This window comes from Chiroxiphia lanceolata, chromosome 10 (assembly GCF_009829145.1).
Source record: "Chiroxiphia lanceolata isolate bChiLan1 chromosome 10, bChiLan1.pri, whole genome shotgun sequence".
Taxonomy (NCBI): domain Eukaryota; kingdom Metazoa; phylum Chordata; class Aves; order Passeriformes; family Pipridae; genus Chiroxiphia; species Chiroxiphia lanceolata.
The window spans coordinates 4926008-5190311 of record NC_045646.1 but is presented as its reverse complement, the minus strand read 5'-3'; the positions used below and the strand labels follow the sequence as shown (position 1 = coordinate 5190311).

Below are 264304 nucleotides of genomic sequence, written 5' to 3'. Positions count from 1 at the left end.
CAGAAGGTGCCTGGTGAGGCTGTGACTGACCCAGGTGTCCCTCCAGCCCACAGAGCCTTGTGCTTCTGCATCCAGAAATCCCAGCCTTCTCCTGCATCCCACTGGCTGGGCACTGCTCCTTGCCTCACACTTAGAAAACTCTTTGGAGCTGGGCCAATGTTTTGTTTTGTTCATCCTCAGGGGAGGCACACATTTTCTCCTTGCTCTTACTTCCAGTTTTTCTGGCGCTAATCCAATGGCATTTATTTGTTTTATAAATGTTGTCCAAATAGCTGCCAGCGCATCATTAATATAAGACTAAATTTACCCCTAAGGCAAATTTAGTATTTTTTCACAATGATTTTCTACAGCATTTTAAAGTGTTTGTCAGCTATTCAGCGGGAACACAAACAAAAGAAAACAACAAAAAAAATTAATCCTGCAATCACAGCTTTAAAACCATTTCTACAGAAATTTTATTTTAAATAACTTTTTCTGACTTTATAAAATCTAGAGAACACTAAATATTTCTATTACAACCTCTTTTTCTTTTTTGAAATAGAATCTCTACAAACAACAGCACTTCCCATCATAAGACATTCTAGGGGTATAGGAGAGGCAGAGTTTGTTAAAGGAGAGAATATATGGACAGACCTAAACCAGCAAAAATAATTGGTGCTATAGAAAACTACCTCTCTCACAAACACTGTGCCAGTATCAGGACAGGTGCAGTACACTCAGTGCCACTGAGATGTGGGATTCAGGGTGTGGTGGAAGAATAAAGGGAATTCTTACTGTTAACCTAGGAATTTCATTACCATCCAATTTCAGTCTGTTGTTTTTAATTGAGATAATAATTCACACTTATAGCCAGCAGAGGGAGCGTTTAAAGCAAAGACTGGTTTGAAAAGGTGCAGCACATTTCTAAAACCACACTATAAGGCTGAAAGTATAATTTGTGGGAACTGCACCAAAACGTTTGTGGCAGCCCAGCCGTGACTTGTGAATTCATGCACAGACAAGGCAGAAAAGACACACTAATGGGGAATTACTCAGATCACTTGCAGAAAAACCCAAACAAACAACCTCCTCATAACCACTCCATGCCAGGGATGCCCCTGAAGTGTCCAAGGCCAGGTTGGACGGGGCTTTGAACAACCTGGTCTACTGGAAGGTGTCCCTGCCCATGGCAGGGGGTTGGAATGAGATGAGCTTTAAGGTCTCTTCCAACCCAAACCATTCTGTAATCCTGTGATTCTGTGATTCCTCTGCATGAATCATTCAGCCCTCAGAATGCCCTAAGGGGTTTTTTTTAGGTAATCTGGCTGTTAGTTCAGATTCAGTGACCCAGATGGAGTGTGTGTGGTTATCTAGGTCTCACCGCAGCTGCCCGTGCATGTCTCCCGTCTGCAGAGCTGAAAGGGTTGGAGAGTGCACCAAGGGGAAGTCTGCTTCCCTGTGCCCAGGGAATGGCTACATGGTTGTATTTGCAGGGTTATCTCCATTGCCTTCACAGATACTTGGCTGTGTCAGTGAGGGATGCACAGAGGTATGGCAGCACCTCCAAAAACCTACGGAGAGCTGTTAGTGCCACTGGAAACGGTGCATTTCAGCCTCCAAGAGTAATACCTGGAAAAGTGTGGCTATTTCTGCCCTTATGCCATGGCATTTCTGCTCTTTAAAGGGTGCTTAAGGCAACTCATTGTTTGAAAAAAAGCAATTTTTACAGCCCTTGTACACCCTGCTGCTGATTCTGTGGGGAGGAGAGGGCCCCTCTGAGAGCCCCAGCGGCAAAGCAGCTCTGATGCTCTGCTCTGGGGCCTGTGGGAGCCTGGGTTACTTGGCACAGCCAGCTGCTGTTTGGGTTATTTTAGCTGTCAGATGAGTTCCCTTTGATGTTTTCCACATTCAGCCATGTGCAGACACTTCACACTGCCTTACCTGCCATCACATCCTCTGCTCCAGCGGATTCCTCCTCCCTGTGCTGCAAACACGCTGTCGGTTATGAAGCACTGCAAAGGCAGAACAGCTCAGCAAAGCAGCAGCATACATTTAGTATGACTCTATCTACTTATAAGGGTCTTTTTCCTCCCCCAAAAATCCCATGCTGAGCAGCATGCAAAGGGAGGAGTCCTGACTGAGCTTCCAAGGGAGTGTCCGAGTTTAAGCAAGATCTAAAAAGGTCTGCTGTCCTGTCCCCTTGAGGCAGATACATATGCTTACTTACCTCAGCCACCCATCCCATCTCTTTGGGCCTTCGCTTGAAAATGTAAATCCCAATTCTAACTTAATTTTCAGTGTCACTTTGAAATGCAACTTTAGCTGGAGTAGAGTTTATTTTTACTGTGTCACCTCTCCTATGCCTGCCCAGAACAGTATCTCCTGAGCTGTAAAAAGTCATCTACGATTCACATGTTAACCCAGCAGAGCCAACACACCTGGGTGCTCTTCCTCCTAAAACTTCCTCAACAGACTTGTTTGCAAACCTAGTTGGGTAAGGGCAGCAGGGTTAACTCAGCACCTCTTTGTCTCAGATGACCAGAGTCACCACACTTTTCTTGCGGGCATCCAAGCAACTCAGCCTGACCCAGTTTCAGTTCCTGGAGCCGGGGCTGGGAGCAAAACCAACTATCTTTCAACTTTCAAATCAATCAGGGCACAGGAATCATTAAAAGCTAATCTGTGCCAGGATCCATAATGAAATTCTGAAGTCATTTATTCTCCAGAAGAAAAACAAGTTAAAGCAGAAGGCGCTTTTCCTGTTAATGCTTCATCCTTTCCAGAAGGGACGCCTCAGGAGCCAGGGGATCTTTACTGTGTGGGAAGGAGGACACTGGGGAGAGGAAAGTTTAAAAAAGCAATGTAGCTGGCAAGGGTTGAAGATCAGCTAGGCTAAACTTTCATGCGCCCACTAGCCCTGGGAGCAGGAGCGCTCCCATGGGCAGAGCCGGTCCCAGTGGGACAGGGGCAGCTGTTCACCCCAGGTGGGGCAGAGGGGAATTCCACCCCTGGTGGCACTGCTTGCTTTCCTCATGAGCGGGCCTGGACACTTGCCAGCCCTTCATAGACAGTGAGGTAAAACAATGAAGGTGTTTCCTCATTTAGATTCTCAGGAAGAGATTGTGAATTTAATCAAAACAGATAGTTGGGCAGCCTGGGGAGCTCCTCTTCTGCTCCCAGATGAAGCTAGAGCAGCCAGAGGCTGGGATTCATGACTAGCCCTGTGCTCAGCCACATGTGTGGCACTTACACCATATGATTTCTATAGCCTGTGCAAGGCATTGCAAAATCCGCCAGTTCACCAGAGTGTCAGCACTGTTTACTCAGGCAAGGATTCTCCTAGAAAAACACACCACCATGAGCTGGCATTTGCCCTAACTGAGCAGGTTTGTTATTTTTTTCCTTGACAATGCTCCTAAAACACCAAGCTGCTGCAGGCTTGGGAGCATGGAGAGACCTCTGAAAACATTATACTCCTCACAGCAGCTGAAGAGACTTAGCTACTCAGTAAGGAAGAAATTAGATCAGTGACACACTGGCATTTTAGGAGGTTAACTGCAGTCTGCTGAATCCAACAGACTGACGTCCTGAGCAGCTCTGAACCCACAACTGATGGAGAGGGAGCCCCAAGAGCCCAGCAGGGAGCTGCTGCCCCAGCCATGAGGATCTGTGAGCACCCAGTATCTCCTCAGCTTTGTCACAGTGAGGTTTGAATAGGGATACAGGTAACTCAGATTCTAAAAGCCCACATTATTTGTAGTTGCTTCATCTAACATGCTAGTGAAGGAACTGCTGACTTAAGAGCAAGGAGAGCAGTGTCTGGAGCAAACAAACAGGACATAAATGCAATTTTACTGTACTCTTCCAAAAAGGCAAACTACCATGCAGGTAAGTAAGGTCAAAGCTTTTAGACCTGGTGCTTTCCACAAAACAATAAATGAATCAGCCAAGGAGAGAAGAACACAGGATCACTGGCCCTTATCTGCTCCACCCGGCCATTCAGTTTGTTTCCCTTTCCCTGAAATGTTTGAAAATAAACGAGCCTGTGTGGTTTCAGTAGAGTACTTCAAATATTAAACAAGCCTGCTGCTCATAACTAATAAGGAAGGAGGCTGGCCAAAACGCCCTGCCTGTTTACTGACTCAGCCGTGCCCTTCTGGAGCCGCTGTAACTGGGAGGTTGGCAGCACTCAGGCAAGGGCATTAAACAGAAATCTTGGGAAATGTCAGGGGCTTGTGCAAATCACGACAGTTTTGCCCCTCATCGAAGCCTTTTTAGTGGTATCCAGATCTCACCAGCCAAAACCAAACCCCTGACAATTAAGGAAAAGAGCACTTTCACGTGCTTTGAAGTATTCCACGTATCTGAAGTTTTGTTTGCCTGCCCTGAGTGTAGAAAGTTTCATTTATGTTTTCCCTCTAGTCTACCTTGAGCAATAATCATTAAATGAAATAAGTCAAGCTGGGCAAACTTCCCTGGTTTACACACTCTTTTATAACCTTTATCAGAACTAACAAGAACTGGTAAAATGTTGCAAACAGCCCACAGTCAGAGATATCACCTCTCCTGGCATTACCATTCTTAAAAATGCTGTTCTTCCACTATATGCCTCTAATTACAGCTTTTTGTTATTGTTGGAATTTAATGTCCCAGGTATTTCTCATGTTTGCATGCAGCACAGCATGCAGGGCTAGAAATGCAGGCCCTGGGTAAAGAAAAGTCACCTTTTTCCATCCTGGTCTGTTTTAACTCTGCAGAGGTGCCAGCCTGCCTGTATTCCATCACCTAACTGGAGACGCAGACATGTCACCGCAGACATGTCACCGCAGACCTGGACTTCTCCAGATTCATCTTTCTCACCCTTTTTTTTTCTCTTGCCTGTACCTCTTTGTTCTCTAAACATTTGTTTTCTGTGCAAACACTTTCTTGGTGGCAGCCCCAGATAGAGAGAAAGTTTAAACCGAAGGTGGCAGGGATTTCTGGGAGGTCTTTGCAGTAACATCTGTTGCAATACTGTATTTCTACTAGAGGTTAAGAGATATATTTTTACAGTGTTTTGTGAACAAGTTCCACAACTGTAATATATATTCTCACCATAAAGAAGGCCATAAAACTCAGGGGATGTAAAGGCACTAGCATTAGGCATTCTTGGATTCTCAGTCTCACTGATAAGGCAAATAACCTGAGTTTACAATGTTAATGTTGATACCATTTCAGGCTTTCTTATCTTTCCCTCCCCCACCTGAAATATTTTCACAGGGAAAGAACTGCAGGAATTTGCTCCTTGCAGGATATTCTCTCAAGCCTGTGCTCCCTGCTGAGGTGTGTAGGTAGGAAGGATCTGCCCAGATCCCCATCACCTGAGCTTCCTCTCTCTGCTTTTCATCACGGTTGAAGCCAACTTTGTTTATACACAAAATTGTGTTTACACACAAATATTTTCCAGGGTGTGGCAAGCCAAACACATTACCTATTGACATTTTCTAGGTCTCTGCAAAAGTTTTCAAGCCTGAATAATATTTGCTCAATTCAAGTTCAGACCATATTCACCAAGAAAAGTCAGGTGAGATTTTCCACCATGGTGACATCTTCCTTTTCTTTCCTTATACAATAAGAAATGCAACTTTTTCATTCTAATTAATGTAGCCTTCTGAGAAAAATAAGATCTGTATATGAAATCTAATAGCACAGGTAGATCTGCAGGGAATAGCAATATGAAGGAGAACATTGTCAAGCATATAATGATATTTTTTTGTATGTTTGCTACAGCTAATGCTTTTAATTGCATTTTCCAGTTTAATTCTAGTAGCCAAAGGCTCAATGCACAAGGCAAATGAAAGGCAGGATAATTGGCATGCCCAAGTGCTTCTTTTCAACATAAATCAGGCAGAGAGCAAATATGAGTTGAGCAAGGAGATCACTGTGTTGCGGTTTAATTCACTCAAGATTTTGTTGAAATTAATTTTACACTGCAGGATGGAAAAACAGGCATGGGAAATGCATTGAAAATGTCAGGAAGGACTGGAGCCACAGTAACCCTCTTCCACATCACTGTTTCACACAAGTGTGAGAAAGATTTGTAAGCAGACTGACTGGAGAGGAAGCAGATCAGACAGAGCACCTTGGCTGGGTGCACCCCTCCAGTCCCTGCATGTCTGAGGTGCTTTACTGAAAGATTCTTCTGTGATTGCAGGTGCAGTTATAAAAGGCTTTTGAAACAAAAAGTCATTCTACAAACCTGACAGCAGCAACTGATTTAATTATCCACGCCCAGCTGTTTTTTTCAAGACATCAGCCCTGCAAGTACACAAAGGTGAACTATCACACTACTTCCATGAGTGCTTCACAGCTGGTTTTATGTACCCAAGGAGCTGCAAGGAAATGATTTTGACTGTAAGTCCTTGAGGGCTAAGATTATCTTTATGGGCTTGGACAAATACACAAACACATTACCAAAGCTTTGTTTTTAAGTCCATCAGAGCTGCAAGGTGAAATAAGTAAAAAGACAAGTACTTTTCCTTGAGTTTTAAGTCAGGGTGGGTTTTCTGCTGTTTGATCTACAAGTCCAGCCAGAGTAAACAATTTCTAAACTGCAGATATTCACTAAGGGTAATAATTCACTCATTTAAGTCATATGTGCTTATTGTTTGAAGATAGAATGAATAGGTATTTTTTGCTTATCAGCACTGCAGAGCTCACATGGTTTCTTTGGAGAGAAGAAAAAGCTTTCTTTGGAAAGCTCTGATTCTCCAGTGCTTTGCATGACAGCAGCTGAAACACAGCTGGGCAAATTCCCTGCTGGTGTTACCTAAAATATTTCTATGAACTTTGAAAGAATTTCAACCCTTTATGCCAGTAGGCAGTTGACTCTACTGCACGTGCATTATGTTCAGAGTTCCAAAAATTTTGCAACTCTTCAACGGGGGTTTTTTAGCATTTTTTACTAACTATAAAGAAAAGCATGTCTGTGTCTGGCCTCTCTACAGATTATTTATCCATCTAACCTAGCAAAATACTGCAGCAATGCTGTTGATCACATCCAGTTTTGGAAAGCCACGCTGTGTTGAGTACAGTATTTCCAGGCTGTAAGCCATAAAACAAGCCTGTTCCTGCTGCAGTTCATGTGGCTTTTGCTGTGAACCGGAATGAGGGCAGGCCCAAAGACATGGTCCCAAAGACACTCACATGTATTTCAAAACTAAAAATCATCAGCTGTAAAAACAAAACATTTGGGGAAACTCCAATCAGGGAGAAAACTGCCAAAAAAAATCACTCTGTGTTTACGCACAGTTGTTTTTATTTCCTGATCTGCTCTGTGGGTTGACCCAGGGCAGGGACAGGTGAGTGCTGGTTCACGGGAGACAGTAGGAGCAAGAAGCTGAGTGACAGGACAGTCCCTTTTCAGTGTCAACAAGCCATTACTTTGTCTTGGCTGCAATGTAAGGTTGTAACCTGACACTGCAGTGCTTGTTCCAATAGATCCCTCGTTGTATGCTCCTGAAGGCCACGACATTTCTCCCTGGCTTGAGGATGATCCCATTAGCTGGGTGAGTCTCCAGCACAAATCGTGCTTCTGTGATTTCTGCAGGGATCACTCCTGTACCTGAGTCTCAGTGCATTTACCTGCTGATGTCTCAGTGCAGAGGTCTGTAGTATCTTTACTCACTTCTATATTTACTCGCAGTTCATATCAGTATTACTGCGAGCACTTATTTACAGTCAAAAAGGTGGTGTTAGAAAGGATTAAAAAGCCAGATGTTCCGTGTTTATCCAGTATCGGTGATTTCATAACACTTAGTTTGCAAGTCATGACCAGACTATTTCAGCTGCCAGCAGCACAGCCCAAGCATCAGGCTCTGTTCCCTCTGCTCAGTGCACTCACAGCTCTGAACTGAGTGGCAGGAATGTTAAATTACCATGACCAGGAAGAAATGCTTCAGAAATATATATATTTTGCCTTTTGAAAACTAGGTTTCACAAATAGGTAGCACATACTTTAAAACCACTACTTGGGGCACCAGGGTTCAGCCTGTGGAAGCATTCAGCTTTGTGCTGAGTGGAGCCTGATGCTGACCACTGGCTGACCTTTTTGCTGATGCTCCTCTGTCAGGATAAAGCACACATCCTTCTGCAACAGATCTGGCAGCATTGATACTGCTAGATTAATTAATAGTGTCTTAAGCTGAACACAACATAAGGCTTTTATATTTACTTGAGCTAATGCTTGCTGCACCTTAAATTTCTGTTCAGAAGATAAATATCTTGTCCCTTATCACCCAACACACTCTGCTAACTTTCTCTTACCTTTCCAAGACTTTTGTACTCTGCTGTAGCAGCTGAGACTCCACCAAAATTCAGAAATTAGGTGAGAAACTTTGGAAGCCAGGTCGAATATTATGCTTTCTATCTACATAAAACTGAGAAAAAGAAAGAGGTGACTACAATAGATTTTGCAGGAACTGCAAAGTCTATAGGTCAGTGTAAATACACACTAAACATACATCAAGCCTCTGCTCCAGGCTGTCAGAAACAGCAAAGTAACCTGGCAGGGATTTTGGAGAGCAACATGCTTACCAAATAATGCACTGCATTCGCTTGAAAAACTAACATTCTCCAAGTTAAGAAACTGTAATAGCAGGTGTCTTCCATACAAAACAGATAATTGGCTCAGCTACAGTAGTACTCCATCTGGGGATGAATGCCATCCACAGTATTTAAAGCACAATAAATCAAAATTTTGTTAAAAGCACCACACCAGGATTACTGTACACTGGGAGGAACTACATCTGTAATATATATGTATATTTTAATATCTGTGTGCAGGTTTAGATAGCAGTGTGCATTCATTCATAGAACAGACCTCTATATCTATGTAGACATGTAGATTTTAAGTCTGGAGCAGCACCATGTTCAAGGATTACCTGATTAGCAGAGTTTTTAAGTAATCTGTTTCTCATGATATTCCTTTCCTCTGCAAAGAAAGCAGAGGTTTGTTGAGGCATCAATAATTCAGTCATAAAAGTCAATTCCCTCAAAGTGCTTTTCAGGCATGAATTCTTCATAATCTGCCTGTGGGGGCAGTGGGTGCTGGGATTTCTTCCACCTGATGGTCCCCTTGAAGACAGGGACACACTGTGGTAGAAAAGCTGAATAATCTGGCTAAAGATTTCAGAGAAGAAATCCTGAAATCTCTCAGGAGCTCTGGGTTGGCAGGTGTCTCCATGGACCACACATATCCATCAGTTTGATGAAGTTCACTGTCTACATCAACACCTCCTCATAGAAATAGATGAATAATCTGTTCATAAATGTGTACTTTTTAAAGAAAACTAAAGTAAGTTCCCAGCCCTAAAACCTATAGTAAGAAGTTCAGAGCTCAGAAAAACCCAAAGGCAAGGGAAGGGAACACCAGATGCTTTCTCTTCAGACCTCTCGAGACCCATCAGCTTGGTCCTCCGCAGCTATTTAGCCGCCACGAGGTCAGAGGGAGTTTTTTCCTCTGTCCTAGCCCTCCATCACGAGCAGTGACAAGAACTGTTGGCCTCTAGAGGCCGTGACGCCTGGACTGGCTCTAAGGAGGGGAATGAAGAGAACCAATAACTCACAGACTCACACCGAGTGGGATGCAGGTGAGCACCAGCAGTTTAGAAGTCACACTGAAGACACGCTGCCCACTTGTTCCATGTTTACAAGTCATGCCTACAATGTAGAGCAGCACTGAACTGCTTTGCTCACACAAAAGTCTGGAGTTAAAACTGTTATGTGGCCAGGAGGATCAGACACATCCTGAGTCAGACCCAGAGCAAACCAGGATAACAAACAAGGAATGCAACTTACCCTTCAGGCTCTTGTTTTGATTTGAAAATGCAAAAGAAGCAGAAGTTATTGCCTTTTCCTACAAGTCTTGCCTCTGGAACATTTTTTAAATTCTGGGGATTTCCTGTGTTGCATTTTAAGAACCATTCTCTGGAGCCCCCGGCAGCCGGCTGGCTGGCAGTATTACCTCTCTCTGGTTGAAGCAGAGATTTTTGAAAGAGAAGAGGTTGTTAAACCTATCCTGATGTGCTACAGGTTCTTTTCTGAGTAAGGCAATGATGCCTCTGTGAATCACTGCCTCCAGCCTTCAAAAAGATCCAGTGTTGAAGAAAACTGATTCACTTTTAGCACAAAGAAACTTAAAATCCAAAGCAACTTGCTGAGTGGTTTCACCAAATTCTCCCAGCTCTTTCTCCTTGTGGCATTAAAATTCCCAAAGGCAACAGAATTGACCTGATTCCTGCCACTCTGGCATTACTCTTGTTCTTCCTGCAATGCTGTTTTTGATGCTGGGGATCAAAAACCAGCCCCAGGGACATGTTTAGTGGAGATGAAGCATTGCTAATCTACACTGGGACTTTAATCTGGGCTGGCATCTGCACTGGTCCAGTTTGGATTGGAGCCTGTTCCTACACAGCACTCAGCAGAGGCAGGAAGGGTTGCATTTGCTTGGTGGAGAGAAGGGGATTCCTCTCTGTGCTTAACCAGATGAAGCATCAAAACCCAGCTCAGGAGCTTCAATGCTTTAATACTGGGACTTAGCTCTTTCAAAACAAAACAGTGCCTTGTCAGCAGGCAGGAAGCAGTGCTTGAAAATGGAGTTTGAACAAACACTGTGCTCACATCTTTCCCTCTTACCAAAACTTTACTGTCTGCCAGCTTCCATCTCCTTCTGCCCTAGTCCTCCTCCAGACTCAGACCCCAGTCCTGAATTCTTTGTGAGAAACTTCAAAGGGGTTTAGTGAATTGTCCTGCTAATTATTTGTAGTGATATTATCTGCAATCTCTGCTATCCCCATCCACCTATTGTGTTCCCTGTGCAATAAAAGCCTGGCAAGCACAAGAAAACAGATAACTGTTTATCAGGACCTATCTGATTTGTCATACAGCAGTTTGTATACAGCAGTTTTCAGGAATGTGTGTGTAATTCTTTCTAAAAAAAATTTGATTCATTCTGAGTGTGGGCATAGGTGGCAAATCTGAGATTGCTGCAGGCATGGCAGCCTGGGGAGAGCTGCTGTGCATCTTCAGTCACAGCCTCAAGTGATCCTGAAAAAATTTCGGAACATATAAAGAGGGTATGACTATAAAAAAATAGGCTATGTATGGAATAATTATAAAGTATTTCTAACTTCCACCCTATTAATGTCTTGCAAAGATGAGGAAATTGCATATTAATAATACATTCCACAGACCAGCTGCAAAAAAAAAAAAGATTCTCTAAACAAGCATCTCTTGCTTATGAACAGTGAATCAGTTTTAAATGATACAAACTAAACAGTACCTCTTCCTTTTGACAGAGAGGCAGTGGTGGTAAATGTGTCTTAAGAAGACACATTGAATAAAAGAAAATAAAGTTATGTACAGAGCTGAGCACTCTTTGGGTGCTCACTCCCAGCATCTCCTCTTGGGCAATGGAGACAACACTGATAACCCTTCTGTCTAGATTTGTGACAGCACCTCATTGTCTTCTGCTATCCTGTAATTTAAATAAAATCTGCATATCTGTCAGCAATCAGCAGAACAGTAGCACTGGCAAACTGTGGTGAGTTCTATAGCAGTCTCACTGCTCACATTAAGATTGCAATTTCACACTCCATTCTCCTGTTTCAGTTGATAACAATGAGGTCCTGTGTTTTCTGTTTTAAGAGCTAAGCTGCACTCTCAGAAGGTCTCTGTTTAAAATGCACATCTACCTCATGATATTCATGATACAGCTCAGACAGGGGATGTGCCTCCCCAGCTCCACTTTGCACCTCTCCAAAAGATGTTATATGGAAAAAGGACCTGTATTTCCCTAAAGAGGGTAGATGTCCTTTACACAGCTGGGCACTGGCAGGAGGGACATCAGCACAATTTACATCTGGTTAGAAGTGTTGGTGGAAGGAGGTGTGTGCTTGACTGACCCATTGCCCAGCCTCTGTTCACTAAAGGGCAGCTCAGGCCACAACCTTAGATGGAGGCTTCTCACCCTGCCCTGCACCTCCTCTGCCCTTAAACAGATCAGCAAAACTATCTGTGTCACCATGCCATAAACCAGTCTGGGAAACTGAATTTTCCTTTCAAACCCAGTGAAAAGAAGCTGGGAGCTACAAACTGTTATTGCCAATGGGACGGTCAAACCACCAACTCAGAGAAGGTTGGTGATGTCTCCCAAGCTTTGTCTGACCAACCCCTCACCTGGCCCCAGGTGAGACCTCCCAGAGGCACCACAGCATGGACATACTGTCCAGGGAAAGCACCTCAAAATGTAGAGGGTTGCAGAAACAGAAAGTGGGTTCAACTGAGGCTTTGTCTGCAACTTCCTTCAGAGAATGTTGAAGCTGAACATGAAACTGCTGGTAACAAAGAAAATGAAAGCAAAACCGACGAAAATCTCACTCGAGGAAATAAGTATTGTGTTTTTCATAAATAGTGGTACTTTTCCAAAATGAGTGTTACACAACAGGTAAGATCTTTCCCACTACTCTCTTTGACAGGAGAGTTTCAACAGCCTGAAAGTATTCAATGCATATATAAAGTAGGAGTGACTAGAAAGTCATTCACTGAGACTTCTTTTTTTTCTCTAACCTATCAACTTAAAAGAAACCAGAGCCTGGAGATGAGCCCGATCCAAACTCTGCACTGACAAAACCACAATGGAGTGGCAAAATGTGAGCAAAGTGTGATGGAGTGTGACAAAGGCTGAGGCAGGATGGGCAGCTGAGCTCTTCTCATGGCCAGGGAAGGGTCCTCCTCACCCTGGCACCGGCTCCCATCTCTCCTTGCACTGCCCTGGGCTTTCTGGGCTCTTTACTGAGACAGTCCTTGCTAGCTCAGATGAGAACTATCTGACATTTTGCTGCATTAATGAGCTGTAGTGGCTCTGATGAGCACCAGAGCTGATCTGAGGTAAGCTGCAAGATCATGGAGCCTGGAACAAGAAGGGAAGAAGCCAGAAGCAGAGCCTTTTTCCTTTGAGAAGGGGTGAACACATCTAACACCTCGCTGCATGTCTCATAATCATCATTCACCATTTCTGTTTTGTGTGGATAGATGAGTATCATATCCTATCCAATTATCACATCCTGCTCCTACCACTGACACCAACAGCAGCTGGTTGAGGGGGAGCAGTTATTTTTGTCATGCCATATCTCCCGGTGTTTTTATTTCACTAAATTGCATCTGCAACATTAAGTTCCATTTTTCTTAATTAAGCCCTTGAGTCAATCTTTAGCATTTGGCCACTCTGCTTCAGTGCTGCTGTCTGACACCGCACTCTGTGCTGGGAATGGCTCTCTGCAGCCAGGTGAGCTCTTATGGAAAGATATTTCTTCTCCAGGTGATTAAGAACCTATTTGTCTCAAATATATTACTGGACTGGGGCCTTACAGAAAACAAGGAAATCAAGTTCACCTGCCTCCAAAAGTCATAGAAAGGAGTATATTTTTTTTAGCCAAGGCAAGCCCCTTGGTAACCATTTTAATTGTCAGTCATGGAGGTAGTTTTATAATCCAACTGTTCTGAAGAACTATTTTAGTGGCTGATTGCAGTTATCAGTTATTTTTCAAGTGTCTTTTGTTGATAATTTTTCCTAGTTATAAAGACATTACTTTTGCATTTATTTTTTTTATTGTAAACATTCTGTTGCAATGTTTCCAATTTTTTCTCATTCCGAACCCCACAAATCCTTAACCAGCTTAACCAATATATGCCCACAAACCAAAATTATGCAAAAGACTAAAGATTTTACTCAGTCAGGTAATATTGGCATGCGACATAGACTTCAAGCTGTGCTTCACCATATCTATCTATGTATGTCTATGTACCTTTAATAAGGACACAAACATCCTCCTCCCCAGCCTTCTCCACGGCAATCTCATCCACTGATTCTGCCAACACAAGTTTCCAACACTCATCAGCAAAATTTTTGAAATGGTTTTACTATTGCAAAATATTTCACAGGCAATTCTGGATTCCTTTGATATCTGGTGTTACGTTTGAACCTCAGGACATACCTTTGCTCTATTTCCAGTCTTTCCTCCTTCACTGTAAAATCTGAAAAATCAATCTTTTCCTTCCACATCTTCAAATCTTTATAAAGGAGGTGGACCTTAAAAAAGGTCAACTATATCAAGATGATGTTATCATATAGATGCTTTCTTTGGCACAAAAACTGTTTTAAGTGTTTCCTCCCATTCTTTCAAGCCCTTATGCAGTTTGTCCCGCTTTTAGCTGTGCCCCTGCAATGGTTTGGTGTCACTGCTGTGAAACAGCTCCCAGAACACCCAGAATCAACACAAACCTTTTTAAAAGTAGGGGGTTTAACCTTCTTCTGTGATATGTCTTTGCTTGGTGGCCTCCAGACCCTACCCACTTCAGGGCCCTTGTGCACACCCTACCTGCTACCTCTCACAGCCTCTCCCTCCCGTGGTCATCTCTCTTTTTCCCAAATCAGAAATGGTGCCTACATTAAGGAAAGAGCAGAATTTGAGGGGCTTGTATTTTCAGCTGTAGAAAGACCCAACAATCCTAAAAATCCACTAGGAAGGACCACCTGAAATGGCAGGGGTTCCTGAATCCTCTGGTCTGAGGAGGCAGCTGGAACAATGGATGAGGCTTTGATGGGCTCAAAGCACCTCTGTGCAATCTGAATCCTTCTAAGTGCTGACATCTTACATTTTGTTTCACATGGCCTTTATTTGCATTCCCTGAATTGCCTTTCTAGTTAATAAATCACATAACAATTCTGTGTAACCAGAACAGTAGTTAATCTGCTGATACTGTTGTGGTGTTCAGACAAATAAGAGTAATGACCAAACAAAGCTGAAAGCACAGGTTGGGAATGTTTTGCTTGCTAAGATACGAAAACGTCTGCAGGGTTTGTTTGGTGGAGTACTCCTATATTAACTCACATCTCAGGGCTAGCTAAAAGTTAATGGGAAATCACAGGTTCTGTAGCTTGCCCAGAACAAGCAATTTCGTTACGTGTAGCAAAAAGTAGCTCTAAACCACTGTGGGGTTTTTTTAAAAAATGCTATGTTTTCCACTTTAAGATTTTTTGCATTATCTATTTATTGTCAGAAATCTTTTCCAGCTTCCTTCCCAAGTAAATAAGGAAATCCTGCTTTGAAGAAGCCAGGGAAGTGTTTGTTATGAGTTTTATTCCCAGACACTCAAGTACTTGTTTTGCAAATCAATGTCAGCTTGAGTTTAACTTGAAAATTTGAGTGAGGAAAAGCAAAAGCCTTAGCCCCAAGAGTAAATATACTGCAGCTCGATGAAGCACACTGCAGTTTGCTTTTAGTTAAATATTGTAACAGTTATAAATATTTTTTTCAGTTAAATATTACACAACTTTGGAGTAGGAATGATGAAACTAAAACACATTGACCCAAGAGACTGCTTCACTTTCTATTCTTCCTTGGGCCCTCTCTGTTTACTGAGTTTCAGTATTGTACAGGCCCAAGAAAACATCTTGCACCTGGCAAAATTTGCCCTCTATAATCAATGCCAGATCTATTCAGACTCTGTTCTTGTAGCAATCTGCCCACAGAGCTGTTTTAATGTTCTCTTTGGCAGCAGGTATGGGGAATTTCTGCTCCCTGCTCTATAATGACCCATTTTGCAGGACATAAGGCAAATAAATGCCTTTGTAGTTAGTTGTCATTGAAAATAAAAACTGGCCACCAAAGACCCAGATACACAAAATTCACAAGATACAATATACACAATATAATGTTTGCATGACATTCATGCAATACCTTCTGTAACATAAAGCACGTGTATTTTTGATCACCACCATGATATGACTCACATATTCACCAAGGCCAAGGTTTCCTTTCAGCTTTGCTTCAACTAACTGATAACCCAGCAATCTGCATAAGTAATTCAAGTTCTTCCAGTCCTGCACGGGCTTTACTGTCACGTGTTTCTTGCTTACTAACCTCTGGACAGTGTGGCTAACCCTGACTAACCTGGCTACTCCCCGAGCTCTCTCAGACCCCCCCTGAATTCACAGCTGTTAATCTGAAAAGAAACACATTCAAGATGGTGCAGGTACCACCCAACTGAAGGATTTAAGAGTGTTTCCTGAGTGACAGTCGTTACACTCCACTCCCAGAAACATAGCCATATAATGGATACATATGTTATTATAATGATAAAGTCATTTCAATTACTTCAAAATGAAGTCTAAGAACTTTTCTTCAACTGAAACCTTTCACTCTAAGACAAACAGAACTGTTGAAGTATGAGACTTTCCCATGAAACAGAAATTCTGAGTTGCAGCACTGCAAATAATGATCAAAACAATGACGTAGAAACCATTTACATCAAGAAAAAAAAACACCATGGAGTCTTGGACCAAGGCACCTTAGTGAAACTAATTGTATTCATTCGGTGGGTAACATCCAAGTGCTTTGCTGGGACGTGCCTGGTGACAATCCCAGGTTTGAAAGCTAAAAATACTAGGGTTAGGACAAGGGGGAATAGCTTCAAACTGAAAGAGGGCAGGTTTAGATTAGAGGTTAGGAAGAAATTCTTCCCTGTAAGGGTGGTCAGGCACTGGCACAGGTTGCCCAGAGAAGCTGTGTGTGGATGCCCCATCCCTGGAAGTCAGGTTGGGAGGGGCTCTGAGCAAGCTGGTCTAATGGAAGGTGTCCCTGCCCATGGCAGGGCTGTTGGAATGAGATGGTCTTGAAGGTTCCTTCCAATTCAAACCTTTCTATGATACTAATTCCCTTAAAGAGAAATTTCATAACAAGCACTCATGAAGGATGGGATACTTTTAGAAGTGTCCCCATATAATTGACAAAAGTAATAAAAAAGCTTAAAATATATGCACCACATTAACAGGCAAATTGTTAAGCACTTTTTTAAGTAAAAATGAGAGATCCAAAGTTAGATCTGGAGTGCTATTGCTACAACATTATTGGACATGAGCGTGGCATGCACAGGCACATATATTCCTAGCTCTATTTATCAAATCCACTGCTTGGGGCATTAGGTCTGAATAAATTATTTCATAGGTGTGTTTTGGGCCAGATAGACCATTCCTGTTGTTTATGTAACACCATGGACCAAAAGGGTATTGCACTGACAAATAGATCCTAATCCTGATCCCATGACAGTATAAATCACAACAAACTCATGGATACGAGATGGTTGCAACTGACAGCAAAACATAATGTCAGAATCTGGCCCATGGACCTCGAAGGAATGAACAATCCCTAGTAGCCAAGATGTGATCTGTCCAGCACATGTGCAGGGATGCGGACCACAGCACAAAGTTAACTCCTTGCTGGCTGGAAGCTTCTTGTGACTGTTCATGACCCATCTCCTGAAGCAGAGAAAGGCAGTGTCCCACACATTTACTGGGAGGCTGCAGAGGTGGGCAGGGACTTCCCTTTCCCTTCAGGAAGGGGAGAGGACACAGCAATCGCTTACTGTGCTCTCCCACTCAATTAATTAGCTGGAGCAGCAAAGCCCAAACCAAAAGCATTCAAGTGTCTTCTGATGGGAATCTGATACCTAAGACAGGTGTTAGACTGTGAAGGAAGATTTAAGTGATCGTAGCATCTTTGGCGACAAAAAGCTCAGTCAGAGCTGTGCTCTGAGGGGGTGGAAAACTACACCTGGAAAGCACAGCCACAGGGCTGCTCTCCTCTCTGGAACAGCTACATGCCCTCTGCCCAACTACACCTCTGCAATTACATGCCATGATACCTGTGATGAAAAACATGACCTTTGCTACTCAGCAGAGAAATCTATCTTGAGAACTGCTGCTTACCAGAAAGTCAGCTCACCTTTCTCTGACATGGAAAACAAGCCCAGCCCTGCAGTGCCAGTGCTGGCAGGGAGTGATGGCAGTGGTAACAACAGCCACGTGAGTTAACAGGAGAAGGACATAAAAAACACATGTCAACCCCTGTCCTCCTCTGAAATCATCTTCATCCCCCACATCACTGCAATAGGTAAGGAATTAGAACTAAAAACCTTAACAAGACACTCTTCCCTTCATTCTTACACATTTTCAGAGCCATTACAGATTCCTAACTAGTCACACTGCTGGGGGACAAGTGTGGCAGGTCCCCTGCCAGGCATTTCCTTGTCATGCCAAGTGACACATCCTAAATCCACAGGACAGATTAAGGTTTATCTCTAATTAAATGGTTCACTGAGTAAGCTATAATAGGATGAAGGAGACAGTAAGAATCAGAGGTTTTGGTGGGGAGCTGCCTGGGTCTAGCACTACACAAACATCCAGGACTTGGTTCTGTTTAAACATGCACTAACACCATTCCTTCCCACTGGTGTCATAATCCCAGCTTTACTGCAGTAAAATTTCATCACAGCACTAATTTTAAACTCTTGAAACTTTAAGACATATTATTTTCAGTATAAGTTTATACTTGTCAGAGACAAAAATTGATTGTGGAAAAGTGAGCATTGAAAGTAGCAGAGAGTTTCAAGTGCATTTGATGGGGGAAATGTTTGGATATTCACTCTCAGAGTCTGTGTCAGTATGAAAACCCATAAATATTTTATCATTGGGCAATGAAATTTTCAGATCCTAAAACTTCAGAAAGATAGTGAAGTGTGTTTTTCCCACTGTTCTTTTCAAATCACGCTGGCACTAACTAACCAAGTATTAAATCAGAGCCATGAGAAACATCCGTGGAGGATTTAAAATGATAGGTTGGGGGGACACAGACCATGCCTGGTAGGGAACTACAAGCAGAGTACATGGCTCTTGAAAAAACCATTCATGAATTGGTACACTTACCCACAAAATAGTTCTGTTACAAATTGCAGGGTGGGGGTAAATCCACTAAAAGGTTGGAAAAACACAGAATAAAGACCAACCCCTAACTGTGAGCAACAAGAGTGCTCTGTAGTGCCCTGGCTCCCTTTCACTTTTGTTTCTATTCTCCTTCAAATAAGGTAGGACTTCCCTAAACATCTAGAAGGAATATCTGCACAAACTGGCTTCAGCAGTGGGAGTCATCAGTCAAGTTAGTTTGCTGCCTTTTAATTAACTCTTTGCATGGCTCCATCAGATGAAATTTCTTTCTTAGAAATTTATGAATCATGATAAACAAAGTAAGAGGCAGGGTGTTGGTCTTTTGGGGTTTTTTTTGCTTTTGGGGGTTTTTTGGTAAGATTCTGTTTGTGCATGTGCTAAAAATCTGTAAGAGACGCCTGTTCTGGAGCTGATGCAGAGACCTACTTTGCATTAAATAAGAGTGAACAGAGTCCCACAAGCCCTGCTCAGAAAGGGGCCGTGATACTGTGAAGCAGAAGGAGCCCAAAATGTCATGCTGACTTTGCTGAGAAGTCATAGGAGAGGATCATGAGCTCACTTTTGAGAAAACGTTAATCTTCTCTGTCTGACATATGCATTGGAATCACACAATCTGAACTGTTTTGGCACAGAGATCAACTGCCTCAAAGAGTCAGACAAATAAACTGCCTGCTGCCACGTTGAACAGGGATTCGGGGATTATTTTGTTACACTATGATGGAAGAAAAAACTATTAATTTTCCTGTAAATGGCTGACTAGAATGCAGTTACGCCTTCTAAAGATGATCTCAATAGTCAGGAGAGATGAAGAGATCTTGATTTTAATTTTTCCCTGTAATTATACTGACAACTCCCACCTGCATCCTGGCACTTGGGTTTGGCTGTTGAGCAGGAGTTAAGATTTCATCCTGTCCTGCAGCAACAGCCTGAAAGTGAACTAACTCAAACCTCTGCACTTGGATCCCAGTTTTCCATGGCTGCACTGTCAGCAGACCATACTGGTGCTACCTGTGCTGATTTAAAAGCATCAGCAGATAGAGTTGCTTATAATCAAGTCTGTGTGAGGCAAAAGTGTCAAAACCTCATTGAAAGTCAGAGGACACACTCAAAAGCATGGACCTGCCTTTGCAAAACTGCTATCTGGGTATAACAGTTTGGAGAAAAGCTTCTAAGAAGAAGTCTTAGAGGTTTGAAAAACCAACCAAACCCCAAAGTGCCTTCAGATAAAGAAAGACAAAATGTACCTGGCATCCATGTACCGTGACATCAGGCATGTCATGACTGGGGAGCAGAAGCGACGGGCTGGAGCTCATGGCACAGGTACAGGTTATTGGCTCACAGGTACAGGTTATCAGCTCCCAGGCACCTTTCTGTGATGTACCAGCTCTACAGGAGAAGCTGCAGAGGATATGACATGGATAAGGACAACACACAAAGGACAAGGACCTGTTGGAGCAAGTCCAGAAGATGCTCAAAGGGCTGGAGCACCTCTTCTATGGAGAAAGGCTGAGAGAAGTGGAGTTGTTCGCTGGGGGAGACCTGAATGTAGCCTTTCAGAACTTGAGGGGGGTTTATAACAAATATGGGGACAGACTTTTTAGCAGGGCCGGTTGCCATAGGGCAAGGGATAATGATTTTAAACTGAAGGATTACAGTTAGATATAAGAAAGAAGTTATTTACAATGAGGAGAAGTTTTTTACAATTAGGGTGATGCAGCCCTGGCACAGGTTGCCCAGCAAAGCTGTGGCTGCCCCATCTCTGGAAGTGTTCAAGGCCAGGTTGGATGGGGCTTGGAGCAACCTGGGATAGCAGAAGGGGTCCCTGCCCATGGCACGGAGGGTTGGAACGAGATGACCTTTAAGGTCCCTTCCAACTCAAACCAATCTGTGATTCTATGATCCCATAACACAACTTGGAGTGGGGAAACTCTGGGCCTCTTTGTGCTCTTAACCAAGAGCCTTAATGTCTCAAAAAAAAAAAAAAATCCAGTTTCCATCATTCCCTGGTGGTGAGCGCTCAGAAATGCTCTGCAGCGTGACGGCTCTGTAATGACCCCCCCCCCCGTCTTAGCAACGACCCCGCACTTCGGTACGACGGAGAAACACCCGCACCCGCCCGTCCCGGCGGGGCGGAGGGAAGCCGGGGATGGGAGGGAGGGTCCCGCCCGCCCCGCTCCGCCCCATCCATCCCCCGGCGGGGCGGGATGAGCGCCGCGCACTGCCGGGGGCTGCACTCCATCCCGGGACAGCACCGTGAGCCCCGAGCCCCCATCCCGGCCCGGCCCCGCTCCCCCATCCCGAGCGAGCCCCGCGATGCTGGCGCCGGGCGGGCCCAGCCCCGCGCAGACCTGCGGGGCCGTGGTGGTGGCCGCCGTGCTCCTGCAGTCCGTCTGCGTGGCCGTCACCTTCCTCTACTTCACCAGCGAGCTCAAACAGGTCGGTGCGGGGGGCCGGCGGCGGGGGGGACCCCGCGCTCCCCCTTCTGTCCCCGCAGGACGGACCGACCCCCGGGGGGCCGCGGGCTCGTGTGGGCGGTGGGCGATGCGAGCGGCATCCGCGGCCGGGGGCTGAGCCCCCCGTGGCCTGAGCCCCCCCTGGGCCGAGACTGAGCCGTCCCTGGGCCGAGGTTTATCGCCCACCCCGCTCCCCGCAGATAAAGAGCTCCGCTCCCCGCGCCTGTTCCTTTGTCTGGGCCCGCCGTGGGTGTGCGCGGGGAAGGGAGTTCAAAGCAACAACGGCTGCAAAGTTTTCTTGCCTTAAAAAAAAAAAACAACGAACAACAAAGTTATGCATTTTTTCAGCGAAGAGGCAAATGTGTTTTTCATTAGCGCGCAAATTCGCCGTCTCATCGCTTTGCGCTGCCCGCCGGCGCTGCAGGAGCGCCAAGAGCGCTGGGAGGGCTGGACAGTCGGACAGACACGGGGGCAAAGGACTGAGGAAAGCTGAGGTGCCTTTTAGACGTATCCTGTAGGACAATACATAGTTCTAAGGCAGTGACTAATGCCAAAGGAACTGCAGCAGACAGCGAACACCGCTGAATTCCCCAGAATAACTTGTAAAATAGCAATTGTATAGTCTAGATGTTTTGGTCTCCTTGCAGCCACCCTTCAGGCCTGCTAGCTGCTGCTTAACTCTTTCCTTTCCCTGCTGCTTAGCTCTTTCTTCTCCTGGCTGCTTAATTCTTCTTGCCATGTACACTCCAAGAAAGTTACATTTAGTTGATAGTCCCAGGAGCCTTTATACGTGTGGCCCTTCTTTCCATGGACCCACTAGTACTCAGGATTTCCATGAGTGTCTTACCCAAAATTTACTGCCCTGCTGTAAGTTCTATCAGTATGTTGCTCTTCCTGGCACAAAAGTAAAAGTAACTGCAGGTAAGTGTTCTATACATATACAACTTCAGAAAGTATTGCAGAAATGTAAGTTACTGTGCATTCAATAATGCATAATTACATGATTATTAATAACATATGGTATGCGTGCATTTGTTCCACATCAGATTTAATAGGCAGAGTCTTTTGAGATGTCAGAGTTCTCTGTGAGGCAAAGGGTTTGCAGTATTGTACATATGAGTCAGTGTTCGTACTTTGGAAATGTATAAAACAGATTTCACTGCTGTGACTGTCCCATATTTGGTCAAATGGGGGAGTCACAGAAATGTGTTGACTTTATGAAATCAGGCTACATAATGCTGCTAACGAAGAAAAATATATAAAGGTATCCTCATTCCTTCATGCATACAGTTCAGAGTCCTTTGCTCACAAGCTTGCCAATCTAAGTAATTAGTAACCACACTTATCTTTCCTCTCCTTTTATTCAAACATGTACACCTGAGACACAACCACATGTTGTGGTACTTGCCCAAAATACAACTCAGTGCTTCTGAAGAATAACAAGCCTGCATTTGGGGTGAAGGGCTAAATCTGTCCACACTAAAGTTCTGCTGGACTAAAAGCTAAGGTTGCTGGCTCTGGAGGGGGTGCCTTAAGCACACATTCCTGTATGTGCCATTTGGTGCACAATAAACAAGGAAAAAGCTTATCTGTAAGCACAGTCTGCTACCCCACATCCACATGGTGCACGTGGAATAAATCTCAAAAGATAAGCTGTGATTTTGGTCTGCCCATTTTCCTTCCCTTTGCTATTCACAATACCTGTATTGCTACACCTTCACCAAATTACTGTGGCTGCACAGACTGCAGACATTTCTAGCTTTGCAAAAAGCATGCTGAATAACTAGGAGGGTTTTTCCTCTACAGCTGTAGTGACCTGAGTAGGACTAGGAGTATGACCATTTGTTTAAGAGTTTTGCTTTAGGAGGAAGTGCTGAGACAATGAAGTTCACTATGCTTCAGGATATAGGGCTGCGAGGACAATATCCTCAGGCTTCCTTCTATTTTGAAAACAGTCTACTAACCACTCCTAGCATAGGAGAGGCTTTACAAGATTCCTGCAGGACTTTTCTCACAGGCTTCAGTACTATGGTTAAATCTCATTTGAGTAAGTCTTACAACAGAAATAAAAATGTGCTGCTGCAAGGTTGCATTCCAAACTGCACGCAAAATACTGTTTCATGCATTTTGCATGCATTTCAAACTGCATGCAAAATACTGTTCCAGTGCCAGGATAGTAAAGTTGTTTTGGGGAAAAGTGAGCAGGTAAGGAAGAGGCAGAAGCACAGGACTGTTTGCTTCCAGATGGGAGGGCAAAGCTGAGAGCTGGGCTGTAACAGATCTGCCAGGAGAATAAACAGTAACTTCACAACTGCTTATGTTTTGCTTTTTTTAAAAAACTCATCAAACTACTCTGTTATAGAAGCTTGTGTAGGTAAATCTGTCAGAGCCCTTAGTTTTAAGTGCAGCTTTGTCTTAATGAGCACATAAAATTAATGTTTTTGAGATCTTGAAACCTGATTTAAGAATGTCCATACTCCTTGGCAAAGACACAGAAACCTTCACAAACACTCATAGTGGTGGCCCCTTTTCGTTCTGCTGCCTACAAAATACAAGTAGAGGCTGAAGCTCGGTGGAGTCTGCTGCTGCAAACTGAAAATGGGACTTTAAGGAGGTGAATTCTCCTCTTCCTCCTCCTGGAGCTGGAAAATCTCTTCCTAAATGCCTTGTTTTCTAACAGACAGGAAAAGCACGGAGTATGAAGGAGGAGGTGACTCAGATCTGTTTGTTTCTTTCAACACCCCTGTCTCAAGGACAACTGAAACTTGTAGAATAAATGTATCTGTTTAGCAAACCAAACAAGGCTTGGTTCTTTAACACAACAAAAGTGAAATTTAAATGCTACCAGCAGACCAGAATTCCAGCTGAACGCTCTGCATGTTTGCTGCTGTTTCTCCCAAAGTCCCTGTAGTGCTTTGCTGGCTCAACAAGCCTGACCAGTCTGTAGCTGATGCAGCAGGAGCCCCGTTCCAGGGAAACAGGGGCTGGATGCTGGAGCCAGCACAGGTTCTGTGTTCCCACATTAACCAACAGCGCCAGCTGGAGTCCTGTGTGTCGCATCCGCAGGGAGCTTGGGAAGAGCTTTCCACTAGGATATCAGCTCTCCCAGTCAGATCCCCTTGGAGCCAAGCAGAGTTTTGCCAATCTGTTAAAAACTCATTTCTCTTTATCAGAAAATAAATGTGTTTTCTCTATGACTAGACAATATAAACATGGGTCCGTGTCATGAGCGTCCAGCATTATAATTATATTTGGACTCAAATGTCATTTCAGTTGTCTGGACTTTGTCCTGGACTATTAGAACAAGTGCAGTTATGGAGAGACCCCAGGCTGGATATGGGGAGGATTTGGTATGGATATATAATAGCAAAGTCTGGATTATAAATGGCATTGGCTGAAAAGACAGCACTGAAAATACCTTTAAGGTCTAGTATTTGATTTCATCCTCAATAATTTGCAGGAAAAAAATCCCTTGTGCAAAAAAAATGTTTTTAATACAGAACTAGAGCAACTAAAGAGTTCACGACATTAGGGATTTGGGTATTGAATTTTCAAAAAGCCTGTTTGATTGAGCACTGGATATCAAATTTATGCCCATGGAGATAACATAAGTATATTTTTGCATATTAGGTATGCCATCATAATTAAATATGTCAAATCAGGATGAATTACTCATGTTGTTTATATCATTCTACTTGCACCATACTTGGAAATGCTTTAAAGAAAGGGAAATGTGTTCCTAAGCATAGTGAATATAGTGACATACCATAGCTGAACATCTGCAGACACATCATGGGTGAAAAATCCTGGCTTTCCCTTCTGCTGCAGCTCCAGGACACGTACTCCAAGAGTGGCATCGCTTGTCTCACCGGGGAGGAAATCGGAAATTCCATCCAAAACTTGGATGAAATCGAAAGCGAAGACAGAGAAGCTGATCCCTGCTGGCAAGTAAAGTGGCACCTGGGAAAGTTAATTAAAAAGGTATTTGGGAACACTGTGCTTGATGATATTACAGTTGAAAGAATCCTAATAGCAGAATAAAGGAGGCTCTCAGATTGTTTTATTGCAAAGCAATAGTCAGACCACAGCTTCAGCTGCAAAGCACTTGCACTGAAGACAAAAAACCCTCCATAACAGTGGTTTCACTACATTCAATAAATAATAAAGGAAAGACAGTCAGCTTTTACTAAGCAGATTTCAGTGATAGATGGGCTTGTCTGAAATACATTAGGGTGGAAGTCTTTGACTAGAGCTTGCTTTCAACCTGACCATACAGATCATGGTGCTAGCAGAGCTGTCACTGCCCTTTCGGAAACACAGGGAGATTGAGATGAGAAAATGAGATTAAATGTAACACGGGGAGGTACGAAGGTGCCCGAGGAATGGTCTAGTCATGAGCTGTGTAATGTAGTGGGAAGGAGCAAGTGAGCACAACAGCATCAGGCACAGCACTTTCCTAGTGCAGCATTCAGAGAGCATCTCCTGCATGACTTGCACACAACACGTAGAAGTTTTGGCTACAGAGAAGAAAATCATTCTGGCTGTAAAAATCAGAAAGGCTAAAATCTTCTGGAATGGTTTTCAAAATCCCATCTCCAGCACATAAAGCTCATCCATAAAATTTCACTTCTGGCTGAAACTTACCTGGCAAATCTTGCAGCCCAAAACAGATCCTCTATTTGTGTTCAGAGCTCTTGGCTCCTATGGTGAAAGTTCTGCCACTGAAGACCCTGAACTTCTTCATAGAGAAAATGTTTTATTTGGTGGACATTTACACATCTGTTATACCTACTAGCTCCCTGATTGCTTAATAAAAAAGGTAGCCTGGATGCCAGAGATAATAAATTACTACAGTTATAATTATGATAATAGTAATAATAATAGGATAGTTAGATAAATAAAATCAGGGAGGGCAGAACCCATCAGTAAGTGGCAATAGAGGGCCTGTGTTAGTCACCTAGGTAAATCATCTCCAACCATCACCACATTTGCTGCTGCTCCACCACCATTTGTAACCAAACTGGTTTGTTTCAGCAGTCAGCAAACAGTTATAAAGGAGGGGAATGCACAAAGTAAGATAGCTAACAGCTTAGATAGATGGGTACAGCTTTAAAAATGAATTTATTTTCTCAGAGCTAAGACCCCACAAAAGTGCACGCTGCCAAGTGTTCTGCAAATGGAAGTTGGTGCTCGTACAGTATTTCTCATTTGAGAGAAGTATGAGGTCAAATTTTCCAACAGACTGAGCTCTCTTGTGAATGTTTTCCCATTTATCTCATTATATAAAAGATGTAAATGTAGAAATACTTTATTACAAGAAATTAATAGGCTTTGCTTAGTTTGCTTGTTGATCAAATCGAGAATACACTTTATTCATGAGCTTATAAGAGGAGCGTCTTTATCCTACACCTGTCACCTTCAGCTGATAAACTAATTTCTTTTTTGTGTGTGTTTTGGCAGATTATGTCGAAAAGCTACGAGGAAAACATATCTGCAATCAACGGTATAATAATTTTATTATCTGTGACAAAAAGAAGCTGCTAGTGGTACCTGATGTGTAGCAACTCAAAATATTTTTAAGTACAGAAAGTGACTAAAATCTTGTACTGGCATCAAGTCACCAAAAAATGATTCCTTATTACTAGAAGGTAAATTTTCAGGAGCCAAAAATATGGTCAAGTGGTTAGAGCAAGGTGGATACAAAGGACTCAGCTTCTAGGCCTCAGTCCCATGGAGTTGTGGGGACATTTAAATAGTCTTCCCAGTATCCCAGCTCCTGGAACAAGCAGCATAGAGCAGCTGGATGCAGAGGTCAGTTAAGGAATAGCTCTGCTGAAGTTCATGCAGCTCTAAAGATGCTGGGCAAAAGAATTAAAACATACAAGTGGAAGTTCAGAGTGAAAGGTAGGAATAATTAACCAAAAAATACAGTACTATGTGTTATTTTGTCTCGATAATTTGAAGGTGGGAGAAGGAGAAAAAGAAGAACAAAGAGGCATATAAAGACATTTCAAGGAGAGCAAGAGCAAAAGAGGAATTTGAGCCTTATTAGCCAATATATAGCATTCAGTCTGTGATTTAGTTAGTTAATAAAATGATGTACCTATTCCTTAAAATCAAGTCAGATGGGACAGATGTGCTTCTAATGTTCTTGCTTTTGATGTGGGGTTTCTTGTCTTCTGTTAGCTGAAAGAAGTCTGGCACTGTCACACACCGACAGGCAGCAGCCACGTGGGCCCATCCACGGGGCCGCGGCGCATCTGACGGGCAGCAACAACAGGAGGAGTTCCCTGTTCACACGCTGTAAGGAAAAACTTCTAAAACACCTGAAAGAGCACAGACATTACTCTCCCGTTGCTAGCCTCATGCTTACCTACACTTTTTAATGCTTGTATTGAGTTAAGTGTAGGAAACAAATCATGAAAAAGTCATCTTGTCCCAGACATTGTTTTTTTCTGCTGATTCTCCACCAACAGGGAGAAAGCCCGTTTCCTCTGGGTGCCTTCCTAATTTTTCTTTTGGAACCTTCATTAGGGGAAAAAAATTAATTCTCCTTCTTTCTAATATTAAGTTTTTCTCTTTCTTTCCACTTCCTTCTGTTAGCTGGAGTCTCAGCTGCTATGGTGACAGACCTATTAGAAATGCAACAGACAGGAGAGATGACATTCAGGACATGTTAATGAAGGACTTGGTAGGGTTTCTGCAGCTTCAGAGGGTATCAGACACTAATGGCTGTTTTAACTTTGTTTCTAAGTAACAATATCATTTTTTCTCTTATTTGGGGACACAAAAATTAAAAAAAAAGAAAAGACAGTTCATGTTAATTCTTACATAAATCTCAGAGCTCACTTGTGGACTGTCAGTTTGTTGTGAGAATGGATGTAATGAACCACTGTGAAGAGCAGGTTTCCTTACTTTGTTATTATCCAGCAGACACCTGACTTCACTGTCTAGTTTTTAAGTTAACATTTCTCTCTTTTTTCTTTTTCCCCAAGTAGATTTCTTGCCCAGAAAAGGGTTCGGACATAAAATAAACTGGGAATCATCAAGGAAGACCCACTCTTTCCTTTACAATGTGGAGCTGAGAAATGGCGAGTTAGTGATACCCCAGACGGGCTTTTATTACATCTACTCACAAATTTACTTTCGCTTCCGTGAAGATGAGAACGAGGATTCAGATTTGTTGGGACAAGTCAGGAACCCCAAACAGCTTGTCCAGTACATTTACAGACTGACGAATTACCCTGAGCCCATTTTGCTCATGAAAAGTGCAAGAACAAGCTGCTGGTCTAAAAAGGCAGAATATGGACTTTATTCCACCTACCAAGGTGGTGTGTTTGAGCTGAAAAGACAGGACAGGATTTTTGTCTCTGTCAGTAACAGCGACTTAGTTGATATGGAGAAAGAAGCAAGTTTTTTTGGAGCCTTCATGATCGCCTAAAAGACAAAAATCATGCTTCCAAAGGACCCAATTTCCCTATTCAGGACCAGCTTAAAATTCCTGTAAAATAGGGGATAATAAGCAAAAACTGTATCGATACCAGCAGTAGCAGACTCCCCTTTCTCAGCTCACTCATCGCGAGGTCCAAGTGTGCCGAGTTCTCCCCCACCAGTCGGGAAGAGCAGCAGCAGCTGGCTGTGGGTGGCACTGATTTGTACAGGCACAGGCACCACTGCCCCACCAGGCTGGGGATGTGAGAGGGTTTCACACCCCACAGATGATACCTTTGGCCACAGCCGCAGGCAGGTAAGCGCCCACCACCAGCAGAGATGCTCCACACCAGCTCAGCTGCGGCAGGTGGGGTGGCGGATGTTCCTGGTCCGCTTACTCAAGGCTGAGACAGGATATCAAATTTTACTTGTGGTCTCCATTGGGACCCTGTCTTGAATATCTCGGCTCCTTTAAGGAGCCTTTGTACCTACTGCTTCCCAAGTGCCCATGGAATTTCTCTGCAAGTTTTTGTTTGAACACGAGTTTTACAGAAGTTAAAAGACCATCAGGAAATCAAGCTGCACGTCTTCATCTCATCTTATGAAACACTTGAGCTCCTAATTAATTTTAAGCGCATGAACAGCCTGACTAAGGGTACCCACATGCCTGAAATTAAGTATTTGCTTAAGTGGTTTTTTTAGGATCGTTTCTTGAGTAAACACATTAGTCTTGTCTTATTTGCGATATTGTACATAAAAACAGCTGCTGAAATGGCACAGAAGAGCTTTTGAAATCAATCTGTGTTTTGATCAATGTATTATAACAGTGCCTATTTACTTAATTACTGTGCTGCAAACATTTCACCAGGCTTCCAGTAAGTTCAGTAATATAGTTGCTGTTACACTTGTTAACAGCAAGTACTTGATCCAGAAAAAAAAGTGTTTTTTTGTAAATACTGAATTCTATGAGAAATTTGCCACAAATTAAGGATGACGTGGTTCTTCCATGTTTATTTGTACTAGCCTTATTTGGTAGGATGTAATGCAGAATAACACACCCCAATGACTAACATTTTTAGGAAAACAGGCACAACTATCCATACTTAAACAAATGCTGCTTTTTTAGGTAATGCTGTTATGCTTTGATTGGATTTTTTTTTTTTTGGAATGGGTGAAATTATTTCATAGTTTTGTTAAATAATTTTTTTAAAAAATGGCCTCTATATTTTTTAACTCTTCAAAAAGAACTATTTTATATTAAGATTTTAAAGTTCAAGTTCTATGGGCTGGATTCACAGCATAACTAGAGTAATCAGCATATCTGCAGCATTGTCAGTGGAGCGACAGCGATTTGCACCATGAACACATTTTGCCCAGATTCAGAGAAAAAAGGGGGGAAGAGAAGGTAAAAGTGAAAAAAAAAATAAAATTGGAGGACAAGGAAGACAGTTCTGCAAATGCTACTTTACATCAACAGAGTGATGCCAGTAGACAGTCTGGTTGTCTGTTTTGAATGCACCAAGGTTGCCGTGGGAACCCTCACATTCACCTGCACTTTCTGGTAATTAAATCCCCGAGCAGCCCCTGCACATGGGCCTCACGAGTAAAGATGCTCGTTCATCTTACTACTCAGTCAACAAGAGGAAATTAATAGGCACGAGCCCCTGCATTTATTTTGCCATTCAGGAAAGAAGGTATGTTGGTTGACTTTAATACCTGTGTTGGAGCAGCAAGAGAGAGAATTTCAGGAATACCCTCCTTTAGACAGGTTAGGGCAAAGGAACACACCGCTGTAAGCCTGAAATAAAGAGTTGTAACTTTTGCCTGCTGATTTAACAGTGTCTCACACACTGTTTTCAGTGGTAATCAAATATGTGAAATTCTTCACCATTTACTGAAACACTTTGGTTTGCCTCCTTCTGAAATCATCTCTTTTGACAGAGAACAGGGAATATGTTTTTCAGTTTTCTTTCTGATTTCAGTATTTAATTCAGGAATTTTCTGCTTGCCAGAAAAGGCTGGGAGAACAGAGCCATTCCCTGCGTAGCTGTATGTCTGCTGTCTTGGAGAAATGACTTTTGTAGGTTCTCCTTGCAAATGGACAGAGCCTTCCAATCTCAGCACCGGACTGGCCCACGTTGTCAGGTTTGAGGTGTTTTTTTTTAGAAATTTACTATATTAATAATTTTTTATTTTTTTTTAAAAGAAATGCTTTTTTAAGAACTTATTTGAATGAAAATTTATTTGCACTGTGAAAAAGTGCTGGTGACAGCTTAGAGTCAGAAACCCTACCCATGGCTAAGAACCAATTTGTAATGTGGAGTCGTGGCTGCTAAAAGGGACTGGAAGGAATCCATGGAGGACTCCACAAACCTGCAGCTGATGCTAAGACAAACTATTACAAACATTTTCTTGCTCCATGTACTGTCCTTAACTCTCAATTAACACTATGCCAGTTGTCACTGGGGGAATGCTCCCTGGCTTTACCTTTTTTTGTTACCTAAATGTACATGTTCATGGTCTCTGCATGCAGAGCATAACACAACAGGAAATACAGATAATTATTTCTGAATAATCCAAAAGCATGCTTGACAGATATTATCTTGATGGGTCATTATCAGGGAACATAAGACGGGACACGCTTGAAGAAGATTGGAAAAACAGAGTAAGTTCTGTTTCTATCATATCCTGAGTCATACCTTTCATCTCATTTTATGTTGAATAGCAAATGTAGCAAATTTTTATTTGTGGATGTGGGTTCCATTAATGTGTGAATATTGTAAATTTTTCTATATGCTTTTTATATAAAATGTTTTTACTAAATAGTTATTTAGTCTTGTGGTGATTGTTGGTGTTTGTTATCCTATGGCTTCCACGACAACCCTATTACAAATAATTTCCCTGACATGATTGGTATCAGACATAGTCCATTAAATGCCACAAACAGTTCCAATGCAAAGGACAAAATTGCAAACCATTGAGCAATGCCATGTTGTGTAATCCCATCTAATTGGCTTCCAGACCTCAGTTAGTGAACAACATCTGGAAGCAGTGTGCTGAAGAAATCCCTGAAAATGATCTTGTGACCAGAGCATACAAAATTTTGAGCACTTCCCTTTAGGTTCTTCTCATGTTTCCGGGCTTTAGCAATTATTTAAGCACTGGGAATTCTTATTTAGTAGGGAAATACCTGATCTTTACCCATACCAAACTACAGGAGAAGATATTTGTTCAGGCTGGAGAAGGAAAGGCTCAGGGAGACCTGAAAGCATATTCCAGGGCCTATGGTGGGCTACAAGAAAGCTGAAGGGGGACTTTGGACAAAGGCTTGTAGTGATAGGACAGTGGGGAATGGCTTCACGCTGACAGAGGGCAGGGTTAGGCTAGAGATTGGGAAGCAATTCTCCCCTGTGAGGGTGGTGAGGCCCTGGCACAGGTTGCCCAGAGAAGCTGTGTTGCCCCATCCCTGGAAGTGTCCAAGGCCAGGTTGGACAGGGCTTGGAGCAACCTGGGATAGTGGAAGGTGTCCCTGCCCATGGCAGGTGAGTTGGAACCACCACACCAAGGGACACTGTTCTCTCTCCAGTTGGTGAATGAGTCTAACAAAGAGGGACAGGAATGCCCAGGGTGTGACGTGGTGACACTGAGCTGAAGCATGGCAAAAAGCTGAGACTAAAACAGCTGCCTCTGAATTAGTGACCTCAGAGCACAGCTTTGCTGATAATAAACCAGCACTGTTTTGAAGTCTGCTTGCAGATATATACTGCCATATAAACAACTGTAAAGTAATTTGAACCCATTCTGGGTTTTACAGTATTAAGCTGGATTACCACTATTTCATCAGTGCTCCTCACGGATGATGGTTGCTAAACCGTAACCTTTGAAAGCATACACCAGGTGCTACCTTCTGTTCTAAACCACATTTATAATAGCAGGCAAAACACCCTTTGTCCTTGGATATAATAAAAAAACCTACATTTGCTCTTCTCTGGAGTTGTTGAAGGTGCATCATTTTAAAATGAATCTCTACCTTGGAGTCTGTTTTCCAGTTTCTTCTTCTCTCCACAATAAACGCATAATCATTCTATATTCAAAGCTTTTGGACATTTCCATGACAACAAACAATGATATAAACAAGAATTAGAACTTTCATTGGATGGGGAGATAATGGAAAGAATGGAACATAGGAGAGAGACCTCAAACTCCATAATAGAAACTCCCTTCTACCTCATCTCCAGTACTCAATACAGCTTTGAAGCTACTGAAGAGAAACACCAATGTTTTAAGGTTCCATGAAAGGTAAATGTCCAGTATAATATGTTTTTTTAAATTATTTTTTTAATATCTGGCTTGTTCATGCATCCAGCTAGTGGATAAAACTGAATAAAAAAGTACTTAACTTCTGCTTCTGTCTCTCCATTTCTCTCATTCCAGTGACTTCACTCTTATCTTGCTGGCTATGTAAAACTAATGTTCCTGCAGCTGAGGGCTAGCAGACAATTTTTGGGAGCCTAAAGCCATCTTCTCTCACAGCTCTTACCTCTTCTATCACCACTATCTGCACCACTGTCCTTTAGCATATGCAAAGCAGAGGCAGTAATCCATTATCATGCAAAGTTCGTGGGATGACTTCTTTATATTTCATCAAAATTTGACCTGCAATTGCCAAAGAAATCAGAAAGAATCAGAAAACTAAAGCTGCTTTTCTTCTCTCTCAGATGACACTTTTTTTCTGGTCCTGTCCCCATGCAGGAAAAGCAACCAGAGAAGCCCTTGACTCATGATACCCTTAAAAGAAGGAAATCAATGTTGCTGGATTCAAAACACAACTGCCAGGTCTGATCCAAGTGGCTCATCACTCAACACACCAGGAATTAAGTGTTAAATCATTGCATTACAAGCTCAAGTTGTCTGGAGTACACAAACCTGGTGCTACCTCACTTTTGAACTTGATTTTGACACATACATCATAGTTCAAGTATCATTTTGATAAGGAATAAATGATTTTCCTAAAAAAACAAAAAAGGAAATGATCATTTTTGACAAGATACAGCTCAGCAAAAACTGGAAGCATTTCATGAGAATGAAGGATTGTCTCTATATAGAAAAGTCACATTTATAGCATCAGGCCATTTTCTCTGGCAAATATCAACATCCTGCAGCTGAAACCACTGGTCAGGGAAAAGAAAAAAAAAAAAAAAGTATTTGGCATCCTAACTACAGAGGCACTTATTATCTCCATAATATAATGCAATGTCATGTAAATTAGATTTGGGCCACAATTCTAATATGAACTAACTGTATGTTGGTGGCATAAAGCCCACGATTTTTTTTCAGAAACATATAACACAACTATATAGGCAGCTGGATAGACAAAGTGAGAGGTACATTAGGCTCTTTCTCCTTTTCAACTGCTATTAATCTGTAGCCATCCCTCATAAAATTTAGCAACTGTTGAGTAACTTGCTGCAAAACTGTCTCACAGTTTAAGAGCAGTAATGATGAATACTGACTGATTCCAGTGAAACTGCAAAAATATATCATCCAAATTAGGCTATGGACAAGGCACTAAGGCTAATGCTTGCACGGTTACAGAAAGCAAATTACAGAGAACAGGCACATTCAGAGGCACAGGCAGAGTAACTCGGTGTTGTGTCACACCATGCTTGAGATCTGTCTACCCTTAAATAAAGCTCTGCAGGTAGGAATGCTAGAGGAGGTGTACACATGTGTGTGAGTGCATTTGGAAAAACGGCATAAACCTCTTTCTTGGCTGAATTGGATGGGGCTTGGAGCAACCTGGTCTAGTGGAAGGTGTCCCTGCCCATGGCAGGGGGTGGAACCAGATGAGATTTAAGGTCTCTTCCAACCCAAACCATTCTGTGATTCTGTGGTCAATCTAGATACCAACATGGATTCAGAGCACTGGTTGCCACCTCAGAGATGGGGTTTGAGGGATGCAGCCCCTGTGGATAGACGGAAGTGAAAATTGATTGTGCCACAGTGCACACACTCCCTGACAATTTGTGGGGACAGGTTGGAAAAGGGGAGAGATACACCCTATACAGATGTACAGGGGGTCACTTTACTGTCCCTGATCTCACCTTGTGATGCTTCCATTTTACCTCCTTCTGGGTACAACATTGTCCTTTGAATCTGCAGCTGGGGAAACACACGGTTCTGATGTCTGCGTCTGCAAAGGGCAGCAGCCACACGCTGAATCGAAATTTAATTGCAGGTAAATCATATGGAAGCAAGTGACTACTGCAGCTTCACTGAACTGGAGCCTCGCCGGGCTCCTGCCAAGACCCAAGGGCAGAGCAAAGATACGGAGCGAGGAGGCAGCGGTCGCACCCATCGCCGCGGTCCCGGTGGGATGTGCGGTGAGGGGATGCGCGGCTGAGGAAATGCGCGGCTGAGCGGCGCGGGGGGATGTGCGCGGGGACAGAGCCCTGAGAACGGCGGACAAGGGACGGTCCCGCCTCTCCGAGAGCACCGACAGGCGGGACCAGGCGGGACCCGCACCTGTCCGGGCGGGGCAGGCACCGGGGGCGGACCGGGAGCGCCGGACCCGCCGGGGTGGGTGAGTCCTCCCGCGCCGGGGGCTCGGGAAGAAAGTTTAAATGCCGGTGCCGGCGCGGGTGGAGCGGCCGCCCGGGGGTCGCGGGGCCGCCCCACGTCTCGTGTGACGCGCGGCGAGCGCCCGCCTGCCCCGGGCAGGGGGGAGCGACAGTGCCCGGGAGAGGCGGAGCGGGGCCGCCCGTCCCTCCCCGCCCCCGGCCCCGCACCTGCTCGGGCGCGCAGCGGCGCGGGGACCGCGCGGGGCCGCACCGCGCCGCGCCGGGCGGGGATGCGCATCCCCCGGCGGCAGGATGCCGGAGGGGAGCGCGGGCGGCCGCGGCGCGGAGAACCGGACGGGCGCCGAGGCCCCGCAGCACCTGTTCCCCGTGCCCGTGCTCACCGGCATCACCGTCGCCTGCGTCCTGCTCTTCGTCATCGGGATCGTCGGCAACCTCATGACCATGCTGGTGGTGTCACGGTTCCGGGACATGAGGACCACCACCAACTTCTACCTGTCCAGCATGGCCTTCTCCGACCTGCTCATCTTCCTCTGCATGCCCCTGGATCTTTTCCGCCTCTGGCAGTACCGGCCCTGGAACTTCGGGGACCTCCTCTGCAAGCTCTTCCAGTTCATCAGCGAGAGCTGCACCTACTCCACCATCCTCAACATCACGGCGCTCAGCGTGGAGCGGTACGTCGCCATCTGCTTCCCCCTCCGAGCTAAAGTCATCATCACCAAGGGGAAGGTCAAGCTGGTCATCCTCTTCCTCTGGGCTGTCTCCTTCATTAGTGCCGGACCCATCTTCATCCTGGTGGGGGTCGAGCACGAGAACGGCACGAACCCCCTGAGCACCAACGAGTGTCGAGCCACCGAGTACGCCATCCGCTCGGGGCTCCTCACCATCATGGTCTGGATCTCCAGCATCTTCTTTTTCCTGCCCGTGTTCTGCCTGACTGTGCTGTACAGCCTCATTGGGAGGAAGCTCTGGAGGAGGAAGAGAAAGAACATCGGTCTAAACACCGTCATCAGGGACAAGAACAACAAGCAAACTGTGAAAATGTTAGGTACGAGTTTTCTTGCTCTGTTTTTCCAAAGGGTGTGTGTGCTGGTGTGTGTGTGAAAGAGAGAAAGACTGAGAGCTCTCTGGTAGTTTACTATAGTTGCTTCCAAAGGAAAGCATTTATGAAAAATGTTTCGTGCAAAGGAATAGAACTCCAGGAATCTGTAGAGTAACTCTCCTCCTCCCTTAGATTTATTTCTAACTGATTTGAGCTGGGGACTCCCAAACAGTTAAACAAACATTAATAACAATCCCTGAAAAGGACAAATACTACAGTTATAATTTGCTTATGCCCTGGAGATTTTTGAGAATTTTTGCTCTTAGGTTGTGGATACCGATGTTATTTACAGAAGAACAGTTTATTTGATTTTTAAACAGAACTAAACCCTTCTGAAACCATGAAGTCGAGCTGCAGACTAAGTAGGCAGGGCATGATGTACACTTGAAGATTTATATGAAAAGAGTATCAAGGTTTTAGCAAATTGGGATTATTTCCTACCATGGCTGTATAAGCTTAAGAAAATTAATCTGAATTTTTACATTAGCAAAACACCAGGATGTGCTGAACCCGGAGCCTTGTGTCTCCTTTGAGGTCTGTGGTGCTGTAAAATCTCACTGACTGTAAAAAAACAGTTGTAAAAAAAGGATCAAGACAACAGACACTGTTATGCCTAACTCTGTATATTGACATTGCTGAATGCTTTAAACAACAGTTCTGGCTGGCACATGGAAACACAAATTTTAACATACTAAGTCAGTGCATGTGGTGGGAGTTTGATGAACAAAACCAAAAAAGTTGTTCTGAAAACTGCAGAATCCTGCTGCTGCTGCGTACTTTTATTCAAGCCAAAAGTCCTCCGCAGTGCAAGTCATCCCGTGGATTTCAGGGGGGATGAGATGCTCTGCAGGAAGAAGGTTTCATGGGCAGCAGCTCTGCTGTGCTGGTTTCAGTGGGGCTGAAGTGGTGGGCTAATGAGCCAGACAAGAAGTGGCAGTGAGTCCTAAGGACTTTAATTATCAAACGGGAGCCTAACTGATTTTTTCTTCACATCCTAATTTATTACTATGCAATAGCAGAAAGAATAATAGAACCCACAGCATTCTTTGTGCCCTTTCAACTACATTTTATGATCAATAGAATTACTTCAGTCTGCTAAGCGTGACCTTGGAAGTAATTAATCATTTACACTCCTGAGGTTCAGGATTATGAATCTCCACTTACTATAAGTAAATTACACATACTACTACCGTGTTTATATTTCCATATACTTAACCTTAAAGATATTGAAATAATTACAACTGTTTATTCCTACCCTGAAGTATTGCCACAAGCATTGCAATATTTCAGTCACCTTTTTTTTTCCTTTTACAAGGTCTGAGAACAGCAAGCAGTGGCAAGACTGTCCTCTGACAGAGAGCCAATATTCCCTGAATGATAACAGTCTGATGCCTGCTTGAAAGATAGAAAGAAGTTAGTGAGGGCTCAGTAGCAGCAGATGCTCATTGCAGTCTAATCTCACTGGTGTTAATGTTCTGCTTAAAATTTAGAAGGCACTTTCTAAGCCTTTAGCAAGTCATGGAACATCAAGTAAATGGGATTAGCATAAACACTTTTAAACTGTAGAGAAAGGTTATGCTTGTGGGTCTGCAATTAAACACCTAAATGTATAGCCCAGCTTGCAAAGGAGCTATCATATCCCATTCCTATTGAAATCCATGGGATTCTTTCTGCATGAATGAAAATCAAACTGTGAAAACCTGACTAGGCATATGGCAAGCCTACAACATGTGCTTAAAATTCTACTCGTAATAGACTGTGCTTAAAACACTCTTTGTAACGACCATCACGGTAACATTCATTACATGGATTGAAGTCCTCAAGTGAGCTAGGGAAACATGAGAACACAAGACCAGGTTGGACAGGGCTTGGAGGTACCTGGTCTAGTGGAAGGTGTCCCTGCCCATGGCAAGGGGTTGGAATGAGATGATCTTTTAAGGTCCCTTCCAACCCAAATCATTCTGTGAACTCTATGAACAGGTTAACTGTAAAAACTGCTTAAGAATGTCAAAAACCCTTGCCCGAGTTTTCTGGTTTTTATCTCTTTAGTATATTAATAGATACACTCAAAGAAATATGAAAAATAATAAAGGTCAAAGGCACACAGGAAATGAACAGAAAAAGTTTCCCTTTCTCTTGGATGAAAATTCAAATGGGCCACTGTTCAGAGACAAACACGTTCCTATCACTCTACAGACATGATATTTACATGTAAATGCAACCACAGTGGTAGTGTTATATTACAGATACACTGTATAACTATAATTATGCTGTTATATACTATGTATTTAGTTTTACTCTTCTCAGGAGTAACTCAAGTTCTAAAAAATGGACAAACTGGAGGGGTGCACCACTCTCTTGTTCTTACCTTAGCACATGTGCTCTACAAGTCCACATTCTGGTGGGTTGTTTTATTTTGAGGCCTTTGCCTTAAACAATTTTGCTTTGCCTTAAAAAATTTTGCTTCCCAGTGATTACATTCTTCATTATAAACCATAGTGTTGAGTCTATCACATATCATTTGCTTTTGTTAAACACTGTGGATGATAGACTGTTAAGCTTTTTGTTGTCATCATTTAGATTCTTTAATTCTCTGTTGATGCAAACATAAGTATTACAGGTCAGAAGTTTGCTACATCAGATGAGCTGGGCAATATTCAGGCAGCCTGTTTAGATATGATCAATGTGTATCACTAATTTATACTCCCGGAGAATGTATTGAGAGACACACAACTAAAACCTTAGGGGATGTATTTTCACACTTTGTGACTAATTTGCTAAAGGAATAAAACTGTAAAAGAGAATGTTAATGACCTGTTTATTAATACTCACACTTAACACAATTTCTTCTGCTGTTTTTATTTTAGTTGTGGTGGTATTTGCTTTCATACTCTGCTGGTTGCCTTTTCACGTAGGACGATATTTATTTTCCAAATCCTTTGAAGCTGGATCCTGGGAGATAGCAGTGATCAGCCAGTACTGCAACCTGGTGTCCTTTGTCCTCTTCTACCTTAGTGCAGCCATCAACCCCATCCTCTACAACATCATGTCCAAGAAGTACCGCGTGGCCGCCTGCCGCCTGTTCGGACTCAAACCCCTCCCAAGGAAAAGACTCTCCAGCACAAAGCAGGAAAGTTCCCGTGTGTGGACAGAGTCGAGTGTCATCACATGACACATGGTTTCCAGGGCTGGTGCATCACTCACTGCATTTCCCAGAAAGCCATAACAGAAGGGAAAGAGGGCAAGAAACAGGAATCGAAATGTTAAAGCCGTAATTTTGTCATCGTCTGGATCTGCTGAAAGATGTAATGCAGGCAGTTAAAGATTCAAGAAAACAACAAGCTAAACTTTGAGACTATAAAAGGAGATAAATGGTCACGGAATTTGGAAACACTCAAGTATAATTTGTCTGCTGCTTTTGCCCATATGAATTTTTAATGCTGACTTTAACCCAGATCTAGGCTTGTGCCCTCCTGACCAAGCAAATGTGGCCCACCCGTACAACTTCAGTAGCAGCTAATTCGAGCTGAATGTTTCCAGAGTTAGGTTTAGTTTTGCTAAGAATTTTGCTACCATATAACCAGGCCCTAGAGAGAGAAAACTGAATTGCCTTTTTGGAGTAGTAAATGTGAAATTTGATACACTTTTCATAATCTTGATTTTTAAATAAGCTCACGTTTTTCTCAGAAGGAGGAAATTATTTCTTTAAAACAAAAAAAAAAAAAAAAAAGGAGAGGTAAAATGGGTAATTTTTACACATGCTAAAAATAAATGACCTTCATGTCACGTCCAAGTAGAAAGGAAACAAAAAATGCCTTCACAGAAGTGGCTTACAGCATGACTGTACTGAAATATTTTTTTAAAATATATATCAGTGGTACAAGGACAGGGCTGACTTCAGGACTGCGGTGATGCTACAGAAATGTGGAATGCAATCTCCCACCAAAGTCTCTCTTTTTTTTTATACTAGCTAAATCATCTGTACTTGTTTTGTTCAGTGTGACTGTGAGTGACACGATGTGGTTGAACTTGGAAGCTTTTAGTTGTATTTATTTAGTATTTGTAACAAGTTTGTGGCTACCTGTCCCTAACTGTGCCCCTCCATACCCCAAGGTTTGCTGAGGACAGGTCTCCTGCTTGTAAACCCCCTCCACATTTCTGTTTGAAGTCTATCAGCCAGTTCCCAGTCCCACATCCCCCCCGTAAAGCCCAGTGTGCAATTGTACTCGTTTGCTGCAGTATTGAATTGAGAACATTTTACATTTTTCAACCAATGTGACCTGAGAAAATAATAGAAAAATCTGCATTAAAAGACACAGGCAGACACATTCTCATACTTGATTCATAAAAATCTTAAATTAGATTTAAGTATGCCATTTCGAGGCAAACCAGAAAATGTTCCATCCGCTGTGCTAATAAATATGTCTTACATTGTCTCACCAACACGTGGATTTTGTGCTCCAGCTCATAGAGCTTCAGAGCATGCATGTGTGTTAGCAGCTTTCTGTTCACTTGGTTCTAGTATTCATTCTCCATAATGAATTTAAATTCTCCTTAATGAATTTGCTGTTAGCAGAAGCTTTCCTGCCTTCAAACTCTCGTTCACACTGGGCCACTTTACACCTGTTACACCTCTAGCTGGCGGTGCTGCTCAGGTAAAATTCACAAAAGAATTTGGCCTCTTCTCTACATACCACATCCTTCCTAGCACCTGGCGCTTTGCTGGGGGTCAGGGGCTGGTTGCTGCTCCTTGGTGGGACCTGAGCCTGTGCCCTCCCCACTCCACGCTCGCAGGAGCACAGGTTTGATGTACACTATACATTAAGGTACTGCAGAGCTATGGGATCATCTCCCACTTCACCTCTAACCACATCCACCTCACTGCCCATTTTGTTCTCTCACTCGTTGACTGACAAGCAGATCTGATGGCAGATGTCACGCAACTCAGGGAAACAAGACACTGGGGAATCTCAAAAGGATTGTGAAGATGTGAGCTCACTAATGACCCGTCTGTGTAAACAAACCCATCACACACACCCGGCATCACATCAGTGTTTCAAGTCTCAGCTGTGTCTGTGGTATTAAATGTGAACAGAAAAAGAAATAAAGTGATAAGACCCTTTATAACCCTACTGGCTCAGTGTTGGTGGAGGGTTTGGCGTGATTCACACAGGCTGGAGGAGCTGGTCTCTCTTGGGTTGGCTCAGCACTGCCACGCCCCCTCCTCGCCCGTGGGAGCCCCATGTAGACACATTTAATTTCTGCACGTAAACTACAAACACACTAATTACTTCAATTAGCCTGAACACTTCATCAGGAGAGACTGTAAAGTTTAGCTATATACTGAAACACTGTGAAATTGCCACAACTTTGTGTATAGAATGAAATTTAAACATTTAACCTGGGGTCACAAAAGTCAGAAAGAAAGGGGCTGCTTCTTGGGAGGGAGGACGGGACTTCTTCCTTCCTTCTCACCAAGGAAATAGATTTGTTTCTGCAAGTTATTGGACATTTGGCCAAACCTAGCAAAATACACGCATTTTTATTAAAGAAGAGTAGCCACTTCCATATGACTCTTGCACAAGCAGGAAAATATTTCATATCTAGCAGGGAACACTTAAACATTTAACACACCCTGTAGCTGTCACAGGCAAGACACCAGCCATTAGTTTTGCTTCCCTCAGTACTAAAACTTTTCTATATAGACATGCTAAAGCCAGTGGAGTAACATGGACATGCTGACTGCAGGTGGTGAATAGGGACCACTGCTTCAAACTGGTACCAGTGCAAAATGAACTGCTTTTATATGGAAAGCAAGGAAAAAAACCCAAAACCTGGATAACCTTCACTTTTGTAACATCAAATCAGCTCTTGCCTAATGCCTCCAGAAAGATACACACATCCCCATCAGCACTGATGGATGAATCCAGCATTGCTTGTCTTGAGGGTTATTCATAGAATCACAGAACAGTTTGGGTTAAAAGAGACATTAAAGACCTTTTAGTTCCAACCCCCTGCCATGGGCAGGTTGCCACCCACTAGATCAGGTTGCTCAGGGCTCCATCCAAGCTGGCCTTGCCCAAGTTGTAAGAAATAACTTCACTGGAAAAAAAAAAAGTGTGAGCAAGATTTCAAGAGCATTTTTTACTGAAGAACAGCGAAGTCAGGCCAAGGTAGGTATCATCAATCTGTCTCAGGTAGTAACACAGGTAGAGGTTCCTCCTGCCTTGTGTCTGGCAGGCTGTACAGGGGCAGAGGGGATGCTGCAGGCAGAGAAGGCAGTGGCAAACAACCTGTGCTGGCAAAGCAGTGCTGGCACTGGTCTCATCTGTTCTCACCCACCACAGTTCTCAGCATGGACTGGCAAACAGTTTCCAGCAGAGACAGAGCTTTTCTCCTCTACTTCCCAGGGCATTTCCACAGCACCTGATGTTCCTGGCATCTTCTCCCGAAAGCCTTCCCTACATGAAAGAGCACAGGTGTGCCCCCATCCTATTTAGGGTCTGGACATGGCTTTTGAGATCCATTTTTCATGCAGGGAAGACAAGAGCCCTTGCAGGCACAGGGCTGTTCATCAATGTGACAGACAGGGTAGCTCTGCAGGAATAGTTCTTTCAGAATCTTCAACTTTCCATTTCTGGAAACTCTTCCTTGTCGGAACAAACTTTGCCAGTTTTCACTGAAAAAAACCCAAAAACCATATAGAGATTTTAAGAGTCAAAATTTTGCTGGTTCTTACTGACTTGTATGTCAGTAGCCCATAGAGAAAATAACTGGAGTTTCATTCATCAAACAGTTCCAGTTTTAAAAGCTTTTATACCTCTACATTTTGTATCACAGCTTCACAAATAAATGAGAACAATTTGGCTGCATTTTATTTCTTGTGTTAAATTGATGATGAAACAGGTCGAAAGGACTTTACCAGAAATCTTCATTCATTTTAGAAAAGTACCTTTGATGGAGGCAGGCACAGACAGAAAATCATGTCCTATTGTATTTTTGCCAAAAATAAAATATACTGGAAAAATAGCACCTACATGTCAAAATTTGAGACGATAGATATTCAGCAGTTATGTAAGTTTGTGTCAAATGGCATTTGCATAAGCCCTATTTAAAGCAGCAATTGTTAGATACTTAAGTACCCAGGAGAACCCCCTCTCTGTTATGGATTCTGCTGGTTTTGGGGTGCTGCTGCTCTGAGCCCAGTCAGTGTTTCCAGATGGGATTCCATAGAGTTTGTATCCTTTGCAAAAACCTTGTGGCCTTGAAGAGGTAAATTGCATCTTGAGAAAAAAAAATTCAAATTTGGAACAAAAGAAATCCATCTAACTCATCTCCCAGTGATGTCCATGTTGTTTCTCCCCCACACCCTGAACCGCCCTCCTCCCACTGCAGCTGAGAGCCCAGTGGATTTCATTCTCACAACTCCTAATAAACAATACCAGCCAAATTTCACAAATTTTTAAACACTATTTGGGAAATAAGTAACCTCTGGCTGACACTGGAGCCTGTGGAGAGCTCAATCAGTGGGAGCTGAACACAGGAAACACTGGCTCTGCTTCCAGAGCCCTGCTTTGCAACCCGGTGGTCCCTAACAACCAGAGAACATGTACCAGTGGCCAAGGCAACACCTCCACCTGCAGTGGGATTTGTATCTGCTCCTGAATCCTGACACCAGGCCCTGGGCTTGTGCACACACAGGAGCTGCCTCAAAAATCCTCCAGGTGATCCAGATGGACGTATATCCACAGATGCCATTGCAGGAGCTGGCACGTCCTGGGACTATGCAGCACTTTACAGTTTTACACTATTTGCTGTCAGGCACGTGTAGCTGGAGTTACACACTGCCCAGTAGAACTCCAGCAGCACCTGGAGAGCTGGAAGTTTGCAGGACATTAATGTGAATTGTATCTGTTCATTTAGGCAGCTCCATCACCCATCTAGGGCAGTGGTACACCCTTCTCCACCCCTACATCCCAGCCATCTCCTCCCACCTGTGCATTCCCACCTGATATACCACAGCAGACTCCTTCCCAGCTCCACACACAGACCAGGAACTTCACAGGAGCAAACCAACTTCCTCATACAGACATGCTTGCCAATGGCTTTTCACCCTGAAACACGATTTCTGGTGCGAAACAGGTAAAACCTGCAGGGGTTTAGCTTTGTGCCTCATGTCTCTGTCCAAACTTTAGCCCAAAGCAGTTTGTTAAATGATGGGGTCCCACTGTGCCAGCTCTATTAGATCATAAAACCAGTTTCCAGAGCCCTGGTTGCTGCTGTTTACAAAAAAACCAGAAAAGCAAATGTTAGGTCAGGATTTGTCTCTCACCTCTGAATTGTGATTATGCAAGTGCAGCGGAAGAGGATGAAGAAAAGGACAAATTTAATCTGCCTTCTATTAATGCAGGTTTACAGGTTTCTGTAGTCAAGCCATAGTCCAGTTTTCATTCCAGCACACAATACCATACATCAGCGTTACCCAATGTAACTGACACACTTGGTGGGCATTTAACAGGATTTCTCAGTGCTCTTCCCAGCAGAAAGGTCTCCATTCCTTTCCAAGTCCAGCACTTGCATGTTATGGCCCTTCCCGACCTCAGCTGCAGTCTGACTGCATGCCCTGACTTCTACAATAAGAACAGAACTCAGAGCCTCTCATTAACCCTAATATCTGTATCTATAAAAAGCACCTCTGCCTCATCTTGGAGCTGACCTGGTGATGCTGACTGCACGTTTGTCGGAGACCTGAAAACACACTGGCTTGGTTTTGCTCAGCAAGAGGTGGGTGGCTCTGCAGCACAGTTTTGGAGAGCAAACACCTCCAGAGCCATGGTGCACACTGATGTGCAGTGTCACCTGGATCCCATCCCCGAAACAGTGCCAAGCTCTCACACTGCCAGCTGGGAGCAGGCTCAAGGAGCAAACACACTGTGAGCAGAGGACCATAAGCATTGTGTGGTATCCCAGAAAGCCACCAGAGTAGTAGTCTTCCCTGGGGATTTGGGCATTCATGGACAAGTCCCTATGTCCTTCACACATGGGGTTGGCTCCAAACAGACATCAATGGTGGACCACTGCCTGACTCCCAGGACTGCCCCTCACAAGGAGGGTACCAGGTCCTAAATCAGCACCTAAACCATGTACTGCCCTGTGGCCAATCTCTGGTCTCTTGTTCTGCGCACAAATACACCCTTCTGAGAGCTACAGGGTGCTCCTCTAGCTGTGCTTGGAGATAAACCACTCTGTGTTTTGCCAAATGAAGGCATTTTATGGCTCTCCACACCTGCTTTGATTCTTTCACTGGGAGCACAATGAAGCTTTGGTGATGTGCACGAGCCCATAAGGCAAAATTGCTCTCAGAAATAAAGCACCCCACTCTCACCTTCAGGGACTGCTCTGAGGGCTCAGGACATGCTCTCCCAGCATTTGCCCCCACTTGAATGCTGCTGGATCAGAAGAGAGAGCATTACTCCCTTTGCTTTTTTCTCATGTTCTGATTGATTTTCTCATGATTGCGGGTGCTGTCCATGAGAGAAAAGGCATGGCTATTTCAAAGCCTTTATCCACATTGTTCTTCCCTGCACAGCCTCCTTCCACTAATAACCTGCTGCTGCAAATCATCCCTCATTAGGGTGGGCAGGCAGGGACTCTAACACCACAAGCCTGTTCTGCAATGAGGCTGCAGCACGATGAGCACTGGGGTGCAGGGATTTAAATAGCTTTAACACGGCAGTATGACAAAAAGGCAGCAAAAACTCATACTACCAATTCTCACCAAAGTTAAGGCAATATTCATGATCGCACATGGGCAGGCACCCTGCCCAGCAGATAGCACTTGGGTGTTTTTATCAAATGGTGACAACGCTTTTTCTAAAATTCGCTGTGCTGTGCTGGGTGCACGAGTGTGGGGCCATGGAAGGTGCAACTGCCTGAGCCAGTTTTGATGGAACATGTAGCTTTTAACCCACTGCACTACTCAGTTTGTGAAGAGGGAAGTGGGTACCCAGCCCAATGGTTTCCATGTGCCTTGGCTGTACCCCAGTCCCAGGAGAGAAGTGCTGGTGTGGGGCTCATCCCTGAGATGAGCCTTGGGCTCTGCCCTGAGTACCTCCGGTCTAATGCTGGTAATACAGAATCATGGAATGATTTGGGTTGAAAGGGACTTTAAGGACCATCTAGTCCCAATCCCCTGCCATGGGCAGGGACACCTTCCACTAGACCAGGTTGGTCCAAGCCCTGTCCAATCTGCCCTGGAACACTCCCAGGGATGGGGCAGCCACAACTTCTCTGTGCCAACTGTGCCAGGGCCTCACCACCCTCACAGGGAAGTCACCCTGGACCGGCTACTCTTGCTGCAGTGTCAAAAAACCATGAGAGATTCATATTTACTTGCTTGCTTTCAGTCTTTGCTGGGAGCTCACGCCTGATTTCCCACATCAGAGTGCAATCTGGAGTCTGCCACAGAGCCAGAGGAGTGCCCTTGCCACAGGCTGTGGCAAGATCTGTATCAAATCTCTCATCCTGCAAGACAGGCTGCTGTAAGCCAGAGGAAGGGGCTTGCACCATCACTGCCCAGGCAGGGCTCATTTAGGGAGTAACTGTATGGCTGTGATGTTTTTGATTTCAGAACAATGAAGTCAATCACCCCACACTTTAAACAAGGACATGGGACAGAGCCCTAAAGCACTGAAGAAACTCTGAACCCCCACACTGGAAAGAAGGCAAAGACAGGACCAGCAGCAGCTTAAGCGCCGCGATCCAGAGCAATCACTAACCCAGAGCTACATCCAACACCATACAAAGTCCATACAACAGCATCCCAGGGAACACTCAGCCCTGCTGAGTGCAAAGACCCAAATTCCTCAGTGTGCCAAACCCCAGTGTGCTGCAGTGATGGCTGGGCAGGCACCAACTTGCATGCTGGGGACACCAGCATGTAAGGCAGAGGCTCTGAACAGAGGACACCACCCCCAGGTCACAAGCATTTTATGGGAAGAAAGGGCATTTGAGCTATAAATTAATAAAGACAATATTTGCACTGGATTAGGGTGAATTTGTCAACCCTATTCACAAATTAATCCTCATAAGACTTCTGCATCCCTACTGTTTGCTCTATTTTATTTGTGGAGAGCAATAGCTTTCACATGACAGAAAGTGAGAGAGATGAGCTAATAAAATTACCAAGAAATGACATCCACTGAGCACAATGACCCAAGCAGTTATTTATTAACCATGTCAGGAGACCTAAAAATAGTTTTGATTGCATGCAAAACCATCTATGTCACCAATTAGTACAATAAATGTAACTACTCTAACTAATAACCGCACATTCACTTAAATAACAGGAGATCCCAGGCTAATCCACTGTGTTTGAAAGCATCTTGTGAAACCTCTTTTTATTTCACCCAGCCAAGAATCTGGGCATTGTGAGAGCAATTGCCAAGAGCAGAAACAGATGTAATTGTTCAGAATTTATTAAATGCAATACCGATGAAATAGCCCTTTCAGGGGATCTCAACTGACTTTTCTGCTCAGCCATAAAAACATTGTAACAGAATATCCATATTACCCTCTCTACTTACTTGTTCTCATCCTCAGAATAAGATACAACATTTACATCTTTACTCTCAGCCAGGTTAAGGACAGAGAATATAATTCTACACCACTACAATAAATCACAATACATCATGAATTCTGTGACAATTCTAGAAAAATTTTTAGAGCAAATATAATTTAGACTTTTCCAGGCTAATTTCTTTGTAATTTGCCTCTAATACCTTTGGGTGCAGACAGGTCTAACAGAACCATCCTGCTGGGGGGGGCGGGGGAAGGGAATCGCCCCATCTTCCTAGTCCATAAATTCATAGAATGGAATCATAGCACAGTTTGGATTAGAAGGGACCTTAATGATCATCCTGCCACGGGTTAGGATTGCCCAAGTATTTAATTTTCAGGGGTATTTTAAATACCTCAGCCACGCTTCAAGACAGCAAGGACAGGCAGAAGAGCCTCGGTCCTCTGGCACAAAGGCTGGAGTTAAAATCCACCTCCCTTCAGCAAGTGCTGTTTATTTATAGCAGGCTGGATTTGAGCATCTTCTAAAACTCAAAGACACAAGTGAGCCTGGCAGGTAACGCTCTACATGAGATGAACAACATGGACTGATGCCACCTCCGGATCCTGTTCGCTGGATCCCCCTCCTGGGGAGCGCGGGGCTCCGTTCGTGCCGCACACGGCTTTGACACACCGGTTTCTCACGGAGACCCCCCCCTTTAAACGGGGCTCGACTCTGCTCCACCAAACCAAACGTGCTCTGAGTTCACAACAGCGACTCAAGCCAAGAGCAAAACAAATTCTACCCGCTCGTTTGTGAGCAGGCCCTGCGATCACCGAGAATCGCTGCTGCCATAGAAACGGCGGCCCGGGGACCACGGGCTGCTGCGGGCAGACCTGACACTGCTCGGACCGCGCCAGGGTCAACATCCCACTGCTGGACCATCCCAAAGGCTGATGGGAAGGCCACAAAAACATCCAAAAATATGAGCCTCTGCTCGCTCTCAGACCTTTGCGAAGGTGGTACTTTTCTTGACAGCAGGTAAGAGCTGCTGGTAAACACAGCTATCGCCCAAGCTCGGTTACAACTTGCTCTGTACTTCCTTGTAAAACAAAATCCATCGTGAAGTTAGTGCTACTTACCCAGCTCTGCCTGGTCTGGGCATGGGAAAGGGACCCAGCACCTGTGCACAAACCTGTGGGTGATGACATCACAAGGGAACATTTCAAGCTCAAACAGCAAATGCCTCCTTTGCTCCCTTGGGCTCTCACTGCCCTCCAGCATCTCTGCAGACACGCGTGGCAATAAACCAGGGACCACTAAAAAGAAAAGATCTCTTCGGATACCAAAAGGCTGATTGCTATTCTACAGACATATTTAAAAGGTTTTCTTAAAGAGATTGTTTTGGCAAGCACTGTTTAAACAAAAAGGCTGAGCAACCAAGTGAAAAATATTACTGTATTTCCCTAGGAAAACCCCTCTCATGTTGTGAACTGCAGTAATTTTAAAAAAAAAAACCAACAAACAAATGAAATCTTATATTTATGCAGTGATTTGAAGAAGAAAAGCATTTAAAAAATAAACATTAATGAGTTTGGTAAGAACCATGTATACATACTAGATTAATTTGTTATGATGAGTAATTGAATTCGTTGTACATATTTAATAAATTAAAATCTCTGATATTTCAAGTGTTTAATTACTAAGAGATAAAAAATCTAGGTATATTTTTATAATCCTTAATTTTTCATGCAAAGCATTTAAAAGAAGTTATTAGAACACCTGACTTCAAGGTTATTCCTATAAACTTATGCTTCACAAGTAACACAAAAGCACTGCAATTACAAACCAGAAGCATTCTGAGGTAAATTTGGGGCTCCCACCCCTAACTCTAGGCTGCACAACAGCACTGACCTGCCAGAAGGATCCACACAGACCCAAAGGGCTGTGTTCAATTAAAGTAACTCCTGGTAATATCAGAAAGAATTAAAACATTTATTGGGCATAAATATATTACATATACACTACAGATACAGTTAAGTCTTACATACATAGTGTAGTATTTGCAAAATCTATACATTAAAATTGATATGGCAGTTTTAATATAATGCATATGAAATAGTCTAAAATTTACAATACAAGAAAACTTATGATTATTTTTTTTTTAAAGTTGAAAAGCTTGGAATGTATGTTCCCATAGTGAGGTAAAAACATTTTATTTTTTTTTTTTCAATTTAAAGAACTGTGCAAGGATAAGGTTCATACACATTCAGTTAGGGCACTTCTCAATCGTGACACTGAATACTGAGCTACTGGAGCCAACAAACAGGATTAGAAAACACTTCAAGTTCATAAAGAAAAAGGCGGAACAATACAAAAACATCTCTTTCCTTCCTTAAGGGTTTCAAATATTTAGTGTTTCATTCTACCTTTGTTGTTGGTGATTTCCATGAGAGCAGAGAGCCCCGGCGTGGGATCCAACACCTGCTATTGCTGGATCAAGGGTATGAGGATGTTTGGGAAGGGACAAGGCATCAGCAATGGGGAGGGTCTGACATCTGGGATCCTTTACTTTGTCATTATTATGTGAATGACAATCATATGACAATCACTATGGCAGAATATACAGACTAAAAGAATGTCAAATTAACTCTTCCAGGGCCTGTCCCAGCTCCTCCAGTGCACGGCCTCCAATAACCTCAGGCTTGGGCTGGGTCTTCTGGTTTGTGTGGTTAGAAGGGACCAATCATATCAGCAATGACAGAAATGCTTTGAGTGTAACTGATTGCTCTTCCTGACACTTCTGCCCACTGCTTTTAGTATCATTTGTATTTCAACCTTTCAAAATTGCTCATCTAAAACAAGGTGGGTTTTTATCCTTAATCTTTATTAAAGCAGTTTTTTTTTTTTTTATTTCTTAAAAAGGTGTCCAGCTCGGATTTCATAGCAGCACTGCTCAAACAATACTCCAAAAATAAAAAAAAAGGGAATCTATTCAAATTTCTGAGTTTCCAAAGTAGCGGTCTTTTCATTGTTTTAAAAAATACACTCTTCTCCCCTCCACTGAAAACAGCTGTATATGCTTTGCTCACAAAATACAGATGCAAGGTCACAAAGTTTCATATCACAAATAAATTTAAATAAGATGTAAATAAATTTGACAAGCCATGACTTTGGCAAAAAAACAAAAAAATATATATATTTAGCTCAATGCCATTAGTTTGCAAGGCTAAATTTAACTAATTATAGTCAATAACAAAATACAGAACATTTCTAATATTTGCTACATCTAGAGAGGCACACAGAATAATTCATTGATCTTAGCACTTTCTTTCCAGAGATGATTATGTTTTTGGATACATGTAAACGTTTGAATCACTGATAATGGGTTTTTTTGGCATTTAATGTACTAGATGCTCCCATCTTCAAAAACACAAGAAAATGTAAGAAGATTAATAATACTAGGAATGCTGCCAGGTAAAAAGTTGACCTAAAGTACAACAGTATAAAACAGACAAAATGTAACATGTTACAGGGCGGGTGGGGAGGGGATTAGTACATAAGTACACTTTTTATTTTTTATTTTTTTACAATAAATAAAAAGATTGCACTGTAATTGGTATTTAAAGTACTGTATGCAGTATATAGTATAAATAAACCTAAAAACAAAAATAATGTTGTTTTTTCCCCATTACTTTGGTTAAGGGAATATAATGCTAGTACAGGACACTGAATCTTAGACGATGGAGACAGAGCACAAAAAAAGCTAGGACGAGCAAAACCAAGTAGCAAAAATATACAAAAACAAAAGGCAGGGAAATACACTGTGTCTGTTGCACCCTTTTGGAATCTATTTGCACCTCCAGCTCATTTATGTCCCTGAGGTACTCGCACAATGTTGACTTAATATAAATAACCCCATGACTCAAGAGTTAAAAATCTAGTGTCTCGATGGATTAAAACATGTCTGGGAAGGGGCAGGCAGGAGGGGGGACACTGCCATCAGAGCAGGCACCGTTCCTCTGCAGGACTCTCATCTCAGTTTTGCCAGGTACCAAGTTATTTCAATTAGCCCCGTGGTAAGAACAGCAATGACACCCATTTAAGGTATTTAAAACGAACAGATGTGATTTCTCATACCTCCAAGAAAGTTCCATAAAATGGATACCCCTCCAAAAAATAATAATAATAATAAAAGATCAACTGACAGTAAAGTTTGCTTCCATTGAGTGTAAATCTCACCTAATTCAGTAGAGGCAGTAAGCTGCCACCAGCTTGAATCATATAAATCAGGCTGAACATAATAGAATAATATCTAGTATTAGATTAGGAATAGTTATATACAGTGACAAACAGACAAGTTAAAGCAGCTTTTAAATAGCTGAACATGGGAATAACTAACTATTGCACAATGCCCTCTTAAAATTACTGCTAGGAATCAAAATGGTAAAAAAGAATCTATAATGCTTCATAATTTATACGCAGTTTGGTTATTTGATTTCTTATACAGGCAGTTTATAGTGTTGTAATTGTAAAAACAACAGATAACTAAAAAGGTTTTTTGACTGCAGGATACCGTTCCAATTGAAATCCACTAAACAGTTAAAACAACAACTTAGGTTTTATCTTGAAAAACTGGGGCAAATGTAGTGAATAATTCTTAGGCAACATTGCTAATACTGTTCAAGGAAAAACTGGTACTTGACTAACACTGTATTCTAGCCTCATCACTATACACACTTGTGACTAACGTTTAGAAGGAAAAAGAAGAGACAAAAAAAGTGACTCATGATTAAAATTTCCTAAATAGTTAAGATAAAATAAGAGACTGTACGAACTTCAGTGAAAAAACCCAAAACAATGTTGAAAAGGCAAATTGGTGACAATTTTGAAATTGTGAAGGAAAAAGGAAAAAATCTTGCTTTTGGTATCTGGTTTGTTTGTTTCTCCAGTTTGACCACTTCCTAGTTTTGAATTTCAAAAAGGTGCATCAAAACACTGATTTATCTTTCTTCAAGCTAGAACTGTAAAAACAAGAGAAGTATATAAAACGTATGGTAGAACAAAAGGATTTAAAAAAAAAAACAAACAAACAAGGAATATCTGAATAAATGTGTGGATTATAATGCGTAGCATTAGTTAAATTTGTATCTCAAAACTTCCTTTGAATTCTCTACTTCATAAAGAAGTATTGTAATATACAGGCGAATATAATCGACAAACTCGCGAAGCCGAGAACGATGAGGGCTGCGAACTGTTCATCAGTAGGAATCATGCTCTTCATCTTGGGGTCATCCACGCTTCCCATTTCTCCCGCAAGCACGATATCGTTCCGCTGGAGCGCGAAGGCAACGGAGGGGCTGAAAGGTCCACTGAGCTCCTGTGAGGTATCCAAGCACCGGCGGCAGACGCAGACGCGAAACCGATAGTCTGTGTTGACTTGAAGGCCTGAGATGTGGAATGTGGTCTCTTCTCCCTTGTACACCTTCAAAACAGAACAGGGAGCCCGGTCAAACACGCAGAGCAAGACAAACTCCTACTTCCGTAGCATCAAACAACTTAAAAAAGTAATAATGTAGGATTTCACAAGGATGTGAGCCAGGAGGTTCAGCCAAGTCTCCAAGGAAACACTTGGGGAGCTCTCAAGGGAAGGAATTCACCAGGTCAATGCAGGTTTTGGAAAAACAGAGGCATGTGGAAGACTATGTGAGAGATGTCAAGCCATGAGAGATCTCAATACAGAGTGTTCAACAGTATCAGTGCACACAGGGACAGACAACACTTCAGACAACACATCAATCATAAGACACACTCATCTTTTGTGGGTGTGCTAATAAACATATTTCTGTACTCCTAAAATGTGATTTTATGCCTAAAACATGTCTAAAACTTAATAACTATGTCTGGTCTCAAAAGAAAGAGAACCTGCAAAGAAGGTTATTGCAAGTCATTCAATGTGTAATTGTAAAATTGCTTACAGACATTATTTTAATGTATTTTCCCTCACATTTCTCTCAATAAACAGCAGTTTTGCCACAAATTACACTTTCAGAATGGTGGAAATAATAAAATATTATTAAGGTATGGAAAAGCTACGCTTGACTGCATTTTATTTGGTTCTTTACTAATCCAAACCCATCACATATTTAGGTTAATCAAACGTAGGTACTGCACGACTCAGAGCACAAGTCACAGTATGAGAAAGGAGAGAGAACTGAGTATCTGAGACAGTCTGGTGATGTAAATGGAAAAAGACCACTGGAAACACTCATAAACTCTGAAAACAAATTATTCATGTAACAGAGGGTTGTTGAAACTGGTACTTGATGAAATGAAAAATGTGTCATAAAGTGCCTGTGTCTGCTGGGAGAAAAACTACCTTGAACTTCAGATACTTCTTCCACCACTCATTTTCCCTTCTCCTCACTGCAGGAGCAGACGGCTGAGAGCACTCTGCCCTCCCAGAGGCAAGAACTCATCTTAGAAGAGGGTAGCAAGTGGGAAATTAGACCTGACCCCATAAAGGACTTCCTGTGCATTACTCTGGAGTAAGAAAAGAGGAGGAAGGAGACCTGCTCAGCTAAACACCACTTAAGGAGCCCAGCTTTCCTGCCCTGCTTGTCCCTGAGACTAATCCCTTGGTTAAACAGCCAGTCGCTGATTTCTTGAGAAGGTCTGGGACAAAGTTAAGGTTTTTCTTTCATTTGTTCACCCCATTCCTTTTAAACTTTTGCAGCTTTTCCTAACACAGTTTGAATGATGGTGACTCTGGGTTTCCAGATGAAGCAGAAGTCCTCCAACTGGTTCATGTTTCTTGGCCCCCAGGCACTGATCAAGAAACAATGTTTAAATAAATGTGATGTTCCTCAAGTACCCTCAGTATCTTCAGGAATTTCCCTCTAGGTCAAGTGATAGGAATACAACAAATTCATACCATAAATCCCTCTGAGTAGCCACACCTGTGCACTGCTGCCTTTCTTGTTGTCTTTGTTTGTCTTTCCAATGCCAATGAGAACTGAGTCAGTAAGTTAAAGTAATTGCAGGGAAAACAAAACTGAAAGTGCTGTAGCAGTCCACAGAAGTAATGTGAGGGTTGGGACACCTATTTGCAAAGCACACCTCATCCCAAGAACATTTCTGCCACTCTGTTTTCCAACAGTAACTCCATTTCTAACACCCGCCTGTTGAGGGCAAGTGTCCTCCACCTACTCCATCACCAGTGCTGCACCTTATAAGTGGTTAACTCTTAGCTTATTCCTAAATAAGTAATTATTAACTTCATTTCCAAACATATAATCAGAGAAGTTCTACTTGCCTTTGCAACTAATATGACCACTTCTAAACCAAAATAAAAATCCAGTGAAATACAAATAATGACATTTAATAAAAAAAATTTACAATCTAATCTTGATAAATAACATTTAACCAATACTAGGGATGGAATATACATAAGCTGTCTTTGCACTGAAAAAACCCTTTCCAGTTAATTGGTTTTTTACTCGTTTTGTTCTGTGAAGGTGGTGAATACCAGCGTAACTGGAGGCCAAGTTTGGCTAAATCAAAGACCTGTATCTTCATTACAGTCTAACAAGCACAAATGACCAAGTTCACTTGAGCCAGCTACTCAACAGCACTTCTCAGAAAAAGACCAGACAGCCAAGTGAGAGAAGAGTGTACCTTTAAGGGAAGTTTGAAATATAGTTGAAAGTGCATAGAATACATGAATTAATATTCACTAATGATAAAGACAAAACATTTCCCGCATTAGTGCCAGGAAAGTGGTGGAAATTGTCCTGCTTCCAGTGGTTTGATGAGTAGTTAGCACCAGTGGACCTATGTCCTTTCTCAGTGACAAGTGAAAAATTGTTGTGCTTAACTGTCATCCACTTCTGGCAGCAGCCTCTGTATCCTCTGTCACCAGCTGCAGCAGCACCCTGGAGCCACGACAGGGTGCCCTCAGCACAGACACGTTTGGTTGTGAACACTGTTACACTCCATGAATGGACTTCACATACACAACAGAATAAAAAATTGACAATTATGAATAAGTTCTTAAAATCTGCCAAACAATTATGACATCAAATATAACTCTATAAAGCAGCATAGTATTTTATACGTAGCACATGATGCTCTGGTGGCCAACAAGCCAAAGTGAAGTGCCTATCCAATTTATCACTATCAGTTCCTAAAAACAGCTTTTCTGTTTAGGCACTTGAGAATATAATAAAAACGTGATGAGCTTTTCACCTGGCTCCCTCAACGAAAATATCATCACAAGTAATAAACTGCTGCTGAAGCCTCTTATGGCATTTGATCCTACTGATCCAAGCTAAGCAGCTCAGAGAATTCCTGCAGGCAAGTGTTTCTCAATTTCACTGATCTCATTAAATAATTCCAACCCTCCCTCCATCTCTTCCAAGATGACAGCCACAATTACCCTATAAGCAACACAATGGAGAGTGTAAGATAATCTTACCTGGTTGTTGCATCCCACTGCAATGACCAGTGTACTTAATAATTAATAAAGCCTATTTTGTATGGTGATAAGAAGACAAATAATAATAGAATGGTTTGTGTTGAAAGGGACCTTAAAGCTCATCTTGTTCCAGCCCCCTGCTGTGGGCAGGGACACCTTCCATTAGAGCAGGTTGCTCCAAGCTCTGTCCAACCTGGCCTTGAACACTTCCAGGGATGGGTTTCAATCTATGTTGAAAGCATGTCCACTTGATAGGTTTAACTTCGTCTAAAGTCACCTGACAGATTTCTCTTTAGGAAACTGGCTTATTATTTCACCCAAACTCAACATCAGCTTCACTCACTCCACTGCTGAGATGCTCATAAAACCCTTCAGAATTGTGGGGACAGCCTTGTCTCCTGCACAGAGAAATCAGAGTCCCTCAGACCACCTGCCACGAGGTCATCTGCACTGAAAAACCATAAAGGAAGGAAATTATTTGCTTCATCTCATGACACAAAACTAGCACCAGGAGGCAGAGAAAATACTCAGTGCAAGTAGCACTAAACACTAAATGCCAACAGGTGCTGTACAAGTCTGCTGTATTTTGGCACACAACCAGTACAAGTGCCTTTGACTCACTATGGAAAACAGAGAAGGAAACCCAATTTTTGGCTGATTAGAGCTTTACACAAATAAACAGTTCACCAAAGCGTTCCAGACACTGTGTGTCTACAAAGAATAAACCAAAAAAAACCAATAATAGAAGTGAGAGCTTGGTAAGACCAACTGGGCTCTTGCGGGCACCCAACCTCGGTGCAGGCCTGAGCAGACTTCCCACTGCACTGCTAGGGAATTTTCACACACCCAGTGTATCCTACCCTTACCTCTTCTTCTTTTGGAAAGCATTTGGGAACAGTTTTCTCTCAGGAAAGATGAGGTAGAAGCTGATGAAACACCACTGCCTCCAAATTCTTGGAAATTTCAAAGGTAGAACATTTTGCCTCACTGGCAAACAATTTAAGACTAAGAAGTTTTAAAAAGCTCAGCTCTCATTTCCCATGGTCAGTTCTGATGAGGAGCTGGTTCCTGGGTGATTCCAATCCCAGAGCTGCTCAGCTGGGAAACTAAACCTTAGGCTGCTGGGCATTACAACCACTATCCCCAGCTCCAGCTCTGCAACTGCTGCCCAGCCCAGCCCACTCCCCTAACTCTGGATTAAAACTAAGCAAACCTATTTAACACAATTTGAAGCTAAATTCTGACTAAGCTTTGTTAGATAAAGGTGCGAGAAACAGAAAAATAAATCCAGGCCAGTGATTCCTGGAATCTGCTGCGGTTTACATCCTGATTCGTAAACAAGGAAGATTTGATTTCCTAAAAATAATTGTATGCCATTACTTCTTTAAAATTATCTGAATAGATAAAGCATACAAATACACAAAGAGGAACACATCATGTGAGAAACAGGAAAAGGAGCAGTTCAGTATTTCTTTAAATACACTTTTCAGGGAGCTAAAATATTATCTGTTTAGTTCCCGCAAATCCAGTTCTTCAGACAATTCTCAGCAGAGAAATATTTACAAATAATGTTCTCCCAGAAAAGGGCAGGGATGGTTATAGTCCCAGTCTGGAAAAAAGGGCTTTTGAGTACTTTGGTATCACCTCTGCAAGGTCAAATGGTGGAAAACCAGCAGCTTTTGGGCTGTGGAGGGCTGCAAACATTGGGGTACAGAGGAAATGGTCTAGAGGGAAACTACAGCTTTAGTGTAGTTTAGCATGTCAGTGACTAATCCTGCAGCAGGGGAATTAATAGCCTGAAAATCTACAATTATTGTTCATTTGCGAAACCCTTCAAAACAATTTGCAAAACATTTCAAATATAATATGCCCCTTGAGATACCTATGCAAAATACATATGTCACTTGCAGGGAACAAAATATATTTAAAAATAAAATTAGGACTTGCACTTCAAAGGTAATTAACATATCACTAACATTAATGAACATATCAACCACACTACTTTTCAGTTAAATAGTAGCAGGTGATCACAGGCATGCCAGAGGTGAAGTGAAATGTACTAGCCAGAAAATCACTCAAAGATATTTACATATTTTATCTCCTTTGCACAAAACAGGAGCTCAGAGTGTGCTCACAGCCTCTGCAGCTCAGCCCATGGACAGTCAGTGATGTGCCCCACTGCTGAGGCACCACCCACATTCGTGCTGAAAATGAAACATTCTGATGGGCAAAACTGATTTGTGAGAAGGTGAAATAGTGAACTCTCCCTCTTTACCGTGGTTGGGTATCAGGCAGCCCAACTACACAAGTCCTAGTGGCAGCTTTGAGCATCCCAGCCAGGAACTTCTGCCAGTGAGTTACTTGTGCCAACTCAAGCAAAAACCTCTCATCAGGTTCATGCCTTGTGAGAAATGAAGATCTTCAACATAAGAAGACCCTGAAAGTATGTTTTATTCCCTTTACTGTTGTTTTGTTGTTTGTTGTTTTTTTTTTTTCCACACCACAAGTTCTTGACTGTGCAGATTAAGCCATCACCTACCTCCAAGGAACATGAAGCCATGCCCAGTTCTCCCCGAGGATATCCAGAATATTTTAAACACTGGACTTATGTTAACTAAAGCTGTGTGTGGAGGTTACACCAAGGCTACTTTGTACATCAGGCAACAGTAAATGAGTCCACTTGCCACTGACATTACAAGGCCAAGGCAGTACACAGAGGTTTTATTATCTACACCAGCACCAAAAATATTTCCTGACAAAAACAAGTCAGGTTCTGAATCTTTACCACCCCCATGAATTGTCCAGCATTTTTAATGTTATTTTTGATAATTCATTAATTCGCAGTAACACTCAAAAACAGGCTGAAGAGGAACAAAGACGCATAAATAAAAGTACTACCTTACATAAATAAAGTACTACCTTACACATATTTTTAAGGGTTTAATTGAAGGTTTAGCATATCTCATTCCCTAATTTGGACTTAATTGGAATCCACATGACAGTGAAAGAAAGCACAGGAAACAGACAGGGCACAGATGAAGTGCACTACAAATCACACAGTCAGAGGTGTGACAGATGAAACAAAAGGTCTAGCTGTGAATGAGCTGTTCTGAACTGCTGCTCTGGGGAAGTGTCCACTTGCGAGCTCTAATGAAGACAGGTATGAAAAGAAGGATGAGCTGTACTTCATTCCCTTTGTTTCCACAGTGCCAGGAAGGATGGACAGCACTTACACAACTGCGTATCGAAACCTTAGACCGGAATGGGACAGATGAACAAACCACTCTCAAGTTGTGCACTTGACTGAAATCCTTGATAGATGATCTTAAAATGGGCTTAGTGAAGGAGGAATTAATCTACCTGCTTCATCTCATCTTCAGACAATGGTTAACACCAGTAAGCTCAGAAGCAAGCCTGGGTGGAGAGAATTGTAACTTCTCAAAGGTTAGTTCAGTTAAAAATAGTGGTTAACTACAGAGAGAGCATAAATCACTCCAATAAGATAATGATGTTCTATATACTCCCTTAGGGGAGAAAACAACCTATTACAGCCCTTAATTTTGACTCAGCCTTTACCAAAGTGCACCTGACACATCACCAAATACAAAGAAGCAGCACAGCAATTTTTCAAAACCATTTCCGTTATGACATCAATTTAGCAACATTAAACCCAGACCATTTCCCTACCTGCTTGTATTCAGACTCTCTTCCGACCAGTACCTGTAGAACATAACCAACAGGATCTCCCTTCATGGGTGGGACCATTTCCCAAGTAATTTCACAGGAGTTTCCTCCCAGCTGTGTCACTCGAGGGGCTGCAATAAAATGAAATGCGTTAAAATTTAATATAAAGACTGCACTGAAATCTTATTCATCTTATGAGCACTGTAATATTTACCAAACATTTTAAAAAGGGAACTTTGGGACATCACAGGGGTAAGTAGCACATAATCTGTACTGTCTTTATGTGGCCAAAAAATTCAAACTGCCATCACCACTGGATGAAAGAAATAAAATTTAAGTCACTCAAAAGGCTCATTTATTTCAGGATAGTCTTGCCTGATGAAGCAGTTCAGGATTCCTGTGGTATTAAACAAAAATAAACACTATCCACAGAAAACTGGGTGAAATTTAGAGCTGATTAACAAGTTTGTAAGAAGTTTATTATAGGACCCAGATCCCTTCTGCAGAAGGGCAGAGAGATCTCAGATCATCTCTGATCTGTGTGGGCCAGTAGAGAGGGGGAGTGGATGCAACAGAAAACTTCGAACTTTTAAAACTCAGTTGCAATGCTGTGCACTGATCTTTTCAAAGCAGAAGCCAACATACAAATTGCACAGGCATTCATAAAAGCAGCAATTTCGTGAAGTTCTGAGCAGACACCTGTGCCAGTGGAGACACTGCACATTCCTCCCATGCCGCATGTCATTGAAAGAGAGGAATAATATCAAACATTTCATTCAGGAAAAATAGAAGGAATGTGAGAAGGGAAGCTAAATCTCTTAATGCAGAAAATTATTAAGTCAAGCCTGGGAAGCAAAATCACAAGCATAATTTAAAAAACTTAGAGTTGTACGTAACTCTGAGCCTGACACCCAAATGATCAGACCTGCTATTTCGAGCCAGACTTAAGACTAATGCTTTCACTAGAACTCCAGAGAAATTCCATTTGCCAGCTGTCACAAGGCTGCTGTCCTTGGGAAAGGATCTCTCACCAGCTGAAAGCCAAAAAAACCCAAGGGCAAGCCACAGGTGAGCTGAGCAGAGCACTGGCGGTGGCAGTGTGTTTATATGTACAACTAAGCATCTGCCACTGGAAGGCATCAAAAAACTGCAACAGCATCCAGGGTCCACCAACCCCTTGATCAGGCAGAGGAAGCAAGCACAATACCAAAACAAAGAATGAAACTGGGAGAAACAAGAGCACTGAACATTTTAGCAGGTGGTTAACATGTGCACGTGCAAGGACACGAGCTTGTTAAAGGCAATCTAGAGCCCCAACCCTACGAAAACAGACAACAGGAGGGTCTATCAAAGAAACAAATGCTGCTGCATACATTAGATGAATTTTAGACTGATTTGTTACTACCCAAGAGGAACACATGAATCATATGAGGACCCAAATGTAATCAATATCCATTTACTTCCCTCTGCACATCTGCCAGTGTTGAGAGACTGATAATAGACGCCTTCATCTCAGCTGACAACAACATTCTCAATTATTTTTCCTCCTCCTTCCATCCCTCACCCCAATACATGCAGATTTTTGTCTGACACTTACAAAACACGCCATTAACAACAATGCTATTCTGGGGTTGGCATCACTAAATGAGTAATTAGGAGACTTTAGAGGAGAATAAACATTTGCTTCTGATAGATGAAAAACTGAACTAAGTTTATCACATAAATTCCTCTGTATTGCCCTGAATACATAAGGGAATCAACATCACCATCTTGCCTCATCAGATCTCTCCTCCCTGCAGCATCACTTCCCCTCAGCAGTGTTCACTAGCACAGTTTTTGTTGTGCCCTTTTCTCTGTTACAGCCAGTGTTTTGTCAGGTACCCAAGGTCTCAGCCTACACACGACCTGCTATTTGCACCATATTTTACCACTTGATATTCAGCCGAGGGTGTGAGTCATATTTAACAGGAACTCAATAGGCAGGCAGGGAGTTTAAAACAAAAACCTAGGTGAGGTGAATTGAATAAAATTGATTATTATCCAACAAAATGAAAGTGTGACTACAGTGCATGCCAGCATCATTGGGCTGGTTTTATCCACTTAGTGCTGCAGATGCACCTGCCCTGGGTCATCCAGCATGAGCTCTGTTCCCTTGGCTGGCAGCACATCTTACACCTGTGTAATGGTGTGAATTGGGATAATTCACCCCTGGCTAAATATCTTTACCCTCAATCACACAGATATTTTTTGCTTGAGAACATTGTTCTTTCTGGGGGTGACTCAGAGCAGCTAACCTAGGGAGCAGGGAAATACACCCCTGCAGTGCTCTGCCCTCTCTACATCTTTGGTTAGAAAAGGTGTCAAAATCACCAAAGCCAGATTTTAAGCACAGAGCAGCAAACAAAACCTCTCTGACAAACTGACAGTTGCTGTTTCTCACAGTAAATGACATGACTTGACAGGGAAACTTAAGCACCCAGGAAAAAGAGTGCATCTGATTTCAGCTCAGCTGATCTGATGGCCCATACACTGAATCCACTGCCTTTGTGACAGGGAAAAAAAGGCTTAATTAGGTCTAGAACTCAAGGCCTTAATTACATGAAGTTTTATAATGAAACATCTTTTACTGTGTTTTGTACTGTTTTTAGTTTTGCTCCTTCCTTCCTCCTCCTCAGAAGGAGCATAATTACTTAGGACAAAATTTACACAGAGCAAAAGACATTTCATTATAAAACTTCATTTAATTAGGCCTTTAGTTCTTCTAGTGGAACACATACTGAATTCTAATTCTAATGCTCTATAGGTGAAATATCATAATTAATTTTATATGTTAAAGGAAAACCAAACCCTAAAGTTCTATGTTAGACATCACCTACACAACTAAAAACATTAAACTTTATTAAAGCTGAAGTTGGTAAGTACACATATACACTACAGTTGTTAGATCTTTTGTATAAGAGCTGTTGTAATCCAGAGCAATCTCCTAGTAAACATTGTTAGCAGTAGCATTTTAACAGTTTATGTATAACAGCAGTGGTTTACATAACATTTATATTGTTTATGTGATTTTTTGGGTGATAATTTAGCTTCTCACCATAACTTCAGAATTCACAGAAACCTGCAAGCAGCACAAACTGATTCTTCATATGTTATTACATACTTATGGTAACCCTTACAAACTCACTGCATACTTACCAATTACATAAATATTTATGTGTTATGTACATATATGTAAAAAAAATCTGCTACATACCTTTGATTGCAGGTGGGACTGACTTAGTCGTGCAGAAGGTACAGATTTCTGAGAAAGGTCCCTCCCCAGCATCATTTACTGCCTGTATTCTGAACGAGTAACAAGTGGACTCTGTCAGCCTTTGTATCTTGTACGTATGACTTGGTCCCCTATAAATTGGGATAAACCTGAAACAATAAAAATGAGAACATGTATTTACACTGGAGTGGCACTGACATTCCTGGTTATTACATTTATCAGCTCAAAGTATCCATCTTGTGAAAAGTGGCACCACATGCTCTGCAGAGTTGTTAAAGGCCTGTATAAAAATGTCACCTTATTAACACACTAACAATGATGAGGAGGTTGGGGAAAGCAGAAGCTCGTTGTCCCTTTTGCAACTACTATAGCCTTGTAAAATGATTACATGAATTACCAGGAAGAACATCTGCCAATGGATTTCCTACTACCTAGGAATCAAAAAGGATTGAACCTGTGTTCTGCTACAATACACTGTGTGTGCTGCTGGTTTAAAACTATGACTAAAACAAGATTAATATGTTGACTCTCTTATGGTTTTGGATTTTATTTGCACCTTAAGATAAAAAGACCACATCTTATGCTCATCTGTGCCATCTTAAGCCAGAGTAATCCTATTTAAAATTAGAACGTACAGATTGTGTAATATGTTTGTAATATGTTACACACTTCTCAGTTCTGAAGAGCTCACAGACTGAAGCCAGTCAAAGAGCAGGGACAGAAACAGGTTCAGACAGAACACACGGTGGCCTATGAGTGAGAAGTCACAGGGTAAGCACAATTATAAGGAGGGAGATACGGAGCATGGAAAAGGATACCAGCCTGGGAGTGCTGGGCAGGCCCACACGGACAGCTCTGCTCAAGAGCAGGCTGAGAAGACCACACCACACTAAGGAAGTGACTTCCAAAACACTTCCACTGACAAAACTAAACATGAGCGTGCACAAACTCGTCCAACAATATAATACAGAACAAAACCAATGTCACCTAATCTTATAAAAATAAATGTACAGTTACTAAAGAGAATCTGACTTTATCTTTCATCACTCTGCTCAGATGTTTTTCAATAACAGTTGCATGTTAGCCAGCAATTTCTAGGTAAGACCCTGAACCCCCAGGTGCTGAGCAGAATAGAGATGAAAATAAATAAAGAAGCGCTTAGGTGGTGCATCCATCCACTCAGCCTCCAGTGGGAACGTCTGCGCTCGCAATAACCCTGAACTTGGGGAACATAAAATTTGTTGTGTAGGATCACTTTTTTTTTTATCATTTAGTACACATTCAAATATCTTAACCATTTCAGCAGATTTTAAATCACCAGGAAGCCAAGAGAGATTTTTGACCTCCCTATCTAGGTGCTAGCTTTATACTTTGGCTCTGCATGAGATGCAGAGTATAACCAATTTGAGCATTTCAAAGAAACTGGGTCTGTCATTAGCTCTCAGGGACAGAAATCAATTTGTATTACATTATGATTGCAATCCACGTAAGTACAAACAGATCAAGAATCATCTGTAGTAAAAGGACATGTTCTGGTAATTCAAATTACTGGAAATGTTCTCTGAGGACTAACGTGACTTACTAACCCCACTGAGTTTTAGAGAGCCCCACATCTTGATTAGAAATCAAAGATCTATGCCCACAAGTTTTTGAGAGGAGAGTTTAGAGCCAATTTTCAAAGAAGAAATAGGTTTTTATATTCTTATCTTTCTACAGTTTAAGAACTACCCGCCAGCCCACATTTCTGAGGCTCACATAAGCAGCCACAGCACAGTTTCACAAGACTGACACAAACCTGTTCTCATGGAACAAAATTTGCTCATCTACTTAGGACAGCATTAAGACTGAGGATACAAGACTGCTCTCCCTCTCCACTTCTTGCAGCTCAATCAGGCAGCTGCCTCAGAAACCACTGCAGTACTCTCAGAAATGCAGAGACTTGTCCCCCAAGCCTGATCCAAGGGCAACAGATAGCAAAAAAGATGCAATGCATATTTTAGAATAAAGACCTCTTTGTAATCATCAGCAGAGTTAAGTAAGCAAGGGAGGATAAATATTCCCTACCAGCTAACAGACAAACAGGTCCTTACCCCAAGCTAGGCTTAAGGTACACTGATAGACATTTATATGGTCGATACCAAGGACTTAGTCCTCAAATTACATTTCTACCTTTTGGATATGATTAAGGTTTCATAACACTGAGGAAGTGATCTGGAAAAACACTTGAGCTCCTCCTGTCATTTGGGAATGGGACTAGTCCTCCCAGTTCAGTTAATACTAATACTCCCATCCAGTTCCCATGTCCCCTCATTTTTACTTCTCTATCTCAAAAAAACATCTGTAAGGAAAGCAAAAACTATGGAAAAGCTTGCATGACAAGACTGTAGTGGAAGCACACTAAAACTTCTGAGATTCAACCATATTTGAGGAAAGAGGGCTTCCAATTCTGAAAGAAGAAAGGCTGATTGCTAGGTCAAATTCAATTGCTATTGGGCTTTACTATGACACTAATGCTTTGTAATTGTGTTTGAAGATGCAGATCATGATGTAAGATACATAATGAAGATGAAACACTAACTTCAAAACACTAGTGATTTTTTGATGATAAGGTAGTATTTCCTCATGTTTGAAGCAGGCACTTCATAATCCTCCAGGATTATTCCTGTTATTTTTAAAACAGTGTAGTTAATTGATGTAGGTGGCTATACATTTGGAGCATTTTAATGTCTGTATACATTAAAAGCTATCAAAAGTAAGATTTCTTCATAATATTGCAATTTCATTTTTTAAATATAGGGATTCAGATTTAAATCTAATTTAAAAAGCACATTTAAACATGAGCTCCGTATACCTTTGTCTTCCTGGCAAGTCTGATGTTGTTCACTGTGCTTCATCCAGGCCTTGTTCCATACATTTTCTTAAGAACAAATCAGTTTTGAGTTTGTTTGCAAGGATTTAATCTCTTATGCATTTAAAAGTTGACTTAATCTGTGTATGGAAAAGCTCCCACGTTCTTTATTTCCCTCTCACTGGCTTGCCCAGCTGAATTTAAAAGACAGAAGGCTACATACCTTAACTAGTACCTTGCCTTTGAAAACACACTGCCTCTGTGGGTTAACGGCATTCTCAATACAGCTGTTTGTTTTTGTTGTTTTTTTAAGTCTGCACCATCCATAATTAAATCTGAATTATTCTAATTTACTATGCTGTGGTGTTGCCTCTCCTCTCCACTAAATTAACAGTGGATATTGAAAAGAAAGCAACTTTCTCCAGGGATGGAGACGCTCTCCAAAGGCTACTTCCCCTCATCTCACTCGGCTGATCCCAATTCTCCCTTCCCAGACATTCTCACGTTGGTCACGGATTATTCATTTACCTGCTCACAGCAGAGGGAACATGATGTCCTACAATGATTGTTAGGGAGACACCACTCCTGTTAGTTTTTCATCAATACCTTTTTATTCTCAGTGAAGATCTTCCTGGAAATGTTTTACATGTTGCAGCTATTTTGTTTCCTCCACTTTAGTCACTTCCAGTTGAGCAGAACAATATGAATGTACTTGCTCTACCTCTGCTCATTAGTTCCCAGCACATTTTAATCAGCAGGTTCCCTTTCAAACTCTTGGGGTTTGTTTATATTTTAGTAACCCGCTGGTTCTTACAAGAATTTAATTTGAAAGAAATTCTACCGTACAGCACTAAGTAAGATGGCAATCTTGAGCTGAGGCACAAAGGCTGAAATAGCCACCTGAACTGGTTCTGTTACTGCCTCCCAAAAAATGTAGCCATCTGCCACAATTTTGGCTGGAGAGGAATCATTAATACAGCACCAGTCCGATCTGGCAACCTGAGGCCTCACACCAGGATAAAAGGGAAACTGCCTAATTAGAAACTAAAGTACAAGCATTTCACAAGCCAACATCTCTTTTAATATTACTAATGCAACACTGTTATCTGCACATTTACAGTCCCCACCTGCTTTCTTAGACTATTCCTCTAATTTGGTTAAAGAACTTTATCAAACACTCACTGACTTCTGTGATTTTCTCTCCCCACCAGCAGCTCCCTGTTCTCTGGGTGGCACCAAGGAAAGCAAAGTTTCAGACCAAACCCATCTAATTCAGAGATACAGGAGTAAAACAATGCACTTTTTTTTTTTTCATTTCCACTGCATTTTAAAACATTCAGCTCAGAGAAAAGCTTCACATCTGCACCATCCCCACATCCATCACTGCTCCTTTGACCAGCACCAGGCTGACCTGATCTTTTCAGCTTTAGGGCACCTTTTCAAGCTTGAGATCTCCTTTTGCAGGCAGATGCTGAGGGAAGCCAAACACATGACAAGAGTTCCCCTCAAGAGTTTTGGGCTCCCACAACCTCTCCCAATCCTGGCTTCCAGTCCTAACATGAGGTGTGGATCAAAGAGATGGGATGCATTTGCCCCTTTGACCTGAAGATCTACTTTCTAGAAGATACCTATATTATATTATATCACATTATATTATATTTATTATATTATTTATTATATTATTATTATTATATATAATCTGTGTAATACTGTATGCTCATCCCTGTCAATATGATTTTTGTTTCTAGGAATAATAGTAATAACAGGACCAGTGAAGGAGACATTTCCTTACTTAAAAAAGCAAAAGTGGAGAATGGAAAATGAGAACTGATAAGTCAGATGGGAAGAGTTTGGTTTTCTTCACTAAATTACATAGCACATCTGCAGGCTGACAAAGGGTACTTCAGCCAAAAATTGATTTTTAGCTTGTTTCTACTAGATCATCTTTCATCTGGTGCTGAATTTGAGTTTGCAACCCCTATTTACAACAGATAGTTACTTGTCAGATGTCTGAAATAACTGAGAATGGAAGTATTTCAGCCTACAGAAGCTCCTCCATAGCAAGAAAAATTGCTTTTTTTGGAAGAAGCACCTGGGCACACTCAGGAGGAAGGGAAGACAGATCAGCAAAGTGCCTGACAGATGATTCCTGTGTGCAGTCACATCTGGGGCCAAGGAACAGACAGAAGGGACAATACTGAGAACAACTTAAATGGGAATTAACAGCATTTGAATGAAAGATCTGGGAAAAATTACAAAGAGCATCCAATGGCCTGTTGAAACCACACAGTCAGGAAGAAGTAGATGACTAGGCAGCCACCAGCACCTGGCTTGCAATGGCAACGTGTTAATAGGCAACCTAGATATAAATAAGAGAGGACTTAAAGCTAAGACCAAAAGAGAACAAACATAGTTCAGCAGTAGCAAACTAATGTTCTTACAGCCCTACGTGTTTATCTTCCTTGTGCAGCACCACATCCACTTTCCCAGTATGGCAGCAACTAACAGTGTTTATGGACCTTAAAATGAAACTCATTCAGCACATCATGTTCATTCAGCTACTGACGTGACAGCCTCAGTAATCTGTTTTGGGCAAAGCTCATGAAGGAAGCCAAACTCAGTCTTGAGTTCACCAACATCAGCAAAGTGAAGCTGGAACCTAAAATGTGCTATTGGAAAACTGGTCAACGTGATCCTGTTGCACTAAGCTGAACTCCAATTACCACTTTAGGGATTAAACAGTTATTACTCTAAGGAAAGCATTATTTTTCTTATGAAGCTGTTGCAGATGTGCAGAAAGTAGCTTTCATTACAGTGACAATCTTGGGTCTAGATGCTGCTCTGATTTATGATCTCCTGTCTGGAATATTCAGTTATCCACAAAGCCTGAAGTACCTGCAGATGTACACAGATCAAAATGCAAGAGAAAATTTTATTTCTCACCAAAACCAGGGATTCCTTGAAAATACTTAAGGAATAGCATCTAATTCCATGTCTTACTTCATTACTAACAGCTGAAACATCTCATCTCAAACATTTAATGTGGTTTTATCACATGACACACATACAGTTAACTCATATCTTCTAAAAGTGTTTACTCCTGTTTCTAGGAACAAAGTTGAAATGCATTAACAAATTAACCATTTGACACTCGGAACAGTTCTCTCACTTCTTTTTCATTTGCACAGCCCTTACTGCAAAGCCCCAAGTACAGGATCAGATTGCCCTCAATACAAATGCCATTATTGTTAATAGCAATACTCACCTACACAATGCAGCAGTATGAGGACAGGCTACCTGGAAAACTTTTCTGAATGCTAATTTTCTATCTACCCACGCTTGCATAGTAAACTGTAGCATGGCATTTATCTTGGTGCTCATTCGTAATTTCCTCTTATCACTTATGTCTTACCCAATATGAAAATGATTTTTCCTGCAGGTTTTTGCAAGGATATGTTAACTTAGCTAATTTTATATTTTAATAGAATTTCACAAGCCAGTAGGACTGAAACATATCAGTAATTGCTGCTAAAATGGGTGTAAATTGTCTTGATCAAACCATGAGTGTAAACAATTTTTTATTAGACTGCTAGAAACTTGCAATAACCAGGGAATGAAGATGCCAGTCATCAGACAAGGGCATCACATTTAGCAACTGATCTCTCTGTGTTTCTATTCTACCTTCCTTGACATTGATACAGAGCAAACGTATACATTGAGGCTCATTCATTCAACCCCTTCCCAACACATGGGAACTGTACTTGGCACTATCATTCTGCAAAGGCTTAGACCAAGTTTGACATGATACTCCACTTCTCCAGCCAGGGGACCTGCAGTGGACACTGTGACAGACTGTCTTCATTTCATCTGTATGTTCTCTGCTGTTTGTTGTACTTCCTCAAGGAATAACCAGGTCACAGAAATTGTGCTGGCAGGAGGGGAAACAGTTTTCTCCCCTGTATAACACTTCAACATGCTTGGGGAGACAAGGTTTCCAGTACCACTGGGTGAAGACTATGGAAGTGTAGGAGAATTATCAATTATATATATGCTTAGGTTGCTTCTTAGCCAACCCCACCCATGACTCTCCCTTAAAATGTAATTATATACATATTTGTTCAAATTTCTGTACAAACACAAAAATCACAGAACTTAGCTGCAACATACAGTTGTCTAAAAGAAACACATGCAACTGATAAATGACCCACTAAAAATGCACTCGCTAATTGTCTTTCAGACTGGATATTGTAAGCATTTTAAGACACTGAGAGGTATAATTAGTTGTAGGAACAACTACAGACTAGTTACTGCCACAGAAGAAAAAAACCAAAAAACATTAATTAGGTTCCTTTGTTCCACAGAGAGGAAAAATACGTAGTATTTCGGAAAACAGTGCAATTTGATTTACATGATTTTCTTGACATTATCACAATTAGGAAATGAAGTCACAACTGGTACTTTATTTAAAAAAAAAAAAAAAAAGGAATTTCATAGTCCTTCTTACATAAAGGTCACTTACTCTTAAATAACGTTCCCACGTACTGAGCTTTCTAGAAACAGATTTTTCTTCATTTCCACTCAGTGCTACACATAACTGAAAGGACAAGTGATGCTAACCTGATCTTACTAAATGTCACCCACTGAAGAGCTAAGGAGAGCTAAAGCAGATACATTTCTGATGTGCACACCTTCTCAAGCCCTTACATTAATCAGTGGCAGGAGATTTCCAAGTATTTTGCTTCACAGGCCTTGCAATCAATGAAACATTTGGTCTCCAACAACTGGCCTGTTACACCTCATTACAGCATGGAAAAGTTAAAAACAACTCTTAATGACCACGACACACTGAAGAGCACTGGCTGACCATCATTACATAAAAACAGAGCTGCATATTTGCCAAAAGGCCATTAAAGTTATCGGGCCAGAATGGGACTTACTGATGATTTTCTTTTTTTCAAAGAATTTACTCATCTTTCTACTTCTGTTTATGAAAATGCTTCAACGCCATTTTAAAGCCAACTTCTACTGTAAACCAAAGAAGGGACAACTGTAATATACTGAGCTGAAGGACTTCAGCACAAAGCTGTCATCAGTAATTTCAAATGCCTCAGGGAATACAGTAAAAATGTCCTCTGAAAGACTAAGGATATGACAGAGGTCAACTCTGAGTTATCCATGTTTACACCGCAGCCTCTTCCCCTTAGTCAAGTACCATCTCTTCTCCCCAAAAGACTCTAAAACACACTTCTTTATCATTTATTCTGTGTCATTTTTCACCAGTCTGGTTTCCTAGAGGGGTCAATGGCCCAGGCCATTGGGACAATGCCCTTAACAACACGCTAACTTGGCCAGCCCTGAACTGTCCAGGCAGTCGGACGGGATGACTGTAGGTCCCTTCCAGCTAAAATATTCTATCTATTTAGTTATTCCCTTAGATGTCCACAGATTACTGGTATTAGCCTGTGCAATTGAAGAGGCCAGTGATGCTCAAAGAACCACATTCCAGTATTTTCCATAAGCACACACACGAGTGAGCAACCCCTCAGTCACAACAGGGTTTATTTAATGGGAATGATCTCAGAGAGGACTCCTACCTCTGTAACTAACTGCTGCTTCTACCAATTCATATGTGGGCTGTCATTCTCTGCTCATTAGGAATGATAGCTCTCCCAAATGTACAAAACTGTGCTCCGCATCCTTTCAGGAGCATCTCTCACTGTGATCGATGCACACAACGGAGAGCAAAAAGGGACTGTCAGACAGGGAACAAATAAACAGATCTCATTGTCAGGAACTGCCAGCTCCAACTGTTCTCAAACACAACAGTGACCCCATCCCACTCCTCTGCTGTGCCCACACCAGGATGCACTTCAGCCCCACAGTGCTCTGGCTCGTTTCAGGAATTATCTGAGTTAATTGCTGTAAACCCAACACCAGAGGAAGCCATTTCATGCAAGGACTCTGTCCAAGCAGGAGGAGAAAGCACAACGTAGATGAGCCGTTTCTCTGCATCTCTGGGAGCTCACAGGGACTATAAGCCAAATTAAAAGCTAAAAAGACCTAGCAGAATATCAAGTCCAAATTCCTCCTAATTAACAGCTCTTAAGAGACCAATTGCAGTGGGAAAAGTTGGTGCAAAAGCAAAGGATCACGCTAAAGCCTTCTGTAAGAGCAAAGGGGGGAAAAAAGCTGCAAGGTGACATAACGTATTTTATTCTTACAGGGAAACTTACTATTTTCTCCAATATAGAAACAGGTTTAAAACAATTTATAGTTCTGCACCATCCTACCTGCAGTGCTACATGAAAGCAAAGCAAAGCAGCCTGCTGGATGTGTCCAGCTGACTGGATCCCACGCTGCTGCAGGTGATGGGCTTCTGCCAAGCATCACTGCATTCTGAGGAAGCTGATTTTACCAGTCAGACTTTCAAATGGGCATTTATATTCATTGGACACCTCTCAGTATTAATACAGGGGAGCCTGTACTCTCTCTGCTTCAGTACAGCTGAGGTACTTGGAAGTATTAAGGCATTATTCATAGTTGTTTTATTACTTAAAATTAGAGCTTTTGGGCCAGATCTTCAGCTGGCATAAACTCAGCACAGCTCTATTTAAATTAAAGGAATTGTGCTAATTTACATCAAATTATGATCTGTACTGAAGGTCTCTAAGGATTATCTACTTGATAAGTCAGTTATTTTACCTAATTGAAGTAGTTGAGAGTGTTTCTTAATAAATTATGAGCCATCTATGATATTTATTCATTGAAGAGCTCAGACTGTTAGGTAATACTTGTGTATTATCTTTCTTTCCTTCCCTTTTTTAACTGAATATATCTCATCCCGACCTTGGAGCTACATTATCATATCTTCCAATACGAAGTTTGCATGGGAAAACAGTTTTTGCTTAGCACTGTTAATTTAAACACAGATTTCTGTGTTTCTTGCACACTTTATTTCAAAATTATTGCGTTATCCACCAAGCCAGAGCCAAGCTCATATTTCCTAATGCTCCAAAAACATTACAGCTATAAAATCCTGACCATCATGATGCCCAAAAGAACTTACCTTTTATTTCTGTCTTCTATCTGCAAGATATAGACCATGTCATCAGCAATGTGAAGCTTGGAGCTGCTGTCTCCCCACTTCAGCTTCAGGCTCTGAGGCCCTGCTGCAGCACACTCTAACCGTGGAGGTAAGGGTGGTAAAGGCCTGGTTTTTGCTTTAATAAAGTGGCTAAAAGGTCCAGCTCCAATTTCATTGACAGCCTGGATCCTGATCCTAAAACAAACAAAAAGGCAAATGTTAAATAAAGCGCTTTCACTGGGTTCTTGACATAAAAATGCCTTAGAGAAACAAGAGAGCCTTGGCAAACTGGAAGGATCTGCAAACACAACAAATATCATCCTGTTTACATTACAAGAGCTGCAGTGAAGATGGCAAGAAATGCAGTAAGGCAGAGGGGGAAGATTTGGGTCAATAACTTCAGGACCTGGTTACAGTACCTTCAGCCACAGTAACAAGGGACAGCAGCACAGAACAAGTGCAGCCTGGGAAACACAGAGTGTGTAACCATGAATAAATAAAAAGCAGAAGTGTGTTGTGGTTGTCTAACAAAGATCATGGGCTAATTAAGGTGAAATCATTCCGTGAAAGCATTGGTGTCACTGCCATGAAACCCATGTTGGCAAGCATCCCTGAAGACCAGTGTTATTTCAGTGTGTGCAGTGTCTCAAAAGGCACACTATTTAAGTACAGGAAACTCTACTGGGAAGAGCTAATGGAGAAGCTAAATCCATAAAACTCCTACACTCCTACACAAACTGCAGAAATATTTACTGTCAGTGAACTATCTATTAGCTCAAATAAAAGTTGGACTCAAGTTGCTCTCACAAGATACACAAAAGCCCTCGAGCCATTAGAGTAACATTAAGGGCATCCAGAAGAGCAGATCACCTGCCTGGTCACAGAAGCTTTAATTTGGAAATATTCCTAAGACTCAGTCAGTCTTCTAAATTCTATTTCTTTCTTAAGATAATGACTCCTGCCCTCTGCTTTGTCACTTTCTCTTGTCTGTCTGCACCTTAGTTTAATAATTTGTACACTGAGAATCTGCTTACAGGGATGAGTGAGGAGTAGCAGTCTTTGGCTACGGTAACATCAACAGCACCATAACAAAAATGGGAAATACGAATTTCAAAAGAGCTTGGAAGACTGTGTAAATAGAAATATTGGTACAGACAAGCCTGAAAGGTTTCAAAACAAAGTGAAAATAAGAGAAAACAGGATGAAGCAAATCAATTAAGTTTTGTTGTTTTGTTTTTTTTTTTTTCTTTTTTTTAAGATAGTTCAGCCTAGTTAAGATAGCTGAACAGATGCCATTTACTTTGGAAATCCTGTGCACAGCAAGTCTTGTATTTTTCTCATGGGAAAAGACTCTCTACAAGAAGTGTTGCTTCTCAAAACTATCAGCCACCAAGAAGGCAGAAGTCCCTGGGGAAGGTGGTAGGGGGAGAAAGAAGAGCAGAACCTGGCACACCCCCACGATTGCCTGCTTCAGGGAAAGCAGGAGACAAATAGAACTGTCTTTGCTTAGCCGAGCTACTTATTTTGGCTGAAGGACACAAAGTGATGTAAGTTCATGTAAACAACGTATGAAAAATTACTTTGCTTTGAACAGTAAGTTTTCAGCTCTACTATTAGGATAAGAATATGCAGAGTTAGAGGGATAGTGAAAAAACCCTCCAGTATTCCTCATTAAATAAACTCCCAAAGTATATTTGCTGCAATTTCAAGGGAAAAAGGGTTAAATTATTAATAAACATATGGCAAAATAATAGAGCCTTATCTACTGATTAGGTAGTTGAAGCAATTGCACACTAAGAATGTACTGTGCTTACACAGTCCTGTAAATGTGTAGTTAGACCTTTGCTTATTGACCCAGACATTAACAGGGGTAATGTATTGCTTGGTGTGAAGCTGCATTTTCCTTCTAACCTTCCTTTTGGCTTCAGGAAATGCATCCTGACCACCTTACAGCACTACACAATGGTGATTTAATCCCCTTCCTCCCAAAGGGTGGATGGCAAAAAGGAATATCTAGTGGGAGCCTCCTCTTCAAGTGCTGCATATATTAAAAGCATTTGACATAAAAAGAACAAAAGGTTTTTCTAGTATCTGAAGAAGTGTAATTAATACAGGCACTGATCTTATTTCATATTATGTTATTACATCAATATATAATATAGTAAGTTTGTGTCTATATAGTAACAAAAATACTGTGAAAACTGCCTGAATTTTCATTGTTTTCTGGCAAGCTATCCATTAGCATATGAACATAAACAGTAACAACTACATTACAAAATGCTACTACTTATTTTGTAGACTGATTACAGCAACATGCTCTGGAGCACACAGCTTTTTTTTTTTTGGCTTTGTTTTATTTGGTATTATTTAAAGTCCCAGTAACAAAGCCTCTCCTGTCCTCAAGTAATTTTAGCTCATTTCCAAATGGCAGCCACCACACCTGAAAACAAGCAATGACTGAAATGAATCTCAAATATCACATTTCTTAGGCAGAAGCTGATAAATTTGCTATTTAGATATGTGCATCAACAGACACCTGGCATTTGCTTGTCTTCCTTTTGCCAGGTATTTGCACAAGGTAAAGATGTGTCTTTTCCCTCTTTTGTTGCTGTTTTCCTCTGCTGCACAGTGTTCTTGCTCCCCACTTCCGACACAGAAGTACGCCCAGACACCCCCTCCCTTCCCACTCTGGAGCACAGTAAGACTGATGGAAACTCTTAAGACTTAAAATAAAGACAGGCATCTTCCAAATGAATGATGATACTGGGAAAGGAAGAACAGATTTATCTGACTCTACCATGGCTGATGTGGCTACTCTCTTCCACTGATTGCACCACCATAAAGCTCTGTAAATTGTCACTATCATCCCCAGGGCCTCAGCTTCGACAGAGACACATAAAACAACTAACTCTGGTTTTCTGTGCATGTGACAGTGCAACCCAAACCCAGATCTCACCTCCCTCTGAACCACAGTAGCATTTCCCCAATGCATAACTTGAAAAGTCCACAGGGAAGGGGAGAAGGAAGGGAAAAAGAATGGGCAGAAAGGAGGACCATGTGGAGAAGGAAGGAGAGCAGGTCGTGGTGGGAGAACATCTTGTACTGCACCACCTCTGCTCCAGCTCAGGTGCCTTCTCATGTCCCTGCCCCAGCAACACTGAGCTCTTCCAGCTGGGTGGCACAGCCAGGGTGGATAAGAGAAATTCCACAACTAAATGGAAACCAACTACTGTTTACAGAACTGATACTGGGAAAAATCAACTCTTTATTTTCATGTAAAAGTACTGTATAGACATGTAGAAATATTTGCAATAAAACCACTTCCTGAATTCCTTTCAACTTTTTCACTAATCGTTTCTAAGTGAAAATACCCCAAACACCCTCTTGGAAAGATGGTTTAATAATCTGACAATCACAATCTGTAAACAATTTTTTTTTTAATTTAAAGACTATATTTAGGAGTAGTGCCTAATTCTGCAGGCCCTACAAAATAATATTTGTATTCATTCTTATATTTTCTCACTGCAACTTTTAAACATTGAGAAAAAAACATAAATCAGACTAGGCAAATTTAGAAACCATGAAATGATCTTAAACAGACCATTCTCTCTTATAAGATTCTTGACTCAGGAAAACACACTAAACAGGATGCTATTTTCAGATTGGTCACAAAATCCTTTGTGTAGTATTCCAACAAACTGAAAAATCAACTTCTGAATTAATTTTAGAGTCTGACATGAGAAGACTTTGATTTCCTAGTTCCCATAAGTGGAAGGGCAACAGTTGCAATACACTTGCCTGTGGAAACCTGTGGGAGTTAAAATGCCACCATGGCCTTCCAAAGGGAGGGGAAGCAGCTCCCCCATGAGCAGCAGCCTGGATATGATGGACAGCAACCACACACAGCCCCACAGACCCTCACCCAGACCGTGCTCTCCTGGGGCTGGAACAAGACTCAGTTTTACACTCTGAAACAAATGTTTTATAATCCCCTTAAATATTGCTAATTTGACCATCCATGTTCATTCTTCTCTCTTCATCTTGGATGATCTTTTCCTTGATATGGTTTAAAGATTAAAAATATTTAGAATTTTTATTCCTAAACCAAATTAAAATTAAGAGTTGCTATTAAAATTTAATAGTGCTACTATATATTTCTGCACACTGTGTAACTTTAAAAGAGCATAATCATTATTAAAAATTGGATGTTGTTTCACAGTGAAGTATCTCAACAGCAGAGCACAATTATCTATGGTATGCGTTGAGTGAAGCTTGGGAACAGAGTGTAACAGAAAATGGATATTTCTATGACTGTTGAATGCTTATTTATTGTGGAATATTTATTAACTCACTCCTAGTTACATCAGTTCAGGGAAAACCAGTCCAAGTACATTACTCTACAATCTGAGCTTCCAAACCTTCATTGGCTATGTCAGTAAAGCAGAACGACTGCAGAACTCAGACATATTTGTGCAGCTTCTCATCAGCCAAGATGTTTTACACAGTGCTTTGGGGAGGCATCTGCTTTTTGCAGCAGGAGAGCTGGGCTGTGCCTGATGCTGGATAACTCCTCCTGGATCAGCCAGCCCTAGGATGGCCATCAGCAGTGACAGAGGCACGTCCCAGCTCCTCCTGCCTTACATGTATTTTGGCACATAAATCCTTCTCATGGCATTCTGGCTGGGTTTGCTACTAAGACACATAAACCATTCAACTTGTCAGCTTTGAGACCACCTCTGCCAAGAGCTTGGAGTCTGCTGGGTGTATTTTGGGCTGCTCCTGTACAGCTGTTCCCACACAGAAGCTGGAGGCAGCAAAGCCATGCCAGACCTAAGCTAACAGGTCCAATGGGGTGGACACACATAGACAGGCTGTTAGAATCACCCTGCTGTCCAAAACAACGTTCCTTTCCAATTTTGGACCTGGTGGATTCATAATAAGCAAGATTTGCTTTCAATTGTGTGTTCCCACAACCAAAAAACATTGACATTGGAATTCCAATACAACTTAAATACATAAACCCTTTGCTGATTTACTTCAAATTCTGACGAAACTTTGGCAAGAGAGTTCAGAGTCTGAAACCCAGTAGTACTTGGCTTGTTTAGTCTAGGAAAAACACATTCACTGCTTTTAAACCCAGCAGGGAATAAACACTCGAGAGGCAGAAGAGCTAATTGTGTTAAACAAAGTTGACACAAAAAGAGAAACCATCAGTGAAGAATTTTAGAGGATGAGATCAGTGATGTTCTGAAACATTCTTCTGAATAAACCAAGGAGGGCAGAAAACCCACCATCTTTTAGCACATGGCCTGATAAACCTGTTCCTTAAGGATACACTATCAGAGCACAGATGTTCACTGATCAAAGACAGGAATAAAATAATGAAATAAGAATGCAAAAAAAAAAAATCCAATCTCCACTTCCAGGCTTTAAACAGTCCATTCTGGTTGTCTTAACTGAGTTGCTCAAAGTTCCCATTTCAGCTATTTTGACTCTTGGTTGAATAAACATATGAGGAGAAACCAAGGAGTACGAGACTGCCCAAAGATGATGCAGTTCCACAGCTGGGTGGTCAATCCACAGACAAACTCTTCAACTTTGTCTGAATGATCTGTGAGAAAGCAACATACGCTCCTCACTTTAAATGACTTTTAGTGTGCATTTGTATACATGCTAGAAGGAGTTCTCTTTTTGAGTACAGGATAAAATTTGAATTATGAACTTTTCATTTAAATGCTACAAGACCTGTAGGATTGTGATCTTGAATATAAAAGAAAAATAAGGAAAATGCTACAACAGGTCTAGGCCACGTCTAATTTTATAACTGTGTGATCAGAGTTTCAGTCTTTATTAGAACAGTACTTAAAATAGAAATTTTGTCACATCTTCTGCTACATTGCTGTTCATTGCCTGCATGGAGCCATTTTTCTTTTTTAATGAGCAATTAGAGAGAAAACATATAAGCCTGAACATTAAAATAATAAAATTTTGTCAATGTCATTTAGCAATTCAGACTCTGAAGCAATATAAAGAAATTGTTTTAAAATTCAGATTATTTTTTAATTAATCTCCATATACTAGAGATAAAAAATAGCTGCAGCTATACAAATAAAACTTCATTGTGTGTAAATTGCTAACCCTGCACAGGGATCAATACAGCTAATAATTTAAACCCCTGAAATAGTAGCTAAAAGCAGCTAAAAAAAGCAGGAGATGTCACACTGAAATTCAAGTTATTTCTAATTTTTAAAAAATTATTTATTATTTATAAATTTATTATTACCAGTGTAACCTTACCTTAGCAGAGCAACTTCGAAAGAAGGAGAGGTCAGAGATAATTCAAGGAGAGGAGGAAGAGGGAACAAAGGCGGGAGAAAACAATATTTGAGCACGAATTTCCACAATTCGTTCCATAAAGGAATTACTGGAGATTTTTGCGCTCCCTAGGTTGGTTGGTTGGGTTGTTGCTTTGTATTTTTTTTTTTTTTAACCTCACTCTTGATGCCATAAACATTTCCAGTGTAAAAATCAAGCTGTGTGGTCTCGCCACGTCACAAACGCCGCACTCACCGGTACGAGGTTTCGGGAAGCAAATCGCCGATAACGTAACTGGTCACGTTTCCCACCGGAATGCTGATGTCCCCCAGGTCGATGTTGTACGACGTGATCTCAGCTCCGTTACTGCACGGCTCTTCCCAGGTCAGTACAAGGCACACGGAGGGGGAGGGCTGACAGGCGTCCACGTGCTCGTCCTCCAGCACGGAGAGGATGGAGACGGCATCGGGCACGGACGCAGGGATTCTGCAGGTCACCAGGTCACTGTAGGGCCCAGCTCCAGCCTGGTTAACTGCCTGTGTGTTAAACCAGAAAATATTTACAGGATAACTCTTCTCTCTGACATGTGTATCAAGTTCATAATAACGGACTGTGCAGCCTGGAAGAGCTGTAAGAATTCTTCAGAGGATATGCACTGCTGGCTTCTTCCCTAAAGCATGACTCATACCCCTGCCTATACTAGGGAATTAATATCTTCCTTTGTCACTCACGAGTGTCTCTCAGAAAAATTGGAGAATATTTCTCTTTTCCCTAATAGACATTTAATTAAACTTAACAGTAACCTTTTTATCAGCAAACTTCGGTTAATAAGGGAAAATGTCATAGTGATGCTGTCAGTGACATCAGGTCGCTCAGCAAACTGGCTACCCAAAATTGTTGAGCCACCTTGTACAAAATCCCCAGTATACTGCAGGGTGCAGTGTCAGATGGCTTTATGCAAGCAGAGTATCCCTAGAGATAAGAAGTATTTGGCTTGTTGAGAACTACCCAGAGAATGGACAACTAATTTCACACTAAAAAGTTTCTGATACAAGAATATAGGAACTCAGCATGGCATTAAGCCTATGACTCACATTTCCCCAGAATCACGGAATCATTAAAGTGGGAAAAGTCACAACTCACTAGCAAATCACCACTGAAGCACACAGCTCAATATCTTCCACCAGACAGGAGAACCACCAATTATCAAGCTTCTCATCTTAACTCACAAATCCAGAATCCCAGTGGAAAACAAGTTTCAGAACGTGGTCCATTTCTGCTCAAAGGCTGTTGTCTTTGCAAGCTCAACACTGCACACTTGTACAGACCTGGGGTTTTATCAGATGATGCTCAGTCAGTGGCAAATGCTGCACACAATGCACTGAACTGCCTAAGAAATGACTCCTCAGGATTATCACAATCACAGGACCATCCAAATTCTTAGTGAGGGTATTTTAGTCAGACCTTTATGTGCTATTGCTAGAAGACTTGATTAAAACCAGTTTATAAAGATTTGGATTAATGACCACTTCATGATGTGGAGACCATACCCCCTTGGAGAATCTCACACTAGAACAAAGTAATCCTCTCTGTCCTCACCCTCTGCTCCCTCAGTTACCTTCAGCACAGCAAGTAATCTTGCTCTCCCTCCAGCCCAACATCATTTTCCCCTGGAAGGGACCATGGGACACATCTAGTCCAATTTGCTACTCCAAGCAGGGTCAAACCGAATGCAGACCGGGTTGCTAAGGTTTTTGTCCAGCTGGGTCTTGAAAAATTCCAAGGATGGAGATTGCACAACCCTCCTGGACCACTGTTACAATCCTTAACTGCCTACAGTAATAACTTGTTTCTTTGTATCTCACCTGAACATCTCTTTTTCAACCTCTGCCTGGAGCAGCACTGGATGCAGTACTCCAGGTTCTCATGAATGGCATGTAATGGGCAATACCACCTTCCCTGGATCTGCTGGCTGGGTTCCTGCTGGCACAGCCCAGCATCCTGCCAGCACACAAGGTATGGAGAGAGTTTGGAGTTCATTATGGTACAGGGGGAGCTACAGGAGGTCCAGAAGGCACAGACCTTCAGAAACAGCTTTGGCACTGCCCAGCACCCTCCACCATCCACAGTTCCTTTACATTTGGAAAACTTAGCCCAGAGTCTCCCATCAGATTACAACTGATTCAAAAACCCAGGCTTACAATGTTGCCAGTGGGACTGTGATGGCAATGAAAGGACGCGTCAAACAATTGCTTGATTTTTTGATTTCTTATCTATGCTTAACTGCAGTGAATGACTTATTTCTGCTATGCATAATACAAACACAAACCCCTGTTCTGTTTTTCCAGGAGGCGTTTTGTTCAGTCGAAGAAAGAGATAATAAAGTTAGATTTGTCAGCCTTTAAAAAGGCCTTCAAAACAAATCCTGCTCCAGGGAAATCTTCTATTTAGTGAAGCGCTCCTGGAGCTGTTAAAAGTGAGCCTTGTTTCGTGCTCTGCCAATGATATGATTTGTCTTACCTCTAAACCAGTGTCTGACAATCTGTATCTTGCTCCAAGCGATTTATTGTCAGTGGTGCTTTTTAACTGCTTTATTGGACAATCTCATCAACATAACTGGTGGGAATTTCATGTTCTGTGCTGCCTAGATGCTTTCCCCTGCCACCCCCAAATGACACAATATTTCCCTTTGCAGAAGCCTCAACTGTTTTCAAGAATATTCATTACAGGAAAAAAGTTGTGCAACAGTAAAGACAATTGTCTGCCCTGCAGTTAGATGTGCCTGATTCCTCAATTCTCTCTTTTATTGAGTTACTGTAGATTGAGATAGCAATACTGTGTGTTTATTAGGGGGCCAAGTAAATGTGGTTTGGGGCATCTTTATTTTTAAAAAAGTTAAAAGAAAGGTTTTTCTGAAAATATGCTAACAAATAAGCAAAGCAGCTCTTATTCTCTCCTCTTTTTTAAAAACAGACTAAAATTTCTGAAACTATTTAACCTTCCTTCTTTGTCTGTCATGTTTTGTGGGGTGTTCTGTGTGTAATTGTTTAAAGATTCCAGTGTATCTTATAACAAATTCTTCTCCATATAATACACCGATCAGATCCAGAGGATGGAGCTCTCTAGAAAGTAATGCCAGGGTTATTGATGGACTTCAATAAAATGTCTTAGTGGTGTTGTGCATTTCATTTAACTTCTACCTATGGATTAAATTACATTGGCTGTGTTAAAAACTGAGTAGATTTGTGCAACATTTTTGTGGCAGGTAGTTTAAAACGAACGCCCACTTGGAATCAAAGATGCCATACAGGCTGCCTGTTTCCATGTTTAACATAAAAAATTTCCTTGGGCTCCCTGCAGCAGTGGTCTCACAGTCTCCTCCCTGCCCCATGGATGCTGAATGCTCTCCCTCTTACAGAAACAAGAGGCACTTTCTGGCTCACACTTCCCCGTCACTCACACACGCTCCCTCACTTCGCCTTCCCCCACAGTGCTACTTCCCCCCCAAAAAATAAATTCAATGTTTGTTTAAAAAAAAAAAAAAAATGTAAGAAGGAAACACTCTTGGACACATGTTGCCCTTGATCAAAGAAATTACCCTGGGTGGTCCACATGTTGCCAGCTGGGTGGGTATGCGAACTTTGGGTTGGATTAGTGGTGGTATTTTGCCTTCACATACTCTTCCACAGGATTTATTTGTATCTTGAGCAAAAATATTTTTACTTCGCTTTCCACTTACTTTACCATCCACTTATTTTTTCAGGAGACATAACAGAGAAAGAATGCTGTATTTTTACTTTCAAGTAGATTCATAATTTATATTTTAACTGCTACGTTTTACTGAAAGTGATAGGAGAGAAAATGATCAAAGAAAAAAAAAATCATAGAGACTCTATATGAGATCCAATCTTACAAATCTAAGAGACGAAATGGTAATGATGAGAACTCACTTTCTGGCAGGTACCATCTCATACACACAGGAATCTACTCAGCTGTTTTGCTTTACTTCATAAATGAAACAAATGTTGGAGTTCACTATTTAAGCCAAGGTAATCTTCAATATCCACTTGGGAGGTGGATGTTATTTACCTCTCATTACCATGAAAAAATTGATTTTTATTTTAGTTTTCTGAAACATTATAATTTTGTTTTGGTGTCAGAGCGTAAGGTGGATGTTAAAGTGTTAGTCACTGAAAGTAACAAGATGCAAGAGCAATTTTCAAGTAAGGCATCAGTCTGATTACTTAAAATAAACACGCATTCCTTCTGACTTACAGAGCACGTAACTGCAGAGCTGCTAATGATAAAAATAAGAACACAGTGGAAGGAAACTCTGTTTACACCTCAGATTGCAATGCATGCACCACCTCATCCCTGCCATACCTGTAGCCTGCAGCAATAATGTGCTGCTGCCGACAAGTCACTTATTTCAAAGCAGGTATCTGTGCCGCTGTATGCAAGTTGTAGAGATTCCTCATCTTCTCCCCACTCTAATCTGTATTCAGAGATGTCAGCACCAGAACATTCAGGACTCTGCAACACAAATATTTATGTTGTTCAGTTCAGAAAGGAGCACTTCAGATGTCTGTGTTTCACTGGGGAAGGAATAAAGCACATGGAAAAAAAACCAAACCAACAACCACCCTTATTTTAAAATTAATACACCATTACTTCAGCAAATGGAAACGTACTGAATTAATGTTCCCTAATAGGTTACTGAAACAGGACAATTCTGCACAAAAATTACCTGATTGAAATTCAGAGAAATGAGAGAGCGTATGCAGCTACTTTGCTTTTCATCAGGACACTCAGGAATAAATTGTCTCTCCACTGGTTCGGCAGAAGTTCAACCGTGGAGAACATAAAAAAGCATCAATCTAGTGCAGTCTAGTGTAGTGATCAAAACACAGCTCTGGAAGAGCTGGCCTTTGAGCCAGAAGCAGTCACTGAGAAAAGAACAACCTCAACAAGAGAGGAGCTGGCCTGAGGGTTCCAGTGAAAGTCACCCATCAGTCCCAGTATGGGACACTGGAGTGTGGATCCCGGAACATTAACATCCACAATATGATTCCTATGGGACCACAGAATCATTGCATGGTTTGGGTTGAAAAGGACCTTAAAGAATATCTTGTTCCAACACCCTGCTGTGGGCAGGGACACCTTCCATTAGACCAGGGCCCAGTACGACCTGGCCTTGGACACTTCCAGGGATGGGGCATCCACAGCTTCTCTGGGCAACCTGTGCCAGGGCCTCACCACTCTCACAGTAAAGAATTTCTCCCTAATATTTAATCTAAATCTGTCCTCTTACATATATCCCCAGCAATCCTTTTATCTAAGGGAACACAAAATAAATACCTGAATGTGCTGGAGATGAATTAGAACAGGCATAGCAACACAGCTCCCAAAGTAAAATATTTAGTGTTTTTAGCAAAACTAGCTGTACTAGCTAATTTTAGCAAAACTCCCTGCAGCAGCTCAGGGAACCACTGCTGTGTGTGCAGAAGTGTGGTCCAGGATACGACAAAGACTTTGTGATTATGGCATGCAAGGTGTAATTTCCAGTAAAAGGATCCAGAGCATCCCTGCACACCATAATGCCCACCCTGCACACACACATGGACTTCTCTGGCTCTGCCTTGGAGCTTCCAGCTATTTTAGTAATTGCATTCAGAACTGCTAAGCCAGATTTTTAAAATAGCATGTAAAAAAGGTACCACAGTAGGCACCACAGTGTGCTCTCCAGCCAAAATACTTCACAGAGGTTCACTGTTTTTCCTTCATATTCATATCAGCCAAAAAACGACTCTCTTTAAGAAAACATAACCACTGCAAACCACATTACTCCTACCACAGCTTCATTTTTAGCTAGAATAAACACATATCTCCTGCAAATAAATACAGAGCCTAGCAGAAACACTGTTGCATCCCCTCATGGCTAGGGAGAGCAAATCCCTGGCCAATAGAAGGCAACACTTAAAAGTTCATTGTGATTTCTAGCTTAGAGTCACAAAATTTTGCAAAAAATATGAATACCCTCAAACTGCACCAAACATACCTGTCTCTCATAACGTTAAATGTAGACTATATTTGTAACTAGGTATGTTGTTAACACAATCGATTTATTTGGGCATCTCATCAATGTCAGTAACTTTTTTCTCAACAGGGGCATTGTCTGGGGGAGGAACCCAGTGGAAACAGGGGTGGAATGACTTTTAAGTTTTCAATGAAATTCTGCGGCAGAACTAAAGCCCTGCTGCTCCATATCACAATGTTATTTATGGCAACAGCCCTTGAAAATTCTGCCTTAATTACACAATTTTTTCTTAATAAACCCAATCAACCCCCGTGCAATTCAGCTAACACTTATTTTAAGAGTCTAATGCCTAAGACCCTGAAGAAAGGTAGAGGAATCAACACAAACTAAAATAAAAGTAAATATTTGGGGTAGAGACAAACAATTTCTGAGGAGAAAAAACCCTACACTGTAAGCATTTACACAGAGTTAATTTCGTATCAGAGACTCCACTTTCAGCCAAAATCAAATATTTGTCTTCACAATTCCACCTCAGGACATGCTGATGTGCTTAAAAGCCTGTAGAAAGCACTTCTACCCCACCAGTGCTCTATCATCTGACGCCAGAGCAGGAGGTCTCATGTCTGAATCCTTGTCTGGATGACTCATGACCAGCTTTATGGAAGTCTTCAAATTAAAGTAAAGAAGATGCTTTCATACAATAGAAGTTTCTGCATACGGTTTTCTTGCACAAAAAGACAGTTCCAGGCCACTGAACAGCTCTCAAGCTGACTTTTGAGTTTTGTGGGGACCGTATTGGTTTGGATAAGCAAGATGGAATGAAACAACCAGTGCACCTGACTTACCTCCCAGCTCACAAGTACACGTGTGTCGGACAGGAAGGACAGGGAAGGTGCTCTGCACTGGCCTGGTGGTCCTGCTGCTGTGGTGACCTCTGTGGCTTCCGAGTATGGACCGTACTAGAGGGGAACAAGGTGTCTGTACATTAATATACAATCACACGCCCACCTCCTACCCCTCAAAGGCTTTCCAAGAACGGCACATGACCTTTTCCAATGCACTAAACTTTCTCAAAGACAGACTGGAATCCCAACACCCGGCACCAAACACCAGAGTTCAGGATGACACCATGTAAGTGACTGCAAGTTAAAGAGTGAGGTAAGCTCAGGAACAGGCAGACAGGATGTACATCCTCTTGTGTGACAGTGAGTGCCCATGAAAGCATAAAACACCTCCAATTTACCCAAAACTGAGAATGTGCACTCAGTTAACTGAGGGACAGTTTGTGTCCCTCTGCCTCACCTCAGCACAATGTGTTCACATGCCAGTGCCAAAGCCTGGCATAGCCAGCTTCTCATGGATATAAGGAGGAGCACAGCAACAGTGAAGCACATATTGGAGTCCAAATCCAGCTTCTTTTACATAAAATGTCTGCCACAGGTTAATTCTAGAAGGACAGGATGTGCTGGAGCCCCAGTCTGGTACAACATGCAGGGACACGCTGCAGACACGGCACGGACGGCTCCGCTCCGCGGGCAGCTCAGCCAACTGCTCAGACAACTTCTGAGCCCTTGGTAGGAGGATAATTTAAATGCATATTAGCAAAAGAAAAGCCAATTTTCAAGAGTCTGGAAAACAGGCTTCAGCCAGCAGTGCGAGGAGAGGAGATAACAGCAAAACAGCCTTTCTGAGGCCTCCCGAGTGGAAGAGTGAAGTTTGCTCGGAATGTCCCTGAACTAATTAGAAATCGTTCTCCAGAACAAAGGAACTTCACTGGAAGCAACTAGAAGAAAAACCCTAATATTTAATTATTTTGTAGTGCAATATTACCGAGTATGAAAAAAATGAGCTACTACAAAGGCCAAACAACACAGAAATTATGAACCTCGGGAAACCTCTCAACAGACATGTCAGGATATCTGCTATTAAGAAAAGACAACACTGATGGCTTTGTTTGATTTATGAAGAATGGACACATCAAAAAAATCTCATTTATTGACTTCTGCTGTTTTCTTTACCAAATAGGAGGAAGAATCTGGTAGAGAACACTCTCCCCTATTATGCATCTGCTAGAAAAACCCAACCAAACCAGAAACAGACCCCCCCCATTTAACAAAAGGTGGAAGTAGAAATGCTTTGCCATTTTTTTTAACTGTTCTGCCAAAAAAAAACCAAAAAAAAAGAGACAATGGCTTTCTTTCCAGCAAGTAAATCTAATATTTCTAAGTGTATTTAATTTATTTTTTCACAAAAACAAAACAGTGAGTATTTTTAAGACAAAATATCTTTATAGTCTTGCAGTCTTAGGTTTTAACAGTAAGCGAGTAATTTTAAACTTTTGTGTTATGTTTGTCACCAAGATTTCCCGGGAAGAAAGACACCAATGAATGTAGCTTTGCTGGGACTGTCTCTATATAACACCATTGGAATGATGTTCTCACAGAGGCAAAACAGAACCAACCCAAACCTCACTGAAAAAAAAAAAAAAAGCTCTTTCAACAGATCTCCATGAACATTAGACAGAATTTCTGATGTAACTGGGAAGGTACTTCTTCCAAGGAAATCATATTACAAAAAAAACTCCATGAAATCTATAAAGCATTTTTTGAAATTAAAACAAAAAAATTCCTCAGAAATATCAGTTTCCCTCAAAACATATCAACACTAGAGTGAAATTGCAATACTTATTTTTCACACAGCTGAAAACAAAAAATAGGAAATGCAGTGGAAAGGGAAAAAACAGATTCTCCCTTGTAAGCAGATATTACTTTGGGCAGGGATTTTGCATGTTTTGGTGCAGCTGATTTTCGCCAGTCAGATCCTTTTAAAAGGAGATTAAAACTGCAGCTCTTCCTCCAAAGTTCCTTTAAAATATTTCTCACATTCTTTTCTTTTGCCCATCTCCCCTTCACCTTTCTGATCACCAGCACTAATGCAATCACTATCTAGAATCTCCCATTCCAGGTTCAGTACCATCTCCAGGGATAAAAAGCCAGCGCACGTACCCCACCATCGTTCAGAGCCCTCACTCTGAACCCATACGTTGCCCCAGGAAGGAGGTTGCTGACGGTGCACTCCAGGTCAGGCCCATGATACACTTCAGAAACAACTTCTTCAGGGGCTGTCATTTCCACACTGTACTCTGAGACAGGACAGCCACTTTCTGACGGAGGGACATCTAAAAGAAATCATTTAGTTCGTTAATAACATCAGGACATGGGCCAGGAAAATTAATTTTTTGTTGCGTGCACCTTTTTCCCCCCATGAAAACAATGTATTTGGTAACACTTGTATGTTATGTTACAAGCCAGTACCACAGTATTAACCTGCCTGGGGTTCTGAAAAGCAGTGTCTACTAAAGGGGGCGCAGGCTTACAGGAAACGATATGGTATCTTGGATGCACAGGTGAATTTTTACTGGTGTTGAAATAGGTTTGACAGTCAGAAATTGTACTGATCTAGAATCTAGTTTAACAAATGATGCCACAAAGATACCTACATGCTGCAATGTTATCATCACAAAGAAGAAGTCTGTTGGATACTGGCATGTGCCTTCTATTCTAAGAAATGTGCATTTTTGACAGTTCAGTGTCATGCTCGTGGTCCAAGACCTTTGCAAAATTACAGGTGCCCAATGGATTGTGTGTGTTATAAAGTGGATCAGGGTTCAAATGCCACCCCAAATCCTCAATATGTTCTAACTCAAATTTTTGAGAGAATTCATATATTAGAAGTAGCAAAACATTTCTGCTAAGTCAATATTGCAAAGGAATAAAGTAAGATTTTGAATCACATGGTATTTTTGCATAAACAGAGGAATAAAAAGATGGGTATTTTAATATAGCCGATACTTTGTAGTCTTGACAGAGATGGGACCTCACTAACAAAACTGGAGCACACTGTAAGGCCTTAAAGACAACCAGAGGACAGGTAACTTCAGAAACCCAACAGAGAGCCACCACAGTTGATGAGAAGTTGCACTTCTGACTTGCACTGACTTCGCTTTGCGATTTCCCATTCACCAGGACAAACTGCAGCTTTTCACGAGCAACACAAATAAAGACTAAGGCAAGGTCAGCAAATAACAATCAAGATCAAAGCTGTCCAACAGGGAGATGCTCCACTGTCTTACCCCATTGTAGCTGCACTTCTTTGTGCTTCGGCTTTCCCAGGACTCTGGGTGCCCGGCAGTGCCCTGGTGCCACACTCAGCGTACGGACAGGTAAACTTTCAGAGCACTGCAAGAGAGCAGAGCTGCAGTTAGCACCTACAAAGTGAGGCATGGTTAGAAAGTGGCACAAGAAATTGTTTTCTACATCCACCACTTAGTAGAGATTTATGTAAACAATAAAGGAGAGGAGAAGCTACTAAGCGTGTTACTCACAAATCCAATTAACAGAGTTCCTTCATTACCATCCTCAAAACTGTAGCACACATGGGGTTCTCTATTTTAATTTTCCTTGTTTTTAAAATAATGTCAAGACCTAAAGTACTCAATCTTAAATGAGAAAAAAAATTGAAGCAGGAGGAATAAGAGTATGGATCCTAAAATGAATTTTAATCAAAGAAGGGGATTACAGGAATCAGTGGCTGGAAAAGGGAAACTAAAAATTTAAAATAATTCATCCATATGAAAAATAATTGTTACAACAAACTACCCCTTTCTACATTTCCAGTCACCAGCTTTGGTGGCCTTCTCAAGCAAGTGGCCATATGAGATAAAAATGATGGTCTTTTCTAGTGTAAATATAAACACCTACAGACTGGTTCTGAGGAAACAGAATCTCACTAAATTGCAATTTGCTGAAACTAAAATCAGGTACACACAGAAGTCTTCTGACATTCAGCAACTTGCAACATAAGTCATCAGCACAGCTTTACTGTGCTACGGGAAAAACATTCCCCTTTTTAAAGCAGAAGTATGTTACCAAAACCAGCAGATAAGTCTCAGAAAAATATAAACCCAATAGTCCTTACTGTTAGATAATACCCACCTGACTGTGTCCACCAGTGCTGATACAGCATGCCCGGAGTTTATACAAAGTGCCTGGTTTCAAGTGAGTACAGGTATATTCTGTAGCCGAGCCACTATATGCCACTTCCCATTGATTTGCTAAAAATAAGATATATCCAAGTTTACAGAAGTGTAATATCCAAGTTTACAGAAGTGTAATGCAACAAGTTTAGGAGTGTCTAGGAAGAAGGAAAATCCTTAATGTGGTTTTCCACAAACCATATGTTTCAGGAAAGTCATTAGTGTTACTATCACTGTGAAGATTATTCCCACGTAAAGATGTAACACACGTAGACACACATACAGATACTCACAAATCTAAATATTATATAACGTACAAAAAATAAATATATCTATTTATACACAAATATAAACATAAATACTTCTAGGTTCAGTCACATAACCTAGAATTCTACCAGTACTAACTAAGAGAAAAGAACTACCTGAAAAAGAACACACTACAAAACCTCCCCAAATCCAAACCAAATTCCCCAGGAACACTTCAGGTTTTAAGGTTGCAGGTATGTAACTCACATTCAATCACATGTGCAACATTATGGCATTAATGATAACAATAACAGTCCAAAGGGTCAGGAGTTCTTTATGGTAGCCATAGTGGATTGAAACAGAGACAACTTGTTTCAAGTTTACCTTCTGGACTTCCTTGAGAAATCTCTAGTAGATACTTCAGGATTTCTGAACCACCATTATCCTGTGGAGGATCTGAAAAAATGAGGCAAGTTGTCAGTAAATCAAGATTAGGAGTGTAAGATACCAAAAAGACTACAGAACCTGTTCCTGATTCTGCTCCTTCACCTCCGCATCAACTACACCAAGTAAACTGCAGCAGAAGTAGGCAAGAGATGTTAGTTTTCAGCATCAGTCAGAATAAGGCGGCTGGATAATGATGATCCAAACAAAATGTATGGAAAAAGCACTGAGAGAGAAGTTGCCTGGGGGCTTGCCCCATTATTAAAGGAAGCAGCTGGAATGATGCAGCAATGGGACATGAAATGGAAAATGAAAAGCCTGAAAATGCACTTGAGTGCAAGTTAGTCAATGAAAACAAACAACATTTTTGATTATGGAAGCACAACAGCCTCTAGATACTCTTTAAAATATTAAAAAAAATTAAGTTGTCAAGCTCTCCAGACACATTCAACTTTGGAGTGAGAAGCAGCATGAAAAATCTAACACATATTTACATAATTTTATTTGCATTTATGATGACCCCCAAAAAGCTTTACTGTGACAAACTGAAGTGCCTTACCCCATTTCACACTAAAGCCATGAGATGTTATTGGCCCCTTAATAACAGGTCTGGTTGGAGGTCCTGGCCTGTCTGGGCTTGTTGTGCAGACCAACACTTCGCTGGGAGAGCTCTTCCCTTCCACATTAGAAGCAAACAGCTGAAACAAAACCACAAGTTCACCCTTGTTTATTGTACCTGCTTTTCTGACAGTTCTGCATAAGACTTCTTTTAGAAATTGCACAAATGTCATTAAGCTGGAAAATATGTCACATCCCGAAGCGTGTGGGATTCTAATAACAGATATTAGGTTGTCATGTTGTTTCTTTACAAACATTGATTTTTCCCTCCCTCCACCAGCAATAGATCGTGGTATGTTTAAGACAAAAGCAGTGCTGGTTCTCCCTTTTAAAAAAATCACTGTGGCAACTTGCAGTTATTTGCTCTTAAAAAAAAAATAAAAATCAAAACGATGACAAATACTTTGTCATTTTTTGGGTTTGGGGTATTTCAAACTGCTACTTAAAATGAAATAATTCAAAGTATCAGTAATCACACAATTAAAAGTCAGAACAAAGTTGTGTCTGTAGCCAATGTCACCAGGCTACAAATTTGCTCTGATGTCAACACAGTTTTGTAAAATCCGTGTTTAATGTGGAATCAAGGCTGTAGAGAAGCACGAAGTGTCCTTTTTCCTCAGCCAGCCACGGCAGCTTTTACAACACTAAACTAAAAGGCATCATCTGTGAGTGACACTGAAACAACCTCCCAATTCTTTGGGTAGTTCTTTACGCAACTTCACAAGGTCTTCTGTCCCACAGAGCAGGGAAAAAGCTCTTCCCTGTGAGAATGGTGAGACTGGAACAGGTTGCCCAGAGAGGTTGTGGTTGCCCCATCCCTCGAATTGTTTAAGGTCAGGTTGGATGGAGCCCTGAGCAATCCAGTCTAGGGGAAGGTGTCTCTGTCCATGGCAGGGGGTTGGAATAAGATGATCTTTAAAGATCCCTTCCAACCCAAACCATTCTATGATTTAAATGAGTCTTTAGGTAAAGTTTTCTTTTTCCTGCTTCTGAATATACAAAGACATACAGAAGTCAAATGTTTTTGAATCGACACAAGCCTGTGGTATCCTCCTCTCCCTGTGCTGTTTATAAATTACATGCAGTTGCTTCCAGATACCGACTCCGTTTGCCGATGGGAGTAGAGAGGACGTTGGCTTCACAGATATCTTCTGCCCATCTCCATAGGGACACTGTGCTCCAGATGGCACATCCTGTGGAGTCACTACAGTGGACAGTCTTGGGGGTCTGTGTTTAGGAGCACCCACAGAGCAGGAGATACCAACACTTGCTAAAAAACAGCTCCAAACCAGCCACATGGACATACGAGATAAAAAAGCTTTAATTTCTGGCTGCCAGGGGAAGAAAAGCCCTGGGCTGGGGAGGAGAGCTGTGCTCGCTGGGTGCCCTGCAGCATTTGCTCCATTCTGTAGAATTAATTGTGACCACAGAATATTTTGGGAGCAATGCAGTCAACTAAGATTACCTCATGCCCTGAGCCACACTCTCACAACATCCTACCTGACAGTACATGGTACTGAGAACTACGTTTGTTCTAAAAGTGCTGAGCAACAGCATATCCTGTGATAAAAGTAAAAATACAACTAACAGTTTAATCTGTTAGGTTGCAGTATAAAGTAAACTTCTACTTGATGACTCAGTTTTGGAGGGAGTATTAAAGTGCCTGGAAAAAACCCAGCACAGGCCACACTATGCAAAGACAAGAGGAAAGAGATTTTACCCTGAATTTATACTGTGTGCTTCTTCTGAGATTCTTCACAGTACAGGCTTGCTCCTCTCCAGTGTACTTCGGGTGAAACACGCTATCCTAAAAAAACCCCAAAACCAAACAAATTCCCATAACTGTGGAGTCTGAGAAAGTGCACCCTGTATTACAGTCTGTAGCTACAACACATTATAGCAAAGGAGCTTCATAGCTGAGTGCTTTTTTATTATTATTATTACTTTTAAGTTGCAAGACCACAATAATTTTCCTCTAGAGGCATAGTGCAGCTGCCCTAAATAATATAATTTTGCTGCAAAATAAGCACAAAACCACTTGTGGCAGTTTAACCTGTTCCAGAACTGGAAGTGACAGATGACACAACACACACACTACAGAGCAGTGAGGACAGAGCAGACTGAACTGGTTAAGGACAAGCTGCCCTACACTCACAGACTCCTGTGCAGCTTTGTAAGTAATCATGGCTGACAGTACAGATTTTTAGCTAAGGATTCGTAATTAATTCTGCTGCAGAGCAGAACAAATCACACAGCTCCATCCTGCCAAATACCCAGTACTCCTGGAAGGCCCTCCAAAGCAGCATTCCATGTTCTTCTCAGTGATCTTCAGTTAATAAATGAAAACCCAGCCTAAGTCATGCACTTTACAGTAACACAGCACTTACATTATCTTCTTCCTGAATTTCCAGGGTGTAGGAAATCACTTCCTCTGGTGTACATCCTTCTACTTTATTCCACTGCAATGAGATCCATGTAACACCAGCTCGAACAAGCCTTGGTGCAGAAGGGGTCTGAGGAATATTGCCTGCAGTGTAGCAAACCACCTCCTGGCTGTACCCACTGCTCAGAGACACAGAAGGAGAGAGAGGAATATTAAAACACACAAAAAACCCCAAAACTACATTCCTCTAAATATATCGAAGTTTAGGGGGTTATTTAATATTTTCAAAAAATGTGGACAACATTCAAATTGCCTAGGTGGAAAAGATGAACGCCCCGTTAGGAAATGCCAGAACTAAAAATAGAAAAAAATGCAGGATTATGTGTCCTCACAGTCATTTTACAGATCTCATCACAATTATACTGGAAAAAATATTTGACTGCCTAAAAATATTAACTTGCTATTAAACTGCAAAGTAGAGGAAAATGTCACGTAGCATAAGGGAACTAAAATATAGGAAATAAAGTCCAAAGTATTTAACTTTTGGATGTTGAACTTGAGATGCTCAGACTACAACTACTACAAACTCAGAAAACAACTTCTATTTAAGCTACACCGTTGAAAGGTGAGTTCTTCAGCAAATCTAGTCCCACTGTTTCAGACATCCCCCTCCAAAGAAAGCAGGAAAAATTTATCCAGTCCTGCCCATACACGCTCAGCATCACGTAGGAGCTGCCTGATGCAGGCACAGACACCTTCCAGCCCTCCAGGCTGGCTCTATTCTTTCCTGACTTTCCCTGCCCAAACTTCTTTGCATTTTAAGTTGAGCATAAAGTTTTGCACAGCTCAGGCTGCAACCAGAGAGAACACCTGTGGCCAAGGGGATGCAGGGTCTCCTTTTGTCAAATCCCAGCACCCTTAAAACATAACAGGCAGGAGATGAGCAAGTGTGGAACAGTTCTCTCAAATTTCCATGCAGAATATATTACGTACAATGGAAATTTGAGAACAGAGTTTTAAATGGACAGATTTTGGTGAAATTTTGAGAGGAGAACAAAGAACTCTCAAGTGAAGGTAATGTTCTTGCAATGTTCAAATCTGTGTTTCCAAAGTACGAACTTATTTTGTGCCTTAAAGTTATATCACAAATTTAATACACAGAAAAGAACATCTCCTTTTTAAGTCTTCTTCCTCAAAAATAGCATTTTTGTTGAAATACTCTTACAATTAAATAATCCACATATAACTAACACCTGAACAAGACACAAATCATCTTAGATGGTAAGTCCACAAGCATTACAACCAATCAAAACCATCTTATGACATGAAGTGTTAGATGACATTATCATGTCATAATTTTGAGTGCTGCCTATAAAATAAGCCCTACGCTGCTGGTGCTTATCTCACAGATTAGCACAGAGCAGCTGACCATAAACACAGTTCTTAGTTCACTCCCTGCTTGATAGTCTGAGGATAAAAAAAACAGGGAGAACAAAAAAAAGGGCAGGGGGAAGAGGGGGGGGGGGAAATGTTGAAACACACCCTAAGGTATTTTAAAAATCTGGAATCTGGCAAAGAAAAGAGATGCCAGAACTGGGAACTTTGCACAATCCCAAATCCCTTCCAGTTACACTCAGTAGCTCAAGCCCCCCTCGCCGCTTTCCAGATCAAGTATTATTTCAACTGGGAGGGAAGTAATCTTGCAAACAGTTGGGAAAAGGGACTGTGCATACATGAATGGTCTCAGTGCATCTCAGAGAAAAACACAGGACCATGAATAAAGCAGCTTTTTAAAGCTATATGTTACTGAGAGGTTTGTGCTTTAGAAGAGAGAACAATACAGGAATCTCCCTCCACCAAACACGTTATGTACCACTAGTGTTTCTTTTTGTGTCCTTCTTGTAATAATGATTAGATCCTGTTTAGCTAAGAAGGACAATAAAGGAGTACATAAGAGCACTGGATGTTTGGTTTCTTCACAGCTAAACTCTTCCTGGCCTATTTTCCTTCCCTGAGCACAGGAGAGTACACACAGCCCCTGCCACATGATGTCTCTGGGCACACTCTGGTCCTCAGCTGCAGAACATTTTATCCCAGTGCTCCCCTGCAGCTCCCAGAGGATTGAACTAAGTCTGATTTCTTACCATCTTCATCTGAATGCATCTGTTAATGTGCAAGGAAAAGCAGAAGCTAAATTCCATCTTTCAGTGTCCCTGAGTGTGTCTGTCCTGTCACGGTCCTGGCTCTCTCCCGCCCTTCTTTCCCACCCCATCAGCCAGCCCTGCCAGTCCTGAGGAAGAAGGAAGGGACTGTACTGTTGAAAAGAGACAGAAGGGCTTTGCTTTAAACCAGAAAAATAAATATATCAAGATTCCTTTCAAAATCTGTAACTCAACTTCCTCTTGCTTGTTTTTCTTGGTTCACAGAGGTCCCTAGTGGGAATTTTACATAACAGATGTATTCTTTTTGTATTAGGAATAGATCACAAAACACCATTTAACACCTCAAAAGGAGCCTATCTTCTTAGGCTGACCTCATGGTGCTGATGGTATAGGGCAATTCCCTGGGACCTGAAGGATACCACCAGGGAAGGTGCAGCTTTAACTCAAAACCATGAATAGAAAAAATAAACAAAAATCCCCCTTAGAAATTCCTCTTTATACTGTCACTGATAATTAAACTTTCCAGCTATCACTTTTTCCTCAAATAAATGTGGGGTAGCTTACCTAGTACCGATGTCGTTCTGGGCCGCTAATCGGAAGGTGTAACCCAAAGCTGGACAAAGCTTAGTCAGCTTGCAATGCTTCTGGCTCCCGAAGTAACATTCTCTGAAACCACTGTTCCTCTTTCCCTAGAAAGAGAGAAATCTGTAATTGGATCGCTATGAAACAAAAACCACACCGTGCTTATTTTAAAAAGCTGTTAAACGATATTAGAATTGGATGTTTCCATACAGGCACTGTGCAAAGGAGGCTGACAGCGCTGCTTTGCTCCCAAAATCCCACAGATCAGCACAGTCAGCCTGTTGTCAGATCCCTCTTCTTCTCAGAGTTTTATATTTGTGAGATGTATCTACAGCTCCTGGCATTCTGCTTGAAACGCAATTTATCCCACTCATTAACAAAAAACCAGGCAAATTAAGGGTAAAATCATCCCTCAATCCACTCAGTCACAGAGGCACAGGAAAGGCGCAGCCAACATTTCTTGCAAGCTCTACCCTCCGTACCTCTACCCCTCCCTGGTCCTTCAGGAATTCTCTATCCCACAAGAGGGCTCTCGCTCCCCACAGTCGAGCCGTGGCCAGACCCAGCGGGACAATCCAGGTACAACCAGCCCCATACTCTGCTCTCCAGGGCAAAACAGATTTATTAATCACAGAGGAATATTTAATGTGCCAGTTCTACACCGACCCCACTGCTTGGAGCACACGATGAGTGAAGAGGATTTGTTGGGAAGTGTGCAGTTTTGGTAATAAACTTGGATACCAAGAGGGACAGTTTATGGAAGTCTCACATCAGCATGACCTGGAACAGTGATCCATCCTGACAAAGTCAAGATGGGGCAGCAGCCAGAGAGGGTATTGAGACACTTCTCCAGCTCCCAAATCCTTCCTCAGGTACAAACCAGCACGACTGAGGATAAGGACACTCAGAAGTTCTCTCCTTCACCCCACCACATTTAAAACCACACAAAAACCTTTTCAATGCACCCCAACTTGGTACACCCTGGGGTAAAAATTAAGCCGAGCTGTTTGCCCGGCAGAGAGCCTAAACCAACAAGGAATATCTGGTTTCATACTATGTCACATGAGGGAAATGATCGATTTGAAATCTTTCTGGGGAAAGGGCATGGACTGCTCAACTCTTCATAAATAATATCTAACAGAGCTGAAGCAGTTTAAAGGCTTTTAATTTCAATACCTGAATGCAAAATTAATGGACAATTACATTATTAAGCACAGCAGAGTAGAAGCCTGGCAAATGACATCTATGGGCTCAGATAGGTGCAGGAGACAGAATTATCTCTGCAGCTTCTTCTGACTGAAAAGCTCTGCTATGCCATTTAGTATCTTTGGCACCTGTCTCTACAATTTTTAATTATTATTTTATTATCTATATGGGCATCCCTCACTGCAGACAACAGCTTCACCTGCTGCTGCCTCCTTGGGCTTGCTCTGCCCTCCCACACCCCATTCTTCCTACATGCTCAATACATCACTTCTCCACTAAAGATCTCAAAAATGCCTGAGTGAGACATGCATTTTTCACTTGCCCATTCTCCAGCTCCTACCAATTTCTACTTATTTTCCCTCGGACTACAGCACAGAAGGAAAAACTCCCTAAAATGTTTGTAGTATATCTCCAGAATGTGTTTATCAAGCTAGAAACAATCATGCAGATCTCCAGCATGGAATAACAATGTGGAGGCACTGAAGGGACATTTATCACACTGGCAAACAGCCCTAACTTTTATTTATACACAGTGAGCCTACACTTGTTCTGGAACTTGGTTTTATACACAATCTCCTTCAACTTCACCCACCTGCTCCAGCTGTAACATTACTGTACGGATCAAGTAAATTAAGAGATGGAATTAGAAGAGAATCATTTTGTAAAATTAGAAAACCTTTTCAGATCTAAATTCCCTAATTGTAGAGTTCTACGATAAAATTACTTTAGGACGAAAGAGATAGTTGATCATACACCCCAGCTCAGCAATAATGTATGTAAACTCCACACTACACAAAACCACATTAGAAATCCCATGTTTCAGTAAAATATCCAGACTATCAAGAATATATTTTTTTTCTTCCCTATGCAAACTCTCTTTTATAGGTTTAGTTGCATTAAATTAATTTTCCTCCAACTCTGATGACTTTACTATTTATAAACAATTGAAAACATTTATTTTTGATTTCTGCTTAAGAATGTAGGTTTTTTTAGTAATTTACCTATGCTTTTTTCCAAGAGAACAAAATGACCAAATGCTAAGCATGTGTTTGATAAAGCAATGCTGGCTAAAAAGGAAAGTCATGGACAATCTCACCTGTAGCACAATGCCTGAACTGAGAGCAACGGGCCAAGGAAACTCTCATTTATCAAACTGGTGTGTTAAAACTTTGCCAAGATTGCCAAACATCTAAGTTATCTTCAACTTTATAACAGTACAAACTCTGATACTGTATATATTTCTCTTGTAGAACTGGTATTGTACATTCCCCAGACTCACTCAGAGACCAACTGGTATTCAAATTACTCAGACTGGCTGGTATTTTGGATTCTATTGGCACTAATTGGAGAGGCTGGCCGATATTTCTAATTATCCTGGCATTAATAGCCTGGAAATAGCCTCTCCGCTCCTTCTCTCCCAAGATTTATGAAAGCACTAATGCTGGCATAATTATAGACAGGAACAACTGGCAGGCTGGTACTGGCTGCCACCCAAGAGTCTTACAGCTTTCCCAGAATCCTTCTCCTATCCTTTGTACACTCGGCATCCAAGTTTTTAATCCCTTAAATAATGTTTCGTAAGTTGCTTAAAATACACTGTATCATTTCCGCAAATATTTCTAATCCCCAGATTTCGGAGGGAGTGCTGTCTGACTTCTCCTCCAGGCCTGCTTTCTCCAGTCTGTGTTCCCTATTCTTCTCCAGGACAACCCATACTGTGATGATCATCAGCGCCTGTCAGGAGACAAGAACAATTCAGCTCCACAAATCCCTCACAATTTGCACAACACTCTAACAGAGCATTCAAACACGGATTTTAAGAGTTTTCCCTGCTATTTCAGCTATATTTCAAGGCACACACTCAACACAGGGTGTCAAAGTGTCTCTTGGCGAGTGTATTTATTGAACAAGGGTTTTGAGCATTTAAATGGGTTTTGTTGACTGCATTCCCTGCAGCACAGGCAGTAAATAAACACAAAAGGAGGAAGTGGCCACTGCAGGTACAGTGATGCAGGAATGGAGCACAGTCCTTCACCACAGAAATCTGCTGCAGAGCTGCCAGCATCAGATATGCAACCAGGAGGCAGGATGGACATCTGTGGCCACGCCAGCATTAGCTGCTATGTTCAGGTCATATTGGCAATAAAAAGGAACAGACTGATACTCAATCTGACACAGAGCTGCAGAGCAAACTGTCAACAATTAGTGTAACACATCTTAAGATCTCTGCAAAGCATTTATTGTGCAAGTTATACACGTAACTGAATTTTCTCTACATACAAACATTTAGAAGATAGCAAAGGACCTGTGAAACATCCCTAGGATACACACAAATCCCAATTTTATCCAAGGCTCTCCTCCTGCATGTCTCACAGGAGTGCTGCAGCCACAGAACAGACTCAGAGGGCAAGTAAGTGAACAAGCACAAATATGGAGCTCTGTGTATCCAAATTCCAGTGCAGCATCACTGAGATACCTGGCTCAGATTATCAGCTGGTAAAAAACAAGCACATCTCTGTTACCTTAAGAAATTTAAAATTTTGTGGCAGAACAAAATTATCTCAATTTACCTATACGATAAACTTCATTATTAACTACCCATCACCAAATCATTAAGTAGTGTAGTGTTGTATCAGTCTCCCTCGAGTAGATTAAAATGAGCTGCTTACTGGATGAGAATTAAAGCTGCTTTGAGTTGTACATAAAACAGAGACACACACTGTGTGAGAGGGATGTCCTTGTCTCTGGTTCAGGAACATTCCTCCCCTTTCCCATAGAGAATGAATAGGATACTCTCGCTGCCCATATGCACAAGAGAAACATTTACTTACTACCACTTAATCACAGAACCAGCATTTCACATCTAATTAGTAACAAAGGCCTGATTCTTACAGCAGTGCCAGCAGCATTTTTCAATGCAGTTACAGTTTACTGATTTTGATGAACACTGGCATCAGGAGAAAGCATCACCTCCTTTACAGTCATATTTTCTTTTTGGTATACAACTAATGCTATTTTTTTCTGATTAGCCTTTGCTGACCCTGAATAAACAATCCTGGCACCAAGTCATCAATTGATTAGTTCAGGTTTGTAAGTTCAAAGTTCATAGCAGAGTCAGAAGGTGAAGTTTTCCTTAATTATTAATTTTAATTGATTTTATTGCCAGATGACTATTGTGAGTCCCAGCACCTGAGGTGCAGGCTTGTTGATATCTCACTGGATTCCAAAATAATGGAGATGAGGGGCTGATCCTAACTCTTTAATCCAAATTAGGAGGGAAAAAGATGGAACAGCAGGAATAGCTTTGTCTATCAAGGATTTTACAGAGTCTACAGGTCAGGAAAAACACCAAAACCCAGAACAAAACTGAGGCAGCAGCTGGGTAGGACTGGCACAGTGACATATTAAGCAGAATTTCCCACCTCACCTAACCCTAGGGCTGTAAAACATGGTGCTCCTGCTGTCACTTTACAGCAACAATTCACTTTCTGCATATACAAGTGATGCCACCTACGCCCCTGGTTGCATTTTACATGCTACAAACTGTGCCTCTGCCCTGTAAAAACAACAGGAATGAGGGTGACATACTGCTGAGCATCTGACATGCTCCAAGATCCAGAGATCCCAGAGACAGATAACCCATGACCCACCATGAGGGAGCACAGAGGGGCTGCTGGAGCCCTTTCTGTAGCACAGCTCGAGCTGGGGGAACACACTGGTGTGACTGGGACACAGCTGGAGGTGCCTGTCTGAACACCTCCACCACTCCCCACACCTCCTGCGCCCGATGTCAGTTTTGTTTCCATAGTCTGAGGCTGCAGCCTTTGCACAACAGCTTTCAAGGATCTGCATACGGTTAGAGTGGCAAGGGCTTTCCACAGCTCATTCACACCATCCTTCCCTAGGAAGGGACCAACTTCCCAGGCAGGTTGCCATTTTAAGGTGCTTTTCCATCTTCATCATTGGATACATTTCTTGTTCTCCGCTCTTGCAAAGCCCTCCCTGCTCTGCAGCCACGATTTAATTTCCTTCTGATCGCTGATTTTCCCGTGTTTATATTTTATCCTGTGCCCTGTAGCTAATGAATGCTGCTCTAGCTGAGATCTGGCAGTGTGTTTGCTGTTGCCTGGCAAGCGTTCTCCTCTGCTCTGATGTATTTATTTCTTGATTTCACCAGGACACAGTGTGGCATTGTGGAGAAGTCAGTGCTTTTGCTTACGTGGAGTTTACACAACCAAATGCGAGGGTATAGAGCACTGCAAGTGAATTCTCTTTTGTACTTGGGAGGTGCAACTCCAGTAGCTGAATGTACTTCATGTCAGAGGCACAACTTGCCATAGCACCTGAAAAAGTGAGTGGAACATCCTGCCGAGCTCACCATTGCATGAGATGAGGCTCCTTCAGATCCAGGCACAGCCAGCCTGCATCTTCAGACTTTTTCTTTAACAAGCCTAAATAGCAGGTTTTAATTTAGCGACTCAAAATGGCATTTCTGTCTCATATCAGAGGAAAAGAATTTTTAGAGAAGCTACACCTGTGGTATTAACTGTCTCAGAAACCGACAACTACATTTCAGCAAGGAGTCCTGTCAAATCATTGGAGATGTACCAAATTAATTTGTGCAAGGCCATTATTCTTTCATCTGTGCTGGCTAGTTCTCCATTGTGATCTCGGATTTCATGGCTGTTACTGAGAAAACAAGGTAATTAAAACAGATAGACTAAGGGAATCAGGATGCCTCAATTTTTCCCCATTGGTACCTGAGCTACCCAAAACCAAACTGCTTTTGCCCTGTGAAAAAAAGATATCATAACCATTCTTTCTGAAGATAAAACTCTAGGTATATAATCAGTATTAAAGGGTATAAAGGACGAAAGAATTTTAGAATTGCCATACATATATATATATAAAAAATTATGTCTAGGCTCTATGCAGACAAAATGAATATCCAAAGTATTTGCACTGTATTAATGGTCTGCTGGTGGTCTCTTCTGACAAGACTTTCTGCTCCTTTCCTTCCCTTTGCAGGTTAAAATCATCCACATTTCCACTGCTTCACTGCTTGGTGCTGTTATGTTCCCATGGCTCCAAATTACTGGAAGCCTTGGAAGAGATCACAAGTGCACAGTCAAGGTGACACAGTAACGGGATCATCCTGGCCAATCCTTTTGGAGAAATATCTCTTTAATCCCTTTTCCCAGACATCATACTCCACTTTTTTCCCTCTTCACTGACGACCTTTCCCCTTCCATTATGCAGAGAGGGACAGCAAGTCATTCTGAAGTTATTGTTTTCAGTTCAGAGGGTTTCTCATCATGCAGACCCCACTTGCTGTGACAGTGCATACAATAAATGTTTGCACAGTGAGTGGTTCCAAACACCCAACATGTGCCAGAATGATCTGGGAATGTGTTATTAGTGCAATAATGGAAAACTATTCATAACAGAATACTCCCTTCAGAATATTTTTAGACTACAAAAGACCTCAAGAGATGTTTCTCAGACTGCACAACCGGACACCCTTTCATACGCTTCATTTCCTGACTCATGACTCTTTTTTTCTTTAAATGTTGCCCAAGCCCTTTCTGTCACCCATTATGTATTTTTTCCTTCAAAGATGATACTCCCTGACTCATGCTTTCTGCAGAAATATGGCTTGCACAAAAGAAAGGAATCAGGGGACAGAGGGAGGATTCCCAAGAACCCACCTCCAAAAAATCATCCACATCATGTTGTCAGGGCACCCTCCCCAACAGCCCATTGCTCACTAACAACATAAAATAGGAGAGAACTTAATTCCTTTTGTGCTTGGAAGGGGGCTAATTGTCACTATGTAAAGGACACTTATTTTGACCCTGCGTATATTCTCTGTAGAAAGGGCTGCAAGATCATAGCTTGTCTCCTCTGGGGCAGCAACAGTGTTTATTCTGCACTCAGTCAGCAACAGAAGAAAGAGATCATGAACAGAACTCTAAGATACATTATAAGTAATGAAATAATAAGCAATGCCAATTAACAAATAATATACACCAAATGAGTGATAAAAGATTTCATGAGTACGGAACATTATCTCTGCATAAAATAAACTGAATGGAAAGTTTTCCCCTCACTGCCCCTTTCACCTTTCCAACTCTTTACCTAATGTCATCAGGATTTCATTTTCCTCTTTCTATTTTCTCCTGTATTTAATTATTTTTCTTTGCTCAGCAAATCCTTGTAAAGTCTGAGTACCATTTATTTGTGTATTTATTTCAACTAGTTACAACTTACCTCATCCCACTCCAGAAGGTAGCTGGTGATTTTTGAACCATTATCAATGGGTGCCTACAAACAAAAATAAACAAAAGGTGACTTGGGGAATAGAAGAAAACTACTTCACCACCCCCCCGGGCAAATGACTACAGTTTCAAGTGCTTTGCATGTGGCTTGGCAACCTCTTAATGATAATGAAACACATACATTTTAAAAGTCAAGTCAGTGCACGGGAAGAGATTTGTCAGAGTAGAGCAAGTTCAAGTCCCTTACTGAAAAATGACCGTCTCAGCTTTCAATTATTTTCAGTATTTATGCTCACTGTCAGTAAACTCCATTTTTCCCTGCTTTCTTGCCTGATCCCAGCGTTACCTACCTTCCACTGTAAGGTTAAGGAGCTTTTGGTCCTGTGCGAGGGTTTGGGTGGGAAGGGACACTCTGGTGCTGAGCTGTGAGTGGTGAAGCTTACTGGCTCTGAGCAGGATCCCTTTACTGAGTTGTACATTGCATATACCCTGGAAAGAGTAATCAAGTGGGTTATAAATTTGTTGACAGTTACACTGGCACTGTCTCAGCCACAGTATTTGACTACCAAAGCATCCATGATACCCTTCACTAATGACAGATTTATCACAGACCAGTGTCTGTCCTTATTTTACTTCACTTCATACAAGCGTGCAAAAAAACCTCCAAAAACCCACACAGCAGAAGGCAAACACTACAGTAATTTGTGCAAATACTCCCAGAGACCCCTGAGTTATCTTCATCATCTTTTCTTTCCACCACTACTTCCTTGTAATTGCCAGACTTCCACACACTGTGCTAAAATTCTCTTCGCAACACAACAGAAAGTATGAGCTCATGAGAAAAAGGTGTCAACTTTAACGCCTGCTTTACACTTGAGTCCCATGTATCATGTTGAGTGCTGGTCTCCTTCCACAGGTACAAGCTCATCCTCCATAGCTCAGGTATCAACACTTAGTGGACCTCCATGGATTAGAACTGACATAGTTCAGCAATATTACTCTGACAAACTAAAAATCTTCAAAGCAAATTTGATTTCAGGCAAATCTTCTATATATCACTATAGAGGGGGATATAAAATACAAAACCATGTGGGAAAGCAAATAGGATACAGTTGAGTACTTCCTCAAGAGGTGCCTTTCTCTGAAAAATTAATGATGTTATTTTTTCCCTTCACATTTTCCATGCAGCAAAAGAAAGTGCAAATTGGAAGTCTTCTACTCAAAAAAAAAGTTCAAATCATGACCAGACGATGACCTCTGAGTTGGCTGTAGCTATTGTGTACTTGAATGCAGAGCTAAAGAAAGGGCAATTTCTAAATTTGTTTTCAGTAGATAAGAGTAATTTATGTACAATGGCCACCTACGTAGAATCAAACCTTTTGGGGGAGGCTGAGAAGAACTGCTGTAGTGCTGCTTTACCCATCACCTATTAGCAGTCAGGAGTGAAAACAAATGCAATTTGTGTACATCTGCTGGAAATGAGCACAGCCAAGCATCCAACACAAGCCATAAGGGAATAAAACTATGAGAAAACGAACTTAGGGGGCATCCTCTGTACTGTCACTGAAACACAGTACAGACAGCCCTGAAGGTACCACAACAATACACCTGAAGAAAAGCAAGCAGTGGGTTCAGAGTGAACCAGGTTGTCCCAGGTGCCCTGCAGGGCAGGAGCAAGAACAAGCACCTTGTCTGGTGGAGACAAAGCCCCGAGAGATGTTGCCAAGGTTAAGGAGACCCAAAGCGATCTGCCCAGTAACTGCTGGCCCTTAAATTTCTTTACTGAACAGATTTATTTCTTCACAGATGTTAACACATAATGCAGTTACAGTGAAGAAAAAAAAACTGTCATGGAAAGCAAATAGGCAGCTCGTTCGGTGTCGGCTCGCTCCACTGCAAGCACGGGCTGCTGCTTTGCAAGGCTGACTTCTATATTTAGCAGTCACTTGTTTTTGAACAGAAGTTACTGCTAATTGTTCACAAACTAATCATAATTTGACAAACCTGCAGGAAGATGGAGGGAGCTGTAGGTAAGGGAGGAAGAAGTCAGCCAGGACATGGGACAAATACCCCTAAAAATGACCAAGACCTCAACCCAACTGCTCATGGTGACCACTCTGGTGTTGGAAGTTGGCTTCAAAAGAGATGCTCAACAGTGTTTACAGCAGGAAGCTCAACAGTGTTTTACAACCTTCTCCTCCTTGCTACCATCCCTGTTGTGGCCAGAACTCCTGCCCAGCCCAGGAGCTGCATCTTTTCCCTATTTATGATGAATTACTTCTGGTCTTCTGCTTCTACTTGAAAAGTTTATTTTAGGGTTCCACTAGAAAATCACCCTTAAAACTTAAAGGAACCTATAGTATCAGAACAAGATGGACACACTTAGGTGTTGGATCTTTTTTAGAGCTCAGAAGCAAGGTGTTCTTTAAAGTTTTGCAAACAGGAACAGCCTTGACATGAAACAGCACACCATGCTTAGCCCTTGTTTGGAAAAACAGAAAGGAACAATAGATAGGAATGAAAGGATTTTTTTTTTAAAGGATATGGAGGGTAACTGAACAGGATGTGAATTTGAAGCCTTAGTACATAAACAAGTCTTAAAAAAAAAAGCAACATGAACAGGTAATGCAGACGATGTTAAAAACATCAAGGAGGAAAACTAAAATGTGTTAATAGTTAATAAATGTGTAAAACACATTTTCAGAATCAGAGAGAAATATGCCCTGAAAATATCAGCACAGCTCAGTGTGAATCAATATTTTTTCTTGTAATAAGTGCTTAAATTACTACAGTCAGATGGATCTGTAATCAGTAGATTTGCTTCCCAAAGCACAGACTATTTATGAACAAAGCGGGTTGGAGAACTTTCAGAGTTACAGCAGCTGAAGAAACACCAGTTGCTTGAGTCAAGTTTTTAAGTTGCTTCAAGTATCCCACTTTCAAACACAGAAATACAGACATGTAGACTTCTTTTCCCCTCTTTCTACAGCAATGACAATACAACAGAAAACATGTTGTTTGAGAAGCATGCTCATAATTTAAAGTCCAAGATAAAATCTATTGTAAAATATGTAGAAATCATTGAAAAATACACCTACATTCTTGAACTACACTGTATATTTAGTTAAAAAACTTTCACATTTATTCTCATACAATTGAAGTTTATATCTAAGTGACATTCATATTCACACTAACTCACCTGACATGATAATCTGTTGCTGGCCTAAGGTCCTTCAGGTTATATTCTAATTCTTCTCCACTGCAGGAAAGAAGCCCAAACTCAACAAATTAGTAAATTATTTATATAGTAAACCAGCTATATGGTTTTTTTCCAATGCTTGGATTTTGTTGATATTTGCATAAAGCACACTATGGTTTTCTACCCTCCCAGAGCTGAAAAGAACGGAATCCAAACATTATTTCTGTATTTTCTGCATATTCCCTATTTCAAAATACTTTATAAAAAGTGAGCCATTGAACTTCAGAGGAAGAGGCATAGTTTCTTGCACAAATGTTCCACTTATTTGCTTTCTCCTCCAGAATGATGCTCCCTATGAGGATCATGGCAAGGAGACTTTAATTAATGCCTGAACAGCTGGATCCAGCTCTCCTTTTAATGCTAAGAGAAGTAAAAGCACAGTTTCAGACATTTTAGGAAAAAAACCAGCAAATAATCTATTAATTTCAAATGCAGCCAACATAGTTAGGGCTATTCTTTTTCCTTCTGGCTTGTTTGCTGGTAAATGAACACTGGGCTCAGTCATGTGTTGCCAGTTCTGTGAAGATTAAGGTACGGGTCAGTGCTTAATAAGTAATAGCCATCTCATGTAAGAGCCTGGCTTATTCGTGATTTTATTAAAATATGGGAAACAAGAAAGCTCTCATTTTAGCATAAAGAAATATTTCATAGCTAGCTGGACAAATACAGGGAAATGTCTCAAAATCAAGAGAACAAAATTCACCAGAAAGCACATGCCTGCACATGTCAAAAATACACCAAAAAAACCTCTTTGTTTTCATATAATTCAATGCTCTGCAAATTCTTTCCCCCCCCCCCTCTGAAACGAGTTCACCTCCTTGCAAAGACAATGTATTTGACATATTGCTGAGTTTCTTTTGCCTATAGTAACAATTACTGTTGCTCCTGATGGAATGTACCACATCAAGCTAATGGCTGCACTCTGGCCAGCAGCAGGAGACACATCACCACCAGCAGCTTTAAAACAGATGCACAACGTTTCCTAACCAGGAGAAAATGTGCAGCCCTCTCACGAGCAAGCACAAGAAGTACTAGAAGGTGTCCTTCCCATTTTAGAAGCTCAGCAGCACATATTGAACTATGGAGATGCTCACACTGGCTCACAAATAGCCAGTGTAAGTGCCAGAAAAAAAAAATTGAAAAAAAAATCAGGCAGCCTTTCTCTGGTTAATACCTTCTTTTTGCATTACCCAAAACCTGCCTTCAGCATACCAAGAGGAATACTCTTAAGAAAGGAGATGGCTTGGTCTCAAGAGGTAATTCCATAAGTGCTCTATCACCTGGACTTTATTTAATGAGATTTGGGAAGGATTAGGTATTTCACAATAGCCAAGGTCACATCTCCAAATTTTCCTTCCTAGATGTCATTAGCAGGGAAAAAGAAATGCATAACACCATATGTACTTGATCACAGAATGAGCTCAGAGGATCACTGCAAGGAGACACAGAGAAATTCCTCTGAATTTTTACTGAGGACTGCTGGGAGCCAACTATTTGGGTTTTGCTGGGGAGAGTCTATAACCTACTGATGGCTGTAACTCCCTCCTCTGCTCATCTAAGACACTACAAGGCAGCAAAGCCCTCAAATTTTGCTCGTTAGCTGAAATAACAAGCTTTACTGTGCTAAATTCTGCAAGTCCACACAAAACCAGCCCATTAGGAAGGCAGGTGTGGTGTACACAGAAGGTTCTGACATTTAGCATAGGAGAGAGATTAACCTTTTCACTGGCAATGGGAGAGGCAGCACGGGCTGCAGGATCTGCCACGTGCCAGGGAGGTGGGATGGGACGGCAATTAGGGACCTTGTGACGTGCACTCAGCTCGCTGCAAGCTCCTCTGGCAAGGGGGCCAACAGGACAGTGAGGGAACAACCAGGGGGTGCTCAAACGTGCCTTTTTTCTGTGACTGATGGGCATGCCAGAATACACCCTGAAAATCTCAGAGAATTTATTCCCAACGAAAACACAAGTGTAAAAAATGGCACTGTTACCTGTAAATTATCTTGTATTTTCCATCCCTCCCTTTATCCGATAAGGCAACCTCGTAGGTACAGGTGTAAGGCAAACCGTTGTTGTGTCTATCTGCATTTAGAAGGCCAGTGGGAGGTGACCAGGAAAGTAAAACTGTTCTTGCTTGAATATTTGTAACCTGTAGAAGAAACATCGGTTACCCTGAATTCTGAGGAAAAAACCCCCACTATCCTCTAAGTTTTTGTTTTCTGCTTGCATCTTCACAATCCATTTCTTGTAAAATGGAAATTTCAGAGCTAGAGTTGAAAAGAAAAGGGTCAGAAATGGTCAACACCACAAACAAAAATACAGATTTATGGCATAAAGTAATTTCTAACAGATGAGCAATATGGAGAGATTTCTCCCTGCAGTGAACTGACTCGTCACTGTCTGAGCATCCAACAAAGGATGCCTCACACCACTCTGGAAGTACCTGCTGCCATGGCTATTACCAGAAGGGAGTTGGAACTAAGTGAAACAAAGACTTTATCCTATAGATTGTTTTATACACAATAATTTCTCTAAAGTCTTTTTAGGGAGAATTCTTTAAAAAAACTCTGATGGCTTTTTCAGTCATCCTGTTCCTTCTTATCATTTGAAACTGTAATAATTCAACTGCAAATAAGTTAAAAAAACCCCAATTTAATCTGCAAATTTACACTGACTCAAAAGCCTAAGTGAAAATCACAACAGAAGTCCAACTTGTCAATTAAAAATTACACTGCAAATCAATCACTTTGTGCTGAGATAAAGACTGTCTCTGTGATCTGCAGTGGCCCCTGGGTGAGACACCTCCATGCCAGATGGGTGAGGATTCTCTATCAATAAAACACAGAAGAAACACCTAAAACTCAGGCACTAAAACAATTTTATCACCCCAACAGTGCAGCTGTATTCTTCTGGAGACCCAGGTCCACCTAACTCCAGACTGACCGAGCTTAGAGAACTGGCATCACCTTGCTCACCAGGACAGCTGCTGGCACATCACCTGCACGTACCCAACAGCAGCTTCCCAGATAACAGCCTTCTGTTATCAGGTTGAGAAAGAAGAAAAAAAATCCCCCCTGCCACTGTCTCAGAAGAAAAAGAAATAAGAAGCAATTGTTGCACTGGCTATCTGGGAAAAGCAGCACATTTTTATACATGCCTGCTGAAAAAGCACAGGGAAGCCTCAAAGCCTCCAGAGCCTCAAGTGCTCTGCCACAAACTCTCCACTTTTCATCACGAAAATTATGTTCTTCCTTCTTAACTGTAGTGAATATATGAAGAATATTCCTTTAGTTACACTCCATGAGGAGGAATCAAAGACTGAGGTTTTATATTCTTTATTTCTCCTACGCATCAAATTTCACTGGTTCTATCATTTTAACAGATTTTTCCAACACTCAGAGTAAGATGTTGTTATTTTGGAAGGCATAAGATGGATGCAGGTGCTCAGTTATACATTTCCTAAGTTTTGTTGAGACAAGTGAAACCCCTTACCTGTAAATTATTTGGTAATGAAGTTTCAGCAATCAGCTTTAAAGGACTCCCTGTTTACAAATCTGGCTCCTGGATATCTTTACAGAATGGAGAATATTTAACTTCTCACGTGAAAACACATTGCTTCCAGCTGATGAGCACTGCAACTGTTGTGTCTGATACCCATAATATCAAGCAGATTCTTTCTGAGCAAGTCATAAATCCATTTTTAACAGACTGACAAGTAGGTGACACCATGAAACATATCTTAAATACCGTGATCTCAAAAGTTAAAGATTTTAATTTATAGCAGCACAGTCAAGTCTTGCCAAAAAAGAAAACCTTTGTTCAACCTAATGTGAAAAATAAGTTTTAAGGCAAGAAAGTTTAAGTAGCACCAAGCTTTCTTGGTAAAAAACATGGACATGCAAATTCTTGTAAGAATTTTCATGGCATTTCTTGTTTTCACAGCATTTTCTTGCCATATTTTTCTGATACTATGAAATCAATGTTTACTTCAAGAACTTGGACCAGAGGACACCAATGCTGGATTAGATAGCTTATAAGACACTTGAATGGTTCAAGTGAGATAAGTTAAATTTTTGAGATATATATATACACACATGCGAATGAAAACGTGGCAAGGATATTTGGAGCTAAAAGTCCATATTTTAAATAATATTTTGATCAGAAAACTGAATAGTAAGATCCAAATAGATTTTTATTTTTTTTAACAGACATTACTACTATGCCAGCTCAGCCCATCAACATGCAGTTTCTTTTATTATGGAAATACGCTTGCATAATTGTTTTTCATAAATTCAGGCAGACTTGGAGCTGGAGGCACGATATCCTGCCAATGTTCTATTGAAATGTTTTTCTCTATGACTACTCCCAAGGACACACGTATATATTCCACGTACAGCAAAACTCTGGCCCTTCATGAACTTCAGCAATCTGTAAAAAGTTAGGTTTAAAGTTTCTTAAAATAAGAGAAAGTATCTTATGGACTAACTGCTAGAAACTGTTAGACTACGATTCTGAAGTCTGTGTGCAGACATTTCCATGCAGAGGATGAAAGTCCAAACGCAGTTGCTAAGCTGCTCCAGCTACACCATTAATTTCTTACTGATAGAGAGAGTGGCTGCTGGCTGCCTCAGTGGTGGTGGGTACACAGCAACTGCTGGTGAGGCTTAAAAATAAACACCAGAAATCGTTAAATACAATTCTTAGCTGCACTGAGTACACACAGCAAGTGCAGGAAAGCAAGTGAGAGGTCACTGTCTGTGTGATAAAAGTCAGAGAAGGCAAATCTATACCCTCCCTGGGTACAGAAGGCACAACAGGGCTGTGCACGTCAGTACGAGTGCTGGGAACGGATTTGTTTGTGTGGCTGGAGATAAACCCGTGTGCTGCTCCCCCACCAACAGGCTGATATCGTATCACATTTACCTGCCAAAGGCATATCTCTTCAATATCTCATTTCATGGCCAAAGCCACCACTTAGTTTACCAAGGAACTCCTACCTGGAGCAGGAAGCACTAGCTTTGCTGGGAAAAAGGGTAAGTCAAATAAATGGGGTTATGATATGCTGAGAATAACAAGCAGGCACTCGCAAAACAGCTTGGTAGCTTTATCTCCAACTTTTCTTGCTTATACAAACACCTTTCAAAAGATATGGAGCAGTTGAACAGATCTGGACCAGCCCTTTCCATGCCTATGAAACAGCTCAGCTGCCATCACAATGGTGGGCTTAACAACCCTTCTGAACTTGCAGACATAAATACTTCACTGTCAATAAAAAACAGTCTATTGTTCATTAATGGTGCCCTAACTCCATCCAACCAAAATACAAGCAGCCAGAGCATCTCTTCCTAGGCTGGGCAGGTAAACCTTTGTGCTCCTTCTAGTTACTGCAGCCGGTCTCATCTGTCCCCAAAATTGCTGTGCTGGCTTTGACAAGGGCTGGCTCGGCCTTTTAGCCGAGACCTAACAAAAGATTTTCCCACAAGGAGTTTTGTGTGTCTGGTGAAAAGCACAGTTAATTAGTTTCTGAAAACTTCTCAGTTTACACAGTAAATGCCTCCTTTCTGCGCTATCAAAACTCGGTGGTGTAAATAATTATTCCATAAAAGCCCCTGGGAAAGAATCCAGCTCCTGCACCACTTCAATAAGGTTACAAGACTGATGAATATCGGCCCTTCCCGTCTTTCAGGTAATGAAAAATGTTTCTGTACAACTTTCATTATCTTTCAAATTCCGGGTTAGCATTCACAGGCATCGTGTGGTTCGGGGGCTCATTGTATGTGTGTGAGAACTACACTGCAAGCAACATTCATTTACTCCCTCGAGGGCAGGGTTTGAAAGACTCGGGGGTCAAATGAATTCATGGTTATTACTGGGTCGAGATTCTGCTTATAAACTATGGCTCTAATCCTGCAATTTTAGGCAAAAATCCCAATGTTTAAATATGAGTTTCGCTGCAGAGCAAGTCAGCGGGAGAGGGCTGCCTTCGGAAAGTCAAACTGATGTTTGAGCTCTGGCTGGACAGACCTGTGGTGATTCCCCATGGGGGGTGATGCCCCCCAAGGCCCTCGGCAGCCACACACTGGTCACAGCAATGCTGCCCCCCCGCCACCCAGAATCAAGTTTCCCTTCCCTCACTGCAGTTATTTGTTTTAGAGAATGCTTACTTTGTCTACAATAATGTGAATTGAAAATATATTTCGGTTTAAATAAAACTGAGGGGGAATAAAAGCCAAAGGAGTCTTTTAAAATTTTTGCTGTTAAAGGGACAAAGCTATAATTAAATTTACAGTTTGGCTGCACATCTCTCAAACAGGTAACAGTATCTATTATCAAAAGCAGATTTTTTTTATAGAGTAATAATTTTAAAAGTGTGTATATTTTGTATTCTGAGAGGTACCTGTGCAAGCCAGACACCTCCTACTGATACCATGGCTGTGGAGTCTCCTGCAGGAGTTGCTTACAAGCCTAATCCCTCTGGATGGCTTCCACACCATTGATGATGGAGGGAGTTGCTCACTTGGACACATCAAAGCCATGTGCTGCAGACACAGCATCACTCCACTTACCACTGACTCACTGCTCTGTGCTCTTTTGTTTTGCATCATTTCTTTCTTCACTATTGCTTTTATGTATATTGTTTCATTTTTCATTCATATATGCATAAGGTTTGCCAAGCAATATAGGTCATGATGTGATATATTCCTATCAGGTGTAATACTGACTACACACACACACACACACACACATTATCATTCATAACAATTAATGGTTTGTGAGAGTCCTGTGAGTTTAATTACTCACAAATGTCAAAGTTACAGGGAGAATAACAGATAATCCCTAGCATCACCTCACTAAATGTCATTATTATTGAACCAGCATTTGTCATGCTTTAGATTTTCTTTAAAAAAAAATTATAGTTTTGTTATGATTAAAGGAAAATTATTTTTGTCTACTTTTAGTTTCTTGTTCCTTTCGGCTTTAGAGGCTCTAGTTACCATAAATCTAACTGCAGAGATCTCAGAATCCTGCAAATTGCTCAAATAGCTTCTCTTCCTACCTCTAAAGATGAAAGTATGAAATAAGCCATTTTTCTTGTCAGCTTTCTGGATCTTTGTAAAAGCACCTGGCTGTGGCTATTGACCAGATGAGTAACATTTGGGTGGTCCTTGGTACAAAAATATTGACTTCCTCTGTACATTAAACTAACCTAATTTTGTGTTAAGTGCACTTTCTCCCCTTCTGATTACCCTGAAACTCTTTTGTCAGTCTTCAGCTTACTATGGTCACTTGTTTCTAAATGAAATGAGGTGACCTTCCTTCTTGTGAACAGAACTCAGGCTGGTATTTATCATCTCTGCAGGTCTGGTTTAGATTCTGGCTCCTGTCGATGCCATGACACCAGGATCCAACACCTACTGATTGAGCAATTTAAGACCAAACACCTTTTGTATGTATTGAGAACAAAAAGCATCCAAGAGTCCAAAAATAAAACTCAGCCTGTGCTCCTGCTTGCCTCTCCCTGAGCTCTGCCACTTCTGCAGCCAAGGCTCCCACTGCAGAATTTCTTTGTATCAGCCTCCAGCAGCTACTGTCAAACCCAGTCTTTAGATGAGCTTTCCAATCACTACTTTTTATTTATTTGCTTATCTTTTCACTATCTTTCCAGCTGGACAGAGAAAGGCCTGAACCCTGAGAGAGCAAAGGAGTCTGCTTTGTGACTGCTTCTTCCAGTGCTGGTTTGGACCATTCCTTTAGATCCACAGTACTCTTCTGGTTTTCATTTGACACACCAAACTAGAAAAACATGACATTCAAAGGAGTTACAACCAGACTTATTAATACCCTCACCTGACTACAGTCACACTCAGCATTAGGGTTATTTACATGGTGATTCAATTCCATTCTAATTCACAGGCTTTTATGGCTTAGAAAAACACAGACTATAGTAATTTGCCATTGAATAATAGAATTAGCTTAATTCAATCATGATTAAAGACATATATTGCTCATGACAAATAAAATTAAACCCAGGGGACAGGGGGTAAGAGCTAGGCAACTCACCCCAGTGCACAGAGTTCCCCACCGCAGTATCAATACTGGGAGTTGTCCTCTGGAAAGAGGTAACTGGTACAATTCCTTCAGTAGGCAGAGCCCCCAAATAGCCCAAAAGATCCTTTAGATTTATATCACAGCAAAATGAGTTTTATATATATATATATATATATATATATATATATATATATATATATATATATATATATATAGTGGCAACAATCTATTAAGGAAAAAATTCAGAGGTGCTCCCCTGTGAAATCACTAGTATGTTGTGACACAATCTACATATCAAAGTTGCTATTATAGATGTGTGTGGCAATTTGGGATCACATACCTGTGGTTTCTCCATTCCAGAAAGAATGTCTTGAACTCTTTTTGTTTCTGAATCAAATTCTGTAAAATAGAGAATGTGGAAATTACCAAAATAGGAAGAAAAATAAATTACCAAAATTAAACAAAAATGTCAAATTATGTCAATAATTCTTCTGGAATTTGTAAACAGGGGAATGAGAGAAACAGACATTACCTGCACGTAAGCATCAGTTGTTTTGCTCTTGTGAATTCAAGGTATGCAGTTATATGGATTAATATTAAAAAACATTTTAAGAAAAAAAGGAGGGAAAGAAAATTCCAGTAATTACAAATATTCAGAAAGGTGGGACTACTTGTAGAGATGTCCTCCACAAACAATGTTATTAATTGGGATTTGCTTTCACAGGGCAAAACCATCCTGTTTCCAAAGCTCAGCTGCAGAAGAAGCCCAGGAGTTTCTACAGCTCAATTACCACAGAACCTAATCCTGGTTTGATAACCAAGACCACCCTCAACCCAACAGCTGCAGAGCTGGGCTACCCACCTACTCTCCAGGACACTGGAGGACGAGCATCCTTGCCCTGTGTGTAGAAAGCCCAGATGAGCCACAGAGGGTGCCTGCCCTAAACCCTAGCACCCACCCTAAATTACCTGTCCTTAAACCATGTAAAGCTTAAAGCTCTTTAACAGCCACCTTCCAACTATGGAGACAATAAAGCAATGCCAGGCAAATTCCAATGCCTGACCAGCAGTAATCCATCCTCCCTGACCAGTAGGAATCTCTCCTCCCTGCTACAGCGGCTCTTGCAGGGGCTACACAGTGTTATCACCAACAGGCTGTGAAATGCTTCCCCTAAATTAGAGGGACTAATTGTGCAGAAGGTGCTGCACAGGCATCATCTGAGCAGCAGAATCAGCCTTTCCCCCACCCTCCCCCAAAACAATCTTGAGGTAAAGCATCAGTTTAGAGTAATGAGGTGACACAAAGCAGCTTTATTCCTTTTGGACGGCAGCACGAGAGGCCTCACTTTCCACTACAGTATTCTCTACTGGAAAACTAGGAACATATTTTTCCTGTGTTTTTTTTTTCTTTTTATTTTTTAAAATGTTAATGTAAAAAGTTTGCTCACCAAAGCAGGAGAATACATCTCACCTAAAGCAAAATGAGCCAGACATACTTGGCATAAGAAGCAAAAAATATCAATAAACAGGTAAGATCAGATCAACAGCTTTCACTAATGATTCTCCCAAAACCTGACCTACTTCTCGTAGCCCAAGAATGTGTCTTTATTTTTGTCTGTGACCTGCTTTAAAATGTAGATCTTCTTTTTAAAAATTCCATTAAGTGCTCGACTGCCAAAAAATGGAATTGGCTGAATGCTGATGGCCGAATTCCAGTGTAAATGCCCATCTCTCTCTACAAGAATGCACCTTGGTGTGGAGTGGGAATGACAGATCTCCTGCTGCACACATTCCTGGATTCCTTTTAGTTTCAGCCACTTGGAAAAGAAAGGAGTAGTAATATTTCAGGAGGAGTGGAGGATAGCAAGATTGTTTTTTTCCATAGTAGATAACCCTAGAGTGTATTATAAAGAGTATAAACTGGCACGATTGAGAGAGCATAAGATAATACTGACTTTAAAACTACACAGATGGACTAAAAGGACTAAGGCTGAGATACTGATCCAAGTGAAAATGTCAAAGTTTGGGGTGTTTCTGAATTCGGGGTTCTTTCAGCATCGGTAAAGAAGTAGGACTGTGCTACAAAAGCCTGGACACAGATCTGGAAAGAGTGGAGATCCTGCAGGCTTATCTTGAAGGGATGCTAATCAGAAGCAGCTTCTGCAGCTACAGAGTGCAACAAAAATGCTGCTACTATTTTATTGAAAGTTTATGGTTATTATGTCACCCCTAATTACAACCCCCAGAAGCTGAGCGTGAATCACTCTCAACCTTAAATCCCAAACATGTGGAGTGAATTTTCTTTCCTCTCTCTGCTTTCTAGCAAGGATGCTATCTCTGTCACACTGAGCAGGAGAGGAAAACAAATCCTGAAGCCCAAAGAAATCTCACTTCCCTCTCCTGTGAAAATCAATAGCTTTGTACAGTAACCAAGTGCTCCAACACTTGCAGGGTCAGGGCTGAGGGTTCAAACTGCTCAAGGTACAGGAACTAACTCCAAGACCTAAGAGAGTTGGGTATGCCCAGCAAATAAATAATAATTAAAGGACGTCAATCAGACTTCTCAAAGAGTCCTACTCAGGGAGTTTTTTATATTAAAAACATGTAGCTTGTTCACAAGAAGATGGCTCTGGATACCAGATACGTTGAAGTCTTGGGTTATTGTGGACATTTATGTGGTCAGTATGGACATTTATGTCACAAGAGTTTATAAAGGTAAGCTGGACCTGGAAAAAGAGAAATCTTCAAAGACTTTGGAGAGAGAGGGACTCGCACAGACCTAAGGTGACAGCAAGTTCAAAAAAAACCAACCAAAAACAAAGACCCGAATTTAAAGTTGATGAATAATACATATATGAATGGGTATTGCATCACATTTCCTAAAGAATAAGAAATATCAGATGATGCACATATGGTGACCAATTATGTCAGGTATCTCCCATGCTAAATCTCCTGAGTGGTCACACCTGAGACTGGGCAGCTGACAGTGATCCCACACATACCCCCCAATCACTTCACACACTCAGAGCTACAGAGCTGATGCATCCATGTCACTGATTTGCCAAGGCCATGAATCATTTTACAAGAATAACTGCAAAGAAAGAAAAGCTTGCAGTGAGAAGGGCCCGCTCATCACAAGCTTTGAAATCACTGCACCGGTTGGAGAGGAGAGTGTGTGCCTTGGAGCCCTGCACTGAATTCAAACAAAAACGAGCAGTGAATGACAGGTAATATAAAATTAAAGGTAAAAACCAATAAATATGCACAAGTGATGTCTGTAACAGCAGCAGAGAACAGCTCAGGTTGGAAGGGGACCTCAGGAGAGGTCAAGTATTACAGTATTTACAGTATTTAAAATACTTAGTTTCCCATTTCAAGAGCTGTAAAAAAATCCCAGGCTTCCATGGATGGCTGATCTTCTTTCAGTAATAAACATAATTACTCAGTCTCCTGAGCTAGACTAAGCTAAGGAGAATGAGACCTGTCCCAAATCCCTCCCTCAGTAAGGAAGTTGCTCTGACCTGCCAACCTCTCTCAAAACACATTAAGTATCGAGCTCAACATCTTTCTTCTAAGCCAACAAAGAGCAGAAATCCTGCTGAAAGATGACAGAGAAGAAAAAAAAATCCATCTTATATGCCCTATGCTGATAACATAGAGTTGGTGGAAGACCTTTTCTCCTGGCTCTCTGTTATTGTCACTCAGCAACCACTGAGGACTATACTACTAGATTAGCGGCATTCAGGGATGAGGAGAAGGAGCATCTCCCAGACATCACAGATGCAGTGGTGGAAAGGTTGGGAAGAACAACAGCAAGGAAAGAGGAAGCCTTGATGTAAAACAGGAGATTAAGATTCAGAAATATTACCTACAACTGCTTGGGAAAGATGGTGGGTGGCTGAGATGATTCACACACCTAGTACTAACTGTCCCTGAACAACAGACAGTCGATTTGCTCTTCAATCTTTGTTCCTTCCTCTCTCTCAGCTGTCTGAGCCCTGAGTATCTGACACAAAGACATAAAAGCTCTGTATGTCAACCCCCCCCCCTAACACTGGGGCTTGCAGAGACAGGTAGCAGACACTTGAGGAAAGCACAGTGCTGCTTTCCCCCATTGCCATCGGGAACAGAAGCTCAGTCACGTCAAGGAAGAGTCCAACTAACACTTCAGGTCATTGTCCCATTATAACTTTTCCTCTCAACATCTGTTCCCCACATCTGTCATGGCAAAACTCTTCCTCCTAGGAGGAAGCTGGGGGTGGGGATGAATTCCTTGTGAATGCTCAGTGGGGTCCTCTGAGGGACAGTACAAAATCCAAGTTATCCTGTAAATCTCAGTGTCTAGGAGAAACTTTAGCAGTCCCAAGCTACAATATTAGGTTCTAATTCCCAGGCTGTGGGTCATTTGGATCCAATGTTTCAGACTAGCCTTTCAAAGCAGAGAAACCAGCTGAAAGACCTGGACCATGTCTAAGCTTGTATTTTGGTCATCTCTCCTTTTTTCAGAGTTTTGAATCATAAACAAAACTCCACAGATACAATCAGGAGTAAATGTCCCTAAAAATTAAACACTTTCCCAGCAGCTGTTTGATGCTAACACGGTTTCAATGTTAAGTCTTGCTGAACTAAAGCTTTTTATTATATGCTTCTGTTAGCCTGTGTCTATGTTCCTTTCTGCACGTACAGTACAAATATAATTTTTAGACCTTTCCAACCATACTTTGAATCAAGCACAGATTTAAAAAACAGGGGAAAAAAAATGTCATTTCAAGGTAAGTTTGAAGTTTCCATCAATAGTTTACATGTTTGCATGAACAGCAGCTGTGTGTGTAAATGGTTTGAAATAGCTAAAAGCACTAAACTAATTAGGATTTTCCCATTGCAAATACAAATTTTAGGTTTGTTCTGCATTCTTTCCTTCGAAGAGAGGAAAAGGTCCAGCTAAAGACTTAGCTTCTGGCCACAGAAATTATTTACTGTTTCAACAGCCTTTCCATTCCAAGGGAATGACATCAGCACTAGCACTTTGCAAACTTTTGAGTCTAATTCTCAAGCAGAGCTCACAGATACGCCAGTCATAACATGACATGCTTTCTCAGAATTTGTTCCAGATTTATTGGGGCTGTGACCGGCTTTAATGCTGGGAAAGACCTTTTATCAGTCACGTACAGCACAACCTACAGCCCCCAAGAAAATGAACTCCTCAAACACAGCCCAGCTCCTTCGTGAACTGCCTGCCAGTGTCAAAGCTTAAGACACCAAGAACACATGCAGATCTTTTCACTTTAGGGAACTGCAGAAATATAAACTAATAAACTCCTCATATAAGAACAAACCTAAAACTGCAGATGTCACACTGCAGCTGAGTCACAGAAAGCAGGACCAGAGGGGATGTGACACAGCTACCCAATCCATCCTCCTACACTGAAATATGATCAATCTATATCAAACCAATTCCTCTGAGATGGCTGCCTAGCCCATTTTTTAAAAATAATTGAAAATTAAATAAATAACCTCCTGGCCCATGATTGTGGATCTCCAAACTTCCCCAGCTAGGCAAGTTACCACAGCATCTAACTCTCCTCATCACTGGGAAGATTATCTTCTCAACTTTCCCTGCTGCACCTTAAACTTACTCCTCCCTTCCCTGCACACCCTCCACAGGCAGGTTCATCACCACCTTCTCTGTTGCCACCTTTCACATATTTGAAGGCATTCCTGCCTCTAAACAAAGCAAGCTCATTTCTTTCAAACCTATATTTACCAGATCCCAACTACAGCAGTCCTCTGGTATGTTTTTTAAATTGGTCTCCATCCTTCTGAAGACATGGTGGCAGCCCTGACCACCGTGTGCCAGCCAAGGCCCTGGCAGCACCAACTAAGGAACAACATACCAATTTACAGAGCTTGCTTGGAGGTTTCCTCTTCTCTTTGTCTATACAGTAACTTGACTCTTGGGGTTTGTGCTCTACTACATCTCTCAGAACTACTGTGCAGAACTATCACACAGCTACAAAAAAAAGGCATGTTTGAGAAGAACTGGCTCAAATGCAACACTTCACTCTTGCCTTCATCAAACTTCTTTCAAGGCCATTTGAGCTCTCCTCCTATTTTGTCCTCCTTCCCTCCCCCTTAACCCACCAAGCACTCTCAGCCCTATCAGAACCTGATATGGACTATAATTTAATAAGCACCAATTCTTATTCTATCCTTCAAGTCCTTAATGAAAATATTGAACAAAATTAGACCTAGGACAAATTCCTGCCTAATCCAGTTTGATGCAGCTTTCCAGTTTGTCAGGAAGGCAGCCCAGGGCAGGGCAGGGTCACGGATAAACTGCCAGGCTACGTGCTGGTTGACAGATGTAACACTGGGAAGAGCAAGCTCAGTGTCACATGGAACACACAGTACTTTACACAACTCTTCCACACTGGGAAAAATGGGGAGCCCTTTAGAATAAAAAACTTGTTAAAAAAATATTTATATTCAAAACAGTCAATTACATCATGCTGAAATATAATACACCAAGGAAGATTATTAATTAAGCCTACAAATGCCTGGATTAGATTTCTAAATGTAAAATATTTCGAATTTCTGTTAATTACATGAAAGCTAATAAAAACACCAATGATAAAAGACAACTGCAGCTCCTGTGACCAAGGTAAGGAGATTGATGTTATCCAACTTTAGATACAATTGTTGGAATACATTCTGAATTTTTAAAAATTGCTGTGCATGAGCATATCACACAGGTTTTCCATTTCTAAGAGCCTTCTCACTGTTGCCAACCTAATTCTCCTGCTGAAATGTCTTAACTGATTTCCACGACCTCATAACTCACTGCTTGTCCTTAAAGACCAAACCATATACAGACAGCAAAAAAAAAATTCAAGCCACTCCCTAAATAACTGAAGGACAACAGAAAATCTATTAACAGAAAAACTCTGTATAAACTCCAGAAAATTACATTTTCAGATCTAAAATAATAAGAAAAAAAATCTCTAGCTATCCTAATTCACTGGGACAATAAGGCAAATGATAATTGGTGCTTGTCTCAACACCACTGTGATTTAGGCATGAATTTAATCCCATGTTTCAGAGATGTCCTGACCATAGTCCATATCTATTAACCTGCTAGTTTCACCTTAACTGCTTCAGTATCCTATTTTTCATGGGACAAGATACTCCAAAATACCTGGAGTGCAAATTCACAACTCATCCTTCTCTAACCAGACACCTGCTATTGCATGGATAAGGATCAGATGTAGAAGCATTCAGACGGAAGTAATGAAGTCACCTGGGCTAAAAAGTGTTTTAAAAATAAATGTCAGCATTTCCAATCCTCCCTGCTCCCTGTTATTGTTTGGATATATGTTTTTCATTGGGATAGTGGAAGGAAAATAAGATCAGCAGTAACCTACAAAGGAAACAAAATGCTGGATGCAAGGGACAAACGGAGACTAAGTGACATGTTGGGTTTGTTTTTCTCTGCTTCTTTGCTGCTACTGCTGGAAGACAGCAATAACAACTCCTACTTGACTGGCTGAAGATCTGAGCGAATTCCTACTGTGAACACGCAGTTGGTCCATTAGAAGGCAGAAAAGGGCTTTCTTAGTAAAATACAGCCACCCCCCCATCCCCATCACATACATTTTACATCTTAAGCAAGTGCTTTGTACATCTCCCAAGGAAGATAACAGGGGCAGTGCACTGTGCATGGCTGCAGCTGGCTGGGTTTGAAGGAACACCAAATTAAACAATGACATAACCCACAGAAACAGAGGAAGCCCAAGCTGAATCTGCTGGAACAACAAAACACTTACACACAGGACCTCCTCTTGGAGCACTCTCTTTTCATACTTTTGACTTGCTTTAGCTTATTTTCTGTGTCAAAATATTTTTCCTTTCTATTTTCGGCAGCTTCCCTTTTGCTATCACATTACAGCAGCTCACACACTACGTGGGGTTGAGAAGACAGTAAAAGCTTAGCAGATAAATGAAGTAGTGGCCATCCCTCTATCTTTTGGTCAAGTACACAACAGCACAGCTGATTCATACAGAAGTACCTAACTGAGAAGACATGTTTAAAATTCTGTTGGTTTTTACAAGCATAATTTCCGTGCTACAGGCTGCAATTTCAGAGTGCTCTTCTAGGCTGTGCTGGCATCGGCAAAGCTCCTGGTTGAGCAGGCAGGCAGCATCCACATGTACACATCAGGTGGAGATCACAGAATCAGAATCAGCTGGGTTGGAAGGGACCTCTGAGATCATCAATTCCAGCCCTTGGTCCACTACCACCATAGTTGCTAGACCATGGCACTAAGTGCCACATCCAGTCTTATCTTAAATACCTCCAGGGACAGAGAATCCACCACCTCCCTGGGCAGCCCATTCCAACGCCTGATTAATGTCCAACCTAAACCTCCCCTGGCACAGCTTAAGATCGTGCCCTCTTGTCTTGCTGATAGTTGCCTGGGAGAACAGACCAACCCCCACCTGGCTACAACCTCCTTTCAGGTAGCTGTAGGGAGTGAGGAGGTCTTCCCTGAGCCTCCTCTTCTCCAGGCTGAACAGCCCCAGCTCCCTCAGCCTCTCCTCGTAGGACTTGTGCTCAAGTCCCTTCGCCAGCCTCATTGCTCTTCTCTGGACCTGCTCCAGCACCTCACTGTCCTTCCTGAACTGAGGGGCCCAGAACTGGACACAGCACTCCAGGGGTGGCCTCACCAGCACCGAGTACAGATACTCTATGTGGTAACACCTCCTCATTCCAACAAACCCTCCTGCATGTGACAGCTGTGAATATGGTTGAGTCCTTGTGGCTAAAAATCTTGAGCCTCTCCAGCTTGCCTCTCTCTCATCCCTGCAACAGAGCAGGTTCACCATTGTACCCAGGAGGGACTCCCAGTGCTGCTCTGGGGGTTCCATGCTGGATGGGCACCAGAAAGAGCAGCAGCTCAATGTGCCACTGGTCAGATCACACACACAAACTTTGAAAACAAGTTTTTCTTCTCTTGTCTTGTCTCTTCTACATGAACATTAGACATCACTACCCCATAGCCCAATGCAGTTCATTAAGTGTGAAACTATGAGACCAAAGTAAACGGTTATTAAAAAAAAAATAAATCAAAAGAGACATAACTAATCTGTTCTAATTAAGCAATTAATTTAATCAATTGTCCCTTCCCATACTTTGCTTAAGGCACAGAAAGGTGCCCAAGGACTGCTGAAAGAACTGTTAGAATGTAAGTGACATTACTTCTCTTTCTTTGTTTTTAAAAAAACATTACCTCTCTCCTTCCTTGACTTTCTGTCTTTCCTGATTTGGCTGGATTTATAGGAGCTACATATATGTGATACATCTTTGCAAAACATTTTTCTACCTATCTTTCAGCAGTTTGTAAGTGGTCTGTCTACCTGCAGTTGCCATTAATACCTTTAATTTCTAACAAGATGGGGTCCTTTCACTTGACAAGGAGATTGAAAGGCCCCCCTAAAATTTTTCTGGAGCTCCTGACTCCCACTTCCCAGGTAGAAGGCTGGCGTTTCAATCCCACTACCAACTTTGCCAACAAATGCTAATCTTCTAGATACAATCAAGTTCTTCACACCCCTCAAAATTTTGTACAATAGTTGGGATGAAAGGCTTGCCTTACCCTTAATTCCTTCAATTTATTTCTGTGCTGCTTCATGCTTTGTCCCCCTCAGTTCTCCTCATTCCCTACGACCATCTGCCTGTCTGGCCATCGTTAGCACTCAAGGGTTGCCCTCCCAGGCTGATGGACCCAGGGGTCATTCAGAAGGACAAGTAACCTCTGCAAATTCACCACCTTGTTGTTACCATCAGCCCAGGCTGCCCCAGGTGATGTGACCATAAAAACTCCACAAGTTTCCCCAGCCCAAGGCAGGAGGAGGGTTAGAGTTAGATACCGACATTTCTTAAAATGTAACACGGCGGCTCAAAATGCCATCTGACACCAGCTGTGAAATGACATCATCTGGCATTTACAGAGGGGAGGAGATTTCCTCTCGAGAAGAAAGGCTCCCAGCAGCCAGGCAAGCAAGAACCTGAGCACCACCAACACAGACAGTGAAAGGAGCCTCCCGGCTCATCCTTACACTGACAAAAAGCACAAGTTTGACAGCACCAAAAATTAGTCTTCTCTTCCCAATTTGGTCATTGACAGCTCCACTGTGTTCCACCACAGGCATGGTTTTGTCTCTGTCACTCTTCAGTGTCCCTACTGGGACAGCCACAGCCAAGTGCTGCTGGGGCAGAGGTGATCCCAGCACCTTCCAAGAACTGAGGTGGAAAGCACAATCCCTAATGAACTGACAAGTCTCCAGTGTCACCAATCTGGGCTTTTAAATCCTGTGACTGCTGCCCCATGCCAGTGAGGAAATATTTTTCTCTGAAACACTACCTCCAATGTAGGGGGACAACAGCACCAGCATTTAACCCACAAAAAACCCAAAAACTTACTTCTTCTTGACCTTCAAAAATGTGACCATAGGCAATTCCGGCCATAAAACCCTTTGCTAATCTGGCTGTTACACACAATAAAGGCATTTTCCTGATCAAGCACAAAACCAGCAAAATAACCTGCATAACTGCATATTTGCACAGAAAAACAAGCAGGCAGCACAGCCAAAACAGACTCCATAGGAGCTCCAAACCTGGTGGGGATTAAACAGAGCACCTCAGCCAAAATTAACAACCTCCTTGCCAGTGAACCTCGTAAAGCCACCAAGTCTGCTGCAACAATACAAAGGCAGCAGAGCACTTCCCCAAGGCAGAGGCACAGCACTGCCCAGATGATCTAAGAAACTTTAAAGAAAATACCCACAAGCCAAATTTTGCCCTCAGTTCCAACTCCTCAGCCCTCACTTGAATCAAAGAAATGTGTCCTTTATATTTCATGATGGGCAACGAAAAGCGCTTCTGGATGCCGTGTTTTAGCAATAACCACTATTTCACCCTCAAGAACAGAGTCACAGCTAAGCAAACTGTTCATCCTTTATGAGAAAGTAATCAGGGAAAGCTTTCCCTAAAACAGGATAACACTAGAAAATGTGTCATCTTTTCACTGTTCTTGATTTTGTCTTAACATTTACATTAAAGCCAAAGTTCTATTTCTATGCACACGGCTTCAAAAGAGGTTAGATTTGACAGGAAAAGCCTAGTTTTTTAAAAAAAAAATAATTCCAAATCATAATGCTAGAAATACAAAGATTTTTCAGGGAGCCTGCATTGGGATTTTTCACTGTTAATCTAGTGAATGGCTGCAGAGATACACTGTTTTTTGAATGAACCCCAGTTCAGCTTCTCTGTTACCATTGTAAATTACTGACCTATTTTTTTCAGATGAAAACTATGATAAAATGAGATTGCAATGAGTGATGGAGGAGATCACAGTAATCCTGGAAACCAAGGAACATGTTTTTTTTCTTTCCACTCAGCCCAGGCACCACAGCTCAGAGATGGGGAAGGCAAAGGGCTTCCACCCCCATATTTAAATCAACCCAAACATCTGCAGATTGACAGTAGAAGAGAAATTAGTTCTTTCCTCATGACAGATGACAATCAACTGACTTGAGCAATCCCAGCCTAAAATGTTTTGCAGTCAAGTCTGAATGATGAACTGTAACTATGTGAGCCAGAATGATATTAAACAGCATATTTAAAAAAGATCGAGGGCTAAATTTCTAGAATGCAAAAGTAAGAAAGGTTGATGTAATGTTAACTGTGTCCTCCCATGTCTGAGATGTGAGGAGTGCACTCAAGAATGTTTAAAAAACCTGATCTATGATGTCTGTACCAGCTTTTTACCAGTGAGCTCAAAGCGCTGCCTGGGCAAATAGCAGTCCTGTGTGGGACAAGGGCAAAATGCAATCTCTGATGTTTTCACAACCAGTTTCACCACTAAGAACCTTCAGAAACATTTAAAATATTTCACAGAAATATCCACCTGATTACCACTCGCTGGGAAGGATTCAACAAAGCTCCAGGAATTTCAGCTCATTCTGGATTTCATTGCTGAGATGAAATTCAGGCACAAGTCACATGAATCACAGCAAATCAAAGCAGCTGCTTCTAAGCACAGCTCCTTAGAGGGGAAAAAACCCCAAAACACCAAGAAATAAAAACAACAAAAACCCAAACTCAGGACAAAATCTTTTTATAACAAAACCTTGGAGAAAACTGAAATGGCTGCTTCACTTTAGAAGAGTGTTTATCCCTTCTGTTAAGTGTAACACTCAAAGCATCACCTTGCATTAAGATTTTTCCTTCCCTTAAAAGCGAATACACTGAAGGTCACAAAAACTTTGAAAATCAATTCCACCCTTCCTCAGAAAAGGAAAACTAACTGATGGGGTTTGAAGCACAGCCTAAGAATGTTCAGTAAACAAATCACATTAACTTCTGTGGGACATGAAATTTCATTTCACCACCTTTGCAAATCCAGCTGGACATAGAGACCGACATTGTTCAGAACATCTGACTATACAAATAAGGGTTGTTCATTAAATTATTAGACCTTAACATGTTTTATTTTTTATACTCTGGAGGGAGGAAATGTTCTACCTCTTCCCTATAAATACTCTCTCCCTTTTGGCTCAGTGTCCCAGATACTGCCAAATAAGGGAAACACAGTTCCCTTCCTTTGTCGGTGGTCCACCTTATCTCCTCTTAACTAGTGAGAATACACTGTTTATCTTGCTCTGAAGCTTTCAGACCTTGGTGTAACTCTTCTCCCCAGCACAGGGATTTAACCACTGAGCATTTAAGCAGGATGAAAATGTACTTAGTATGACTTTTTTCTGTTGGTTGGGTATCTATAAATTACGTAAGTTCCTAGGAAGAAAGTTCAGATTTCAGTCTTCTGGATTTGACTGTCAGTTGCAGCAGAAGCTGCAAATTCTTGAGATAATACAAAGATCCTCTGGGGGGAAGAGGCTGTGCCTTACGTCATTCAGCACTGACTTCCTGATAAATGATGGAGCAGATAGCTTATCCAGCTCCCCCTGCCAAGGAGATCCTGCTGGCAAATGAGGCAAGGCAGGGATGAAAGCAGACAAGAAGAAAAATATGAGAGTCTACAGGGGTTGATCAGCATTTGGAAAAACAGCCTTGGGGTAAAACTCAGGCCACTGTCAAAAGGGTTTTTAAGTCACCAACAAGATCGAATGTGAGCCCTGGAGCCAGATTTACACACCCCCCCCCCCTACTAGATATGTCCTATAGGTTCCTAGGTGGATTTCAATCTGTGTTTCTTGCAGGTTACCACACTTACAAAGACTGGGGAGCTTCAACTAAAGTTTATTTTGTCCAAGCTGCTGTGATGAGACTGAAAAATGTAACCAGAACTGTGGTGACCCATCCTGCCCCACTCATGCCTCGGAGCTGTGGATGCCCAGGAGACCAGCTCTTAGAGCACCTTATAACCATGATGGATCATGTGTATTCCCAGATACTCTGATGTTTTGTTTGCATTTTCAGGTACAAAAAGTCTGGATGAAACTAAGTTTTAGGCATTTATATTCACCTTTAAAAGCAGCTGACAGTGAAGATGGGAGAATATTGTGCAATTAAATTAAGAGGCAACACTCCCACTTAGCTGACGAAGAGATTCTCTTATCTACGACTTCTTGTGCCTAAGTTATGAAGCTGGTTCTTTAGTCTTTCAAGATAAGTGCCTAAAAATAGAGTATCTCCTCTCTCCCTGCCCCAGCCCCTCTATCTTGCAGAACTTAGTGCTAATGAAGCACAAAACAGGCTCTGCCAGAACAAAACCATGTGGTGTGAAAGAAGGTAGGACTGCCATGGTATTCAGGCTTCCCATAAACTTGGGGGTTTTTCCTATAGTATGGATACAGCAAGAGAATACCTCCATGCTAACAACATTTCACATGCAGACAAGATTTCATAGGCTTATAAATTCCTGGAAATTATTCTGCATGTAGGCAACTTCTGGGAAAGAGTTGGTCAAGATGCACTAGCAGGAACTACCCACAGACAGCTCAAAGCAAAACACTGCTGGGTTTGGAACTGGGCAAAGCAATGGCTGAGGCAGGGAGTGCACTAGCGCTGGGCACGGACTTGCTTTTCAGTACCACTGCTCAATTTCTGAAATTTAGCTTTTACCTTTCTCCATCAAAGCCCCCATGATGTAAGTTAACCTTCAAGACAGCAGAGGAAACAGGGATTTGTTTCTTTCCCTCAACACAGTGTATTTCAGTAATGCTGGACAAACATTTTAGCAATTTTTCTTGCTGAAGAAAAGTCACAAATTAAGCCTGATCTGGATAAATTCCTGCAGGCACACAGACTGACATGAACTTGGGAACGTACTCTGCCTGAACCCTGCAATATGTTTCTAATACAGTCAGTCTATATAGAGCTTGCTTAAGTGGTTACTTTACGTGACTATCAGGCAAAATATTATTTGGTGAGAATCTGTGTGGCCCAGCTCATGGAGTTCACTCTGGTACACAAAGGTGTGCTCTCAGCACGTTAACATCAGAAGTATCTGAGGCTCACAACCATTTTGTTTACTGCCTGAATAAACAATGTCACAGCCTATTATTTTTCAGAAAATACCAGAGATAAAGACTGTTTAAGAAGCAGGCATATTTCCAAATAGAAACAAACAAAACCACCAAGGCTCAGTCATTATGTGGGAGATAAGGTCAAGGCACGAGAATATCACACTGGAAATTCCAGGTGTCACAAATGAACAGTGGTTTCTCAAGTTCAGACTATGCCCTAATTAATGTATCCTATTTCCTCTCACGTATTAAAGATTACAGAATGCATGCACACAACACACAACATTTATTTCTAATGAGATATAAGTCTAAAGAATTCAGCCAAGTAGTATTAGTTGCTAAAACTACTAAAAAATGCAGTAGGAACAGTAACACTATTTAGATTTCGTGTGTGATTCTGATCTATGCTCACAAGATTCAACACGTCTCTGTTTCCACTAAATATTATGTTTCACATTGCATTACTTGGTATAATAGTAAAATTCACTTAGCCTGACAGATGTATTCTACTCTTCAGAGGGTTTTTTTCCATGTTACTAATAAAATCACTGTGTCAGTTTTGGTAGGTTGTTTTTCAGATGACAATCTTGAAGAAATTCATTTTATAGAACCAAATAAATTTAGGGACACCAGGGAAACTGCACTTACATAGGGGTATTTTTTACAGAGGCAGAAAAAACATTTATCAGTTTTGTCTCCAGAACATTTCTACATTGGTTTAACAGAAGTCTTTATTAGCATGTACCAAATCATCAGTTCCTGGCTAAAAGAACACAAAAGTTCCATGTATTGCCAGTGCTTCTCAGTCTCTTTGCTTACATGGACCAAAAGTGATGAAACTACTTTAAGCTTTTAAATCTATAGGATATACAAACACAGATACATGTATGACTCAATAAGCTTGCAAAATGGATTCAGGACCAAAATAGAAAAGAATTGACAGGATCTAGAATGAGTAAGTAGAGGAACTTTGCCTGGTTCCTGTCTGCAGTGAATCACAGCTCCTTCAATTTCCCTTTAATTCACAGCTCCAGATTAAAAAAACCCAACTTGATAGAGGTAAACAAAAATAGAAAAAAACCCCATGTTTTTCCAAAATATATTTAAATGTTATACAGAAGAGACAGAGAGAACAGGATAGGGTTGTGTCAGGAATGCCTCTGCTCTGGTTTTTCATACATCACCACTCTGCATCGTGTACTTGCAGCTTGCAGAGTGCAGGGATACCTGCTGGTACCAGCTCTTGCTAGGCCAGGCTAGTCATACCTCCAATTCACTTCTTCACCTCAGGACTTCTGCTTTGACAAGTTAAGTACTTATTCTAAAACGTTTTCAAATTAAAACCACCATAGTTGAAGTTCTCTTGCCAAGCCCATTTTCCATGTATTACCATGTATTCTCCTCAAAGAAATGAGCACGCAGAGCTATAGCCACATCTCCTGAGAAATGTCCACTGGCAATGCAGGCAGGAATTTGAAGCCATGGTTTTCACCTTTGGGAGTAGCTGGAGGCTGCTCCAGTGCACAAAATCAGATTGATAAAACCTTCACAACAGGAAGACAACATCTCTGAGCTTTTAAACTGGTTGTACACATGACATTGGTACTACAAAAGTTAATGATCTATTAATAGTCTCTAAAAACTCTTTGAACTGTTAATTGCTTCTAATCTTTTTCCCTCCCTTCTCCACATGTAAAGCACATCAATGCCACATGTAAGAAATCAGCTGCTTAGAGCAGTAAAGTGGACACCAACTCAGCGTTCCTCACTTTGGGCAGCTGAAAAGCAAATCTGATTTTCAAAACTGAGTTAGACAAGTTCACAAACAATAGGTCAACAAGTGGGCACCCGAAGGGCCAGGCAGGACTAAATCCTCTGTGGTGCCCGGCAGGTTGGGATGCTGATGCCGGAGCAGGGACCAGTGTGTAGGATGCAGCTGGGATTGCAGGCCCCCCCTCAGCATCATCATCAACACAACTGCTGAAAACAGACCACTGGGCTCGGTGGGCCCCTGCTCTGACCCTGTAGAGTCAAATCTTCTGAAATCACCACCAAAAAAATCCCCTATGGATGTTCACATAAAGGCACACGCGACCGCCCCGGAGCCGCCTCCCTGCCCAGGCTGGGTCTGTTTATTCTGGCACCCAGCTCCCAGCACCCACCCAGCTCCTGCACAGGATGCACATAACAATCCATTGCCTGCTTTCCACTTTTACCCATTTGAAGTGTTTTAGTTTGGGCTATCCTAGGCTCTTCAAACTTCAATGAGGATTAAAAAGATTTTATCTCATTTGAAGGAAAAAGAAAATGTTTCATTAGGAAATAGGCAAAAGCATTGTAAGAATGCTCCAAACTGCTTATGTTCCCACAGTACTTGCAGCCACACACAGGACTTCTCAAACTACCAGATCACTACATGACCAAGAAGTGAACCACTAAGTGCATGAGAAGGAAGTGACTCAGACTGAAATTCATAAAGGACAGCAAGAATGGGACAGGATTTCCGCTTGCAGCTCTTTTTACATGGCAAGGCTCCTTCAATGAAAAAAAACCCAACCCACAAAAAACCCAACCCTGCTCCCTCCTCTCCCATTCAGCTTTTAAAACAGCTCTGCAGAAAAGCTAGAGTATGGATTTTAAATCAGTCCCTACATCATACCTCCAAGCCTTCTGTCTGTACATGAGACCATCCATCATCTTACCACTAACAGAATAGTTACTATATTTTCAGACAATTATAAACCATCAGCTTCCTTTTTTTGGCCTTAAAATGGCATATTTCCAACATAACTAGAAATCTTCATTTACAAGTGTACCTCCCAACATAACGACATGATGCTGTCAATGGAAAATATCAGAACTGCACTTACATCCCCAATCTGAAACTGTTAATGTCCTAGTAAAAAGAGGTTCTGATGTTATGTTATAGATCCAGCCCAGGACAAGAGTGCATTATAGAAACAACAACGTATTTTTAATGTACCATCATGTTGTTCAGAGCACAGAGTGACAGAGAGGAGCACATGCTGGGTCCACAATTGAAAAGGTGACTGAAAAAAAATACTCCAGAGTAATTTACTTAAATTCAGTCCTATTAAGGATTTATCACCCCACTTCTTCCAACAGTGCTGAATCAGCTTTTGGGGGAACCCCTGGTTCTCAATATTGGCAAGAGGCAATAAGCTATTGATATATGGCAGAATTTTTCTTGAGCACTTACTCAAATGTCATAGGCATAATACATGCAATGAGTGTAGATTTGGATGGAAAAGTACATTGTTAACTTAAGTATCTCATGTCCTGAGATTTATGTCACCCCTTTTCAGGGAAAAGAGCAGATCTGTCCTTGCATTGTACACTGAACGTTTTCCTCAATAATATTCATAGGATCATTGAGTGGTTTGGTTTGGAAGGGACCTTAAAGACCACATAATTCCAACAGCCCTGTCCTGGGCTAGATCGGGTTGCTCAGAGCACCATCCAACTTGGTCTTGAACACTTCCAGGGATGGGGCATCTACAGTTTCTCTGGGCAGTGTGTGCTAGGGCCTCACCACCCTCACAGGGAAGAATTTCTTCCTAATATCTAATCTGAATCTGCCATCTTTGAGTTTAAAGCCATTCCCCTTGCTCTTCTCACTCCAGGTCCTTTTCAAAAGTCCCTCTCCAGCTCTCCTGGAGCCCCTTTAGGCACTGGAAGAGGCAGACTGAAGAACAGAAACTCCCATCTTCCACTTTCCTGTCACAAACGTCACTGTGCAGATCATATTCCTCTGCTGATTAAAGCAGACACTCAAATTGCCTCTCAGAGCATCAGCTCAGGAGCAGCTGGGACTGCTGGGAGAGACACCTCCTGCCACCAGTGAGCTCCTACCCATGCTTCCAGCACCAAGGCAGCTTCCAAGACTTTTCTTCCAACAGCCTGGTCCCTAAGGAAAGGAATCACTGCCACACTGTAGCACTGCCGACAGGCTGCGTTCTGCAGCAAACACAGCTTAGGGTGAACAAGTGTCTGCTCCAGCTGTGTCCAGGGCTCCCAAAGTCTCCTCCCTTCCCAGGAGCTGGCTCACTGGATTGCTCTGACATCCAAACACCTAAAAGAAGCCTGCCAGCTCTACTGGATAAACACACACACACACCACAACCAGCTATGAAACGGTACACTATAAAGCACATCAGAATCCCCAGTAAATAATTCATGTAAACAAACCCCTCAGCTCCAGTTCTCCTTCACGTTACAGTAAAATTCATACATTCCTACTTGCCTCTTGAGAGTTTTTTGGCTAAGTAGTTTTCTAAATAAAGACTCTTATTCCCTACAAATTTTATATATATATATGCATTTATATATATTAATAGATTTTCCAGGCTATTCTGCAACTTTGGAAGAAGCCACACAGCACCATCAAATTTTTAACCATTAGCAGGCTTGAACTGATACACATCCACAAAACCTTTAAGTTTAAATCCCTTTGCTACTTGTTGCTTCTGACGCATTCATTTTCCTGGCTATTCTAAACACACTGTCATCTTAGCAGAACAAATCAAAACTAGCAACTGTGCCCAGATTGTTGTTAACTCTCACCTCAATTACCTGTATCGCCATGTTAATCAGGTATTCATCAATAAATCCCAAATAATTCAAGAAGAAACAGAGAAGGTAAATATAAAAGCAGAAGATATTATTAGGAGCTTACAAATATCAAGTGGAAACTTATTTTAGCAAATTGCTCAGTAGGAACCTTTAAGAAACCTCCGTGACCTTTCTGCAGAAATTTGCACATAGGTATACATGTATGACTCTAATAATACACTTTGATGTCAAAGAGCTCACTTTTTTTTTTCTTTTAATATGAAAAAAACTTCTCCTATTCCTGCTTTGGCCATGGATTTTGCTGCAGGGCAGTCTGATGTGACTCCTGGGCTGCCATCTCCGGGTGGAGATGCAGAACCCAATTTTAAAAGGCAGGAGGGTGGGACAACAGATATTTATTTGCACAGCCTCCTGTTAGGGACCTGTTCACAGTCTGGGGGAGGACTCCACCACTTGGTGTTCCCAGTTTTAAGGCACCCTCTGGCTGACAGACTGGATGTGCTGTAGCCATGACTTCACTGATTTTGCTGGCATTTCAAAAGTGCTCACGTTCTTCAGCTGCAGCACAACAGACTAGTCCAAGACAACAAATCAGACAAACACAAGGGTTGCAGGAAACCTTTAAACAAGACTTTTTAAAATTAAATCTAGATTATTTTGAAAATGATCATCCAGGCTGACTCTGTACCCACTGAAGATACATTGTGAGGCTTAGCTGTTAAGACTACACTTTATTCCAGGTCTTTCACACATGTGCCTCCAAACCTCTCATGTATTCCACCTCAGATAAACAGCTAAACATAAATAAGAATACTAAAGGTCACATAAGCTGATTGACAAGAAATAACTAGAAAGTCTAATGCAGTGATTCATTTTCTTGGATTACAGCATTCCCAAATTACAGCTAATTCTAAAGATCCTGAAGCATGTCTGCAAATCCTCATTCCTTACCGTGCCAGCAGCATTTTTTCCCCCCCTTTGGCTATTGATTTAGTTAGTTTTCATGAACATTTATTTCAGTTATGTCTCACAAGTAAAAGTACATGGTCAAATAAACATACACTATAGATAGATAATGGAAAACCTAAGTCATATGCATAAATTCACACAAGAGATTTCAGAGTGTGCTACATTATAAATATCCTGGACATGATGGGTATAAGCTTGGTTACTACATCAAAGTTTGTTAAGGCAGCTGCAGCTGTAACAGTTAGCAAAGAGACAGGCAGAGATGGGAAAGGCTGAAATGTAAAACAAGTTACTAAGCTAAATTTAGGTAGAACTGTCTGTGTGCAGAATGGCTGGTGATAAATGAGATTTGATTACAATAAAACTTTACATCATTCATTTAAAGTTTTACATTTTTAAAGGGTAAGCCTCTGAAAATGCTGAAGTAAATTATTTCAAAAGTATCCAGTATTTGATATGAATGTGAAGTATTTGACCCCTAATTCCAATGGCTAAGATTAAGGAATTTCTTCTCAATTTTCTTCTGTTTCAATTAATCATAGCTCCATTGAACTTTCATATTAAAAAACTTGTTTTTTCAGCCATCACCTCTAAACTTTATAATAACTTTACTAGGTTTACCCAGGAGATGCAAAGTAATGGCACCCAGTAGATGCAAAGTAATGGCACCCAGTAGCTAGGTTTTGGTTATAGCTCAATTGTCCATAAAGATTTTTGCAAAGTGCCAAAGATGCCTCTACGAAAAGCAAAACAAAAGACCTTGCCCACAAAATGCATTTCTGCTTCCAACAGACAGAAAGAGAATGATGCTGCATCTCCCAAGGGAGTACTCGTGAAAGATGGGGAGGCAACCAGATCACCTCACAAAACAAATCCAGTACAGCAAGCTCAGTGTCTCTACGTAAGTTCACGCTGAATTAACGCCGCCTTCACGCACGGGTGGCAGCGGTCTTTGCCATGGTCACTCGACCCACACAGAGGAGGCCATAAGCTGGAAAAGTGCAATAAAAAGGAATTTAAAAATAAATAAAATCCGTCTTTACCATGTGGGTCTTGCTCATTCGACTTTGGGCTGCTCCTCGCCCTGCGCTCCGGCTTCTTGGCGGTCGGGGCTGCGCCGCCGCTGCTGGCGCCGTTGTGGCTCTTGGCGTAGCCGTTGTACACCGTGGTGCAGCTGCCGATATGGCTTTTGTAGATGGAGGAAGGGGGGCTGTTCAGGCGGTTCTGACGATCAATCTGCCTGTCTTTGAGTTTTTTGTGCTGTGGTTTGCTGTACTGATCCTCCCTGGTGATGTAGCTGGACATCCCGTATAGTGGTATGATTTCTGAAAATGGAAAGGGTTCACCTGCGTTAACTTGGAACAACAAAAATCACCGGAATTTTTTTTTTTTTTTTTTTCAGAAAACAGAATTCCTGACTTTCTCCAAACGAAATCACTCCAGATCTGCCTGGAGATTTTACAACAAAACAATTTTTTTTTTCCTTAAAAAAAGCTTTTCAGTGGGACTGATGATTTTTTTGTATTAACTGTGCTCCTTAGACGATAGAATTTCATAACTCTTTGAATGAGCGTGTAAAATACAGCAATTAGGGTGATAGCTTTTCCCCTCCTTTTCAGTCTTTGTGTTTCAGGGACACAGATTTCAAGCAGAAATCCACGGAGACTGATCTTCAGGAAAAAGCCTTCATAAGTTCAGAGCAATTTAGCATTTTCTTCCCCAGGGCCTGACTGGACAGAACAAGCTGAGATGTGTTGGTTTCAAGCTGCCATCCCTGATTACATGCAATTTAATTTCCCAGGATAAATTGACTTTACAATTCTGTCAGCTGTGCTGCCTAAGCAGAGAAGTGCAACATGAAGTGGAAGCTTTGGGAAGTAAAACTATCTTAAAAAAGTTTGAGAATTATCATAAATATCATATGTACACTTCCTCAAATTCAATCTTCACCTCCCCCCTCCACGGATGACTCTCTCTAAGCTAATGCAGGTCAGCTTGCAGGAATCACAGTATTTTCTGCTTTTCTCTATCATTCAGTCCTCCTTTTTGAGCTCCAGTTCTTGAGTGTGAACCTTGAACATATTCATGCCCAAAATAGTTTTGTCTTTGTTAGCAAAATAACAATTGATACTTGATATATTAGTCTTTTATCCTATCTCCATTCAGAAGTTATGGTACACACTTCTGATGCAAACAAGTATCCTATCCAGCTGTTCAAGGCCTGTTTGTAAGTTGAGATTGCCATTTTACTGTATTGTAATTTTTTCAAGCTTTTCAACTAGCCAGATTTCTTTCTTGGTATGTCAGTGCATCTTGGCCTTCGTCTTTCTTATTTCCTTATTTGTATTATCACAGCAACTAGCTGCCTAAAACCAGCATGCTACAAATAAATGCTGTTTTTTAAAGTATAAGCCATTGCACAGCTAATGGGAAACAGTGGATTAACACTCATCAGTACAGCATTCACCAATTATTTCAGTGTACAAGCAACCAAGGATTTTGTTTTAAATTTTACTCTTAAGTTGAATCAGTTTCTTGGCATCTCCAGGCTACAGAAATATTCAATATGTAGTTACCCAGCAGCTCTGTGTTTGCTTTGCACTATATTTGCATGCAAGACTTTTTCAGGCAATATGACAAACTGCTCTGTTCCCTTTTCAAGTCCTTCCCTTATGAATCTGGATGGCTACACTATCCCACCAGGTTCCTGAGCTTCCCACTTCCTTGCTCCCAGTATAATGAAATTAAATGTAAGCTGTAAGGGTCCATCCCTCACAAGGTCTGTTGGGCAACACAAAATTCAAGAGGTAGCATCTGTAGATGCCTCCCCCTCTCTCTTTTTGCCTCTTCCTTCCCACTCCAGTAGAACCCCACTTCTGGTGACATGACTTAAACATACTCTTTAGAAAGGGTTTTAAGTCCAGGTAGTTCAGCAGTAATGTAAATCCACGAATCCTGAACCCACTTGCATGTCAAACATCTCAAGTAGCTTTGCAGATTACTTTTTTGTTTAATGCCCTCTTTCAGATTACACAAAGACTTATCTCCAGGGTGGCAGAAACACAGCAGTACATAGTTCAGACAGAAATATGCCCCTTTCACTCCTTTCCTTGCAATTGCTTCCTCATGGCCTGATTAGAGTTGCCATGCTACCCTTTGGTTTTGGACAATGCCTTGCAGTGACTTACTGCACAGTCTCCACTAGAATAACAAACAGAAAATGCCTGTTATTTCTTGGAAAACCACAGAAATCACATTAGGGCCAACAGGAAGCGGTATCCGGCTTTTCCCACTGGAAACGATCCATGTTAGGATCCAGCACTCTGCATCCATCATCATTCCCAAACCAGGACTGACACGTTTTGTCTCTAAGTTTTCTGTACAATGCTGCATCGTGACACAGCAAGAACAACATGACTCATGTCCCTAGTTTGGAGCACTGGATGAGACATCTCTTCCCACTGTATTCACAGATTAAGTTAAAAGTGGTTTTGTTTCTGCAACTTAGAGTTGCAACATAGGATTGCCTGGTGTTGCCACTCTCTGGCCTGCTTGGATATTAAAGGAGGCTCCATCCATGTAGACAAAGCCACACTACAACATCTCCACTTCATTCCTACTCTTGGTTTCCCTAGCCCTTAACGAACACAGGCATGAAACACCAGTACCTTGTTCTCCGTATATTGTCGGGGGAAGATGATGCTGTGGGAAAAACTGCGGTGGCATGTCCCCAGGTCCAGTGACAGGAGGATAAAAGGCTGTATGCGAGTTGTGGATGAAATGAGGGTGGTGTGTCAGGTACGGAGGTAAGTGATGGGTTGGCGAGATGGCCGAGGGGTAGCTGGGGGGGTAACACTCCGGAGACTGCGGGGTGACCACCACCCTCCGAACGCCCGTGTTGTCTTCTATCACCTGGAAGGGAAGGCAGGGAAAGGAGTACGTTATGCAGTATCTGACCCAGGCACATTTTTAAAACAGCACTGTTTACGCTTTGTTCTCCCATTGCAAAACAGTTGGCCCTTCGGTTTACTTTCGTGAATAAACACATTTCTAAAATTAATATCAGTAGAAATAACCACAGTGGTGGATGTGGCTTCTCCTGGAGACTCAGATAGCCACACTAATCACTGGGAGTTGTGCTGCTGCTAGTGATAACTATGTGGGTAGGAGACAAAATAAATAACCTGCATTTAGGGAGGAAAACAATTGAAAAAGGAACACAAAGTACCAAAATAAGTGTACTGGTTGGAACCAACCTTAGATTCTGCCCATAAAATTTCTACCATGGACTTTGACAGCAGTCCGAGTATGGAGTTAGTAACACTTGGAAAGTAGCTGGCACTGCTACTGCAAAGAGGCTGTGTGTGTGCACAGAGACAGGTACTCTGCAGGAACCTGCTGTGTTGACACACATTTGCAAAAGAATTGCTCTGTTCATAACAAGTATCTATTCAAGACAAATCACAGGGCAGAAGGACTGTTTCTGCTACAGAGCTGGTCTATACATCCACACAAATCCACTCTGGGATATGCATAACTTGGCCCCCAATGCCCTAGTCAAAGCATGTAAAAACAGATGTAGGAAGGCGGGAATGTGCTTAGGCTGAAAAATGTTTTTCAGGTTATAATTTTTCCAGAGTTATATTTCTGGAGAACAGTCAATCAGCCAAATTTCAGTCCAGACTTAGGAGCCAAGCTTTTCTTGAAACTCATTCAAAAAACTTCTGCCACTTCTGAAATTTAAAAATACAACCACATAAGAACAATTACAGTCCCTTTGACTCTGTAATGCTGACGTGCACGAGGTAGAAAAGTGTGAAGGAAGCATCATTTAGTTTCACACAAGAAACAGGTTGTTAAAAAGCTAATTTTCTCTAAACTGACTGATGACACACAGATGGAATAATATCTGTGATGAATGTGTTGTATGAGTGAATGTGCATCAAGGCACCTGCTGTAAGATGCTGCCTGCCCCAGTTGATTACCACCACCAAGAACTGCAGTCATCCACCCCCCACAGCACCAGCAGAAGAGACTCTGCTACAGATCCCAATGCTCCAGCGACTCTCATCACATCACAGTGTTTTATCCTAAAGCACAAAGAAAACCTGTACCCTGAGCAAAGGAACAGCACAGGTACTGGCTGTTTCTGCCGACTCTGCCACAGAGGACCAGCCCTGTCTCAGGGGCAATGCCCACAGACATGAGAGGAGCTGCTCCAGCAAACACCAGCTCATGCCTCAGGCATCAGCTGAGCACGGTATCACAGGGTAAAATTCAACTGGCATTAGCTGACCCAATTCCTTCCTTGGGGCATGTGTGCCCTAAGGTTATATGACGTTATAGCTGTTAGCTATGGGATGCGATCACAGACAATTTCTGTCTTGGCTGGCCTCCTACAGAAGACAGTTTTCTGTAGAAAGCTAATTCATTCATTTATAACTGATCTTTCACATTGAAAATGCCAGAATAGTAATTGTTTAGCTCAACATACTTGATTCTACCCTCTAAATTTACAACTTCCACTAGCAATTTGTCAGCTGCTAGCTTTAAATTTCAAAGACTTTACAGAATTCTCCAAAGACAGCTGAACCTCAGAGATTTAAACTATCATGTCCTTTTAACTGCTGCATTTGCAGGCCTCCCACCTCTGCCACTGGTTCTACTCTTCCTCCACAGTATCACTTATCCTGGCGTCAGGTTTCAAACCTGCACTCCAAAACCTGGAGAAAAGGGGAATCCTTTTCCATTTAGCACATATTTGAAAAACAGAACTACTTACCTAGGACTGTGCACAGAAATGCTGGATTTAACTCAGACTCAGATCTTGCTGTAATTTAATTGAGACAGCAAGTTCCTACATCCTGATGTGAAAAGTTTTCATCATGGTTTTCACTAGTCCAAATCTCAAAGACAATTCCTGTCTTCCAGGCTTACAAGTTCTTATCTGTGCATCTAGACCAGTTACATGTGTATTTTGTGCTCTAGTGAAAGATGAGTATGTTAAAGAATAGATTTAGACAGAAAACTTATTGCCCGAGTAGCACATAATGTAAACCATATTTAAAATTATTAGGCTTCAGTTTCCTGAAATATCATCTATAAAGCAGGGAGCAAAGCTCACAGTCCTGTCAAAGACCTTTCTGATGAAATTATCCTACTAGATGGAAACTATAAAATATCAGCAGTACTGAGAGAAAAGCCAGAGATGAAGGGATAGAACAGAGTACTTCAGTTGGAAGGGACCTACAATGACCACCTAGTCCAACTCAAAGGATAGCCAGCCTTCCAAATTACTTTCATCGAAAAGCCAAGACTAATATCTTTTATTTGCTTCCTCCCAGGCTGTGAATACTGACAGCATTCTTGTTATTCCATGTGCCTACATTACAAATGAACACAAAAACATAGAGGACCTTGCAAAAACCACTTTATTTCCCTATTCTACAAGGCATTTTCTCTCTAAACTAATAATTACAGAAATATGTGTAAATTTCTGAAGCTGCACATACAATCTATGCTATATTGCCCTTAACAAATCATAAAATTGGTAATCTGATTTATTATGCACTATACACATTAGGTAGCTACAAGGACTGTAGATAGCCCTTGATTTGTAAAACCTGCAGTGAGTAGATTGTGATAGTGCCATTCTGGAAGACAACAGTCTCTCAATTCATCAAAGATAGAGAAAATCAGTTTTGATCCAGTAATGAAAATAACATAACTTAGCAGAGAGGTTAAACTTTGCTATTTAAAGAAGAAATCGCAATTCTTGTATCTGCTTAAAGCTGTTTGTCACAAAGATCATAAATTCATCAGGAAACACACTGCTAAACTGTCTCTACTTCAGTGCCAAGAAGCAATGAAATTCTAATCCCTGCTGAGGTCTCTAGATGCAACTGGAATATTAAAATTGCTATTACTAATTTTAGCAGTTTATATTTACAGAAAACAAATAACTCTGGTCATCTGGCACCAAGATATAAACTTTCACTATTTTGCATTCTTTTCAAGCAGTTACTAGGTAAATTGTCTTTTGCTGGTATTTTTTGTGCTTGCTGGTGTAACTGGCATGCCACCTCAATAACAATACTATTATAGCAAAGTTCTGCGTGGGTTTTTTTCCCATATTTTAGGGAGCTTAATTGCTACGTGAGGTAGATGATGATCTTTCAGGGCAGTCTGGGTTAACATTACTCACACACAATAAAATTGCCTCCCCCATTGGTTGCCACATTTTGAGAATGCCATTTTAAATGTCATTTTTTTTCCGGTGAAGATATCACTGTAGTAACTAGAGATAATTCGTGTATTCAAAGTACATCACACTACTCCACGTTGTTTCATCTTTCTCTACTGAAATTTAATATTACATTCGCAGGAAAAAGACAGGCATGCTAACTGTGCACAGGTAAACTACACCTATATTTTGTGAGATCCAGTTAAAGAAATACGACCACTCTCATTCTGTAACACACACTTACTGAATGGGTTTAATATGGTAATATGCAAGTAATTTCCACTTGCTTTCAAAAAAAACCCAAACAACCCTTATGTCACTTAAATTCAGTGTGCTAGATTCAGCAAGGACATCTGGAGCATTACCACTGGGTGGACCACAACCAATACTTCAGGAATTTCATAAATTAATTTGAAACTTCATTCATAAATCAATCTGTACCAGAAAACAGTACAGAATGAGCTCATCCACAAGGAACTTGGATGTCAACATTTTATTTATTCACTTAATTTCAGAAGGATGCCAATCCAAGTTCACGCCAGTCCTGGCAAGTTTGCATCACTATCTTTAGCATCCATCAGTATTAAATCAAACACCACATTAAATCTATACCTTCAACCTGGAAAATACACAGATGAAGATCTAGAATGTTGGCAAGCATGTTTGGGGTATTTTAAATCTACAGTGATACAGTTCTTCAGGACCAATGCTCATCAACTTAAAAAGATAATAACTTTATGGTTTGCTCCATATGAGAACTGCACAACCTTCCTTGGGTTCAAAGCTTTACTGAGGGTCCTCCTGTTAAAGGATGTCTTGACTGATTGCAGTCTATAAAAAACCCAGAAAAGGTCTGTGAGCAGTAAGCCACACAAAAACAAGGAGTTTGTGACTAAAAGTTGATTCTGGCCAAATACGCTTTTGCAGGAGAACATCTCCCTTAGGGTAGAGGATGTACCGAAGACCGAAATCCTGATTTTCAAGGATGTGAGAGATTTTCTACCATTTTGGATGTCATTTAAAAGACATTCCTCTGTCTAGAAGTTCTGCTGTAGTTATGTCAAATGCCATGTTCTTGATGCAGGGATATTGAACCACAGGACAGGGGCTCAAATTGCACAGGTCAGACTATACAACACCAACATTGCCTCCTGACCAAAGGAGGTTTTTCAACTCTATGTGCATCTCATGTTCCAACCAGTAAATTAGTCCTTTAGTCTTGAAATATCTGTGGCAGACACTACATATTAAAATATCTGTAAATAAAATCAGAAGTGGAGTTTCAAGCCAGATTTTCATATCCAACTACATGCAAGTAATTCCTCAAACTCCAGTGGAATTGCTCCAGATTCATTTTGGAGAGAGCAGTCCTTAGCAACAGCATTAAATGAAAAAGTTCACGATTGTGCTTTTTGATATTTCCATTTTTCTAGTTCTCCTTATTAGAACACTCCAAATCCTCCTTTCCTTCTCCTAAATGTACACTGTGAAAAGCAGAAACAACAACCCATGAGGATGTCACCAAATGTAACAGCTTAGCACACAAACCATGACCTTTAATCTTTAAAATATGCTGACGCCAGGGAGCTTGAGCACCCTGGGAGCCAGAGAAGGCATCAGGCCACAGACCATGATGACGAGAAGCTTCCAGCAGAGTGGGCTCCCAGCATGTGCAACAGGGAAACAGTTCAGAACTGGAATGGGCATTAACAGCCTGTGTCTGGCTCCTGACAAGTCATCGGAGTTGCTCCTTCAACATTCAGCAGTTGAAGCCAAAACTGTTGACATGGCAGCATTTAACATAGATTCCTCTACCATGTCACCTTTCACAACCACCTTTTACACCAGCGATACTATCCACCAAGAGCACAGCAAGGAACTTCTCACATCTATATTTAACTAACCCTTAGTCCGCAAAGAATTGCAGGGACATGAACTCTGGTCTGATAGTTCCTATCTGCCAGAGGTGCACAGAGGTTTGTCTGCTGAAAAGGAAATGCAAAATAGTGGCTGCATAGAACAGGTCCTCGAAAGCAAAACCATAACGAGAAAGATTTGAACTGGTAGTATGTGTCTGTCTTCTATTTTTTTTCCTGGAATTTTTCCCACCCTGGCTAAGCCTTGTCATTGGGAACATCTCCTTAACATCAACAAACCCAGCTTTTAGTCCAACTCTTAATATGGTCCTTGAAGTCTAGAAACAGAGTGTAACTATGTTTGTACTTGCAGGGCACACACATCCTCTTGCCAACTTTTCGCTGATCATTCTCCCAGTACTGGAGAGGCAACGAAGAACCACGTTAACCCAGGGTTGTAGTCATTTGATAACTCAGGTAATATTTAGGGTTAACAATCACAGCTCCAACAGGTTTGGCATAACAAAATGGTAAAAGATTCCATGCCTTTTTTTAATAGGCATTGTTATTTCTCCACAGGGGTATTCTGTTCTGTCTGACTCTTAGATGTACACTTTGGGGACGAATCAAACCAAAAATCAAATATATTTCAATTGGTATCTCAGAGTGCATTAATTTGCTTTATGGTTTTTCCCCTGCCATTTTAAGTTTGTGTTCTCTCTGTTTATCATAAAACAGTATTTTTAACTATGAGGCAAGAGACAAAAGCAAGAGCAAATAAGGCAGAGACATTTACTACAATGAAGTACTAATTTCATTACTACAGACTTTCAACTACTATTTCATATGGAGGCCTGAAAGGCAAGAGGCTTGCTCACCACACAGTAAAACACATTCTGCTGCTGAAAAGCACCAAATACAGAGTTTTCCCCTAAAAGTTTACAACATATTTCCAGCTCCTTGGAAAAATTGCTTCATAAGAGGGTTTTTGGTTGGGTTTTTTTCTGGCTAAGAAACTACTTAAAGGCTTTTTAGTGGAATTATTATGGTGCCCCACAAAAAGCATTACAGAGCAACTGGGCTCAGACAGAGATACAGCCGGAAGACTTTCATCCCTCTGGTTTGGAAGGCATTCCAATTATCCCCAACCATTTATCTGAGCACAGAGGCGGAGGGGTATAAACATTTTAATATTAAAAAGGTGTTAGAAGTTATTTCAAAAGAAGAATAAATCTTTAGGAAAACCTCTGCATGATATGGGTCAGTTTATATTAAATTAGGTGAGCCCATTAGTATTAAACAGCAAATGCTGTCAAAATGTACCCCAACCACTCCCCTTGGGATAACTGAGGAGCTGGACCACCCTGTGGTGCTGCCTTCTCTCCTAGGCTGGCAAACAACTTCCTCCATACTTGAAGCATGTTTTCACTCTGTTCAGAAGTTAAAATACCACAGAGTGATTGCAGTATTTTGTGGGATTTAAGTATGACGCCATCTACAATTTTTCAGAATTACACAAGCTCACATGTTTCCTGGGGAGGGGAAGAGATTCCAGGACATCATTTATCTTCTGCTTAACAAGATGCCAAAATATATGTATCAAAAGTCCTTATGCTATCCATCAAGGATATTTGAAATAATTTGTACATTTTTAATGAAGCTTTCAGTCCACATCTCAACAAAAATGGTGAAATTACTGGATTTATTGTATTGTTCACAGCTGTTCTGCCTTATATCAATCTCTTTTTCTTTTTTTCTTCCTTACCTCAGAAAGAGCCTAAGCTTTGCAGAAGATGGAAGGAACAGAAACAATCTGGTAATCTGAAGTGGTTATTTACACAGAAGAGCAATAGCTGTCCAAGAGTTCCAAAATCCAACAGCTCTGTGAAAAGCTTTTTCCATTTTTCTATAAATAAATAATTAAATCACATTTATTCTTGAAAACACACCAAAACCCCCAGATTTTGGTATGCTGCAAGATTTCTACTAAGAAAATACTGAGGATCAACAGCATATTTTATAGCTAGAGTGGCTCCTTCTCTCACTTCCACTAGGAAGAACTTAAGGTGTCATCTAACAACGTGGAGTTCTCTCCCCCTCTCACAAAGGAGGAAAGTTGCACATATGGGCTCAATCTGTGTACAGAGTTTTTGCTAGTGCTAAAAAAACCAAATCTATTACACATACCAGTGTGTGAAGGTGCACACACATGGTTACTTGTGCAAACGTGTGTGTACTGTCAGTAAAGAGGAGTCAAAATGTGTACTACCATTTTCATTAACAATCTAAATTAAACTTCAGCCAAGTAGACTTCTCAATCTGGATCAGTGCTATTGTTTTCATATGCATCAGAGACATACCTGTGAGATATAACCAGGAGGCACATGAATAGGGGGAATGGATCCATTGGGTGACATCATGGGAACCTCTGCTGGTCCTGACAGAAAGAGAGTAATAATATATCAGTTTTTTCAGTAAAAAAATAGCATAATTGCTCAAAAAGACTAAAAATAGCTTTATTTTTGAAGCCTGCAATAACAAAATGAGCAGTTCCACTAATTTCTGGTATATGGAAAATGCCTCGCGCCATCATTCTGAGAATAAGATCATTGTTCAACGACTTTACCATATATTCTGCTGAAATAATATTTTCATCATAAAACAGCTAAAACATAGACCTTATATTACCCACTGATCAACTTATACAGCATTAAGCAGTAACACAATATGTCCTTTAGCAGCCCACAATTCCTATATTGAAATCTGGTTAAGTTATTCTTGTCGAAGGCACAGGAGCAGGGAACAAAGCAGAAACTGTGCAGCCTGGAATTAGGCAGCTCCCAAGGAAAGCATCCAATTGTAGCAAAAAAAAAAAAAAAAATCACATATGTGAAAAACTATCTATCTATTTAAGAATGCACAAAGACCAAATTCATTATCTCAGCTATTCAGACTAACCTTGGAATGTGGTTATACAAGCAAGAAGCTTATGGTTTCCACTCTGAAATCCAGCCCTGAACATGCAAGTTCCATTTTGAAGCACTGCGTACAAGTACAACAAAGCAAGTGCCATAACCACTGGGCTTTTGCAAAAGGAGCCTCACAGCTAAAAGAAAGTGTCTAGATAAAATGGAAATAGTTCTCTCGGCTGCTCATTGATTCACCCATTAACATCGGGAACATCACACAGAGCTGTCAGTAAAATGAACCCCCTCAAACATCAGACAGATGTTTGCAATTAGAGTTTACTACTTTGAAAAGAAAAATTATTTTCATTCCTTCCTTATTACATATTAAAATCTGACATTAACTTGTTAATTAGCCCGTTTGACCCCATGACCAAACTCTTGAGAAGAGCTCAGCAAGACTCTGCTCCTTGTCACTGCAAATTGAATTTTAGCTTTGACTAACAACACAAGAGGTAACTTCATCACCTTCTCTCATGGAGAAGCCATCTCACATCTCCAAACCATATCACGTTCTAGGGAAGGAAGCTGAACACTAAAACACATGAAGGACTTCAGGCACAGATGGTACCTAATGGCCTGTAGGAGTGACTGCTCCTAAAATTCAGACAAATCTAATGAAACCCCCTACAACAAAGTGAGTCACAGTCTGTTGCCTGATATTAGCAAAACCAGTCCACATTAAATTAGCACAGTCATTCCCTCTCCATCTGCATTTTTATACTCCTCAGGCTCCTCATGGTTCAATCAGCAGAACATCCCACCTCTCAAAACCCAAGTTACACACAGGAATCCATCTGAGTTATTTTTATCTCCTCTGATCCTGTTTTGTTTTCACTATCCAGTTATTTATAGTCCAATCAGCACCTACAGATTTTACCACTCACATCTAGATGTGAAATATGGTAATTCATCATCAAGTGTATTAAGTGCATGGAAACTCCGGAGTTTAAATAGTTTGGGTGCATGGTCTGCTGCACTTAATTCTTCTCTATACTTAACTAAGTGGGGAACTTTACCTATACTACAAGCCCAGAAAGGGGAAAGAAGTTATTACTTCTTATTATTCAGCTCATATGGGTTGCCCCTCTACTCTATAGCCCTTTCAACACTATTTGTCTCCCCAGACAGCCAACAATTTTAGTGTCAATGGAAAAAACTTCAGCCTGAGCAGTAAGCAATTATTGGGAAGGAGCTGCCATCTAAATGGCTCTATTTAAATCCATCAAAAATATGAAGTGACAACTGGTTCAGAAGGAATTTTACAGAAATATAATTTGAATAAATGTGTTTTCCTTATAAAAAAACATTCCCACAAATTTCTTTGGAGGAATATAGCTTTCTATTTCTCTCAGAATCTACTTTGGTCTGTACACACTGCCAAGTTTCACTCCACAGTAAGCTGGACAGTATAGCTATAGATAAATGTACATCTATATGTAATGGCCAATACTGGTGAACACACAGTGACACTTTTTGGGGGATTTAATCCACACTGGATTATCAAGAGCTGTTCAATTCTTCAAGATAGAACATGCCTGAGACTAGGTAAAATGAATAGTTAACAGTTACTGACTCATTCCTTGTCAGTGATTTCTCAAACTTGAAAAACTGCAAGAAAAGTCACTACAGAATAAAAAAAAATCCTGAGTTCACCATTTAAGTAGACAATAATTTAAATGTTACATGTAAACACTGGTTAATAGAATGAAACTTTAATGTATAACCTGCTTCACCCCCTCTCCAAAACATTGCCTACTTATAGTTGTATTGACCTTAGCCAGTCTTTCTCGAAAATAGCTACTCTGAATTGGAAGCAAACTTAAAAATGGAACAGTTTTGGAGTTTCTACATACAGAGCAAATAAGACTGCACAACAAATAAGAAGTACTTTGCTCAGAATGCTTCATATCTGTCCTTCCAAAGCCTGTGCCAGCTGCTCATATGGACTAGTGATCTACTTGCAGGAAGAAATCAAACTCCCACACCGATACTGTTGACTGTAACACTTCCACTCCAATAAAAAGAAATAATATTGTGTTTTATCATCAAAACGTGCACCGTGCAAGATGAGCCTTAACCTTGTGCATGACCCACAAACTGTTAAAGTCATTTGGGTAACAGGTCTTAGAAGACTGACAGCCTGGTGATTTGCAGCTAGATTTTGTTTCCAGTACTTTGATTTCAGGGTTAGCCAAATGACTTTAGCATACATTAATGCATTCCTCTCATCAAGGGTATCAAAACAACTTCAAGCAGTAGCAAGTGAAATACAGACCCCAACCTCCACAGCATGATGAGTCCCAGCAATTATTAAAGACTCTTCTTGTAGTCAAACAGTTCTCTAATTAATACTAAAAGAAAGCAATACCTTTTGTTTGGTTTTTTTGAGGTTTTGGTTTTTGGGTTTGTTTTGTTTGTTTGTTTGTTTTGGGGGGAGTGTTTTCAGTATTTTTGGTTATTTCATATCATTTTGAACTGTTAAAAAGCAGAAATTTAAAGAAGGGTGTTCCTCAGTTGCTTGTACTCACAGGACGGATATAAATAATGTGTACTCCTGGGAATCAGAACTTTTCAAGTTTTAATTGAAGCTCGTGGTTCAATATAAAATTTACTTTTAATGAGAAAAAGTCCATCCATTCTAACACAGATGCTGCACACCGAAATGAGCTCGCTCTAATACTTTTCAAACCTGTTAGCAAGCAGAGGCTGTCTCCTGAGTGCCTAATGAAACTGAGCCAGCAGAGCTTGGCCACCTCTGCTGACAAAGCCAGAGACCAAATTCCACCTCGAGGTCCCTCACTGTGAATCCAGCACATCTCCATCAGCTCCTGGAGGGCTGCCCCAGAATGCTGGGGTTGGCTCCATCTAAAGTACAGGTGCAAGGAAATGATTCCCGCTCCTCTGAAATAAGGGGAAAAGCAAAAGAGCCACCAGGCTGAAGGCACTGCAGTTCATGTAGTCAGGCAGGTGAGAGACTCCACTAGTGCCCAGATGACAGAGCACAAAGTTTTCCTATTTCTAACACATTAATAATTAACAGACAATAAAAGAAGTCACTCAGTCTTTTATTGTGGCAGAGATAATTAACAGCTTGACACCCCAGTCAGAGCCTGTCCTCCTCTTCCAAGCCACATGCTCTGCCTTTTGTGCTGCTCTGTCACTCCTCTGACCACATGGAAGCTGATTATTTTAACCATTTCAGGTAACCAAAAGGATTCTGCAAATCTATTGCCTTTTAAAAAACACACACTCAGTCTAATGAAAATGACAACACCATTCTACTCCTTCTTGTGCATGGTTTATTGGGTGAAGTTGCACATCAAAGCAGAATTCCCTTCCACCTCCGTCTCCCTCTTTCCCTGCAAGAGGATGTTTCTGTCACACAGAAATTGACAGTTCTTCTGGTCGTTTTTATTCCTTCAGGAATAATGTCACAACATAATTGAGAAACTTCTGGCCCCAGGTTTTCGAGGCTAATTATAGCCTTGGTCGCAAACCATGACACTTTCAAAATTCTTGTATAAAACCAGTTTTGGAATAAGTATGCTTTCCTCTTGTTCCCAAGTGACCTTTTATGCATGCATTAAAGATCACTTAAATCAGTTTTTTTTCCTTAAATTTCAGAAGCCAAAATCTGGTATTTCAGTTCCTCCAGCTATAGCAACACATATTTCCTATTTCTTTCTTTCCACATAACACTATAGTGCAAAAAAGTCATTTTAACTACACTATTTTCCTAGTGCTTATAGAGTTTTGCTTTTTTCTCTCCATTACTAATTATGTCCCCTGTAGAATGCTCTGCTCATTCAGCCCCAGCCACGGGCATGTTTTACCTCGACATTTCTAGTGACTGCTTGCATACTAAAAGCAAATCCAACCAGACTTCGTATAAAGTTCCATTCTGAGAGCAGTCACTGAAACTCCCACAACTTCAGGACCTTCTCAGCTCTGTTTCCAGCAAACACGTACAACTTACACTTTCACACCACAATACCTGCACTAGCAGAGAAACATACGAAATGTAGTGATTTTGCACTTTACTTTGGAAATTTAAGAATCCGGAATGTTTTGGATAACAAGAACCTACTGAACTAGCTAAGTGGAAAATTAAATCCAAGGCAATAAGTGCACTATATTTATAAAGCTTAACAGCTATAAGTAACCCATGAAAAAATATTCTGCCTCCCCCTGATTCACAGCAAAACTGATATAACATCTTTCACACGGGGCACTTCTCAGGAAGTGAATCTATGGAGCAAGAGGTGTGACCGAACAAAAAGGAGAGATAATTAAAGGGCAAATTGGCCTGCTTTGCTAAAACAAATGACCCAGGGCTTGCTGACCTTGGCTGGGACCCAAGGGTTTGCATTTTCACATGGATAGCAGCTGTTCCGGAACAATTTCCTCAATGAAACAAGCACAAACAGGCTCTCTATGTGAGCGAACACGTGTCTTTCTCCCTCCACTTGGTTATTCTCAAAGCAGCTTACGGACCAAACAAGGTGATGACAAGGAAAACAAAAAAAAAAAAAAAATCTTGGATGCTTCCATTCATCTTTCCTTTGCAGCAGAGCTGTGGTGAGCTTTTTCCCCAACCTTTCAGCCGCAGCCTAAAGTGCTCGTTAGCACAAGCAAACACAAGTGTTCAGACCGCTTTTGTAAAAAACCTTTAAAGTAGGACGTGATGAGCTTTCACATACAACATCACCACAATCTTTAGGTGCACTCTCTCTCCTAGACAAGAGCTAATTCATTCACTGACTTAACTCTGGTCACGTACGGTACAAGGCAGAGGAAGAGTCAACTCCCAGGTGTCTACTGAAGTTCCTAGGACACAGGGTCTTAAATCTGCTGCTGATCAAGATCCAAATACTTTGTCCTTCAATGAGTGTAAATTTGTATATTAAAGCAGCTCCACATTAGAGAGAAGAGAAGGAGCAGCTTTGGCACACTTAGTGCTTGAGGGGATAAAATGACAGCTTTAAAAATACCTTTGGAGAAGTCCAGAATGACAAAGAAATCCCACTCATGCTGCATTCAATGTGCCAATGGTACGGCAGTGGAAGGAGTTAAAATAATGTTATCAATAACCCTGTGCTTTGATAAATGGTAAGGAAAGTGTCCAGCACTTGGTCTTCATCATGGCACCAGCTCATGCCTAAAAAAGGCAGCACACAGTTTTATACTGCTTATCCATACAGATTTGACAATATTTTCAAGACAACCTCATCTACACACAGAGATGGAATAAAAGGATGCCTGCCACAATCCATGCACACTGCCTGGCACCTTAACTGGTTATTTTCTATTCACAACACAGTTTAGCTGTATGAAGTAATTCTTTCACCTTTTAAGAGTACAAAAAACATTACCTAACCCCTCAAGTTTAACAGAAACTGCTCTATGGATTTCAAATGATCCTGGATCCTGCAACAGATGACTGCTTAAATGCAAATGAAATGTCCAAAAGAAAGAAAAAAATCAGCCTGAAGACCTAACCTGCATGGCTTAGCCACTGAACACAGTCAATTCTGTAGATGCAAACACAGTGTTTGACAGAGGAGACTGAAGCACTTTTGATGTAGTTAAAATGTGTTTCTGAAACTCCTATGACCCTTTTATGGTTTTTTTCCATCTTTTTTAAATCCTGGGCCTAGATTAGGAGAGCCTACAAATGTAGCAGTTCTTTACCCACTCCCCCAGGTTATCAAGTTAATTTGCCGTAAATGTAATTAAAAATGAAATGCAAAATCGATTTAAGTTATAAAAAACACACTGGTGTCTTGTAGCTTCATTGCTTGATCATTATTAACATCAAACTGCAAATCCCATACACTTTATGACACATTCAACCCTTGGACCTTCAGCCACAGACCTGACAGTACCAGCCAGGCTCCAGTCTGGGTTTGACTGATGCTTTCAACATGTGCAGACAAACTCACTGAACCAAACATCAAATCAAGCCACTCAGAAATCTGTGCCAGACGCATCAAGCAGACAGCTCTCCCAGCATTTTCTGGCTTATTTACATGACGGCACCTTTGCTGTTTACACAGGAGACTCTTGAAAGCCGTTTATTTTACCCGTGTTTGCTACTTGACCTGCTACACACAGCGGGGAGGCTCGAGCACATCCAACCTGGAGTTAAACAACAGCTTTAATGTAAGAACCACAAGATTCCTACTCAGCAGCGTTTGCACTGTCTGTCTCGCAGATGTTGTATTCTGGTTTGGGGCATATTCTAGAAATAATACAGTAACTCATAAAAACAGGAAATTAACTAAAAACTATCCCTTGCACCAAACATGCCCTGTCCAGAGCTACCACAATACTATTGCAACTGAATTCCAAGAGGAAGTCAGGTTAAATGCTCACTTTTATCCACCACAGAACTATGAATTAATAGCTTTTCAGACATTAAATGTTTGATGTTTCGACCATGAAATGTTTTACATTTGGGGAGAGTCATCCTGAGAGTGTAAAGAGTTGTCCCACTCCTCACCTGCCACCCTGCACCCTGGTTTTGGGGTTCATCACACTCCACTAATTTAATAAGCAGAGAAGAGTCCAGAAAAGGTCAAGAGGCTGTTTAGTAGACTGGCACATCTTCCCCTGGTGCATCCACAGCTTCTCCTCCTGCTGCAGGGCTGGAAGGGGAGCAGAAAGCACCTGGGGACAAGGATACAGTCCTAAAGCATAGGTCTATCCTACACCAGTGATGAAGAACCAGCAACTGTACTCTGCAGTGATGATGTTTAGATTTACAAGTTACAAGAAACTCTGACAATATAAAGCTCACTAAAGTCTTTCAAAAAGGTTAGACAAGTAAATTTGTTCAGCCACAAAGAACAGAGATGGACAAGATGCATTCTTCAGGTCTCTTGGTGTTCTTCAACCTTCCCAGGTGGGATTGGTTTCTTTTTTAAACCAGACCCACATATCATTCTAGAGTTTCAATTTATGGGCAACATTTTAGAATGGAACATTTTTTGTTGTTGTTGTCTTGAAGAGAAATGGAGTATTTTCCTGCCCTAATCTGAACAAACAAGTTGGATTCTTTTGCTAAAATAAACCTTTTCTGATGGTTGGCTCACCAGTTGCTACTGCAGAAACACTTGCAAAGGGTATGTTGCAATACTTCAAGCATTGAAAATAAGCATATTCCCATGGCAATTCACCAGATGGGCTACAGATTGTAAATCATAGATGTCTAGACTGAAACACAAGAGACAAACATCTGTCTAAAATCAGTTGACTTGAATGGCAAATACTGTTAAATAAATTAGGACTACTTTGGAAACAAAGAGAACAACCAACTACGTTGAAAACATCTGAAATTAATCCATTAGCACACAAGCCACAACACAATAACCTGAAACCGGAGAGACATTCATTTCGTGAGGAATAGCCCAAGATGACAGCCTGACATCTGAGGCAGGAGCACAAAAGCATTTCTGTGACCCAGCACCACATTACCCCACAAGGACTCACGAATCCATCCCCAGAACATCTGGTTGGAGCGGGGTTCTTATTCTCCTCGCTTCACAAGTGAAACTGTGGGACAAAGAAATGAAATGCCTGATGCAGGGTCACACAGGAAGTTTGTGGGAACGTAACTGGACACAAACCCAGAATAGGGTTTAGGTCATAAAGCAATACTTAAGCCTGAATATAACTTCAGTCTGTCAAAAATTTGTAGAGTATTACACACAAAAACACTCTGTTTTGGAAAAAGTAAGTCTTTCTCATACCCACTACCTTATTTTTCCTTTGCATAAGCTTTTGTTTCAAGATAGAAATATGCCAGAATGACCATGGGTGAGCAGAGAGAACAGCGCTACCAAGAAGGGTGAGAGAGATGTTGCACAGAAAACTGCAGCCTGTCTCTTGCAGGAGGCTCCAAGAGAGAAAAGGAGATCACAAAGCTGAATTCAGAAACAGGGAAGACCCATCAAATAACTACTGCTGACCCACAGAAACAATGGGAGCTCTCTGTCAGCATCAGGCTTCACTTCAGAATCAAAAAAAAAAAAAATTCTCATTTATGAAGTTTTTACACTGCTAAAGCTTTTAGCAGCAAAAGGACTCTCCAGCTGAGCTTCCCACCAGACCTACAGAACCAATGCACTAACTTTTAACCAGAACACAATTTTAGGGGAAACAGATGTCATGAAACGAGAATTATTTTATTTCTGCACTGGTTATTAACAACATTGCCATTTACATACCATAAAGACATTATTTGTCTGAATTCAATAAAGTTATTTATTTGTAGAAAGACAAACAACAAGCCATGAGAACATCACAGGGATGGAAGTTCAACTATAAACATTATTTTCCCTTTGCCATTTTGAGATAGCTCTTCAACACAATCTAGTGATGTCAATGTTTTTTGGGGAGTGTGTGTATGCATCTGTCAGCTGCTGTGCACATTTATAAAAGGGCATCCACTTGCAGAAAGTTTTGTTCTCTGCAACAGGTTTATATAAATACTAAACACTCAGCTTTGAGCACAACATCCATCAAAGGCAGCAATAATTATACAACACCACTTTTGTGCAACAGTAGAAGAAAATGCTCCAATTATAATATAATTATTGCATTCCCATGGCAACACCAGAGTGACTGTACAATCAGCAACAGACCCAAACCTGGCCAACAATAAAGTTACACAGTATGTTCTCTTCTGCCTGCCCCAAACGAGGCAGCAGTTAGGGGATGGCTATTCTTTACCTGTCCACCCACAGTGAGAACAATCATCCAGCCAGCAAAAACTAAACCAAGCCCCCAACCCTCCCCCTCACCCAGCACTGCCACAGTGCCACCCATCACCATCACAGGGCTGACGAGTTTTGTTTGTGACATGTTTGGATCCCGGACTTCAGTGAATCATCTGAAATTCTCTATTTGAATGTGCTCATCAACAACATAGCAATTAATATCCACCTGTCACAAGCAAGCAGGCACTCTTTATTTGTGAGGGTGGGGAGGGAAGGAGAACCATGAACACTGTTGGTACTCAGGTACGCGCTGGGTTATTTTGTGAGGCTGTGGTGAACTGCCATCTCCTTGGACTAAAAGCACATTTCATAAATACATAATATATACATATTTTTCATATATACATATATATTCAGTAAGTATTAAAAGAAAACTTCACTATATTTACTATTTTCTGTCCCTCTGTTGGGAGTCTTATTACAGTACTGCACTTACACCAGAATAACTTGGAAAAAAAATGCAAGGTAAAAATGTTAAGTGTGACATTCAGTGCAGTACTCAGAGATGCTGCTGGTGAGCCCAGGGTTTTCCCAACTGAGCTTTCTTTACTCACATCCTGAAGCAGCTCATTAGGAATTAAAAAAGAAGTTGCATCTTAAGGAGAGAAGCCTTAACCACAACATTGTTCTCCTGGATCAGTAAGTGCAACAGACAAGTATTTCCCTGAAACAGGGCACTGGTGGAACACCAGCTCTACCCGAGCCTCTCCTGACTGATGATACCTTCTTCAGCATCTCCAGTGGCTCCAGCTCCATGAAATCCTCAGCCTGTGCCTTCCATGGCATTGGAAACATGTCCAACTTGCATTTCTTTCCTTTAACATTTTTGCTTGTTCACTCTCTGCCCACAACAGTGGAGAGAGGAGCATTCTATGACTTTCTTTCCAACAACCTTTTCTGAAAGCCCCCAGCTGCCCCCTTTCGCTTTGCCCCATGCCCCTTGAGCCTGCCCTTCCATAGCCCAAACAAACCCCCATGTTTCAAGCTTTTCTCATGGTTCACATTCACAGAGCCACAATTCTCTTGGCTGCTGTTGTCTGAAACTCTTGCAGCCTTGCCAAACCTAAAGGAAGGTGCTCAAATCCCACTGCAGAGCCACCCGAATCCCAGCGAGGCACAAGAAGCTGCTTACATTGACTCTGGTTTCCTCTCACCTCTTCTACTCCAGAAGACTCTTCCTTGCAGCTCTCAGCTCTCTGGCTGTCCCAGAGAAGGCACTAACTTGCTTTTCCACATCCTGCTCTCATTTATAAACACTAAAGGTGAGGAGGAAGGCTGTGACTCACCAGGTTCTGCTTGAAGGGCCCTGTCACCCTCCCCTCGTTTTCACTTCATTTCTCATAGTCCTAAGCTGAGCCACTGCAAGGAGCACATTAGTTGAGCTGTGTTTAAAACATGCCTCAGGGTACTGACAGCATTGCATCCTTCAAAAAATAAACCATAAATTCTTATTTCCCATGTCCCCAGACAAAAAAATATCCTATCACACAGCGTGATGTAGCAAGGAGAGTGAGACTCTTCCCTTTCTATATAAATTAACTGCCAATGAGAAACAAATATTGTGTAATTAACCAAGAATCTTCCAATTATTAAAATAACACTCCTAACCCGAAAAGAACGAATCTAGGACAGTTTCTCCGTGGCGCATTTGCAATACTCTGAATTTTCAGATGCAACAAGGAGAGTTTCTTGTTGGCTGTAGCAACTGTGAAACTAATTTACTACCCAAAACATTCATCCTGCAGATTAAAGGCCCCTGTCCTCCGGGGAGTGAGCATTTCAACCAGCCATCACTCTTCAGAGGTTATTAAAAAGTTTTCAAACATATGAGCAAAAAAGTTTTTCTTTCAGGGTTCCCAGGTCTTCGGCGTCCCTGTTCCAGCCGAGGAAGAGAAGCCGTGCCTTGCCGGAGGCTGCCTCCGCTCAGGAGGCTCCATGGGTGCAGTTGCCTTGGAATAATCCCATTGCTGGGGCCCTTCCCAGGCTAAGGAGGTTCCCAGAGGGATTACCCCGGCACAACAGAGCCCACCATGACAACTCCACCCGCGGGGTCTGGAATTTGCAGAAGGGAGTGGGGTGCAGGGAGAAGGGATTTAGCCACTTCACAACTATTCAAGGAATGCTCTTGATTTCCTCCTAACAACCTCAGGTTGAAAAAGTGTCTTCTGAATTATTTGAATTTCTACTCCAACTCTATTGTCGGGATCTAACACCTCAGTTAGTAAAGTAAGCGAAGAGTCCAAAGGGGTGGGAGGGGAAGTGGCAGCTAAGAAAATACAGGCAGTGCGGTATTTTTAAAAAATATATACAATTTTTGAAAGGTAAAATTCTGAAACATATCTTTGGTCCCTGTGGCTGCAAGGGTGCATGTGACAGCAAGTGCAAGGACTGTGTGTGCCCAGACGGAAATGGGGAGCACAGCAGCCTTGACTTAATCTCAGAGTCAATCACAGAGTGGCTTGGGTTGGAAGGGAATTTTAAAGGTCATCTAGTTTCATCCCCCCTGCCATGGCCATGGACACCTTCCATTACACCAGGCTGCTCCAAGTCCCATCCAGCTTGACCTTGAACACTTCCAGAAATGGGACAATCCGACCGATTAAAACAAATCTCGTCCACCTTGTTTCATTTAAATTATTTTTGAGCAATAAAAAAAAAAAAAAAAAAGAAAATCCCTCTTCCTAGCATTTATGCACCTAAACAGTATTCAACTTTGATGTAAGAAGAAACCATAAATTCCGTTCAAAATCTCTCTGAAGTTTGAATGGTATTTCTATGCCCCCAAAACTTCATGCAGATACAACTGTGCAACTTGTGAACCCACAACCAAAGTGCTTCACTATCAAAAGAAGGAAGAAATGCACGGGCATAGTCTTCTTTTGCTTTGTCCTCCCTTCTACTCAAGGAGTGAATGGCACTTTTTAATTTCTAAACCATTTCAGTGATCAGGCAGCACTTCCATCCACAGCAGTGGTAATGAAGGGACAGGAATACCTGGAGTCAGGGTTGCTGTCCATCCAACCGTGTTTGTCTAACGGAGCAAAACAACTCACTGGGTCATGCAAGTTTGTGTATCAGCCCTCCAGGCACACAATTAAAAAATAACGAAAACAATTTGTCCTGGTGACTCAGAGTCTCCACGGCTCGAAGAAAGCCCTGTTTCTGTAACACTGCATCATGCTGGCTTCAGATCTATTCTCATGGGGCTCAGGCTCGTGACTCAACTGTTTTCCCCTCTATTTATTTGCTCATGCAGTTACCCATCAAGAAGTAACCAAGATCTGCACACATCATGAGGTCTGGCTAAGAAGCTTAAATAATCTAGAGAAATTTGTATCACTGGAGAATATTAAAAAAAAATAATACTGTTATTTTTCTTGGAAGTCCAGAAATTAAAACTCACCAACCTTTCTGGTTAAAGACTGCACTATTTACAAGAAGTCTTTCTGATGTTAAGATTGCAATGATGTTCAGCAACTGATTTGGAAATACCAGAAAAAAGTACTCAGGAGAAACACACCTCATGCACTGGCTGCTCTATTTGCTGGGAGTGTTTAACAGGTTCACTTAATTATGTTAAAACTCAGAACAGTTTAACTCAACTTCTATCTCAATTCTAAGTCTGCTGCTTTTATTTCAGACCTGGAAACAGAGTTCTGTCCAAGAAAGATGATGCATTCAGAAAGAAATACTTTGTGCCAGGGACATGTATTTCTCCATTAAGCTTCTAGTCTTTATTTGCAGCATTTCTAAAGACCTAATATGGTGGCTTTTTTTTTTTTCAAAAGCAGAGTTCAAGTTTTGACCATGAGCTCCTCACCTCCTTTTCCTTCTGCTCCTTTCTGTTGCATACTCTCTCACACTCCTGGACTCTGACTTTTATGTTCAGGTTACTCCAGACACGGAAGTTGATTTGTAGGCAACAACACTGTCAGAGATTCTGAACGTGAGACATTAAATATTTTATGCTGAACCCCAGACATGAGCTAGCAGAACAGCCTGGCACAACAGAACCACAGTCACCTCATTTATTTGTCAGGAGAAAGCTCAGCATCAAAAAATTACCTCTTGCACATAACAGCACTAAAGAACCTCTAAACCCCATCACACATTACACTGTAAGCTATAATACCCCCTTTAGAGGAGAGCACAGCAAAGAAAAGAAACTATCAGATACTGTCACATCAACAGCAAGAGAAAGAATGAGGAAAAGAAATAAATTGTAGGGATGCTCAGCTCTCTGAGCACTAAATCACTCTCCCTCAATACCTAAGATTCAGTAAGTCATAACAATCCAGAGCCACAGCAAAAAAAAAAAAAACCAACAAAGAATCCTCTGAAAAATGTGGTTTGTCACTCTGCATTTTGCCCTGCATCTGAGTTACATTAAATCAATATAGTTTGCATTAGGGAAATTATCTTTTCTAAAAACTTTGATGTGTCAGCGTAATAGAAATATTGTTCCACACCATATGTTTTAGGGATTTAACTCCTTTCTTTTTCTCCTTTCTATATGTCTGTGCACAGATATACATATACTCATCATACATGAAATAATTCTCAAAATTATATTCAAGTTATAGTAGAAAATGACTGTCATGCATGTAATAATCCTGAAACAATTAAAAACTGAAATTTTACCCCATAAATCTGTGGTCATAAACCATTTTCATCTGTCTTCTGTGATAATACTCTAGCCACACCTAAGCAAAATCCTGCAGGATGCAAAAAGCCCTATAGTGATCTATTTGGAAAAAAACATTTACAGTGACTGGATGCATAGCAAAATTTTCACTTTTCCAAAGTTCATCCAAAACAAAGGATATCACTATGCCAAATAAGTAAGCAGCTACTTGCAAGCAAAGCTTTTCCTATAGAAAACACAAGTTTGCCAGAATCAAAATATTTCATGGGAAAAGCCTAATGACACTGATGAGAACTAGGCAGGCTTTCAACTGACATTCAGTAGCTGCCATGGCATCCCTCCCACTGGCTACCAGGAATTCAGAAGACCTGACAAGCTAAACACACTTTCAGGATCCTCTTGCACCTACTACAGTGAACGTGTGGCCCACTGAAAGGAACCAGTGCCCTTCTGGGGGTCAGTCTGGGCTGTGCTGCCCCTGGATACGAGTCCTCCCATAAAAACATATTATGTTTTTATATGCCAAACAGAGAAACTCACAACTTTGTACAATATTGTGGTGCTACCATCTTTATTGCTGGTATTACAGCCAGGCAAGGCATCCTGGAGCCTTGCCCATCTAATTCTGTATTAGTTGGTGGTACAAGATCTGTGGGAATAATTCATGAACTTCCAGGCTCAAGTTTCAAGCTCAGCCCATTCTTCCTACAAAGGTCACATCCAAATCAGATTCTAGTAGGATGTGGCCACAACTAAACACTTCCTTACAGGTTACTCTGCTTTAGAATTTGGCTTCTGACTACTATGACATATATGATAAAAGATGAGGGGTCATCTGGTAAAAACTGCTGCTGTGATTTAACTTTTCCTGCTTTAAGATAAAAGTTTTTAACACCACGCACTTTTGGATATTTTATACCCAAAGATACAACACTGAATCCATTAACCAGAGCCATTCACAGGTATTGCAGAAAACTGTGCACCACATCCAGATATTTTATCAGCATCTCACAGTATAGTAAACTACACAATCCTCAGAGAGTTAATAAACTTCCTCATACAATTTATAATATACTGTGAAGAGCTTATAAGCACTCAAACATGGTTAATTTTTTTTCTTTACGTTTTCTCACTATAAATGATTGACTATATATAGTTTATGTCAATATTGCCTGGAGAATGAGCTGTCACTATAGAAACAGTGACAACACTGAAGTCCTTCCTCCCTCTCCTGCACATAAAAGTCCCAGAACAAACACATTCTTGTTATTTCTTAGATCATGTGTGCACACTGTCAAGTCCTGAGCAGAACTCAGGATTTTTCATTTGGTTTTAATTTTTTTTTCTTTAAATACCTTTTTTTTTATTTCCAGTTTTCACATCAGCTTTTCCTTCCATGTAAGAAGCTCCCTAACTTTGGAATTGCAAAATTGCTGGTGAAGCATTCTGAAAACAAAAATAGATGAGCACTGCACTTAAAGGAATTATAATCTATGTTTATTTAAGTTAGATATAAATATAGTTCGGGAATGGGAGAATGTTGCTTGGGGAAGGGAAGGGAGCAAGGGTGAAATTTTGCTTGTGCTCCAAAGAGCATCAAGTTACTATACTATGTATTCTAATTTTCAGATCAATTCATCAAAACCATATCAAGTTATCTAACAACTGAATATCAGATGCATTAGAGTTAAGCTTGTATAAAATCCTTTGACTTCAGATAAGCTTGCACAGGTAATAGATCAGTTAAAGCAAATGCTGCTGTGGAATCCAGCCTTACTTTTCTAATACACAACTATGCTTACAAATTACAGCTGAAAGCTAAGAAGATGAAAAGAAGTATTTTACAAGCACTAAATTAGTCTCTTAGAAAAGAGTTGCAATCGATTTGTTAGCGACAACAAATATTTTTTTCAAAATAAACTCAATGGTATGTTAAAAATGTGCATTTTCAAATTTTTTTGTCCAAGAAATAGTTGGCACGGCAACGTTTTACTGTGAATAAAAGTTTAAATCTAAAAATACAGCAACAAATGGTAAAACTCCCATCTCTTCTTCCTAACTTCCTTCCCCTCCTGAACCCCTGCATGAAGGCAATGCTCTCATATGGTCACTAAAGGTTTTTTGACATCGCAGAAGGCTGAAAGGAATATTTCTCTCTCTCTCTCGCATTCAGAAAGGCTGAGCACAAGAGGAGCTATTCAAGCCGTCATGGAGTGCCTCACAGAGACTGCAATATGTTCCCAGTTGGCAAGCAGGGATCTGTTTGGACAGTGAGCCCAGCCATCCCCTCCGCAAACACCAGCATTCCTGCGACGCGGCGCAAGGAGCACTGCGGGCCCTTGTCGAGGGCTCTCGCAGCCCATCAGGTTTGGGCTCCAGAACAAACACCTCTTTGTGCCCCGCTCACAATTCAATAGGCTTTACAAGAAAAAAGCTGTCTCCCTCCACTCAGCATTAGGTCGGGATCCAAAAAAATATTCAAAAGCTGAAAAACAGGGAGGAAATACCGCGGAATTATATTTAAGTGTATCTTTAGTAGCTTAAACTTTTGGACAATATTACAAATCTGCCTTTGGGTACTTATCTGGTTCCTAATGCTATGGCTTTTTGAGTGTTTTGAAAGCAACAAATAAAAACCACTAAGCGACGAACAGACTGGAAAGCACCAGTGTGGCTGCAAGTTAGCAGTGGGTATTAGAACTCAAACATTGCCCTCAGCCAAATAACAGCCAGCTGCAGCTTTTATCCAGTATCAGCAGCTGGTGGGAGCCTTCCCTAGACCTGCAAATGCATGGAGAGCTTCTGCCTCTCTGGATCACACCTGCCTTGCATGTGGGCATGGAGGTGTCCATATACCTCCTGTCACCTGTTCTGGCAGGGGCAAGGGCAGAACTGCCTCTTCATGTCTGTACTGCCTTCCCTCTGCCCCACCTCGCTGCATCCCTGCAGGAATGAGCCAGGGCTCCATCCCCACCCGTGGTTACAACATCAGCTCCTGCTGCAGGAAGCTGAGAAGTCTCTCTAACACAGAAAGACTCTGACATATGGCACCAGGCCTCCAAGCAATCAATGACAGTAATTAGCTTTCTCTGCCCGACGTGTGCTCCATCTTAACTGTTGCTGGTTTGCACTTGTGGAATTCATTACCGCAACCCTAACAGAGAGACCCGCAACTCCTAATACTTAATCAAATGTCCTGCTTCAAATATACTCATGCGGTGGTGGATTCAGTAGGAGAAGAAAACTCAAAACTACAAAAATCTGTGAGAACAGCCCTGTTTGAACACACTTAGGTTGTGCTCTAAAGTCAAACGGGCACAGTCCTTGCCCCTCTGCAATCACACCTCCTGTTCTGAATCTGATGCTCATCCCCAGTGTGTTTAGTAGCTGAGCTGGAGGTGGGTTTTTGGTTCGTCTGTTGTTGGGATTTGAGGAGGGGAGAAGCACAGGCTAGAACCAGGAGCAGTTTTCTACCCTGATACACCCCAGTTCAGGAATAACCTTCTAAAGAGCTCCTTGACACAGTCATCCAATGAAGAGGGGTAAATTCTTTCCCTGAAGCTTCAAAGGGCATCATGCAAAGTAAGGAGCAGGAGGAAAAGGGCACGTGGGAACCCTGAAATTCATGGGATTTTTTTTTTAATTTCCCTCACAGTTTCCAAGGCTGCTCATGGGAGCACCACATCTCTCAGGTACTGCCCTCCAGCCCTCAGTACAGCTTCATAAATGTTACAAGAGCTTGTACGTATGGAAAAAGTCTGTATTTACACTGCAATAATACACCACTCACCATAAGCCTAAACATGAAGCCCAACCAAAGGGCTTCCCCCTAAATGAATGGGGGTCTCTTTAAACATAAAGCCCAAAAAAACTGTAGCACGGAAACTCTGGGACATTATTCAAATCATCCACATGAATAAAACATCCCACTTTTGCCAAGTTTTGTTCAAGCTGACTTCAGCTTTCTGCTTAAACAAACCTCAGGCAATACTGACATCATTTGTAGCAGAGGCAGTATTTTATTTAAGCTTGAAATCTGAGGGTGTTGGGTAGATTACCAAATAAAGAGTTGATTTTTCATCTAAAGGATCTCAAATGACCTGACTTCAAAGGCTGGATTTAGTCTTACTAAACCAATGGAAAACAAACATCTTTAATCTCCACACTGACATTAAACTCAAACAGAAAATAACTCTGGGAAAAGCCCTTTATCATCAGACTATTATACAGAAATAGGGGAAAGGTGGGGGGAAAAAAAAAAAATCCAGATTATTCTACATGAGTAGCCTGCCTCACAGGCAAGGTTACCTAGTTCCTCTCTTCCTGTTATCTTTTTCCAGCCCATTTTACTGCCCTCTTCTTCAAATGTTAAATTAGGTTAGGCACTGAGCCTAGATTAACACACCTGAACGCTAAGAATTTACTCTAGGGCAAATCCAGACATTTAGATACATATGCAAACTACTAAATTATCCATCCTCTGCATTTAAGTGCTACTGCACTTTAGCTAAGAAAGAAGTTGCACATGAATGGAGGTCTGGCAATACCAAGTGATCGTTTTTTGGCCACAGAGACACCAAGTTATTAGACCTAAAGCCTTACTTCAGTATAGGATTCAACACTGCCTGTTCCTCATATCTGAAGACTAGAAACCATGTGCTTAGCTAAAAAGGACACAATAAAATCGATTATCTTCTTCCCCACCTCAAAAGCAACAGTTTTCAAAAACTGCTCAGAAGCCCAAAATATATAATACTCCCCAGAAGAAGAGAGAGGGTAGAGAAGGAAACCATGTCCTTTACCACAGGAATACTGAGGAATAGGGTCACCAAATGATGTGTGGTCCAGGCATATATAGGTGACAATCTGTTACAGAGACGAAACAGGCACTGGGTTTAAAGGCAGGAGCTGTTTAACAATGAACAATAGGAAAACAACATTCAAAGAAGATACCACAAATTGTTTGAAATTACTAGATGAAATCTATTTGGGGGAATTCCAACACAGAACCCAACACAGCACATACATCCTTTATTCAGGCATGAGAGGGTACGTGATCTAATGAAAGCTGTTGCAAGCTCACGACTCAGACTTATAACATCTTATCCACAAGTAATAACATGCCATCACATTTCTTTTTTAAACAACATCATTGCCCTTCTTTTGAAAAGGAATATCAGGTTTCCTGCTGAATAAATTGAGGGATACTCATTATTTTAGCACGCTAAGTGAGCCTGTCAATCACTTACATAAATACATACAATTAGTTTGATCCAGCAAGATCCTGAACACATGTAAATTCTCAGGCTTTAGAAACCTGAGCGACTCACTAGGGTGCACACGGTATCTTGCAAGTACAGAGTTAAAGATACAAAGTGACAGAAATACAGCATTAAATGGAAAAGTCGAAGTGCTCCCTTTGCACAGAGGCATTGAAGCATCCATCCTGGGTTTTTTGGATTAATTTTACCACTTCAGTGTTGTCAAGTGGTACAAGGAGCTGAACTCCACCCCTAAGTCTACATCTTTGAGGTATAAACCATAAATCAGGACTGTCTGGTTAGAACAGTGTGTTCTCTTAAAAAGCATGGGGAGGCTTTAGAAACTTTCCTTCAATTCACCTTCCAATTTTAACTGCAGAAAGTACCAGTCTCCACAGGGCAGAACAACACAGAGAACCCATCACCTACCAAATGCAACTGGCACTGGGCAGATGCCCCAGCAGGACACAGAAGGAGCTTCTGTGAGGTTGTTACACCTTAATTTAATCCGCAGGCTGCCCAACAATTCTGGACTGATATCTGAATTTGACTTGCCAAAGTAAAAGTTTGAGAACACAAAATGCACAACAGCGGCAGGTGGAAGCCACTTGAAAATATTCTTGAATGGAATTGTTGCATATTTATGGACAGAAGTAGATCAGCTGTAACCGGAATGGAAAACCACCCACACCCCAACCCCCTCCTTCAAACCATCAAGTTGGTAATTTGTGATGTACACCTTCAGAAAGGTCTTCAAGGAAATACAGTCCCAGGTTTAACTACAAACCCTGCTATTGTCTAGATGTAGAAAATAGCTTTTGTAACTAAAGGAAAATCCATTACTGCTGAGGATACAGAGTAGACAGAGCCAGACTCTTTTCCAAGGTGCACAGCACTACACTGGGAGGCAACAGTGGCAACAGTCAAACTGAAACATGTGAAACTGCAAACACATATAATAAAGATACTTTTCTTCTTTTTTTTCTACTCACCATGAGGGTGATCAAATGCTAGAAGAGGGTGCCCAGAGAGGTTGTGGACTCTCCATCCTCAGAGGTGTTTAAGTCTCTGGTGGAGAAGTCCCTGAGAAACCTGCTCTGTTTGACTGGGTTTATGCTGGATGGACTGGATGGCCTTTGGAGATCCATCTAACCTAAATCATTCTATGATTTAACTCTGCAGGAAAAACCATTCTCTTTAATGCTGCACGTAAGCCTTGGAAGTGCTATTTATAAAGGTTTCTTAAAAATACAAGAATTAAAAAAACAAAGACATCCAAACAGCATGAAGTGTACCATAATAATGAAGAAAGTTTACATAATACAAGGTTTCTACTCATGTCTGCTAAGTGAGTTATGGCCTGTTAATTACTCCACTTCATGGCAGCCTGTTTCTTATGAACCCACCAGGCATGAAAAGAATGTGAAGAATATCAGGTAGAAAACACCTGGAAATTTCTTCTGCCACAATTTGTTTCAACACTTACTAATACTGTGTGAATTATTTATACAAAAAGATAGGAACGCACCCGAGTACCAAGCAAAGTCTTCAAAGAATCTTTGAGACATTTCATTCTCAGAAGTTTAACCTGGTACCTATCAGTTTTCCTCTGATGTAGGGTAAACAGCAGGGGCAAAGCAGCTTTCCTCTTGAAAGTGTTGTTTTTAAATACTCCTGCCATTTGCAGGAGCACCTAAACCTGGCAGGTCACCGTTGATATGATCAAACAGCACAAAGTTATTTAATGAAGTCCACTGGATAAAAAGTTACCCTGCCTGCATTCATCTTTGAACAGTGAAATTGTTTTTGCTTTATTAAATTTTAAGACTACCGCTAAGAAAGCCTATTAAAGAAAGATCTTTTTAAGCTCTCAAAAGTATAGCTGGATACTTTGTACCACTGCTACTCATGATCAGCATTAAAATCATTATAATCAGATAATTTCAGGGCTTTAGGGAACCATGCTCTACCATCTGGGGACTGGCCACGGGGGAGTAAATCAGGCACAACTGCATTGATGTTGAAGGAATTAGTATTAGTTTTGATAATTTTATAATCCTACAGGCCACGTTTTGCTAGGTACCGATTTTAATAACAAATAGGGTCCGAATGATTAAAAAGCTCTCAGCAAAAACCAGCTGATAGCCAGGAACAATTTGCTGAGAGCAGAACACCTGAAGTGGGAGCCTGAAAGGCTCCATCCAGGAGCCCTGTCCCTACTGTGGCTGTGCCCACCCTCTTCTGCCTGAGCATCACTAGAAACACTCACAGCACAGGCAACAGGTGAAGAAACCAGTCTGAAGGACTGAGGAGGAGTGGGCTTTGCTAAGAGTTACTTCTGCAACCACTAAAAGAAGGGGTTTTTTTCCCCACCAGTTTCACACAAATATTTCTCATTTCTCAGAAATACTTTGCTGGTTATGGAGGTCCTCAAAAACAGCATTGACCAAAAAAAGTCTTCAACATAAACATTATGTATTACAATATAAATGAGATTTCATAAGATGGAGTAGAGACCAGGCTAAGAAGATCCAGAGGGTTTAAGAGTTTGGCATTTTTAAGTGTGTGTAAAACCAACCACCCTGAACTGAATCCAAGTAACATTTGTTCAATTACTCCCATATATAAAGATGCATTTCTCTATACCAAGTTTTCTAGTGCTTAGGACTGTTTCCAAAGCAAGCAATGCAAGCTCATCCTGGTGGAATAATGCATTAATTACCCTCAACTTAAATTTTTCAACACTTACTTCCATGACAATTCTGTGAGGACTGTAAGTTCAGGAGAAGAGGTGCTCTAGGTGATTCAACAATTTAAAAATAATAAAAAAAAAAGAAACTAAGAAAGTATGTTGACTGGATTGAGGCCTCTTTCACTCCAAAGAAAATGCTACCACCCTGGTGGTACAAAGTTCCGCCTGCACACCCAAGTCACACCAGAAGATGAGGCATATGCTGCATCTGAGTATTAGGAACGTTAACTAGGTCAGTGGTTACTAAATAAGCAAGGCATTCAGACTTCCAGTCACTCCAAGAAACCAACCTCCTTCTCAAATGTCTGGAGACAAGCGCAGCTCAGAAACAAATTTGGAAATTAGTCTTTGATCAGCAGTTTCTCCAAGTTCAGATTATCTTGGTTTCCATCTCTGGCTAGCACAAGATGATAATTTTGTGTTAAGCAAAAGTTCCATCAGAGTGCTGTTTTAAAAAGGTGACACCATTTCTTTTAATGGTGCATCATAAAAATGTAAGAAGTTACCAACAGTTGTCTGTACTGGGTGAGCACCATCCAGTGCTATCGGTGTGCATCCCTATTCCAGCTGGGAGAGCCACGTAAATGATGGTTACTTTGCTCAGCAAGAATATTCAGTGCATGTGAAAAATACTAAAGTTCTTTAAGAATACTCCTGTTGGTTTCCTGGGTTTTTCTGAGACACAGGAGTGAGTGATTTGCAACCATCCTGCACATGCAGCAGCAGGCACATTTCCAAAGCAACCCAGCAAAGCGGGATCCAAGGAGACAGGCAGATCACAGGGACTGCAGAAGCTGTTGGACATCAGAGTCATCTCTGTGATAAAGCACAACAGAAGAGCCAAAAATCCAGCAGGTGCTGCTTTACAGCAGCATTGTGGGTTGTCTCTGCCCTGCCATAGGCCCCTGGGAAGGGCTGCTTTGGAGGGGGGAGAAAAACAAGCAAACAAAATCACCAAACGAGCTGCCACAGAAGGCAGTGAGAACTGATGATGCTTTTTTAAAATGTAAAAACACCCCAAACAACAAAACCAGCTGAATTTTCAGTCCTCTCCTCCCCAGCAGGACTCTCCCTAAGAGAATATGTAAAGAACACATAAATGTATTTTCATATAGGAAAATTATTTAAAGCTAAATTATTCCCCTAAGTTCTATTTCTAATAAATCTCCTTTACTTCATAAAAATGGGATTAAGTATGCAAAGACTTTTTGAAGACAAGACCATTTACTTTTGCATGTATACATACTGAAGAGAAAATTATCTACACACTTTTTTAAAAGAACAGAAGCCTTTTCCTCTGGTAAATAAATAATTTAAAAATTAATCCTGTTTATTAATTGTTGCCTTTTGAACGAGCAAAGCTTTTAGTTGTGTCAAAGCTATTAACAGTGGCAGTTGTACATTAAGCAAATTAAATATTCAGCAGCCTCGCTCCAGTGCCCTTCTGTAATTGCAGATTGGTTACCAACCACCTCATCTCTCTGGTAAATAAAAGGGTATTTCTGCATTTATTTTAAAGCTGATCTCATATTTCAGTAGAGATCTTATGCAAATTGTTATGATAATTATTTAAGTATCCAGGGAATTTTTGCTGTTACAGAATATCAAGGTAAGAGTGTGCAGTTCCTAGGAACTGTCTCCACTTCATGTTTAGAACTGTGGAAAGGTCTACTCTATTAATAAAAGCTTGAATGTGCATTAATTCTTTTACTTCCTATTAAGTGGGGGGAAAGAGTCCATGTGTCTTGTTTTCCAGTATGACCAGTGACCCATTTGGAAACAGAAATCAGCAGCCACTTCTGTGCCATTGACTTTCTTTCTATGGCAGAGCATTATCTCTGACCAGCCACTGGCTGCACCAATTTCACCTATTTTTCTTGAATAAAATTGGCTCAGTCACTACAGAACTGCTCACAGGAGAAAAAGGTGGTGATACCACCTTCCTCCAAGTTATTTGATTGTACCCTTGGGAAGTTAAACACTTGAGGACCACTCTGTGCCAGGAGGGACCAAGAGCTCCATCATCTCAGACCCATCTTGCACACAAGATCTCTCCCCTCAAGATTAATGCCCAAATATCACATCAGGTAAAATACTTCTAGTCTCTACATTGTATTTAAAAGGTCTGTGAGACACTGAGCAAATTATAACAGAGAAATCAAGGGAAGGGGCTGCTCTGGGTACAAGTGAAGCTCCCATACAGCTACACCGTGTTGACAGCCTCATGGAGAACCAGAAACTGCTGGTTTTCTTCAATCCAAGGTGGAGATTTTAATTTTGGCCTTTTCCTGCACAGTTCAACTGCCCAAAGATGACTCTGTGGACCTACAGACAACCAGCACAGCCCACTGTGCACTGCTGAAGCAGTGGGTGTGATGTCTAACTGGAGAACGATCGAAGTTGCCAAGCTGATCCCAGTTTGCATTTGGGATGAACTGTCTTTAAGTGAGGTTTACTGATCTACTATGGCCAAAAAATGATCCATAAAAACAAGCTGTTCTTAGGCACACTGCATTGTATTTTGCACACTATTACTTACAGGGAGAGGTGTTTAATGGGAGAGAAAAATCTGAAGTCTCAGAAAAATCTGAGTTCACTACGTGTTCAAGCTCCCTTTTGTATTAATTAGGATGACAGTATTTTCATGGTGTTCTAAATACACATTGTGCATATACACACACTCAGTTTTTATCATACAATACATATTCTATACTATATGTTAAAATTAAAAGCACTCTCCCAAAATCAAAACTGTGATGAGAAAAAAAAGCTAAACAGACAGTGCTACATGCAGGACTACAAAGACCACATGGAAAAGCATTAAGAGTTTGAGATTTTAGAAAGTCTTTCTGGGTCACTCACTGTTACAGCAGCAGCTAAAATTATACTTTAACCTGGCTTGTCTTCCAGTATCTAATAATCAGCTCGAATTTCAGGTAATGCGAACCCTCCCACTAAGATACCTCTGCAAGATGTCATTCAAGATAACTGCACCTGTTTCAACGGGTGTGTTAAGACACATTTTTATGTTTGACTTCATGAGCTCACAAAGGATGAGCTACCAGACCGATTTCAAGCCATCTGCACCATCTCCTACACCAGCATGGCACAGACAGGCAAGTGGGTCTGCTGGCATCCAGGCGGGACATGCACAGGCTATTTCTGGAGTCACCCTAAATAGACATGAAAAGTTTCTAAGAATTTTATAAGCAGTCTCTCCAGTGACCACAGAGATGAAGAACTGATATCCTGAATTTTCACTACTCACCCAGAGAGACTGGAAAGTGAGAATACAGTTCAACACCGTGCTGTCACAAAACTCAAAGAACAGCCTGAGGTTGGAAGCAGATTTGAAGACTGGAAGATAACAGGACTGACACACAAAAGAAGTGGGGAAGACGTCTTAAAACTTCCAGTACTATTTTGAATTTTTATTATAGAAGGATGAATATTACTACTGATTATTCCCCAAAGAGCTTGCACATGAATCAACTTCTCATTCAACTGATTGCTGAAGACTGTTTCAGTGGTCTTAATAAACAACTAATATTTGTAAATCTTTTACTTCCACAAATAAAGGATAGAAAAAAAGTTGCTCTTCCCCCTTCACCAGCAGAGTGAATCCTTGCAGGCATCAAAACCACTTGGCACAAGTCTAAGCAAACAGGTGGTGCTTTTTAGATACAGTGATTAGAGTCTAGGACATTGAAATGACCATTAGCATAATATATAATTTGCTGATATATACACATCCAAAACACAAGAAATCTTGAACCAAGAAGAGGACAAACTGAGCAGCTCTGCCAACAAGTTCTTTTTCTACTCCTTTGGTCTAATGGTTTAGGTCAGTCTCTAACAAAATATTTGTTGGCACACAGTTATAAAATTTCTCATTTCTTTAAGGTTATAACAAGCTGCTAAAGGAAAAGGAAACTCAAAGGTGTGAATAAAATCACAAATGTTAAGCAGATGTCTGGTATTCTGACACTGGACTTAACAGATGCATTTTTCCTTCACTGCAAACCACGATCGTTGATTTTTAATAACTGCATGAATCTATAAGCATGTATTTGAAGCTTCTACTTTGTATTTTGAGCCAATCAGAGACATAGATCATGATCCATTACCAGCTTACAGACTCAAGGTGTGAAGGTGTTGTGGAAACCAACCTCATTTTGAAAGAAGGAAGTATTTCTTTATTTTAAAGTATTCCTTTATTTAAGGAAGCCCATGTCTTTAATACAAGAAAACACCAGACAAGTAATAAAATGAGTTAATTGCTGCAGTCTAACGTCCTTATTTTTAATATAATTTTGACATTAACAATCTCATTATCAGCTTATGCTCCAAGTCAAGCAACTGCTACTGTTTCTTATACTTTAAAAGGAAATGCACATAATATTTGGCAGAATAATAAAGCAAAATTTGAATTTTCTGATTCACGCATGTATATATTAAACACATGAACTTTTTTAGAGTTTGTTCTAAAAACATTATTCTAGAACAGTTACGATGTCAAAGTTAAATAATCTTATTAGAAGGCTGAAACAAAACACAGACAGTAGAGAAAACCCTAACAAATTTTAAAAAAGCATGCGCAAGAAATGGCTATGCTTTTAAAGAAAGAGTCTTCAGCTCCTGAGGACTCTTGTGGGTAATAATTCAACAGTATGACAACCATAGCTATGCATTTATTTGCATCAGCTGGACATCAGAAGAACATCAGAGCATCACAGATGTTGCTCTCCAAATGCACACACTCTCACATTAAAACTCTTCATACGTTCAAAATGTTGACAACACTGAAGGAGGGAAGCTCTGACAGAAATGTGTTAATCCCAGCACCTCAGTGGACACAGGACTTTGCCTGCATGGATTTACCATGATGGCTGGTCCAGCTGACTCATATTCATTCCTGAAAACAGGTTCCTAAACCAAAACATGAAAGACTACCTGCAGACATTCCCCCACTTCCTCAAGATAACTTTAAAATGAATGGGTTGTTTGATATTGTCCTGTTTTGAAACAACATACTTTTGTCTCCCCAGTCGTGTTTATGAAGCCTAAGGTTGGTTAGCAAGTTTGAAGGACACATTTTTGCCACATTACTGAAGGAATGCAGTGACTTATCCTGGCAACCTGAACACTAAAAAATAACTTACATTATAAAACCTGCAAGCACAAATAACCAGAAAAATATTTTCACATAATTTTGCTTCCAACTACCAAGTCAGGTTTTTTTATTATCAAATTTTTGCGTTATTAAAGCTTTATTAACATCTGCTGAAAAAGCTCAAGGTGAGGGAAAAATGACCATGCTGAAAGACAGTTTCTTTCACCCTCCCTTCTGACAAGGCTTTCTGCATTCCTGTGCCAAGGGCATGTCTGGCTAAGGATAGCCATCTCAGCTGCTGTGATAAAAGCAGGCATCGCATTTGATCTGCCAAGAGCTCTCCTGGGTATTGTCCTATTGATCTCTCCCAAGCCACTGGAGCACTGGTATTCCCCAGCATCCCACCAGCACTGTCCCATGTGCTGTTTGGAAGCTGCAACATCACTCCAGAGCTCATTTGCTAAAACTTTGTAACCAGAATATTTAGCAAGAGCTGGGCTACCAAGAAGTCCACATTGGAAAGCATTTGGGTTTTCCTCTGTTTTGGATTCTCAGGATTTTATAAGCTACTAAGAAGAGATTTAAAAAAAAAAAAAAAAAAAAAAAAAAATCACATGCCACCAAAGACCCCCCAAATTATCAGCACTTGAAAGAAACGTGCTTTACACCTTAACTGTGTTGTATTTAACTGATGCAGTATGGCAGGAACATCCTTCCACTCTAGACAATGAAGTGCCTGTTTCTAAAGCAGCAGTTGCACCTCCTTTCCCCAACACCTGCTCTGGCAGCACTCCCCAGCTTATGCCAAAAGAGCAAGGACTGAGCACCTCCACCAGCTTCACACAAACCCAGTCTCTCTAAAAGCCTTAATCCAGTTCCATCCCACCAAATTTTCAGTTGCTGAGGTGCCCATGAACACCCTTGTCCACACCTCTGGTTGTCCAACACACCCCTTGGGATGCCCTTCCCCTTACAGAGAGAACCAAGGTGCTGGGTGTCCTCTTTGGCCACCTCTAGTGACTGCCTGCAGTTATGTGAAATACTGTAAGTCTTTGATCAATGATCAGACTAACAAGTGTACCACAAGTACAACTGTCTCACAGTTATTTCATTCTCAGTTTCCATGTGATTTTTCAGATTGTTTGGATTTCTCACCTTCTGTGCTCTTCATTTCTTTCCAGTGAAACGTTTACTGCCAACATTGGTAGGCTAAGACAAAAACAGGGGTTTGAAGTTATTTGCTCCTAAGACGTGGAGACCAAATATCTGAGAAATCTCTTCAAAACCCAAAAATCTGAGAAACTGAGCAAGTCTCAGCATGTTAGTCAGATGACAAAAATATTACTGCAAGGACATGGGAAATGAAATTGTCATCTCTGTGCTTCGATGTACAGGGAAAAGTATCCCTCTGTCTTCTAAAAAAGTAACTGTGATCACATTCTGCTATTCAATACCTTGCATTTCAACAAGGACTGTTTGATATTTTTAACAAATAACAGAAATAAATCAAAGCTCTATTTCTGAAGTGTCTGAAGCCATGTGCCTTCCCCAGCTCTCCACAGAGTCCCTGCTGCTCTCCCTCCTCCCCTCCTCTTACTCCAGAGGCTGATGACCTCTCCAAGGTAATGCTTTCTGATTCTATTTAGTATATTTAGCTGGCCCCTATGATAAGCTAGTTTCATTATAAACAAGTTATTGTAATCACAGGTGCTTCTACTGAGAACTTGAACACAAACAAATTGACTTACGTAGGTAGAGAAATAAGGGAAATGGACTCTCACTGTCCAAAACCTCATGCTATTTGGCTGTAATATATATTTTCCTGCATGCAAGCTAATCAACAGCTACACTGCTCCTAGGGAGAACCTGGGATGGGTATAGGGAACTACAAATCCCTTACTGCCTGCTTAACAGCTGACAGCAAGAAGAAAGAAGGAAGTTAAGAAGTGCTTGGCATGCGTTGGGAAGCTACGATACGTTTGCATCCACAAAACATTATTATTAAGTAATAAGGAATAACAAAGCAGAAAGATTTCCTTCCAAGTTGTTAAAATTTTCCAGCCGATGGATCCCGAGATTAGTCACAACACAACTATTTCATCACACGGATAAAACAAATGCATCCACTCTGGCAGGCGATACGGCCACGCCGCACCTCGGAGCATGACATGACGCACAGATGCTGGCAATCTGGGGAGGGGGTGGCAGCCTGCTCCACACATCTGTTATTGTGGGAAAAAGCCATGTTGGTGTTTTGTCAAATTGCTCTATTAGTAATGAATACAGCTGTTTCACATCGGATAATCTGTGTTGCAACACTTCGCTAAGTGACTCCACGCAGAACTATGCCCTGCTGTTCATGCTCGGCTGTAATTCTGATTATCGAGGGAGATGCCACTGTGCTTTTAAAAAAAAATAAAAAAAAATGTTGAGCACAGCTGTTTGTGCTTCAAGGAATGTCAAAAGAAATCACTTCGCCCTGCCATGTATGGATTTTTCACTGGAAATCACAATGTACTCTGGCATTACAGCAACTGCCCACTGGTAACAGAGATGTGCCAAGTGAGCTGGCTGAGAGCAAGGCTACTGCTCATCAAGGTTTAGCATAAAGACATGCAGGGCTCAGAAGTTAACACCAGCTCAGAGTTCAACTTAAGGCTTAGGTAAAGGAAAATATGACCATCCTGCTCCCCTTGATAAATCCCTGAATGGAAATAAGTAAACGATTATCAGTGTTCACAGACTCTTAAATGAAAACTGAAGCGGAACATCCCAGTGCTCGAGGTTATAGTTTTTGCTTACTACCCTTTTGTCACAGCCAAAACCGATGTTGCATCAAATATGTTCCCTCTTAGGAAGTCATTTCAAACACAAAATACTAAGCCCTAAGCCTACTGAGATAGGAACTATTATAACAACGTCTTAAACCAGGCTACAGGTGCAGCACTGCTCCCCTTTGAAACACCCGACCTGGAATGAGAATGTGGAATTTGTGTTGGTTTTCCCCACAGAGCTCAGCTTTCAGACTTTGTGAAGCTACAGACAAACCTGAGGACAGAGCTCCTTTGTGTGGAAGGCCAGGTGGGGAGCTGGGTCCCGCTGCTGGCAGACACCTCGAAGGAGCCTCTCTTTGTCTGCAGGTAACAAAACCCTCCACTTCCAGCAGATACAGTACAATGATTAACACGATAGGAAAGCATCTGCACCAGCAAAATGAAGCTGATGGAACTATTTTATAGTGAAAAAAAGTTAAAAAATCAGTTTCAAGGAGACACGTGGAAGCCAACAAAAAGTTTTCCAGTTTTCAGGCAGTAGCAAAAACTTAAAAAAAGGGAAAGGGAAAACAGCAAAGTGGAAAGGAAAACTAATTCACAGGTACACAAACGTATTTGGATGTGTATTTTTGAGACTGTCTCAGCCAAGGACAAATGGAAACATCTGATGGACAAATTTCCACCTTTACAAATGCAAATGAAGCTCTTGGGTAAAATCCCTACCTGCACAGATAATACATGTGTTTACACTTAAGCACCAATACAGTTGTTTGTCTGCCTCATGTACAGACCAAGAAAAAGACAAAATGTATGGTTTTCAGACCCATACAGACCTTTAGCTGTGGTCAGCCTGTGAAGTTGGGCACTCAGCGTGGACATGGTGGGGATGCAGGTTTTGGGGGTGAAAAATTATCTTGTGTCTCAATAAAGCACCAAATCAGGAAGATGACACCAAGTACCATTTCACTTTGGTGAAAACTGGCTGTTCCAAAACAGCTTCAGAGGCTGCCCAAAAACATCCATGTCTCAAGGAAAAGTAGCACATGGTCAATTGTGTTTGCCTGCAGCTCCATAGACCATATGGGTGCAGATGATCACATTCAAAAAAAAAAAACAAACCAAAACCAAGAAAATCCCAAAGCCCCCAGCATTATGGTATTTCAGGAATCCTACAAATTCTAATTATTTGAGTTGATCAGAAGAATTTCTGCTTGTTGCACTTCAGCCACAGCATGGTGAAGAGCTCAGAAATAAAACACAAGCCACCTGAAATGTTGAGGAAGAAGTTCTCCTGAACTACTGGGGCTACCCTCAGTTACAGTTGCCAAAGTGGAGAAGGTGACTTTTAGTGTGGGGAAAAATAATGCAGGTACAGAAGTCACAAGTGTTTCCTGTAATGTGTGTGTGCTGATGCAACAAAATCCAAAACATGCAGATCATGTTGCTAGAAAGTCAGGAAGATCCAGAATGGGGCAAACTGGCATTCCTCATCTGAAATAAGATGTGCCTAGCTCTCTTAAATCCAAAAGAAGCTGAGATTCTCCTGGTAATTGGACAGAAGAGTGAGACACTGGAAAGACAGACCACTGCTTCTGTACTGAAGTATTTATATCACTCTGAAATCAGGGAGAAATTTTCTCTGCACAGAGCATCCTTTAGTGAAAGAGCTCCTGAGCTGGTGGCCAGGGAGAGGCAGGGACTGAACACACGACCCCTTTGTGCACCCTTTACCCTTTACTGATCCCCGGTAAGTGTCTAAAATTTTCCTTGAAAATAAATTAAATGGCTCCCAGATAAGGAAAAAGCACAGTGCTGCCAGTAGATCTCCACAGGCTCAAAGTGATGGCTGACTGGCACCTGCTTGGCTCAAGTGTCCCTTGGGCACCTGAAGTTTCCATTTCTTCCTGGGCAGTTCAGCAGATGCTCAGTGTAGCTCACACTAGAAAGATGCCTGAGGTGACCCAAGTATAACAGATGGCTTGTTTATGGGCAGGGTTTCACAAGCCCCACAGCAAAAGCATATGCAGAAGAAACAGTAAAAAGGGTCGGACAGACGAGAGGGTCCCAGACTGCTCTTCTGGGGTGCCCATGCACTGATGCCCCTTTGCTGCTCAAAGCCTGGCACACACACAGCCAAAGAGCTTAAAGCATATGTAAGCTGGACAAAATAACTCAACAAGTGGCTTTTCCTGAATTCAAACCCCTGTAATATGTAGCTCATGTTCCTAACTCACATTAGTTCACCAATTTCCTATCAGGATGCATAATTAGTGACTGGATAAATAGGTTTGTGAGCTAGTGCTGAAATGGCACACTCATTCTCATTTCTTCCTCCTCCTTACCTCTTCCTCTTCTTTTTTTTTCCTGTACTGTGGGAGCTGAGACTAATGGCAGAATATCAGATTTTCCTTCCTGACCAGGCTAACAGGTCAGGCAAATGCCAGCACCAGGCAAAGGAAACAGCGGGGGATGACGCAAAGGGTGGAGAGAACATCATGAGGTCATGTCTTTCAGCAGTAGCTCTCCATCAGGTCAGGTCATTTGTATCAAACCACAACTTTTCCAAAGCCCAAAACAACGGCCATTTTTATCAGTAAAAACTGTCTTCCACTCGGAGAAAAAGCACAAGGAAGAGAACCACTTTAGGGCAGTTCAAGACAAAGCAGCCACTAAACTTAGCTGAAAGCTCTATGAGTTACAACACACACATAGCAAGAATGACAAAGCATCATCCAGTTTTTGAGATACCATTAAAAGAAAGGTTTGAATGCAGGTTAGAGATAGTGGAAGACATACTAACTTTCAGGTAAAATACAGAAGAGAAAGAATCAGAGAGGAAGAGAACAGGTTTAGAGTTTCTTCTGTGCAATGGAACAGAATTGATGGATGGCAGCAAACCAAATAAATTGAAGATGGGGAATAAAATACTATTTTCACTTTATCCCTGTCCTGAAAAATACAATTAAAATTTTAAGCATGATCCTCTACAGCCTCTTATCTTTGGAGCAAGATACTTTGGCCAATGCTCTTTTGGACTTTCAGCATCTAGTTTCCTCCATTTACTCAAAAATACTCCTTAAATAAAGCAATGATTCAAAGCAAGTGCTTTACAGATGTGCTCTGAACCTCCTTCTGAAGGGGGTAAATTTGCACCACTGGCTGTAGAGAAATTTGAGGGGCCTCTGGCCCCCCCGAAGCCAAGCAGGGGCTCTCACCCCACACGACTGTTCTTGACAGGTTTCCCAGAGTCGGCTCACAGGGGAGAGGCATTGGTTGTCTCCAGAGGGAGTCAGAATGTCAGCTCCAAACACAGCAACTACAGCCATGTACAAAAGAGTCACTTTTTACTGAGGAGGATGGAAAACATAGGGAGACCCACCTCTGTTACAAACTGTTGAAAACATGAGCAGCTCCGATGACAGCCATGTGGAAGCCTGCACAGCTTAAAAAGAGCCCCACATTCCTTATCAGGAACACTGCATGCTGTCAACTTTTAAGGGCTATCTGGCTTGAAAGGCAATTTTTCAGTCTCTAACTGCATTCGTACTTAGAACAGAATCACTGCTGCTTTAATGACTCTCATTACATTTTTAATTACAAAAAATGCCATTTAAAATTGTCCAGACATTTGCACAAACTGCTTTTAGCAACTCACTAAACCTAAGCAGATAAGACTAACCTGCCTGGCACATCTATCTTAAAGTAAAAATAAAGCAAGGAAAATAATGCTCCAAATTGGATATTCAAAGTGATTCCTGTGCTACACCTCCTAAAATGATGAAACAAAAAAGCCACAAGCAGAGGAGAGACAGTAGTATTGAAGGAATATTGGAACTACACAGCATGGGGTCAGAAAATAGCTATAGATCTATTTCTGGCAGAGCAGTTGGCTCAAATAACTGCCTAATTCACTTAACCCATCTTGTGCATAAGCTCTTTTGGCTTCATACAGAATGGAAATAACTATGTGAATGAGCAGCAGTTGGTAAATACTATATATCAGCTTGCAGACCCTCTATTTCTTTTGTGTATCCAATGTACTTCAAAGCAGAGCACTCAAATTTCATGCTCAGGTATCTGGGATGGCCTTAAAACTGAAATTCATTTAATTTGTTGTGCTTGTCAACAACACAATTGAAATCTTACATTGACCCTGAGGAAAACATAAGCTTCTGCTATTTGAATATATAAAAGGCTGTAGTTCAAATAAAGATGAGGCATCAACAAATAGAAAAGCCTTTGAACACACCCCATCTTTCTGCAGACTTAAGCCCCACTTGCAGAGAAGCTGTTGGAGTGAAGAGGAGAAGAAAAACTCAGGTAATGACAGCAGGACTGAGACTTTAGAGGGGTGCATTTTTTTTTTTTTTTAAACATGGCTTCCAATAAAACACACTCAGGATGCTTCCATTTGTTCTGTAGGAAAAGCATTTTTCCATGATTGGAACTACTGTAACACTGTTAGCAGTTACAGCCATAATTACTACATCTCCCACTTCCACGTGCCTCACCACAAGTTCATTCCATTTTGTATCTTACTATGCTCTGAGATCTAATTTACTTCCCAGAGAAGATTTTAAACAGAGTTTGACTAAAAGTTCTGCCATTGCTCACATTTTCCTCCAAAGCAGCCCATTGCACCAAGACCCAGCAAGCATGGAGTTTCTCAGTACAACCTTATGGACATAAACAAAAGAAACCCTGATTTGCACAGCACCACCACCCACACACAAACTTCAACAGCCCCCTTCCAGGGATTACTCTTATGTTTATCATTACAACGGGCTTCAAATAAGGCGAAGTTGGCTGTTTAGTGTGGTATTTACAAACAGCAGCATGAAGTAGGGGTTACATCTGGAAAACACAGTCAGCCCTGTGCTACTGAAGGAAGCAAGCAGACAGCTACAACAGGTTTGTTTAAACATGATCTTAACTAGCACATGAATTAATTCAGCAGTTAAAACTATTTCAACTACTACTTCAACATACTAAATTCCTCTATATGAAGGAAAAGGAGAAGCCCTTTACACAGTAATTGTACCATACCCAAAAGCATTTTGAAAGCCAAGACTCCTTGGCTGGGAAATTATGAGGAAAACATTCAATTCCTATACTAAATAGTGTCACTGCTGAACAGGGGCACCAGCTCACCGAGGAGCATGCTAGGCAGGCTGCATACTGCTCAGGCCTTTTGTAAGGAGCAAATTCCAGTAATACCTAAAGTGAACTCCTGCACCCTGGCAGAGCAGAGAGAACCTAGAAACACAGGTAATAAAAAATAGAGAACATACTGAATATCCCTTGCAAGTATTCTGGGATGGGTGAATTTATACAAAGACAAAGACTTTTACATAGTTGAAGGAATATTATTTTCTGCAGGCTCCAGGCAGTTCCAACAGGCACATGATACATGTGACATGCATTGAAATACAGAAAATGTCTTTAAAAAACTAATGTACAGAATAAAAACAAACCGGAAAAAAACCCCTATCAAAACAAGTGCAGTTTCTCGTTCAGCCTAGAGAAGAGAAACCTTTGGGGAGACTTCACATCTGCATCTGCTCACGTCTCCAACTGGCTGGCATCCATGGCCCATTACCTGGGGACAGTCCTTGGTCATCCTTCTACAGAGAGTTCACACCTCATCTCCAGAGCTATCACAGTCATTTCAGCATTTCAAAAAGCACAGAAAAATGTATACTGCCACTTCTGTCCACAAAGGATGGGTACTCAGATGACCTGAAACATTAACATGCAGGTTCATTTTCCCACTGACAAACCCGTTATCTCTCTTACCCAATCACTTCTGACACATTAGCTTATCAGAGTAGCTCGTAAGAACACAGAATATCCCAAAAGAGAACTTCAGGAGAAGCTTAATTAAATAACTGATTATTCTTCATGTATAAAAAATAAATACATGCACATACACTTCCATGTGACAAGCTCCCCAGGGAAAAATTTGTAAAATAAGCATGAAGGGTTTATTTAACTCAGAGAAGCAATTAAACCATTAAGAAGAGCTCGAAGTAGGCATTATGCTGATTATCCCTTAATTGCATGCAGTCACAGCAGTGACAGACAAACTGCAACAATAACAACTATGTTACATACTCATTTTTTTCTGACCTGGGCACATTCTATAAGAAATCCACCAGCAATATATATTCAACAAAAAGCTGATTTCAGAGTGATGGTCCACAATGGTTTGAGTTATTCCCTACCAGCATGGAGATATCTATGATTACTACTCCTAAGACCAACAGGAGTAGTAACTTGCTTAAATTTACTTTAAAACACATACATGAAGCTATTTATTTATTTTATTATCTTTTCATGACATACTACATAATGTTAATGAGAGTCTAATTGCAATTCTCATCTACTCTATTCCTCTGCCCCAATTGCAGCCTCTTGCAGATGTGGCAGTGGCTGACAGTGCCTCCTGCACTGTCCCCTCTTCCACAGGGGGTCAAGGACTCCCAAACCCCCACGGCATGGAGGCAGAGGTTGGAGTGTGCTCTCAGGGTAGGACTGGCAGCCAAGAGCAGGCAAACCACATCCCAAGGAGGACTTGGGTGAAATTCCAGCTTGAAGAACCCCACTGAGGAGTCCAAACCTCCCGCTTCCCTTTGCTTGCAGACGGGGATCCAGCTGCAGTTACCACATGCAGTAGTCTGCAAAATGACACTGTGACCACGGCCCAGCCACCAAAATGCAGAAGACTGAACACTTATTCCACTTGATAGCAGCTGCATCTCCTGCATCCCCGACAGGGGTAAACAAAGTCATTTTATAACTCCCTTGGCAGCGGCAGCAGAAGGAGCCGCCGACAGGAACCTGCTCCGCTCCAGCCGCCCTGGCAGGGGAAAGAGGCTGCCAAGGCCTCTAGTCGCCAAGAAAATTACAATATGATAGTCTTAATTACACTAATTGCGTTTCCTGGTATTGAGGCAGGATTAATATAGCATTTCTTATGCTAGATTTCATAAACACAATTGGTTTTAGCCTAACTCTTCATAATTGTATTTCACAGTTCTTGCAAACAATTAGCCACCAATTATGTTCATTCAGTTTTGCAGATGACTGATAAACACTCCAAATATCAGAATTCTCCCTGAAGGGAGGAAAAGTACTTCTAACTTGTTAAGTAACCTTAATGATGCCTCAGTGAAAATCCTGCAGGCAAATCACCCAGTGGCACTTGCTTGCCATTTCCATGTTGGTACCAAAGACTAGAACTTCCACCCAGAGGAGAGCCATGCTTGGAACAGCTTTGGAGAGCTGAGTAACCGTCTGAAGGTGAAAAAATTACCATATTTATATTTGTATGTATTTATACATCTCTATATCTATTTTTATATAAATATATACATACACACACAGAGACACACACACTCTCATAACACGAATGCTTGGCATAGAAATTAAACCTGCTTGAGCTAATGTAAGTCTCAAGGCAACAGGTGCTGGGATCTGGACTGGAAGGACCTCATTAATGTCTCACTCCCACCCTACTCACCATGGTCCCACCATCAAACCCAAAGGCTCTGGCTCACACAATTGAGAATGGCAGGCATTGTGTTTCAGTCCCCTCTCCAGGCACAGCTCCAACATTCAGAACAATCCAGCTAGAAACGTTCAAAAATGTTATGATGAGATAATATCGTCTGCTGAGACAAAAATAGTCTTTTATCACATTATGCCGAGGTCATCTGGAGCGGCCGAGCCAAGATGGCATTTGAAGAGCCTGACCCTCGGCAGCAGCAGGTGGGATAACCAAAAGTCTACGAGTTTCTAGGAATTTTAGGCCAGATTTTTACAAATAACACAGCAGAGCCTCACTTAACGTGCACATCACTTAAAAGGTGAAGTTTGCATAAACAGTACACAGATAGTTATAGGTCACAAGGTCACTTATGAAACTTTGCTCGAAATCTGTACAGATGAAAAAAAAAAAAACACCCACATATTTTGAGCTAAAAAAAATTGCTAACTCTTGCTTGGCCAGCACTGGTAATACCAAAGCCTTCCCATACCATAAGGATGAGAACATTTTGCTGACAAAGCCTTACACCAGGGTTTCTGCACAGATTCCTCAGCTTCCTTCTTCTATACCTGCAGGGTCACAAGCTCTTCACTTGCCAGGAGAAGCAAAAATAAACCTTGCTGATGAATAATTTGCAATCCTTCCCATGCACACTGGGTTAACATGGTTCTGTACTACTAAATATTTTACAAAACCTCCTAAGGAGGGTATTGTCAGAGAATTAACACAAACCCAGAGGGGGAAGCACTGCTTCTGCCAACCCATCTACAGAAGTGTTCCCCCATCCCACTCCCAACAGAAACAAGAGGAATAAACTTACAGAAAAAAAAAAAAGGCAGCAGCAAGAAAAAAAAAATCCACAAAACACACCATCAAAACTGTTGTTAGTAATGTAATCAAGAAGTCAAGAAGTCATAAGCAGTAATCAAACACAGCTTATAAACAAAGCATGTGCAGAACCCTGAAGCTTTACATTATAACACATGGGGCAAATTAATAAAAAGCTAAATTGCACAAATTATGACAGAACTTGGTCTTTTGTTTAACATTGAAAAAACCAACAAAACTCCCACTCATCTCCAGGAGTAGCTTCACTTCTAAGCAGTATTTGATTCTCTCTAACCCACAAAGAAATGAAAAATGAAAATTAATTCTTGCGTTTAAATGAGTAAATCACAGTGTAGGTTCATTTGTTTCTAGGATATTTGAACTAAATAATCTGGAATACTAAATCAGATTCTAGATTTACTGTTCAAAAACTATTACTGATACGACTGGATGGCAGCCTACAACTCTAAGGTTGTCCAAAGTTAGCAATTTCACACTGGATAATGTGGTTGAATGGGGTTTTTTTCCTTTCCTTCTTGTTTTGAAGCCAGTGATCCTTGCACGACAGAAATGACTCAGCAATTTGTTTCTGCTAATAACATCTATTCTTCAAACCTATATTAACAAACATGAATTCATTACACAGAAAATGACCTGCTGATGTCACAGGCACAGAACCCATCCTATTGCAGTGACCACAAGAAACTACTGGTGCAGAAGGAACAAATAACACTGCTAAGGATATGATCACACAAACTGTATCTAAATATAGCAGGGGTTAGACTGTCAGAGAGTGAAAGCTACCCAGCCCAAGAAATCTGACAACAGCAGAATCAACAGCTGATTCAACACAGCTTTCAACAACCATTATGGTTTTTTTTCTTCTTATGGTGGAAATAAATACAATTTAAAATTTAGCAAAACCAACAATCTCATTTACATTCTTCACCACTTAAATCCATTATTATTACTTATCCAAGTTGAGATTTGTTTCAAAAATAGAAATAAGAAACATAATGGTAAAAGCCATGCAATGATTCTAAGTGACAATGTGCTTCATTCCCATCCCCAATCCACATCTCCTACATCAACATTAACCTCACACAGGTTAAAGAATAAAAAGTGTAGGAAACTAAACATTTGCCTATGAGGAAGATTAATAGAATTTAATAAAATAGAATTGAATAGAATTTAATAAAGATGATAGAATAATTTTGTGACTCTTCTGCTCAACAAATATAATTGCTTCAGATTAAAAAAAATGACTACAATTATTTTACAAACTCAGCACTGTAGCTGCACTAATACACTGTAAAAGGACTAAAAGAACTGACTAATGGGTGTGCAAGGTCTGCAGCCTGAGTAGATTGGGAAAAGAATGTGGATCTTGGACTTTAAAATCCTGACACCATTAATTGGAATGCACTGGGTCTGCACTTGGAGGATTATTTGTCTTTGAGCAGGGCTGACACTGACAACTCCAGCATTCCTGCAGATACCAATGAGCTCACAGAGCACCCCTGTGCTTTGGGGAGAGATCCAGAGATACTGGGAGACTTTTCAAAATTGATAGTATGGTGTATGAGACAGCCTTTCCAAGTACCCTTCAAATTAGTTTGCATGTACCACATTTACTGATTCTGTCAGACATATATATATATATATGTATATATACACACACATACTCACACAAGTAAAATAAGGACAGATGTAAACCCCAAATACAAGTCCTGCATATTTACAAACCCAAAAAAAGTCTGAAATTATAGCCCAGACCATATGTTCTAACATTAGTCTTTCAAGTCTGCTGTCCTAATTCTAGAGATAAATGCTTTTCCCAGCAGATTCGTAGACATTCCAAAAAAAAAATAAAAAAATTTCTTTTTAGCAAAGGATAAATTTCAATAACTACTTCTCTGCTCATTTAGGTGCTGTTCTGCTGGGAAGCAGGATGCTTCATTTTTATGTACGTGCAAACTGGACTGGTTAAAGTCTTAATTTACTTCTCACGCTGCTGGTGACTCGGCCCCTGCCCATCTCCTGTGCCAAAGCTCCTCTGCCCAGAGGCCACGTCAGCAGGACATGGCACTGGCTGCCAGGTCCCATCCCAGGGCAGTGACTTCCCCAGGGACCAGGTTGCAGGGGCAGGAGAGACTGTGGCCATCCCTCCAGCATAGGTGGACACAGACCATTAGCAAGGGTCTCAAAATTCATAGTGTTTCAAAAACATTTCCAGTTTCAGTGGTATTGTTCTCCCTTTCTCTCCTCACAGTGTATACAGTAAAACATTCAAACTTTGGGATTTGGAAAGATTAAGCCAAATTAAAATGTAGTTACATGCCAAGTTTCCTTTTTCTTTTGTCTTGTGTCAGGGGAACTGTAATAAATAACAGCTACCAATTGTAAGGGAGTAGATATTCCACAGAGTGAAGCTACTAGTGCAGGTGCATCTGGTTCAAGATTTAATAGCACACATGCAAAATAAATTTCCATGATTATTCTTAGCATTATCGGCTTTAAAACGGAGAAGCTAAGATTATTCTCACAGTAAACAAAGCATCCCATTGTTTACTCTTGGCTTCTTGCATGGTTTCCTATACTTGATTGTAGTGTGCTAAAAACAAAGTCCATGAGATGAGTGGAGAATGGAGGTATGATCTCACTGACAATAACATGGGAAAAATCTACTCTGGAAACTCTCTCTTCTTAGATTTCAACACAAATTTCACCAAGGTATAAAAACCTGGAAGTTATTTATTGCATATGGAAGGATAAACGCTGCACCATCAGGACCATAGTTTTCTAAGGTGACCAAACACTAAAAGGCCAAAGCACCCATCTCTGACATAGAGGTAGTCACCAAAAATACCAGAAATAACACAAAGGATAAAAGGTTACACTGCAAATGCTGGTATTTTCTGATTAACAATTGGGCAACAACATGAAAACAAAAGAATAGTATCTACTATATGATTAAGTATTAACAACTGGTGGTTTATAGCTACAGCTTTGAAAGACTACAGAGTGCACCATGGATATCATCCCAACAGGAAAAGCACAACTGAGCCCAGGTCTGGGGATGTGCCCATGCTACAGAGCTGAGCTTGTGGACACTCCAAAGCTGCCCAAGACAGAAGATGGTGACAGTGCCTCTAAAGGATGATACTGACTGTTGTTATGAAAAGCAAATATTTTGGCGAACACAACACAGGATGGTTAGACAGGAATTACAGTGACACGGGATTCTTCCAGATTAGAGTTCTCAACCACAGCTTTGTTCTGCAGGATGCTTGTGCAGATAATTTCTCATTTGTCCGTTACTAGAAAGAACTTTAATAAATCAAAAACTTATTTAAATGTGTTGATACACCAAGGAGACCAACGGGTATTGCAGGCCTGGCTTTCCCATCAAACATTAAATCTAGACACCAAGTACCGTAAGTCAAGTAAGATGACATAAATGAGTAGTAAGAGTTACTTTTTAAAACATAATAGGATGAAAAGGGCCTTTACTGTAAAACAGAAAGAAACTGAGCCAAAACTTAATAAACAAAGTGTAAACAAAAGCTATTTAATTCCAAGAGCTGTATTTTAAAACACCACCACACAAATCGTTTTGCTCCAAACCCTAATGACCAAAACAGTCTGAATGAAACTACATTTCCTACAGAAAGTTTTCCATCCCGTGCAACCAGCCTGCCCACCAGCACGTAGGTGGAAAGAGCCAGAACACTTGGGAGAAACAAGTAGAAACAAAAATCAGAGCTTACCCTGCGTTTCACTCTCCCTTCCCTGACAAAGCCAAAGCACATCCATCCTGTCCTGCTCCCATGCACCTTGGTATGTGCCCCGGAGCCCTTTCCATGTCCCAGGAGCATGCCTGACCACATGCATTTCCCAACTACCATCAGACAGAAGACACAAGTGAAAAAGGACTCTATTTCTTCCTGCTTTGCTGAATTTAATGTTCTAATCCATGCAGTGCTTTGAAGTATATTTTGAAAACAGTCATAAATTTATTTAAACTTAACCAAGGGACAAATTCTGATAATTCAGAAGATGCTCTGGACAGAACCAGGCACTGAACTAGCCTGACCCCAGTCCCTGACCCCAGCCTCATCTGTGCACAGGCAGTGCCTGCCCTGAAGGGCCCAAAGAACCTTCCTGCATACAGCTCTGGGGCCCCCAACATAGAAAGAATGTGGAAGAAGGATAAGAGTTCAGAGGACAGTTATGAGGATGATCAAAAGACTTGAGCACCTCTGCTATGGAGACAGGCTGAGAGTTGGGACTATTTCGGACGACAAGAGAAGGCTCCGGGGATACCTTAGAGCCCCTTCCAGTGCCTGAAGGGGTTCCAAGAGACATGGAGAGAGACTTTGGCATTTAGCAACAGAACAATGATTATTGCAGAGGTAATGGTTTCAAACAGAGAAGGTAGGTTTAAATTGGATGTTAGGAAGAATTTCTTTCCCATGAGGTTGTTGAGATATTGACACAGGTTGCCTAGAGAAGCTGTGGCTGCCCCATCCCTGGAAGTGCCCAAGCCCAGGTTGGACAGGGCTTGGAGAGACCTAGTCTAGCAGAAGATGTCCCTGCCTACAGCAGGGGGTGGGAATGAGATGATATTTAAGGTCCCTTCCAAACCAAACCATTCAGTGAATCTGTGACCAACCTTTTCCCTTGTGTGTGCCCGTCATCGCTCTCATCTTGGCACCCTTGTCCCCACCAGTAACACACCACAGGTATTGCTCATTGCTTCTACCATGTCCAATCTATTTTCAACTCTTTCCTTCCCTGCAAGAAACTGACTCACTTCCTCTTTTCAAATCTCATACCATAAAGGGAAAAAAAACCAAAACAAACAAGCAGACTTTGTTTGGTTTGCTTAGACTACACCAACAGCCTTATTTCACTGACATACACACTCTTCCTACACAAATATACAGTTGTTCAACCTTTAATAGTATCCATTCCTTTGCATTACCACACCAAACCACACCCACCCAGCAAATTAAGGGAATAATAATTCCAGGAAATCTTTCATTTGAGAAACCACTGCTAGATTTTTAGCATACTTCTGCCCTTTCTCTCAAGTTACTCACTTTTAGAGCCACAAGAAAAGCAGCACTGAAATTTAGTGCTTGCATTCTTTGTTTTGTAAGATAAGAACAAGCAAGGGCTTCAAGTTCAGCCTCAACGGCAAAACACTTGAAAACATCACTTGAAAGAAATATCAGTATTAGTGAACTGCCTCTGTTTTTATCCCATTTTCATTTCAAAACGTAACCACCCAAAGGCAATTTAGGTTCTTGTTTACAACACAGATGTTAATGCTTCAGCATAGCTATAAGCCCTCTATGCCATTGCACATCTGTACCTTGTCCTTGAATAAATCACAAAAGCCAGTTTAATGCACAGCCTTGTTTACCCTGTGCAAGGGTGAATTTCCCCTGTTCAAGGCCAGCACTAAAGCATGTTTTTTTCCCATTAGTATATATGTTTTCTTTTCAGACAAATTTTGTGCTTCACTATCCCAAACCTTGTGCTGGCATACTGAACAAAGGCTAGAGGTGAGTTTCAAGAGTATTTCCAGCAGCATGGGTTAGGCAGAATATACCAGGAATTCTAATTTTTATGCTGTCAGCTGCTTTTCTGCTACCTATTCTTCTACCCTTGTTACAGGCTTTTTGTAGCTTTACATATATACAGAAAATTACAGAGCAGAAAACTCAGTTTGGTTGGTTTGTGGCAGAAAATGAGACCCCAGCTTGAAGACGATTTGGATGGATGGCAACAAAAAGGACATTTAGCAATAATTGAGCAATTCTGTGTGATCAATGGATAGAAGCTTCACGCAATGTACATACTCTGTACGTATCTATTTCCAACATGTGAGTGACAAGCAAGGTCAAGTGGCACCAGAATAATCATTTTGTCCATATTATTCATAGCACAGTGGGTATGACAGCTTGGCATTATTGCCTTTCAGGATGAAAAAGCTCTGAACAGATTCTCAAGTACAGCTTCACTGCCCCAAACTATGCACAAACTGTCTATTTGTAAAGTGTGAATGACAATTCTCAGGCAGCAACAGAAGTTCCTACCAGAGATCTTAAGATAATGGCTAAAGACATCACTCTTCAATCAGTCAGTAGGGAAAAGGGAATTTCCTGAACATGTCATATTCACCCAGGATCTATTTATTCTGAAATTCAGAATAAAGAATACTTTTTTCTTTAAATACAGGGAGTTGTTTCAGTTCCATTCTACAGTTGATCAGACCCATATTCTCACCCTTTCCCATATTTCATTTAGTGTGGTTTTACCCCAAAGCACTAGCTAGCAGCAATCTTTCATATAAAGGAAGTAGAAGGTCCACAATTAATAGTTGAGCAAAGAAATGGGTGAGGATATGCCTTGCCCTTGTCCTTTTCTTGCAGAGCTAGCAACAGTCAAGACCCGAGTTTGTGAAAAATTAAGTGGAAAAATGTGAAAAGGAAATGAAGTATTTAAAGTATTGACGCATTTATGAAGTATTTATTATCTGTCAAAACTTTATATAAAGAGCAGCTCTTAAAATACTGATGATACAGCAAATAAAGCTGTTTCATCTCTCAAAGATAATGAACTAAGATCCTAAATCAGCCTGCCCTGAACCACCCACAGAGGCACAGCTCTGCAGTCAGAGCCCAGAGCTCAGTCTGGGTGGTTGGCAGCACAGGGCGAGCAGGGCTTCCCTCCCCTGCTCCCCAGGGATACTGGGAGTCCCAGAGGAAGTACACTAATACTTTGTCATTAACACACACATGGCTTAAAAGGAACAAAGACTGGTCATGTAATCGCACACAAATAAAGGATGTGCTTTATGTTTCTGCTTCTTAACACAGCCCAGGTGGCCAGCCCCAATATTCAGCAAGCACTCAGGTGTTTAACAGCCCAGCACGTGCTTCCTGCCCCCACAGGCAGTGCCAGGGCCCTGGGCTTCTACTTCATTTAGCTTCCAGCAACTATTAAAAAATTAATCTCAATTAATCCTCAACATTCCCCTTCTTTACTCCTTTACTTGGCTGTTGTTACAAAGGCTACAAAAGTCACATACCACAGCATCTCTTTTATCACGTGGGACCGTGGAGGCAAACCCTGAGGAAGTCAGCTGACAACACAAGTCCTGGTGAGAGCACCTGGAACTGCTCAGACAGTTCCTTAAATATCCTGATGTGGGGACTGTGCACTCAAGGGCTTGATTTTTTCAAAAGACCAGATTTTTTGTATCTTTTTTACTTATTTTCTCTTTAAGTCTGTCCTCTCAAGGAAACCACAGACCCTCTCCATGCCCCCTGACCAACTGAACTTCTCCCAGCCACTGTCATTTCCAAGAGCTGCTTAATCCAGCCCAACACAGTGATCTATGGGACTTATAAATCAGCATCTTAAACAAGTCACCTCCAGCTACAAGCACATAGAAAACAGGAATGGAGAAAGCACTTGCTGTAACACATTGCACCTTCAATTACCAGTACACGCTTATTCCAGTTTTATAGTGTTTAGGGGGTAGTTTCTCAGGAGTATTTTTATTTTTGAAGTTTCCACTGATTATGTTACTGGTGTAACCCTGAGGAACTGGAAGAAGTTTTTGTATTAAGGATTTCTTAATACAAAACAGAGACATTCAGATGTGCATCTTTCTGGTTTAAAACAGTGATTACTCAATTAGTGGCTAATTATACTTCAGGGTGTTTAAAATAGAGGATATTCCATAGAGGTTTTCCTAAAGCAAGTACCTTTCTTCCAACTTTGAGAAGACAAATGAAGATACACTAAGACTTCTTTTTCTCTGTTGTTTTTGCTTCAGTCCTCTAAAGCACAGCGTCACCACCCATCCCCATATACACCACAGCTGTGCAGCCAAACAGGGTCCTGGACAACAAGGAGTGGCTCAGAGGACTTCCAGAACAGGCTCCAGGGGCACAACCTGAAGGTTTCATGCTTCTCAAGAAATCATATGTAAAAAAAAAATGCTAAAAAAATTACTTTACATAAGCAAAATTAGCTGTCCCTGCAGAACAGTCACACGCCAAAGGGAAGAGCAGCTTTCGTATATCCTGAAGAATTTAGTGTAACCATGCCACAACATCTCAAGTTTTTATTAACAGTGTTCACTCCCTGAACTCAAGAGAATCACCCAATTTATAATAAAGCAGCCCTTCATACTGTGAATATTTACAAGCACATCTTATGTCATAACACTGAATGCGTGGCAGTGAGGAAAAAGCAAGTATCATCCGTTCCACAGGGAGCCACCAGCTCACAGGCACTGCCCAAAAAGAGACTTTCATGCTGCCTTAACATAGTGCTAAAATTATTCTGTGTCTTGCTAGTCATAGTGCACTGGGGGAGCAATGGAAAATGCATCATTATTGTCTGAGTGCTGCCCTACATATAGGGAATACATTAACCTTTAAACATACAAAATACTCTGTCACGGGAAAAAAAAAGACACTAAATTTTGTAGAGCAAGGGGGTGTGTAATATCCAAAAACACTGCACACAAAATAAGCCTTTTATAATGAGCACAGGAAAACCAGAACTGTCACGAATCCCAATCTTAGTATATTTGCTGGCTGATCTCTTCTGCAATAGATCACTATTGCCACTATTTAAATTCCAAATTGCACTGTGAAAACAGCTTTACCAACATAAAATAAAATAAAAAAAAAAACAAACCAGAAAAAAACAACAAAAACAAAACCACAAAACCACAACAGGAATACAGTCAGGTGCTCTTCTGTGTTTGAAGCACGTACTTATTTCAGCAATAAACATATTTTACAATAAAGTAGGATTTGAAGCTTTAGCGTAAAGACTATCAAGAATTTTCAGACTGAACTCAAAGGGTGTGTACAAATAAACATGTGTACTTTGGTGGTCAATACTGCAGCTCTAGCAAAAAAAAGGAGACTATTTTATGTTACAAATTCTAAATCAATTTTATGAAAGACTGCTGATGAGTAGCAAACAAGCCCCATTGGCACAAACATGTTAAATTACTGGGAATACAGAACCAGAAGGTTTCAAGTTGCATTCATTTAAATACACTGTCTGAACACCACTTTGAGCAAGGGCAAAATTATAAATAAATGGTGTCATAATTATATTTGTAATGGAAATCTTTAATGTACTAAGCCAGAATAAAGCATTCATTTCAAATAAAAGGATAGCCAACTTTATTCCTCTGTTAATTGCCACATGGACCAATTTCTTACCACACAGCATGTTGGCTATAAATCTCAACAAGCAGCTTTAAATTGCTGTTATTATTGCTCATCAAGACCAAATAATCCTGGATGGTGTTCAGGGAAGCTTCTGTAAGGTCTATCTCAAACAACTATTAACTCATCATTTCCATGGGGATGGAGCTACAAGCAACAACCACCCACTCCTCCACTTTCTAAGTGGGAGGGGGCACAGAAAAGATGCAAAGAGACTGCAAGATGGGACTGACAAATAACTAACAAATAAATTCTAGAGAAATCTCCTAGACTTCCAAGAAAGTCATGACTCATTCTGAGATATTAAACTCCTAGAATACATAGAGCAGCCACGTCTGCAATTTCTCATTCCTAAGTGCCTCAGTATATTTTCAGAACTGCATATCCCATTTTTGGGGAGATGACAGAATAGTATTCCATTATGCAAGCAGTGCTCATCCACGTGTTCGTGTATCCTCTTACCTTGGATGCACTGGAGGGTTCCATCCTCAGCCCTTATTGTAAAGGTTTCACCCGGATTAACTTGAACGAAAAAGACCTGCAGAACGAAGAAAAAAAACAGACATTTGTTTCACTGTGATCTTCAAAAATGCGTATTATCCTTTCTCTGGAAGAGGCATGGACTGAACAGACTGGTACACTACATCTCTGGGTACCAGCAGGGTCCAAGAGCAGGTAGAGATTTGAAGTCCACCTACACGCCTACATTTCGAGAGCTGAAATAAAGATGTAACTTGGTAGTGCCCAGGTGGGAATTATGGCTTTGGGATCCACACCAAACTCTTGAGAGTGTGTTTAATGTGGCCCCATGCTGATAGCTAAGGACATAAATCTTCAGATCATTAGCACGTGAGAGCCGAGAGCACACGTAACAAACTTAAGGCAGCACCAACCCATGCTGGGATTTCAAATTCACAGGAATAGAAGTTTTTTGCTGTGTAAGGGAAGTTGATCTGTTACATTTTTTAAAATTTATCATTCAGTCTTACACATAGCACATCTCAGTTAAGCAAAATCCATAGGCACATACACAGTTCAACAGCTGCATGCAGAACCAGAAATGAACTATTTATGTATTAACAAATATAATATTTTTTAAATAATAAAAAGATCACTCCCATCTCCCACTGCTGAATTCTGCAGGTGATGGGAATGCTACAAACACCAGGAAGCACCACAATGTGTCCCAGTTCAGGGTATGTTATACACATCTTTATTCATTTTCCAGTGTCTGAAATCATGGGTTTAAAAGTTTTTATTTACATTTCTTTCTTTAATGGACAGTTTCACTGGGAACTAGTGACCATTTATCCCCTCTTGCTGTTTGTGAAACTATTACTAAAATACTTTAAACACACTTCTGCTAATTGTGCATTGTCAGAAGTTCAACCAAGATATAAACTAAGTTTTCAGATTATACCAAGATTAACCTAATTCTTTTTTTTTTCTTTTTTCTTGTGAAACCTTCCTCTCCAAATTTAGGTCTGGTCTTTATATTCTGGAACATCTGCATGCAGAATTTAATCATTTTATCTGGAAAGACAGAATTTGAATTCATGTTGTGTTTCTGAATTCCTTAAACCAGATAATTATTACCTAAATGACCTTTTGAATTACAGTAATCCTACAGAAACCCATTATTCCAGCAACAATTTTAAGGCACAAGCTGGAAATCAGAGAAATGACATATGAAAGCCATTATGTTGTCTGCAACTATCACTTCTCAGGGAGCGCTGATCAGTGTGGATCTGATCCAGCATACAGAGCACAGTAAATGGTTCAGAAAAGATAAGAGGCACAAAGCCATTCCATCCCTAATCTCCAAACAATCGACATTTAAGTGATAGCATTTAAGTGCTCTTTTGGTATGAATAGGCGTGAATTATCCACAACAGGACATGGGCATCAGGTCAACAGAAGCACAGAGCAAAGCAATGTCATCCCGCTTAAAAAAAAAACCCAAAACAACCAACAAGCCAGAAAACAGAACACAAAGAAGCAAAGAATTATAAAACTATTCCATCAGCTTATTTGCATTAGATGTGTAACTCAACGGCTTGAAAGCTGGTTATTTACTAACACGTTTGATTAACATAAATCAGAAGACCTCGCACACCTTCACACCTTTGGAAGAGCTTGGTCCAACTCCTCAAAATACAGACCCTAACCAGACTGAGGCCTCCTGCATGAAAAGCTCCACCTTTTTGCTAAAACAGAGAGCTGAGTTTAACAGCAGATACAAGACTGACAGGGCAGAGGGACTCCTCTGACTACACAACCCTATCACAGTTATCAGAAGGGACTGATTTACAAATTCCTGTCCAAGGAGTCTATCACCAGCCCACGTGTCCACATTAGCATGCCTGTAACTGTCCTTTAAAAATAACTCCTTGTATTTCCACATTTAAGAAAGATTATATACCCAATAACAGCTATTGCTTATGATAGTCAAAATGAAGTCGCATTATCCTTGCCTAATTCACATACTTTTTAAAAACAAACAAGTTGTTCCAGCAACAAATGAGCTTCCTGTAGGGCAGCAGCCACACAGCTTCATCCCCCCCATCACGAGCCCATGGGCAGAGCCTGGGACTTATATATAGTAGCTTCTATTAAAATGTTATAGATATGGAAATAACTCCTTATTGACAGATGCTCAAATTAGCCACCTTTGGAGCAGAAGAAAACATTTACAGGCTGTTGCTGGGGGAAAGCAGCCATATCAAGAGCAAACAGGAATAGCCAACGTGTGACTGATGTGGGTCAACACTGGAGCAAGGGCTGGGCACAGAGGACAGTCAGCACACGAGTACTTGTAACTGGACTCACACCCAGAAGCAGTGATCAGGTTCCTCAGGCAAGACCCTCCACTTGCCCTGCACTGCAGGCAGACCCTTCCATCAGGCTGCAAACCAGCCCCAGCCTCTCCTCTCCCAAAGCTGGGGAATAATCCATCCCATCACCCAACCCCCTCTGCACTCACCCCGTGCTGCACATGATCCCAAGAGATTGCAACTGCACGGCACTGACCATACAGAGCTGAAGCCAAACCATTAAACCAGCACATACTGAGTATTATATATTGGCAATCTTCCAGTCAACTCCCCCAATTTGCCCCAGTTTCCTGGGACAAATAATGTCCAGGCGCACTGCAATTTCTTTTGTTTATACACACTAAGTATATAAAATTAATTCCGAGATTTAGTTTTCCCCACATCCTCATAAACAACAAAACCATATTCTGCAGCCTGAAACACGGCTTTTCTCTTCCCTTTCACACAAGAGGTCTTCACGAGAATGCCTTGCCTCTAAAGCTTTTAATTAAAAATCTGAGGAAAGCAATAAAAAAGTGTAAAGATAACGTCTTCATTTTAATGAAAACAAACCCAGATGAACTTTAATTGCCCTACGGCTCTTCCAATATTCATCATCCTGAGTATGCACATTTATGAGACGGCAACAGAGGAGAGAGAGCTTGAAGAGCCACTTGGAGCCCACAGTGCTGGTCGGCAGCATCTCGAGGGTGGGGTCTGACATCCGAGGTCACTCCAGCCCAGCTTCAGTCCTTGGCCTCCTCCCATCCAAAAATCAGAGCTTGTGACAGCTGCGAGCAGGGCGTCAGCAGCACAGTCCCAAAGGCTTTTTCTTTTCCGTAAAAAGTACTTGGATGTTTAATTTAACAGTTTAATCCAGCCAGTGCTGAAGCCCAGCCTTACCTGCTGCATCCTCAGAGAAAGCTTATTATCTCCATAATGCACTTCCTGCTTTTATTTGGCATTTCAGAATGTCATTACATTTTATCAAAAGCCATGTTTGTTGAGTGATGAATGTTTCTAAGTCGCATAGTTACTATAAATATTTATAATCCTACACAGTACATCCAGTCTAAGTTTTCATCACAAGCCAAGCACATGTCACTCGTGTCCCTCTTGTTCCCACTGTCTGTCTCTCGTGCCTACTGGGAGCTGGGAAAGAGACTAACAAACCTGCCCACAAAACTAACACAGGCTTAAAGCTCAGGTTCAGGAATAGATAAACTGGAAGAGAGCAGGTTAAAATTAGATATTAGGAAGAAATTCTTCACTGGGAGGGTAGTGAAACACTGGAACACACTGCTCAAAGACGTTGTGGATGCCTCATCCCTGGGAGTGTTCAAGGCCAGGTTGGATGGGGCTTGGATCAACCTGGTCTAGTGGAAGGTGGCTGGAATGAGATGAGCTTTAAAAGGTCCCTTCCAACCCAAACAATTCTGTGATTCTATGATATAAAATTTATATATACTGTGGATAAACACTCTAACACAAAGACAGAAATGTTACCTGATAAGGACCAAGGGCATATGCTATTATCTACTTTTTTGTGTCCTACTGGTTTACTTATGCAAGTGTTTAGGCACACAGAAGCAAACTCACTCTCAAGTCAGGCCATCACCTCCCAGCTGCTTTGTGGGCCCTCACCTGTGAGCACAGGTGAGCCAGTGAGTAGGACAACATTCACCTGCCTCCATGTGATGCAATACAGTCCCCATATAAAATATCTCCCCTTCCTGAGAAGGACCATGATCATATCATTTTCCTTGCTATGGTCAAACAGCACCTTGCACTGCTGTGGCTTATTAAAACCCTCCCTTAAGCATTTTCCATGTGGTGAATTTTCCCTTCCCTGTTTAGATGTATCATGCTTCATAAAACTGGGGAGCATGGCATCGTAGGCACCCCCTGGGATCCAGCCACAGGTTCCTCACAAACACTTTAAATCATAAGAATTTACTGTATTTACAATTTCTACAGTGCAAATCTTTTGGAATACATTGCATCTTTGGGGAAAAGAAGAAACCAAACAACTCAACAACAAAAATCGAAACAGTCGCTTGGATCTGTTCTATATTCTACTTAAAAAAAACCCTGTGCCCCAGATCCCAGTGAATTTCCAGGTCCATTCCATAGGAAGGCCCAAAGAATTCTGGGTGCAAGACTCTTCTTAGTAACATAGTTCTCCTCAGCCACATAGGAGTGGAAAGAGTAAACACTTTCAGCCTCTCTTCAGTAAGAAGAGAATCAGGGAACACACTACATCTTAAAAAATAAAACAGTGACTTTTGAAACTAATGAAACAGTGTTTCATTAAAAACTAATAACAGTGTTCTGGGCTCAATCTTTTTTTTGATAGGCCAAAAAAACAGAGGCATGAAAAGAGGCATGAAGCAATTCAGTCAGTTTACCTCGAGTGCTCTTGATAGCAAAGCCCACAAGTGACAGATTCTCAACCTCCTAATTTATGACACGTTAAACACATGCCAAACAAGCAGTATAAATAAAACAAATATATAATTCAAGAAACCCTGAAGAAGTAACTGTACATTCTGGCAGGAAGTTCACTCACTCAGCTCAGATGCTGTGGTGCAGTTCAAACACTTGCAAGGTGCACAGAGTTGTGCTACAGGGAAGTACCAAATCTTGTTCCTGATTCAGACTGACTCTTGTCTCCCTTGTTTAAAGCATGTGATCCCAAAACACGAGAACAAGTACATCCAGCACTATGCACAGTGCCTGAGCTCCAGCCAAATGGTGAAAACACAGAGTTGGTAAACACACCTTAACAAAGATCAGGCAAGCAGAAAACTTGCTACACCTTTGCGAGCACAGTGAGTAAACCCAGCTGAAATAAAACTTCACACATTACATCTCCCAACATTCTGTACAGATGTGCTGTAGCACAGCTAGCTGCCCCTCCACTTTTTACTACAATCTTTTTAGAGCTTGCAGTGGAGTACCTACAGGAAAGCATTGAAATTCTTGGACCAAAAGGTTAATTATTGCTCCCTGAATCCCCAAAGGAGTTACAAGTGGATTAAAAGCAGAAACAGAGTAAGCAGCAGCTCTGGAAGGGACATGAAAGCATTAAATACAGTCAGCAGTAGTGGAAATAAAGTGTGGGAAACTGGAAAAAGAAAAGTTACTGCTAAAAATGCCATTTTGGGTAGTCTAGGGAAGAGACTCAAGCAGGCAGAGACATTCCTCGCCCTGCCCTGTACAGCTCTGCAGCACTTACCCTCAGGAAGATAGAGCAAATGAACATTCCCATGCAACTGCCTTACACTGCACGACTGTTCACTGGCAGAACTGCCTTTTGCATCCCTCTCCAGCTGGCTGCTGGCAAAGCCAAGGTGTTTCACCAGCTCCAGTCTTTCTTCTACATATTTAAGAACGGGTCTTTTGAGAAAGGGCTTTTCTCTGGAGCTCAGCATTTCCAGGCACAGCTCACAGTACAGCTCTATCATGCTGGCATGGCTGAGGCTCCACAAATCCAGTAACACATAAGGGTGAGCAACAGCAAGTGTGCCCAGAGCATCCCATCAGACCCTCCATTCTGTCAGCTCCAAGGCAAAAGGCACTGATCTCCCTGCTGGCCACACTGCAGCCTGGAAAACTCCACATGCCTTATCTCCCATCAGCTCAGCTGTGGTGCTTTCTCACCACCAGCTTCTACTAGAGACTGTAATTACACCCTGTAAAAGCACATGTCCTAAAACTAGCACCTCTTTATGGAGTAATATAAACCACCTTTCTAAGGAAGTCATTCCCATGCAAGTCTATCCTGAAGGTTGTTCCTGCCTTGCAAGTGACTAAGATAAATCTCTTTCAAACACTTAACATTCACTTCTACTTCATAATAAATCATGTTAAGAACATTTAACATAGTTCCATTTGCAAGATCAGAGCATTTATTCCAATTTAATTCCATTTTAGAACTGTACTTTTAAAAAGCAAAGACATCGACTAAAGCTTCAGGAATAAGATGAAAATGGTAAAGCACAAAGGTAGTTAAGCTTTGCAACTGATGAGGGCACATCCAGACTAGAGGCCAAAAAAGTCTCACTGGAAAACTGGTATTCCAGCTACAAGCACTTAAGGTGATAAGGTCTAAAAGCATCATCCAGCAAACATTTAAGCAGAAGAGGGACCTGGCCCAGAACTGTTCTGCTGAGTCACATTTGCACAGCACAGCAAAAGCAAGCAGCTATGTGCTTCCAATGCACCAGCAGTTCTTTTTACTGCAAAACATTAGCTGAGAAACTACTTTAAAGGCAACAGAGGCATCTGCCAAGCAAGGCTGCTGAATCATCAAGGATGGGGAAACTGAAAGACTGGGTTTAGAGCCCCATCTCAAAGGAGGGCTCAGAACACTTCACTTATTCTTTCTGAAGGACCTACAGAACAGTCTGACCTGATAAATGGTTTCCAGTAAGGAGGAAAGCATGTATTTAAAAAATAATTATCCTATTCAGTATCAATAAGATTGTTCTTTCACTTAAGTGTATTAATATTAGACTTGATAAATACAACCATTAAAACCTTTCTTTACTATTTTTTCAAGTCAAAGCACACTGTGCAGAAATGACTTTAAAAAAAAAAAATCACAGCAATGAAAATCTACATCATAATTAGAATCCAGATAACCAAACAGCCTTCGAAGCTTACAAGGAAAGTGTAAATTATTCTTCCTCTTGAGGTTGCTCTAGCTCAAAATGCAGCTTGGAAGGAGAATGAGAAGTAAGACAATGACATTTTACATTGATTCGAGAAGGACAGTTTGCTTCTACCTTCACCAAAATACTTCGCTGAAATGTCTCACACCAGGAGGGAACCAAATTGAGTAACACAGAAAAACTGCTAGGATAGATGTTCTACAAAGAGAAACCTTAACCCCACTGACATGTTTGCAAAGCTACCACCTATCAGCTTGAACCTCCAGGCTGTAACCCAGCATGAGGGCATCATTATCGTCCTATGATCATTCTACCAACTTCTGATCAAGTTTATTAGAGAATATCTCCCAGAAAAAATTAAAGCAACTGTAAACTTACCTTCCTTCAAAAACCCCACTCAAATTCACGTCTGCTTCTTATAATGAAGCACAGGGTAGTACACAGGCCTGCTGGGATCAGCACATTCAGGTAAGCCAAGAATAGCAGACATCACTGCTATTCTCCATTTCTTTCCTGCTTCCCTTTTTTCCAATCTCAGCATTTTTAAGATCTTAAAATCTCATCACAGATACTGTGAGATGCCTGGACAAGTGTTAGCACAAGTAAATCATAAGACTAACTTTCCGCAAAGCCCGCAAATATGCAGCACTTACAGACATTATTTCAATCCCATTATTTTTACTTCAATGAACACACATGCAAATAAACACATTCAATTTAATGGTCCACTTCAAGCATTGTTTTTAATGTCTTTTTCGGCGCAGAGTTCTGCGTCCCAGGAAATACTGTGCCCTCCCCAGCGCTAAGGAAAGCCATCTTCCCAAGTTTTAAAAATCCCTTGCTGGCCCACAAATAGTTCATTTAAAGCAGCCAGTTTCTGCCAAGCTCACTGACCTGCTGTGATGCATCCCCATTCACAATGTGAGGCATCATGGCTACCTCCCCGTTCAGCAACGGCGGCAGCTCCAGCGGGATTTGGTCGGTCATCATCATTGTGACGTACATTCATGGAGAATTTTCCTCAACGGACTTCCTGAAAGGAAAAAAAACACAGCAGTTAAAGACCCTGGAAAAAAAAAAAAAAAACCACTTGCATTTTAGGAGGTCGTTTTGCCATCAAGCAACTCAAGCAGGATCCCTTGTTTTGCATCAGGGTGACACAGGGGAACTCACGGCTCTGAACAGAGGTTTTAAATGGTGGATCGAAAGCACAAAAAGTCAAACTTCCACGCAAGACTTCCAAAAACCAACTAGCCAGAATTCCACTCTTTCCCATGATTATAACCCTCAGCCCTCACCACTGAAACAGGGAAGTTCTGAGACACTTTGAGAGAGCTTTGCTTTTCTCCTAAAAATCAGCATCCTGCTTGCTACCACAGCTCTCAGAACTACATCTCTCCCTTGGTTAAGATGTTACAGCAGTTTCACTGAATAGCCATACTTCAAAGCAAAACACCTTCATTTTCTTTCTAGGGCCTTGTAAAGAGCATGAACTGCCACTACAACACAAAAAGCAGACACCTGACTTGCATTTAATCATGATCCAAAGGATTAAGGTTTCTGCTGGAGCAGGAGGGACAGCACATCCCCATGCTCTGAACACCCTGTGCTAGACAGAGAACAACAGAAAATTATGATCTCACTTAAGGATTTGTGAAAAATCACACATCACTTCCAGCACACACCCCCCTTCCCAGCTAACTGATGTGATATGTGAGCATCACTAAAACCACAAGAAGCTGCCTTGTAAAAACAAGTCTTAATTCAGCATTAAGGGTACCATCATGCTGGTTTACAGGGCAATAATCCAGCTCTAGTGAATAAAATGGATGATCTCATCACATAGTTTATCTAGACTTCTGCACGAGAACTAAGCAAAGCACCCTCACGTGTCCAGTGCTGAGCAGGCAGACTCCTTAGTACCCCTCATGCAAGAGAATCCCGAAGTCCTCCTGAGTAATTTCATATACATCCCAAATTCAAGTTAGAAAAAGAATATACTGTGACTTAGGTGGTAGGTGACAGCCAGGTATTCAGCTGGCACAAGACCAACAGAGTACAGAGAGGGGATCTTTTGCCAAAGAGCAACAGGAAAATCCCAGCTCATAAGAAAAGTGTTGTGGGAGCCATAAACCAGGAGTATAATTCATTTGCTCCAGAGGGGATGAAGGACTGAGCTAATCTCACCAGGGTTGGAGCAAGTGGTTCCACCGACACAGCATCCTGCAAACCTTACATCCCTATACCTGTTTGGCACCCAGGTGCTGCCAGGCTTTAAATTTTTAAAAATTTTTTAGTTTAATTACTAAATTGATAGTTGAGTTGATACAAACTGTCTTCATTTTCATCAACCACTTCCAGAGCTCATTGCAATCCCATCACCTGCACAACCACTTAATGATCAGAAACATCAGCCTGACCAGGAGATGCTCCTCCAGCTCCTGAAAAGGACCACTTGTGTGATTTAAAAGTGACAGCAGTGCCCACATGGACTGAATCACATCTATCCTTTCATTGTTATCACACAGGCCCCTTCACATCTAAGTAGAACCAGAAGACTAAAAGCGCATTTGTTTCTCAGAAGATAAGCAAACCTGGTCCTGTCACCTGCAGCCACACAGCTCGAGACCAGCATTTTAATTTAGTACCAAATTTAGAACAACTTTCACAGCTCTTTCTGGTGTTTTATTTGTATGAAAATACCACTTTTCTAATCATCACTTCACCGAGATGTAAACAAAGGCAATGTATTATTATCCACCCTTAAACTAAATCCCTCCTTTTATCTAAAAGTCAGTTACAGGACAGAAGTTCAATATGCTTGAGATACAGTTGTTAAAGAACATAATGTTCATAGGAGCTATTTTAAACCCATATGGAACAGGCCCCTCTCCTCCAAATAAGTGACACGTTCATCTGAAACGAAAGCCCAGATTTGAAAGCTCCAGCTTTAACAGAGTTTAAGCATCACACTGATGCTATTTTCTTGAGGGAAAAAAAAAAGAAAGCCAGACTGTAGCTTCAAGCTACATATTTTCCTAGTAATATTTCCATTCCAGGCACAACAACCAATATGTTGACATTTATTTGCGACATGTCATTATTTAAAGTTTTACAGCTGCATTCCTTTTGCTTTATTAATGGTTTGTCACTACAGCCGTGTCTACACTTGCCTCACTTGAAAGGGAAAAAAAATAAGGAAAATAAATAAAAGGGCTTCCTGTATTTGTCAGGTCTGGTATGACCCCACCAGAGATGATGCCAGCAGCAGCACTGGCTAAAAGGCACAGCTGGCCACTGGTAGGGTTTTTTGCAGTATTTCACTGCAGGCAGACTTAGGTGAAACAGGGTTAAGACATCTACCGTGAGACTGGCAGACTTCACTCCAAAGCCAAACCCTTTGGAAACAGGGCTCACACCACATACTTTTTGAGCTTATTTGCTCATCCATCCTACTTAAAACAGATTTATTAGCCTTGCTTTCACACCCCTCCTAAAACCTAGCGTTCCTCTACCTCCACAGATGCAAAGTTGATTAATACAAAGAAGGTGAGGTCTGAACACAAGCAGCTTCTTTTTCCTGCAAATTCAGAACATCGACGGAAGAAAACACCAGACAAGGACTCAAAGAGCCAGGTCACATTCCAGGATATGAGAACTCTTCCTTAGCTAAAATATGAACTGCCAAATACTAACCCACAGATTTTTTTCAGGTACTAACTCAAGTTTGGGGTTTTGTCTAGAAAGCTGACTATATTTAAATTTTAAAGAGATATTTCCTGTACGTCTACATTCCCTAGGTTTGGCTGGGACGCGCCACAGCAATGCCAGCGTGGAGCAAGAAGCTTCATCTCCTTCTCTAGTTACCTCCAGGAATATGGAAATCACAGTTTCCCATATTGCTGTAGAGCTAGAAAGAAATAACCATCTAAGTTTGATGTCTCTGTCCCCAAATCAAACTTGCAAATCATTTGATGTTTGCAAGTCACCGTTGCAAACCCAATTTTGAATTCAGTACTGTAGCCTTCTCCTGATCCCTGAGATGACTCTGTTTCCTTGAATTAATTCAATATGTGAATTAGTAATACATAAATTAGTTGCACATGGCACTGGAGAGAAAACTAAAACACACAGAGGAACAAAGTGTAACTATCTAAAACCCCATGTCCATGTATGGTCAATTAACATGACCTAATAGGTTATGTCAGAGTTCTCCTGAAATTCCAAAAGCAGTGTGAACCACATTGAGACACTCGATTCTACTTTTCCTAGAAGGTTTTACCCATGCTATTAATAGGGCTAGAAGCCAAGAATTTTTCTTCTGTGATTTTCTTCCTACCTTCTGTCTTTTACAACACCAAAGAACCTCTTCCAGCCATGGCACACTAATTCAGAGAGCCTGGTAGAAGCAAGAGGAGTTCTGAATATTCAATCCTGTGACCACTCTCTGCAAAGGCTCAATTTTTATTTCCCTGCAGCAGACCATTAAGAGGTACTGAACAAAGTGTTCTGCTTTTTTATCACAATCATCTGGAATTACAAAAGTTGTACTACAACAAGGACAGACAGCTTTCCAATGCTGAGTAGAGCCACATACCCTGGTTTATTTAATATGCAACAAAAATCCAGTGCTAAACACACATTTCATTCATGCAGTGCTTGCTTATATGTATTCTGTCTGATTAGAAAAGAACACACTACATAAAGAGTAAGAAGAACTCCTCATTCAATCCTAGTGTTACTAGAGGAAAGATTTGAAACACACACAGTATAAACTAAAAAAGGAAGAATTTTCTCTTTTCTTACCACTTCAGCATGATGAAGTTCATAGACAGTGCACACACAGGGTTACACAGTCTAACATAAAATCCTTTCTACCATTACATACATATATATTAACAAGTATGTACTGTATAAGCCCCTTTGATTTCTTGCACAGTGGTTAATGCACTGACCAGACAAGTAATCCAACCCAGTAGGAACTTCCTTGGTACTTTACGACCATGGGAAAAGCTAGTTCAGGTGTGACATGAAAAACCAACTGCACTTCACTGACCCTCAAACACTCATGTTGTTATAACTGGCACAAAAAACAGGAGTTCCTTAAAATGGTTTTGCCGTGGTTAAAAACCATGTATGGAATCATGGGTCCCACCTGGCACCACTGAGAAGTCAAACATGGAAGACTCAAATATTTCTAGAAGAAAACTCACTTTGGAAAAGAAAGGATTTTAAAAATCCTTTAGTATTCACAGGAGCCATTACCTGCAGCACATGTTAGTCTGCCATAAAGAAAAATAATCTTGAAACCATCTGTTATTTTACAGGAGTTTGTATGTGCTATGGAAGAACTGTTGTCAAAGTCTGGTATGTCAAATCATGTCACTGCTGGTTATTATACAGCTGAAGAAATTGGGGCTTTTTCAGGGATATTTTGAACAGTCTTTTGAATAAGACAGAAAAATAACTAGGAAAAAATTGCTAGTGTGTACAGATGGTGTATAAATATAAACATATTTGTACACACACATACTCAAACACTAAGGATTTAATATGGGTCTATGACCCACCGGGAAGGCTCCAAACAAGCAGTGCTTCCTCTGCACATTCCTGTTTATGTTGGTGTTTGTGTGCAAGAGATAAGAGAGATAAGAGAGCTCACACACTGCCCCGCTTGCTTACTGTATTTTGTACAGCACACGTTGAAGTTTAAGATTTAATTAAAACATACATAACAATTATATTTTCACTGAAAAGCAGAGCAGTAAATAGAGCTGCTTTCAAGAGACTCCTGCCATGGCTTGCCACTCCAATTCAAAGAGGAGTGGTAATAATTGTTCATGTAGAAAAGCCTCTTGAGACATGAGCAGTACCTGGAGGTATGTGCACAGATGGTTGGTCAAGGCACAAACAGTCTGGAATTTGTCTTGTCTGCTGTGCCTTCATTAGTTTAGTTAAATCACATCCGTCTGAAGAGCGACTGAAACCTGAACGCATTCTTTCCCTGTTTAATTGCAAACACGGTAGATTAGTTTGGAAGCATCCAAACAGACGGGCTTCTTCATAACAATTTTGAAGAAATACATGCAATTCTAAAAATCTGTTATGACAAAAGAAAACAGATTAGAGGGAACACGTACCCACAAAGCCACTGGCATTTTATGCGAGGTAGTGAAATGCCTGCTGCTTGCTCTCTGTGCCATTTCAGACACAAGGACACCAAGAGCCAGATCCTATCTCCCGCAAGCTGAAAAGCATAAACATCCTCTCAAAACTTAACCACTGTAATTAATCAGTGGGTTTATTCCCCTCTAGTTTATTTTAAATAACAACACATTTCAATGTCCATGGTACATTCCATCTCTGAAAACAGAATTACCAGTATTCACAATACTATACAGGATCAAGGAAAGCTAGCCTTGGTTTTCCCCCACAGTGGTGTGAGATTCCCAAGGCAGCAATCCAGAGGGTAATGATATGATGATTTTCAGCAGTTTGCATTTATTTAGACCTAAAATTTGACCTCAAGTTTTCCAGGCTTGAAACTCCATCATAAACAACAGCAATTTTGCAACACAACCAGCTGCATGCCCCTCATAGGAAATATTTGGCATTTAGGAACAGAAAAACTGCTAAGAATTGGTTCCTAGCCTAACCTTAGGAAGAAATGGAATAACCAAGTAACTTCAAACAAGTACCAGAAAAGAGCATCAGGAATGGGGAGATCAGGTCAAACAGCATCATGCAGGAGTGTCTTATTTCACAAGGCAAGTAAAACTAATCAACAGATAATAGCTCTGATGAAATACTAGAATAAAGCAAGCTGGCACACAAAGGAGTCTTTTACCAAAGGAAAACTTTGCACCACTAGCGGTTTTTCCCCTGGTTTTCCAGAAGGAAATCTTGTGAAAACTGGTGTAGGAAAAGCCAACCCACACTCCTCCCACCCCACCCACGGCTGGGGTGTGCACATGCCTGAAGGCAGTCAGACTTGTGTGAAAACCTAATGGAACTAGATTTAAGGGAATAAAATAGGGGTGAAACAGATCTCTAAAATTCTTATTAGGCTTATATTAGCTACGGCTGAGCAGAAAGCCACAGGCAGAAGAGCTAATCCAATGGTTCCACAGCACTCTCACTTCTGCAAATAGTATTAGAGCAGGAAATTCATCTGCTGCTCAAAATCAATTCTAAAACATGCAAACACACCACGGCTACAGCCTGCACCACTGGCAGGAGAGCAAGCTGCCCAGAGAGACAACTGGGATACAATTCACTCTCACCATTTGGGTTTTCTGTGCTTTTTGTTCAATCTGAATGTTAAGTTAATAATTTTTGCTGTTTGTATTTCTTTCCTTCTTCTTTCTCACACCTTTCTTTCCTCACCTTCCTCTGTATTAATCATAACGGATAAAGGGGACTCACGAGGGATGCAGCTGCAAAAATAGAGAAGTTTTCAGGCACACAGGTCTCACACAATTTCATAGCACTTCTTCCAAGCAGCCAAAGGCTGAGGTTAACTCTTCTTAAACAATAGTGGTCAATTATTTTTTCCATTATTTTTAGTGTTGTCCTTTCTGGCACAAGTTGCTTTAAATAGCAACTACTTCAAAATTCTTTATTTTTTTTACAGAAGTTACTTTATGCACTTCCAAAAATAACAGCAGCAATTAAACATTTCAAACTAATTTTTTCTTCCTTGTCCCCCCTCAGAGACATTAGAGTTAGAGTGTTCTGGATGCTGATGAATTGCCAGTTGTACAACACACCACTACTTGCACTCACAATCTCTGTACTTTTCTAGAAGACCACAATCCACATCAAACAGGATGAACATGAAGCAGGAAGAGATTTAAATTAAATATTAAAAAGAAATTCTTCCCTGTAAGAGTGATGAGGCCCTGGCACAGGTTGCCCAGAGAAGCTGTGGCTGCTCCATCCCTGGAAGTGTCCAAGGCCAAGTTGGATGGGGCTTGGAGCAACCTGGGCTAGCAGAAGGTGTCCCTGCACATGGCAGGGGGTGGGAATGAGATAAGCTTTAACGTTGATCTCTGATACTATGATGATATAATCCTCTCCAGCAGGAAACACAAAGCTCTCCCAGCTGTGGTCCCCCACATGCCAAGGACACGAGTGGAGGATGACAGTGCCCTGAGAGCCCCCATCCCACAGCACAAACTGGTCCCCTAAAGGCAAAGAGCCATTCTGTCCAACAGAGACAACACTGCACACTTTGTAACTACACGATCACCCTTTTAAGGTTCCCTGCACTCTGTATTGGCTCTGACAAAAGCAATTTGCAAACGAAATTCACAACCCAATTGGAATAACCTGCAATTTGTTTCAAACAATCTGCGTGAGAACAACACTTTCCATCCAGACCTACACCTGTCATCAATTTGAGCCCTAATTCTGTAAACATTTGCACCAGGGTATTTCTTTATGATCTCTTAATAGTTTTATTAAGTACTGAACACCCCTAGATCAGGGCTGCAACCCCATGTACGTGCCCAAGGACATGGGCAAAACCCCTGCCCAAGGAGTAGTTCTTGCACAAAGGTGCAAGTCAGATAAGCCACAGGAATGCTTGATCTGTTTGCTTTCCCCCTCCATTTAATAGCCAGAGTATTAATCATGGTTCCAGGCTGATAAGCATAGCGTTTGTCGATAAATACCCTCCCCTTCAACTCTGCTCTCTCAAATAATCATCTCTCTGCAATAATATCACAAAGACCTTGGTTATCTCTTCTGCAGTTCCTGTGCAGTGAGCAACCTACTGGAATCAATGGGGTGGGGATTATTTATTTTTTTTACCACTAATTAAACCACAAAAAAAAAAAAAAAAAAAAGGCTATCTATGCTATCGATCTGCAGTGCTTGAAAAGCACGCATACCAAACTCCATCTCCAACCAGGTCTCAGCACACCTTTGTGCAGCACAAACTTCTGTTGTCGCCATTCACGGCTAACCTGACTCCGGGCTGACGCTGCGCTGACAAAGTGGCTCATTGTGTTATTGTGGGAAAGCGTTTCGGAGAGATCTCCCATTCAGCCCCGGGATTCAAGAACAGGCATTCACACGGAGTGGCCGCTGCCAGGGAGCACCTCTGGATGGCTGCAGGAGAAGTTTCTCATGTAGGAGGAAAGTTGAGACCACTGTTATCACCGTGCTCGCAGGATCCAAGTGCTTGAACTGCATTATTAACAAGGAAACCAACCCAAAACCCGCTACCCAAACCCCATCACTCCACAACTTCTCAGCATCAGGAGAAAGAGTTAAAAGTTCTGTTACACCATCCATCACTTTCACAGAACATGAAAAACTCCTGCAAATTTTACTTTACCTGTCTAAACTACTTCACGAAAATTAAGACTACCTATGAAGGCTTCTCTTAATTTGAAATAGGTAGGAATTTATACTAAAAAAAAAAAAAGGCCCATAACACACCAACAAAAAAGAAAACACACACACAAAAATCAAGTCATTGTTCCATACAACTACTGAGTAATTTTGATATCCAGGACCTTACAAGAAAGAAGCCTCTCCTACTCCAGGTATCCAATTTTTATCTCCAATGATAAAGCATCAAGGAATCAAAAACACTGAATCTTTAAACACAGAGTACTAAGGGGGAGTTGTTTTCTTTAAGGTGGGAAGACAAAGGGTCTCTATCTAGACAGAAAATACTGCACTGAATATGCCACCTGCTACAGCTATAAAGTTCAAGTTATCTATTAAATGGTTAAAAGGGAAAACCTTTGGGGTTTGTTATCTGTCTGAAGTGGGGCACAGTTTGTAACACAGACTGAAGGAGAAATGAAGTTCTGTTGATACAGCAAGGGCAGTCCAGTGAGGTCACCAGCACTCAGGTGATCTGTATGCAATTAAATTCTGAATCCTCACCCTTCTCAGCTAACTCCCACTCTCTGCCAAATCATTCAGGCAATGGAAAGATGAAAATTATTCTCAATAAAAATAAATTGGTATTGTGCTTTGATAATCAATCATAAACACAGTGAAGTACTGGACAGCTTGTATTTAGGACCTGAGAAACCAACAGCACTGAAAGCTACACCAAGCCCAGCAGTGCTGGTTGAAAGGCAGTCTCATGGCATGGTGCCAGGGGGATGGATGCTCTTCACATCCTGGGTGCAGTCAAGAGGCAGCAGCCCCAATCCTACTAGTTATAGGAGTTACTCATTACTAAGTTATAAGCCTTTCTTAATTAAAATTTCCTAATATTTCACTTATTGACTCTGATACTAGCACTTTCAGGTAAGAGCAGTACTGAAAGATTATTAACACCTTATACTAAGTACTTCTCACATAAGGAAAAACTTCTGAAGATCAGTGAGAATGTTCCTAAATCCTAGAACAAGCAGTGCATACCTTCCAGTTGCAGCCCATTGCTAGAAACCCAGGCTCCTCTGGGAATAATTCCTGAAAGACTGAATCCAAAGGCAACTTATTGTTTCTGGTTTTTTAATGAAAAAATATCATCCAAAATATCCTATTAGTGTTTTCTCCTGTTTTGAAGCTAAGACAGCTTAGGCTGAAAGGTAGGAAAATAACATAAAAAAGGAGAAGGAATTGCAAGAAAACAATTTGTTACTCTATGTCTGGAGATGGATACCTGGAGTTTGTTTCCTAAAAACTTGGAGGACATGGATGTGACATCTAAGCCTACACAGATTCCCTTTAAGACAAAACAGTTAGTATTAACCTGTAGGCTCCCATTAAAAATTAATCTTGAGGGAAGGCAGCTGGGGTGGTCTGTGGGATACAGACACTCATGACTGCAGAGTGATGGGGGCAACACCCTGTGAGTTGGAGACCAGCCCACATGCCCTGGGTGGCCCACACAACTCTGCAGAAAGTAAAATTTTAAAGATAAAGAATAATTAAAGGGCTTCAAATAAAGCTATAGAGAGACAAGAGGCATGTATATGTAAGACAATAATAAGAACCAAAAGTTGAAGTAGGTAAAGGAAAAGTAAATTCCTGCACAAGCTGCAGTTTTTTAATGCAAACACTATTTAATCGAAAAGAGGGCAGTCATGCTTCTTTGTTTCCCTATTCATACAAGAACACACAGCTCCAATGAAGCCAATTAAACCCCTGAAACTCAAGTTAACTTTCCACATCCTTTAAATGACACAATTCCAGTCAAGCAAAAAAACTTAAACAGACAAGTAGCAGAAAGCAAACCAACCTTCAAGCTTCATGTCACATGTACCTGAAGTTACATTTTCCCTTGTTACACTTGGAGAAATTCATTTCCATAGCTGCATACCAAACATCAGAGGTGCAGGAGTCTATTCAAATACACTCAAGAAATCCAATGAATCATTCAGGTTGCAAAAGCCCTTCGAGACCACTGAGTCCACCTGTCACCCCAGTGCTGCCAACTTCACCACTAAACCACGTCCCCAGGTGCCACATCTAAACATCTTTTAAATCCCTCCAGGGATGGTGACTCTACCACTTCCCTGGACAGCCTTTTTCAAGTTGTACTCTGTAGAGCTGAACCATGAGAAGGTTGGTCTTACCAAACATCAATGGAGTTTTTGATCAAAAGAATAAAAGTTCCTGACTTAAGACAACTGCACTTTAATTTATGCCCTGTGAGATACCAGAGTTCATCCCTCCCTCTCCCTGGCTCTGCAACAGCATCTCCAGCCCCATGGATACAACACACTATTCCAGAAGAACAGCAGGGAACCATAAACTTCCTGGCTCATCTGTTGCTGGAGGCTTGTTGCTGTCAAACCCCACACTGAGAGGTGTTTGCCCTGGGACCACTTCACACCACACCTTCCAACATGTGGCCATGACAAACAGGGACAAACAGGGACACATTCTGCATGGCAAAGGCACATGGAAGTCAGAGTGGAACTCAGTACCACAGACTCCATCCAAAACACCTCTTTCCTTTCACTGCTCCACTGATTTTCAGAAGATAAGCTTAATTTGTTTCCTATGTTGGCATAAACAGCCTGTTTACTACTTGTGAACACAGGGCAGATCCATTGTACAAACCTCAGAGCAGACTAGGAGCAATAAAATTATCAGTAACAAAGCAAAGCTTATCTTTGGGTCCTAAACAAAACCTCTTTGACAGTAATAAATCTCTAGCAACAACCATTCACAGGATTTCAGCTTTCTGGAAAGAAATTTTTTAAAAAAACAAACAAGAAACCCATGCTCTCCCATAAATATTTCATTTATAATTCTAGCTAGAATTCAAAAATTAAAGTATTTCAGAAAGGCAGAGAAAAAAATAGCTTTGCATCCTAAAACACGCAAACCTGAATTTCAAGAAATGGACTTTGATTTGGTAGGCATATTAGGGTGGGGGACCATTACCTTAACAGCAAGCAGTTTCAGAGGGTTGGGGAGAAGGTACAAATACACAGTTCGCCCACAGAATTCCAATAAACAGGTGAGAATAAAATATGCAAGTCCTTCAAATATAAAAAAATCCACCTCATAACTCAACTGGAGGAAAGCCAAGTGAGAAAAAGACTGAACCTACAAGAAAGGGTAATTCTCTAGGGATGTTTCCTACAGTATCTTTCATAAATATAAAGCACTTCACCACATGTCCTGACAGTCCAGCTTTTCCTAGACATGCATCTCACTTTGCTTACTGCAGGAGAAATTCACAGAAATCCTGATGGAGCAAAGAATGATAGACTAAGTTTAAGTCAAATATACAACATAATACATATGCCTGTAAATAAATTTTAAAAATTCAATGTGGGTTGACAACAGCTTCTCTTTGACAGCGGAGGCAAAAACATCGGAATATCAGCAAACCCAGGAGTTTGCCTGCAGGGTTCTGACAGCTTTAGCACAGGACTCAAGCAAGGAAAAAGCTTTCCCAGTCAAATTTAGCTGTGCTCAATTTTACCTGAATAATAGAACTGACACATGACCCAGCAAGATTTTACTCCCGGGGAGCTCTATCGAGGCACACTTAGTGTGCGTGAGTAAGCTGGAACACCCCAGCACTATCACCAAAAGTACAGCACAATCTCCATTCTTTAATATTTACATTCTGACCCACTGCAGTCACATTTTGGCAGCGCAGAGCCCACAGAGATACCCACCTTAACACTAAAGTACACACTTAATCAGTGGCAAAGACCTACCCATTAACACCAGTTGTTCCTTCCAGCAAAAGGCTTCACAGGTCCCAGAGATTCAAGCAGGTTGCATTTGTTCCCCAACTTCTAAGGGGAGGATGCATATTTTCCATCACTTGACATGCTAATATACGGTTAAAAATTAAGTAAATCTAAGTGATATTATTCTCTACCTACACTACAGCATATTCCTCTTGGCGCAGGGGAGGAAGATGACACGTCCATGCAACAATCTTAATAAATGCTCTCAATAGTAATGGACTCGTGTAGTAAAAAGCGCTCCCACTCTCTCTCATGTGAACATATTCCTCCTCCCACTTCTCTCTCTAGTCCCTAATCATAACTCCAGGTTGGTACAGAAAGACAGCCTGCTTGTTCAGAGTAGGTTTAACCTGCTGATGAGAACATGGGCAATGGTGTGTGCTGCAGAGAAACCTCCCAATACCAAACAGCTGTTCAGTAGCTCATCCTCCTCCTGATGCCCACTGAGGAAATTCCCTCATCCTTTACGAATTTTGACTAATTTTTTCCAGTGTCCCGGATGAAACCTCAACCATAAGATTTTTCTCAAATCTTTTTCTGTGTTCCTGGACATTGCTGCATCAAGCTCTGTTATGATAATCTAAACCACAAATCATCCCTCACCATCCCGTAGGTGACAGAGATACGTCACACTTCATAAAGCCACTGCTTAGAGCACAATGTACGTAAATCAGTGCTACAGCTCCATACTAACTCATCATCATTGTCCCCTACAGTTTTAAATACTCAGAAATTAGTACTATGAAATTCAGCACCATTACAAGTCACTTCACCCTCAGCGTCTTCTCTCTTCCAAGGAAGTGCAGAACTAGATTTATTATTATTTCCATCAGAAGCTCAACCTGCTAAAACTTTTGCCTTCAAATTTGAAGCTGAAGAGACTGTGATTTTCCTTCTCATCCATATAGATGAGTGGTACAGAAATCTCAGCTGAGTACTTGGTCAGAAGTAACAGTTTAGATATTCACTCTCACCTAAATTGAGCAGATTATAACATGTTTATTATTAAGAACATAATAATGTCAAGGTACATTAGTATTTAAGGCTTTTTCTGAACACTTCTTGAATTGGTAAAATTAAGCAAAGTCACTTTGTTAATGATAATTTACTTCTTGTGACAAACACTAGTGGGCTGAGCCTCTTACTTGTTATATAGGGACAGTACTTGGGCTAATAATAAACAAAGTGGTCCTATAATCACCAACTGCATTCTGCCTACTGCACGAATGTTCAAGCATCACTGGGTTGTAAAAGGATTAAGAATTCCTGAAGATTAACAGAAACTGACCAAAAAATGCAGAAATGTGGTGGTATCTAACATCACAGCTACACAGCTGGTAAGCCAACAGGGTTTTTAGACCATCTAACAGACTGGAAACTCACTCTCAGAAGTCACTATTCTCTCTCTAGGAAGCAACACTGGGAAAACACATGATTTAGTGCAGTTAAACATTATACACCAGCTGTCAGATCTGTAAGTGATACTGTAACAGGGATCTACATTTGTCATCAAGTTACTTAGTCACTGGCAGTAATGTAGAACTAGAGCCAGTGAGCTCTCCATCCCAAATATAAATAGCTATGGCAGACAACAGGATAAAGGCTTTATTTTAGACTTTTATGTTAAATAAAACACAGTCAAACACAAGGTAGAGATCACAGAGATTTTTTAAAATATATTCAAGAAAACTAATCAGTAGCAAGAAGATAAGAACACATAGAACAGGTGTATAGAACTCACTGCTGGATCCAAATAAATCATTTCAAGGTATGCCAGTGGCCCCAAAACCAAAATGAGGAGGGTTCTGTTTAGTACAATAGTGTCAGGGCACTGTTCATCAGTACCATAAATCTGATAAACTATTTTTGAAGCTTCCCTTGGCAGCTTTATCTCCTGTAGGCTACATTTAGGGTCCCACTCTTCCCATATCTAACCACAGAGGTTTGACTTCACCCCACAAATCATGAGATATGTACGTACACACACATATATACACACCCATCCACATAATGGATATAAATACCTTCATTTATCTTAAGATCCTTGGAATGCTTAAGCCATGTTCAGAAATAAGCAAGTTCAAAAGAACTACTAAAGTGGTCAAGAGAAAAAAAAATCTCAAGTTCTCCCTCTCTTTTTCCTGGATTTAACCTGCTACAAAATCCTGCAGGCTGACAGTGTGTCCTTGAGCCCTGACTCCCAGGATGCCAAGGCCTTACACACACTCCTCGTTCCGGGGAGCGCAGCTCCTGCCACTGGCACATACCAGAGATTCCAGATCATTTTTGCACCACGACTAAAATGTTCTCATCAACTTGGATTTCTGTTATAACGTGTTACTCCAGCCTCAAAAAGTGCAGTCTCAGCGTGGTGAGTTCAGTGTTCTTTTAGGAAGCCTTCTCTCGGGTGCTGGTGATGCAGAGAAAATGGGTTAAATTTGACACACACCATAATGCTCATGTTTCAAAAAGCAAATTCCAGCTATAAACTGTAAGAGTGCCACACACCTACCAATTCTCTTCTCTTCTTATTATTTATTTTTTATCTTCTCTTCCTAGAGAAGATAGGAACAGGGGGTGCTTCATTAATGCCTCATCTCTTCATTACACTGCCCTCCCTCTGCAAATTTTACTGAATTGCTAAATACAACATTGCTGGACTAGATATGTCTACAGGCAAATGAATCCTTTATGAAAACACTTGTTGCTAGACACACACGCACACACGAAAGTTTATGGTAAACAATATGTTCTCATTGTATTTAATAGTTGTAGGTCTTTGTTAGCAACAGCTACCCCAGAACATGCAGCCACATTCATGAGATCAAATGAATTCTATCTGGAGTTTACAGAAGGAAGCATATACAAACAGTCTCACAAAGGTATTTTCCTAGCAGGAAGCTACAAGTACTTCTCTACTGCTCCGGTGGCAGCTGACCCCACCATCACTGGGGGAGCAGGCAGCAGCAATGCTAGGCACACTTTACTTTCACTGTGGGATTAACCAGATCACAAATCACCAATTAAATCCTGCTTTCATGATTTAGGCTTTAATTCATTACGAACGCGAAGGCAAAACATGCAGCAGAGCCTGGTGGAAGTCAGTCAGGAGAGCTTTGCACTGGCTATCCCTCTCCTGAGACTCAGCCCTCTTTGGAATTAAATGCCTTTTTAATCACAGTGATCAAAAGTCTCATATTTTTATAAGAAACTAACGATTAATTGCTGTATATTGTTGACAGCAATAAATACAAATCATTAAATATTCAGTGTGCAACTAGCACACTGGTGGCATTGCCACTACATAAGAGATGTGTATTTTTCTGTTCTCCAAAGCCTATCTCTTCACTTGAGGTGGGGAAAACTAGAAATTTCTCATCTTCTGCAACATGCAAGTTTCCCTCCCCTGCTTCCATTTTGTGGATTTTCTGCCAATAGTATTGTTGAAAAATAAATTCTTGTGGACAGGAAATATCCTGCGTGAGGGATATCCAGCTTTATGATACTTGTGTATCATAAGTGTTGTGCATTCCTCCCGATCTCTCATCGTACAGGCCAGCTGCCAGCATGCCAGAGGGTGGGTAACACCTTTGGGTGGCCAGGAAGGGCCTCCCCTGCATATCCCCCTGAGGTGGTTGCAGCCTCACACCTTTGGATAAAGCAGCTCCTTCAGATTTCCTTGAGATCTCCCTTTTCTCCATACTCAACCCCAGCCGTGCACTGTGGTCCAATGAGACATGACGTAATGTGGCTTTCCAAGCACCTCTGGCTATCAGGAGCACATCCTCCCCAACCTCTCCTGATAAGGTGCTTTAAAGTATGCCCACAAACCTCATCTTAATGGCCTAATCTGATGTAGGTGGCTTGCCCTTTCAAAAGATCCCTTCGTTTAATTTCCTCAACAACTGCACTCCACAAAAGCAAACATCCTGTCCTGTTTCCAGAGCCAGATCCCAGCTGTGGCAGGCAGCTGCCAGCAGCACGGGCAGCAGGGGTGCAGGGATAAGAAAGTTTGGTCCAGCCTGTGTTGGGGAGCTCCACCAGCTGTTCCGTTACAGAGCCAGTTCACTCACTGGAATGGGCCAAAAGTTACAGCAATGGACACATGGTTGTAAAATAAAGTTTATTTGATAGGTCTTGAGGCAGGCAGTAGGATGGTGGTGCTGCAGCCCCTATACCTATCCCACCCCTAAGGTGTGGTCTCCACGCAGCCAACTAGGAGCTGAACAAACATGTTGTTCATTAGACTTCTGGGTGGTAACAGCAACTGCACAACAATCTTAAACTTTAATGAAGTCACCTAAATTACACAGTGTAGATACCAGGGATAGTCAGATCATCACCTACTATGCAACTCTTCCCTGCTTGATCAGCCTTAAGCCCCATGAAACCAATCCGAGATAATGATTCACGTCTAACATTTCACAGTAGTCAGTAGCTTACATTTCTTAAGCAAAAGCAGACAAATCTTAACAATCCCTCCTATAAAAATCAGGAGTCAATCCCCTTAAGGCACAGTGACACTTCAGTAGCTTGCTGTCTCTTCCTATGAGGAGGACAGTCAACATCCAAAGCTAAATGCAGAGGAGCAGTTGAGGTAAAGCCAAGCCTGCCACCTTTTTTTGTTCCACAAAAAAAGAAGCAAGCATTTCAAGAAAGAAAAACACTAATTCTGACAGCACAAAACTGCAGCCATGACACTTGGATCTTTTTTAAAACACATTTCTGTGAAGGTTTTTAAGTGCCACTTATTCTTTTAATAGACATCCAAATCTAGCCCCAGTAATAAAGAACACTTACACTTTACATCTTCACTAGCCTCTATTTAAATATCTCTTTTCTTGATAAGAATACCAAATCACTGTGGTTTCACTGGAGACAAGCAGGGGATAATGCTCCATTTGTAGATCTCAAAACAACACCAGCTGCCATTTTTAGTACCCCATAAATGATGCTGCTTCTTGGAGTGTTCCAATACAGCCTTAGCCAAAGGATATTCTCATTCCAATCAATTCTACTTGCTACATCTGACAAGCTCATGGCTATGGGACATCCATTCCAAGGTAAGGTCCCTGTGCACTGGCCCTTATGTCCTGACAGCACAGACACATAAAGGCACTCACTCTCCCAACCCCGGCTGACTTTGTGCAGTGCTGAACTCCACACCCAATATCCACCACAATATCCAGTGTCACTGCTGCTGTGGCAGAGCACCCCTGAAGACATTTACTCAACTATGGCCACAGACCCAGTTTTCATAAGAGCAAGTATTCCCTTTGAAAAACAACTCCACAGAAAGAAAGAAGTTATGTATCTTGTCTGAACACCACATGCTTGGACACACTCAGGCTTCAGTCAGCACTGCAGCAACAAAAGTACAATTGTAGTGTTTTTCTCATTTTTGTTGGCTTCCCCTTGTTAGCTGGCACAGGTTATAGCCTACTTGGTGCCTCACATCAGTAACTAATGTTCAAAGTAAAATGGAAAAAAAAAAAAAAAAAAGGACGTCTTGATCTGCTCACAAGCACAGAGCAAGCACTTCATAATAAAGTCATGTTTATTCCAGGACACTCATTGCCTTGGGGAATTTTGCTTCTGGAAATATTGCACTCAAATATTTTATAGTCACAGCAATACCCACAATCAAAATTTAGTCCGACCAGCAACACAGAGCATCACAACTGCCCACCCAGCTCATGACAGTTCCCAGGTGAAGCTTACTTGTCTCCAGGCGTAAACTCACACCACCGGATACACGATACCTGTGGGTCTCCACTCCTTTGAGATCACCCCGTTGTCCCACCACCAACCCTCCGAACACGCTGAACTAGTGGGTCTGAACATTTAAAGCTGAAATCAAGGCATTTCCAAGGGCGAGTACCTACGATAGACACTGCCAACAAGCTCTGACTAGACTGCAGGAGCGAGGAAGAGAATTTGGAGAGCGCAGCGTCTGCTCTGACACATCTGCCCACGGGGCACAGAGAGAATAGAGCCAGCAATGTAAGCAGAGAAATCTTTGTCCTTAGGTGACACTGAAGCAATCGACACATGCCAAGATTGTTGCACAATTAGTATGTTCTTAATTTTGTACCCTTAGAGAAGTAAGTAAGTGTACTTAATCAACTGAAAATAAAGTAACACAAAATAAAGCAACCCAAGTAACTAATTAGTTAAAAGACGCCAAATGGAAGCAAAATGACGTGTCTAATTATATATCATCAGTTCAAGTGTACAACACACTACAGACCTATAAAAAAAACATACCACTTGCTAATTTGATCTAAACAATCCACCTAAACACCACTGCCAAGTAATACTGATGAGAAAAGTTAAGAAACTAACACAATGGTTAAAATATTTCCAGCAAGTTTCAGAGATATTTTCAGTCCACTGAAGTTAATTGACAAACTTGAACCAAATTCACAAGATTCAAAAGATTCTGCAGAGAATATTTTATGCAACAAAATTTATTTAAAGACATGATATCAAAAAATTGAAGCATTTTGAGTTTTCCTCCAACATTCCTAAGAATTGTATATTTCCCTGTACCCTCAGTATTTATTCTCAAAGCAACATATCATTCTGCAAAATCATGAAGCCTCCTGAGAAACTGCTGTAGATAGGTATTAATTCATTAGGGGATAAGTTCTTCCATCCCCATTATTGCATTTCTTTGTCCTTCAAACATTTTCCAACTTTGACATTATCAGTCATGAATGTAGAATCTAAACATAAACCATTGAAGCTGATCAGATCATTGACATTGTCATTTTAACAGTTTAAAAGCAAAAAGCTTAAAATTTGTCCATTTACAGTTTTATGGACAAATATCTTGAAAACATTGAAGTTCTGATGATATGCATCAGAGGAAAGGCCACCTACATGCTTGTCAAATTCCTATTTTTATTCTAACCTGAACAACTGCTTGGAAGGTGAGGGAAAATAAAAAGGTAACGGAGTATTTCAGAAGATATGAATTCCCCTTAGACATTTTTCCAAATTCAGTTTCATAGAAACTAACTGCCAAATATAATGAACATTTCTGATAAGCTGGTTTTGTTTGCTTTTTAATTATAAGTCACCATCACTAATTCAGTAACAATACCTCACATCCCAAATCCTTCTGAGTGTTCTGGAAATAGCACCAGCACATTTTGCAGAGGAATGTTGCTGTAGCATTTGCAAATACAATGGAAATATGTTTTTCCTTATAAAAATCAAAGCAATTGTTATGAAAAATAAGGCATTTTCAGTACAGTATACTAAGCCCAGTAAAATTCAGTCCTCGAGTAGGAACACAAAAATTTCAATCAGATGGTATCTTCTTCATTAGAAGTAAAATAAGTCCAATATCAGAGTATTTGCCAAGGTATTATCAATAGTCTCATGAAAATAAAAGTTAAAAGATTGAGCTTTTTTGGGTTGTCTTAAGTATAATTAGTGGCAATTCAAGGAGATTTTAGGGAAGACTTTAGAAAACCATTTTTAGAAATACTCAAGAAACCTTAAGCTGCACTCAACATGCAAGTTCCCATCAAGCCACATTAGCAGTTCTCTAAAAAACAGAATTAACCAAAAAGATGCTTGGAATTCTTTCTGCATTACACAGACCTTCCCATTCCTCAGCAGTCTGGCATCCCAGCTCTCTCTCATGCCTACACTGAAATCCTTCACCCAACCCTCAGCAGACATAGCCTATAGTCGAAACCAAGTCTCCAGTGATGCAAGTGAAGAACAACAGGAAGGGCAAATGTAGCCCTAGAGCAGGTGACCCCACGTACCTCAGCTGAACTCAATTAAATCCACTGCTTTAAGGGCAGACCTCTCTATATACACACATATATAGGGAAACGTGACCCTAGGGCTACATTCTTGGGTGGAAAAACCAAACAGATTTCTTTTTGGATGAACCCTAGTGCTGGGATTGCCAACCAGGATATAAAAGGAGATGTTAATAATCTAATAGTTCTTTACACCACCTGGAATCCAACACATGCCTCTATCTATACCACTAAGGTATCTATTACCTTTCTGTTACTCATTCATACCTTGGTATTTCAACATTAGAGTTGTGCCTGCATTTCAAACCTCACCATCTCTTCCCCCATAAGGACAGGAGTCAAAGATCTGTGGACAAGCACTTCAAGTCAAACACACCCTTTGCTATTTCAGGCTCTAACATAAGCAGATTACAGCTCAGCTGTGTTCTGTCTGAACTTTTGTTTCTCTCTTGCCAATGCTGCACTAATTATTCCTGACAAAAGACAGACTTTAATTAACTAGCAACGACCAACTTTTATCTATAAACTCTTTCTTCCCATCCAAGTTCTGCCCCTAAGTAGCTATTAAACACCAAATTTTAGCAGTGAGTAATTAGGAGATATTCTTACCACACAGAGCAGGATTCAAACAATGCAGGAGACACTCAGGTCGTGGAGGCTGCCAGGGATGCCCTGTCCATGGGAGAAGCTAAGATGGACCCCTGCCCACAGGAGAACCTTTCTACAGACCCAGGGTCCCTGTGCTCTTGCAGCACATGCTGTTCCAGGAAGGCTGGGTAGCTGCAGCCCAGTGCAATGTGCTTCCCAGTGAGTAAATATAAAGACAGACAAGACCTCTGCCTCAAGCTGTTCAGAGGAGAAAGGGAAGATCTTTCCTGACGCTCTTTTATACAGGAGATGTGCAAGCCTGTCTCTTCAAATATGAGAAGCAAGAGCAGAGACAGCTTCAAAGGAGGAAGAAAAAGTTCTTGGAACAGGTAGCTGAAACAAACACTGAAGAAGAATATGTAATTTAAATGAAAATCAGGTAGTTGAGCTAGTTCTTTTAACTAACACATCACCTGCTAAGGTGTACTACACAACCCAGAGAAAGTTGTCCCTCAAGTCCATGGCAGAACACTGAGGAGACCAGGAGATTGCACCTGTAACAGTTTTTCACTTACCTTCTCTTAACTCTTTCCTTTAGTGTGGGAGGCGGTGGTCAGGGATGAGACTGGCGGACAGGGAGAACAATCACTGATGCTCTGATTTCAAACAGCACAAGTACTAAAAGACTAAAGCCAAAGCACAATACACCTTTTGTCCATTTAATAAGGATGGTTCCCCTTGCAGTGCACCTCAGCAGGAACAGGACAGCACTCGCCCAGCAGCAAGGAGAGTCAGATATAAGGCTGGCTTCCAGCCCAGCCCAGGGGGTTTAACTCACTGAGCCCAAACAAGAGAAATGACAGGAATAAAAGGAGCAGGACGCAGGACTGACCTTTCAGTAGCAGCACAAACTTAGGGCTGTGCCATCAGGCCACAAACTCACACTGATGTACATCTGTAGTACTTTATCTACCGATATGCACATGGAGTTGGATTGCAGCACCTCCTTTTTTAATATCGTGATGTTTAACTACTTAACCGAGGTGATCCGCCAAGTTCTGTATGGCAAACACTTGTGAAACCATTTCCTTCCCTAACTGCCTACAACCCACTTAGAGAATTATTTGATTTACACCACAAAGGGAATTCAAACATAGCTCAAGAGCAAATAAAACTTCCTGCACCATACACACACAACCCATATAAGATGTGTGAAAAAACAGTGTTTTATTATCTTTGTGACTTTTGTGCACTCAACACCCAACAGCTGGAAGTTTCTTCACAGAGCCAGTCAGAATCATCCCACAAGAACTTCTGAATCACCACAGCAATCAACTATTACTTGAGGGAGATTAAGTGAAGTCAGAACATGCAGTTTAGGTTTAAAACAACAAATGCTAATTTTCCAAAACTGATGAGAATTGAGGGGAAAAACTGACTTGAGAGAAACTTTATGTACATTACAATTGTAAGCTCACTTAATTATTTTTTAAAGACAACTATAATTGAGAAATTAATCATTCCCTTTTTTGAGAAGATTTTTAGCTAGTTTCCCTCTAATCTGATATCATGGTAAAAATACAAAAATGTAATGTAGCATAAAAAGAGGTTAAAGTGAAACTAAGAACAAATAGGGAAGAAAATGAATTAGAAGTACAGAAATTTGGTAAGTGAAACCAAGGCTGAAGACAAATAAGAGAAAAAAAAATAAATAATCATGACTTGCAAGAAAAGAAAGTGAGCTACTTTCTAAAATAAATTAAGAAGGACTGAACTCTAATAGTGGTATAACCCCACTGGAAAACAGAAGTGAAAACAGGGCTAATGATGCAGCAAAAAAGCATTTAATAGATTCTTCTACTCATATTCAGAAGAGGTAAAAAATGCACTTTTATCAAACAGACTGTGAATTATACTCATGGCCAAGTCAGCTTCAAAATCTTGCAATTAAGTTTTGATTCGAGCCTTTAAGGAAATGCCTGACCTACTACCAACAACAGGACACAGTAATGCAGAAGGATGGAGGGGAGACCATGCTGATCCAGCACCAGTAGCTGAGAGGGAAGCAGGATGCCCAGTGCAATTACATCCCATCAGTAAGGCACAGCTTTCAGATAAAACAAGGCAAAGTCAGTGAAGGATTCCAGTAATAAGGAATTGTTCTGCATAAAACAGGTTCTGTCAAACAAACCCAAGTGCACTCTCCATTGAGATAACACCTTTGGTTGGCACAACTGCCGTGTTCGCACACGTGTTTTCTTCAGCCAACCTCTGACTTGGTACCACGCAACACTGATAAAAGAGTTCACACTCAGTCAAAATGAAATATCTCCACTGTATGAAGAGCTGGCCCGTGAACTGATGGTGGTTTAATCTGTGAGCTGATAACACTGTGTGTGAATCAGCCAGTGGGCACAGACATGCCCTGCTGCCTGACACATGGCACGCCAGCAGGATTTAGTAGCCCTTTGAAAGACTTATTTATGTGGTCCCAGGGCCAGCAAGGATTGGACATTAAAGAACAGTAAGAACCAGTGAGCAGAAGCAGGAGCCAGGCAAATCAGAGTTGGGCACAACATTAGAAACAAAAATCCAAAGATTAGCTACTGGAGTAGATGGGATCAGCCAGGGGAAGTGAGCAGTATTTCCTCCTCTTATGGAAATATGACTTCATGTGCTCACCAGAAATATAAATTACAAGTAAGCCAGGATAACTTTACCCTTTCTAAAAAAGAACTATAACCTTACTAAATTAAACATATGCTGTACTGCCTACTGACAATTTTATTAGCTTGCAAAGACCTAGTTGGCATTTGTAAAGAAACAGTTTTCGTCCCCCTTACCCAGAGCAAGTCAGTCTTTGACAAAGTCTTCCTACAGATACAATATAATATCCTAAGCAGAAGGTAAGTGGTTATTGCCCTCTTGCCAAGCTGCCAGGAATCCTCCTCTGGGAGAGGCTTTCAGAGGTACCCGAACTGCACACAGGCACTGCTGCAAGTCTTGTCAAGTGCTGTGCTGGGGAGGGAAACCCCCAGACACTTGCAGAGCACTAATAAGACTTCTAGTCCAGCCTCAAACTGAAGCAAGCCCCAAACAAGTATCTCCAGTATTTTAACGTCTGTGCCTTGTTTTCTCAGCTGCAAAATGGGGATAATGAAAATACATTGCCTCTGTTAAGTGCTTTGGTCTCTACCAAGGCAAGGGGCATCATCATACTGGCTATTCACCAATATTTATTTAATGATTTCCTACTAAAATTGACAGCCTGTCCCAGCCAGTAATGGCAATTATCAGTTCACAGGATCTCTCTGACTGTCCACATTAACAACTACAGCTTTACACATCAAGTTTTTTCATATTGGCCTTCCTAAATTAGGAAATGCTTCGCAGCTTGAGGGTGAGACTGAAACTAAACCACCATTAAATAAAGCCCCACTGATCACTTCTGCTGTGCTCCTGGCCCTGCCAACCTGCCACAGGTCCCCTGAACAGCCCAGGGATGCTCCCTCTGTCCCATTCCCACACAGGTTCTTTACATGCAGCTCCTTGCCTCCCACCAGCACTTTCACCCCTTGAAGCTGAGTTAGTTCTTGTTGCCCATGTTAACTTTTCCCTTGCCACAGTGGGCTGAAATCCCATCAGAACAATAAGATCAACTCCGAGATACTTTGCACCAACTCAACCACAATTGAGCAAGTGGCCACAATGCAAGATGCCGTTCCCAGTCGTTTCATTAATTCCCCAGCCAGTGACTTTTTAAATTAAAAAAAACCCAAGCATCAAAACCCACTTTTAAGTGCACTGGCTTATTGTGATTTTTAATTAGCGACAGGATTTCAGATAGTGCACACCCATGGGCCCAAAAGGGGGGTGAGGGGAGTATGTGTATGTGCTTGTGAAACTATTGTTCCTCCGTCAATATAGCTCATCCTCCAGCCCATCCAAGTTCCCAGCTGCCCAGTCACACAACTTTAAAAGTCAACAGCTGGGTGTTTTATAACCCTGGAGAACTCCCAAGCCAATCCTTACATCGCTGGCAAGGAGCCCTGGCCAAAGCCTGAGGACCCTGCAGGGACTGTTCCCGCCCCACCACAATGTTCACCTTCCTCCTTCAGTGCTCACAAAGGCAAAGTCCACACTCACAAGCCCTGCACAGTGTTTTGTAAGCAGTAAATGATAGAGGCAGGAGGACTGAATTGCGTTGGGCAGTGGCTGGGATCCAGGATCTGCAACCATCTGGAAGTTTGCTTGGCTTTTGTTTCCATCTCCATGATGGATGGAAACAAGCTCCCAGTTCTTCTGCATTAACATAAAGACAATTAAAACAACTTTCCCCCCCCCAAGTAGCTCAGAAATGAAAGCAAATCACACAAGCTTAAATGAGACAGTATTGATAATATATTTAAGTAAAACCTGACTTTTTGAAACAAACAAAAAAAACAAAACCAAAAACAAACCACCCCCAAACAAAAGCTCAGTTCAATCACAGAAAACAGCTTTGTCAACAAGTTCCTGTGACTCCTATTTCAGAGAAAAAGGCTCGGATGAAAGTCTGCAGGACTCACTGCATCCTTCTTTCTCCAAAGAAACATTAACTTCTGTCTGACACAAAAGCATTTCTGCTGAGAAAGGGAACAGCACAGGTCAGTATTAAAGCAACTTCAGTGAAGTTACCAAGCAATTAGCTGGATAATACCTTCTCTACATGCTGATTTTTCCTTTTCCAGAGTCCTGGTGCAAGCAGAACTAGTAATTTGTCGTTTCTACAGCCACTTCTGAAGTTGCAGGTGACCCAATTTAGATTTTCCTTTCCTCGTCACTGAAAGCATTTCAACTTTAGCATTGCACATTTGTTCACTAATTTATTTCACTTCTTTTAAAGCTTTTACCTTGTATTTCAGTATAACTGCCATTTTCTATCAGCAAATATAAATCCAGACATTTTGATTTTTATATATTTAAACTCCTATTTGTATAACTCTGATCTTGTTACTTTTTTTTCTTAAGCCAAAGCATAAACAAAATTTATCTTGCATTCTGATTTTGCTTTGAAGCCTGTGATTATACTGAAGTTAACATTCTCCTTCCTAGAGATTATCTTTAGCAAAGTTTTGGATACAAACCTCTGGCCTTTATTCCGATAAGTGGTTTTGGAAAGCACCTTTATTGTTTGACCTGATGTTCAAAGCTCTTTGAAAGCTGCCCATCTGCTTTCCTGAAACTATGTTATGTCAAGACCTTCTACCAAATAAAAGTACCAGTAATAGGACATAGAAATGAAATTCCACCATGCTTGCAGCCTTACTGAAGTTTCTCCACCAGTACTGTCCAGCGCTGCACACACATAACTGCAGATGCAAGCAGACTGGGGAAAAGAAGCATTTTTACTATGTCAATTCATTAAAAAATAAGGATCAGGTTTATCTATGTTGCTGCTGCTGCAATGAATGCCTACAGTACTTTCATCACACGATATTTCAGCTCCTTTTCTGTTCTCCCACTTCCTTGAAATCACTCTGCCACTTACACACTCCTTATTCATATATGGGAATGCTACAGCCACATACTCTTTGATATCCTTGCATAAAGCCCTGCACATTAAAATTATTTATGTCTTTCTGCTTGCCGTAAGATGGCTCCTGTTTGGATAGCTGGGCTGGTTTTGGACTGACCTGCTTGATCAAATTCTCAAAAAGTTCTTATTTATTAACATCTTGCATCCACACGTTCAAGTGCCAGCACCGGCTTTTGGCTTAAACAGCCCTGTACGCCTTCACACTGTTTACCTCTCTGATGGATTCAGAGATAGTGAAGTTCATTGGAACGTTCTTCCTGTTAAATATTTCCCCATCTCATCTTACGAGAAAGGCTTTCTACACTTCCAGTCATGCCTGTAACCCCCGCCCGTAACTCTACCACTTCAGATTTACCCATCTTTCACTAACGTGGGTGAACAGAATGCACATGTTTTCCAAAAGAAGCCCCAGAAGAACTTGCAGAATAGTATTACTCTCCCTTCCCATCTCTATTAAAAGCAGAATAAAAGTCCCTCCCTTTGGCGGGTGCCTTTTTTCATGGCTGTATCACCACTAAAAGACCACACTCACACTATGGTCAAGCAGAGCAAGTAGTTGCACAGCAAAGTCTCCATATCTGCTTTAAGAAACCTCAGTGCTAACATTGATCACCAAGGTCAGGAAGAGATGATGGTGGCAGAAAAACAGAGAAAACCTTTGTCTAATACAGTAGAAGAGATAAAAATGGTATTTTTCCGTTTCTTCCTCCCTAGTGTTCATTTTTGCATATCAGGAGAGAAGAGTTGTTGCTTCCCTCTCAAATGTGCCAAATCCCTTTGCATTTTTCAAAAATGCACAAGTTGAATGTTGCAAAATATTTTCTGCAAAAAGTAGGGATGTGCAAAAATCCTAAATCAGTGATACTTTATACAGTATGTAGCCAGTATAAAATGCTCATTGAAAAACTAGTCAAACCTACTTCAAAGTTTTTAAGGAAAATCAGCTTGTTAAATTTTCTTCATTTGAATCACCTAACTTTTCCATATAGCTCCCCCAAATTGCCTTGCACTTGCCAGGCAGTAGGATCAGGGGGAAGAACGATCCTGGCAGGTGGCACAGGCAGCATCTCACTGTACCCCTGCCTGAGCAGTGACAAGGCTCCTGCCCAGTCAGCCATCCTGGGCCCTTCAGGGAAACACCACACCATAGTTACACCTCATTGCTCCATGGAGCCAGGACACTTTAAATAAAAAATGTATATGTATATAATTAATGGAAAAAAACTCTCCTGGGGACAGAACAGGAGGAAGTTGACAGATCCTATCTGCCACCCCCATATACTTTCAAACGTGAGCACAAAACTTCTTGCCTTATGAGGTTAGTCCAGGCACTGGGCCAAGGCTTTGCATTTCCCTCTGAGAGTGAAAGGACAGATCTCCCACTGCCACGTTGCTAACCCAGAGCCAGAAAGCAGCACCTCGCCCCTACCCAGCACTGCCCAAAGCTTTGCAGCTGCAGCAAAACAACGTCACTGCTGGTAATGAGACTATATCAAATTTGCTCAAAGGTAGTACTATCGCTGTTCAAGTAAACTCAGTCACATAAGAGAGCATTTTATCGTATTTGCTTGTATTTCATTGAGAGAACATCACAATCTTAAACTATGGCAGGGCCACAAATAATACAGTCGATCCACTTGCAAACTATTTCCTTCATTATTATTTCCCGTGTCCTCATATAGCCATATTTTCTACCTCCCAATTCTTACATATCAGAAGATACTATAACCACTTATTCGCTCCCTTTTGTCCCCTTGCACCAATGCAACAATTGAGAACGTATTGAAATCAGTATGTTATAGTCTAGAAAAATCTAAGGAAGGAAGATGGGAATAGAGAAATGAGGAATTACTAAGACAAGAAGGGACCCAGATCTGCTAGCAGGGACAAGACTGGAATAGTCTAGAAGGTCTGAGAAGCTGAAAAACTTCTCACAGCAATATTTAGAGCATAATATCATCCTGTTTGACTGCGTGATCAACAAATGCCAAAAGGAAGTGAAACCGTTGATGTCTAACTTCAGAGTTTTATATCCACAAATACTGCCTTTACAGTAACATAGCAGCTCTCACACATCCACTGAAGCAACCTATTCAGACACACAAAAATTCAAGTGTAGCCGCCTTGTATGTTACATAGATTGTGGTTACCAAAGTATCTGAATTCGTTGACTCTAATGTTTTACCCAGAAGCCAGAAGTGGCTGCTGTGGAAGAGATCAGAGACCCTTTTGGTGGCATTTGGTAGGATTGCCTAATTTCCACCACATCACCATTTCCTGCCCACTGAACAAGGCAGCTGGAACAGCTGGACAAGCACATCCAGTTCTGTTAATCAAGAGGGCAAAGGGTAAAGATAAAACACCACACACACGAGAGCTTGTAGAGAGAAGACACTTGAATTAGGTAACAAGCCCATTCCCTTCCATTTCAGATAACCTCACAGTTGTGGGCGTACAGCACCCTGAAGGCTGCCTGCAGTGCTCACTGACCTGAGGGACAGGCTTCAAATCAACAAAAAGTTTGCACTGTATGCCTAACAAAGTCACAGAGGATGTTTATCTTTTGTGCAGTCCCTGAAAGCACCAGTGAACTTAACAAGCAATAATAAAGATCTGTTAGAGCAGCATATGGAGTTGCAAAAATAAATATGTGCAGAGCAGAATCAAACAAGTTACTTCTGCCACCAGCTGACATACACGAAACAAGGATTAAGGCTTGGATTATAGACTCATGAAGTGGTTTGGGTTCAAAGGTACCTTCAAGATCATCTCGTTCCAACCCCCTGCCATGGCCAGGGACACCTTCCCCTAGACCAGGTTGCTCCACACCCCATCCAACCTGGCCTTGAACACTCCCAGGAATGGGGCATCCGCAGCTTCTCTGGGCAACCTGGGCAACCACTCTCACAGTAAAGAATTTCCATCTAATATCTAAGCTAGAACTGCCCTCTTTCAGTCAACTTTCTTCAGTTTTATGTCAAAATCTACAAAACTTTTGCTTTATTGAAAAAAAATAGCTATACGATTTCTTGTGTATTGGTTGTGGTCAGCTATGAATAATGTAACCCACATGTTCAGTATCAAGTCCTGTAACAGTGTGGTTCTGGACCTTCATGAAGCAAAACTGGAACCTACAATCTATTAGCAAAACACTCAGTGAGCCAAATTCTGCTTCCTTGTTATGGCACTTTAACTTCCCAGGATGGCAGGAACAGTTTAGAGCCACAGAGTAATCTGCAAGAGTCATCCAACAAGACATTACCTGTGTCTCTGGTGAAATCCATAGGATATTTCTTACTTCTGAACATAGGACACTATTACCTCAACAACACCTAAGTTAACCACATGTGAAATACAAAGTCATTTTGGTTTGATCCTTTAAGGTTTCTGTTTTGTTTCTGTTTGTTGTTTTGAGGTCCTGCTGAACTACAATGTAATTTAGTTTTATAACAAATAAACCAAAAGAACAAGGTACAAATAGACAGTTACATAATGAGGCACCATGGGTATGAACTACCTCCTTGAGTGTAAACAAAACACAAAAGTATCAGAAAATCAGGTTTCACTTCTGCTTATTCTGAGAGTGACTTTCACCAGTGTTACCTAAGACCAGAAAGCATTTACAGTAACCTAAATCACTAACTTCTGATTAGGGAACAGTGAGAAAATGACTGTGTCAAACACGCTGATTTATGAACATTATTATACAATGAATTGCTATAAAATTAACTCTTTATCCTCAAAACAGTCAACATACACTTAATGCCAGTACAAAACAGAGTTGAACTCTTCAAAGCAGAGCTGACAGCCTGCAGGGTCACAGTGCACAGAGCAAGCAGGGGTCATTCTTTTGGCTATCAAGTCCTTTTGCACCGATCCAGAAGTGTTGGTTGACTCTAGAATTTATACAGGGGATAATTTGTGACATTGGTGACATTTTCTTTCCTCCTCCAAAGCACATAAGGCCACTCATTTAAGAGGAGACAACATATGCACATGTTCATACATCAACACAGACATTGTGAAGCACCATTCTCTCATCCACAGACAATAACAACTTGGACTTAACCCTATGAATTACAATAAATTTAGATTTATTTTTGCCATCCCTTTCCCATAAAAATCACTAACCTACCAGCAGCTCAGCCTGCTTCTGGGTTACTCTTCAAGCCTAAGCTCTGCACAGAATATTTGTAGCTTAACTCCTTCCAGAGCTGCCACATGACAGCCAAAACACAAGGCACCTTACTGCATTTCCAGTCTCTCATTTCCTTCCCTAAAACTTCTTATCCACAAACGCCCTTATCAACCATGTCAGAAAACTTCTGACCCTTTCCTCAGAACCAGCTTGTGAAGATGACCATGGACTTTCTTCTCCCTGCACAGCTGCCTGACAGATACAATCAACAACGCCTCAACCTATGATCCAAAAAGCAGTGCCCCACAGTCCTGTCAGATCAGACCCCTTAGACTCTTCTGAAGTACTTGGCGATCACATCCCACAGCATTCCTGGGTCATCTGGAGCCAAGATACAGCCACCTCGGCTGCAATGCTGGGCACACCCCCACTACACATGTGGATGGACATGTTTCTCCCATCCAACAGCCTGGTGTCCACATGCCTGCACTTTTAGTCATGCCAAGGCCACATGTCACACCCACTACATGAACAAGAGCATGAAGTCAGAAGGAAGGGGACAGAAGGGAATGCAGTGTCCCACAAACACAGACCTACTGCCCCTCCCTCGCCCACATCTGAACCATTTAAGAAAAGCCAGCAAAGAGCAAACACTGTGTCTCTGGTTGCTCAGTTCCCCACACACACAGGCTGTCAGATGGTGTTGGCTGCTCGGGAGAGCTTCTGCAACACCAAACGCCGCACCCTGAGACTCCGATCTGGAGTGCGAGAGCAGGAGCAGCCTCACTGCATGGCTGAGGATCACCTTCAACAGCTGTGCAACCAACAGAACAAAATCAGACAGAGATATAACTAAAAGGAAAATCCTATCACAGTATCAGAAGTCATGGCAGGCCAATGAATAAGCGTGCAAAAGAAAGGATGGGCAAGTGGGACACTGAGAAAAACAGTAGACCTACAAATAAAAAATCCTGATTAAAGCAGAAGCCAATTCCGTAGAAATCCAGAGTAAGAAACAGTTGTTTTCTTTCATTTGCTTTTCTTTGAGCTGCCACAGCTCTTTCCAGCATGAGAAAATAAAGACTTGTTGCTCTCTCCTCTCCAAGGCAGGCTTGGAAAACAAATTTCCTAGTTAACCTGCCAAAGCAGAAGATGTGACAGCAGCTGAGTGTCCCTCTGCCCTGCTCAGGGGATGACTCAGTGGAAATCAGCCCTCAAGAAACATGTTGTCATCCTTCAGTCAGTGCAACCAAATAGGAACAAATTCCTCACCTTAAAAGCCATGGCTTCCAAGGTAGCCACAGCTCAATACAACATCGTATAATAGAGGAACAGCACCAAAACATTTGGGTGAAAAAAACCCAGCTTATTTTCAACCCTTTTTTTCAATTTTTAACACAATTAATTAAAAGGTATCTACTCTAACAAGATCATAAAAATCACTTCTTGAGAGCTTTAAAGTGGCACAAAAGAACAGGATACTAATATGTGCTAAGTAAAGTGAAGTAAGAATCAGGGAAAACAAGACAAACATTTCAATTGTTCAAGCCAACCAAACACACAACGCAAAGCCAAACACCAACCACAATCTGTCTGCTATAAGAACAGAGGAACACACATGTGCATGTGTGCAACTGGGTCTCAAACTTGCATCCAGTTCAAATACTTCTAGAAGCATCATGTACATGGTATATCCCCATTTGCCTTATTTTGTCACAAAAAGAGGATTTTTTTCCACTTTCCACTTCAGTCTAAGCCATTATTCCCAATACTTCAACATCAAATGAAAGACAGAATATTGAGTCCTCCAGGAAAGCAACACCCCTTATAGAGTCAGTCAAGCCCAAGCTATGCCTTTGCTTTTCAAACTCACCACTTCTATCAGTACTTATAGACAAAAAAACACTATTTGGGCATTACACACCCCAAATAATCCACGAGCTCCACAGTTCCAACTGGGTCGTTCATATTCTGTTAATTTATTCTAATGAAGTGATGCTTCTGGTTGCCATACATTTGCTGAAATCAATTTTTTCTCTTCTGTGAGTTGACATTACTTAATTCCCCAAAAATCCTGGCTGACCTGAAGGAAACCTCCTCAGTGCTCTCATTATCCACAAACGCTATCATCTTTTTTTCTCTGCTGCATTATTCCACCTCAAAAATACATAAGGAGCAGAGCAATGCATAATACTGAGTAACATACCCAGATCAGTTCAGGTGTCTGCAAGCATAAGGTCACTTATGTTACATGAAGTGCCATTGAATAGACACAAACTTCCACAATAAAAGGCAACTCACGAAGTGGAATAAATTCTAGCAACTAACTAACCCTACTAAAGAAAAATGGTAAGGCAATCCTGAAACAAATCAAGGCAACTCTCTACTCCCACACTGTTTCTGCTATCAAGGTCCAAAATAATCACACCATCTTACTTCACTGTAGCATTGGGTTTGACTAAAGAGTTGCACAGAAATACTTGGGGCAAAAGATAACACTGGGATATAGGTTATAAACATTAGAATTTTATTAGTGGCTGAGGGGGGAACAGGGAGCAACCATGTAAAATTGACACAGCTGCAGAGAGGCCCAGAGAACCTACAAACTAAGCAGAACACATTGATTTTGCTAGTTTGGATTAAAAGTGTGGGGAAATCTGTCTGCAACATCCCAAGGATCTCTGAGGGTGGCGAGGGTCACTTAAAATTGTTGCTTATTTAAGTTTTTATTAACCTCTTGAGAGCAATTTCTTTTTCTCTTTTCAAAGTATTCCATATGAAACACTCCTGAAAACCTGAAGTATATATTTAAATATATATATACACACACATACACATGTTCTATTATTAGAGTCCTTTGCAAGGACCTAAAAATAGAAATGTCCATAACAACGTATAAGGCAATGATAAGAGCCTGGGGTGTAAAGCATGCTTTAAGGTATGTGCATTGCTGCCACAGAATTGCTATACACCAAGTCAACACAGAGAAATCAGACAAGCCTATCACCTTCATCTTCAGGGAATTCAAGTGTTTGCTTTCAGTTATTCTAAATCTAACAAATAAAAACCAAACCACAGCAGCGGAAACTCTGCTCCTGAACCCATCTTGTCATTCTGCTGAGTAGCTTCTAGAACTAGGAGCAGATGCCAGAAAAAGCAAATGCCACGTATCAGTATTAGCTGCAGTTTCTGTTCTCTTAAAAAAAAAAAAAATTATAGAATACATACTTAATTACCCAGGATTGTTTGTTGCTTCATATTATACATAGTTGCATGGTTTATTAAGCAGAGTATCCACATGGTAACTTTCAGTATACCACTATTATAAACTGTCACCACTAGAAAAGCAAATAAAGAATGTTTCTTATACAGTTGGTGTTGCAGTTGGCTTTTTGTCTGTTATCCGCTAACAAACACCACAATTTACTTGTAAACAAAGGATTCTTCAGATCAAACACAAAGTATGTCACTGGAGAAGCCCTGTGTTTTAACCTCTAAGCTCAAGGAAAGCCATCCTTTCCCAATTAAAAGCACCACAAAGATCTGCTCAAAGCCGCACTACCTGGGACCTCCAGGGAATACTCGTGCTCAGGAACACATTTTAACACAGACGACGTGTTCCTTGTGTACTTACTCAACAGCACCGTCATTTTTCATCCAGAGCAGAGCACAGATTTAACATCAGCAGCAGCATTTCTGAAAGGCAACTCATCTCTCCCAACACTCTTACAAACTCCACAATAAATCATGTTTAATTAGTTTATGCCTTTTTTTCCCCTGGCTGCCTGGAATCCAACAGAGAGGGGGCTTCCAACTTTAATTTTGCAAAGAGATGCTTAAAATAAACTGATAAAAAACACAAACCACCACATCCCCACTGGAAGCTGTTGGAGTTATCTGCTCGCTGACACACCAGCATTCCTGCCTGTAGATGGCCTGTTACCGTTGTGTATCCAGCGGCTCCTATTTCCACTGCCTTGTTTGAAGAACTTCCCTCTTCCCACATACCTTCCATCTCCAGGGACAGATCACACAGGGACACTAAACCTTGGCCATAAACAACACGAGTTTTGATATTCCTGTTTCCAAAGGATCCGCCAGCGCTCAACGCCGCTGTTCAGCAGCGCGGAGGTGATCACTGAGGCACAAATCCTCTGGGTAACACTCAAGAAACTCTTTGCCTTGCTGGTGTGTTGCACAGCTGAGATTTACACAGGGCTCTGCTGGCTGCCTCTGCTATTTATTTTATTTGCTGTACACTAAAGGCTACTGCAAACAAATGGGACTTCGATAACTTGCGGCATGTAGCACAAAACCGTCCCAGTGCGCTGAGACACTGTTTCCAGACTTAACACCAGTTAACCACATCCTTGGTGGAGAGGGATGCTCTCCCAGGGTGTCCCAAACTGCCCCTCATGCTGCTTACAGAGGTGATTCCATCTTCCCTCATGTCCTTTCTTTTGAGGGGAGTGGCAGACTACACTGAGAAAAGCACTGTGGAGAATAATTTGTTTTATTCAGCTGTGTTTGGGCTCTGGGCCTTTTATGTAATTATATGTATTTAGTAGGAATTAAGATCCTCACACTACAAATATTTATTCATACTGTAAACTTTGGTTCTGCACTAGCACTCAACAGACTGACAACCTACATTTTTGAGGGAAAAAGACAATTATACTCATTAGAAAGTTCATGAATACAACCACACACATGCAGAAGTTTGCTGCATCATCTGTATATATTTTCTTGCACAGATTTATGAACTGCCTAAGTTTGACTACCTTTAACTGCTTCTCTCTCTCAAAGGATGTAAAAAAAAAAATCTACAAAAAGTGAAGAGAAAACCCCATAAATTCTCTGCTCAGAAAAAGGTATAATAATCTTCTTTCAGTTCACTAAATACCGCACATAGGAAAAAAAAAAGGCATTAGGATAAACACACTTCAGATTGGAAGTTACAGACTTTTCCGAGAGTAAAGATAAAATCCTTGCAGTATGGGGTTGGAGCTCCAAGCTTCTTGGCTATAGCAGAATATCAGCTTATTTTGGTTGCTAACTTCCTTCACTTCTTATCCTTTGGCCAACTATAGGCTATCAGTATGAAAAACCCCTTTCACTGCTGCCCCAGGAGCGACCTTAAACCCAAACCAGATGAGCCCCGATGGTTCAGAAATAAAATAAAAAAAAAATTAAAATTTAAAAACTGTAAAATACATTAACTTATACACAGACTTATCCCTGAGCTACATTTATAAGCATAAAGTAGCTAAAAGATACTGAACTGGGAAGAACAATACATGGCACTTCTGGGGCAGCAGACGTTTCTGCCACAGCAGGGTCCCGATACAACCACAAATCACAACTGCTTTAAAACTAACGAGAGGGAACCACAAAGTGCTGAAGATTAAGAGAAAAGCACTAACAGACCGCTTCTGTGTGAGACCCGAAATGACCCCGGGAACACTGCCAAGAATGATTTTCTTACTGGTAGCACCGGCAGCATATTCTCTTACAACTGAGAAAGACATACAGGTGGTAGGTGGGTGAGATCAGCAGTGGACGGGGCAAGAGGAGCTAGATGCCTCCACTCAGGAGGCAGCCCATTGCCCATTCCTGAGGTTTATGGAAGTGATGCCCTTATCTGGATTTCCAGCCAAGCACACATTGTGTCATCCACATCCAGACCAGCCGCTCCCCATCAGAATGGAGCTGAGCCCCACACCAGGACAGGTATCGAGGCACTGCCAGGCCTGGCAGCCTCAACCATTTTTAAGCAAGCTCTGCTGCAAAAAAGGTTGAGAAACAGTTCTACACTTGAAAAATCCGTGTAAGTTTGAAATCCCATTACCTAGCACATTGTTAAACTCGAGTTAGACTGGTTTGGCACCTTTCAGGAACGTACTAGCTGAGCCCCGGGTTCCACAGGGTAAGCGGTTAGGGGATACAGTAGATGTGGTCAGGGCACAGGGAACTAGGATACGTGAATCCTCTTCTCACAAATCTAGCATGGAGTTCAAACAGCAAGTAGAAAAAACCCAAAGTAAACAAAAAAACAGCCGACAAGAAACTCCAATCTCTCCCTTAGTTCCCCCATCCGTGATGGGGTAACTACCACTTTAAGGAGTCAGGCCAGTACTTTTAGATACTCAAAGGACACAAAGAAATGCAAATGAAATACAAAATTACTAATATGGAGAGAGGCAGGCTTGTCCCGCGCCTTCTATTCTACAAATATAGATGGGATAAATGGTTCGTTACATTTAACTCCAAGCCGCACTACCTTCGCCAAAACCTTATTTAAATAGAACATTTCTGAGAACCGGGAAAGGGGGGAGGGATGCAGCTGTGGTCTTAACCTAAGAGAGGTTAAGCTTTTAAAAGAGTTGTTCTTTTTTCGCTCCGTCTGCTGGTCGCATGCCATTTTAAAAAGGTGTCTGGCAAGCAAAATAAAAAGTTTCCAGGGCTTTCCTTCCCAAAGCCGCCTCTGCCAGGAGCCGGGCGGGGAAGGACGGGCCGGGAAGAAAGACGGTCGCGCCTTTCTCCGGCTTTTTCTCCAACGTCCCCGCTGGATCCAGGCATTCTGCAGGCAGGGGAGCCCCCCGGTTCCTCCACCTGCCCGCACCCCGGGCCAGGCAGTGGGGCCGCCGAGCGGGGCGCGGCTGCGGGGGAGCGGCGGGCACACACCGCACACACCCGCGGTGCCGCCGGGCCCCGCCAGCACCGGCCGCTCCCGCACCGACCCCGCGGGAGCCGCACGGGCGGGGAGGGAGGGCGGCGGCGATGACAGCGGCGGGGCCGGCAGCCCCTCGGGACAGCCGGGCGGTGCTGGAGCGCCCGTCCCGCCGCCAGCCCCGAGCGGGGCGCGCCGGGGCCGCTCCCTCCCGCCCGCCCGCCGGGCGCTCCCCAAGGCGGGGGGAGCTGGAGGGGGCGCGCACAGAAACTTTCCGCCGAGCGCGGCCGCGGTCCCGCCGCCGAACAAAAGAGCCGGGACCGGCAGCGGCGCCGCGGGGCGGGGGACGCCGCTGCCGGGGGCTCCGAGCCCAGCGGAGCTGCGGTGCTCCCCCCGCCCAGGACCCGCTTCCCCCGCAGCGCCGCCGCGTCCTTACCTGCGGGAGGGCGGTGCGGGGCGCCGGGCGGCGAGTCCCGGTTAGCTGGAGCGAGTGCCGGGAGGGCTCGGCGGGGATTCCGCCATGTCAGTGATGTCGGCACCACATGGGGCCCCGGCCGGCCCACGCTACCGCGCACTCTGGAGTAGCGGCTCCCGCCGAAAAGGCGGCCGAGGCGGGCGTGGGGCGCCGGTCCGCCCGCTCCCGCCCCCGGCCCGCGCCCGCCCCGCCCCGGGACGGCCCCGCCGCCGCCTCCGCCCGCCGGGGGCGGGGGAGACATGAGAGGCCGGCACGGCCCGGTCCGCTCGCCCCGCTGCCGTCCTGCCCCGTCCGCCGTGAGTCCCTCCCGGTTCGCTCATCGTTACTTAAAATCGTAGAATAATGGAATCACCGAGTCATAGGAAAGGTTGGAAGAGACCTTCGGGATCGTCCAGTCTAGCCGCCAACCCCGCACTGCCGTCGTAACCCCTAAACCACCTCACCCAGACGCCTCTTGAACACCTCCAGGGATGGTGACTCCACCACCTCCCCGGGCAACCTATTCCAAGCCTGACCACCCTAACAATGAAAAATTTTTTTCCTAATAACTAATCTGAATCTCCCCAGTCTCAGCTTTGGGCCATTTCTTCTGGACCTCTCACTGCAGGCATGGCAGAAGAGATTGGCTGTCACCTCACTACAACCTCCTTTCAGATAGTTCTGGAGAACAATGACATCCCCTCTGAGCCTCCTCTTCTCAAGACTGAACAAACCCAGCTCTCTCAGCCACTCCTCCTAAGACATGTTTTCTAGACCTTTCAGTTACTACCGAATATTTCCCCTAGGCCATACATCACCCACCCAGCCTCCTCCTGCCCACACAGCGGCCCCCACCACCCTGGCAGGGGTGGGTGGTTGTGATGGACATTGTACCAGTCATCACCAAAATGCCATTTCTGCAGGAAAAGTCCCTCACCCAAGCAGTTTCAGGCTGGGGTCAGCGTGTCAGAAGACCAGGGCTTCTCCATGTGTCCCCTCTTTGACTTCTGCTGTAAGTTGCCCATGCTCTCACCACTGTGGTCATTCCTATGTTCCCATCAGTTGGGAGTGAGGAGAAGAAGCTCTAGGCAATGTTTTCCGAGGCTAAAGAAATGCTCTGACTTATTAAATTGTGCAGCTCTAAGGAAGAGGAGTTTATCCCCTGCCTCTGGAAGAGAGCTCTGAAGAGCTGTGGTGGTCATTCACCTCTCAGCACTGCATCCAAGCCATGTGGGAATCATGACTGGAGCTTTAATCTGGTTACAGGAAAAGCTTAAAATAGGACTCAGCCTCACTCCCACCACAGATCACAGCCACTCTTTGAAGGGCCTTTTGATTTGGCCTTGGTCCTTTGGGTAGCCAGCCTTCCTCTGCAGGAGTTCATTGCCCACACGTCCTGTGCTCTGCCTTCTCTCCATTTCTATATTCTTCAGTGTTATTTTTTCTGACAGCTGTTATCAGTGATTGATCCACTTTATCCACCAGAGCAAGGTTTCCTTTCAGAAACTGGAAAACCCTTGGGAGTCTGAGGCAGCCCAGGTGTATTTTCATCAGCTTCCATTACAATATCAATAGAAACATTTTTCCCATAGGACTCCTTGATGTTCTACTTCTTGTTGAAACACTTTTTGGCATAAAAGCTTAGTAAAACCAAAGCATCGTGGCCAACTAGGCTGGGTTTGGGGTTTTTTTTCTACATGACCAAAACACAGAAAAATGAAAATAAAATTATCTGAAATAGATAATTCCTACGAAAATAACAAATAGGCATTTTCTCATGGGAAAGATTTTTCAAAGTGAAATGGTTGGCCAGCACTAAGTATTGTTTGTCGTTAATTGCAAAAACTTTTGTAATGCATAAAATCTAAAAGTAGAAAAATGTTTTGTTTTATTAGTGACCCAAAACACGCAGACTTTTTGATGGTCCTGGATGGAGTTACAGAGCAGACGAGATTAATTATTCACTAGGGTGGTAAAGCCTTTGCTTGGTCTCGTAGACTGTTTTGTGAGGGGGAAAAAAAAAAAAAAAAAGATAGAGAAAAGGGTCAGTGAAGGCACTGCTTTAGGAAGGAAAAAAATCACTGACCCAAGCAGGAGAATGGTAAAAAAAAAAAAAAAATTAAATTGAGGAATAAACAAGATCAAACGCAGAGAACAAAATGAAGAGAATTAAAGAAGAGGAAGGAACTGGAACCACAGAACTGATTTGTATCTTTTCTATCCAATGGGCCAAAGGCTGTGTCCTCATTGAGAGGGTCAAAACAGAAGCCCCAGGCGTGAGGACATTTCCAGGCTCACCTGGAATTGCAGAAGTGGGCAGACTCACAAAAACTAGCACAAGGCCATCCTGGGCCTGGAGCAAATGCTGCCTTCTCCTTAGAGCTCCTTCTATTCGGCCCTGCTGCCCTGATGAACTGGGAGAGCAGATGGTAAACAGCAACCATAAATTGATTCAATGGAGATTGGGCATGGCCAGGAACCCAGGGAGAGGGCAAGGGAGAGTGAAGCAAGGATTGCTTTTCATCAGAGTTCCTACATAAATAGCAGTTAAAACTATTTCTTTAATGGTTTACTCCCTGAGCCACCTCATCTAGGAAGAGCATTAATCAGACAGGAGGAAATGTCTTTTGCCTCTGAAAAAGGAAAAGGATTAGGTTAAGTGGTGACACAGCAGGGACAGACAAATCACACTGGAGAAAATTACTGACCTAAACTATAATCCAAAAAAATACAGACCAAAGCCATGAACTAACTTTTCTGTTTTGATCAGTCTGGGTTTTTTTCCAATAACACACATATTTATCTTTTATCACAGTGAGATCTCTCTGTTTATTCAGGAAGCAAGTGGCGTCAGAAACGCGATAGCACGTCTCTTCCATCTCTCTTCCCATGTCTGCCTGTTGCAGAGGAGCAGGATGAAGGGACACTGCTGTATCCTTTGGTCCTTTTCTTGGATCCAGGTCCCCAGGACAGTCATTCCCAAATGCAGCAGGACCAGACAAAACCTCCTAACTTCTTTCAAGTAGGAATTGTTTAGCCATCACATAGTAACAATTTTGGCACTGTTGACTGGGGCTGGATCCAAACCAATTCTAAATCCTGTATTCTGCCATCATCTCCATCAGCCATCCCCTCCTATTTGGTGACGAATGCCAGAGAGGGGCCCATGGACCCTTTCTATGTACAATCAAGATGTGGCCTTGGGGGTCAGACATCATTGCAAAGGCTCTGAAGACAGTCTTTATTCTGTTGGAATACTTTCCTTCACATTTCTGATGGGATTTGAGTTAAACTGTTACTATTCCCACAAGCTGCATCTTCTGTGTCCTGGAGGACGGGCAGGCAGAGATCTTGGCATTAGTGCTGTTTGACAGCATACAGAGCATGCTTTGATTTATTTATTTGCTGCATACTGTGTTGTTTTTTACCTGGGGTATACTGCCCTCAGCCAGTTTTAATACTACATAGCACCAGTATGTAGGGTGGATGGTTCCACTCAAACAGTGGCTGGACTGTAGATGCAGGGGTTTTCTCCCCATGTGCATTATTACACCTCTGAGCAGCTGTGAGGTGGGCTGGCTCAGGGCTCAGTGTCTCAACAGGCTCCATTCACCCCTAGCAAGAGCTCCAGGTTCACATTCTTACTTTCAGGGCCAGCAGCAACTTGGATGGAGAAAGGCAGAAGTACTCAGCAAAATTGCCTTAGGTGACCCCTCATCAGGCTGAGAGCGTGCCCTGAAGAGTCCCTTACTTGGACCTCACCCTGCCAGCTGAGAGGTGGGATGGGCAGGATGCTCAAAGCAAACAAGTGGAAGATCTCCTTACAAAAATATCGAGAATAAAATGATGTAGCACCTCTCCTCCCTCCCCCTTGTGATGAAACAACTTATTCCTGCACAGAATAAAGACAAGACCATATCATTTGTTTTTCATTGTTAACAAAGGGAGGCCCTCATCTGTATGCCTCACAAACCAATAAAGTTACTGCAATTTAAACAACCAAGTACTCAAAATCACACAGTACTATCTGGTCATGGTATTCTTCTCTCACTCTTTTATATGAAAAAAATGAAAGCTAAAGGCAAATTAGATTGTACAGATTAAAACATATTGAGCTCCTCCAATCCTTATAATGTTTTATTTTCAAGATAGTGCCCGTGGAGACCAGGACAAGCAAGAAAATCTGGGTAAGTGTATGTAGTTCATAACAGTCACTTTTACTGCAGAGAATCCAAAATTCTGCAGGACACTCTTTTTAAATAAGTAGGGCATGTAAACATTAGCATGAACCAGGATTTCTATCTGTACCTCTCTATTTAGAAGAAATGAATGCCAGTTATTCACTCAGCGTATATTCACGGGTTTGCATTCATAACCTGACTGAGTTTGGTAGGGAGTTTGTATTCATGGTATTAATTAGCAGATTTTTCCCTTTTTAGGGCAATACAGATCAGTATTTTTCATGCTTGATAACATGAAGAAATTAAGCCCCCAAAAGATTATTCTTGGCATAAGATTAAAGGAATAACCTCTGTATGATTCTGAAATAAAAATTCTCTGCCTCTCATGTTAGTGCAGTGCATGGTATTTTTGCATTGCACATCAGGGCGATAAAAACAGCTACCTATCGGACACTGGTTTATTATATTTAATGGGCAAGGCTTTAATTTGGCCTTTGAATCTCTCAGAGATTCTACTAAGCAGTAAAGAGAGATACTACTAGGCAACAAATATGTCCAGTCAATCTCTACTAGAAGTCACAAAAGACCAGAGAGAGAATTTCACCAGCAGCTAGAAGAGGCCCTCTAAATGACAGTGCCATTATTCTGAAGACGTGATTTCTGACACACCAGAAGTTGTTGTTTGTCATGGATATTATTCTATTAGCTGTTTCTTAATCTTTACAAAGGCATCATGGAAAGAAAATGTTCTTGCTGCCCTCTCTTCCATGAGAAGCACCATTGTCTTCACAGTTTGTCTGTTTGCAAGCTGAGGACTTACACAGGGCATTTTTTACATTTTTTCATCTACGTTGGTTTTATAAGTTTAAATAAGTTCCCATCTGCCAAGAGCTTCCAAAGAGCATTGGCACTTCCCCAATACAAGAAGCTCGCCGTGAAGATTATACACCAGTTGTGCTTATTTAAAACAATAACTTCTGACCACTGCACCAGAAGAAAATACTCTCATTTATTGTCTCATAATCATGCATCTCTGCAGTGTTAGTTCCAGTTTTGCCAATGAGGAGGATTTTCCTTTTGATATTTTACAAATATTTCAGCTAAATCTCCCAAACATTGTGCAGCTCTTTGGCTCGTTAGGTTTTCTTGGGGTTTGTTTTGTTGAAAGCTCTTGTTTCAGTTCAGGCTCTAAAGAAAACAAAGCAGTATTGCTCACATTGTTAAAGCCAAAAGTAGGGCCATGGAAAAAAAAATGTTCTTCTTGGAAGAGTTTGGAGATTGGTATTCATGAAACAGCTGGAGATGAAACATACAGCACTAATCCTGTCCAGTTGCTCCTGGTCATGTTGCACATTCAGGAAATTCATAATTAGGTGGTTATATCCCCAGTGTTTCCCCTGCAGCACTCTTTACAACCAGCAGTTTATCTTCTTGTCGTTGAAAAAAAAAAAACAACCAACAACAAAACCCACAACTACAAAGAAAAAAGAGGGGGAGAAACTACAAGCAGGAATGACTTAAAATATGCTTAATAGTTTCTTCTCCCTGCAAAAAAAGAATAAATCAGATGTTGTCATTTCTGCACATGCCAGCAAACTTCTGCTGATCCACTGCCCTTTTCTATCACAGCAGTTTTCCTCTGTGCTGTATCTCCTTCCTCTTCACAGTATTTATTTTTCCAGTTAATTTTTTCTTTTCCCTTGCCAGTCATGCACCCGCTTTCCTGTAAAGGGCAGCCACACCTGACAATTTAGAAATAAACGCTTTAGTAAGTAAACATTTATTTTTCTTGCCGAGTGGAAGCACTAGACATGGGGGTTTTATTCCTAGCTCCCTCCAAGGTTTCTAGTGAATTCCTGAGTAGTTTCTGCTCTTTATTTTGATTTCTCTAGAGGTATCATGAAAGCCTTACCCCACACGCTGAGAATCTTCATACTGCATGTTACAAATGGTGTTTTGTCAAAAATTCATCTTCATTTTAAATCAGTCAGGATACAGCTTGAAGGATTTTTCTTCATTTCATAGCCTTTAAATCCAACAGCCTTATGTACTGCTAATTACACACATATACGACGTGGAGATTTTTGTGTAGAGGGCAGTCCATGAGAAATGTTGCCAGCTTTGGAATTAAACTGTTACCAGTGACTCAGCAGGTTTGCTCTGCAATAGCAAAGCATTCGATATAAGCTTTTTAAACAATCGTGATTACTGATTTTTCTCCAAAGTAACTTAAAAGAAGACTGCTTAGATAACACTGCTAGTTAAAGTTCAGGGGTTTCCATGCCTGTGATTAGGAAGCTACGCTGGTGGCTCAGAAGTCTGGGTTTTAAGAGATAAAAAAACTCACAGCAATTTCATAATACCTACAGTGAATGCACAAATAACTTCAAAACAACAAGAGTCATAAACCCCTATGGTGCTGGAATGGCAGTTCCAGCCCCTAGATCACGAGACGATCATAAATCCCAGCGAGAGGCGAGGGAAGAGCCAGCCCTCATCCCAGCATTCCTCCCAATGCTTCTTATCCAGGGCAGCCTTGGCCACGTCGTGTGCACTTGTGGTTTTCTCTTTCTCTCAGAATTTTGCTAATTGTGCTTTTAGTCACAAATGCATCAGAAATACACCTAAACAATGCCCTTTTTTTTCTGTCTAACCTTCAGTGAGCATCTCCAACTCGTGAACCAGAAGGCTCACTGCTTTGGAATGGAGATGCCCACTCGTGCCCACGTACAAGTCCTCCCCAAAAATATCATGGGGAAGCATGATGATTTTCAAATAAGTGAGAGAGATTCCTCAAAAGCTCTATATATCTGCAATAAAATAAAATCCTTTATGCTGAGTGGGAGGGAATCATGTCAGATTCCTCTCCGTCAATGACTTTTCCAAGAGGTTCCCAAAACTGCATGGAAATACATCAAGTGTTACCTTGAACAACAGTCACGTTTTAAAAATTATTTACCAAGTTGCTAACTTTTCCAGACTTCAAAAGTGATGCCTAAGATTATTTATCAACGTGAAATAGATACATTATTGAGTCTGGAGTACAAATGTCTTGGTATGGCCTTGGAAAAACCTCTTCAGCTAACCTTGCCTCAGGCTAGAATGATTTAAAAAATAATGTGTATTTTACAATTCTATTACTTTTTTATCTACAATAAATAGCCAGGCTTAACCTCTCCATCATGCTCTGTCACACACACTATCACACCCAAATTCTATCCACTTTTAACATTTTTTTAAACTAAGATCTAGCAGCATGCCCTAAAAATCAACAAAACTGTAATTATTTTTTAATAAGGGAGGAGCAGCTGTGACAAACAAGGAAACGTGGTGCCTCAGCTCCTGCCTTGTGTGCACCCCAGCAGATCGCAGCTGTGATATACAGTGATGTGAAATGGTGTCCTGAGTCATTCAGTGGCTGATAGGTCAAAGATGGACTTAAATCTCTCTTGAAAGGTGACCACAGAGCTGATACAGGGCTGGAGGAGTGGCTGTAAAATGTTAAAATAAGAAGGCAGGTGGATTCTTCACTGGTTGCTGCTGCTGTTTCACTTTTGGTTCTTGAAGATTCATGTGATTTAAACAAATCTTGAAGGGACAGGAAAGCAAATAGAATTATTTTTGCTCCCCACACAATGATTATGTCATGCTTAATAGATGGGTATTTAAAAATGTGCTTTGTGATCTCTGTAAGAAAGTTGTTACAGAGGAAAGGTGTCATAAAAATGCTAGTTATGATATAAATCTTATGCCATGTACAATAAAGATAAATATAATAGACATTTTAGAAGGATTGACAAAGTTCTTATACATGTATTTCATATGCTTCTTATTCCTCTCTCCCTGCATTACTTCAGCTTTAAAAATGGAATTGCAAAATCCAGGAATAATCTGCTTTGGGTCACAGTCTCCCCCAGTTCCTCACCACAGAACATGTATTTCTGTTTCCCTGAATTAAAATATCTGCACAATTCTCAGAGCTGATCGCCAGTCTCCATTTGAAGCAGGGCACAGTGGTCCCCCTTCCATCCCTGACCCCCAGCCCAGAGCTGCCAGTCCCAGCCAAGCTCTCAGCCTCGCTGCAGCCAGGCTACTGTGCCTGTGTTTCAGTCAGGTTTTAGACACTTGGAATGCCTTCAGCAATCCACTTGGCTTCCCTGGGTCCATTTTTACTACCCAGCCTTTTTTACTGTCCCAAATTCACAAATATCCTCAGAGTCTCACAGTCTGGGGCCCATAGTGTTGGTAACTTCCCTGGTCTCTCCCATCTCTGCTTGCTGGGATGAGGATGGGAAAGGGTGAAGATGCCCCAAGAGCTGGGGTCTCCCTGACCAGACCACATCTCTTCCCAGTCCAAGTTGTAAAGCCATGGTTACATGAGCAGAAATACTGGATCTGTGTACTTCCTGATTTCTTCTCAGCACATTTATCCCGGAGCAGGCATGTCTGCTGAACTTGCCGGAGTGCACGACGCAGTTCATGTCAACACAACACCTTTATGGTAGCCCCACGTCTGCTCTGGGACTCAACATATACTTGGGATGGAAGTGATGGACAGCGCCTGATCTGGCATAAAGCCTGGCTGTTCAGAGTTAATCCATCAGAATTTTTAAAATAAACTGGAACTGACAGAGAGTTTAGACCACATAAATACTTGGTCTCATATGGCAGCACTTTTTAATCCTGTCCTGCCCAAAAAATAAATGTATTCTGTTGTCACACCACTCCCTTAGTCCTTTGGTGTTTTGCTTCTTTTGTAACTATAAGATAGGGATCCCTGCATTTCTATAATGGCATTCATATAAATTCCTTGTGGAAGTGCACACCTCCTTGGAAGCAATACTGAATTGATATCAATCATTTCTTCTGTATGGTACTAAAATCCTCAGAGATTAAACAGAAAATACATCAATCCTTCAGAGTGCTGGGGGCACGTATTTATACTTAACTTAATCCTGATATTAACATATTTAAAATAAACTTGGCAGCTCATTATGAGAGAGCTATAAAAGTACTCTGAAGTATTCAGAATAATCAAATAAGCACATGCAGTATGAGGGTCCAAGATGGAGTTATTTGGAAAATGCACAGTTCTGTCTGGCACAAAGAATATTCAGTGATGAACAGAATGCTAATTTCAACAAATACTCAAGAGATGCCCTTATCTTACTTTGCATTTCTTGTGTAATGATATATGTGGAAAGAGAGAAAGAAAACTATGATTCTATTCTTGTTGGGGAAAGATTTGAGCTTCAGAGGATTATTTTTTTTTAATTTTAGTAACTCATCTCTTTTTACAAGTTTGAACTCAATCCTGAAAACTGCTCAATTCCATTCATCAATTGACTTCGCAACTCCATTTTAGTGATAAAGAAATGACACCTGAGTGCTTTAAACATAATTCACTGAATTTAAAAAGAGAAAACTCTTGTAATCTGTAAATTATGCAACCAACACTTAAACTTAGCTGTGTTAATCAGGGGATGGAGGAAACACATTTAAAGTGAGCTGATGCAAAAGCTACATTTTAAATAGCTGAAAGGTATTGCTTAAAAAGGGGGAAACAAGTACTTTTTTAATTTTTTTATGTTATAGATCAATCCACTGAGCAGGAGGTTTTTTCCCTGAGACACAGGTTAAGGGAATGAAAGCTAAGAGAGTGAGAGCAGAAGAAATTTTAGACAGGCAAACTTTTATCTGAGCTTGTTAACACCTGATTGCTTTCAAATACTAACAGACAGTATTAGTGGCTGTGTTGCTATCACCTACTGCTAAAAATAAGAGACCATATGATGCCCAGAACACACAGCATGTGGGAAAGCCTTGATGGGCCAGGGAAGAGCAGACAAATGGGGTTTGAAATCTGGGAGGAAACAAAGTGATCTTTTGCTATCTCCTGATTAATTACCTTGGCAGAAACAAGCTGCTTAATAAGGTTTCTTTGAGTGTAAGATGCAAACCGAAATTCACGCTGCTTAATTCAAAGACAGAGGTAAAACCCAACCAAACCTGTGGTATCTCTGCATTGTTTAGAACAGAGATCGGATTAGGCTGAGCTTTGTTCCCTGAACTGTGGCTGCAGCTCCAGAGTCATGATGCAAAGTCTTTGGCAGCAATTCAGACTTGAGCTATTGCTGCCCCTCGCTGCCGGTACCTTTGTGCTCTGCCCTCTGGGTTCTGCTGGTCCTCCTGGGTTTTGCATCAATGATGTCAATCAGGTCAGGATACTGATCTGTCTGTAAATCAGTGTTCCTGGAAATGTTTTGGTTTATTTTTGCTCTTCAAACCAGGTATCAACGTGGGTGGTTTCCAATGGCACCAAAGGCAGGGGTGGGCATGGATGTAAGAGGAGGACAGATATATATTAAGCCAGCATTGCTGCCATGCACATGCAGCAACATGACTTTGAACCACATTTCGTCCAGGCACGTCACATACCGAATTCCATCAAAGGAGACAATTACCCTTCAGTTCATGTGAAGGGGACTTGTGGTTTAGCACAGGAAAAGCTGCATTATTTCCTCTCTCACCAAAGATTTCTGAGCAGCTAGAGTGTTCACCCCATTGGCAGGCGTGAAACTCTACCTGGTCACTAATCCCTTACCTGCTCCCATGGATAATTAACTACTGAGCATAAACGTTGCCTGCAGCGTTTTCTGTTGGGAGGTAGCCCAGCTGCTGCAGAATGAAGATCCAAACTTGCTGCAATACTGGGGTTATATTACCAATCTCCACACACCCTGAGTCATGTGTCTGCTGCCTCAGTTCCTTCTTTTTGCTCCCCTGATGAGCACATGCATGGACTCACATGCACATGTGCACACACCACGCGCTGTGGGGTTCAGGAAGGCTTCTGCATTCAGTTTTATGCAGCCCAAATTCCAAAAAGAGAGTTTCCTAAGGCTTAAATGCTTCTGGATCCTGAGATGCAGCTAAAACAAAACACTAAAGTAAGGATCTCAGTGGAGTCTAAGCAAGAATAATCTGGCCATGGGGGTCTGGCTTGCTGTATGTAGACTATAAATATAAATAGTTGCTTCCTTTGCACAGCAAAAACTCTGTATTTTGTCTACTTCACAGAATCATAGAATGGTTGGGCTTGGAAGGGATCTTAAAGATTATCTAGTTCCAATCCCCCTGCCATGGGCAGGGTCACTTTCACTAGGGTTGCTCCAAGCCCCATCCAACCTGGCCTTGAACACTTCCAATGATGGGGCAGCCACAGCTTCTCTGGGCAACCTGCGCCGGGGCCTCACCACCACACAGCCAAGAATTTCTTCCCAATATCTAATTTGAACATGTCTTCTTTCAGTTTGAAGCCATTCCCCCTTGTCCTATCACTCCATGCACTTGTCAAAGGTCCCTCTCCAGCTCTAGATAAAGGTTCAGTTTAATTATGAATCTCTCTTCTGATAGAATCAATGGTGCAGCTATGTTATGTTAATTGTCTGATTATATATTCATGCACCTGGTAAGCTGCTGGTAGCACCAGCTGGTGACAGAGTTGGGCCACAGCCAGCTGCCCTGGGTACAGTGATGACCTGGGAGAGAAGGGTCCCAATTCCGTTGCTGTGAACCAGCCAGTTTTCGCCTCCTGCTCTGGAAGTTTAGTACTTCTGTCTGTTGGTATTGGGCTCATGCTATCATGATCCTTATAACAAGGTCTTTTTAGGGTATGAAAAAAAATATTTGCTTTCCACTGCTGTTTTCAGGAACATTCATTTGCATTTGCTTGCTTTTTCTGCACACTGACATGCAAATATCCAGAACACCTGAACAGATCTCCATTCAGAATTGCTCATGTTAGTGTCTAAGAAGCAGCCGAGCATCCTTCACTTTGTGTACAGTTCTCTTTCTTCTGCAAATAAGGCTGGAGTTGATTCCTCCTCAGGATAAATCCTCTGCAGGTGAAAGCCTTTCAGAACTCAAAACATCTGGAAAAATTAATACAGCAGCTTCCCTGAACACCCAAAAATCTTCAAAAAGAGTAAAGATGAAGAAAACCCACTGAGAACGGCCAACAACTTTGAAAGGAAGCCTGTGTGGAACAGTGGAAGTGTTTGGAATGGACACTTCCCCAGGGTAAAGAATGTTGCTTAACTACAGGACAGTTTGAAATGACCTGTCTGTGCTTAAACTCCAGATTCAGTTCACCCAGGCATGTTTGTAGCCAACATCAGTCAGAGCCAGCATACTGACTTCTCAGGAACCATTACTCTTCTCTTTTCCTTTTATTTTTGGAACTATTTCACAATTAGTTGTGTACTCAGAGCTTAAATTATAAATGACTACCAGTGATAAGGGACATGCCTTAATTCTCCAGTACACATGCCTGCTGGAGCTATTTCCCTCTGGGGATTGCCCTAATGTAAGTTCTCCTTAATATCCAGTACCAAGTCACTTGTTTATGTACCTCAGCAGTTTCAGGAGGGTAGAAACTAGCTACATTGTTTTTCTGTACTTTGTAAGAAAGCTTGGAAAGAAAGAGATTTTTGTTTTCCTCAGATGGTATATCAGGTGCTAGTTGCAGGCTAGATCATATTCTACTTCTTCTTTGGGACCCCTGGTCTTTCTTTGACTCCCTCACTGCATACCTAAACTCCTTTCTGGTGATTAGGGTTTTTCTGAATAGTTAAGTCATCAGGAGGATGAAGTATGACAGATCAGTGTTTTGGAAGGACCTTTCAAGGCATCCCTTGGGGCTGTCAGGATGCACCATGCAAGCTCAGCTCTCCGTCTCTACTGGGGTTTACAGAAGACAAAGTGAGCCTATGAAGCCAGGACAGTGGCAATGGGATGAAGAGGATTTGATCACTTTGCAGAGTTCTCAAATGATGGATGTGTTTATCAACTGGACAAGAAACTACTTGGATGAGCAGGAGTCAGTAAGCTTAGCTATAAAGGTAAAGAGATGGAGCAAAACTGAGTCTCTCCTTTGGTTTTATATTGTGGAACCAGAGGCAGAAACCTTGCTGAAAACAGGAGTTTCTTCTCCCTGTTCCAAAGGGTGGTTTGACAGAGGAGTTTTTCTACAGAGCAGGGACATCCTCCATCCTCTCATTTGAGATTTTCTGACTCTTGAGGGTTTCCCACAATTCAAGATCCAAGAAAAAAGAAAAAGGGAAAAAAAACCCTGTTTTTTTAACACTTCCTTCCAAACTCTGCTAGCTGTGTTAATTTTGCTGTTCTTGGGTTTACTGTGGTGTTTTCTTACAAGTTCCATGGATCCTAGAGGCCCTTTCACCTGTGATATTACTGAGACTCTTTCAGAACTGTGTGTATCCAGAACAGACATCTTTGATCATATTCTACCTACTACAAGGAGCCACATACCCAAATCACTGGTGCTGTTTAGACTCCCACTGGCTTGTTTGGGCGTCCCAATTCAAGGAAAATGTGCAAAAGCAAAGACAGCATTATCTTAGTTCCTCTTGGCCTTCCCTTATCTGTAGACAGAGACATGGGTCCATAAACTCGGTGTTTAGTTAAAACATAACTGCTGGTACTGTTAAGTTGTTAATGAGGAAAATGAAGCAGACATCAAAAGATTCACTTTTTTGTGGATTTAATTTTCTTCCTCATCTTTGCACTTTGGTCATAAACACTGCCATTCCCCCTCTGCCCTCCTGTTCCATACACTGAAGATTAAGTTGGGAAATATTTTTAGCAAAGACATGAGTATACAGAAGGGAGTATTAGACTGTGACCTTACAGCTGCTTTTGAAGTTTTTGAAAGCTACATGGCAAATGTTCCGAGTATTTCCAAATTCTCAGAAAAAAGGAGATTCATAGATTGCTCTTCATTAATTTAAGTGTGCTAACTAATTGGCAACATGTATGTTTATTCCCTTTCTTTCATGCATGCACACACAGAGCAAAGCCAACACATATATTCCAAGATGCCTGAAACAAATAATGGACCCACAGTATTGCCTCAATCGCTACTGGCATGGAACGAAAAGTAAACAGCAAAACAGGAAAAGGAAGGCTAAAACTAGATTAAACAGATTGCTGCATTCAATAGTGTGCAGTCAGCTGGGAACTTAATGAAAAAAAAAAAGTTGAAAGGAAAAGTTAAAACAAATAACATACAGGCCTCTCCTGTATTTGTGAAAATCCCTCACCAGCTGTGTGGTAAAATGTCCTTAAACTAGCATGCAGTATAAATCTTGGATGTACAGAATTAACCTTTCATTCACTAAGGTAAGCAAAATATCAGGTTGTTCCTCATCACTGGAATTCAAATTAGGCCCAGATTGTTCAACAGGAGCTGGAAGACACAGGGATAGAGAAAAGGAGCTTCTTTGTCTCAGTTACAGGAGGAAAAAAAAGGTAATTTCTCAGCATAAAGACATGTTACCAATGGAAATTCATGCTGCATATATGTAATACAAGATGGTTTCAATTATCTGTAAGAGGAGGTGTGCAAAAATCAAGGTGATTTAAAAACCTGACCTATCACCAAAGCCAGCAAGATCCCTCACTGTTTCTATCATTTGAAGTCAAAATCTCTTGCTGAATACTCTAGTCTTTTTTAATCCTTTGGTTTGGATTTGAATTTGAACCCCAGGCCCCAGAATAAATCAAATCCACATCTTAATATAATTTTTCCAGACCGTTTCTGGTGATAACACAACCTCTATCAAAATAACCTGGCTTTGCTTCTGCAGTGATTTCCAAGAGCTACAACCAGGAATTTTGCTGCTTTCCTGACTGACTCCACAGATACACCTTTCCAGGTTAGCAGATTGAGCCAAAAAAGAAACCCTAGCCTCCTTCACCACCGTTTTAGGTTTTTACATTTGGGAACACAAAACTATGTTAGAATAAAGACTCTGTTGGGACAACTCATTATGTCAGTTAGGGAATACTTTTCCCTCCTGTCTGATCTTCAAGAGAGGTTAATCAACTTGTCTGCAGTATTTCTGAGTTCTGCCATAGTCTCACAAATGGAAAGAATTTTTTGGAGTGAAATGTATTGCTGCCCATTGGACAGCACAGACAGAGACTTTTCAAGTAAGATAAGCAGAAATGCATCTGTCGATGCCATGAGAGCAATGGTCAGGATGGCCTGACCTGTAACTAATCCTAGACACTATTTTCACCTCAAAGTCTAAAAGCAAGATGTTCTCCTGTTATGCTACCAAGGGTATTACTTCTGGGCAAGTGCTGTCTTTCTGATGGATTGTTTAACACAAGGCACTTCTTCCTTAATCACAAAGCCTTCTGCTCCAGGCCAGGAACAATCTTGCCATTTGATTAGCCCAGCCTGGGCTACTGAATCCCACAGGTTTGCCTACAAGTAGTTATGACTGAACTTATTGAAGAGATAGATGTCTCTCATGAGCTCAAACTCAGGCAGCTAAACCTCCATTTCCAATTATATTTCTCATAGGACATTACTTTTTGTTTATCCTTAACCAATGTCCTTCAGCAGCATTTGGCTAACTTTCTAAAATAAGCTGTATTTCAATTTCCAAGTGATGGAGATATAGATAAAACTGTGGTCTCCAGTGCTTCTAAATTAAAGGTGTTATACCAAACACAAACAGAATCTGAAAGGCAGTGACAGTCATTTTCTGTACTGCTAGCACCCACAGTCATTAAAAAAAGAGGGTAGTGCTTTTAAAAGTCACTGCTTCTCTTAACAAGCCAGTCTTACTGTTCTTATGTAGGAAAACATTTCTTCTACAGAAGGACCTGTTGACATACCCATCTATGTGGGGGGTTCACTGCTGAGAGCCAATTACAGCATAACCCTGGATAGAAGATGCTGGTAAAGCAGGAAGCATTGGAGGTCTGGGCTGAGCAGGACCTGTTGCTACACCAAGAGAACCCAGACTCTATAGACAACTTATACTGACTTATATTAGTCAAATTCCATTGGATTGGACCACTGTTGGGAACACTGGCAAGCTCAGGTCAGTGGTAGGGTGGTTGGTGCTGTAAATGTCAGATCTATATCTGACCTGTAACCAACAGTTTTAGGACAGCCAGTATCTGAACCTTCATCTGTATAAGTCTTTGTCCAGAAAAGTAGAATATGTATTAAAAAAATAAATTATAAATGTATGTGTTGTTTTCCCACCTATATGAGCCATAGACACCAAAAATCATTTCACTGAACTAGAAACATCCTTATTAGATATGAAGTCATGATAACACAACAGAGGGCTTCTATTTATAGAAGTAGGGCAGTGGCTCTCTGGTTGCTTTCATTTAATTTTATTTTTATTTTTCTGAAGATTCCAGGTACTGGTACCATAGAAACAACATTAAGATACTTAAACCCCAAGATGTAATGCTCATTGCTGTCTCTCTAATATTAGATTTTAGCCTTCATGCTCCACTGATAATGCAGGGAATGGTGCCTATTTTAGCATCTGCATCAGAGGGTGAGTTTGCAGCCAGCCTTGCCCCTTTCCCTCATCTGCTCCCTCCAGTGCTTGATGGGTTTTTAGCCCCACATCCATGAACTCCCCCCGTGTTCCCTGTCCCAAAAATGCCTAAGGGTTTGAAAGTTTCAAAGGAGATTATTTCTCCTTGTGCTCACTGCTGAGCCTTCAGCTGCAATCCCTGTGCCCGGTGGAATGCAGGTGGTAGACAGCAGTCTGTGATTACTTCAAGGACTGCAAATAGAGGGGAAAAAAGTACTCAAAGAGATGAAACCCTGGTCCAAATGAAATCAGAAGGAATTCAGCTGTTTACATGAACGGAGCCAGGATTACCCTTCTACCCAAGATGATAAGACCCTGAAGTTTATCTATACATTTACTCTTGTTTTCTGCCAGCAATAAACATAGTAAAGGGTAAGATAAAAGCTGTATCAAAGAAGCTGACTGTGCTACAAGGGATGTTTCTCCAGGCTTCGGGCCACAGGATTATCTTGCACAAAGCAGTACGTATGAAAGCCGTTGTGCAAACGCTACACACCATTGTTTATTTTGTCATATCACAGCTAATCAGAACCCTTTCAGAATCCTGAGTGGATCTGATGGAGAGCACCACGTTGTTGTTACTGCAGAAGGTAAACGCTGCTAGATTGGTGGGTGCAGCGTTGTACAGGGCACCAAAACTCATCTGATCTTCGGAATGAAAATTGATTATGGGCACAAATTGTTCTGAATATGAACCTTGACGTACTGCAAGATCTGACGTATTTACTCTGCCGTAAGTAACGCTACCATAGCTTTGATATACTGTTCGTCCACATTTTGGCAAGGGAAAAGGGCTCTGTCACACAGCTTTTCCCAAGTGTTTGTATAAACATCATTAACACTGTGCTGTTCCACCAGAGGGATCTGAAAGAAAAACTGGTGATTTAAAGACATTACTGGTCATAGCTCTCTTTCCTGCTTAGCACAAACTCTTACACTGTCATAGTTGATCAGGTGTATCCCAAAGGTATAAAACTCCCTCTTAAGAGATAATGGATTGATGAAGCATCCATTTGTTTGAGGTTATTTTACTCAGCTCTAGTTGGCTGTCTCCTAGAACTCATCAAGAAATGACCATGTGACCTCAAACAACCATTGATTATTTAATGATCCAAGAGAATAATGGCAAGGAGAAAGAAGACAGGGCTGAGGACACAAGATGTGTGTTACCTTTCTGCTGAGGGCTGCTGCCTTCCCAGCAGAGCTGGCAGCTCACCTGCCTGCACTGCCACAGCCTCATAAAGGTCTTTTCCAACATAAATTATTCTAAGATCATTGATTCCACCTCTAAACTTAACAGAGCCAAGTTCAAGAGGCTAAAACGGCATCAGCTTTCCTGTTTCTGATGGATCTGGCATGTTGCAGGGTTCTTCCTTCCCATCACAAGGGGAAGAGACAGATTTATGCAGGCCTCCTCCCCCCTCATCCTCCTGGGGACCTCTCCATGACACAGTGCACCAGCCACAGCCCATGTGTCAGCAGGAGCAGGCCCCGTTTCCCTTCTCCTCCTTGTGGTGAATAATCTCCAGCTCATACCAGGCAGCAGTAGCTAAATGGAAAAATTTACCTCTGTTTATCCACCACCAGTAACGTAAGGTTTAATCATATATCCCCAGTCATTTGTGCCCTGAGGTTTGCACCTGAAACTGCAGTGCAAGTTCAAGACAGTCGTGATCAGCATCCGTTCCCTGAGGTAAGTTCAGGAGCAGGAGAAGCCCAGCTGTGGAAGCAGGGTCATTTTTCAGCTCTTGCACTGTTCTTTGAGTCAGTCACTGCCCTCACTTTTACAGCTACAAAGCCAGGCATCGGCGTGTAAATCAGCCTGCTCCTGTCTCACAGTCTGCTAGACAAACTCCCAGCAGAGGTGTGAACTTCCCCAATTAATCTTAATGAAGTGTTAACTTCAAAGCTGAGTTGCAGCCATTTCTAGGTTAACAGAACCTTATAGAAAAAACCTCCCAGCTTGACTGTTAAAAACAGCTCCAAGGGGACAGGATTGGTCAAATTTGGGGGTTATTCTGGGAGCTGGAAAAAAAATCCCACTTCACTGGCAGTCTTTGCTCATGCACCACTTCCATTGCAGCTGCATTGTTAGGAGACCAAAGGGTCAGGCAGCCAGACTGGAAAAACTGTACAGTGAATGCATGCTAAAAATATCACTGGAATGGAGCAGATGGAGCAAGACAGGGAGGCCTGGATGATAAAGGCTGTAAGGAACTGTGTAAGCTCTTCAAGCCAAGTGATGACCTTGTTTATACTGTCTTTTACCTTATTCAGGTCAGTGAAGTGCAATGCCACGTTCAAGTCCTGAGCCCAGATTTGTGATCCATGTATTTCCATAATTCTCAGTTACCCAAGGATGCAGTTACCCAAAACAATAAAGTGGGTACTTCAAATTGGTCTTAGATACTTGCAGTATCGCCATTAGCTTTGCTAGCACTTTGAGACATTGTGGTATTAGTTCAATTGAAAGTGTGAATCCACATCACAGATCCCAAATACAGGTCTCTTGGAATGAGTCCCTCATTCGAAGAGCCTTGTACCCTTATTTTCCTGATATAATGCCATGGAAGTGGAGCATTTGCAAGGAAATCTTCCCTGACATGCCTGTGTCTAGTTTGCAGCCAAGGAGCCCACCTAATAACTTGGAATGTTGATGTAGTTTCAGGAATTGCACCAGTACGTGTTCACTCCCTATTTCCAACATGAATTGGTTGATCTTTGTGCTCATTTGTTACCCTAAAACAGGACAAATGTAGTGAGCTGGTCTAGTTGTAGGGACCATGCAAACTGGTACCACCTTCCTTTGGGGGAAATGTCAACAGGTCACACTTGAACGACTTACACACTTGAGTACCACAGCAAGTGAATACTCCAGTAGCTCATTTTTAACTGTCAAAGACAATAGGAAAAGCATTTCCTTTGAAACAATTTCATGGATCTATTTGATATAGCCCCCAAAAGCGAAAGCAGTTCTATGCTGAGCAATTTAGATTACATTCTGGATACAAGAACTTAAATATAAAAGAGGAAGATCCTGGCGCTTCATTACAAGCTCCCTTGAATACCTCTGACTCAGCTGATTACTAATTGCCAGAGCACACCCATATCTGCCAGCATAAGCTTTTAAAATATACAACAAAAAAAAAAGAGCCCTAAAACCAAAGACAAAGGTTAAATTAATTATTCCTATTTTGAGAAGTTCAAGAGTGAATGGCTATGTTGCCATGGATGCTGGTTTGTTTATAATTTTGGGTTTTCCTCATTATTAGCTACTCTTAACTGCCATGAAACAAGAGTTCACCTCCAGCACTGTACCATGGCTCTGACCTTCATGTACTGCCTGGCAGCAATGGGGCACAATATTTACGGAACTCTAGTTTTACTAAGAGATGGATGTAGAACAGATGATGCAGAAGCGATAGTTCTTCCAGATCCTCAAGGTTTTCTGCCAAATACCTCAAACCCATCTATGCTCACCAGGGTCAGGAAGCAGTTATTGCAAAGTTATTTCGTGCTAGCAGCCACTGTGTGTTCATCTCCTTTCTATGAAGTGTCTCATTAGAGAAGACAGACTAACAGTCTGAGCTTGGCAACAGCAGACACAGTCAATAGTGGAGCAAAGTGAGAGGTCCCACTTGTTTCAGGAGCTGTGGGTCATCACTGACAGGAATAGGAAGCAGTTATTTTAACTTACACAGTTATAAGGGAACTGGGAAAAAGAGGTCTTTCAGCGGCCTCAGGCTGCGAGATCTGTCGAGTTGCTGTGACACAGCTCAGTCATGAAACCAAATTTACAGCTGCCAATAAGTTCTTTCCCAAGTCAGGGAGGCTTTATCTTTCCATTGGAATGGGAGTATCAGTGTATATTTACTATGGCACACGGGCTGCACAGGCTGACAGAGCTCTGCACTGCTTCTCCTTGTTCCATGCCAGCAGGAAAAGAGCAGTGGTGTTTGTCCCCACCAGGAACACACTGCTGATGCTGACCTATATCCCATCATCTTCTTCCCAATGTGTGTGTTCACATGGAAAAGTTTGGGCAGCACAGATTGCATTGTCGTCCTTAATCCTTTAGAACTATGCATACAGCAGTTACCAATACAATATTTTTTCCAACCAGTTCAGTATTCACCTTGAAAGTCTGGTCTGTGCTGCATTTGCCAAAAACTGATCTTGATATATATTTATATATATATATATATATATATATATATATATGGGAACACAATGGAACAGCTGTACTTGAGTTTGATTTGTCAGGTACAGTTTTTGCCCTTTTTAGATTTAATTGCACGTCCAGCATGTTCCTCACTTAGAAGACCTCGTAGAGCCCAGAAACCAATTACTAACAAAAATAATGACTCTACATTTTACACATCAATTATTAATGTTTAAAAACTTTGTGTTGTTCCTTCTCTAAATTGTTTTCTCTTACATAGTGACAGCAGGAGGGAACAGACACCCCACAATAGAGCAGACCTACTGACTGGGAAGGAGTTGGTGCTTCCCCAAACGCTGCTCTCAGGGCTGCCAAGGCAGCTGTAAATAAGTGATGCTGTTGCACTTTTCTCAGTCTGATTTGCATAACAGAGCTTGCAAGAGCTTAAACCCACACCAATGAATATATGCTTGTGGATACCAAATCACTACAGCTACGGAGGCACAAGTTCTTAGGCATCCCTCATGTCCCAATTAATTTCAGTACTAATAAGCAGAAGAATGTGTGCACATATGCTCGAGCCTACATCCATTTCTGATGTAAATATGGAATAATTATGTAAACTGTGACTCTTTGGCCCCAAAAGAGATGACTAGAGAGTACAGTAGAGGTTTATAGAAGGCAAATAAGAACTGATTGTTCAAATTATATCACTTTAAGGAGCAATGGGTGTCATACAGAGCTGGCAGATACCAGGTGTTTTTTTTTAAACCAAATAAATGCTCTTCACATCAGATATTATGCCATTGAACTCCTTGCTACAGGACACTGTGAATGCTAAAGGTTTATATGGGTTCAAGGGAAGACTTGAGAAATCCAGATAAGGGAAATTCATTGGCAATTATTAAATAGAAAGGCACCAACTCTAGTTCACTGAGCTGCCTGCTGATATGTTTCATGTTACTTTAAAAAGGCAAGAAAATATTGCTTGATTTTAATAGATAGACTCATGCAAAGGATTCTGTTTGAATTGCCTGTTACCATTACAGAATATGGGTTACATGAATTGTTTTCAGCCTTCCATAATGTGGCCTAGATTTTAACAGACTATGCAATGCCAACCTTAATGTGAATCATGGGCAATCATGTGTATCCCTTCCCCTTGCATCTCTGATCACACAACATAGTCTGGCAGGGACAACAGCAACATTTATGGAAAAATAATGGCAGTTATATCACTAACATATTACGTTGCTGAAAATAAGAACACCAGCACCAAACTATCCATTCTCTCTCTGTGGACCACTAATGATATATTTACCAAGGTTTCTGAGCCATGGGAACATACGGTCCTGTACTTAATAACGTGAGTCATTCAAATGGAAATGTTCTGCTGTGAAATTTTATGGCTCTAATTAAGAGCATTTCTAATTAAGAGCATTAACAAAAATCTATACTTGCTTCATGCCTTTTTGTAACTTCTTTGTTTTGAATATTACCTTTATGATATTTCCATTTAGAAGAATCATAAAGGGTAAATGTTGCAACTTCTACTTGCAAAAAAAGGACAAAATTCATTGGCCTAAATTCACAAGACAATATCCCACACAGGGATCAAATTAAGAAAACATGTATTTTTCTTTTTTTTCCGACTGATGCAGCAGTGAACTCAGCAGAACCAGATGACAATGATGACACTGGTGTCTGTAAGAAAATGGATTTGGCTCGTGAAATCCAGCACTTCATCTCTGTTATGAAAAGTCAGAATGGGGAAGGAAAAAATGGAAGCAATGGATTGCAAGTGACACACTGCAGAGGCAGCAATGACAGCAGGTCTAAAATATGCTACAGAAGACATTGCTGTCTTAGCAACTCTTCGATGGAAATGGCAAGGCCAACAGCTGGCTAGAAATGGAAGACTCATTCAGACATAAAGAGAAACAACCTGAACTTCTACCCACAATTTGATCTGCAGCCAGAGCAAAAATGTAATTTTTATTCAGAACAGTCAGTGCTGTCACTGCAGTGTTTGCTGTTCTCTGGACTCTTGGTTCCAGGCTGATGGGCTCTTCCCATACAAAAATCATTGTACCTCTAAGGACAATAAACCCCATGTCACTCCAGCTACAAATGAGCATGGCCATGGAACAGCTCTCATTCAACAGCTTGTTAGCTTACACTTGATCATTGCAGCTTCCCCCACAGCCTGCCTTGGCTCCTGGAACAATGTAGTAAAATGCAGCTTATATTTTTATCCAAAGCAGTTTTTAGTCCTCATCACATTACCACCAGCTCACTCTGGCAGCCTTGAACATGGAATCACAGAATCACAGAATGGCTTGGTTTGGAAGGGACCTTAAATATCATGTAGAACTTATCAACTTATTTTCCTAATTCTGGACCAAGCATGTGAAAAAAAGTGAATTGTTATTATTATTACTATTATTATGATGATTGTTGTTATTATTATTATTATTGTATATTTTCTTCATGACACACACAACATCCAGACAGCTTTGCATGAGACAGCATAACTGAAGGTGGATAAAGTGGGTTAGTGGCTGTGCATGTGCGCTTAGTCATGAT

General features: G+C 41.5%; 3 protein-coding genes across 8 annotated transcripts; 2 read left to right on the top strand and 1 right to left on the bottom strand.

Moving 5' to 3' along the window:
* Positions 1 to 20995: 20995 nt before the first annotated feature.
* TNFSF10 (TNF superfamily member 10) lies at positions 20996 to 31508 on the top strand. Of its 2 annotated transcripts, none has more exons than XM_032698052.1 (5): positions 20996 to 21235; positions 25081 to 25233; positions 26713 to 26755; positions 27439 to 27555; positions 28248 to 31508. In XM_032698052.1, the coding sequence occupies exons 1-5, from the start codon at positions 21113 to 21115 to the stop codon at positions 28691 to 28693; spliced, it is 882 nt and encodes a 293-aa protein (XP_032553943.1). In that variant the 5' UTR covers positions 20996 to 21112; the 3' UTR covers positions 28694 to 31508. The 2 variants fall into 2 exon arrangements, with proteins under 2 accessions (XP_032553943.1, XP_032553944.1); XM_032698053.1 differs by having other exon boundaries at positions 21074 to 21235; positions 28251 to 31508.
* A 3997-nt stretch (positions 31509 to 35505) lies between these two features.
* GHSR (growth hormone secretagogue receptor) lies at positions 35506 to 39643 on the top strand. 2 transcript variants are annotated; one of them, XM_032698050.1, is made up of 2 exons: positions 35506 to 36309; positions 39279 to 39643. In XM_032698050.1, exons 1-2 carry the CDS (start codon positions 35556 to 35558, stop codon positions 39533 to 39535), a joined length of 1011 nt encoding a protein of 336 aa, XP_032553941.1. In that variant the 5' UTR covers positions 35506 to 35555; the 3' UTR covers positions 39536 to 39643. The 2 variants fall into 2 exon arrangements, with proteins under 2 accessions (XP_032553941.1, XP_032553940.1); XM_032698049.1 differs by having other exon boundaries at positions 39231 to 39643.
* A 10248-nt stretch (positions 39644 to 49891) lies between these two features.
* Positions 49892 to 241126, bottom strand: FNDC3B (fibronectin type III domain containing 3B). Of its 4 annotated transcripts, none has more exons than XM_032697955.1 (26): positions 240921 to 241126; positions 203431 to 203569; positions 195510 to 195585; positions 147465 to 147541; positions 139674 to 139917; positions 137049 to 137330; positions 116237 to 116295; positions 109839 to 109996; positions 107789 to 107848; positions 104940 to 105078; positions 104582 to 104635; positions 97088 to 97212; positions 94366 to 94540; positions 93699 to 93785; positions 91920 to 92058; positions 91301 to 91372; positions 90630 to 90748; positions 89768 to 89873; positions 88641 to 88813; positions 86481 to 86594; positions 83982 to 84131; positions 79854 to 80134; positions 73266 to 73478; positions 63334 to 63500; positions 60084 to 60211; positions 49892 to 53405 (listed from the first exon to the last, which is right to left on the bottom strand). In XM_032697955.1, exons 2-26 carry the CDS (start codon positions 203539 to 203541, stop codon positions 53094 to 53096), a joined length of 3621 nt encoding a protein of 1206 aa, XP_032553846.1. In that variant the 5' UTR covers positions 203542 to 203569; positions 240921 to 241126; the 3' UTR covers positions 49892 to 53093. The 4 variants fall into 4 exon arrangements, with proteins under 4 accessions (XP_032553846.1, XP_032553845.1, XP_032553844.1 ...); XM_032697954.1 differs by lacking the exon at positions 240921 to 241126 and adding an exon at positions 221448 to 221468; XM_032697953.1 differs by lacking the exon at positions 240921 to 241126 and adding an exon at positions 215691 to 215743.
* Between the last annotated feature and the right edge of the window lie 23178 nt (positions 241127 to 264304).

Excerpts from the sequence above, each read along its gene's own strand:
- GHSR (XM_032698049.1), top strand. The coding sequence starts at position 35,556 with ATGCCGGAGGGGAGCGCGGGCGGCCGCGGCGCGGAGAACCGGACGGGC. Across the intron at positions 36,310-39,230 it reads GCAAACTGTGAAAATGTTAG|TTGTGGTGGTATTTGCTTTC; the intron begins GTACGAGTTTTC and ends TTTTTATTTTAG.
- FNDC3B (XM_032697955.1), bottom strand. The coding sequence starts at position 203,541 with ATGTACGTCACAATGATGATGACCGACCAAATCCCGCTGGAGCTGCCG. Across the intron at positions 109,997-116,236 it reads CTGGAATGGAGAAACCACAG|GTTACAAATATTCAAGCAAG; the intron begins GTATGTGATCCC and ends TTTCTTCTACAG. Across the intron at positions 91,373-91,919 it reads TGGCTTTAGTGTGAAATGGG|ATCCTCCACAGGATAATGGT; the intron begins GTAAGGCACTTC and ends TCATTTTTTCAG.
- TNFSF10 (XM_032698052.1), top strand. The coding sequence starts at position 21,113 with ATGCTGGCGCCGGGCGGGCCCAGCCCCGCGCAGACCTGCGGGGCCGTG. Across the intron at positions 21,236-25,080 it reads TCACCAGCGAGCTCAAACAG|CTCCAGGACACGTACTCCAA; the intron begins GTCGGTGCGGGG and ends CTTCTGCTGCAG. Across the intron at positions 26,756-27,438 it reads AAACATATCTGCAATCAACG|CTGAAAGAAGTCTGGCACTG; the intron begins GTATAATAATTT and ends GTCTTCTGTTAG.